The sequence below is a fragment of the Enoplosus armatus genome, chromosome 8 (assembly GCF_043641665.1).
Source record: "Enoplosus armatus isolate fEnoArm2 chromosome 8, fEnoArm2.hap1, whole genome shotgun sequence".
Classification (NCBI taxonomy): Eukaryota; Metazoa; Chordata; class Actinopteri; order Centrarchiformes; family Enoplosidae; genus Enoplosus; species Enoplosus armatus.
The window spans coordinates 14630719-14889825 of NC_092187.1; the positions used below are offsets into that span (position 1 = coordinate 14630719).

General features: G+C 41.5%; 6 protein-coding genes across 10 annotated transcripts; 1 reads left to right on the top strand and 5 right to left on the bottom strand.

Annotated features, from left to right (window-relative positions):
• Positions 1 to 19381: 19381 nt before the first annotated feature.
• LOC139288865 (ERC protein 2) lies at positions 19382 to 128077 on the bottom strand. Its single transcript, XM_070910308.1, has 18 exons — positions 127214 to 128077; positions 123325 to 123348; positions 122453 to 123208; positions 114085 to 114129; positions 112569 to 112724; positions 111152 to 111244; positions 109744 to 109911; positions 97101 to 97268; positions 78480 to 78617; positions 72993 to 73181; positions 68575 to 68616; positions 67577 to 67770; positions 60548 to 60641; positions 56273 to 56425; positions 52399 to 52559; positions 28837 to 28984; positions 24313 to 24474; positions 19382 to 19408 (listed from the first exon to the last, which is right to left on the bottom strand). Exons 1-18 carry the CDS (start codon positions 128075 to 128077, stop codon positions 19382 to 19384), a joined length of 3582 nt encoding a protein of 1193 aa, XP_070766409.1.
• Positions 128078 to 131868: 3791 nt separating this feature from the next.
• Positions 131869 to 135292, bottom strand: tlr9 (toll-like receptor 9). 2 transcript variants are annotated; one of them, XM_070911158.1, is made up of 3 exons: positions 133887 to 135292; positions 132323 to 133607; positions 131869 to 132210 (listed from the first exon to the last, which is right to left on the bottom strand). In XM_070911158.1, exons 1-3 carry the CDS (start codon positions 135290 to 135292, stop codon positions 132004 to 132006), a joined length of 2898 nt encoding a protein of 965 aa, XP_070767259.1. In that variant the 3' UTR covers positions 131869 to 132003. The 2 variants fall into 2 exon arrangements, with proteins under 2 accessions (XP_070767259.1, XP_070767258.1); XM_070911157.1 differs by having other exon boundaries at positions 132323 to 135292.
• Positions 135293 to 136055: 763 nt separating this feature from the next.
• Positions 136056 to 143633, bottom strand: apeh (acylaminoacyl-peptide hydrolase). Of its 2 annotated transcripts, XM_070911162.1 has the most exons (23): positions 143611 to 143633; positions 143001 to 143130; positions 142789 to 142915; positions 142594 to 142681; positions 142290 to 142365; positions 142115 to 142206; positions 141880 to 141954; positions 141641 to 141778; positions 141433 to 141524; positions 141269 to 141309; positions 140812 to 140933; positions 140512 to 140572; positions 140319 to 140416; positions 140101 to 140152; positions 139850 to 139938; positions 139522 to 139660; positions 138811 to 138894; positions 138244 to 138324; positions 137768 to 137856; positions 137316 to 137506; positions 136943 to 137045; positions 136746 to 136852; positions 136056 to 136635 (listed from the first exon to the last, which is right to left on the bottom strand). In XM_070911162.1, the coding sequence occupies exons 1-23, from the start codon at positions 143620 to 143622 to the stop codon at positions 136530 to 136532; spliced, it is 2193 nt and encodes a 730-aa protein (XP_070767263.1). In that variant the 5' UTR covers positions 143623 to 143633; the 3' UTR covers positions 136056 to 136529. The 2 variants fall into 2 exon arrangements, with proteins under 2 accessions (XP_070767263.1, XP_070767260.1); XM_070911159.1 differs by lacking the exon at positions 143611 to 143633 and having other exon boundaries at positions 143001 to 143208.
• A 2072-nt stretch (positions 143634 to 145705) lies between these two features.
• Positions 145706 to 150377, top strand: capza1b (capping actin protein of muscle Z-line subunit alpha 1b). The gene is made up of 10 exons (XM_070910062.1): positions 145706 to 145744; positions 146992 to 147055; positions 147193 to 147244; positions 147453 to 147516; positions 147608 to 147814; positions 147908 to 147987; positions 148221 to 148299; positions 148411 to 148482; positions 148643 to 148705; positions 148843 to 150377. Exons 1-10 carry the CDS (start codon positions 145706 to 145708, stop codon positions 148981 to 148983), a joined length of 861 nt encoding a protein of 286 aa, XP_070766163.1. The 3' UTR covers positions 148984 to 150377.
• Positions 150378 to 151533: 1156 nt separating this feature from the next.
• cttnbp2nlb (CTTNBP2 N-terminal like b) lies at positions 151534 to 165718 on the bottom strand. 2 transcript variants are annotated; one of them, XM_070910704.1, is made up of 6 exons: positions 165639 to 165718; positions 163329 to 163553; positions 163092 to 163199; positions 154968 to 155219; positions 154251 to 154358; positions 151534 to 153063 (listed from the first exon to the last, which is right to left on the bottom strand). In XM_070910704.1, the coding sequence occupies exons 2-6, from the start codon at positions 163335 to 163337 to the stop codon at positions 151765 to 151767; spliced, it is 1776 nt and encodes a 591-aa protein (XP_070766805.1). In that variant the 5' UTR covers positions 163338 to 163553; positions 165639 to 165718; the 3' UTR covers positions 151534 to 151764. The 2 variants fall into 2 exon arrangements, with proteins under 2 accessions (XP_070766805.1, XP_070766806.1); XM_070910705.1 differs by lacking the exon at positions 163329 to 163553 and having other exon boundaries at positions 165639 to 165686.
• A 2090-nt stretch (positions 165719 to 167808) lies between these two features.
• Positions 167809 to 174426, bottom strand: LOC139289290 (cytochrome P450 3A30-like). 2 transcript variants are annotated; one of them, XM_070910866.1, is made up of 13 exons: positions 174305 to 174426; positions 172240 to 172333; positions 172086 to 172138; positions 171864 to 171963; positions 171641 to 171754; positions 171415 to 171503; positions 171057 to 171205; positions 170836 to 170963; positions 170642 to 170720; positions 169890 to 170050; positions 169542 to 169768; positions 169284 to 169446; positions 167809 to 168532 (listed from the first exon to the last, which is right to left on the bottom strand). In XM_070910866.1, the coding sequence occupies exons 1-13, from the start codon at positions 174373 to 174375 to the stop codon at positions 168431 to 168433; spliced, it is 1530 nt and encodes a 509-aa protein (XP_070766967.1). In that variant the 5' UTR covers positions 174376 to 174426; the 3' UTR covers positions 167809 to 168430. The 2 variants fall into 2 exon arrangements, with proteins under 2 accessions (XP_070766967.1, XP_070766968.1); XM_070910867.1 differs by having other exon boundaries at positions 171057 to 171246; positions 171447 to 171503; positions 174305 to 174402.
• Positions 174427 to 259107: the final 84681 nt, after the last annotated feature.

Here is a 259107-nt window from a genome sequence, read left to right on the forward strand (position 1 = left end):
TTTATCCGGGAGAGCTGCCTTTTGGAAATGGAAATTCTTCAGCTGACAGCAACAATCTAGTAAGCGTGAGGCGACTGTTACAAACGACTGCTATATCATGTGCAACAAGATTCGCTCCAGCTCTGAGATTTGTGTCATTCAGTCCCCACAATTTGCACATTTGCTCTGAAACTTCATCATTCTTCCAACTAAGCACATGTCAGCTTCAATATGCAAGTGCGCACACAGTTAAACAAAATCCTTGGTGTATCTGAGCTTAATGATGTTTTGTGAAAAATATAACAGGTGAGCTTGAACGCAGGTGAACTGGTGCAATGTTTTGTTAGATTTCTCAGGTTTTTAGTTAAATGTTTTTGATCATTCACTCCCTCTCACACAAGTTCCACATTCTTGGATATCCATCTGTCTCTCTCAGTCTCTATGAAGGTTAAGAAGCATGCTGCCAAATTACAAGACCGGGCTGAGAGATTGAGCTCAAACTCTCACATTCATTCCAACAAGAAGAAGTGTATGTGTGTGTTGAGTGGTGCATGAGTGTGTGTGTGTGTGTGTGTGTGTGTGTGTGTGTGTACTTCTGCACATGTAGATTGGATTGCAGCTCTTTGAAGCCATGCCCTTGCCTTCATTAAACACAGTCCTACAGCCTGGAACAGCTTTCTGGGAATGTGTCGATAGCTCACAGAGGCACACACACGCACAAACACGCACACACTGCAGTGCCAGTAAAAATGACCAGCTCTCTTTGAAGCCTGTGTCACTGTGCAAAGTGATAAGATGAAAGCTGATCATCCCCCTCAAAGATTCTTGCAGAGCCTCGAGTGAACACTGTACCGACAAGCCTCCACCGAGGCCAGGAGGGCCTGACGGGTGCCAAGCTAACTGCTACATGCCACACTTATCAGCTGCTATCTGATTGGACGGCGATTGTGAGCTGCCACTTGGCAATTACAGATTAAAAATGGACAAGCTCTTCTGACAAAAAAGGTCCTTTGAAGTTCTGTGGCGCACATGGATTCCAGACCCAAACCTTGACAAACAGGTAAGTGGATGAGATTAAAAGAATGCTAGGTAAAATCAGTGTAGAGTGTGTGTGTTTTTTGCATAGCATGACTCTGACACAGTGCTTTAAGCAGGGAACAGACTTGCATTGATAATATTGAAACCTACGAAGATGAGACACCCAATACATAATGACTACAAAAAAACAATTTCTTTCAGCCCTGACAGTCAGAAATAAGCATATACTGAACTAAGTAAATGCAGAAGAAAGGAACACAGCGAACACACAACAAACAACCTTTGAAATCCTGTTAGAAGCTGCACCAAAACAGAAACAATCATCCATCCAGTTCGTCATGCCAATTAAAGCTGCAATTTGTTTGTTAAAGGCAAACAAAGAGAACATGCTAAATTGGAAACTAATTTACCATTTGCTTGCTGTTTTCAGTCATAAAAACAGGCTTATTTGTCCTGCTATGTAGTGTCAGCAGCTCGGATAGCGGTCATAAAAATCAAACATGTTTAAATAATCTTCATGAGAATGGCGAGCATGTAAGTTTACAATCCATTTATAATTTCATTATATTGGTCCATCCTGTGGACACGACATCTATTGCATGTCTGTCCATCCTGGGAGAGGGAGCCCTCCTCTGTTTCTCTTCCTGTTTCTTCCATTTTTTCCCCTGTTTTCTAAGTGCGGAGAGTGTAGTATGCTGTACAGATTGTAAAGCCCCTTGAGGCAAAATTGTAATATTAGGCTATATAAATAAAATTGACTTGATGATCTGGTACGAAGGTAAACCACATGCCACCCAAATCTTACTACAATCTGTCCCTTGATCATAATGTGTGTTACCATCTTTAGGAATGCCTAGCAAGCCAGAGAGCACAGTCCTGGCTCTCACACAAAAAAACACAAAAGTGAGAAACAGGAAAGAGAGAGGACAAAAGAGATTGAGGAGTTGGAAAGAGACATAAGAGAAAAAAAACTAAAGATACAGTGAAAGTAAGGAGGGGTAATCCCTGTTCCCTCCCTGTAGAGGCGTGCAGGCAATGATGGAATGGCCTGCTCACACGCATTTAAACAGGGGCTTATCCCATCACTTTGATACACCTCTCTATAATTGCCTGTGTATATTTCTGTGCGTATGTTTGGAGTGTATGTGTGTGTATGTGTGTCTGTGCAAGTGTACAATGTTGTCTTGTCTGTCAATCTTGCTCATTATGCTTAATCCTAGGAATGACACTCTCAATCCTCTCTGTCAACCTGGGCCTTTGCTGCGGCACTCAGGCAAGGAACTGGGTTTAGCACTTGCTCACTCTCTCTAGTCACACACACTAACGCACACACACACACACACACACACACACTTGTCAGGTAACACCAAAGCGGGTCACAAAGAGAAGAAAGCATTTTTGCTTGGCAAGAAAAGCAAACAACTATCCCACATCTGTATATGTGTGTGAGAATGTGAGGGAGAAAGGGGAGCGGGAGTGAGAGCAACGGAGGAAGAATGAGAATGAGGGAAAGACACACACAATCACACACACACACACATACACATGGACACACACCCACTTCAGACACAAAAAAAGAGGAAATCAAGCAACACTTCCTGTGTTTGGAAATTCAAAACTGCCACAAAGCGATGATAGAGAATGAGTACGGGGGGCTTACACTGATCACTGAACAGCAACACAGTTTAAAACCCACAGAAATATCTATAGCTATTCATTACTCTGTTGACTCCCCCTTTTTCTTCCCATCTCTCCCCTTCTCTCCTCTCTCCTCCCTCTCTCTCTCATCTCTCCCCATTTTTCTTTCCACCAAAAGGGAATCCGAGAAATGTCCACAAAACATCTTTCACCAGTTGTTAATACTGTTTCTGCTTTGCCATGATAAAGTCACGGTATGTTGCCTCATTCCACCCACCCACCCGCACACACACACACACACACACACACACACACACACACACACAAATACAACAAAGGTGGACCTCATGCATGCAGGCATATAAACATGCACTCTCTTGAAGTTATGTTGTAGTGTGTAGTGTAGAGGATCACCACACACAAACAAACTTAATTTTAGTCTTTTCCCTCACTCTCTGACATCAGATGATAAAATGTGTGTGTGTGTGTGTGTAGTGGTAGGATGAGGCAGAGGTAAGGCTGACTGAGCTGACATCTGTTATGTCAGCTCTGACATCACTGATAAAACGTTTCGCCTGTGATCTCAGTGTGTGTGTGTGTGTGTGTGGTGCTGGACTCACTAGTTGGCAGCAACAACTCGGATCTGGCAACCCCTTAGCTGATCTGGCAATTATTGGCCCCTGTTGACCCCTGGTATTGAGAGGAAATACGCTCTCAGTAGGTGGTGTGCGTGTGTGTTAAAATTCAAACCCTCCCACAAGATCAATGAGGCTTATCAGTATGAATATGATGCTGACCGGTGTGTTTGAACTTTACTGGTGCACAGAGGCAGTATTTTGCAAAGCCTTTTTAACAGCCAAAGTTATTCTAATTGCCATTTTGAGGGAGCAAACAAAAGAGGTGTAAAGGGGAGAGGGAAACGAGACTTGGGCAAGAAGAGAGACAAAAAAAGCATTCATTTGTGGATGGCAAGTACAAAGGGACGGGCTTGTCTTTATGTGTAAATGTGTAAAATGCAAGGGGGTTATTCCTTTGAACACACACACACACACACACACACAAACGTGCACACACACAAACATACACACAAACAAATTATGGCTAAGCCTAGTTATTACCTAAGCAAACAGAGTTAGTCTGAATGGAATGCCTGCTGTGAGACACACCAGTTCCAGACACAAAGCCTTGCAACAGGGAAACAGACACACAGTTTCGAAACGCACACACTTTACACACAAACACTGTGAGAGAAATAACTATGTGTATATGTAATTAGAAGGCAAAAACAAAGCAAACACATGTTTGGGTCTTGTTCTCTGGCCTGTTCATTTGCACTGCAGCGCAGAAGGTTCTGCTGAGCCGTTGTTTTTGGTGCTGCTAAACACATGGTGTCTTGCTGGAGCAGCAGGAGGTTGAAGTTGGCCATCCATCCATGTGTGTATGTGTGGTGTGTCTATGTGTCAGTATAGTTGCCTGGGGAAGATTATTAGCATAAAACAATAAATACTGTAAATATTGGTTTTATCGAGCAGTGATTGTTTGGATTTTATTTCCTAAAAGATTTTAGTTTTTCTTTTGTGTTGACCCAAACATACAGTGGGGTCCAAAAGTCTAGGCCGAGGCCACATTGAAAATCTCAAATATTTTCACGTTAACCTGGAAATAATCACAAAGTGTATCCAAAGCACGATCAGGCAGACCAAAAGTGACCACACCACCAGAAGATCAATACATCGAGCTTAGTTCCCTGATAGATAAAAAGAAGCAACTTCATCACAGATACAAAATCTGCTAAATAAAGAACGCCTGACTCCTGACGCAGGCTGTCTTGTAGTGGTCTCAGAGGACGAGTAGCAGTTTCTAAACCACTTCTCAGAAGGGGAAACAAGGCCAAACACTTGGGGTGGGCTAAGAAATACCAGTATTTTACCGTGGATGACAAAAAATCCTATTTACTGATGAATCCAAGTTAGAGATTTATGGCAGTAACAGAAGCGTACAGAAATGTATCAAACCAACAGTGAAACATGGTGGTGGGAATATTCAAGTCTTGGGGTGTTTTGCCAACTCTGGAGTTGGACACCTGCACCAAATCGACTTCACCCTGACCGAGGAGAAGTACCTCTCCATTCTTCAGAGAAATGCTATACCTTCCGGTTTGCATCTTTGTGGAGAAAGATTCATACCGCAGCAGGATAATGACCCCAAACACACCTCAAAGCTTTGCAAGAACTACTTGAAGACCAAAGAAGACAGAGGAGTCGTGACTGTCATGGACTTTCCTCCACAGTCACCTGGTCTCAGACTTTTGGACCCCACTGTATGTACATGTAGAAATGCACACACTCACACACTCACACATGTTGGTTTTCCATGTCAGCAGACAAGTTTATGAGGACCACTCGCTAATTAGGAGCTATGTTTCACAGCTAAGAGGTACGTGTCATTTTTGGTGCCTGTTCACAAATTCTTCTTCTGAAATATATCTGATAATGTAAGCTTAAAGTTATTTGAACCAGTTTTTTCTGCGTTTTCTTCAGTCACAAAACATCTCTCTAATGAAACCGATGTCAAACTCAACATTAAAAATTGCCTCAACACTGCTCTGATTCACCTGTTATTACGTATTTGTTGAATAATTACACAGCCATCGTTCACAGAGACAGATAAAAACAGAGAGGGAAAGAAAGAGAGGGAGGGGGTAGAGAGAAAGAATGTGACTGAGAGAGAGAAATTAAATTGAGACGCAGAAGAGAAAGACAGATTGCGTCCGCTCTGGTATGCCATCTTTACGATCTGTCTGTGAGAGAGCTAGTGAAATTGAACTCAGGTGTAGTGTGATCCCAAAAAGGCCATTTCCCCATTAGGGCTATGGAATCTCACATAAACAAATTACACAAATACTTTCTCTATAGAAGAGAGGGTGAGTTTTCTCTAACTGTGCAGTGAAACCCGAGCGGGGCCTTGTTTATGTGTGTGACAGAGTGTTTACATTGTCCTCCGCTCCCATCCCTTCAGATGGGGAGAACGCCAGGCCTCCGACAGCTCTACTCCTGTCACACTACCTGTCTGTCTTTGGGATTTCAGTTATGGAGAACATGTGCTGGGTTTGTATGTGCGTGTGTGTGTGTGTGTGTGTGTGTGTGTGTGTGTGTGTGTGTGAGTGGGAAATGCCAACCAGTGCTCTGTTCTCATTACAACCAGCTTAACCACTCAAGAGTGATGAGTTCAAGGTAGGAAGCCAAGGAAGAGAGAAAAAACAGTGACTAATGGCCATGACTCTAAACTACTGCCGGAGATTACGACTCTGTAACATCACACACTCGTCACAAACCTCACAAACATTTCTTTGTCTTTTTTTCCTAACCTTTAATTTACCCAGGAAGTTTACTAATGTCAGCAACACCTTGCCTCACCTCCCCAGCTGTTCTACCTGGTAGCTGACGAAAGCCGCAGTCACACCAAAAACACTCCCCAAACATTTAATTCACTTCCTCTTGTGGATTGATTCCGCCTCGTTCGAAATAGCCAGACTCACCAACATCCTGGCAATTTCAGAAAGAGGGTGAGATTGACCTTGCATTCATGAGGCGCTGATTTTTGTCTTTTCATGTTTACATAACTGCATGGTGAACGAAAACAAGCACCTTGCCAGTGAGTGCAAGGACAGGGTAAATAAAAAGTTTGATAAAAACATGGATCATTTTCACATTGTGGAATGCTAATGTTAGCTGGCTAGCTTGTGCTTGCAACCCTGCCCACACTATTTCCTGTCCCGCCCGCTGTTTGCCACAGCAAGCAAGTCAATTTCGCCTCGCCAGTTCCGGTCTGACCGCAGTATAATACAACCGCAGCTTTCGAGTGTTGGCCACTGAGCAGTAACACTAGAGCTCAAGCAGAACTTATTTACCCAGCCAAGTCTTCCCGAGAAGACTGGGGATTCAACCCAACAAGACCCTTTCTCTAACCTTGAGGTTTTTCTCTGATCATTTGTTCACGGAAACAACTGTAATATGTAAAATGTATTCAAATCAGGCCAAACATTAAGTACAATAAGCTTGCAAGGGTCAGACACAAACCTCAGTGACTTGACCTGATTCATAATCCTGACACCTAGAATGAGTGCGCAGTAAACTGTGATGCTGTTCTGAGATCAGCAGGAGGAGGACCACCCAGCAGTGGAGGTAATCCCATAGCTGCAGGGTTGAAGCCTTGCTGCGTACACACTCTGACAGGCTAGGCCACTCCTGGATAGGATATTAGAGTGGAGCGAAAGTACAATGGCACCTATTGATGACTGGTGTTAGGTTTTATCCTGCCATGCTCTAGTCTGCTTTTGGTGAGAAAGAATAATCAGGCAAGTCTCTCTTGCTCAGTTACCTCTCTCCCACCCTCTGCCAGCTGGTGTACAGTTCAACATAGTTTTAATTACAGGTGGGTGACAGCAGTGTTTCTAAAGACCAGGTTGGCTGCCACAGACTGTGAGAATTATCTTTGTCATATTTTTAGGTCTTCTCATGCCAGTAGAGTGTAGTCTCAATGAAATACTGCAGTCAGCATTATAATTTTGAATGAATTCTTCAAAATCAAAGCATCAGACAGTCAAACAGAAGCATCAGTAAAAGTCATAAAGCACATAAGAGAGCACTGACATGATATAAATAACACTGGGTATCAAACCTCAGGACCTTTTTTGGTACTGCCCAAAATGTGTCTATAGCACTGATCCAAAACTGTCAAGTAAAGCTGGCATCAAATGTTTGGACAGATTTTAAATCTTTAGCCTAAATCTCATTCTTTACATACCCACATACATACATAAAACGTTTGTAGATCGGACAGCTCTGAACAGCTATTTTTGAGTTTTTGCCTTTATTAATGGTGACGTTAGAGGTTGACAGAAACACGCAGATACAGGACAATGCCAATAAGTCTTCATCAGCTCGGGCGTCAATGTTGCATTAAAACAGTTTCAACAATGCATACTGCAAGGTAAAAAAAGACAGAGAAAAGTGATTCTGTACTTGGGAAACAAACTATACTACAGGAAATGGCTACATCAGAAAACAACTGTCCAGTCAAGTATGCAGACTATGTAAATTACGTGCTCAACGCAACACACCCATAGAGCTATAGCTTCATGAGTGGCCAGAGACTGCCTACTACTTTGTATCTGCATCTGCAATGACTCGGTTTTGATAAAGTCCATTGTAATTTACCACTTAGCACCTAAGGTTACTGTGGGCAACCATCTCCGCTTTGAGCCTGTGAGAAACTGGGAGCAGCCCACTGCTGGTTCTGCTTTAGCCCGTCAAACACACTCACATCAAACACACAGCCAGCGGCACTCTACAAGATATAGAGATGGAGAGACAGAAGAAAAGAAACAGAAAGAAATGGAGAGGGAGTGACAGAGATGCACTGGTTCAAAGCAACCCCCAAGTGGAAGCCCGGGGATAAACAACCAATCAGAAGAGGATTGCTGTCTAGCCCAATCAGAACGCATTCCAATGAGAATCCTCTCCAGACCCAACTAACTAACCCCCGGAGGTATGCAGAAAAAATAAGACACATACACACAACGTGACCTCGATGCACAGCAGCATCTTAACTAAGGTCCTCACAATGTCTGGTCTTAGCACAACTACAACCCAGAGAGTCTGTGTTCAATCTACCCTCAGTCTAAATCCCCTCTCTCTACTGTAACTGTCTCTTTGTCCGTCCTGGCAACACTAGAGCAAACAGTGCTGTTTGTATGTGAGTTTGTGTGTGTGTGTGTGTGTGTAAGGGGGGGGGTCCATGATAACATTGCAGACAGATGGGATTGGTGTCTGGGCTCATTCCTGGCAAGGATACCCACATTTCAGAAAGAAGAGCAAGGACAATAGTTGCAGGATGCAGGACGAAAGGATGCCAGTAAGTGTGTGTGTGCCTGCCTATATGTGGTGTGTGCACTTTGTTTGTGGATTTGTGTGTGAATGTGTGTGTGTGTGTGTGAGAGAGAGAGAGTGTGCGCGCATACAAACACATTTGTGCTTGCCTGCTTACAGTATGTGTGTGTATGTGTTTGCAGTTGTGTCTCTGCCAGTGTGTGTACAGGGTTGCATGAGAGTGTGTGGTTGTATAGATCCCCTCTTGGCAGCGGCAGTGTAAGCTGAGGAGGGTCTTACATGGGCTTTAATCCTGTGCTGAATGTCATCGTACAAGTGTGGCTTTTCCATGGGCTCAGATAAGAGAGAGAGAGAGAAACAGAGGGAGAGTGATTTCAACTGCACATGTGTAAGTTGTATGCATGTGTGCATGTGAGTGTACGTGCATACATGTATGAGACGGACACCCTTGTAGAGTAGCCTGACCCATTGGTTTGATGACAAGGATTATGGCAGTGACATACAGTAAGCTGTGAGGGACAGACAGAGCAGCTACAGCACTAATCTGCTTGTCTGAGCTGATCTAGTGACAGAGAGAGAGAGAGAGGCCATTCTGGCATCCAATTCTAAGGTTTCACTGGAAAACACAACCTGGCTGAAAACACACTACTCAGCCCAACAAGCTGCGCTGTGTTGGACTAACTTTCGTTCAGGCCAGGGGTTTATACACTTTTTTCAGCGTGGGGCCCAAATGAGAAGTTTATTCTGTAGCCCCGAGACTCGGGGGCTTTAAAACATTTTACTACCCATGTCATATGCATACCCTGCAGCAACAGGCCTGTGACCCATTTTGGGATTTGAAGCCTAAGTTCAACAAACATTATGCAGGCTTGAATAGGTCACTGATATAGAATGTCAGCGACTCTTCTTTTGAGGAAAAGAAAGCTATCATAACTAACTACATCAATTATGGAGGAAAGTGTTGTTGTTTTGACAAATGGCAACACAGCACATCTCACTTTTTACAAGCTTCCTAGACGTGGACGACCTTTGGGAAAGTGTTGGGTTAGCGTGAGAAATAAAGTGCAGCCTCCTGTTATACGAGGCCTAATTAGTGGTCAGCCCTTAATGTTGAGTGGCAGTCCAAAGGTTGTTGATGTTATTACAGTGGCTCCGTGATAGCCCAAGTTATGAAGCTTCTCCGCTGACTCTGCACTGGGATGACTTTCAGCAGGAGGAAACAGGTAAATTCCTGTTAGTTTTCCTCCTCAATTCTACAAGGAGTGTCCGATAGCAGCTCTGGCATTTCTAGAATAGGGAAAGAAAATAGTGAAATTCCTTCTGCTATTACTTATTAAAATACATTTAGTGTTATTCCTCCGCCACAGTGTTTCCGTGGGTGTCAATCTTGATCATAAATGTTTGCTTTCTATTAGGCGATCTAAGTGTATGTATGTCTGCGTGTGCTTGTGTGTGTGCAGTGGTGCTTGAGTTGAGGCATCACAAGTGCTGTATGTTGCAAGGTGTGACATACTTTAAGTGAGTGGTACAATATCAGAAGTGATAGTGTCACATGTAGTACAGTCAGCAGGTGTGAGTCCGCTAGTTTGTAGCAACCCCTACCCTGACCCCTTACACCACCACCTCTCTCTATCTGCCCCTGAATATCTCTATCTGCCTTGGAGCAGTGGGCATGTCCATGATTGACAGCCTATGGGTGGGTTTACATGTTAAAAACACAGTTTGGGGCATGAAGGCACCTTTATCCATGCAATGTGGGTCTGCCCTCTGGTTCTGCCTTTGTGGAGAGAGATAATCAAACAATACATGAGTGGCTAAGTATACTTTTGCCTGAATCAGTTCAACTTTGCCTCTTGGGGGATACATCGTGTTTATGCAAGATCTCAAAGCCAGCATTTGCTCTGGCCCTAACAGGCTTTATTACAGCCGCACAGGGACTTTTCTTTTGTTTCCAGGTTTGATCTGTAGAATGGGTCACTTGATGACTCCTTCAAGGACTGGTGCTGTCCTTATTAATGTTATGAACACTGCAGAAATTACGCTTTTGTTTAGTCTGTGCTGTTTTGGTTCTTGTTTATTGTTGTATTGTCTTGTTCTATGTTTCTTTTTGTCTTTTGTACTTGTTCATTTGTGTTAATGTTCCTTTTAAAAGCTCAATAAAAACTTAAATAACAAAAAACAAAACACAGTTTCGGGAATAACACAGGACTTACCCATGACCTGAGGCTGTGTGGTATTTTTAGTGCTTTTAGTGTGTGTGTACGTGCATGTGTCTGTGTGTGTGAGTGTGAGTGTGAGTGAGAGAGAGAGGGAGAGAGAGAGAAAGATAGAGAGAGAGGAGAGCACAGGAAGTCTGAGGAAAATAACAGGTTTAAAGTCAAAAGGCTGTGATTCCCTTTTCTCTGTCTCCCGATCCCTATACCTCCATCAGTGCCTCTTTGTGGTTGTTCAGACTTTCTCTTTGGGATGTAATCCAGCTTGAACAGGGGATCTGACCTCTAGAGCATCCCACTGAGATTTCTCTTAAGTACAATGATTTTTCTCTTTATCTCTCAGACACGCACACACACACACACACACACACACACACACACGCACACACACAAATGCTCACAAGTCCCTCCCCAGGTGCGAGTTTCTCCTGAGGGAAGGGCTTTTGTGTGCTGCCATCTCCAAAAGCTCACAAAACACCCTTATAATCCTGCCTGCCTGTCTCTCTCTTTCTTGATCTTTCTTTCTCACACACACACACACACACACACACACACACACATACACACTGGCTGCACAGTAAGAACTCTTAAGCAATTAATCAATCAATCTATCTATTTTCCCATTTTGACCTCAAAATCCCACAGATCCACCACAATGTTAAGATCTGCATTTTTAATCTGATATTTAATTCTTAGTCTCTGTCAGCAAGCCACAGAAATACTTGGATGTAACTTGTGGCAATGGCATTCAAAGAAGCGATGGAGATCACTGATAAAGAGTAAAACAGAGAGAGAGAAAAAAAGGAGGGGGAAAGAGGTGAAAAATAGCGACTGCTTGAGGTGTACTGATTTATGACTGTGGGCTGGCTGAGCCATTTCTGCACAGAGAGCACAACAGAGAGGAGTTTACAGACAGACTGAATCACACCTGGCATGTTCAGACAGAGATGTGGTTCAGTAAAAGTATTTCAGCTTATAGACTTGACAAACTTTAAATGTAATAATGATAATAATAATTGAAGTGTGACATGTGAAGTAGTCACATGTTGATGACATGTACATTTGCATGTATATGCCCAGCCAATCAGGGTAAGCCCATATTTTGAGGGTTAATGTTACTGGCAGCATGTTTGAGATTATAAACCTGAGCCAACAAATTAGTGGTCATAAATGAGACAGCACTATAGCGTCATTTCAATTACATACTAGAGAAAGAAAAGCAAGTGCTTATTGTCTTCTGGCAGACGTGTTTGTGCACTTGAGCTGAAACCCCAAAACAACGACTGGGAAAAACACCTAACCACCACATTGTAGCATAATCCTTTTAAAAAGCTAGTGAGGTCAGAGCACTCAGCGCTGTACAGTACAAAAGGAGAGAGAGGCAGCACTGAGACCATTTGTTGAATTGGGGATGTCGATCAGACTGTATAAAGTACAAGTCTTCAAAAGGTGCCTGGACATGCTTGACCCAAAATTCAAAATGCCCTGTCTGGTTTTCTTTACTCCAAATGTACCAAAAAGTCAATACTTCACAAACAACAAAACTGGAACTAATCTGCTAATAGAATGAAATCCTGAAATAATATTAAAGTAAAACTCATTTTAAAAAGTGTAACCTTGGGGTACTGGACAGCATGACCAGTGATAATATCTGGGCTCATGGCCCACTGTGGTTGCAAGAGGATGCTTACTCAGGTCACCATCAATCCCATTTTGGTCCCACTTGGCTGGCTTAGATGGAGGACAGGCCTCTGAATCACTACCACCATGTCCTCTCTCAAGTGGACAGCGGATCTTTTAGGGTCAGTTGAGTGAAAGCAGAAGTGGGGTCTATACAATTAACTGACTGACAAGCTTCTCAGATCTGCATGTGTTAGTTGTGCTGCCCTCCACCCACACAGGACTGCATAGATAATAGATAATTCTGGTGATTAGATGAGCACACACATGCAAACTTTACTTCACTTCAGAAGCACTGATGAGTAGGGATTTACCTGTGATCATAAAACTAAAATTACAAAACTTAAATATTAGTCTTCACTCCTGCACATTTGCAGATTTGCACGAGTGCTTGTGTGTGTGGCCATGTCTTGGCGTGTGTAATGAGTGTGTTATGGGTGGGGAAAGGGAGCTTACTCAGACAAACTGCCTTATGATCCACACATCAGGTGTCTAACTCTCCTCCCCAGCATACAACTTCAAGAAAACCACAAAAAAAAAACATGAATAAACTTGTCCGCCTCACAACATTGCCATCCCTCCTACCTCCTTTCCCCACCTCCTCCTCCTCCTCCTCTGTCTGCTGGGGCTGAAGGAGCGTCTCTGGGTCCTGTCTGTCTACAACTTCATACACCCACAGCGACAAAGCAACTCTCCAACTCATCACCACTCTCCATTTACCTACTTAAATAATAATGTGCATGGCGTTTTTTAAACAGCAATACTTCATTGTCAAATGGATTATGATTCCCGATATAAATGCAGTAAACACATATTCAAGATGATCAAGACTGAGCTCCTATACCTCACCAACAACCACTGCATTCTTTCACAAACAGGTTTTTTTTTTAATTTGCTGCAGAATGCCAAATTCCTGACCTACTTCAGGGACTGATAATGCGTTTTTCTAAACATGTATCAACTACTGTACCGGTGTGCACATTTTTTAACATTAATATTTTGTTAGCATTCAACAACTACATCTCTTATTAGTTGAACCTATGTGCTATCAGATCTGAGAACTGTATACATAAAGACACACGGCAGCTTCACAGGAACAGGACCTTTTGGAAAATAATTTACATGTTGTTTCAGGATGGACTGAAAAAGATACAACATACAGCAGACACAGATGTTGTTCCTCAGGTGTTGCTGAGTTATTGACTTCTCTCCACTCATGTTCAACCCGGTGGAACAACCTCTGACCTCACAGACTGATGATGCTGACAGCTGGCTGAGGGATGGCCTCGGTCAGACGCCTCTACTGACCTCTAAGCTGCGGTTCACTGGTCACCAAAGACATACTGCACAGCACGGCTACACACATGTGTGAGGAGATACCCACACACAAGCATTACCCAAATGTGCAGACGGGTATGTATGTACACATGTTTACACATGATCACAAATAGCACACACGGGTGGGACTCAGGGATTTTGGGCACTGGCTCAGTGGGATGCTGCCTCACTGAACTGCTGCGTCTTGCACGCGTGTGGCGTCCACCCCAGTCCTATCTTTCTACATTGACTTTGACAATGGCCGTCAATAATAGAATGTTTCACTTCATTTCATTATAAATTCAATTTTTTATTTAGTTTAGACAGAGAAAGGTTAAGCTTAATTGTAAGTGTTGAGTTAAAAAAATGCTTAGAATTTTTTAATGTCTCTGACAGTTTTTACAGATACAGACATTGAAACTGTAGTGAAAGGTGTACTGTTGCTGGTATGATGTCATTATGAATATCAGCAGATCATCTTCACTGACTATTTTTGCTGAGAAATGCGTGACGAGCAGAAAAAAAGGCGAGACACAGAATCTCTAGATGACACGCGCTGTAGCCACGCTGCTCACGCAGGATGTGTGGCCCGGCTGTAAGTCTACTTTGACCTTTATATCAAACAAAAATGCTAAGTCTGGAATGAATTAAGTTAGTAATTGACAGCTTCCTATAACAAACAAAGAAGAATAGCAAATATAGCAATTTCAGTTTAATGTACAAATGTAGTTTGCTTTTTTGATGGCATGTGTCTGAGGTCATCTGGCTAGAGGTTCTGACTAAATTTGCTCCAACTAATTCCATTTTCACACATTAACCTAAACCCTACACAGAATAATAAAGTAAGACTAAACCATTATCTTGTATTCACTCCCACATGTCTCAGAAATCCAATGTATTCATTAATGAACACTCACTGAGTTGTTGTGATTACATGGGACAGATATTTCTTCAGGCGACTTGTAAAAATATGCGCCATCAGTTTGCGGTAATTAATGCATGGGGTGATAGTTGTTTACACTGGAGATTCAACCTGGCACATGGTGCAGAAAAAGTGGCAGGGCCGGCTCGACCATTTCAGATGCCATCGGCAGACTTCTGTCAAAGCTAACCCTGAATTAGAACTTACCAATGATAATTAAGTAGACTTAAAATCTAAAGCATGGTATTTTGTTTACTGTTAAAAGGAATGGGAAAAAGGTGACATTAAAAAGCAGACACATCAGAGCTGTAAACTGCTATTATCATGATTGTAATATTGTGGACACTGACAGGTGATTTCCCAGTCAATTCACAAGTCAAGTCACCGTCAATACTTTGTTTTTTCGAATATCAATTCTATGCACTGTGAGAGTGTTTGGTTTTGATGTTTCTTTATCAACCTGAAGATAAGAGAACACAAAGAAGAGTCATCTCAACTGCTGAAGGCGGGCCGACTGGCTGAAGGGGGGGGGGGGTCACTGAATAATATAATCAGTAATAGTGTTCATAAACACTACTGAATCATAAAAAAACACTAGTTAAGAGTTTATCATTTTAAGCCGTGTTTAATATTACTAGGACATATCTGTCTGGACTTAGAACATGGAACAGTTTAGTAACTTTAGTAGGTAGTGACTGTTGGTCTGTGCAAAGCTGAACAGAGCCCAGTGTTACAGGCATTTACTAATAGTTTACCACAGAGAAACAAGCGGCCATGCAAGGCAATAATCCACATAGAAATCTGCCAAATGGCAAAAACATCACTTCAGTACCAAGGAGAGCGCAAGTCACAGGTCTGACTTTATAAGTAAACAAGGTTTTACTCTGCAGCAACAAAAAATACCATCATCACTGTCAACAATTTGACTAGAGGATGGATAAAATCAGCTATGTTGTAAACTAAGATTAGTGGAACAGTTTTACAGCCACAAATCCACCACACTGAACTATTTCTCCATTACTGTCACTTGCACAAACACATTTTTACTTACCCAGCTCTGTACGTTTCCCCCTGGTTCAACTACAAAATAATGAATTATTCAGTTAACTCAAAACAACAACAAATTCAAGTAAATGTCCAGTTTTAGAAGTCCATCATTCTGTGTTTCATACTGGCAAACCTGCCAATGACTCTGAAAAAATGAGAAGAAGACTTGAAAAAAATGCTTCTCTGCCTTAACACGTCTGTGCACCAGATTTTTGTTTTCTTTCTGTCTTTGCAGCTTAGCCCTTACAGACTGTAGCACAGTGGGAGCAAATATCTGAAAAAATGCTGCCGGTGCTAATTCAAAATGGGACACAGATCTGCGTCAAGTATATTCTGCAACTTATATAACCATTGATATCAAACTAAATCAATTATAAAATGAATGAAATTGAATAGTCAAGTCCACCAAAAAGGTCAGGGGGGCCTGGAGTTCATTTGGGCATTTGTTTCTTACACAACAGTAAACTGCTCCAACAAGAAAAAAAAAAACTCACAGTATGTCCCTCGGTCAAATATGTCCACCATCTGGTACGTCTACAGACTTAATTTAGTTTACTAGTTTGTGTAAGGATGTGATAAAACCAGCCACATTCTGACTTTCATAAGTTCATCCTTACAGAAATCCAAATTTAATGAAGCCTATATGGCTAAATGGCTCGGGATACAGTGAGAAATACAATCAGGGTCAAGTTAAACAGGATAAATCTTCATCGAAACCTGTGTATGTTCAGCAGGATGAACTCCTCGTAGAGGGCTTATCTGTACAAGGCATCCCTATTAGTCTTCCAGTTCGCAACAAAACTCCAGACAGAAGAGGGGCCACCAGGTGCCTCCCACAAGCAGCCACATGAGGTGGGGGGGGTCTATCGTCTCAGTTTCCTGCTTGCTTTGCATCCATGGTTGCTGTAGTTTGGGTTCATGAGTTTCATAGGTTGTCAGGTCAGTTTTGAGGCCGGTTTTGGTAGGGAGGAGTTGAACATTTCTGTGACACTAAATTGTATTTAAGAATAATAAATGGGATTGAGAATCTGCTGAATCTTCTAGAATTGCTTAAGCCACGCACACACAAGAGTGGGATACTTACTACAATACAGTGCATACACAATGTAGACATATAAACACTGTATTCAGTGCAAACACAGCATAGGCAAATGAAAGCCATCTTCTTGACTTGTTTTAACCTGAACAAGGCCTCCCTCCTTCCTGCATGCACACATATGCATGTGCACACACACACACACACACACACATACACAAACATATTTCTGTCCCCACTTGGAAAGCCTCTCAGCTTCTTTTCGCTTCATTCAGTACAAATAACTTCACGGTGGGATAAAAGCATAATGTTTCCAGAAAACCTCTTCCCCCCACTTTGCTTCACTCTTTTGGCCCCATGTTCTCCTTCACTTTTTCCTCCAACCCCCTTCTCTTGTGCTCTCTGTCCAAAAGGACATTATTATTTCATTAGAGGGGGGTCTGGGAGGCCAAGAGGGTAAACAAAACCTCTGTAATCAACAGCAGGACATACACAACCACAATGAGCCAATCAGAGTCCAGTGTCCTTTTAGACAGAACCATAACTAACTAATACAAATCCACACCTGGACGCTCAGAGCTTGAACTTGCCAACTCAAACTCAGCACTTAGGTTTGTGTGGAATTCGAAATGTAGCCTAGCACTGGGAGTCAGGGTTATCCATATGAAACACCAATCAAAGCTAGCATGCATGCCTGCAAAGACACTGATACACACACACACACACACACACACACACACACACACACACACACACACAGATCCCCGGCTATTTGTCTATCGGTGCTGTCATCTCTGTTTGCTCATATTAGGGAGGGCTCACTCAGGGACAGGATATGGGGATTAGGTCTGGCCTTATTGCGCTGTAGCTACACACCGCTAAATGGCTCCCATCTGTTCTCACATAGAGGATGGCTAATACACGTTAGCTGCGCTCGCATTGCGCACTGCCAGAATAACAGCAGTGGATAGATGAGCAGCACTGATATCGCTAGCCACAACACCACTCTGTGCTAAAGGCTAATGTGCCTGGCTTATTCTATTAGGTTGGGATAAGAAGCACTAATACACATGTACATGCACACACACACACACATGCGCACACACACCATCACGATATCTGATTGGAGATACCGAAGCAGTAGGCTTGTCACAGACTCAACTCTAGGTTTACCTTGAAGGGATATACGTTAGAGCAGGGCAAACTGAAATCTGGGGAGAGGTGGAAAGAACAGGAGGGATGGAAAAAGATGGAGAGATGGAAAGAGAGGGAGAAAGGGGGCAGTGTGGTCTGTTTCATTACGGTGAATCCTGACACTGCTGCATTCTCAGCACACATGGACTGGATTATAGGCTATGTGGGCTGCTCCAGCACTGTATAGCTCAGCAATGCTCTCTTGCACACACACACCCACACACACACACACACACATACACACTTGCAAATGCACACACAAACATCATAGCTAAACACAATTAAAGCTTTGCACTGCAGGAAGACAAACCATTTACTCACACACAAGCTATAGGACTCTTAATCCCAAAAGTAGCACTAGGGCAAAGTGCACAACTACTAAGTCATTGAGGTTAGAGACAGAATCTGCTTGTGATGGTCCACCTGTGGATTACTGGGGGAAAAGAATGAGATGCACTGGAAACTATGAGTATACCATGCTGCCTGGTTTTCTCTCTCGTTCCCACATAAATACACAAGCACCCTTCCCCTTTCTTTCCCTGTTTTTCTCTCTCTGTATCTCACACGTACATTTGTAAATCTCTCTTTTTCTCTGTCTCTCTTCGTCTTACACACACATGTATTAGCTCCAAGCAAACCATAACCCTCCCTGCACAGACCTCTTTCAGCACGTCTGCGTTCAAAGGCATCCTGAGTCTATGGGGGGCTTCGATATAAAACCCCCAAAACAGGAATTATCCTTTATGACTCTGCATTCTTCATTTTATGCTTTTTCAGCTTGCAGCTTTAAAAAAAACAAACCCAAAAAACTTCATGACTGTTCTGTGTTGTATTGTAATTAACTACCCCACACACTGGCACACAACGGGGTGGGGTAGCGCGGTAAAACTTTACTATGACTGAAAAAGTGGGGCGTAGAGAGACAGACTTGTCCATCTCTGGTTTTTCTCACTGTGTCGTTTTTATCACCTATGGGCCCTGGTAAGCTCGCTTTCGGCTGCTGGGTGTGTGTAGGTCTAATACCACACAGTTACCTATATAGTGCACACACAGCACGTGGCACAACCAGCATATGAAAACTTCACAGAAAGGCAGCCATAAACCTCTGAATAAACTGAGGCTCTTTAGTCAACTGAAATTCATAAGCGATGGGAAAAGGAGCCGGCTTCTATTACACTCTCTTCTGTCAGACTTGGGTAATGCTGTGGTTATTGTGGTACCATCAATGTTCCCGGCTAATGGTTACTTGAGCCCACTGAGGAAGCCTATTGTGTAGAAGATCATTAAAATATCTAGAGCAGATATACCGTACTACACCCTGGCAAGGAGTATATTAACTGTAAAATTAGTAGAAAAATGTAACAATAGCTGTGCTGTTAAAACTCACTGTGGACACATGGATGCAGGGTCACCATGGCGATGGTCATCATGCCCATATTCCTTCTTCATCATCCTGTGAGAAAAACATGGGAGGAAAAATCATCTTTGTCATTATCCATGCATTAATCATCAGTTTATATGATACTTTATGCCAAAAGTTTCCAAAAACTGCATGTATGTGGCAGAAAATGGTTTCATTTTAGACTACTTACTGTACAAACTCTGGCCCAGTGGTTATGTCTTTGCAAGTAGAGTCTCATTGCCTAATCTTTTGGTCCTCCTAACCCCCTGTGGCTTTTAATCAAAACAATCCGGTTCATGTTCCTCATTCAGAAAAGCTGTGTATGATATCATGAAATGCTTTCCTCAGTGTGATTGTTAAGAACCAATAACTAAACACACAAGGGGTTTCCTTGGGGCTGAAACTGTGCAGGCAAGAGCCCTGCTAACAGGACGGCTAATTCACTCAGACACCAACATTACAATGGTTAGCATGAGCTGGCAGCTCACTATAGTATAGTGCTAAACTAGGCTCCGGCGAAGCTGATTCTATGCTAACGCTACACCAGAGCGAAAAACACAAGGGCCTTGGCTGCAGTCCACAGTGGCTTTGGTTGGACTGAGTGGTTGTGACAGGCACAGTAAACTCAGTAGGCTACACCTAAGCAGCTAAGCTATAGATATAATGGCCTTTCAATGGAACATGCTCAATGCTAAATGCTAACATGCAGTGAATGGCTGTGACAGGCCCTGTAAACAGAGCCAGACCTATAACCACTCATTCTGCCAGGTTAAACACACACACACAAACACATATACACAAAGACACAAACAGGCCAAATACCATGTGCTACTTCTCATAAACCTGAAGCAGGCAGCATGTTGAGGCTCAGAAGAAAAAGAACCCAAAAGAAAAGGTTGTATAATTCTGTCTCTGATAAACACTTTATGGCTGTTTTCTATTTCCTTCCAAGGCTGCTGCCAAGTATCTGGCAGTGGTGCTGGCATGGCTAAATGAGAACAACATGAACACAACATGCCCGTCAAGCTGCACACACTCCATGCTGAGACACAAACCTGGTGTGCATCTCGAGAGGCTAAATCCACTTCCTGTGCTTGTCTTCTCTGATTAGATTTCACCTGTCCTCAGACTTAGTCCATTACAGATTAAGGGGGACAGGGAGTAGAGGATTGGGATGGACCCACTAACTGTAGCAATGATCTTTGAATGACATGCGGTTTGGCTCCTTTGAAAACCTCAGAGTGTGTTCTTACGTTTGTGTCCACTATTCCAGTGCATGCATTTGTGCTTACGTGTCTTGAATGTGCCAGTTGGGTGTGCACACGGTGTGTTTGCGTTTGAGCAAATGCAAATGTAAAAATAAAAAAAATATGCATGTGTGGTCACTGTTGTTATTCATGGCACTAGCTGTATCTTGGAAAGGCATTGTGGTCTCCAGGGTGAGCGTGCAGACCCTCTTCATCATCATTATCATTATCATCATCAATCATCCTTCGAGTGGCGTTCCTGGACCCGGCAATGCACTGAACCACTGGCCTGGCCGCACTCGGATATTACATTTGAAATGGGAAAGATGGAGAGAGAGAAGGGACTGAAGGAAAGAATAAAAGAGACAGGGTGGCATCTAGAGAAAGAATGTGGGTGCGATGAAAATACACCAGGAAGAAAAGCGATGTTAAAGAAGTAAAAGAAGAGACAGTAGAGGTATGAAATAAAATAAAAAGCGCAAAAGCATAGTAAAAAAGAGGAGAAAGGAAGAGAAGAGGTAATAAGAAGTCATAGAAAGGCCAAACCAAGGCAAATTACTTTTTAGCTAATATTCTACAGGCATTTTGCATGCTATGAGTTTTTCACATCTTCATTACTGAATACCCTGCTGGTCTCAGGTCAGTAGGACTGTGCTGAAACCAAGTGCCTTAAAAGTATTTGATAGGAAATAATTAAATCACAATCATTGTATCATATTGTCCAAATAGAACCACTTAAGTTTTGAAATCATTTTGTTTTTTCCACCATTGAAGAGCTTGTTTCAGCTTTGCTCTGAGCAAATGAGGAGAACCTCTCGATCTGCTCTAAACTCAGCCTTAAACATCCCACTGCGGCGCACAGCCTTTGTCTGCTTTTTCATTTACTGCCATCAAACATTGGAATATGCTTCCAGCTGAGCTTAAAACTCACTCTTAAAACAGACTGTCATTCTTTTTCCAATGGTGCAAAAAAATGGATATTGAGCAACCAGTCATGTCGACATTAATTTGACCGTGATTCAGATTTTTAATTGTAATGAATTGTTATTTTATAGTTGTACTGGATGAATGTGCTGATGTGTGCTTGTAGATTTATCTGTCTAATTGTTAGTGTGATAAAGACTATGTAATCGGGCAAATGAATGTTTTAGAGTTTGTTCTGCGTGTACCTGATGTAATGTGGCATAAATCATCTCTTGTTTTGAGATGAATGTGTTTTGTGCATGGTCCTTGTTTCCTTGTTTAATACAGACAAAAAAACAAGAGGAGAGACAGAACAAAGTGTTCAAGAAAAACAAATAGAGTAATTAATCATCAAAGAGATCTGAAGTCCTGTGTTTGGAGGGAAAACAGTCAGTAACATCCAGACTGTGCGACCTGACATCACCCATCAGCAGTGCGCACGCACACATACACACACACAGACACACACACAGAGACACACACATACACACACACACACACACACACACACACACACACACACACCTTGGAGGCCTTACCCTGACCTCTGCTGAATCTCCCCATTAGGATCAAAGATCAGATATGAGGAAAAGCCATGTGGTGATTGGCTGACCTCAACAGGGTCTGTTGTTTTTGAAGCGTGTGTGCTTGACCCAAGAGGAAGAGCGACAGAGAAACAACTTAGCTAAATAAAAATCAGTTTGGCTGCAGCTTGTGAAAAGAGGGGGGTGACGAGATCTTTATAGACATCTTTGATTTGGACATTTTATTCCTATGCAATGTGTCAGTGAACTTGTAGAAAATCTAAATATATCCAATTTGCAAATTGACACATTTGTAGGTATTGCCTTTTATCTAACCTTCATTTAATGTATTTATATTTTTGCACCCTTTTAAAACATATTCGATTTTGCATACAAAGTGTGGGCCATCACAGTTCCCTTTTATAGACATAAAAATCAACTCTAATAGAAAGTATAATTCAGCCAATCGGCCCAGATTTATGAGTTATTTTGTTATTCCCCCACATTCAAGATTTCCCAGCAACCCTAATAATACTTTCTTAGCTAGGCTTTTTCAGTCCAACTTGAAAAAGTTGAAGTATCATTTGCAGAGAGCTACTGTTTCATATGTCAAATACTATAAACACTGCTGCAGTACAACAGTGCTGGATAACCATATTGAAGGAAAGATATTTATAAGAGCAAAGTAAAGGAGAGTAATGTGTGATACTAAAATGTGACCCCCTGCAGCTCACAGTTTAATATGAAGCCTACCGGGGTTGCAAGTATTCTGCGATACAATAGAACAATGCAGAGACTCGATAGCTTTATAATATTATTATAGCAAGTCAGATGAAAAACACAACATAACATAACCTAATAAATACACAGCTAGAATTTGAAAATGGTCCTTGTGGGATTACAGGGTGGTTTCAAGGGGTTAAGCTATGTTCCATGTCTTTTGTTTCCCCATACTAAACTTCCATATACTAAAGCATATGCTGCAAAAATCTTCAAAATTAGATGTAGATTCATTCTATAGTTGAAAAGGATGCAAATTGTCATGTAAAAATATACCCTACTGTAATATATAACTCAAGTGTGTCTGTGCATATGGATGTCAATCAACCCCAGACCTTCACATTCTTTTATAAAATCAAAAATAGTCTTTCCACAGGCGTAAAAGGCAAAAAAATATTAAATATTATTAAAACCAGCTATCCTGTCCTCTTGCATATTGCAGAGTTATGTGTGGGGTGATGCTTGGATATGATTGTGTGCTTGTATGCATGTGCGTGTGTTGGGGAGGAATCAAGGACAGGGGATCCCCAGTGCATGTTTAACTCCAATTTATACAGCAGTTTCAGAAACATTTATGATGTCGAGAAACATGTAATAGTGCATATCAAATAGAACAGATGTGGGAATTTAGACTCAGGTGGAAATCCCCAGGTATTCGTCTTAAATCTCCAAACACACACACTTCATCTTCATTGGAATCCCCCCAATCACAACCTCTTGACAACAATAGAGCTGTGATGAGTTTATATGGCATTCAAATAACTAGAAGTTTTTATAAGCTAATGGAAAGAGAGTGAAATATCTGTTTTACTTTGAAGATTGCTTTCTCCCGGTGGCGGTTTCATCTGGGTACATAGAATCAACAAAGACTCAGGTGTGCACCTCCATGTGCATCTACGCATGCACATGTACAGGCACGCACACGCCTACAGCATGCACACTTGGATGCAAGCACGCTCACACAAATATACCAACACTTTGTGCTGATAACAACAGCAGTTTGTTCTTCTTCAGCTGTCTTCAAACAGACACAATAAGTTTGTCCTCAGGGCAGTCTGGATATTATACTCAGACAGAGAGAAGGAGCTCATATGAGAGATGAGTGACATATAAACTAATCTCACAGACAAATCCCATCGATCAAAAACACTCATTTGGCAGCTTTTCCCCTTCAGGCTCCTTATCTAAATGATATGAATAACTGACTTGGCAGTAAGTAATGAAGTTGAGGGAGAAGAGACAGAGGAGAAGAGAGAGGGGAAATTTTATGCTGCTGAGTCCGACCACAACTGACTGGTGGTGGAGATGACAAATATGAAATTGCATCAACTTTAAAAGCATGAAGATGAGAGCCCACGACATGTCAACTCATGTAAACAAGCCAAAGCATTAAACTGGTTGGGGCGGGTGCGTTTGTGTCGACGTGCACATTCATATTGACCTGGTCCATAGGGGGGCGGTGGTTGGCGTGGGGGGGCCCTCTCTGCAGGCTTCGGTGATGCACGTTTGCTGGATGCACGTGGTGAGAATGGTGAGGATGATGTTGGGGGTGGATGTGGTCTTCCTCGTAGTTATCCGCTATCAGTTTCATTCTGCTCTGAGTCTGCAAAAAAAAGATAAACAAGAAAATTCATAACGCATAATTATAACACGTGTATACTAGGCAATTCATTTTCCAAACACTGCTTATTTGTTTCTTAAAAATGCTGTCGGTCTCAGAATGATTAAGCTAAGGGATTCTTGGATGGGGGAAAGCATGTTGAAAGCCATCAAAGATAATAAAAGCAGTACTTCTAACAACACTTGACAGGTCATAAATTGACTGAGTCGGAGTGCTTGATGAAAATATTGTAAATCTGACAAATGTCATCCATATTGCAGATTATCATTTAATTAGATTAGACGAATCCAAGTAAGAACAGTTAGTGAGTGTTTCATGTAGCCTCAGGCCACAGGCGTTCTGGCCCGGGTGAAGCAACCTCATTTTAGATGTCATTGATTAAAATTACACTCAAGTATGCATCTTTCTGCATGCCTGTAAATGGGTAAGTAAGACTATGTGTCCTTTGTTTGTGCGTCTGCGCATCTGTGTGTATTTGTGTGAGTGTTTGTGGAAGAGGCTGTCATCCCGCCAACATCATTGCTTTGGAGAGAGATAACAGCCTAGGCTGACTAACGTTAACAATCAGCCTAACTCCAGTGAGGCCAGCTGTCTGGGAGATAGACAGAGACAGAGTGGGTGCAGATATATTGACAGGCTCAGCTTTATCCCCTTAACTGCAGATACTTCCCCTGAGGGCGGACGTGATTGCAGAGCGGGAGGTGGGATTGTGTATGGGATGAAGATGATTCGAAGGAAAGATACGCACACGTCTCTCATCCAAAATATTGTGGCTTTTACTGGTTTAAATGAGAGACAGCCATGGGAGGAAGAGAGAAAAAAGCCTGAGTCAGCTGCGAGGGGGGGGGGTTACAGTAGTCAGCGGCCCGGGGACATCGCTGCTGAGATAAGGAGCTGAGGCCTAATGACTGAGGAAACGAGCCCGTCAGGATCACAGGAGAGGATGTGGCTGGTATTAAAGAGGTTAGCAATTAGCTTAAATTGGAGAAGAGCTGCTTAGATAAGGTGAGAACATTGACACCGTGGTGAGAGGGACAGAGTGAGAGAGAGAGAGACAGAGATAAAGATGAAGAGTGAGGGATGGAGAAGGGCTCAGACAGACACCAGACCAGTGGTTAGAGCAGTTAAAGGCTAGGTTGAGGTGTACGGCCCTCCATGACCTCAGGTGTTGACACTAGCAGGTGTGACTGGGTGTGGCTGGCTTCAATGCAACAGTTACAAGGCTGACACCTGTCATTGAGGCTAGCACAATTACTATCATATACCCCACAGCTTATGAAACTACTGTACTGCTACATAGCACATGCTAGGAGCTTCCACACAGACTCTTCCCCAATGCTTAGCAATGCTGTTTAATTCTCATAAAGCCATATTTTCAAAACTAATTTGTAGCCCAGGGTCCAAAAGGCTGATGTGTGTTTAGTCCTTAGTCCTTACTTGTTCCAGTTCATCTGATTACAACCATATTTGGTAGGATGAGAAGCCAAACGTCCTAGAATGTGTTTGCATGTGTGTGTGTGTGCGCGTAGTTAATATTTAATGACCTGAGACACAAACACAAATGAATGAAGTGATGAATTGCTTCTGGGAGAGTCTGACTGTGTGGTCAAGACATCCCGTTTATTCAAAAAGACATACACACACATGCAAAAAGCACACACATCCACTCTCTTCTTTCAGACATATTCCCGTGTGCATGCGTAAAGAAGGTGTGCGCATATCAAATGTCTGTGTGGTGGAATGTGTGTGTTTTAATTAGTGTTAATTAGGGGCTTTGCAGAGTAAACAGCTCAGTAATGGCCTCCAGGCCTGCTTGTAGATCCGACAACCTGGAATAGACACAGGTGGCACAACTGGGAGAGGAGAGGAGAGGACATATACTGTATGTGTGCAGTGAGTGGTCTCTGCATGTGTATCAAAGTGCAGCTGCTGGTGTAAACATGGCACTGATGATCCCGCTGCAGTGCTCACAGCTGCATCCCAAACCTCAATCCAAGCCCTCTGTAAATCACAAGCCTGTCCTGATTAGAGAAGAGCTGTATTAACACATATGGACACAGGAGGCTGACAAGAAAGGCCTTAAACAAACAGGCAGCTGGGGTAAGGCTGCAGTTTTCACAACCTCCTTTAATCAGGTCTCTCTCTCTCTCTCGCTGTGTGTGTGTGTGTGTGTGTGTGTGTGTGTGTGTGTTTGTGTGCGTACAACATTGGCATGCTATCCCAGCAAAATGGTATCCACGCACTAAGCAGGCAGATAGTTTTACATAAGCTGTTCTAAATGGCACACCTCTGAGAACACAAAATCCATCTTTTCAGCATAGAGAGAGGATGGATGCTCAAGTGGGTCCAAAAAAGGGAGATGGAGAGGGAAAAAAGAGAGAAAGTCACAAAAATGGCACACCTCTGAGGATTCCAAATTCATCTTTTCTCAGCTTCAAAGCAGCAGTGACGTTTGGTCATCCATCACTGGGATGGGACCACTCAAAGAATTCCCACATGGGGACACATTTGTTCTGACTCTCTCCACAAGAAGTCTAAACACCACACTCTTCATCTGTATGTCTGTGTCTGTGTGTGTGTGTGTGTGTGTGTGTGTGTGTGTGTGTGTGTGTGTGTGTGGCTGCATCTTTGTATATGTGTGTCTGTCTGTGCTGAAGAAGGCCTATGCTTCAAAGGGGAGAAAGCTGTCTGAGAAAAGGAAAGTTTGTCTTAGACCGCCAGCTTTATGCACACACACACACACACACACACACACACACTCAAGATCTTCCAAAAGAGGGATGTGAGGAGGTCAGACGGGGCACTGCTATCTGTAAATCTATCTGCTGTCTACAGATCAGCTTTCTCCTATGAGACTCTGAGTCCCATAATTCTTCGGCATTTCCTGGTCAGTTTCCTTCCGCCATTGGCTGTTGAGGACCTGAGGAAGGCAACCTATCCTGATATGTGTGTCAATGGGTCAGAAGACAGAGAGCCGGTGTGTGTCATGTCGAACAACATAATCCCCAGAGAGTTCATTCTGTGGAATGGAAGGAACCCAAGTAGTGCAAAGACTCCCTATAGGAACTACTTACCTTACAACCTCCATAACTTAGATGTAGATGAGCCACACTTTTAGGGCCCCAGTGCTAGGTGGCTATAGCACTGCCTGGTACACCTTTCCACTTAACAGTAGTAATTACATGGATTTATATGCGTGTGTGCTGGAGGACTTAAGAAACCAGGTTTGCTTGTGCGAGACAGGGGAGGCAAAGAAAGAATACACTGCCCACTCCTCTCCTCTCCCATGCCATCCTTTCTTTTCTTCTTCCATTTTTTCTCCTCTGCTCTGCTCTGCTCTGCTCTGGGCCCGGAGGCCACATCGTTGCAATTAGAGCTCATCACATCATCAGGTGGACTGTAACTGCTGGTTACCCAACGGGAAAACATGACGCATCCAATGGCGATAAACAGATAATAGGCTTTCCTTGAAATTCCTCGAAGAGAATTGCACCCCCTAGGAACTGTTTACCGTTTACGAGACACGAACAAACATAGGTTCGCGCTTAAATGCACACTCAGCCACTGCATCTGTTGACTTTTAAATGCACCATGTTTCCCAGAAGCCCCTGTGACTCAGGAGACCGTATATGTGGACTCCCTGCTGTTGGCTCATTATTAGCATTCACGTTAGCTCAGTCACTGATGTGGTCTGACCAGACCTTAATGACCCACATACCTTCATCAGCCTCAGGCTGATATTGAGAGCCAGGGATACATGGGAAAAAGGCGTGTGTGCGTATGTACGTATGCGTGAGTGTGTGCTGGGAATTTTGTCTGTTTGACCAGAAGATGTGAGACAGAAAAGTCTGCCGGTGACTCACCGCTGATACCAACCTACATCTACGACTTCAGTGCATCTAATAACTCTGATTGCAAGCTGATTGTTATGAGAAAAGCTTTCGTCATGTGTTTATGTGCCTGGATTTGGAATCACAGCTCCTGCTTGATTGGTTTGGCTTATGATGACTGAACGCAGTAAGTGTGGTTTGAGGCGGGGACGTCGACTCTGTTAACTACCAGGAATTATTAACCTCTATGTGTTCCTGGTTTTAAAGTTCAAAAGTCTGGCCATGAGGCTGTTTTAGTGCAGGCAAGGGTTCACCATCAGCAGCAGGTTTGAATTTGTCGTCCTGCTTTGATTCCAAAGCCAAAATCTGTCCTAAACGGTGACCGCAAGGCCAGGCTCCATTTGATTCATGTGCAGGCCAATCAACCTCTTAGACCAGGAGTGCAGTAAATTTAATTCATCATTTATATATGCACGTATAAATAACTTGGTGGTCATGTGTGTGGTGGATGTACCTGCTGTTTGAGCTGGTGCATGAGCCTGTCTTTCTCCCTCTTCAGAGCCATCACTTCCTCCTGGGCTTTCTTCCGTTTGGAAGAGGATAACTCCAGCAGGGCGATGTTAGCATCCTTCTCACTGATGGCTGCCAGCAAAGCCTGCTGCCTGAGGGGATGAGAGCGGGAAAGTGTGTAAAGAAGGGTGCAAAAGGTAAGAAGGAATGTTATCATAAACATAAAAATAAGTTTTACAGTCAGAAAATAGACAGGTGGACTGTACAGAGACACAGATATACAGGACCCACATCTGCAGCTGTGGGCCCTTGTACATATGCAGATGTCACAACAAGCTCACTCACTCCAGAGCTCCTTAAACTCAGACAGAGATTTCAGAGAAAAGAAGCAGACATCTTTGAAGTGGTCTGCTAAGTGCTGTATTAGTGGTACCTCAGTGTGACTCACGGACATGTAATAATGTAATGAGGAGGATATGACATCTTTCCTCTGTCACCGCTGGTTACCGCAGTGTGTGTGTGTGTGTGTTTGTGTGTGAAGGCGGTGGCAACAAATGACTGTCTACAGGTGCAGAGGAAACAAACCACCAAGCTTCATCATGCGCACATTCAGACGTACAAATGTACACCCACAGGTCTCATGAGAATGCCTTGCAGCCTTGAGCAGATTAGTGATGACTATCCTCGTCATCAAGCAGGATGTCGTAAATCCAGTGTTGTGACAAACACACATTCTATCCGCCCACTCTTGTAAACACACTCAGAAGCACAAACATATTCTCATATATAGCCAGGAACACACACCTCCTCTACTAAGGTCACTGACCCCAGGCACACTGTAAAAATACGATATATATATAAAATATAATATGAGAAAATGGACAAACACATTTATGCATACATAACTCAAGAAGTTCATCTGAATGGCCATCACAGAAGTCTCAAGCTGTCTAACTAGTGCGTAGGCACTGAAGGTATTTTAAGTTGGATAAACATATCGCGGCTGAACTCCAGACTCTTAAATCGCATTTGAAATTAGGAGGGCATTAAACAAGCATGGTAAGGTAAAGTGTGGGTTTGTGTGAGGTGAGGGGTAGAGGAAGAAGAGGAGGGAGGGTGCATTCAAAATACACTTTGGACTCAATTAAAAATTGACCTGCAATGGAGTGTTTTTATTCCATGATTTAAGTCCCTGCAGAAATAACTAAATTGTGAAAATAAACATGCTGAACTCAGAATAAAGTGCTGCTGGCCTGGGACTCCACATTTGGTGTTTTCAGTACAATTATCTGCAAGCCGCATCTGGATTCTGGATTCTCCCATTCAAGGCCATTAATAGGCCTCTGTGTGTTTGTGTGTGCTCAAGTGTGTGCTTGCATGTTGTGCGTGTATTTGTGCGTGCATGCATGTGGGTTCTGACATGGATCGGAGTGGCTAATCACACCATTAATCACGGAGCAGGACCAACGTGACACTTTTCGTCTCCCCACACCTCCACTGTTATTCCTTTTAATGCTCACTGTAATGGGAACACAGACACACACACTCACACACACAGACCTACATTGGACTTGTACCAGAGCAAGTGCTTTAGACTGCAGGCTTATTCTGCTTGACCTGGCCATTCACAACGTAAAAATGGGAAAATAATTTTTAAAGTAAAAGAAATCCCATCAAGAAATCCACAGAATTAAAAAAAATCCACAAATCAAACAGCAGCACGACTGATTTTTAAATCCCTCTTCATACAGTCCAGTTTTACATCCATGGCCTAATTTTGCATTATAGAGTATGGCACAATGGCAATCCCAGTCCCATTACTTTGGCTGTGTTAAATAGAGTGAAGAGGTGATGCAAAGAGTCATATATGGGCAAGGAATGCGGCACAGTGTCACTGTTCATAAACAGCGTGTCAGATTAACAGCCCTAACCTACTCGCCGGATGGCCATCTTTACTGCCAGACATGGAAACTCCAACATCCCAATAGTCTCGTAGTCGCACTTTTCCTTATCTCCTTTAGCATTAACTGCATCGGCTTGGGAATTCTGTCTATGCAGGTCAGTATCTGACTGTAAATACACACAGAATAATCACACACTAAGCTGAAAAAGGTAGTCACCAATGGGGATGGGGCAACATTTTTAGAATACTTAGGCAATCTAAGTGGGTGGTGCATTAAGTGCAGGGCCAACTTGGTGAAGGAAAAGAGTGTGGTGAAAGGTTAAGGGCACTAACCCCCACCCCAGTTCTAAAGGGGAGGTTTATCTAATCTGTGAACTCATCTGAAAAAGCCAAACAGAGATCCATCTCTTTCTGACCACCACCAAGCCACTTCATCAAGGATTGTTACACTCCCATTCATCAAAGTTGCCTCTGCTGAATCACCTGATGAAAGACACTGTTTTGGTGTTTGGTTAGTGACAAAAAAAAACGTCTATTTACATTCTGACATTGTAGACCTCTACAAGGAAGCTATGTACCAAAAATAATTACTGTATGTTGTCTTTTTTATGACCAGGGTGTGTGGTGCTGTCCGTGACAAAATGGCTGTCACATCTCACCTGCATTCCCCAGCCCAGGTACAGACTTCCCAACTGAAAATTACTGATTGAGCCCGAGACGTTCAGAGCCCAACAAGATTGAACCTCTGAACCAAAGTGGCTGCCATGCTTCAGTGCAAGCCAAATCACTTCCAGGCTCTAAATTAACACAGCAGATTACAGCTCTGTCTCCCTGTGGGTGCTCTCTGAGTGGTGCTGCAGGATTCTGCTGAGTGATGGCTTCCTAAAACAATAAAAAACATTATTATGATTAGCCAGCCTGTAAACGTTGTCTCCCACATCCTGAATCAGTGATTATGTGTGCATGGTGTGTGTGTTTGTCTGCGTTGATTAGTATTAGTAACAGTCTTTGAACCTGGATCACACTGGAGTATTTAATCACATCTAATTTGAGTGGCCATTTGGCCTTAGTTGTACTTGCAATGTACATGAATCTAGCAGACAGGATTCATCTATCAGACACACACACACACACACACACACACACACAGAAAGACAAATGCTTGTACTGTATCTGCTGGCTGATCTTGAGTGGGTGAACCCTCTCTCTTTGCTCCCCTCTTGTCTCACTCCCTGCTTAACTTGGACTTGGCGTGTCCTGGACAAACAAAGGATTATCTTCATTTCCTTTCCGATTGAAAGGGGCGACAATTAAATGGTTTTTCATGACGAACTTGTAATAAGTCTTCGTAAAAGTCAGAACCCATGCACTGAGAAGTCACAAGGCACTCCAATAAAAGGACAAATAAATCCCGCTGCTGGATCTCCGGTGTCAAAAATCTCATCTACTTTAGTTTATCTGTTCTGTGAGATAATAATATGATAATCTATGGGTATTTTGGCTGACAAGCTTAACATGATGCACACATAAACAGTTGTACATTAAATCTCACATGCCTCATATTTACTTTTAGCAGTATAGAGTAGGATAGAGAGAGCATGCAAGGCTCTGTAGAAAAGCCTGGGCTGGACTGACATCTTATTTATAAGGGGTGAAATTCTCGGCTCGACTACAACATGTGATTCCAATTGAACCTTCATGGTCTCTTGGACATATTGAGACATTTGGATCTACAAAGGTGGGAGATGGATGGCTAAAGTACATGACCATACGATGAGAGGTGAGAGGGAAAAAGGGGGGGAGGTCAGCAGAGACGATATGGAAAGAAAAAAAAAAGACTGTAAAGAGTGGAAGAGAAGGGGAAGGAAACGTGAGGCGGAAGGAGATAATTCAGGACAAAGGAATGAAAAATGAGGAGAGAAGACTTTGATGAAGACATCTTTGAGGTGGGGCTGCTGCCGAAGGACTGTGATGTCACAGGGCAGATGGAAGACTAGCAGGTCACACAGATTTCTGGGTGACGAGGGTTTTAAGATGGGGTCAAGAGTGTGCATAAACGCACACGCGTACATTTGCACAAAACAAATTCAAAGTAAGAGGATGTTAGGGGAGGTACGCTGTGGCTGTGAGGGAGGAGAGAAAGCATGGCAGAGCCAATGGGTCAAGAATTAAAAAAAAAAAAGAGAGAGATGGCAAGAGATAAAGGCAATAGAGGAGAGGAGAGTATGTGTTTGACAAGAGTGACTGCCACCTGTGCTTCATGAGAGAAAAAACGGGAAGAAAAGGAGAGGAGGAAGGGAAGAAAGGAGCAAAGGTATAGATTTAAGAGTCCCTGCCTACCCTAAATCAGCTCAGCGCACTCCATGTTGTTATTCCTAGGCGTCACGGTTGAGGGATGTGTGTTTATAATTTGTGTTATGACTTACTTGAAATTATGAGTGTGGAGAGTCAGTGGGACAGAAACAGATGCGTCCGTGTGATGCCCGAGGGAACCATCAATACTGTCTGCCCCTAAGTGCAGTGTGTGCAGTGTGTGCAGTGTGTGCATGTGTGCGTGTATTCGCCTGTTTGTGCACACATTTGCGCTTTCATGTCCTTATGTGCATGTGTGATGTATTTTGTTAGCAAGAACATGGGGAGCCCACTAATATCTGCTCCCAGAACATCCATTATGGAGGTCTTCTAGTTTGTGATCATGCCTTTCCACCACTTAACTGTCCGGCTCTGCAGAAACATTCCACGGGCATTTTATAGCCGCTCCTTGATTGTGAGTGTGTGAAGGTGCGGCACCAGGACGGGGGCCCCTGGCTAGGCAGTACTAGAGGCCTGTGGTGAGAGCAAGTAGAGGACATGAGAATGGGGCATGGTTGAGTGACACTATTATTTATGGCCTTGGAACATGGTGTTATTTACTACTGAGGAGGTAAGGAAAATGTCTATTTTCAACATAAAACACACACTCTGGCTTCATTTGGTAAGCTTACTGCAAAGCCAGTTAAGATGGCAAATCTGTGTTTCAACTCTAAATGTGGGTTAAATGTATTTTTATGAGGTCCAAGTTTTGGCTACCTTAGGTACGATTAGCTCCATGCTAACCTGTAGCAGCGAACCTGAAGCCACATGCCAGATGCACCTATTACCCACTTCCTTCTGTGTGCTTGCCTGGATTAAAGCCTTTATTTATCTCAATCTATAAAATAGGATTTATCCATCCCCACCACAAATACAACTTGCATGCCTGCCTTGTTTGAAAGTTCATGTCAACTCCAATATTCTTCTTGAGCAGCTATATTAGACAGTACATGCTAATCCTGAGCTTCAAGCAAGAATGATAAACTTTACATGCTAACCTTGAGCTGTGCTTCCCAAGAAAAATCCATGACAGCAGATGGTTCTCCCATAACTGGGCCAGGTTGTGTGTGTTTTCACTTCACTAATAAAATATACAACCCACTTACTCTGCCCACCCCCACTCCCACACTAGTGCTCTGACCGGTGGAAGGAGGGGGGTCTAATTGAAAGAGTATGTATCAGTTTTACAGCAACAAGAGGGAAAATACGAGGGGACAAAAATCAACAAATCTGCCAAAACTAGCCAAATGTTTAGAGTGGTAGCAGGGACGAGGAGAGATGGCTGACTGCTCCCAGAGATGAGCAGGACCAGACGGCCACCGCTGCATTCCAGCCAGAGAGAGGGGGAGACAGATCGAGAGACCCAGACCAGGTGGCTGTGTGAGTGTGTGCACGTTTGTGTGTGCGTGAATGCAGACAAATGAGATGGAGTATTATACCCCAAGACTATGTTGTCAAAGCATCAACAATATCTAAAAGGCATGAGCATGTAATTTAAATTAAATTTGATATGTTTTAAGGGACATTTGGAAAATAATTTGCTTTCTTTCAAAGGGAGTGAGATGAGAAGATTGATCAATCTCATGTCTGTGTGTGAGGTGCGAAAGTTAAAAAATATGCCTACAAACGTCTCTCTGAAAATTGACGTTTTGATGTTTTGTGTTCACTAAAGTATTAACAATCATACATTGTAATAATTAGAGGTGCCTCCAGTCTTTATGTTGCGTTCAGCTGAACGCCTCCTGACTCCACCTCCATATATATAATGCAAACACATGAGATTGATAATTGCATTCTAAGAGTGAAAGCAAATAAGTGTATGTCTGGAACTATTCCTTTCATAAACAGCTCTGGCAGCAGACAGTCTTTGACAGAAGGGTCCTCTCTCACTTCCAGCTCCATTGCATCACCTTCTCAAGATCAGCTCGGGGTTGGGTGGATTCCTGTTGTTGTAAAAACAGGATAGATAAATAAACAAGGGCTAGTGGGATGTCAGTGATGATTATGATGTCATCGGCAGCTTTTTCCCATTTGGATGACCTTGGGTATCTCCATATGTTATTTGTGTAACTTCAGTCTTTTGCATCAATGCAAAAAAAAAACACAATCCACATCAGATTAGTCAAAGCCTCTGCCAATCTCCAAAGCTGTCTAGCACAAGGCCCACCTACACAGCCCTCTACCAATAAGGTGAGCTCTGACCCTAAACCTCCAGGGATACTACCTGAGCAGGGTTCATCTCTTCTCTTAAAGCCAAGGTTTGTTTTCCGTCTTTATCGTCACTCAGTTGACTGACAGTGTCTCCCCAAGGCACAAGAAACAAGACAGGGGGCTGTACTGTACCACACACGTGCAGGGCTCCCCTGCCTTGCAGTCAGACACAAGTACAGGCACACACACACACACACATACATACATATACAGCAGCTGGGTTGTGTAAAGCTCCCTGTCATCTGAGAGAGAGAGAGGTGAGGGTCACAGAATGAGTAACACAGCTCCAGTCACACTACTGTAAGAACACACACACACACACACACAAGGAGAGAGAGAGAAACATACATATGCAGCGTGTTAAGAAAGAGCACTAAGGCCTCAGTATAAACACTGATGAGTTAACCCCCCCCCCCCCCCCCCGTCTGTCTCTGATCCAACCAGAGCACTGTCCCACAACACTTTTTAACATCAAAAGATGAAACTATACAATACAAGCTCAGATTAGATGATTCTGCAAATAAAAGTAAAGCCACCTGTCACATGACTTATGAGATTAATCGATTATCAGAATTATTGTTGATGAATTTGTGAAGTGAAGATCATCTGACTCACCTATTCACTTTGGTTTCCTTTCTATGTGAAATACTAATAAAAACAAAGTAAGCTTTATTTGCATAATGCCAAATAATAACTGCAAAAAACAATGCACATCTCAGATACAAAGAGGAGCATGATTACTTCTCTCTCTCATTCCCTCTTTTTCTGTACTAGGGCTGCAGGAGCAACAGTAAAGACTGTACTCTAAACTGTCAGTAATGTAAACTGAAAATACCAGGAGAACACCTTCTGCGTTACGTCATTTAAAATGCCAATCTTCTGTATTGTCTTGTGTGTTCCTGTGTTTTAAAATAACCCTCTGTCAAACAGTTCATCACAGGCACTCTCGGACAGGAAGGCCACCACAATGTGCCGTCTTTTCTTCTCTCTCCCTTCTCATTCCATCACTCCTCCTCTCCTCCCTTTCTTTCGCTAATCAAAGAGAGGAGTCACTCATCGGAGGAGAGAATGGCATCACCTCCGCCTTGGACTTGGACCTCTCTATCATTCCACTTCTCTCTCCCTCTATCATTCTCTATTCGGCTCCGTCGTGCCCTATACTCACTTCAGAGTGGGGCTAAATATTAAGTTCAAGGAGGTTATGCAAACACGTTGAAACAGCCATCCTTGGCCTAAGTATTACCCTGAACCCTTCAATTACCCGCCTTGCTTTCCTCTCTCCTCATTCCTCCTGCCTTTCCTGTCCTCTGTACGGGTTCTCTCACTCCGGTCATCTAACTGCAGCCTGGAAATACAGCACACACTCATGACGTGGGGCCAAAAAGCCTTAAAATATCAGGGGCAGAGAGTACAACATAGTGGCGCACTGTTACACACACACACACAAACGTGCACCCAAAATACACACAAACCGATGAAAGACGGGTCCAGAAAACAGTGGGAGCAAGTACCCCTGGTGTATTTTCTCTGTGTTCCAAATGTAGGGCCTGGCGGTGGACCACAGCTGAACCACAGCCGACATGCGGTGGAATGGGAGGCCACCACACTCACTTCCCTTAAAGGAGCCATAGAGACACACACACACACACACACACACACACACACACACACACACACACACACACGCATACAGGCGATCACAGAATAACACACACACACGCTCAGACACACATATACACACATGTTCAGCAATTTCCTGGATAGCACTGTCATGACGATGGGAGTCCATGTTTAAAAAGTGGTTTGAGGTGAAGGGACAGATCTGTATGGGCTGTTTCCCACAATGCTTTGCCAGACAATTACACAACCCAATTAATGTGGTTACTACAGCACAGCTAGGACTTTACTCTGTGCAGACCGAGTGTGCGTGAATGCGTGCGTGAGAGAGAGACTATGTGTGTACACTCCTTTGGCCTGTATTACTCTTAGAATTATAGCTTTCCTTGGAGCTTGGACCGGTCGATTTCCCGTCAGTGTGTAAAGGACACACAAGGTCACACTAACATTCACCCCACACTCCATCAGCCAATCACAGTTATTTCCAATCACAGCCACATGAGCTCAACTATTATAAAAGCAGCAAACCCGGAGAACTACAATACCCACAATGTGTTGTGTGTCTTCGCAGCGGAGAGTTCCATTTCCTGAACCATAACCAGACGATGGAAGAGACTTTTTTAAAAAGGAAAAACAGGTTTGAAACTTAATTATATGTGTATAATGTGTTATTTTTCACAGTTACTGCAACATATAACCCTGAACAATGTGCATATAAAAATATAAATAAGATTTTCTGTCACGTTCCACACAGTGGTAGAAAAAGCAAGTGCTGCTGGTACTGCTGTTTATATATATACTGATTGTTACTAAACCTCCTCCTCCTAAACTACTTAAGTATCAAAAGCCAAAATACTCCTTATGCAGAATGGCCCCAGTATTACATTATTATTATTATTATTATTATTATTATTATTCTATAATGATTATATTTTAGTTTTTGTATGATGTATGATCATTTGAATGAATCTATATACTGTTGGGTGGGTTACTATATGGCAATGCCTCATCATGATCATGATCATGATCTGATTGTATATTTGGCATATAAAATCTTATTCTGCAGAGTAATTTATATAATTTATAAAATTTATATATTACTATAGCTGTCAAATAAATGTAGTGGAGTCAAAAGGTACAGTATTTCCTCCTGATGTGTACTGGAGTCAAATAATCAAGAAACTAAGGAAGTATGAATATCCTTAAGTACAGTACTTGAGTTAATGTACTTACCACCTGCATGTACAGAGCTGCATGCACATAGATTACCACATAGATTGAGCACGTGCACACACACACACATCTGCTAATAATTAGCAATCCTCTGATTCCAACCTTGGTTTTCTTTTAATGAAGGATGGTAAAATGTAAGTAAAACAAAAAAAAAGCTCAGACAGCTCTGCTTTGTGTTGAAGCAGCAGGAACCACATGCTTTCTTTACAGTCTGCTACACAAACACACTCTGACCACATACTAACTTATATAGACTTCATTAGCCCGGCTTTAAAGTGCTTTAAAGCGAGTGGGGGGGGGGGGGGGGGGGGGGGGTACATTCAAAGCAAGATAATATGAAAGAGAGACAGAAATGCAGACACAAAGAGACAGACAGAAAGTCTCTCTCTCTCTCTCTCTCTCTCTCTCACACACACACACACACACACACACACACACACACAAACACACACAGTGGGCTAGGTGAGGGTGCTGATTAGAGGAGCTGCTGCCAGGTCTGGACAGGTCTGCTGTATATTTAGACAGATCAGTGAGGATCATGGGATCAAAGAGTAACATGATTACTACCTGGCCTTCTGATAAAAAAACCTCACTATTATTTCCCTGTCAATACACACAGGAATACAGACACACATTTAGAAGTACACACATATCTGAGCACATCCACGCACACGCACTCAGATTGATTTACAGTCATGGGCCCCAGCATTAAAAGACACGCAGTGAGTTGTACCGGCACACAGAGAGATACATGCACACACTCACACACACACACACAGACATATACAGCCACACCGCTCTATAATCGGGGTAATTTGTACGTTGAAGCTAGTGCAGACAGATCATGCCTCTGGTACATTGAGCCTGTTGTGTCATTGCATTTGCTTGTTCGTCAATCTGTGTGTATTCCCAATAGAGACGTACTTGTAAAGTATAGTGGTTGTGAATATGTTCCGTGTGAAGAAGACACATTGAAACAACTTGCGCTCTTGTTATAATGGCACTTCTTGTTCGTGGAAGATTGAGTGAGTGTGTGTTTATATATTTTTATGAGGGTATGAAAATTGAAGCTGCGCGTACACGTGCATGCAAGCATGAAACAGCAAAAGTGTGTGCCTCGTAATCACTGCAGCACACCCGCTCTTTAACCTTTCTGCTCCTTGCCTCAAGCTGTCTTGCTGGAGTCCAGTTTCCTTTTTGCCTTTGTTATGTTTTGTCTGCTTTTTCTCACAAACATGCATAAAAGTATAAACTGATCCACAGACACACACACACACACACACACACACACACACACACACACACACACACACACACGCAGACGGTACTGAGTTGTGATAAGTGCTCAGCAGGCCCTCCCACACACCTGTGCATGGATTCCAGCATACGTCTGGTTTTTAATAAAGAGACCAGTGGTAGTGTGCAGTCAGATGCTGCTGACAGACCCACTGATTTCCAGATAGATAACACACACATACACAGCCGGGCCCGCTCCCTTGGTAGATTACATCACAGTTATTTTAACAATGGCTTCCACTCAGTCCTTTTGCCGGCTATGGTTACATACTGTACAGGAGTGTGTGTGTGTGTGTGTGTGTGTGTGTGTGTGTGTGTAAGAGTTGTTTTATTTATTTTTGAATCTTAAATAATCATTCTGTGGTCACTTGAATATGGTTCTCAGAGTTTCAGTAGGCATTTAAGTTTGTTATAATATTGCACTAAATATACACCAGGGTCTTTACATAGATGTAAAATGTAGAAATAAATTCAAGATGTGTTTGTGTTTATATGCAGAAGAGGTACACGGCTTGATGCATCTGCCTTAATGTGTGTGAGTGTGTGTGCATGCTGTTACCAGGCAGTTGAGAGAGTATTACGATCTCTTGTTCTGTGTGAAGACGTGGATGCGCTCCACTGACACTGGAGGAGTTGTGGGTGAGAGTGGGCTCGTTAACTAAATTAGTTCCTAATGTAGCCTCACTGTTGCAGTTTCTTAGACACACACACACACACACACACACACACACACACACACACACACACAAAACAAAACGTACCGAGATTCAGACTTAGGTATGGGTCCCAGATTGAACCCGCTTTCAGTTACCTCCAGATCTACAAATAATCATTCTCATTGTCGAAGAGTTTAATATGTTCCATGAAAAACATAAATTCAGTACTAATATTAGGACTATTTGTGAAAATATCTCATAGTGGCTGAGAAATTGGTCAGCGTCTCTGTCGCTTAGACTTTAAAATGCATTTGAGGTTAAACCAAAGTGAGTGTGTTATAAATAATGCGAACATGGTGTCTCTTTCGTTGTCTCCCACCACTGTTAGACACAGCAGAGAGAATACAGGAGTGTTTGCTGGACTTTGTAGGAGAAACATACTGAGATACTATAGAAAGAGAGAATTGACAGAAAAAGCAGCAGATAGTCATATGGGGGAAAAAAGTCTAGCGAAAAAGTCTTCACCACTTACAACTCAAAAAACAGACTAGGCTCGTGTTACAGCTACACTGTGATGACATGGTGTGCATTAACAAATATTTTTGACGGGCTGGAGACCACCTCAGAGCTACAGAAGATCCAAAATAGGCTCTGCTGGGAAGGGTACAGACACACGTACAAACATTTTGACATGAAAATCTGCCTGTGTCACAGAACAGCAACTTTAAAAGGAGGTGAAGAGCACGTGAGGAATACCAGTTAGCAAGCAAGCAAGAAATGTTTATTGCTCTTTTATCTGTAGTCATGCAGTCAGACATACCAGGCAGCTGCTTAGAAGTTTGGAGAAACACTGGCACGAAAGGCACTGTGACTGACATGTCAAAATGTCTGCAGTGTGGCATGCGTGCAGACACATGTGGGCTTGTGTTTCTGTGTGTATGTGCATGAATGCATTCAGTGTTTATCCAGCATGTGTACTGTTTTTTGCCAATGTGCCTGAGTGCATGTGCGTGCGTGTGTGTTTATCAAAGTGACATGTCAGGACACTGATGTCAGGAAACTGAGACACTCCGAGTCTGACAAACAAACCATGCCAGGAGGAGGATCTAAACAATGTGCCGCAATTGCTTTATTACTCAGTGTTTGCCCTAGGTGTCATGTTACTGAAGTCTTCAACACCATAAAAGCCTTCTCTATGGTTCAGCACTGTGTTTGTGTGTGTTAGCTCTGGCAGAGGCTCCCCTATGACTGGTTATATTGGACATGCTCAAACAAAGCCAAACACACAACAGGAGCCGCAAGCAATTAGGGCCTGCCATAGTGCATAACTCCTATCTGAACACCCTCTGTTTCCCCTCTGTCTCTTTCTCACTTACCACACATTTCAAGGACTGTGCCACCGTGAGCCTCCATCCGCAACACACACACATATCAGTCACAGCAAACTTTGCATGCTCACTCTGCACTGGCATCCTGTGTAGCATCAGCGGCAATAATACTGTTTGTGCGTATGTCATCTTCGGGATTAAATGCTAACCTCGGTGGGCAGAACATCGCTGACTGGCACGGGAATGCCTGTAATGCTAGCAGGCAGCCTAATCCTCTGGATTAATACATATTAGGTTGGTTTAGCAGAGAGCCGGGTGGGCCCTGTGTCTCCATTTCATCCTGTCATTGGGATGAATTTGTCTCTATCCACATCATCACGATACACCCACTTACTCTCCAACTGTACTATTGTCTGATGCAGTTTAAAACACACAATTCATACGTTTCTCATACTTGGTTCTTAACTCACTTCTGCACAGTAGATGATTAAGACATCCTCTCATAGCAGAGCAAGGCCAGTCATAGTAAGTGATGGACATCCAGTTTGAATCAGATCCTCTGGAGCCTGAGTAGAGGGTGATATCTCACTGCCTGTGGCTTGGACAGCAGAGGCGGTGAAGATCTGTTTCAAATTAATGTAAGAAAAACGGGTAAACTCAAACTGGGTCAACCTATTTCTCTCCCCCTCCAAACCCCTCTCCACCCCTCTCTTTGTCTTTCTGTCTCTCTCTTGCTGTATGTGGGTGTCCCTTTGGCCTTTTGTCACTAAACACCTCATAAGAGAGACGTCTCTTTCTGCAAAAAGTGGAAGGAGGACAGGATGGAGAGTTGGAGCAGTGCTGCAGTTGTAGAGAGAGTGTTGGGTAGGGTGTGTGTGTGTGTGTGTGCGCTGGGGGTATGTCTTTACCAGTTGTGTACTAATAAAGCTAATGATTGCCATCTGGACAGCAAACAGATTTCGGAATTCCTGTTTTTTTCATGTCACTATGTTACCAGGCCATTATCCCAGCCCAGCCCGTGTGCCACTTTTTAAAACCAGACCATTACTTTAAGCTTAAGACCCAGTTGGAATGAGTAAAATGCAGAATGTGCTCAGATGATAGTGATAAAGCCAGAACCATCTACATAAAGTATGAGTGTGTATAAGTGAATTTATGTGTATATGCATGTGTATATGTGTGTCTGTGCATGGTACAAAAACTATGAACAATGACACAGTCCTTGTTTACTACTTACACCACACACACACGTTTATGTGTGCAAGCATAGGTGTGTGTGTGTGCATTTGCACTAAAATGCACACTAATTTGTGAGTATGTCAGGGGACTGCATACCTCGGTGTGTTTGTCCTATGTGTGTAAACCTTTTGTAGTGGCTCGCGTAGCTCTCCTGTTACACATACACATGTTCTTTATGGGCTGGCTAATGGAGCTGAGCTCTTCCTGCCTCTGTGATGTGGTTTACTGTTGTTTGATGTGCTCAGGAATCCTGCATAGGAGAGCACCCCGAGTCGATCTTATCACATAAAAGCCCTTGCGATGGAAGAGGACACTCAACTCTCTTTTTTAACTTAATAGAGATCTGTGTCCCTGTGAGGCTGTGTGTGTGTGTGTGTGTGTGTGTGTGTGAGTAAGTGAGCGAGTGTGCACCCTTTCTCTAATTCAATCGAGTGTGTAACCCAAGGCCAAACACACACATTCGATTTCAGTAAATGCTGAACCCGAAGACCTGTGGCTCGAATGGACCAGGGACATGTTAGATATGTCAGTGCACGTTACCGTGAGAGCGTTTGTGTGTGTGTTTGTGTTTGTGTGTGTGTGATAGAGGGAGAGACAGAGGAAAAAACAGGGACTACCTTTGTTATGTCTTTTTAGATTTCACATTGAAATCACGTAATGTGTGATGACTGTATTTATGTTTAAGAACAGGCTCAAGTCGTAGTCAGTTCATGTCTTAGTTAGGCATGCCATATATTGTTATTTGCTGCAGAAGTTTGACAACTCAGGAAACCCACTATCGTATAGGTACAACAATTTAGTGTAAGTTTAGCGCAATTTAAAATTGTTTGGGGTTTTTTTGCATGGATGTTCAAATGTTTTCAACGCACAGTAAATATCTGAATAGAATGGATAGAGACGACTTATATAAAAACCATGTGGACCTCAATACATCAATAAATGTATAAATAACGATTTTGCCACTCTTGTTGTTTTCTTTTAGTATTTCCATTTGTATATCAAGTGAAAGAACCAAAAAATCCTGCACACTGATAACTTGTACTCACTTTATTTATGATGTTTTTTTTTAGACCTTCATCAGGTAAAACTTTTAAATATTTTACCTGATGAAGGTCTGAGGACAGACACAGCGTTTCTGATCCAACGCATCTGTTCATAAAAGTTAAAACTAATATTTGTATATCAAGGCTACACCTTAGCCCAGTGTTTGCATCAAATTTGATACTGAAGATTTGATGATGATATGGGGGGAAAGTTACAGAGAGCTTTTGATATCATTATCAAAACAGATTTATGGACATTTATGCTCAGTGGATTTCAGAGAAAAAGCTGTCACTGAAAGAGTAAGCTCTGCTGATTCCTGCATTGTGTGTGCCGTCAGTGTGTTCCTGTTTGACTGAACTGTGACTCTGAAATGCGTCTTTTGTTGCATAATGCATCAATGGGTGCCACAGGTTAAGAATAAACACAGACGGAAATGAAAGGAAACACACCACCACAAACTCTCTCTCCGAATGCCTCATACTTCATAATAACGGAAATGGGTAAATGTTAAAAGAAAAATCACTAAGGTTTTGGTTACAGTAATGTCAGAGTACACACACGCTGTCTTTGAATATTGTATGCTAAAATGACTTGACATATGCCTCAGTTCTCTGATCTTGACTTAAATTACTTCAGACATAAACATGCACACCCTCATATCACGACATTCATAAATGGCCACATTCTAAATCATGCATATACACACTGTGTTTCATCTATGGCCTGAAAGTCGTGCCATTGTCTTTGCTCACACTCCCTCTAGCAATTCTTGTCTCTGCAGGAATCCTGTGTTGTTTATGTAGTGGTGACCAGTCCTGTCTCTACACAGTCTGTACGCCCACATGAAGGCCTTTTCTGTCTTATTGATGCAGCTTTAAAGATGAAGGACTAGGCAGATTAAACTGCGGTTGCCATCTTGAATAGATGTGACGCTTGCTCCAAATAAACTTTGGGGTTTTAGTTTTGTGTGTTTTTTTTTCTCTTTCCGTCTCTTTTCAGTGCGGATTTGCTTTGCTTTTTCTTGGACATCAACTCTGATATCGTAAAAATGAGACAGAAGTTTTATTGCAGAGTTGTGAAAGTTAACAGTGTCTTGTGATGCTTGTGAATAGTAATTTCTCTCCACAAACAAATAAGACAAATGTAGTTGTTGTTTTTATGAGATTTGAAATCCTAGTGGTGAGCTTAACTCCAGTGACCCCCACTTTCTCTACTGATTTTATTTTTATTTTCTTCTTATTCTCTTTCCACCCTTCTCCTTTCATTTCCTCTTCTCCCCCTCTCCTCCCATTTCTTCTTCTCTCCCGTCCTTTCCAGACCTAAACTCTGGATACCCACCGGCCCCCGAGAGAACAGTCATGTTTCCAATATGTCTCCATTTAGCAGAGACCAAATGAACAAGAGCAGGGCCAAAACAAGAGCAGGAAAAATCATCACATAGCCACTGGCACAATCTGCTTATCTTTCACTGCTAATAGCTCTCATGCTCTTCACATCATTGCTCCTACGTGCATGCGTGCGTGCATGTACACACACACACACATAGACCAATTCATGTATGCACATGTTGTTCTTTGCACACAAACACATTCAATGCGCATCAATGAGGATACACATGCTCATCCAAACTTGCTTGGGCTGTTTCCTGCCACTGCCGAGAAGCACATAATGATAATTACAGTTTGGGTCTACATCCCTGAATTAACCAGATCAGACACACACATATACACACACAATCCAGAAGTGCCAGGGGCTGCTGTGGTGTGTGCTGACTGGTGTGCAGTGTTGGAGCAGCCCGGTGCTGGGAAGTGGTCCGTTCTACTATTGTTCTCTATTAAAACCTCCTGGGAACCATCTCAGCAAGACTGAGAGACGTGCGGGGCCAATAAAAGTCCAGTCAAACCAACAAAAGACTGAGCCCTTACTGAGGGCTTTATGTAACAATGTGTTTCTCCAGTTGAGGGAAACTAGGTGAGAATGTGTGGAAGTAAAACTGCAGAGAGCTCTCAACATTCTGCCATTAAAGCTTTTATTTTTAAATCGATCTGTAAAATGTTAGAACCAAACAAACCAAAGAGAGAGACAGACACAGACAGATAAAGACAGAGGCGTGCTTATACCCAGATAAAGACAGACAGACGCAGCCAGAGAAGCCACAGAGGAGAAAAACAGGAGCTGTGGGCTCAGGTGTGTGTGCCAACCACAGAGGCTTGGAGGTGTTTACAGTGTGTGAATATATGCCAGTAAGCCCCATTGACTCACTTGTGTGGGTATACCAGCATTTCATGTGCCCATAATGGTAAACCATGAGGGCATTTCACTAAGCCACTGTTTTAATGGCTGTTTTACAGCGCAGCACATCCAACAACATATTACATGCAGCTGCATTTAAAATAACTCATCCCTCTTTCTGTCTTAAATTCTCCCACTGCTGCACACTCTCTTTGGGATTTCAGTTAACCCTTTGTGCTCCACCTCTACTGCTATAAATCTACCCATGTGTCTATCTAGGTGCATATCTCAAACTCAAATTCAAATTTGCTTTAGTGGCCATGACCATATCTATCAATCTACATTGACAACACCTCCTCCCTTGACCTCCCCTTCCTTCTCCTCATTCCTTTGGTGACCCTGAGGGCAGGGCCGTCGTTCAGGAGGCCGTCACTGGTCACCTCTGGGTCCTGTGTCCTGGGCTGCCTCTTTATGGCTGCAGGGCCCACCTAATCAATTGCCTACTCATGCACACACTTAAATGCTCCGACACACACACACACACACACACACACACACACACACACAGACTTCCAATCAATTAGTCTTGAGATTTATACAACCGGGTAAACTTTGGGGTGTTAGTCTCCCTGAGGCCAATCAGATTTGGCTTTCCCGAGACTTCTACCCCAGCCAAATGACACTAATTAGCTGTGTGTGTGTGCGTATGCAAGTATGTGCATGTGTATGTGTTGTTTGCGACTGACACTAATTAGCAAGGCTAGTGCACCTACTTCCTCAGGACCATTTCCTGTGATAGTAATTATTAGGTATGTGTGATAAATTCCAGGCCTTCTTCCACCTGTCCAGAGATAGAATGAGAGAAAAACAGACAAAAAAGGAGGGAGGGAGAGCCTTTAATACTCACAGGAAGTTAAGGAGGTCTGTGTTAAAAGAGTGATGAAGTAAAAGAGAGAGGATAACAGACAATGAAAGAATGATTTTACTCTAGTGGGGCAAACTGTGCGGTACAAAGGTGAGAGCAGTTTCCACATGCAACATCTTCCCTTTGCCTCCTCAACGTGGCCTCCTTATCTCCTTTTCTTGTTGTCAATCACTGCCTTCTTTTTGTTTTTGTGTGTCACATCTACCCCATCTTCACTATGTCAATCTCCACTTTAAAGACAAGAAGTTCTTTCTTTCTCTGGAAAGACTCTTCCATCTCTGTCTATCAGTTTATCTAAACACATGCGCTATCCACCCTGTTCGAATGATGTCCTCTGAGCATCAACGTATCTTTCAGTTCAACATCAACTTCATAAGACAGCCCCAGCCTTCCAGTCACTCATAAATTTGACTTTAGGAGACAATTCCACTTCATCCGGGCCACTCCATGGCTCACAAATCCTCTCTACTATGACAGCAACCCAGCCGTTACCGTACTGTAGGCAAACAGAGTGTGTGTACATCTGTGTGCCAGTTTTACAGAACTTAAGTCAGGGTTTACATACTTTACAGGACACACAAACTCCAATTCATATTTACTGGGTGGGCCTATGCTCGCCAAAAATACTATGTGGATATAAGCACCAATAATATATTAATAAGTAGTGATAAAAAATATGCATAGTTGATGCTAGAACAGCCAAACCCTTAGAAAAGTGAGCTTAAGATGTGATGGGTGCAGAGTGCAGTCCAAGAGAGTGACATGGTCTGGGGAAAATGGGTCAGAAAAGTTTCATTTCTATTTGCATTTGCTGAACGGCGCAATATCCTATTCAAAAAGTGACCCTGCTTCACATGTGTGTCTCTGGACTGTTCTCTCCACCATTGGAGCTTACTGTATGGGACCCAGGTAGCAGTCTGTCATTACCTTACTATACTGAACTGAACAAGGAGTTAGAAGCAGGGATTTCCATGTGATGAAGCCCTCCATTGACAAAACCTCAAAGGAGGAGGCGGAGGAGGGTGGAGCATGCCTCGGCCCTGACATAATAACACACCTACACGCCCGACAGCCGACACACATGTCGAAGGTAAACATGCATGTCAGAGGGCACGGGAGCACAGACAGACATGATGAATGGCCCGAAGTTCCCACGAGGCGACACGCATACAAACTTACGCGCAGAGAGAGGAAGGTGATGTGTGGTCAGCCCCTCCTCATCACAGAAATACAGAGAATCCCATTCACACACCGCACCAACCCTCTATGTCTCATCATTACTTATCACAACAATGGCACTGTAACACCATACTTGTCTGCATATGGCTGTGTGAACTTGCATATATGTGCGCATCTGCTGTAAGTCCTTGACTACCTGTGAAACGCAATGCTGCTTGGTTGCATGTATGAAAGTATAAATATGCTTTTTCGGTGTAAATGATGTGTTTCAACGAGTGCATATGAACGCACATGCTGTATGTATGTGTATGTCTGTGTGTGAGATTTTGAATTTGTGTGTGTGTGTGTGTGTGTGTGTGTGTGCCCAGGCCCCTCAGAGAGATCAGGGAGCGGGGACATGACCTTGCCAGTACAGCTGGTCTCTCTGTGTGTTTAGTCAGGGTAACCATGGCAATGGCGCTGTGCAGACAGGATGTCTACGTTGGGGATTTGAAAGTCATAACGTCGCTACTGCTCTAAGCTTCATTATGCCATGGTTTACTGTAACTAGCCAACAAACGGATACATGAACACATTTCTCGGACAGAATTGAATTTCATTTTCAGGTTAGGAGTTATTACATTTCCAGCGTGTGGAATGGCTCATTTAACATTTGTGTGAGTGTAAAAAGGATTGAGCATTAGATATAGTGGATATTTTGCTTAATTTTGCAGAATTGCACAAAAGTTATGTTTCTATCCAAATAGTCCACAAATGTTAAGCACATGTCCAAAATTCTGGCAAAATAAAATGTAAAAATGTGAATTACTGTGCACTGCAAATATTCCAGCAAGGGCATAAGAAAAGTGTGTAAGTGATAGAGTTTTTTTTTGTCCAACATGTTGTTTAGTTTTGGTAAAGAAGAGAAATGTAAGAAGATGAAGCAAAATAGGCACCTAACGTCAACGTATTCCAAAAATCTATTTCCATTGCCGTTTTGCACATCTTTCTCTCTCCTCCAACTCAGTCTAGCATGGTCATCTCGTTTGCTATAAATACATTTTTAGTTTTAATTTCTTCTGTATAAGCTTTTTTTTAATGTGAAAACCAAAATGTGAATTAACAGGTGGATGTTCTTTATTGTCGCATGTGGTGCAGGTGTTTGCTGATGGTATGTTGTGTACAGTTTACTCTCACCCATTCTTTTCCCTCTCTCCAGCTCTTCTCTGCTAACCGAACTCTACTCCCTCACAGCGCTACTCGATCTTTTCCCTGTTCTTTCTTCCACCACTTCCTCCATCATTCTCCTCCTCCCTTCCTCCATCCATCACCCCCTCCATCAATCACTCCCTCACTCTATCATCCCTTTTTTTCTTACCATCATTTACTATTTCCTCCCTAACTCTCTGCTCCCTCTTTCCCTCCGTCCACTGTCTTGCAGAGTCGCTCTACTAATGTTTGCATGATTTTCCCCTCCATCTCTCAAATTGTCAACTCTCCCCTTCTCTACCTCTAAAAATTTCCACTTTGTCAACTCTGCATCTGTTTATGTGCCTGCCTCAAAGCTGCCGCTACCTTTTCTTTGCTCTATCATCATTTTACATCACTAAAATGTAAATAGAGATAATATCAGCTACATTCCCAGTGTCAAAGGGGGATCAGGTTCAGTTAGCCACTGCAATGTTGTGGCATGTAGTATTATCCCATTCAGACTATGGAAACATCTCAATGACTAGCTATTCAAAATGTCCAAACACATAATTTCTCTATTGTGCACCTATACCCCGTGACCCTAGACTCATTTAATGACTAGCTCCTCTGGAGGCCATCTGTGTCTCTGACTGTGTGTGTGTGTGTGTGTGTGTGTGTGTGTGTGTGTGTGTGTGAGTATTGTACAGTATGGTGGAAACTCAATCTGGTGTGGGGTGATAGAACTGACCCGCACTGCTCCTTATACATCAAGCATTCAGCTCTATATCTGAAAAAGGCAAATATAAAAATGCACTCGCTCTCCCTCTCTCTCCCTCTCTCTCTCTCTCTCTCTCTCTCTCTCCCCTTCTCTCTTCTCTACACACACAATGCAAGCTAGGAAACCCAGCATTGCAATGAGAGGATATTGAAAATGATTTTTTCCCCTCTTGTCTCTTTCATTAACAGTGTTGAAAAGCAAAGAGTCTGCTCTCTCTCTCTCTCCCTCTGGCTTATACACACACACACACACACATTAAAAAACACACACACAGAGCTCCCCAGTTCACTGGGGAACGTGCCTCACATGGTTTGCTTCAGCTGGTCTTCTTGACAAATGCCACATTACAACGGAGAGAAGGAGAAACCTGGCATGCAATCAAACTTCTCTCATGATTTCTAAGATTTGAAATACTTCAGTTTGTGCAGCCCCTCCATTCCACCCTCCCCTCCCTCTCATTCTCTCTTTCTGTCTCGTTTTTTTCTCGCGTTCACTCTAACTCCCTCTCTCTCTTGTTACCTCTCTTTCTCTGCCTTATCTTTCCTGTTTAGTTTTCCCTGTGCTAACTTGGACCAGAGCTGTGCTGTGGGAATACGGCCCCCTTTTAAAGCAGAAAGCCAAAGTTTGTGTAAGTATGTGCATGTCTGCAGACGTGAGTGATTATATGTGAGTTCCACCGAGGTCGTGTGTACATTCTGCGTGCGTATCTTTGTGGCTTGTTCAGATGTAAGTCAGTCTCACGAAGCTTCGCCCCTCGCAATTCAACAGTCCTTTAATCCTCATCATCAGTGACCCCAAACCCCTGCCTCCGACCCCGTCATAGACACAGAATCCAATGCACAAGAGACCACACACACACACTCATGCCCTCTGTGCCCCCTCCATTAGCTCTTACCAGTGTAGACTTGCATTCAGTCAAAGTCTCAAACACAAAGGCAAAGAATCCCATCTACTTTGTTGCTGTTTATGTCAACCAACCATCACGCTAACCTTCTTCTTCAGACATCTTTCTAATGGTAATATAGTAATGATTTAAGCTTTGCGCCAGAAAATTACAAAAGTATCATTCACATGCCAGGTCCGTGAGCGTTTTCCTACTTTCACATACATACCTAGAAGCACGGATTGTGTCTGTGTCATGTGTAACACATTTCCTCTGCTAAACATCCCTGGTAATGTTTGGATGGTGGAAATTGGAGCAGACAGGAAGATGGTTTGGCAAGTGTGTGTGTGTGTGTGATACATGGGCAAGGGCGCTCTCTTTCTCAGCCTCCAGCACACAGTGCACATATACATACTGTAGGCAGACACAGGCGCACACACATTCTTTCAGAGTTAGTGTGATCAGAGGGGCTTGTGAGGCGTAATGGATTTTAAAAGTTGTGTTTTCAATACATATGTGCCAGCCTTCCCTTTTGTACTGCGCTGAGTGGCTGACATTAAAGGCATTTCTCTGCGGCACATGACAACCAGATATGTGGCTCCATGCTCCTTCAATCAGAGCGCTCAAAGCAAACACACATGTAGCCGCTCCACTGACAGATCACTGAACTCACTCACACATACATACATACCCACTGACACACACTCACACATGGAAATGCAGCTTGTCCTGCACACGTTCTTTTTTTTTGGTTTCCTCCTTTTCTAACTCTCTCTCTGTCACACACAGACATACAAATGGGAAAAAAACAGCTGCACACATATTTTTCTGACCTGCTGTCTAAGGCTGCACCACCTGTCCTCAATAAATGTACGTTTTCACAAGGCAGCTATAGACAACGGCTGATCCGGCTTCAAAACACACCTCAGCGCTGATGTCTATATAACACTCATGCACAGACGCACATGTGAACAGGTGAGCAGATAAACGTGCCTATTACCGTATTAGATGCAGGTTTCTGCTGCAGCAACAAAAGCTGCTGTGTAGGGTAATGAAAATGCGCTTGATGAAGCGCTGAGCAAATCGTGCCAATGTCAATAAAAAGGTCCTTGATCATATACTTTTTATGGGCTGGGTGTGCAGTCACTACCACAAACACTTGTGGTTTATTTTTTTTTCTGACTACATATCTTACTGCAGTTATCAGCAACTCTGCATTACACATTAAGCTGTTTCTATTAATGTAAATGCAGTTTAATTAATTCATATTACTGGGAAAGCTAAGTTGAAGTCTTTCTTTTACTGATTAGAGAAATGCAAAGCCATGAATGTACAGGATATAGCTGTTACAGAGTATGCAATTATTATTCTGTGTGGCCTATGAGTATTTGAAAAGGGTTACATCTGTTGAAAGAAGGAAAATAGGTAAGTAGGGTAGATTAAGGTAGATAGATAAGATTTAACTACTGTGCAGATATAAGTACTGTACATAAAGACAGATAGCTGAGTGCGAGACTAACTTCATCTCCAGAATCTCCTCCAGCTGTTTGCGTCTCTCCTGGCGAAGACTATTAAGGTGTCCGTCTCTCTCATGCAGTGACTGCTGAGTGGAGGACAGATGCAGCTTGGTGGCGTCCAGCTCCTGGCGTGTCTTCTCCAAAGCCCCCATCAGGTCCTCCAACTATTCAAGGAGAGACATATGCACACTGGTTTAAACAGCATCAACACATAGCAGGACACTCACCCACACAGCTCTGTTCTCAAACGTAACAATGTTCATTAAATCATATAGCATGTTATATATCATTCAATATACCAGATCTATTGTTTACAGTCACACACACACACACACACACACACACGTATACACATGAACATGGTAAAGTCATAAGATACACACTTATGTGCACTTTAATTTGTCTGCATGCATGTATTTCAGAGGGTGTGTGTTGGAATGCTAGAATGAGGTGAAATGACTAAACATGAAAACAAAATGGCCAGTTGACATCTAGCAGCAGATGAAGTGAGGTTCAAAGGGTAGTTGAATGTCCGCTGACTCGTGCACAAAGAACAAGGGTTCCCTCTTCTCTCTATCTCACCCTCAAGTGTGGCTCTACTTTTGGGCAGGTGAGAATAATGCTCAAGCCCTCAACTACATCTCCTCCCTCTGCACACACATGCCCTCCAGCCATGCAGGCCTGCGTGTCCAACCTGAGTGTCTGACAGACAGGATGTGACCTCAGGGTGTCATTACCCTGAGACAGGAAGCATCTAATTGTCTAACAACAAGTACTTTACAATAGGATGCAGTGCTGGGCAGGCTTGTTGAGATCATGTGAATGGAAGGCGGCGAGAATATTAATTTATCTTTGTTGGATCCTGATGATTTGCAGATTTGTGATATAAGATAGTGAAACAATAAATTCTGTAGTGTTGGATCCCAAATCAAACAAAGGGAAAGAAAGTGAAGGAAAAGCAAAAAAAAGAAAAAGAAAAGGAGTATTAGGGGGAAGCACTCCATGGGGTAGGACATGAAAAAAGGAATGGGCCTCTTTTATGAAGGGGCCAAATCGTTCACACATTTTCAGGACACTCTCCATCTCCGCCGTTTTTTTTAGGTGTGTTTCACAGATGTCAGATAATGTGTTCACTGACGGTTCATGAATATCACATATGGAGCGAGAGAAGAAAGGGTGAAAGCAAAACCAGTGGGGAATACAGAAATGCAAAATGGTGGGAAAGTGACAACTTTCAGTCATAACTTCCAAGAAATGTAACAAAGCATTGTTTTAAATAAAACACACTCCATATCCCTGCCAACAACAGCTGACCTCAGTAATATCCAGCCGTTAATATACCCAATATCAACAAGACATCCAACTTTCCAAAATCACATCATGTTTAATGTTTGATGTCTTCTTTCAGGCTTTAAAGAATCCAAAGCCAGTCTTTTCATCTTGAAAGCCAAGGGTCACACACACACAACTCCATTTACACCCACCACATGTCTATCAACCCTCATGCGCCTACTGCCTACCTCCGAGTCCCCCATTAGTCCACCACCCAGGCTAGCCCTCACTTCACAATCACATCATTAATAAGGAATACAATGCATTTTAGTGAAATTAGGGACCTAATCAGCTTAACGGTGAGCCTGTGCGTGCTAATTTAGCTCAACTTCAAGGCAAAGCCCCCCAGCCAGGCTAAGGCTTGCTAAGACTGGCCCAAAGCCCCTTTAGTTGCTAAGCTGATTGGGGGCTCAGAGGTAAGGGCCAAATCCTTCTTGTCCATTTGCGTTGGTGTTGCTGGTTCAAAGGCCTAGTTCAAACGCCACAGAGGGGGAGAGAGGGAGAGAGACAAGAACAGAAATGGAGAGAAAGGGAGAGAGAGCGTGGAGATGATTGGGTGAGACAACTTAAGAAGGCAGATGGGAAAGAACGAGACTCGGGACAACGGATGGACAGCAGAAATGAAGGCAGGGGAAAGACGAGACAGAGAGACGCAGAGACAGAGTGAGAGACTTAGAGAGCGGGGGTGTGAAGAAAAGTGACCCGGGGCATTACCCATGCTCCATTTCAGCAGGTCAGGCTGATGGAAGACTTTCAGCGCATTACACATCATGAGACTGATTACTCTGGGACAGAGGGGAGAAGAAAGAAGAAAATCAAGGAAAGAGTGAAGGGGGGGGATAAAATGCGAGAATGCGAATCTGGCAGGGCGCTCTGAAATGGTGCCAGGGTCAGGTGATGTTTCAGAAGGACCTGTCCATCTCTCTACTCCCCCAACATCCCTCCCCACACACGCTCTTTTTCTCCAGAGTCTGAGGCAAGAACGCCACTTGACTGACAACTGTATAACTGCATGTTAATGGCATGTTGACTTGCTGCCTCCTTATGTGGTGACGTCACGCCGGCTCACAAAGTTCAATGTGTTGACAGCACCTAGCAGTGTGAGTGCCAGGCTATGTGGGTATCTTTCCTTGAGTTGACATCAAGACTGCAACTCGGGCTCAATACAAGTCAAACACAGTTGCCAGTACGACTGTATGTTGGCTAAGTATGTTGTCTATGTGTAGGGTCTGGATAGATTTGAAATGACAGCAAGTTGACTATGGCTTTTTGGGGTCAATGAGTGTTAACGTGTCACAAGTTAGGAAAGGATTTCCCTGATTCTTTGGCTACACACGGGTAAACTTAGGTCAAGGCTGAATCATCCACTTCTATGCGTGCGAAAAGTCCCACAGACATAAATATACTTTTCTTTCGGACTTCTCAGTGGATCAGAATATTGTTTGATAAACACAGTATCCATGCTGACTGTAAGTCAAGCGTGTAAAGCACAGAAATTGCAAAACAAAGAGGAAAAAACCAGCCACAGTTAGCATTGGCTCTCACTGGATTTTCTAAACTGAGTTTGACCTCCTCTTACTTTCCCGCTCTGTCCACCAATCTCCTCGCTACATTTTGTAAGTTCTCCTCTATCAGTTTCTGTCTTTGTGTGTGTGTGTGTTGGAGCATATGTATGTGTGTTTGAGGCAATACAGCCACGATTCTGCCTCAAAATGTTAATTCTCGTTTTAACCGCCGATCACTCTCACATTTCTTGTGGCACTCATCAGTAATGCGAGGTCATTCTCATTCAAATGCACACTCACACCAGGAGGAAACACACTCCCTTGCCCTGTTTCTCTTTCCCACCACATACACACCTACGCTCTCTCACACACACACACACACACACACACACACACACATACACTTTTTTGGACCCACACAAGATGTAGACCGACCAGCTGGCAGTCAGAAAGAAAGACAGATCGATAGCAGGACAGACAGAGTAAAAGGGCAGCCTGTACTCCATCAACACTACAAGACTAAAGTCTACGACTTAATGAATTCTGATTGCATGCCCATAAACTCACAATATGTTAAACATATGCTGACATTTTCAAGCATGCAACAGCAACTTAACGAGCAACAGAAAATGAAAGGAGGAATTTTTGGTTTCAGTTTGAAGAAGGGAGAAAATGAGTAACAGCATGTTTAGAGAATAAAACCTGAATTAAGAAGAAAAGAAAATAACAGACAGGAAGCAAAAGACAACTATCCATTTTGTAATAATGATATTTGTTAGTTACAAGCTACATATCAAGTGATTAAGGATCATTCATAAACCACTGTCTGCCTGCAGTTACACTCCTCACCACATGGGGGTGCAATTAAGTTCCTCATTTTTTTTCTGAGTGGCCCTTCTCAGTCCTAGGTGAGCTGATACCTGTACTCTGTTTTAAAGGTAGGCCAGGCTGCCTATGTAGGGATGCATGAGACTATCTGTGTGTGTTTATGTGTATGCTGGTCTTGAATCTTCCATCAATGTGTGAAACATCGGGTGAACCTGTCTCTGGGCCTGAACACGGGCACCCTCCTCTTGTGCCCAGAGAGCCTCCCTATGTGCGGAGGTGTTCATGCTCTCCCTCAGTGCCTTCTCCAACCCAATGATCCGCTCTGCAGTCTCCCGCATGGCATCCTGGGAAGCTGAAAGAGGAAGCTGGGGGGGGTTCAGAGGAGGAGGAACGAGGAGGAGGAGGGTCGAAAGCAAAGCAGCAAAAGCCAGGGAGAGAGTGTTTTTCTTTCAGTATGCTTTGTTTCAAAAACTCATCATCAGATGTTTTTGCACTGGAATAAAACTGTGCTGGCAAACAATAATTTCACAAAAGATGTATTTGTTAGTCCTTTTGCTAAAAGGAATCCAGTCCATGTAAAATAGAAACAAAGGAAAGACTTGAGGAGAAGTTGTGGTGAGAGAAGAACAACACACAAGAGACACATCCAAGACAGAAGAGAGTGATAAGTGATGGAGAGACAGTGCGTAACAGTGTGTAAGTGCTGTGACCTTTGCCGACATCCATATGAGTGTGCGCATGTGTGAGTGTGGCTGTGTGGAGTAGACTATGCGCGCATGCACATGCACATGCACAGTTTGTGTGTGGCCTCTCTGACACCTATGGTGAGTGGGGGAAAAGGATCCCTCTCCACACTGGGTGATGGAACTGTGAAAGAAAACACTGGACAGAAATAATAAACCCCCAGATTCTCTCTCTCTCATTTAAAAAAAAATACTTTCTCTCCTACTCCTCCCCAGTTGACTTGCCTTCAAGTTCACACGTTCACACTTTTCTGGGAGCAGTGCAGAAGCCTTGGACGAGGTGACACAAAGAGTTCAGTTACACTTGTTGCAAAACACAAACTAGGGATCTGCCAATTGGATCCACACTAGCCAAAAACACCAGATCAGATGTTGTAGGAAATAAAATAAAAGTCACATTCTGATATGAACTATTGACCATAAAACATCATGTGAACACTTATACAGTATAGCCACAGTTTGTGCAACCAAACATAAAGAAAAGTAGCAACACTGGACACTTAATAACAACGGCTGCATCGCATGTGAGAGAGAGCAGCTACCAAAACAACATGGCAGAGTGTAGAATCAACATCACAAACTTGATAACACACTTGTAGAAGCATCAAGCTAATGAATATGACACAGTGCAAGCAACAAGTTGCAAGAAAGTGTGCCAGAGCAACAGACATTGTTGGAAGCAATGAGGATGTGTAGGAAACTCTCAATACAGCAACAAAGCAAAACCTTCGGACTTCATTGTGAAATGTTTTGATGTTTCGCTACAAGCTCTTCAACTGACATTTCATCTCAGAAACGGCTGCTTGTAGAAGCATTTTTCTTAATACAGAATTTCTTGGGAACAATTACAGCTGTGCAGGTATATTGCTGCTATATGGAGCTCATCGTGAGTGTGCGTATGTCTAATGTTATTACTAAGTCTGACAGCACTCTGAACAGACTTATTTTTTGTGTTGCATTAAAGGAGCTCCAGGCTAAACAGTGCCTTAGCTCATACGTGGCAAATCTATTGTGACAGCAAAAAAGGATATGCTGAATGCATGGAAAACTGAGAAGAGTCAAGTGAAAGACGTTTTTACGAGACATGCAAGATGCATATGAATGGCTTATTAACCGCCCTTAATAAATATTAAAGAGAATTAAAGAGTTTTGAGTTTGTACTTGTATTATACACAGATACTATAACAAGCTGGCTAACAAGATGTATCTTCAAATGAAAAATGATGAAAAAGAGTATTTATGACCAAAAAAGGCTAATTGACTAATTCAGTGATACAGACTAAAACAGGAGCAATGGGATTATCCCTGAGTGTGATGAAAATCGTGCCGAGCCAGCCAAATCACAAGCGGATACTTGTGGCTCGTCACGTCAGCACGACACAGCTGGAGGTGAGCGACAAACACCCGCACACACACGTACAGAGGCAGGCTGTGTGCGTCAACAGTCCAAAGCTGTAATTGAATGTGACAGACAGGCAGTAATTCGATGCACCAGAATCAACAAGTACTGGCCTGACCCCGCCCAACAGACAGACACACACACACACACACTCATACACACACCCCACTGAGATGGGGCTGCCACTGCGGGACCCCCCGAGTGAAACCCGACCAGAAAGCTGTGTCTGCCTCTGTGTGTGTGTGTGTGTGTGTGTGTGTGCAAATGTGCAGTATATGTGTCCGTCAGTCTGTGTCAGTGCATATCCGTGTGTTGTGTGAGTTTTATTAGTAACAAGAGACTATTGCTGGCTTTCAAGAATAGAAAGAATGGAAAAAAGGGCAAGAGAGATAGAGAGAGGGGAGAAATGGAAAGATAATTGCCTCTGCAGCAGCAATCATCACCTAATGCCCTTGGGAAGAATCATTATGGAGTCTGGCCCTTTCTGGTTTGATGGAGGGATTATAATCACTAAAATAAACCAGCAGAGAGTGAGAGAATGCACATTTCCAGCAACTGTGTACCTATGATCCTCAGCTTCACACACACACACACACACCACTCACCGGCATACAACCCACTTACCCACATAGGCTGACCCTGGCAGACACAAACATTTGTCTCTGTCTCTGTCAAAAAAAGTTAAGTGTGCAGCATCAACCTCTATGTGTCCTGTTTCATGATTTAAAAGAATGTTAAGTTTCATATACAGTTTCAGTGAAGTGTACAGACTGTGGGAAGAAGCTTAGAGTAAATGAAAGTCCTGGAATGCGTCTACCTTTTTGACTGTCCCCAGATCTAAAATATAATCCTTGTGTCTCTAAATAGAAAGGGGGGGGGGGGGATTGAGTGTCGCTGATGCTTCTCCGTTACAGATAAAACAGAAATAAAAGGCCTGTGTGAAGGCTTGAAGTGAACATTTCCGATGTGTGTTTTCTCTGTGTTTGTGAAGTGCAGCGTGGCGCGATGGAGACGATGGAGCGGAGAGATGCTATCACTCTGTCCCACATAAACTCTCCTGGATGGATGGGGAGAGGGAGCAATGAGGGGAGGCCCTGTTTGTTTGTGTTTACCCTCGGAGCGTGCTGTGTTCCTGATGGACCCGGAGATAAATGGAGAGAGAGAGAGAGAGAGCGAGCCGGGGGGAGCGAGATGGAGGCCACAACGCACCCCCGACTGCTGAGCAAACAGAACGCATGGTGTATTTATAACACATCAACATCAAAGATAGTGAGCTGGAATATGGGGTGGTCACTCTAACTCTTATCTATGTACATGTTCTACAGTATTGTTGCTAATCTTTTAAATATATCGCAGCTGCATTTAATCATACTGTTCTTAATATTATGTAGTTTCAATATGTACAGTTGCATTTGCGTGGTTGGTCAGGCCTCTCACAGTCTGGTTTTCTCAGGGTCTTGCTTATTTGTTGCAAACTGCAGTGCAGAAATACCAACTTTTTAAATTATTTTCCATGACATAGTTTATTTACCAAAAAGCACTTTAATTACCAAATTTAAGGGCTTCTTATTAAAAAATGTTTGCTTATGTTATGGGTTTATGTCAGAACAAGACCAAGTCTAAGAGTCTAAAGCCATGCTTGCAGCTCTGTCAGGCTACAGCGGTGGTGCAAAGTGAAAAGTCAAGGGATCACCATCCAATCGTTTTTAAGACTAACCAAAGCAGTACCAACCGACAGACAGACATTGCCATCCATAGAGCCACACTGCTAGTGTGACAGAATTTTTACATTTTCAAGTATTGATAGCGGTATCGGTCAGGTTTTGATATAGATGAATGACAATAAACTTGAACTTGAGCTTGAATTCCTGCATCTGCTCTATCACTGGTATTATCTCTGGTCAAATTATGATAATAAATGGAATTTTATCAATTATATGAAAAATGGTGCATCAAGATTCTCTCTCCTGCCTGACCAGACTCACTTCTTTACTATTCCCATCTGAGCCATTATGCCACCGCTCTCCCGACTGGCGTATGGAGCTGATTTCTGCTGAACTAAATGCCTGTCTCTTCCACTTAGGACGGACTCCGAGATGCACTGAGGGAGGGAGGGCAAGAGGCATAAGAGACTGGAGCAAGGCTCTCTCTGCTCAGAAGAACAGAATTATACAGACAGAGATAGAGGAAGGAGATAATACTTTGTGAGGAACGGCTTACAAAAGAAGCAAGGAGGAAATAAGCACAGTATGTGCAAATCTGCCCTCTCTGGGATGAAGAGTTGATGAAGAGCTTAACTAGAGGCCAAAGAATGCACACACACACACATACACACACATTCAAACCTGCGATAAAGAGTGTGGATGTCCATCAGTCAGGGCGTCTTTCCTCATCTCACCCGGCACCGTCTGTTTCTGGATGTTCGGAGACTTGATTTGCCTTCAGGTGAAGAAAGATGGGTGACAGCAGATAAAACAGATTCTCAATAAATAAAGAAATGTAAATACCAAAAGATTTGTATTTGACACAATATGACCATGGTGTATATCCTGTATGTAAACTGTATGCCCATGCCCTATGCACAATATACAATGGCCCATTTCATTTTAAATACATTTAATCCAACAGCTGAATTTGTGGTGCTTTTATTTGAGAGTGCTTATCTTTAAATGTAGTATTGACATCCCAAAAATAAAATGTATATATATATATAGTACCCATAACAAGGCCTGCATATTGCATCACACAGGTAAACGGTAGGGCTACAGTGTGTACAGTAAAGCAGAGAAGTACTGTGCGTATGTCTAGTCTTAGTAACATGGCAGACTGGGACAAGACAAGACTTGACGGATGGAGGTGAGACACTGCTGTGTAAATCTTTCAACAACAAAACACACAAACACATGCAGACAGGAGATGCAAGCACATGCACGCATACAAAGCACACGTCCTCAAAAATAGATATGTGCAAGAGGTAAGTCGACAGACAAGAAGACAGGATGACACAAACACACACACACACGGGCATGTGTTTTTAAAAAGAAATTGGCACAAGTCTATAGACACTGCCAGAAACACACACACAGGGTAATAAATCTGCTGTCAGTGTTGTGCATTGCTGAGGTGCTGATTACAGAGCTAAACCATGTATTTACCTCCACACCAAAACCTCTTCTTGTCATTTACCGAACTTACTTAGCCACAGAATATGGCATACACACACACACACACACACACATATAAATATATATAGAAATGAACACACAAACACTCACACTCAATACACTCACTGGTAGACACACACATGAACCCACAAAACCCATACACACAGCTTTGCTTATACACAATCTATATCTTCTCACAAACACTCTCAAAATAGAATCAAAACACACTCTTTGAGCTCTCAGTTTGGCCTCCACACTTAAAAAAAAGAATGCATAGAAAGTGCGAGAAAGCTGACAGTGACAAATTAGCGCTTAAGAGAACTCTCCAACCCTGTAAACAGGCTGTGACCAAGCAGCTGCTAAAACGCACCACATTATTATTCCATATCCACACTGGTGTGTTTACTCTGGGCAAAACCTACAAGCTGCCCCCACATGTGGCCAAATATTTGCTGTCACAGGCCTTAGAATGGTCTGTGTGTGTGTGTGTGACAGCTTTTATGAGTGATGTTGGAGCGCAATTAATGTGAAATCTACCAAACAAGATGATGAATAATTTTAATACACACTCACCTTGCCACACACATACACACAGCATATTGCCTTTGAAAACCTTTGAGGAAATATTTGTTATAATAAGAGAAGACAGAGCGGGACGGGAGTACTTCATGTCAGTTTTTTATCTGATATTACTCCCCCTGTACAAAAACACGCACACACAGTTTATTAGGCCTGTTGCTTCATGCTTATGGCTTATTTGTTTTTTTAATGACTCTGTTGTTGATTTTATATGTTTTTTAAATCATTTTTACGAGTGGGTTTTGAAAAGTGCTGCGTAAGCAAAGATAATAATTTGATTCTGTTACCATTATGAATGAAGTATATGTACACACATATGTACATGGGCCAATATTTACATAGAGAGGAGGAGAATCTGTTTATACTCTGATCTTTGATGTCTGTGTGTGTGTGTTTTTATAAGCTCAGAGCCATGTCCATGGAGAACAAACTTGCCATGAGGGCATATCAGCTATCACACGCAGCCGCTACTGGCACAGGTGTATAAACCAGCAGCCACGCTGGTCCCTTCTGATAGCTGATATGCCCCCATCAACCCATCAGTGCAAAATGAAGTAAGTGTTTTGACCAATGTGAAGGCAAATGAGGGCAGGTAGAGTATGAATAAGGAGCAGACGGGCTGGGCTGCATGTGAGTGGAAAATATGAAGGAGAACTGTGATTTGTTGATTGCTGAAATGAGTAAATTCATGGGGGGAAAATAGTATTTTATTGCCGTGACATTTCTTAGAAAGATTAAGTGAGAGAGAGAGAGCACTGTGCACGAGTCCAGCCATTTCCTAAACTGAGCGTAATAAGTAATTTTTCACATTTCCTCTTGCTTCTTTCACCTGGAGAACACCACGCATCCGCCTTCCAACATAAGCAGCTCCGCTTTACTTCTGGCTGTCAAAGCACAGCTCTGTTTTGTTTTTTTTATTTTACCTTGTATATGACTCTTTTTACATATTTATATCATTCTTTCGTTTCCTCCACCACTCAATTTTTCCATTATCCTTTTATTTCCTTTTCTTGTTTGTCTCTTAGAACTCACATCCACTTCGAACAGTGTTAAAGTAAAATGAATGAATGATCCTCTAACCTTCCTCAAGGACTACTGCTGACGTGCCCTTGAGCAAGGCGCAAACAGTAACTGAATGGCTCCAGTGCAGCTGCTGAGTGGCAAACAGCAGGAAGCTGCGGTCACACTGGCCGCTCCCAGATCTGAATTTGTGAATATCAAGTAGGGTGTTGCTGGAAAAGAGTATGCATTCTCAGTTGACTTTTCCTGGGTAAATAAAGGTCAAAAGGAGTAATAACCTTTTAAGAAAAAAATCCAGATTTTCATCTCCCCTTCATAACTCCTAATTCCTAGTCTGTCTCATCCTCTTCTCTTTTAATAAACAGCAGAGTGGAACAAAATCCTCTGACTTCAAGCAGACAGGGACACACCTGGGGACTTTCTACTCAGGGTCACACAATATATGGAATTAGATGCAGATTTGATCTGAATTAAATACATTTTCTCTGTAGTGCAAAAAGAGGAGGGGTACAGGAAAAGGAGAGAGCCTAGAAGAAACAGGAATATGAAAGTGTAGCGTGAGGCAGTTGGGTCAACAACACTGGAGTCTGAAGTTTTATCTGAGGCGCTTGTCTAGATGCAGTGCTGAGAGATCCAAACAGAACAAGTATGTTTATTACTGATAGATGGCTTTATGGTGCTTAGACATGTCTTATCACAAAACAAATACTGTTTCACGGTTGCCTTTATATATTGTCTGTGTGTGTATGACCGGGTGAAACAGAAAGGAGGTTTAAAAGGAAGCAGTGGTTAGTCTGTTATATGTGAGAAAATGTAATGTGATTCACTATATGTAGGGTATTGTCTATGTATGTCATATTTGTGTAATGAAACACCTCCTCTCTGGTGCAGGTGCAACTTGTCTATACTTCTACAGTAAAACAGGAAGTTGACGGATCCTTTTCAAAGCTAAAATGGCCATTAAAATGATTGGACACCTGCAAATACACACAGAAATGAACACTATTTACAAACATTTTCATGTAGAAACATTATATACAGAGACTTTTGAGGTTATGTGTGTTTTGGCATGCATGCATGCAGTGTGTGCGATTTCAAAAGATTGATGCTCTCAACATCTGGAGTTTGATTATGGTCACAGGAATAAGGCCAAATATTATATGTGTGTGTTTATGTGTGCAAATAGAGTTTATGAGTGTATGAATATTTGCCAGCCAACAACCACCAGTTCCTACCAGCCAACAGACGCTTGCCAAACTCCACTACCAACATTTAGTCCCTTCGGTCTCATCCTCGACACACACACACACACACTCACAGACATACATACACACATACATAGGTATACATAGAAACACACACACACCTCCCTTTTCCTGAAACCCTCCCTTTACATACCAGAGTGCTTACCACGTCAATAGCTGTGATATGGTCAGACTGGGAGGCTGATTTATTTCTTAAAGTTTAGCTCCCACACCACCGCAGAAACATTAAAAGTATAGGACTGGAACAGCATTAAGAAGAAGACTGTACAAAATAATTCCACTAGTTGACAATATATAGCCATGAAGGAAGGAGTGAAGGAAAAAGAAATGAGGCTTTATATTCACCCGACATATAAAAAAAATAAAGAATTTTTCCAATTTCCAAGTTAGAACTTTTGTCACAATTTATATCTCAAATGTATGAATCTGCAGATGCTTGAATGCAACAACCTCTTAAATATACAATATATACTTACTCCTAATGTTTAATGTTTATTAAAACTGGTCATGTTTCAAATAGACCATTCACTGGACTTGTACATTCAGACATCTAATACCGTGTTACTAACTACATAAATTGTAGAAACATGATGCAAGGCAAACACTCAAAGTGCTACTTAATTGAATGCATAAGGAAAAGATGAGAATGCTTCACTCCTAGTATGTCATGCTATGAAATGTATTCATTGTTCCTTTCTTTTTAGTCCACCATATCTGCACAAACTGCTCCAAGAGATCAGTAACCTTTAAGAGCTCTACTTAACTAATCCAAGCTATTAGTATTAGTGCTCACAGCTGATACAGATGCTTTCCACAAAGCCTGTCCACTGTCTCTGATCACTTATGCAGATTAGTTAGGAATTATACCTACACACATAACAGTTAATGAAACCCCAACAATAAACTACCTAATGTCATCACTGGTGACTTAAAGTAGATCACGAGGAGATCTAAGCTATGAAATAGCTGTGAGTGAGTCTCCGCTGTGCTGGAAGGTATTTATTACAATGACCTGCTGGCTACATTCATCTTTGACGCTCTGCTACATTGGCCAACTGGATGAGAAAGTGTCTATTTCCTCATCTGTTCTTCTCTCTCTCCATCCAGATAGTGGTTAATAGGCCATCTGACCGAGTTCCAACAGAAACACTCTGATTAAAAAGACATTCGTCCTCTGCCCAGACACATCTCGCGCGGTCTTGCACAGGAGTCCAATCAGAGCACAGAGACACTCGTGTGTGTGCAGACACACACACGTGTGTCTGTATTTATGTTTAATTTCTTTGTTTAATCAGAATTTCCACTGATAACATGACGTAACTACAATAGCTTGATGCTCCACTATTCTCTACAGCAGCCATTTACACTTACAAAAAAAGTTCATCAAGTATGTGTTCATGTGCTTATATATAAATTCTATTCTATTCTATCTTATTTGTTTACAGCAGCAGGGTATTACTGCAGTGCATCCTCCTCTGATAACCTGCGGCTGACCTGCATGTGACCTCTGACCTGTACGCGCGGACCAGAGGGGAGGGGTCAGACCAATAGGACTGGCTGGCTGACACTAATGAGACAGCAGCTCCGATAAGATGGACGAGCTGAGGGGAAAGAAACTCTTCCAACGTTTGATCCCAAACACTCCTGTCCCTGAAATGGCTGCACACACACATGCACAGAAACTAAACGCACAGATCAACATAAACATGTGCACACGCTGCATGTGAGCAGCAGACACATGTAGAGTTAGAGGCATGACGCATGCACACACACATGGAAACAGAGAGTGGACTGTGTGAACAAACTCTGCGGGAGCTACTGTATCCCTATTATACTTGATGCTCATGGGTTCCCACACAGTTTGAGTCAGCACACAGTTTCCATGCCAAAGTGGAGAGTCTGTAAAACGGGTAATGAATGAGGCAGGAAACTGCGTTGGATCCAGTACATGCAGCCCATCCAGATACATTCTAAACCACTCAGAACCATAGCTAGTGTTAACACACCTGATGGGGCCAACGTGTGTCAAAAAACTGCTCTTTCATTTCTGTTCTACCTTTTTCACACTCACAGCTTCTTCTGTGCAGTTGGCGATCCACCAACAGAGAATCCACCCACTATCAATCTACATATACAGACACGCCAAGCAGCACACTAACTATAACTGCTCCAAGCTCAGATCACTATGTACAGACACTCATACAAAAACATGCCTCTTTCTTTGCCTTCTTTTTCACACATGCACACACACACACACACACACACACACACCCATGAAGTAAATATACATGCAAACACTCATATAGTACCTCTGCGTTGGCACTAAACAACCACTCATTTGGGTACATACACACACCATGCCAATCCATAAATCAGATGATAATTGAGTAGCTCTGTGCCAGTAATAAACAGAGTAGTATAAACAGCCAGTGTCTGGGCTGGATACACCACCTCCTACTGGCATGCTGCTGGCTGCCTGCCTGGCAGAACACACAAAGACACACACACACACACACACACACACACACACACACACACTTGTTGTATGCATTTACAGTAATGCAAATACAGAAACAAAACCACTTATCTGTTGGTTTTACAGGCGCATATGTTAAAGCACAGTATGATATGAGGAAAAAACACACGACAGCGCTCGATAGCGATGAAATGAGAAGAAGCCTTGTAGAAGTCAACACAACAGAGAGACTATACGTCTCCATTTAGATAAATCAGGATAACATATAAAGTCTCTCGTTGTGTTATTGCTGTGACAGGAATAAGGACGAGATTGTAAATGCATTGTACATTTACTGTCCCACTAGGATGGTCAAATCTGAGCCAACTGGGAATCAGATTTGAGCCAAAATGCCCCAGTTTCTAACTTTATACCTGGGAAAGTTTAAAATCAACCCAACAGTCATGGCATGATGTCAAGAGTGACGGCTATGTTACGGCGGTTATGTGTTGGCGGTATCATGATGGTATGTTTAACAGGCACACTGAGAACTACTTACCCAGGTCTGCAGACGTAGATACACAGAAACAAATGATAAAACATTAAGCCAAATGATTAAAAACAACACATAGTATATAGGTCACAGTGTGCATTTCGAAAGTGTGATTACATCAGGCAAAAAGCATGACAGCGTGGAAGTGGTTTCAAGTGCTGGGAGGACACAATCTAGACAGTTTATGTCTCGTGGATTACTCCTTTTATAAATAGAGCACTTAGGAATGAACTGAGATCTTACAAAGATCCGGTCACTTGGAAGGACACTGCTCTCTGAGGACACCCACATGGTGTCTAGTGATAAATATGACTGTCACTGAATTTTTTGACCCTCACCTCTCAAGATCAGCAATTTTCTTTTCCTTGCACGATTTGTCCATCTCAGCATCCCTCAGAGCTAACATTAGCCTCTCCACCTCGGCTTGTGATTTCCCAGATTCCTCTTTGTTGCGGGCCACTTCCTGCTCCAGAAGCCTCAGACGATCTGTGATGTCTGGACACTTCCGGACTGCTTCATCCATGTTTTGGGTCTTGGGGGGACAGGATATGCAGAGGGAGTGGATACATTAGGTACAAAGATAGCCACAATATACTGCATAAATCATTATTAAGGCAGTATCAAAGCACACATACAGTTGCCAGTTTAGCTCTGACTCAGCTTTTCAAGCACTGCTCTGCTTTAAGATCATTGTCTGACTTAGCTAAACTTTCAGCTGCAATTTGTCTCACTTACTTCAACATCCATTAGCCTCAGCTGCCTTACCAGCAAAGTGAATAACTATTCTTCTTTGGAACTCCTCATGAACCAGCTACAGATTAGTTTCTGATAATTGAGCAACATAAGAATTAACTTAGTTAATCATTTAATACAATGTGGCCCATAATCATAAAGCTGTACCTTCAAATAATACATATATTTAAAGGTGATCAGACTCATCTCCGTTAGATAGGAACTGTTAGCACGGTATAATAGAATTAAGGTAGCATTATGCAAATACCTTAGTATGCTACATAACTGTAAGTATTAACATGCTATCATGCAAGGATTGAGCGTAAAGTACAGATGAAGCTGACAGCAGGCTAGCTGAGGCTAACAAACAACAGCTGAGGCTGACCAAGGAAAGCTAAGAATGACCAAGTATAGCTAAAAATGACAAAAGACACATAGGGCTGAGGGATGTTGAGCTAAGCGTGACAAGGAACGGCTCAGACCGATTTAAGTTAAGCCAAGTCTGGCAACAGAGAGCTGAGTCTGAGATGTCCTAAAATGGCCTCTGCACACACAGACACAAGCAAAGACAAACAAACAAGAGACATAAAATAACAGAACCTACCGTGGGGCTTCCTGTTGGTAGCCCATCTACTTTGGCTGGTACCTAGAATTTAATACACAAAGATATAACAGAGGGAAAATAAGACTATGGCAAAAGAACCAAGTATAATCTTGAAATTTTAATATCCTCTAGGACTGAACAGTTTGACACTGACAATTACACAGGGTCAGATGTGAGATCATCCTGCATGTGTAAGGTAAGTCAATCCTGAATATGTGGTTAGGGTCACAGTCTAGCTGAAGCAGAACCAATCTGTACCCTCATCCGCTCTCATCCCTTCATCAATCCCCCCCGGTTCCTCTGCTGCCTGCTTTTCTGTGGTTTGCTTCTATCAGTTGCCTCCCGGGGCATCTGTCATGTAGAGTTTTGGAGTCATTATCATTATAAAATTACTGTCTCCCTCTGTTTGGCTGCGATTTTATGAGACCACCAAACATTTTTCTAAGTGAAATGTTGAAAAAAAAAAAAAACCAGAAAGTTACACTGATGAATTCTTTGTTCTCTGAGAAAAATATCCCAGAGGAAGTTTGCAACCTAGAATTATCTTCCTCTCTACTTCTCCCTCTTTCTCCCGGTCTTTACTTCTCTCTGTCTGCTGTGTTTGCGAAGATTGTTGAACTTGTTGAAACAGCTGAGGCCACCCGTTTAAACATCATCAAGTGAGCGCGCACAAACACACACGCTGAGCAATTTATTGTCAGGTCTACATAAGTCTGGGACTGTACATGTAGCTCTGCTTGAGTCTGTCATTAGAAAAGAAAAAAAGGAGTGTCTGTTAACTATTACCACTAGCCAATCTGAACAAATGCCTCTTTCCCATTATAACAAACCCACCAGATAAACCATATACACAAGTTGGCCCTTCAATATGAGAGATACAGCCACGGGCACAGCATATGGAGCACATCTAAATGCTTGCACTTTAGATACAGGCATGTATAATAAGGTACATTAGCAGGGACACATCTGTAAATGTTCAAATATACACTCAATATGTAAATGATGACATTATTATACACTATGACTTTGTTGTTTTGTGTATTTGTGTTCTGTTCTCTCAAAATATGCACCTGTGACATGGGTGCATATATGCGTGTCCATGAATATGAGTCTGACTAACCTGCCTACAATATATGTGCCAGTATGTGACCTTAAAGAGCCATGTTAGCTTGTCATTGTATGTATATACACCTATGCCTGTATTAAGGAACACTTGGCCCTCTGGAAGCCAAGCAGAGTCATTGTTTACCTCGCCCTCACCCCCATTAGCTCCACACCTAGCCTCATACACTCGTGCACACACATCAAACCCAATCTTAGCTTGCACAAAATGCATTAGGCCTAAGTGGACCAGAGTTTGTTATGTTCTTTCAGTGGAAAACACAGACAGGAGGAAAGCAGGGACGGAGAGAGGACGGCGGGTCCAACAGGAATTTGTGATATTATGACAGGAGGGGGAAGGCCAGTAAAGATATGATTACATATATGGTCACTGAAATTATTATTATCATTCCTGGAAATGTCTCTGAAGTGTAAATATTACAAATAAGTTAAATATGTGCGGCCACCAGGATCTGTACTGAGTCCTGGTCAAGAGTTTAAAAAAAGCTTTTTGAATCCTAAAGGTAATATCTTTATTCATTCAATCTCATTATAAATATACTGTATATATCTGTCGGTGCAAAAGACAGTATCTTATCTCCATATTATCATCAAAAAGAAAAAGCAACAAAAAAAAAGGTAAGAAGATATGACATCTTTTGAAGAGGATTCAATGTAAGTTGAGGTGTGGTGCCTCCCTGCTGATTTAAGCCAATCCTCTCTGGAAAGGTCACTGGCTTCCCTGAGATTCTTCACTTTTTTCTCTTTGAAGAGCGAGTGTTTAGTTCCAGAAGTCCTTTATTAACCTCGGAATCAACAAATACTGTTTTATAGGAAGAGGATGAGGATACAGTGAAGTCAACAGAGCTCTGAGGTCAAGATAAAAAGCTCCGCTAACAGCTTGACTGAGTCAGTAATACAAACATCTGTAGATACAGTGAGTGGGCCACTGTGTGTATACGACGTATTGGCAAACACAACCTCTACATCTGCACAAAAGGTAATGGCCACATATCAGCGCTGTCAGGCAAAAAGCTTATTTCTCCATTTTTGGAGGTATTGGTGATTAACTGATTAGGACGCTCATACAACAGTTGGATTAATGTAACCATTTCAAAAGCATTTACTGTATATCACGCCTGTTTGTGAGAAAAATAATATTTTTCTGACTAGATGATATTGTGGAAATGCAACCATTTAACCCAACAACAGCAATATTAATAATATTAACACAAGTGGCGAGGAGAATTCAGCTAATTTGCTCATGACATTTCTATTAAATAAGATGGAGCATCTTTTTTCTGTGCAGTGTTTGTAAAAGCCTGAAGAATATACAGAAGAAAACACATTTTTTATAGTGGTACAATGTCCTGTGTAAAAGCCAAGATTTTCATTTTGTATTGTTACATCACGTTATTACATTACATTCACTTGGCAGATGTTTTTGTCCGAAGCAACTTAAAGTAAGTGCATTCAAATTTCAGGGGTTTTATTTTGTTTTTTTCACTTTTTAGAAATGAGATGTAGGTATGGAAGCCTAGAACTGCCGTGCTCACAATTGTTTTTTTAATGCTGTTATCTCGAGATCACAAGTTAATTCTTTCGTTATCCCAAGATAACAAACAAACAAGAACTGATCTGAAAGATATCTCTTTAAGACACAGTGCAATTTCTGCCTGTGTTAGACCTTAATTGAAGTGCAGTCCTGATCTCTGACAAATGTAGGCTAATAAGAGGAAACAACCTTTTGCTTTCTCATGTCTGCTGTCTTGACTTCAATAGTTCATTCCATCACCTTCACCGAGATGAGCGACCACAGGGCCTTCAGAGAGGCAGGAGAGTGCAATGGTCGCGAAGAAGTGTGGGGTTGGACCATGAGCCGTATCGTTTGAGCTTAATTGGTGCGGGATTCCTTCCATCTACAACACCTAGTGAAGCTTTTTGCTGTGCATAGCATACTGGAGTTTGGAATTTGATTTCGCAGTATCCCAGTATTTAGACCAAAAGTACATGTGGTTGTCAGTATCAAATCGTGTTATACAATGGCTGACGGCACTGAGGTGAATATGCACGTGTGTATGTGTTTGTGTGTGTGGTAGTTTAGTTTGATCAGATTCTAATCTCAGGCACCATGTCAGTTCACCTCTGACCCACTGAGTATTACAGCCTCACAACCTGTCACACTCCACTGCACTGCAATGGGATCACACCGCACATAAACACATGCACACACTCACACATCCGCACAAACGTACACATCAACAGATTCTGTGCAGGCATGCATGCACAGGCAAACAGAAAGAAACACACACAAACACACACACACATTCTCACAAACACACAAACATCATCTGTCTTTTTGAAGAATCTGTAAGTTTACATAACAAGTCTGATTGCTGCCGAGTACACAAAATAGTCCAATTATGGCAACACTTCTGTCAGAGTGTGAATCTGCTCGTTACAAAGAGTTATTGAGCTGCTGTCCCTTTCATGTGGTGCCGCGTCAACATTCAACAAGATATCATTTCGCAGGAATGAGATGTGTGTATGCTTTTTATGAGTATAAAAGAAAACATTCTCATAAATTCTGGCAGGGCAAGAGTCTGTCCTGGCTTGTAAGCTTGGGAGAGGAAAAGGAGAGAGAAAAAAGACAGCAAGGCCTCTGACTTGGCACCCGAACAGGGATAGAGGGATCTTTTACGTCCATAAATCACTCTCTCTTAATTCATCCCTTTATCCTGTGGGACAAAGTGCAGGCAGGCCCTTTGCTAGGGAGTTGCTAACAATATTGTGGGTGCTCACAGGGAGGTAAGAGAGTGGAATTACTATTACTGTAGATGTTAGCTGTGTAAATACAGGGTACAAGTAGCATATTACAACCACGGCAGAGTGGTTGTAAAAGTGAATTCTTTTAATTCTTTTTGTACAATAAAAAATAATTATAAAGTGTCGTGATGTTCGTTTGAAGTATTCAACAGTAAAAGGTTTCGAGAAAGGTACTTGTTATTATTTGTTTTATGAAGTCTGTGAAATGATAACGATGAAATATTGATGGCTGCTTGTCTGCAGTCCACACTCGTAGCAGACTAGCAATCTTGAGTTGTTGTGCGCAGTGCTTGTATCGACATGCACACCGTTTCAACCATGAGTTACATTTTGTTCTGGATCTTTCAGGTTAAATGTAATATTGAGAGAATGATTATGGTCCAAAAAGTTTACCAAAAATGACCAATACTGCATACCACACACACAGACACACACACCTTGTTTTTTCACTTCCTAAGGTAACATTACTACATCAAGCTCTCCATACTGACCTCTCCATCAGGCCTCTGGTTCGGGGTGAGGCCGGGTTTAGAGGGCTGACTCTGGGACAGTGTCTGGGGCGGCAGGGCTGAAAGTTTGTCCTTTAATTCCTGGTTCTCCTTCCTCATCTGTTCCAGCTCCTCCATCCGAGCCCTGTCCTCCCGCTCCTTCTGCTCGCGCAGATTCTCAATCACTCGCTCCTGAGATAGTGACACAGTAAAAGAAAAAGGGAAAATAACGTTTGGTGAGAGGTGTGAGTAGGAATATAGTAGGAATAATAATATAGAGCCTAGATAGATATCATCTGCATAAAAGCTTGTTCACATTTAAGAAATTATATAAATCGGATGTTGTTTTGCTTCCAGTGTGCAAAACATTGTCAGCCCTGTCTGATTATAGTTATTTCCTAACATTATTGAAAGTTTTGAGCCAATCACTCAGTTAATAGGATCGCCAGCATGCTTCGCAAAGTGAGGCCAAAGACAAACTCATAAATGCCCGTCATAAATAATACTACCATAAATAATAGCAGGGACATGACGAGCTCAGAGCCAAGTAGAACAGAGAGAGAAGGAGGAAGGAGGGGAAGGGTTGAGGGACAGAGACAGATTTATTGAGAACGGATTGGACAGTACTGTAGATCACTTCCTAACAACTCCACATTGCCTTCTGATGAACCAAGTTGGAATGTTTACATCATAATTTTCTCTATTCTCTAATCACATCGGACAGCGGGAGGACCACTGCTTTGGGCATTGGCCTGAGACCAGGCCCACACCATGGGTGGCGGAGCATGCAAGGTGTGTGTAGTAGGTGTGTGTTAAGGTGTATGTGTGTGTGTTTAGGTGTGGACTGAAGTGATTATCAAGGTGTTTACTCAGGTGTTTATTTAGGCACAGAGCGCAGCTCAGCAATGAGGCTTTACGATGTGGCATCGTGGCATGATTGGCAGCTTTAAACCCCTGGGTAATTGGACAAATACACCCACTAACTAGACCTGGCACAGTAATGCACTGCATAGCAGGCTTTGGAAGAGAAGGCAAGAGAGAGAGAAAAAAGAGGGAAAGAGACCACATGGCTAATAAGTCCTGGGTGCTTTCCCCACATTATGAAATATCTCTAGGATGTTTGGGGTTTAGGGAAAGAGACCAGGATGTGATAATAAAACCTGCCTCTATGTGGCTTAAGTGTGGAGCACAAGTAAACACAACAAAACTCACACATATAACATCCCGGACAAGAACGCACACACACACACACACACACACACACACACACACACACAACAAAGAGCATGGCTCGGCTTGGGCACAATGCCCTGGCCTGTTAATTAGAACCACAGCACTGTGGCTAGCGACTGGCTCCAAGAGCAGGTTTGTGACAGGGTGTGTGATTAGCAACACACACACTCGCTCTTGTAAACACATTACACACACCCTGTGTTGACCACAAAGTCTGAAAAGCTCGCCAATGTTCTCCTCATCACAGTTGAATTATATGTAGGCTGCATCAGAAGTGGTTTCTGGGTAAACAGATGGGCCGAGGCAGAAAAGGGATTTACAGTTTATTGTGCCATTATGCTATTCATTTCAAAGTCTGTCGGCAACAAAAACAAATTTAGGTGATAAAAGATCATTTTAAGTGAAAACAGCGTGTTGGTCCATGTATTGCAAACAGAATGAAACATACATCAGCATCTCAACATCTTGTCTATTAATAGACGGATTTATGTGAGCACAAAGTAAACAATTCTTGATTGAATGGATATAAATTCAGTGTGGTTCAATTAAATAAAACAGATATATAGGCATTTATGACAAGCAGATAAATCAAAATAGATTAAATGACACCACGTGATTTTTACATACGTTACGTTTATGATTTGTATATGAATGTAAATATTTATGATATGTTCATGTATAAACAGAGATGCAGGCAAGGGCAATGCAAGGCAAGATATAGTTTAGTGATATATGTGCCATTATCTGGACATTTAGGGGAAGCATGTATATAAACATATATAAAAGATTTGTTATACTTATACCATCCAATGTATGTGTCTACAATATATGTCTATATATATCATATATGACACAGTGTTACTGGTGTAAGGGCATATATGTTTACATAATTTTTCCGTATGGGGTTAGTTCAGGTAGAGCCCTGGAGTCGCGCTTATATTGGCTGATTGGCATCAGCTGTTTGTAATATGCTTCACAATGATTGGCTCATTCACAGCTGCGGCTAGGAACATCCAATCCTATTCATGCATGCATACAGCATACATACGGACATTATACTGTTACTCTAATGGTCACACTTATGCCAACTAACGCTGTTTGCTGCCACAGCTCCCTCCATCACTCCAACCTCCTCCTTATGTTAAGTAAGAGTTTTTGTTCACGTATCTCTCAGCAGAATCTTCATCACTGTTTGGATTAATTGAGAGTTATCTCAAACAGAAGAGCCTTTTTCGCCAAATCTAACTGTAACTATTTGCTATAAATGATCAATTCCTTGATGTGTCTCTGAGTGAAACAGCATTTATTCCCTCTGTGTAGTCCTGACTTAGTGTTAGATGCACCACTTGAATTTTGTCATGGAAGCTCCTTTAGGATGTTTACTATTGACTTACTTCCTTCAGTCCCTAACATGAGAATGCACTTGGCAGGGCCGAGCACAAGTAACACAAGCTAAAGTTGCAAATAGAAAGACAGTGGAGATGGTTGTTGACTTCAGGAAGAGCGCAGCCCCACCCGCCCCCATCACCCTGTGTGACTCTGCAGTGGACACTGTGGAGTCCTTCCGTTTCCTGGGCTCCATCATCAGCCAGGACCTCCGGTGGGAGCTGAACATCAGCTCCGTCATCAAGAAAGCCCAACAGAGGATGTACTTCCTGAGGCAGCTGAGGAAGTTTAACCTGCCACAAAAAATGCTGGTTCACTTCTACACCGCCATCATAGAGTCCATCCTCACCTCCTCCATCACCGTCTGGTACGCTGCTGCCTCCACCAAGGACAGACGCAGACTGCAGCGTATCATCCGCTCTGCAGAGAGGGTGATCGGCTGCAACCTTCCATCTCTTCAGGACCTGTACTCCTCCAGGACCCTGAGGAGAGCAGGGAAGATCGCTGCCGACCCCTCCCACCCCGGACACCATCTGTTCGACCCCCTCCCCTCTGGCAGAAGGCTGCGGTCCATCAGGACCAAAACCTCCCGCCACAAAAACAGTTTCTTCCCCTCTGCAGTCAACCTGACAAACTCTCACTGACCCCCCCCCAGAACACAAACACAAGCTATACGTTATATTAACGTACATCACCCCTGTCCCCACTGCGTTACATTAACGCACCCACCCCCTACTGGACACTTTATCTGGACACTTTACTTTATTCTGGTCACTGCACTGTTGTTATTTATCTTATCTTATTTTTTATTTTTATTTTTATTCTTATTCTTATTTTAGCCTTTATATTCTACTTATTTGTTATCAAAACAATAGCACCTTCAGACCACAGCAAATTCCTTGTAATGTATGTTACTTGGCAATAAACAGTTTCTGATTCTGATTCTGATTCTGATTCTGATAACAACAAATGTAAAGGCACGAACATACACACATAGAGTATGTGCACATTGGAACACATGAAAATGTGGCAGCTACTGGAAAACACCAGTACAGCTGGACATCCACATCTGCCCTTACTGGAAACTCTGTAAACTCTTAAGCAACAGCCAGTGCCAACAAAATGTAAACCAGCATCCATCTTTTAGCCTGCAGTACAAACAAACATGTAAATGGGACCATTTTTTAAGCCTGCAGTGCCAAAGCAATCTTTTTTTTAGACTGTAGTACCAACAAATGTGTGCTAGCAACAACTTTAAACATGCAACAAAGCTGAGCAAGACCAAGTCACTCTGACATCAAGCCAGTCAGTTCAAGGTAAAGTGTATATACTGTCAGACTAGGATTTGACATATCCATGGTCATGGTCAGTACCGTATATAACATCATATCGGCCCTGTGCTTAGGCCTGTCTCCAATTAGATATCACCGGCATCCTGTAACCATGAGTGCAAATTCATAAACACATCACTTCAGACTTGTGTAGACAAGAAAAAAAAACACCATTAGTATTCTAGCTTCTCGAAAGTAACTTATTTACCCGGGAATACTACAAAATAAATGGGGTTTTATTGGGTAAATGACCTGAGCAATGAAATGCGGTGCATTTTACTGAAAACAAAACACCACAGTGGCCAGCGAGGCCATTCATCTTTTAGTGTTAGTGGCGGCCTGCTAGCTCAGTAGTGTTGAGGTGAGGCTTTATGGAGACCAGCTGCTCCTTCATGTTGCCAGAAAACAACAAACGTTGAATGTTTACGACCAACATCCAGCCCATCCACTCACCCGTCCACCCATGGAATAAGTCTGCTTAGCTCACCTTGATTCACAAGGCAGTACTGTGCTCGTTATGCTATTTGCTGAGGCTGTTAAATCCAGTTAAAAAAATGCAAGCTATGGCGACTTCCAAATATTAGAGCCAATTGATAAAGTAGGAGAAACATATATTTTACTAACATTGGACTGGGACTGTACACATCCCATTGAGACTTTACCGTACATCGTGTCTGCAGTGTCTCTCTCATTATGTCTAGTCACAGTGACAGTTTTTCCTCTATATGTGCACGGTTGTATTATCTGTTACTGAATTTCCATCCCTGTCTGACCTTTTTAACTGTATTTTTCTTGCCAGCTCTGTTCATTCTCTTCTTCTTTCATATGTCTTGCAGAAGTTACTCATTTTTTACTCTGTCTCCACCCTTGCATTCCTTGACCTCTCCCTCCCTTAATTCTGAGGCCACCTCTTCCATCAGGGCTGTGCCTCTTCTACCATTCCACTTTTCCATCCCTCCATTCCTTCCCCTTTCAAAACTTCTATCCTCCTCTTATTCTATAGATCATTCCCTCCCTATGTTCAGCACAGTTACAGACAGGGACTAATCCTCTGTCTATGTTCACCTTAGACCTCCCTTCTCCCATTGCCTCCTTCTCTCCTTTACTGTTTTCAGAGAGAGGACCTCATCTAGTGTGGCCCAAGGTCTATAAATCAGGAGGCTATGTCAGTAAATTATGGCAGTGAGTCACAGAAAAGCATGCAACTTAATTAAGTTGTATACCAGCTTCCTGAAAGACCAGTGCCTCAATGGGTAAAAATTTCCGTTCCTGACCAAGTGGTGGTCTAATGGTTTCATTTTGTGAGTTTTTATTGTCTGCACATGACAAACAAGTTTTGGTCTCTTCATTAATAGTGTGAGTAATTCTTCACACCATCCATCAAGCAACTATTCTATCAGAGCAACACCTATCTCAACCTTGACCCTCACTTTGAGTCTCTTTTCTCAGCAGTTGCTGTCATCCTTTCTTAACTTGGGTTCTTTGGCTTTTTTAACAAGGCCATCCGCACCCTCCCTTCATCCCTCCCCTTGTTCTGTACCTTTTCAGATAGGGCTTCCTCCAGTGTGGCCAGGGCTGTGTCTGTGTTGCTGGAGTCAGTTTGAAGGCCCTGGACCCTTTCCCTCAACCCAGCCAGCTGTTTGTCCTTATCCTTTAACTGCTCCAACAGGTTCTCAATCTGGAGAGAGAAAGGCAGAGACAGAGAGGAGCTGAGGTTGGTAGCACTTTATTGTGAAACAAGCACATAACAATCTCAAAGATTAAAAGAATCATGGGCAGAAAAATTTAGACTGAACCTGAAAGTAGCATTCGTACAATGTACCCAGCTTAACTGTTGTAACCATAGACCTTGTGGTACCAAAGTACTACAAAAAGGAATTATCTCATTGAAAGCTGATTCATCGAGAAGATGAATCTAGACACTGAGTAGTGTGCTCAGCCTCTAGCTACATTCTCCAATTTCCTTCTGTAACGTCTTCCACTCCTGACCTGGGTTCTCAAAGATGAATAGCAATGAAAGCCTCCACTGTACGGCTTGGGTCAAGACAATTAGTGTTGGATCCATGAAGAGAGCCAAATCAGCTTCAGTACCAGTTCAGTAATGTTTCACTAAGGGTTAATTCGGCACATTGACTTAGGGGACTGTGTCTCTGCATCTGCCTTTCTGTGGCTAACCTCATGTCGCTAAAGTGGTGGTGTAATAGCCAGTTGTGGTGTTCAACAGCCTTTATCTGATGAACATCCGCAAAACAGAACACAAACACACACAAAGACACATGCACAGGCATACTCAGACACACAGGCGCACACACACACAAACACAAGACGCTCTGGGCTGTACCAAACAAAACACTAGCAGATGCAGCTGGGGTAGGACACAGTGCAATGCAATGAGACTCCAGAGGTCTACAAATTAGTTACAAAAGGGACAGCACATCTGGTGACAGGACATGGTAACTTGCTTGCGGCTTATAATACAAGCACACTCTACATTCTTTTAAATTATAAATTAATATCATCTTGATAAAAAAGGTAGTTCGAAGTTTGAAAAGTTGATGGATTCTCCGAGATTCCTTGAGACCTATACACTGGTATAGAACATCTATTTTCCTGTCTCCAACTCAGTCTTCTTTAGTGTTTTTTTCTACAGACAGACAAAGCACCATTCACTCACTGCTGCAAAGCATAACTACCACATTTGACCCAAGTGGTCCTGTTCTCAGATCAGGGGCTTGTGTTGAACAAAAGAAAGGCACATGCACTGAAAAGAATTCATTATTTAATGAACATGAGAATCCAATAAAAACAAGAAAAGCACTTCGGGCCATCAAGAGACCACATCTGAAGTAAAATGGTGACAGGGTAAAAAATGTCCAGTGGGGAGAATAAGCTGCATTCCAGTCATGGGTACATAGATAGATAATGTCCAAATTTCCACAGCTATTTTACAAATGAATCCAATTAGACTGTAGACTTTGGTGTTCTCTGCTCCCTGGAGGGCAAGAGCAAGGATTTAAAGGAGCCATCTTGGTTTTGGCAATGGAGGAAAAGTGGCAGGAGGGGGGTGGGAAAAAGCAGCCAGGACCCGTTGGCAGATCTTGATAGGTTAATGAGTCAGTCATTATACAACCGAGCTTAAGGCTCTGGTAGGTCAGCCCACAAGCGATAGGGACATCAAATCCTTCAGGGAATGATGGGAAAGCTTCACACTAGCAAACTCAGATAAAATTCCCATAAATTCATGATTGCCATGGGTGTGTTAGATGGGATTCTAGGCTGGACTCTGTGACAGTGAAAGGGACTGAGACAGGCGAGGTTAATATGGGTTTCCTCATTTGTTCTCTTATATTTCGCTCATTTTAAGTGTGTGGGCTGAAGAGGTACTTTTCAATTATTTTCCAAGGGATGTAGGCACTTGAGCGCTAATGATAAACACATCATAATATTCATGATCTCAACACCATGAAGCACTGGTGAACCCCCAACAGATTATACAAGACTGACACCGGAACATGCTTATCTCCACACGCAGTAAAGAGAGGAGGAAGTACAAACCAAATATCTGACTTTGGCCTCTAGTTGTAGCAGCTTAGTTGCTTTGACATACCTTGTTTTCCTAAATACGCACCGAAACATATACATATGCACTCATGCACCCCCTAGCTGCCTGTCCCTATAGGCACCACAGAGCCCTATTTCAGATCAAATTGAGCATGTTGCCCCTGGTCTTAGATAAATGATTACATACTTCACCAGGCCTATGTTTGCTTTGGCCTTGTTGCAAAAAATAACAACCCCTCGATGAAATATTTAGCCTCGTCGCTCTGCCTTCTGTGAAATTATGCAGAAAAACGATCAACACAGCTTAAATGTCGTATCGGCGGATGAGAACGAGTCACGTGGGTCGTGGATATGGGAAAGAGGGCGAGGAATTCTGTCAGAATTCTCAAAGTCAAAACATACCCTTTGAAGAGAAATGCCTGTGGTGGACAGGCGAGGCGCAGGGCAGCCGTATGCCTTTCTGGGAGAGAGAGGGGAGCCTCCCTTGCAGTAGCTCAATTGTTATGATGAGAACAGCAGTCATTCATTTTATCTCTCAGCGTATGAGGCTACCTCAAACTATACTCCCACATCTTTCTCTCTCTCACACACACACACACACACACACACACACACAGGCTTTTATCATTACACCACTGTGCATATGTCATCCCACTCTCCAACCACACACACCTCCCGCTAAAGGAGACCACCTACGATAGGCAGCTACCATGACTCTATGGGCCAGGCACTGCGGTGTGGACTGTCTGTCTCAGTGAGTGTATCCTCCTGAGAAACCATGACGTCCGTCTCAGTCATCTCCCACACACATGGCTCCCCACTGTTTACAGCCATACTGTTTTGACTCTGATAACTTTATCAACAAGCTGATAGGACGGGACCAGGTTCTCCGAGTATTGATGCGCGGTTACCTTTTACTGACCTTGTCTTTGCATATGGCATCGACAGTGGTAGCTCAGAAATACAGCTGAATAGTAAAGTGCTTTGGGAGGCTGATAATAGAATAATCACTATAATGATTAAAAAATAATTAAAAATAATTAAAAAGATGCAGAGTTGCTAGTTAAGAAATATGGCTGTAGTCATATTGTTTATGACTTATCAACTCGTTGGTAAAACTAGTGGGTTAAATGTGGGCTGTGATACTGTCATCAGTGAAACAAAACAATGAAATTTTGCATTTATTCATTCTCAAATAAGAGACAAATATTTAAAGCAAGAAGGGGGAGGGGGAATTTGAAGTCTAGCTGACATACATTCATGTCAAGTTAATAGTTTTGTCAACAAAGCAAATTTGATTCTCTGTTTAATGGGCTTTGAAATCCATTGGAAGCCTTGGTGTGGCATTGCATTTGCAGTCTGTAGAGTATGATCATGATTAGGACAAGCTGAGTTCTAATGTAATGGGAGAGAAGTGAAACAATATCAGGCCCTGTGTCTCTGGCGGAAAAAAAATCGTGATCTAAAAGCAGCTTGTTCCGGAGCAGAACCACAAACCCGGTCGACCCGTCTGTCTTCCATCCAAACTAAAAACTAGAACTCCGTGGCCTCCAGAGGAATAATTTCTGCTGAACACAAAGGAGACCAGCGTGGAGCGTGACCACCATAAAAATACAATCACTTGTATTTTTAAAACTCTTTTGGACCAATAAAAATACCAACAATAATTGGTCGCCCTTTCTGAAAGGCAACTCATTTCTCTGCGCTTGTCATCGCCTCTGAAAATATGACGGGGACAGTTGTAAAACCCAAAGATCCTGGCAAATGTATGTGCATGCATGTACACACACACACACACACAACCACACACAAATACACAGAGGGACAATTACCGCAAACTGAACAATATGTAGTAACACAGTGTGTACTTCCCCAGAGAAATCTAGGTCACAGAAACACGATGAAAGATGTCAAACTGGAAATATCATACTGCTACTTCAAGTACTCCATGATCACATACTGCGATCCAAGTAAAGCATGTACATATTAAACTTGGAAACTTGGTTTGTGTGTGTGTATGTATATGTGTGTAACAGTATACTTAAACATGTACACCTGCATACTGTTCCCATCTCCTGCCATCAGAGCTTCTTGATTCCCAGATTAATAAAGGACTTCCTCCTGCTCCGGAGCACTCAGATGTGGCTCTTCAAAGAGAAACACAGTTTGGTCATGAACCTCAGGGAAGACAGTGACCTTTTCAGTGTGAGGAGGGTGGGCTTGCACTTCATTTAACCCCCATCCCACCACCACCCCTTCTCTGCCTGTGAAACAGAGCAACACAGGCAACACTGGCAGGCTGTGGAAGACGAATACTGTGTGAGCTGGTGCCCCCATGTGGCGGTTTCCTGCAACAGGCTCATTTATCCACTTATTGACAACTCCCAAATTTAAAATAAAAAATGTGATATTTTTGTCTTTCAAGCATCCACTGTGTGAGGACAGCAGAGTGGCACACAACCACAGAGGAGACTCCGATTCCCAAAGTTCTTTGAATGACTGAACTCCATATTTATGATGTGATACTTCACATCTTCACTTCAGAGCAGGGTAACATAGAAGAGATACAGTCCCACCCCTACATCATTGTATGTTTTCTTGAATAAGAGTAGCAGCTAAACATAACATTGTTAGGAAACATAAACCTGCACAAATGGAGTTAGCTACTGAAAGGGAACTGCCACCATATACTCATAACTGTGAAGTCCCCACCAGATCTCTGTAGACCGCTGAGTCGACTGGCTGGGAATGTAAGGGGGCAGTGTGACGCAGAGACCCTTAAAGCAGAAAATGACACCTCTCCCCTATTCCCCTCGAATGACCTTCCTGATGTCATGCTGCTTTGCTTGAGGAGTCATTACTCATCTGTTATCGAGCAGAACGACAGAGCACAATGACTTCATAAGACGAGTGTTGCCCGAGAGAGGGAGGAAGAGGAGGGAGGGTCAAGAAGTACAATGTTCAGGTTCTGAAATCATCCACACTTTTCTAAACAAGGAAAAGAAGAGGTCGTTCTTTATTTCTATAAGAGAACAATTTTGAATTTTTTCCTCCTCGAAGAGAGCAAAAGAGAATGACAAAATCTTTCTCTCTGATAAAAGAATGAAAAACGGAATTTTTCTGTGCTTTTTTGATCTGTTGCCTGCAGAAAAGAGCTGGACACAATTGCACAAAAACATGTATTGTGCCACAGTGAACCTGCATGTGTGTTAGCATGCCTGCACGTCTCTCTATGCTGTTGCTGTGCTGTTCTCTACCAAGCCTCTTTTACCTCCAAACCAAAAAGGACCATGCAGAGGCAGGATCCAGTGTTGACAAGCCAAACAGGCAGGTCCTCGCCTATCCTACAGCCGAGGGGGGGAAAAATGATCTGTCGAAGTGGAACTGGGAGCAAACGAAAGAGACAGAATTTTCTACGGGTTTCACTACGATTACAACCGAGGCCTGTGACTCTCACAGCAACTTCATCTCAATTGCGCCAAAACTCATTTAGCTCCTAACCACCAGTGCCTGTTTAGAAATACAAAGGTGCTCTGTGTCCATCAGCAACACACACTCTCATTTGAATGCAGGCGCACAGGGCACATAAACATACACAAAAGCAGAGAGAAATATACTTAAATACAGAGAAACAAGCATACAGAACACAGATAAATGCACATGATGTGTTTTTTAGTTTTGTCATATATATTTTTTTACAAACAAGCCACTTTCCCTGTATTTGTTAAGATACAAAAGGTTGTCAGCGTGCATATAGGAATAAATCCCAATCAATCCTAAATTTGAAGTGCAATTACATGACCTCCATCACATGACCTTAGTTGCAAATTAATAATTATGGCACAACTTCAGATCAAATAAAGAAAAGCAGAACACCCACAAAGAAAGAAACAGTAAGAAATTATGTTAAATAGGCCGAAAAAAGATCAGAAAAAAAAGCTAACACTAAAAACTGTTCTCCAGAACAAACACACATTGTTTAGTAGCCAAAGTGAGGTTTCTGGTTCACAAAGGCTATAATTTAACAACAAATTACAGATAACATTAATATAATCTCATTTATGGAATGCCACATGAAAGAAGTAAAACAAATGCATGACACAAAACTTGAAATAAAAAAACGAATAACTGCATGCAGACAAAACTTTAGGAAGGGGCCAAGGAATTGCAGATAAGATCGTGTGCAGCTGCCATCATCAGCAAGGTGGTGAGGAGGCAAGGGTTTACTGAATTAGTTTTACATTGCATGTAGGCTAAAAGAACATTATAGTTACTTTACGCACAAGTTAAAACTTGGCCTATCTCAACTGGTTGGTATTCGTTTGCCCTTAATGCCTGCACTGTCAGTAACCGGGAAAAAAACCCGAACCTAAGTCACTGCACTAAAATCAGTCCTTCACAGATAAAGTTTTGAAAAAAAACACAGGCTACAGATGAAGTGCAAATTCAAACACAATTATTTTCCTCAAAAGTAATAATCTGCATTAAACCATTATTGCCTGTTTCAGGAGTACACACAAGTTGAGAGGCAGTGTGAGCTACAGCTGCACCTGAGTTATTGGAGTAACCTGCAATTAATCTATCTTTATGATATCATCCAACTAGAGAACCGTTCAAAAAGCCTGTTTAATTACTCCTTTAATCAATAAAAGTTAAAGATTCCCCAGAAAAATACAACTGTTAACACATATCCTAGTTTTGGGGATTTTTATAAACTTTCGTCCAATGTCTGAAAAAGTCAAGATAATAATAAAAAAAATCAGTCAATCAATCCTAATTTGCTGCTACTGAAACAAAAATATTTAAGTAGCTTGATAAATGAGGGCTACTGTTCATGCATGTGCACAAATACATTTGCATATGAACACACATACACAAACAGGAAACCATATCCACTTGTCTAATTCTGTACCTCCATTGTAACATGTGGCCTATTCTGAACATACAGTACGGATCTATGAGGAATACACACACACACATGCACGCACACAATCAGGCTGTGATTATTATCATGAATGTCGGGCCAGGTTCAAGCGATGGGGGCTGCATGTAGCACTTACACATATGACAAGCAGACATCCTCCCCCTCTCCCCCACACATTCCTCCAGAAACTCATTCACACAGAGATCCTCCACTGCATTCATACATATCAAACAGACACCAACACGCAGACACACACATATACTGTATGTACACTTGCACATACAACACAGCGTGCAGACATGCACGCACAGAATGACAAGGAAATAGCGGGAAAGACAAAGCGAGTGTTGTTTTCATTGTGATTTCTCCTAGTTCGACCACAGAGCAAAATGAGCAGGGAGAGACTCCTGCGGACCCCGAGCTGTTCAATGAAGACAGATTGCACTTGTGCAAGCTAGGCTGTACATGAGTGTGAGTGTGTGTGTGTGTGTGCCGGCCAAGTTGATCCACGTCCATGCTCTTTAGGCTCAAGACCCTATCTCTGCCCCCCTCAGCTGCGGAATGCTGCAGTGATTGCTGGGTAATTACCCTGACGCTTTATTCCTCTGCTCCCAGCACCATTAGTATTAATTCTTTTCTTTTTCTCCTTTTTGGAGAGAGGGAATGGGAGCCCTTTGATCTGGAAGAGAGAAAGAAAGACAGAAAGAAGGGAAGAAAGAGAGAGAGAGAGAGAGAGAGAGAGAGAGAGAGAGAGAGAGAGAGAAAGAAAATAAGAAAGAAAGAAATCATATGTGGCCACCCGGTGGGGACCACAGCAGCTGTGTGTCAACCTGTAGCTTCTGACCCAGGCCCACTTTACAGTGATCCGGTCAGACAGGTCAAATACACCATATAGTCATACGGTTCAACTGAGAGACAGAGGGTCAAACTGTGACCCACTTTCATCCGAGAGGGTTCGACAGAAACTGAATTGCATGTCTCAGATCTTAAAGTATGAAATACTAACACTTGACTGCGAACAGGTTAGGTCGAAACAGGTCAGCCTGAGTTATGGCTCATGTCATGATCACGATACAGTCAGGTTTAAGTTCTTCATCAAGTCGGAGAGTCATCAAACACGTCTGATTTCTTGAACTGAAGTGCACGTGTTGTGGTCAGGAAGAAGACGGATTTGAAAAGCTGGAGCCTGACATATGGCCCAACACTGGGTTTGTCTTGACTGATGTGTAGCCTGGCTCCAATCAGCCAGCCTCAGGCTCTCACCATTAACCCCGGCTGATTGCTGATAGGAGCAGAGGGGGATACAGGGGGGCCTATCACAAGCTGTTTACCGGAACCTCCCCAGCTCCAACAGGCTTATCTGTAGCCATGTCTCTGCACTGTGATTGGTCAGATGGAATCCATTAGGATGAAAGGCATCGGTGGCCTCATCACAGATCTATCAAGATCACACACACGCTTGCACGCAGGAACGTACACACACAGTTAAGAGTTATCTATGAGGATCTCTGCGAAATACAGCTGTTACGCACACACAATTACTCACCTGGAATACTTCTAGGTTAGGTATGTCTGTCAGTCATTCGGTCCTCATGAAGCTTCAAATATCAGAGCACTTAACATTTAGGAGGTCAATGCAATTTGCTAATTTTGGGATGAATAATCCTTCATGATCTGGCCCTACCACACATGCTGTACATACTGCTTGACCAGGGCAACGCATAAAGACTGCCCAGATTCAGACACTGAGGCACAGGTGACCTCTACTTTATAACATTATTTGGGAAATTACTACAAATAGTAATAGCATTGGTTAGGGCTGTGTATCTTTTGGAATTTTACAATAGAAGTGCCAATATGACATACAAGAGTTTCAGTACAGATACTTAATACCTCAATACCTCAAGTTTGAGGAATATAAACCTGTTTTTTTCTACAAAACCCTTTTTCCATTTAACAAAATGTGCCACACTGCCCACTGCATCAGCATTCAGTGTTGTCTTAACTGAAGTAGCAGTTCTTTGTCTAGATCAGTGGTTCTCAAACTGGGGGGGGGGGGATGTTAAGCAGGCCTAAAGTTGCATGAATATGATTCATGTGGTGACATAAACAAACAAAAGTGCTCTGATGCTAGCAAGGCTATTTTGCTAACCTGAATCTTTTGTTTATTTCAATCGCCCTTATTGTTAATGATTGATAAAAATGAAATCAACTTTTTTTGGCTTCTGAAGGGGGTGTGACAGAAAAACTTTGAGAACCACTGGTCTAGGTAATACACAGTCTAAAATGAGCAGCTTCCTGATTTAGATCAGGAAATACCTGACTAAAAATTAAGTAAACATGAATAAGAATCTGACCAAGCATTTGATGCCAACTTGCGGCACTTTTCGGTAGTCCGTGCTGTGGTCACATTTCAGTCAGTAATCAAAAAGTATTGAGGTTTGATACCCAGCCCTTGTAATGGTGGGTCATTGGACAGAATGAACTTTTTAGGCAACCACACTTATTATTTGACTGTTTTAGGACAGAGTTTAAAATTGGAGAGAGAGATCATTGTCTGTCAGACACCACTGGATACAAAAGAAGTAAGCAATGCCTATATTTGTTTATACAAAGTGCATATGCACACACACACACACGCACGCACAATAAACACTGTGCCAATGCTGGACTAATATTTTCCTTTCTATCATCATGCAGCACTTCCCCTCGCTATCCATATGCATCAAACTCAAAAGTGCTAGTGCTGTTTTGGGGCGGTGTGTAAAACATGTGGGAGGAGGGAGAGAAAAGAGAGACAGAGAGGAGCACTCAAGGTTTTTTTGGGAAAACATCATCAGCATAAGCATGCATAGGTACAGTAGTCTGATCAAATGAATACGACATTAACAGAAGACGGTCATTAGACGATATGCATCCGTTGATTCAACAAGGGACATGAACATGGAGTGTATTTCAACAAAAATGAAAGCTCATAAAATTAGGAAAAATGGACGGGAGAGCAATTGCTCCACAGAGAGGGAGATCAAAGTGGGGGAGAGGAAACAGAGGAAATGTAGAAGGCCAGGGAACATCTCTATTTATCTCTATATCACTCTCTCGCTCTACTTTTCTTCACAATCAAAGGCCTAGCCGTGCCGATGACACCAGGCCAGAGCCAGCGATGACACCAGGCCAGAGCAAGTGCTGAAAGAGTCTGGCTGAGGGTGCACTGAAACAGAGCTGGGTTCCCCTGAGAAAGTCTAAGGGAGACCTGCTAGACACTATCATAACTAACAGAGACCCTGTGTGCAGGGCATCCTTCTGTATAGACACGCACACACAAACATACACACATATGCCCAATGCAGCCTAAGCAGACGTAATCGAATCTCCCTGTCTGTGGTTGCTATAGGGAGGGAACATGATAGGGGATACTATACTTCCATGCACATAGCCAGCCTTTTTAAAAGCATGAATATGGATTGAGACGACCACAATGTTTGAACATGAATAACACATGTATGCCAAAACCACACCACAACCGGCTCTGCGTGTGTACCCCCCCCCCCCCAGCGAAAAAAAAAAAAAAAAGGAACCAAAAATGAAAAGATAAATAAATAAATGCATCATTATGCATTGGTCATGGTCTCGTAGACCAAGGGCTCAAACAGAGCTGCCACTGTTCTGTGTTGTGATACGTAAGACTGAAAATGCCCGCACAAACCTGGCATATACATTTTCTTTTTTCATTTAAAGACCAGTTCCTCATTATTTTTAGTTAAATTCAGCCTCTAACTATTAGGATCAATGTGGCGGTCTAACTACAGCAATGACATCATGGCAATGTGCTATACTGTCCATGGAGAGGCCCCTAGGAAACGATAAAAATCCTCATACTCTCCGAGACAGAAAATAGGGCACCAGTGAGTGATACATGCTGCAGTTTAAGGAAGTCTCTGCAGTGGTGCACTATTATAATTGTTTAGCACACTGTCTGTGTTTCATCCGCCCGCCTGTCTGGGAGTCATTTCTCCACAATGTAAAGTATCACTGCTGCATTACAGAGTGATTGCTGCACCAAAGAGGGTCTAAAGAGGGACCACTTTACCATTCAGAAGTTCCACACTTCAAACACAGATGGGGGCAACAGACCCTGACACTTCAGAGTCTAACATGACATAAGTGTGGTTTTACTGAAGTACTTTTATGTACATGAGGTTTCTTGACACGTAAACTTTGTACCCTGAAATCCCTTAAAGGTGAGTAAAGCTAAAGGGGTCAAGCTTTTTAATCACTACATAAAATGAAAAAAAAAGAATGAAAAAGTCAGCACAGTAAAGAAAAGAAAGGTATGATTTACTGGTCAAAGAATACAAAACTGCAACATTAAGAGGTTCACGAACTACAGATTGATACACCAAACAGACTCCCTGTTGTTATTTACATTAAATTTCTTTTAAACTTCTTCCGTTCCATTTTATTTTACACCCACATAAACATCCTACAGACTGTTTTTGCTCTTAGTTCTCCAGATGTCAATTCTTTATGACTAGGAAGAGAACGAGTTTGCATGTACACATACACACACATTCCCATAAACACACACACACACACACACACACACACACACAAACAAAGATAGAAACACATTATGACACACCAGCTGACCTGTCATCAGCGTGTGTCATCTTCACCAACACTGTGGGTGGTGGGAAATTGGACCTGTTTGTAGTGAAGATAAAGAGCTTGTCGTAATAACACAGATGCATCATCTTAACCCATCAAAGCTGTCCAGGAGGATGACACATGTCCATGTGTGTGTGTGTGTATGTGTGTGTACGTGCGCGTCTGGTATAGATATTGACTCTTTTCATCAGTGGGGAAAATATCCAAGAGATTAATAGCCTTATGAACTATGTTTAGTTGACTCATTCAGAGCTGATAATTTTATGAGGAGGAGGACCGCCACTCAATTGACTTTTCAGTGTTCTAACCTCATCCCATTGTATCATGAAAGCAACGACAGTCCTTGCACACAGGTTTTCAGGTGCATAACTTATCCACAGAACTTTCATAAGCTTCTCTGCAGACACACATTGAGCTGATCATCAACCCATCTTTGCTTTTCTGTATCCAGAATGTTTTGTCATATCAAATAAGTCCCCCTTTATTGAGGAAAATGTACCCTTGATATTTAGCTGCAGGAAGTTTCAGGGAAAGCTTCATCCTGCCCTGGGAAGATTTCAAACACGCAGGGTCGGTCCATGTTTTTTATGATTGGAATGCAATGACTTATACACCGGGAAGGAAGTTATGCTTCCAAGCTATACTCCTGTCTTTCCGTTTATATACAGATTTGTAAGTTACAGCTTCCTTGAATAAAGACATGCCTTGTGAAGGCTACGTGGCTCCCTAAATCGTAGCTAGCCCAGGTGTTGCAGAATTTGATTCAGATTTATGTTTTGAATTCCATTTTAACAAGGCTACCAAAACAGTATTTTTTTTGTTTAGAAATATTACCATGGAATGATTAGTCACAATACTGTACAGGGTTGCTTCACCCAAATTACAAAAACATGTTTTCTTGTGTCCTCTGGAGGTACCTAGCCATAACAGATAGATTTAGCATTATTTGGCCAGGTTTTCTGGCGTCACCCAAATACAACAGAGATGAATGGATCATCTGTGGTGCTCCCAGCATTGAAAAAATACCTTGAAAATATCTACGGCAACATCTTCCTCCAGAAACAATGGCCTGCTTACTCTGGGTAATCCACAGACCTCACTGTGAACAGTTTTTATTGGAACTACCGTCTACTCAAGAAAGATTCCCTATAAAAACTGTTGACAAATGGATTTGTTCCTGGTAAATACGAATCCAAATTTGGGGACTGAAGATCAAAATGAGGTGGACAACACTACAGTGTCTTGCTGTTGTATTACATGTCTTTTTTTAAGGTTATTTTTTGGCATTTTGCCTTGATAGTATAGAGAGAGATAGGAAACTAGGGGAGAGAGACATCGGTATGATATGGGACAAAAAATCAAACCGTGGACGTTGCAGTCATCACCTCTAAGTTTTGAGCCATTCTGTATCTGTATCTCTGGGTGCAAGTGAAGCTGATGAAATACAGCTGAGCCTCCACGCGCTTCATAAGCACATGCAACACAAGCTTCATCTTGATTACAGGCTACCGCCAGCGAGACAGCCCAGGAGTTCGTCAGGTCACCCGGTTGCTTTTTATATATCTATAAAGTTACCTTCAAATGCCATGCCAACTGCTGTATTTTCCGCCACTGTATCAGACTATCTCCTTCTGAACGGCTGTGCTTGTGCATTTGTATTCGTAGAGGTAGGGTTAACAGCCAATAGGAACGCCCGTTCTCTGAAACGACCTGTGATTGGCCAAAATCTCCCGTCACTGGCTAGATTTTCTGAAGCCTGAAAACAGAGCCTGAGGAGGCGCAGAAGTCTAGTTTCCTATCAGACCACTTGAATTACAATATACTGAAAGCTTATTATGTATTTTTTGCCCAGTGATGCCAAAATAAAACTGCCTACCCCAGCTTTACCTCCCTAACTTATAACATTTATCAAGCTTGTTTGAGTTGATTTGAATTGAAATTGAGCTCTGCCTTGAATGAACTGGAGAGTTTGTTATGTTGAGAAAACCTAGGCAACCATTGCGATACGCACATAGAACCTAGAACTCTACGCTTCATAATGGAAGAAGCTCAAAAGAATTGTCGTCATTTCAGTCGAGCATTGAGGATTAAGCACACTGAGATACTGAGAAGCACCCCATACCCATTGCACCTGCAATTAGTACACTGAAACTTCACTGATGGACCTTTTACAAGACCCACCTTTTTTGGTGGTGAGTACCGTATTTTCCTAAATGTACAGTAAGACTATGTTTTTTTGACAGAAACTCTATATGTTTGAGAGATGCCGTAGTTCCATGTACCCCCTGTGCTTCAGCAACAACAACTAGCACAGGGCAGAGAGTTGAACTGGCTGGCACAAAATGCACAGCAGCTTCAGAGAGACAAGATCCCTCTGGACAACAAGGCTAACTGTCTCCTCTCCCAGGAGGAGTGGATCTGGGAGAACAAAGAAGTACGTTTTACTGTTAATATTAATGTTACTGTTAAAATGTTAATGAAGTGGTATTTGCCATTGTTACATACACAGTTGGATTATGTATTTTTTGCTCTCTTTTCAAATAGTATTTGTCCCAAATACATGTCATACAAAATGTATCATGTAGAATGGGTTTTCCCAAGGGTACAGAACATGATCCGTATTTGAGAAGTGAGAAAGGCTAGATAGAGATGCATGGCTTCTGATTAATTTAAAACACACAGACTGTCCCCTTGAAAAAAAATATTTCCTTCTGTCTAGAAAATTACCAATGATGGTAATGAATATGACCACCTCCAGCCTGAGACTATTAGAGAGTCTTTGAATCCCATCCAGAGTGAAAGAGGTGAGAAGATTCTGTTGCGTGAAACAGCAGGATGTTTTCATCTCTCTCTGGACAAGGACAGACTGGAGGGGCAGATAGAGGCAGAAGCCAAAAAACTCTCTATTGAGGAAAGATGTGAGAAACGTTTGTGTGAAGAAACACACATAAACAAGATGAAAGAGGAGCTGGAGGTGGAAAGGCAAAGAATGACCAGAGAGAGAGAGGCCTTTCAAAGAGAGTGTACTCAAATGACTGAGATGAGGAATGCCTTCCAGTTGGAGAAGGAGAACATGAAAAATGAAAGAAAAATGTTCAAGAAAGAACTCAAGGCAAAACAAAGGGGAATGAAGTCCTGTAATGCACAGAAAAATGCTATGTGTGAGGAAAGGAAGGCCTTCGAGATAGAAAAGAAAGAGATGGCCATGATGAGAGAGGCCTACATTCAAGATAAGTCTGACATACAGACGATGAGGGAGGCTTTCCAGTTGGAGAGAGAGAACATGAAAAAAGAAAGAGAAACCTTCAACAAAGACCATAGGGCACATCGTATGAAAAAGAAGGCCTTTGATATTGAAAATGATGGTATGATTGATGACAGAGAGATGTTCAAAATAGAAAAGGAAGAGATGGCAATGATGAGGAAGGCCTACATTCAAGAAAAGACAGGCATCCAAAGGATGAGAGATGCTTTCCAGTTGGAGAAGGAGAACATAGAAAATGAAAGAAAAACCTTCAACAAAGAACTGAAGGCAAAATGTAAGAGGAGAAAGGCTTTCAATGCTGAACAAGCTGCTATGTGTGAGGAGAGGAAGGCATTTGAGATGGAAAAGGAGGAAATGGAAAAGATGAGAAAGGCCTACATTCAAGAAAAGACAGAAATCCAAAATATGAGGGAGGCTTTGTGCAAAGACGCAGACATGATGATGCAGAAGAAAAATGCATCAATGAAAAAACAAATAACACCCATCGCAAAGGGACCAATCAAAAAGTCCATTACAACCGGTGCTGTCAACATGTCAGACAATTCATCTTCCAGCTTCATTTCCGTTTGGGCCTGCAGGGATGAACACGGAAACTGCAGCTGCACCAAGAAACGTAAACATAGAAGATGCACAAAGAAGCCAAATCTCCCCAATGAGCCTTCACAAGTATTCAACTAAATATCCATGTACATTTAAATGCCATCGTTGCATGTTGACATTTATTTTTACTGTATATATATGTTGTAAATAAAAGTCTGTTCTGTTCTCCACTGATGACAGTCCAACATTTTGAGTCTTAAATGAAATCCTAAGAAATTATTATGAAAAAATTAAAAATTAAAAATTCTCAAAAATATGTATATAATATTTAGGACTGCACAGTACTGTTACATGAGATCAAATGACCATCTGAAATCATCAAAATGAATTGTCAATAATTGAAAGATGTGGCACAAGACTAGTCAGTAAGTTCAGATCGACCTCGATGCATCAGTCTGGTGTGATATGATGCAATTCAACTACTTCCATCTTATGTCTACTGTAGCTCACCTACTTGTTGGTCAACGGGGTAATGCCATGTGCTATCTGAATATTTCCTGTCTGTTGATTAATATTTTTGACAAAACAATTGTTACATTGGATAGCAGAGGAAGGACATGGTTCTATCAGTATAGTACACTTCTACCAGCATTTAAAAATGATGAAGAAAAGTGTTTATTTCAGTTATTCGAGCTCTGACTGATAGCAAAGACTACATACATTACATACTACGTGCCAAGATCTGAGAATTTGCAAAGCTAATTTAAGCACAAATTTAACTTTACATTCACGTCAGCCTCTTTTGATTTGCTGGATGTAGGATCAGTGTCATTGCTGTAGAACACGCAGTCACCCTTTAGTTAGTAAATACATCCTTGGCATTTAGATTTGTGTCTGGGGAGGACTTTGTACTGCCTGTGAGCTTGTCCGTGTATTTCATAATAAGCCAGCAGTAACTTAGAGAGCATGAAGCCCAGAAAGGAAACTAGCTTTGACTCCTAGCTCCACTCCTGCCTTTCCCTTGGGACACAGCACTGTAAGTTATAGCCCTCAGGGACTGTTGGGGAATAGGAAGTTTGGAAAATCATTCAGATTGTGGTCAGTGTATACAGTGTGGCTGAAGGAGTGAAACACCTGTTGGTTCACACTGTAAAATATTTAGCCTTCTTCTTTATTCAAATATCACTTCTTCTTCCACTCATTTCACGTTAACGTAAGAAACAGTGTCGTAATATCAAATAAAAACACATTTTTATGTCTTTGCCCATTTACTACAAGTCATATATGCTTCATGTTGCTGCCAGTGTGCTGCATCACTGCTGGATTTTAAAAAGAAAGGAAGATTGGGAGTAACAATGTGTGTAAGAAGAGGATGTGTTAGAGAGAAAAAGAGGAGAAAAGGTAAACACACGTGTATACTGAGGAAGAGGGAGGTTTTCCACAAAGACACAGATGAAAAAACATAAATGAAGGAGCAAAAATCTGGCCAGTGAGAAACCAGCTATCAATCCAACAATAGACAGCACAACTAAACATTTGCCATAGTCATCATCCAACCTTCTCTCACATTTGAGCCTGTAGGAATGAAAACGGCAACTGAGGCTTACAGTAAAATAGCGCAACTGCAAACACCAAAATCTCTTAATAAAAAACACAAATAGTGACTAAAACTTCCCCACCGAATGCTTCAAAAATGACCTGGCAGTCTATAGCAAACATTTCTTTGGCCATGAAATAAAGTTCAAATCAAACATGATTGAAATGTCAAGAAGCAGAAGGGCCCCATTTATCTGCTTATTAAGTGCCTCAAATAAAGAGCTATAGGTGGGACCCAAAAGAGAACAGCACAGGGTGCACATAAAGGTCATCTTTAAACTTCTCACACAGAAGCACTTGAGGTCACACATGATAATGCATTTGAACATATGCATGTACTCATACATGCACACACACATACACATACTGTACATACACACAGATTGATGGCACTGCATGTGACCTCTGGAGCCCTTTTTCATTAAACTCAGCAAGGGGGAGGGTGGGAGGAGAGAGAGGGAGATCTAATTTGAGGACATGAGAGGAAACAAGGAAGTTGAGAGGGGGCCTTTATGTGTGTGTAATTGGTCTATGGAGGAATTGCCAACATGCGCACCACAGGTGGCCACAGGCCCTGTCTAAATAGCTAACCTTATAAAAGTCATTAAGGCCTCTGAGACATGCCGTGCAAGTGTGTGTGTGTGTGTGTGTGTGTGTGTGCATGCCTGTGCGTGTATATGTGAGCAGGTGTGTGTATATATAAACGGATGTGTGCACTCCTCATCCTGCATGTTTATTTGAAGGTATCTGTGTTCATCTGTGTAACAGTGATCAACCGTGAGTAGAAGATCTTACTAGGCACACATTCAACGATTCATATAACAAACACTCTTACTGTCTATTTACTGTTCTTTCCTCTTTGATTAAATTCAATGAACAATAGTTTTTCTTGTGAAATGTAGAACCTGCTGGGCTGGTAGTAAACAGTGGGTTTACCAGAATTTTCTCACTGAAAATAGCTGCCTGCTGCAGGTGGAAAAGGGCTGATGACAGCAGCAACAGTTGAAGGGAACTGCAGAGTCAGGTGATAATTCTTTGTCAACAAGCGACCCCTTTCACATACGCATAGCCACAAGAAAAAGAAAGAAAAGCCTTCATTAAAAACTAAAGGAAAAATGTAAGAGGAGAAAATGAAAATGCTGAAAAAGACGCTATAGTTGAGGAGAGGAAGGAGTTTGAGATGGAAAAGGAGATAATGGAAAAGATGAGGAAAACCAACATTCATAAAAAAGAGAGACATCCAGAGGATGAGGGAGGCTTTGAGCAAAAGGGCAGACATGATGATGCAGAAGAAAAATGCATCAATGAAAAAACAGATAACACCAATCGAAAAGGGACCAATCAAAAAGGCCATTGCAACCAGTGCTGTCAACATGTCAGACAATTCTTCCAGCTTCATTTCTGTTTGGGCCTACAGGGATGAACACAGAAACTGCAGCTGCACCATTTTATCCAACGTTAATATAAAAAATATTGATTAGTGCAGTATTAATGAAATGTTCTGCTTTGTGAACCTGTGAAAGACCTGGCCTCTCTACTACTGTAGGTGTAGACTAATTCTTTCAATGTTGCATTTTTCCTTTAACTAACTAGTTGGACTCCCTTACCTTCTTCTGCAGGACATTAACCTTCCTCTCCTTGACATCCAGCATGTCCTTCATGTCTCTGATCTCTCCAGTTAGTGTGCTCTTTTCATCAGTCAGGTCCTGCAGCTGCTTGGTCTTCTTGGTGAGGAACTGCTCCTTCTCCTCCAGACGCACCCGCAGAGCATCTACCTAAAAAAAAGACCAGGACAAGAAGTTAAGTGCAGAGAAGCAGATAAGAAGTTAGACAGAAACATGAAGTTCATACAGTTTAGCAAGTATATAGGTTGAACGTAATATGTAATAGGATAGTATAATAGTTTGAGAAAGAAACAGACCAGATTGATTGACAGGCAAAAACACAGAAAAACAGAAACACAAAATAAATACACAAGATTACAAAAGCTTACACCATGATTTTTTTTGTCCAGTTCTCAGTCAGGTGGCCCATATGCTATTATTCAGTACTGGAACTGACATATCTCAACACATGTAGTTGTTGAAATTTGGAAGTAGTAAAAGTTCAGCTTTGACCGACTGTCCGCAATATGAATCACTGTGGACTGATGCAGTAAAAGTGTGTGTGTCAGAGAGAGAAGGAGCCTGGAGCCTGTCCCATCATTTTTTATTGAGAGTGCTGTATGATTGGGCCAGCGCTGCCATAGATCAGACTGCTCACACACTTCACACTCACACATTAAAATCCTCCGTATCTGGCCGTACGCAATGAGATGAGTGATATCTGAGCTCACTCCAGAACTTCTTTTTGGACATATATCAGAGTTCTGCTGCACCGCCTACAGTGACACACACACACACACACACACACACACACACACACACACACACACACACACACACACTCAGCTGGCTGTCATGAACACACGATGTGCTCCTCTGTTGCTCTTCAACACCTGATTGCATTTCCAGCACTTTTTGCCATGGCGCAACGAGTGAACCCATTTGAACCTAATTTGAAGGTGTGCATGTGTGTTTTATACAAAGTCAAGAGACACGCACACATACGGTAGATAAAGGGAAGCAGTGAGGGAGGCCTTGTTAACAGTCGTTTTAACAATCGTTACTTGGACACAGAGGGGATGGTGTGAAAACACTTAAAGCACAGGCTCTGTTGAGCTCTCCAGCTCATCTCTCAACTATTTCACAGGGCACTTAAGGAGATTCAGAAAGGGAGGGAGCAATGGTGGAAAGCTTACTGTATTGTACCTAAGCACAATTCTGAGAGACTGGTACTTTAATTTCAATGTCACGCCACTTCATATTTCTACTCCACCACACAAACTCTTTACTCTACTACAGTACATTTATTCAACAGTTACAGTTACTTTGTATATTGAGCGTTTATTATTATACCATAAAGTAAGCATAACTAACAGTATACAAAATAGTTAAAATTTGCCCCGCACAGCTCTGACATTACAATGCTTTCTACAGATTAAAGAAATAGTTCAACATTTTGGCTTATTCCTTTTCTTTCAAAGAGTTATATGAGAAGATCAGTACAGGGAGATGTAACTTAGCTTAGCATCAAGACCTGAGGCCTGCATGGTTCTCTCCATCATTCAAAAATACAGCTTCCAGCACCTCTAAAGTTGACCAATTAATATCTTTTTATTTAAAATGTCTGTTTGTGATACACCACGTATGTATGTTTGTGTACTTGCAATGCAACTGTAATGCAAGACTTGGATGGAATGGAGTATGTTTACTTTGTGATATTGCTACCTTTACTTACTTAAATTATCTGAATACTTCTTCCACCACTTGAGTATTTTAGTAACTAACGAGTAACAAACCACAGTAGAAAAAACACTAACATGGCACTAATGACTACAGAAATGGAAAACAACACAACAGATATAGTGAGAACACAACTGAGAGGTATGACTGTGGTCGGCCACAGTTAGTTCCTACCTGCCTGTATGCACATACACACACTGTATGTGCATTTGTAAAATGAGAGAGCACCATGCAGGCCGCAGACACACAGAGGGCTCCTCTCAAGCAGTAGCATTAGAAGTAGGCCAGGACCCCCAGGTGTAAGATGGTGAAGTATTTATCTCATATTGCTCCTCTGGCAGATAACCAGAGTCTAATACTGAGCCCTGCTCTGTCCTCCCCACGCCACACTGGCACACACACACACACACACACACACACACACACACACACACACACACACTAGTGATACCACTAATCCTCTGAATGTACAGTACAGCATGTTAGTGCACGCACGTCATCCTGTGCTGATGCCCACGTGCTGCCACATGAGTGTATGTGTGTGCATGTGTGTTTGCCACTGTGTGTATGAGACAGAATAATGGGGGGGAAGCAGAAACCCCCCTCCCCTCCAACCCCACCTGGCAAGGAGCAATTTAGCAAGAATGTAGCAGAGAGGCCTAACAGGAAATCCCTGCTGTCTCACCTGCACTGGCCCACTAAGCTGTGATAGTACTGTACAGACGCCCTGCTAATACCCTCTTAAAGCACTCACCGCTGCCAGGCACAGTACGCTACAAACAAGGAGAGAGAAATGCACAGATGAGGAGGGAGGTTGGAGAGGAGTAAGGGTGAAAGCGAGGGGAGAGATACATGAAAGGACGTGGATAGAGGTGATGGGAATTTTTAACATATTATTTGGCTTGAGCATATTACCACCATTGAAATGTTGCTCCTCTACTGGCTAAAACTCCATCAGCAAGTCTGTTACAGGAAATACCGTATGGCTTTATCAGCTGGCACACATGCTGAGATGACAGACAGCTAACACGTCGAGGTGATTAACCTCTCTCTTCTGCTTCAATTTCCTCTCCAATTTTCTTTTCCCTCTAGTCCTGTTCTTCTCGATGTCGTCTTCCAACAACACCTCTCTCTCTCTCTCTCTCGCGCTACCACTACTACATCTCTTTCAACACTCCATCCCTCCAGCCGTGCTCTAAACTCTCCAGGAGTTTTCCTATTGCCGTTTTAAAGGTACAGGTCCCGTTGCGAGACAAAGTGACGTGTCGGTGTGAGAAATCCCTCAAGTCCTCGAGTCAGGTTGTCTTTGGGACAGGCCCATATTTCTATGACTCCGTAGGTTTGTGCATTTCTGTGTGGATCTGTGTTTCCATGTGAGAGCGATAACATACAGATCGATCTTCAGGACAACTGGGGGACTTTTTTTTTTGTTTAGTGTATGAAAGAAAGAGAAAGAAAGTGAAAGGTGGCGGAAAGAAGTAGAGGGGCCCACTGCTGTCCACTCTGGCTGAGTTCAAATCCAAAGGGGACATTGGAGATTGCACTGAGGCATTCCTCAGATTAGATGAATTAAAAACACGTCTATATCACCCCATCTTCCCCCCAAAACCCCACTTAAGCTTTCCAGCCCCTCACTCAGCACCATATCATTTAAAAAATGACCTTGATATGTTTTCAAGATTCTGTGGTTGCAAAACTATTAATTCTTTGGAATTTCTTTAAACGAATACAGCCACAAACCAATAACCACTCTAAAGTGTGTAAGCACACATGCATATATTCAACAGTTGTCTACATGCATGTACCTGCAATTATACATGCAACTATGCACACACATGCATAAACACACACTCATTCTCCTTGACTTCCTCTCTCATGCTTGCAATGACAGCCAAATGTGGATTCTGGACACTGGTTAGCAAAGTAAAACAGAGGCTTAAAGAAAACAGCTTCTCTGTTTGTCCTCACCTCCCTTTTTCCTGCCTCACATTTCATCATAAAAGTTTTTCTGGCAGGCGAATCTGCAAAGGTATCAGGCCCAGCGTCGGCTCTAGGCCGCAATAAACAACACGGGGACTATATGAGTAGACCACAGTCAAAACGGCAGAACCAGAGATGATGGCGAGACCACAGCAAAGGCCTGGGGACGCAGCAATACTTGCATACTCGCACACTAACAGTTGCACTCTCACTCACCCACTTGGGTGCGAGTACAGTCATAGACTGACCAGAAAAACATTCATAATATCATCTCCTATCTCTCGCTCGAGCTCCCTCTGACCTTCACACATGCCCACATCTATACACACACACCATGAGGTTTACTCCTTCTTTGTGTTTCTGTTCAAATAATACGTTTGAATGTCACTGCAGCTGACAACACCACCATAAAAGTTGTTAAATCCCAAGAGTGGGTCTGGTGGAGTGTATGTGACGTCTGAACTCAGGTCTGCTCGGGCTGCTGCGGTGCACTACACACAGCTGTGTGAGCGATTCACTTTTCTGGCTGTATGACGTCCAGCCTGTATAAATACAGCAAAGAGCAGCCATTAGGCTTAATTTATTTAAAGGCCTGTGCTGTGAAATTAATCATCTAGATTTATGAAATAATATTCGACTAATTCATGTTTGTCTAGCCATTAATGTGGCCAAGTCTGGATTGTATCACTAAAAGAAGGAAGGTTATTTGGTTTCAAGATGAGGCTAGACCACCAGAGAGTCTCCCATATCAGCTATAATCATTCAAATATCTCTTTATTGAAATACATGCATCAAAGAGAAACCAAAACAGCCTCATATGATGACAAAGGAAGGGAATGAACGTGGACTTCTGGGTTCAAACAGCCAATTGTGGTTAGTTTAGCTTTCACTTATTGCATTAAGTGAAAGCATTGTATTATTAAAGACTGATTGACAAAATACCTATGTTTACAGTATATACACTGTACCGCCTCACACAGAGGGTGTATAAGCACCTGATTGTGGGTATCTTTTAATAACACACATGTGAGAAGGGGTAGCGTTAAATGATCCATAGTTTCCTGATGAGGCAATTGAAACTTCCAATAGATGTCAGGAGGTCACTGTTGAAGGTTGTGAGGTTAGACAGCCTCTAAGTGGGATTTTTTTCATATGAGCGCATTCATGCATGTTGGCATGCATGTGTGTGCACAGGTGCAGGGGAAAGTTGCAATGTCAAACGGAAGAATGAAGCACTTCACAGAGCAACTGTGAACGAGGGTCGAGCCTCTCCAAGACCCTACGCTGATTCTAGGTTCTCTCATTTACACACACGAACTGTATATACAAACGCATGCACACACAGAAGATTTCCTCTCCACCTGAGCTGGCCAAACCAGACATGACGACACCGGGGTTGATCTGTGCGGAAATGAGGGACGTTCCCTGTCCTGGGTATTAGGCTGGGTGTCATTTGAGGTGTGTCATCAAAGCCAGGGATCAGGCAACAGTCAGAGCTCCGATCAGGACTAACATAATGGACAGATCACCTTAGGGCAGGCTCGGGATAATAAGCGGATGTAAACTGCCTCACAGCAGGGGCTGCAAGGTGGAGAGAGGGGCACAGTCTCATTGTATACTCTGACATCTGTGGATCAAACCATGGCAACACAGCTGTCTGCCCACAGGCTACAGAGGGAACATGGGAAAGCGCAGATGTAGAAGAAAAAAAAACAGGACGCATACACGCACTCGCACAGAACTCCCAGGATCCACTAACAAAAGGATCTTTGTCAACAGAATGAATGAGTGTTTTCTGCCAAAGCATGAAAGTCAATCATGCCATGTTTTTGGTATTGTACCAGAAGATGGATATATGACACAGACAATGTAGGGGACTCACCCCGAGTACCATCACAGTAACCCTCACCACGCACAGCTGCTTCAATCCCTCTTTCGCCCTCCATCCATCATCATTACGTCCTCCAGCAGAGATGGACACACACACACAAGACACGACACACATGCACATATAAAGGAAGAGACGCTGCAGGCGTTCCCCCTCATTTACACTTGCTCCTTCTTTGATTATTTTTCCTGATCATTTCCAGCACCGCACGCCAGTTGCTACATCCTGTTTCCAGGGAATCCGTTTCCTGTCAAACCACACTGAACTGCCACACTGGCAAACATGTGTGGAACGATCACAGCTCTGCAGTGTACAGTAGGTGCCTGAAATCAGCTTGATTTCGGCTGATTTCTAACACACCCTCTGGATCTTGTAGTACAGAAAACATCAGGGTTATCACTTAAAAAAACGACAACTCTGAACGAATGTGAACTAACATGATCATTTGAATTAATTCAAATACAACCCATACAGCCTAATCCTGAAGTTGTTCAGTCACATCATAAGTGAACCATCTCCATGACAACTGAACAAACTCTCTCTTACCTTTTGACGAAGGCCACGATTTCCAGAATTTATTTTTTTTGCTAATAATGAACCTGAAAATTGTGAACCTTGTGTTATTAATTGTTGTTTTAATTGTTTTATGTTAATAAGAGCTCTTTACTTTCGCCCTTACTGACACAGCTGCTATTTAGTCTCATCACATGCAACTACACAGACATCATAAGAGGGAGAACAGGCTGGCTTGTGCATGTACATCAGAAAAATAAACCAAATGTCAACCTGCTAGACTCTAATCACACTGGTGCAACCAGCGAAAGGGAAGCTTTTTACCCACAGATGCAAATGGCCACATTCTAAACTCCTCTGTATAGCTGTTTAGTTTAGTTCCTCAAGCACGGTTTAATTGTCTGGAGGAGAAGCCTTTTTGCACATAGACACATTGCCAATACTAAATGCAAAGCACTGTCATTGGTTTTCATGAGGGGAACTTCCACTGAACTGTGCTGAAATTGTATAAAAATGTATATATACCCCAAAGGGTAACACAAGCTGTTCACCTGATGTGCACGTTAACACTCCCAAACACCCTTAAAGCTGAAAGGCAGTACTTTAACCTCATAGACTTTGTTTCATTTCAAATAAAATAAGCTTGATTGGAGCCAGAAAGTCCACGCTGTATTTCTGCTTCTTCTGATACAACATTGAAAGGCTTACTATTAACAAAGATTGAAGTGGGAGTGAAAACTCTTCAACTGTATTCTTGTGGCACTGCATGTTTGTGTGAGTGTGTCTTTGTATGTGGGTGTATGTGTCTATATGTGTGCATGAAATTAGAGGTTAAGTGGTCTGAGCAAAGCAGGGTCAACCTGAGGAGAGAGGTCATAACCAAAAGAAAGGAGAGTATTGTCTCTGGCTGTCTCTATCAGCACCTCACTGCTTACTGGTCAACCAGCCGCTGACTGACAGCAGACCAAGCAAAACCCCTTATTACTCTGTTTATGTGTGTTTTGTTTAGTTTCAAAATGAAAATAGAAAACATGAACAAATGTAGAGTGAGCACACGCACACTTCCCAAAGACCTTCATGTGGGATAGATCATCACAAAAATGAAATTTCCCTTAGACGTCCTCTAACTCAACGCATCGATTGCGTCAAAGTATGCGGTGTGTGTATTTGCACGACAACACTAATGCGCGTGTTTTCATGTGCATATGCATAAGTGTGCACACACTTGTGATTGTCGGCACATATTTACCTCGTTCCCTGTGTAAACCATTAAATATCTCATCCCCATTCTGACCCGTATAACTCCACTTTATGTCTTTTCCACATGGCCTCTGAAGAACTCGCGGGGGCTTTATTTTGGACCATGCCATGTTTGTTCTGGGGGGCCCTGATGCTTTGCTACTCACACTGCATCCCAAACCGCACCACCCCAGGAACCTGGGAGCATGCTGTTGGGTCTGAGAGTGGTGACCGTGGTCAATCAAGTTCAGATGAGGTCATATCATTACGGGTCTGCAATGGCTGGAACTCATTACAACAGGCGGTTTAAATGTGAAGTCGATAATTAGTGGTCAGCCTAAAACAGGAACTGTTTTCCACTTGCTTAGGCCAACCAACCACCTCACTGTTGTCTTAAATGTGTTCATCAAGTTCTCACCTATGTTAAATTTATCATACACTCTTTCTTGCATTGGTACTAACAGATGGGGGGGTGAGAATGCATAGGGGAGAGATTAGACAGAAATTAGGCGAGAAAATGGGGGGAGAGAAGACAGATGGACGCAGATAGAATGAGGGAAGAGAAAATATGGACGGAGGCAGCGAAAGGGAATGAGGCAGAAAGAAAGACAGAGAGTGAGAGCACAGCAGCGGGAGAGTACAGGGTGGACTGTAACCAGGTTGAGCCTACATCTTTTCTCCGCCTCACTACCTATATGAGCCATCAATCAGCAAAGAGAACAAGGAAAGATCAACAAAAATAGTCCAGCAGGGACCACAGCACACCATACCATAGCATCACTCACTGACAAAAGCCCACAGCTTTCTACATCCATCAAGCAACTCTATTCTCTCAATTCTCACTTCCTCCTGTCGCTCCATCTATCCTCGATTCTTTCCCTCTCCCGCTCCAGATTCTCTCTTGTTTTTCTCTTGTTTTCCCTATTCATCACTGTCGCTATGGTTGATGTTAGCAAGCCATTTTTGAGTCATTTATATCTTCTTCAAGTCATTACACCTCAACCTCAAAATCAAAACTCAGTGGAGGCCCTTCTGGCAGACTCACTGTGAACGCTGGTGATGAAAGAGAACACAAGATATTTGAGGTCACATCTGAGGAAGTTAAACTGAAACACCAGACTGTACACAGACATGTTGCCACATCGCAAAACGTGCATTATAGACGTGCTGCTACGAACATTTCTGTTGGCATTTCGTGAGGAACAAAATATCAAATGTTATATTACTGTTTTATTTATGTGCCTGATTTAGACTTTGACTTAAGCACCTTGATCCTACTTAAGGTCTGGAGTTCCCCTGTGTGGGTAAGTGGCCACCTGCAAAATGCTCGCCTCAAGTGATGAATATGTAAATCAAAGCATATCGAACTTCACAAAGTGAAAACCTTAACTAATATCTGCCAAAGACACTAAATACAACATGATTTGTTGCATCGAGAAATTGAAGGTAATAACTCAGATTGTGTGACTCTCAAGGATTTAGAGTTACCACCAAAGAAGACAGCAGAGAGTAATAACAGGTCACACAGAGAACGCCACGAAATTAATTGTGCAGATATCTATGTCAAGTGTTTCCACATGAATAAAGTAATACCTTATAACCAGTGAGCCACAACACACAGGGCCTATTTTTGTGAAGAAATGTGGGGAGCAGGATCCAACACAGATAGCAGGAGCAGCGTTGGGGGGATGTACATTACCACAAAACAAAGCTCAAACAATCGTCCTACTAGCAGCTTAGCCAGAACACACATACAAATGATGTATTATAGAAAATTACTTTTCTGTAGCAATCACAAAGTGGAGGAGAAAATGAATGGGGATGCACTTGATAAAGAAGCTCCACAACACAACAGCCAATATCCATCTCGTGTTAATCCATGTATACATGTGTCACTTGGTTTATTGCCATATAGACAGTCAGACAGACATGAAATATTATGCAAAGTAAACCATCTCCATGACAACAAACACAGTCAAAATCCTGAGGGTTTGTCCAGGGAAATGTGTTCTTCATTGCTTAAATGACAACAAACATGTTGCATTAACCATGTGTAATGAGTAAGCATGCCTAAATTCAATGAAAAAAATAATGCCTCTTTGTGTCTAATAATCATGCATACAGCAAGTAAGTTATATGCAAATCTCATCCTTTAGTTACTTTTATGCAATGACTTGAGATATAACTTTGCCCTACAACACACCCCACAACACCAACTCACATAAATGATTGTTGCAGTGGATGGAGCTGAGGAGATACCCACTTTGTGTTGTAGTTGGACAGATTATTGGTTTTTGGGGGAGGCTGCTGGAAAGTAAGGACAATAAAGTCAGTCAGGTATAAGACAACAATTTTCTTAACTAGTATATCTCTGTGGTATATGCATCATGGATATTGCAGGCTAAGCAGATACTAGATAACTGTGGTTTGTCCTGTCTCTGGCTCTTAGAAAATTACTTATTGTATTTGTTATTTGCTAACTTCAGGGTCAGCAACGCCAGAATTTCCAAGGTCACTGGAAGATATAAAGGCCTAGATTGGAATCAGATTGCCTGCTACCTTTGCTATGAGAACCGTCTGAGAGACGAGTATTTTGTGTCAATGTAAGAATGTAAGCATAATAGGAAAAATAACTTGCCAAAGTAACATTTAAACACTCCATCTATGTTTAAATATGTTTTGTTATTAGCATTGGATAAGCCAAAGGTTATATGTAAATTAGGTACCTTCTGGAAGAATAAGTGCAGCATAAATTACTGAAACAGAGGTAGAACACCAGTTTGTGTCACACTTAATTCATATCAGGCGCCACTGTTGTCAATATTGCATTGTATTTTTTGTTGGTACTCCATACCACACAACAGTACCATGGTCTTGAGTCAATAAAATCTCAATCTGAATCTGAAAGAAAGTGACTTTGTCCGGGAATCTTAAATCAGATGGGGGACACTCCCACCAAATATCTGTAAAATAAAGGCCCACACGTCTTAATGCAGTCTGATTTGGCCTCTTTTAGTACAACGTTAATATTCTAAACTATGTTCTCAAAAACTAAACATAGTCAAACCACATACAAGGCCCTTTCCCTCTGGGGTTGTGGCCTGTTCCCTCATCGCTGGCTGGTTAAATATGCAGGCGGGTCTCTGATAGGTTACCTGATCTGCGGGAGTATAGTTACAGCCCTGCATTGTCCTGATCGGGGCAGGAAAGACACATCCACATACTGTATTAAAGGGTTAAGTTTCCATAGACATGGGCAGCAGACTCACAATGCTCACACACACAAGCCTACACTCATTATTTTCCACATTTTCCAGTTATCTGGAGACGTATTCAATCACGCCCATTCAGAAGCTGTCCTTAACTTTGACTGACAAATAAATACACTTCCATTTTCTCATTCCCTCACGCACAGTGCCTGCTCTGTTCGGTGACTGGTCCCTTCTTAGTCCCATCCTGATGTGAATTGCTTTTAGAGACAAGTGTCTGTGAGATGAAGCTGCTCCTCAGGCCTGGGAGACACCAGTCTGTCTCTGGGGGAGTGGACTACTGTACCAATCACTGTCATTCATGATGAGACCCACACACGAACACTCACGCACGCACACACACACACACACACACACACACACACACACACATGTACATGGGGAGGGGTATGATAGGCCAGTAATCATGAGTGAAACAGAAAGGAAATCTGGGACTCTTGAGGAATATTAAATGAGATGTAGGAAAGCTGAATCAAACTGCTAAAGGGAGATGAAGTAATAATATGAGTGGATGGAAGGAATGAGGTGAGAAGGGAGATCCTGTGAGAATGGCTGTGTTTTCTAGCCAAATGATTGACAGACAGTAAAGGAATGCAGGGCCATGGCACTCAATATCTTTACTCATCCTCTGGTTTGCCCACTTAGTCCAGGAAACCCTAGCCTTTCCCAAGAGGGGGTAAATGCCACTTCAATAGCAGGAGAAAACTACTCGAGACCGGAGATGAGAGTCCAGCAATCAGCACTGACAGCGTATGTGTTTTTGTGTGTATGTTTGTGTGTGTGTGACTGTGTGTGTGTGTGATCAAGACTGTTGGATATGATTACAGGCTGCTGCAGTAGCCTATGAGAAGTGAGAAGAAGACAGGCTACAGAGCACAGTGATGTGCCCAGTGTCAGGAGCATTATCGTCAATTACACATACACATATCTGTGCCATATTAACAGACACAGATAGACACACAACACCTGCCCACTCAAGGGCATCATTTTCATTTCAGCTTTGGCAGAGACATTTACTGGCTCACGACAAATCAAATCAGCAACAACAATTATAGTCTTCAACAACAAGAATGATCCTGGTCTTGCCATAAAGTTACACCTATGGCAAAAGGACACACAAACAAAAATATGTACACACACAAAACCACCCACTGAAAACCAAAACCTTTAAGTATGATGTATTCAGCAAAGTGCAAGGGCCAAAATTCCTTGCACATGTATGGACAATTAACCCTAATTTTGGCCCAAATTGCTTCCTGTAATGATGAGTGGACATAGTTAGCAGGCCGCTCTCAACTGCCTAACACAAAGAGATCTAAAGTATCAGTTCCAAGTCTCGAGAGTGATGGAGAAAAATGCTAAATGCTCACCGCCCCCTCCCACCCTACACACACCTCCATCTCTCTACATACAACCCGCCTCCATCCCTAACAGCAGTGATAAAATCATTAGAACCACAGAGTTTAGAAACTTCAAAGATGAAGAAGAAAAAGCTGCCAGCTTTCTCCAGCCTGACTGACCCGCCCACACGTACAAGCCCACTGGTGGACTAACGGAGCCACACACATAGACATTTTTTCCACCCACGTCAATGTCCTTCAGAGAAAGAGAAAGACGGGATTGTGTACACTTGCACACTTTCTTTTAGAGTCCTGGTGTCTTGTATCTGAGAATAGAGGCATTTTCTCTGTTGTCCCTGGACTACAAAACTTGTAGTTTTTAATGAATTAGCAAAACATGAAAGTAAGCAAGTTAAGGACTAAAAGCCAAAAAAGTGGATATACACACTAAAATGGAATCCCTTGTTAATCCCTGTAAAACCACACAAAGCTGAAAACAGGCTTAACACATTATACTGTGTGTATCTTTACAAGTGGTTTCCAGGAAGCTGGAGTGGCTCAGTGCATCATGGTGAGTGTTTGCATCTGTGTGGGTGTATTTGTCTGTGTTTGTACATCTGTCTGTATGTGTGCGTGTGAGTGCGTGTATGTGTGTGTGTGTGTTTGTGTGTACTGACCTCTGTCTGCAGTGTATTGGCGCGCTGCTCCTTGGCGCTGAGCGACTCCTTTAGCACCTCGATGTGTTGCTTGCAGTCTGAGTTCTGATTGGTCAGCGTTTCTAGTTTAGTCTGCAGGGCCTGCATCTCTGACTCCTTCCTGTTCAGCTCCTGCTTCTGCTGCTCTATCTGACCATCACAGGAACAGAAGCACAAATGTGTTACTCATCATTGACTGATTGATAACAAAATCTTTCAAAGTGAGAAAAAAAAACCACGCATACACAAACCACATACACTACATACGACTACTATACATACCCCAAAAACACATTGATGTGTGTGTTGCTGTTGTATATTACTGAATCTGAAAAAAATCCACCCACACTTTGTTCTCTATGAACAGAACTTTCAGAGCAGGCAAATGTTTTGAAAGCACACATTCATTTGAATGCAGCAATAGGCTTAAACATGATGTTTAATATAGGAGTGGGAAATATGGACAAAATTAATAGCATGATTGCTATCTAATCATTCAAAATCACAGGGTAAAAAGTGTAACATTCTAAATGTTTTTTAAAAGAAAATCTATGAATCTATTATTTCTCATGCTGTGACACATTTTGTTAAAACTGAAATTGTATTATTCATTTAGACATGAAATGTAAACTATAATATCTAAATATGTCAATTGTGTCATGATCCATTTATATGGAGAGATGATACATTACAATATTGAATTATCACCCAGCCCTACATTATCAGTCCTCACTCAGGGGAGTCCCAGGCCTACTGTCTGCTCTATGGACATACCAAGCCAAACAGCCAAAGGGCGAAAAATACATGCAGGTAGCCAGAGTTACGGGGAGCAATGTTACATTCACATAGCTGACAGATTACAGATTGTTTTAAGGAAGGCCATACAGAACAGGACAGAAAACCACAATGGAAATCAAATGCACTAACAGAGGGAGGTTTCTGTGCTGAGGCTAGCTATGTGCAGAAGATTGTCATCTGTCTACTGGTGCCAAAAATGCACAAAGCTGATTCAAAGAGAGATTTCTCTAATTGTGTGAGTAGGGTTCACCTCATAGCAGGGGGATTTTGACTGGACCAGAGCTTGGCCAATCAACCCTCATTCATAGAAAGAGAGAGCGCAAGAGAGCAAGGAGGGGGGCTCAGCAATAGGAGACGGGGGGGCAAAAGGTGAGGTGGAGTCAGAAAGGGACTGTGTGAGACATGGTCAAAGAGGTGAGACTGGTGAGAGGATAGTGAGACAGGGAGAAAAAAGTTTTAAAAAAATGGGTAGGGAGTGGACTAAAAATGATATGATAAATAAATAATATGAGCATTACAGATAAAATAAGGATCAAGGGATTAAAAAAATGTTAGGTTGAATGATGAGAGAGGAGACTAATGAGAGGGGTACTTCTGCTTGTTCTGTGATCCAGGGCTGTTGGGTGGGGTGGAGGAAGGTGGGAGCTGTTCTGATGGAAGACACACATGGTGACAAGGCCTTCTCCTACAGAGACACAAAGACAAGAAGACAGCAAGCCACTAAACTACGGCACACAGCCAGCTGGGAAAGTTAGACCCAGCTGGCTATGTGCTCCTCCACACTCCTCCACACTCTGCACTCCTCAACCACACAGCTGAGGCTTCAGAATGTTATACTCTGTGAAGTTCTGCTAGAAATGATTATCTGGATAAATAAATCCACCTGCTCTTATGCCCACAAATTTTCATGTTCTCAGAAGCCATTTTCTTGTGTTCGAGTAAATCAAAGCCCAGAGAGGACACCAGTGAGGACAGGGATGCTGTCCTCACTGGTTTCTCTTATGACAGTGTCACCTCAACACCGGTCACCACCACTGCTGACAGACCAGGACCCCAAACACTTCAAGCATATAGAATGAATCTGTGTGCCTGTGCATATCCATGTGCATGGTGTCTTTCTGTGTTACAGAAAGATGAGACATGGGAGAGCAAGCCGGGGCCATCACTGCGATGTATATCATCCTAGGTCAGTACGGGTGAAGAGAGAACTCTTTCCTCTGCCGTTGTAAGCTCACATTCATCAGTCAGGGCCCCATTCATAAAAACATCTCTTTTATGATTGCATCAGGAACTTCCCCGGGTGCAATGACAAATGGGCCCTACAAAGAGCACCATTAATGAACCAAAGTGAAACATTTTCACATGGAGCGCTGCTCACTGACCTCAGCCATCATGGACACTCAGCTAGAAACTCTGTGAAACCTGAAACTACATTTTTTAACATGGCTCCTGTATGTATGTTCATGTGCACAATGTCCCAATGAATAAACCAGTATGCAGCCTGGGAGAGAGACATCTTAGTCAGGCTTTTCTGGAGGCCTTCCTGCAAGCTAAAGGTAGGACAGTAAACAGACACGGTGCACTGTAAGCTGATAGGGCCTGAGTTTGCTCCCTAAGAACAGTCACAGATAGGAGAGCAGTTTTACGCTTGGTCATCACAAAGGTAAGGTAGGTAAGGCACACAAGCATTTCATGGGCAATAAGGAAGAAGGAAGAAAACTCTTCACCTCACTCTTAATATGAAATAGCAAATACATTTATAAGCATAGGAGTTCTTGGTATGCATGCAACACAGGAGGCTAAGAGCCTCAATAAAAAAAGACACAACATACTCTAACATGCAGTTTGGCATTAAGATTTCTACACACTTCTCTTGAGCATTCAGTGGTGACATGCAACATGCACACAACAGGTTCTCACGCACTTGTAATTGATGTTTTATGGCAAACATGCATCACTCAGGTCATGCAGTGGGAAGTCATCTCAGGTGGCATGCAGAGACATTCTACCTTAGTCTTCATGAATTTAGAATGGCTCTTGTAGACCTCCACCTGCTTGAGCTCATCCTGCCTGTCGTCGGGGTGCAGCAGGCCGCTGGTCTTTAACATCTGGACCTCATCCTCTAAGTCTCTGATGTTCCTCTCCAGGGAAGAGATCTTGGTGTCCTGCACCGGCAACAGTAGGCAGGAAAATGGTCAGCAAAGATCTGACTTTGGATGTTAGGCCCTGGATTTTAATAAGGGCTTACCCTTATGTGTTATTGTTTAGACAATGATGTATCTATCCATCTATTGATCGATCAACTGATCTCTCTAAAATGGCATGCAAGAGAGCACAAATACAGGGAGAGAGCAGGTAAACAAAAAAAAAACAACCCTCATTGCGAGGGATGAGTGCGTGAAGTGAATGAATGTCGGATTGTTGGTTTCGGAAAGTACCAGAAATTGTCAGACATAACTCCTCCAATTCCGACATCGGAAAGGTGTGCAGGGGGGTTTGAAGCTACTGACCATCCGACAAGCAGTTCTGATGACGCATACTGGCAGCTTAACCCTACGCAATATCTGCCTGGGTCAAGTATTTGGCTAAAACAGCACTAACAACGATACAGCATATTCACAGAAGTCCTCAGAGCGTCCTGTATCTAAATTAGAAGCTATTAATGTGTCGAGATGTTTTCCTTTGCAGTATCTATGAGGGAATGGAAGGGTCTGTCATGGACAGGTCCTGAGGTTGTTTAGCTGCATGGGTTCAGACATACGTTAAATGCCAAACCTTGGAAGAGAAGAAAAAGGTAATTGAATAAATGGAAGCAGATTGCATGATGCCATCAGCACAAACCACAGGCAACATGTAAGCATCTGACCTCTATTACATCCTCTGACATCAGCCCTGCCTTGCACACGGTGCTGCATATACCATCCTAAACACACAAACACGTGTAGACCGAGCAAACAGGAATGCATAAAGGTACATATGAGACACACACACACACACACACACACACATAAAAAGAGTGTATGCAAGGACAGAGACTTTCAACGTATGCCCAGAAAAAAGTCAAGGTGGGGCATTCAGGCATCTGGGGGAATTCCTCCACCTTACCCAAATCACACACATACACATAATACAAAAATGCCCACACACAGACAATGCTATTCAATCATTTCCACTGCTTCACGTTGATTTTTGTATTATGAGGTATGCTCTATCTTTAATAAATGATTGCTATCTGTTTCTGCTCCAGAGCACAGGGAGAAAAAACACCGCCCAGAGGAAGAGAAACAAGGCAAGCCCAAAGAAAATACAGAGGGTAATATCAAAAACAACATTCAGTGCAATAGCAAAACGTGTAAGAAAAGCTGGGCCTCAGAACCTCTGAAACATGAACTACTGTACATGACCGTGCTGCATTCCAACCCAGGATGAATTTATGATAGGGATAGAGGACAACACAAATACTGTATATTTGCAGCCCATGCTGAGTTGAAAGAAGAATCAAGAGGTGAGCACTCATTACTGTACCTGCCAGATAACGTCAGGATCAAAACAGAAAGGGGGGTTGGTGTTCTGTAATCACAAAACGGAAATATATACGCGACTTAGAAAAAGCACCAAACACAGACAATGCAGAGACTGGAACAAACAGTGATGGAGACATTCTACCTTATACGTCCAATCCCTCTGGCAGAGTTTGTTTTGCCCTTTCTAATTAATGCAGTCAGATTTGGTCTCTCTCATGCATTTACAACACTGTGAGCATCCCGGGCTTGCACATGTGCAGTTTGTTAATACGCAGACAAATCACAAAGTATGTGTGAAAAATAACTGTGGTTTTGCTGTAAAGGAACCACTTTTGGAACAAGCGTTTGCTGAATGAGCACTAAATATGTGTGTGTGTGTGTGTGGGTGGGTGTGCACGCAGACACATGTGGAGTCAACTGCGTTTTTCACAGCTCTCACGACTTCAAAGGGCTGAGATGAGAGTGAAAGCTTCCATATGTGACATTTGAAACAAATTGAATAAGTGCTCCACTCTGCATGGGCCAATAATGGCCTTTACTTGGCCATGGCCGCCGTACAGACACGAGGCAACAATAAGACAATTCAGTTTGGATTGTTTGTGCATGTATGTTTGTGTCTGCATTTACAGTCGAGCCAGATCCTCTACTACTGCCCCGTTACAACAGCGTTCATCAACAATTAAAGTTTTGTTTGTATGATGCCGATATCAGACTAAACCAGACAACATGCCGCAACCGAAGAGCAAACTACACTGCTCAAACAAGATCAACGTCATGCTTTAATTCTTATCACAATACCTACCACAGTTTAAACTTGCTGCTCTCAAATTTGTTTGGAGATGAACTGGCGAACACATTCTCTACAGCTGATGCTATAAACAGTAAAAAACACTAAAATTTATGAAGCTGAGAACTGATCTGTTACAGCAATACACACTCCCCATGTAGCACATTATTACTTAAAATGCTGCCTGCTCTCGTTGATTCCAGATCTGCTGTAAGTCCTACCTTCATATCAATTACAGTCTGCAGAGCCCTGGTCTTGGCCGGATCGGCCTGGAGCTGGTTTCGGCGATGGAGCTCCTGGGGAGGGACCCGATAGAAATAAGCCTGGCGGCTCATCATCTTTAGCACTTTTTAACACCCACAGCTTCAGATGAGATCAGTCTGACCAGTCCGAGTCTCCTTGTCTTTTTTACTACCTTTCTTTAATATTTTTGTCAGATATTCTTATGTTATCCTCTACTGTACATCCTTAAAAATTCTTGTTTTGCAAAAAGAAAAGGAAAAACCTCCCAGTCCCAGTTTGGTGCTCTCCCGAGGACTTCTTTCCGTCTCTAACAGCAGGTGCTGATGTCTATTTCCTCTCTCTTTTTCTGTCTCTGTTTGTTTGTAGGTAGGAGACACACTCAGCTATAGGTCATATGAATCTGTCTCTATCACTCTTTCAGTCTCTATCTTTCTATTTCTCACTTGTTATCTCTCTCTCTCGCAGATGTCTCTGGCATGCTAAAGCTCTTGCTTAGCAACACTTTCTGCCAGCACATGCGCTGCGTTTCTTCTATCAATAATTAATGGTGGCTCTGACCTACAACTATGCCCACACAAAAGCACACACGCATTCAAGCTAATGGGAACACACACACAAACACACATACTGACACACAGTGAGTTAAACCTACTTGTCAAACTGAAAAAAAGTATTAGGACCAGTCCATTCAGAGGAAAGAACAATATTGTAATTCAATGATTGTCAACTATTCAGAGCATGAGCCCTGCAATAAATGGAAAGCATTTCAAATTATCACAGTATTTAAAACCTAGATTGGCTACTTCATGTTTGCGTTATGTTATTGTACAATTTTCTATGTCTGCCCCATTTGTGTATGTAAATGGCGTGGACACAATTAGAAACACTATTTACAAAAGCCTCAAAACTGACTATGGAGCTAAATAAACATATCTCTAAAAGAGTGTCAGCAAAAAATGGAGTGAAGCCTGCAAGCCAGAGTAGCACCCATCCAACGTGACACAACCATCATTGCCGCTGCTTAGCTTTAATCAGCCTCACTACCACCCTGGGTCCACCTGTAGGCTCTGACTTTATTCTAGGAGGTATGTGTGTGTAAGTTCAGAGCAAAGATGCCAAACATTAACTATACTGCTGTGTTAAACCTTTATTTAACCAGGGAAGTATCGCTGAAAGCAATGTTCTCTTTGTCAAGAACGCCCTGTTCACAGCCACACAGCCACACACATTCACACCCAAAAGCCACCCAGCACAACCACTGACTGATCTGCTGGCCACCAAGCAGCTCCACTGGAGCAGTTGGGGGTTAAGGGCACCTCAGTTGTGGTAATGAGGGAGTGGTCCTTGCTCAGTGATCTCAGTGGTGGCAAGCGCTGCTCTTTCAATCCCCACCCAGATTTAACTTTATTGAACCACAGAATTTTGACCCACAGGCTCGTCAAAGGTTTCGGCCACCACTTCCAGCTTCACAGAGGATTCGTTGCAGGACTATTGCATTGGATTGTACACTTCCATAGTGTATGCTGTGCTGGAAACAAAATAAGTGATCATAGACAGAGCTGAAGGTGACAGGCATAGACATAGGCTTCATAACAAGCAAATCTATAAATCTGCACAGTAGGTGAGAAAAGTGAGGGCCGCTTGCCGCTGCTGTCTGATTGTGTTATAGGCAGCTGCTGGAAAGAGGCACGCTCAGTAGATTTTCCCAGTCCAATAAATAATAGAGGTTGAAAAAAATCAACATGGAATACCAATTGGGCTACACAGAATCACAAAATCACATACCTTGTATGTATATGTATATAATGTATAACCTCTAAGGAAAATGAACAGGTTAGAGTGTCACTGAAAAATTAGGGAAACCGCCTCTTTCACCCGTGGGACAGATACACAAACCAAATCCACAGATGGATTAAAGGACAGAGATACTGCAATGCTATCAAAGCCAAAATTGGAAAAAAAGACAGACAGTCAGGGGGTAAAGAAAAGCCACCAAATGAAGAAACCACATGCAGATGGGATATTCATATTAAGGCAGCTCATCAGTCAGAGGACATAAAAAGACTTTAGAAAAGCACGAATAGACATATAGGGAGAGGCAACAGGTCGCCATGATTTCCCATTGCTCCCACTCTTCCCAGTTCTCCCAGTGAGTTGAAATGAGAGGAGACAAGGGCCTTATCCACTTGTCCATGTCAATTGTGGATAAGGGGGGATTACTGCTGTCAGAGCATGCCTCCCATAGACTGGCATGTCCACGGCTGCCACAATCCTAATCTTCTATTGACCATAAGTATATTAATGTGTCACTGTGAGTGTGTGTATGTCAGTGTGTGCCTGTCTTTTTGTCTCCATGTGTGCATTCAAGTATTTATATTCAATTCAATTCAATTTATTGTCCTTATACATATATATAGTATAACAAATAGTGTTGTTCGCCAGTCTTTTTGGTGCAGAGAGAGTGTGGATATTAACTCCTTATCAACAACGGTAAGAGTACAGTTAAAGAACAATAGGTGAAATTAAGTCATCAAAGACCGTCTTCTCTGCTCCACATGTGTCAGAGGACCAAGCATATGGAATGAATAGGATCAAACATAAAACTATAGCAATAAATGCCGGCATCCTGAATGAAGGATACGGTCAAAAGGTTCAATTCTAGCCTGAAGGCAATGGTGTCATATGTGCCATGCGCAGACTAGAACATGCACAGATCCTACATAGACACACACACACATTCATCAATCACATTCCCATCCCTTCTCCATCAGTGAGAGAAAAAGGAAACACATTTGCTTGCCACAAATGTGAAAATCTGTCCGCATATCAGCTCAGTGGCTTAAAAGAGCAGTTTGAAAAGACAAAAGGAAAATCAGAGGGAAGGCCTTGCTGAGAAATAGGGAGGGGGTGGAGAGGGTGCGGAGAAGGTTTGAGGGGTGTAATTTTGTCCCGATAAACTTTTCCGCTCAAACATTCTGGGAGATCAACAGAGCGTGGCGACTATGTGGTGCCCGGGGTGTGGTGGGGAGAAGGGAGTATTGGTGTGTGTGTGAGTGTTTGCTGATGACATTTACAGTGGTCTTCTAATGTTAGTTTAGAGGGGCTTCATTAGTGGAGGCTGAAAGTAGCCAATCAAGAATGGAGCCCTAAAAAAGCCCAACCCAGGACAGGGGCTTTTTACCAATGAACCTAACCACAACAGATAGCATATCAGCCCGGGGAGAAAGAAAAACTGAGTGGGACGTGTTGATGCACAGACACACACACAGAAAAGGAGATTAGAAAAGCCAGAGAGGAGAAGACGTCAAAAAATTGCAGCTGATAGGCTGGTGGCATGAGAAAGTGAGCAAAAAGACAAAAGCAGGAAAGAGTTTACAAAAAAGACAGATTTACTGACATGAACTTCCACTTCTCCTCAACATGCTGGCACTAAGTTTTAAGCTACATTTCTGAAGTTTCATCAATGTTTGAGGGAGGACGCAGGGGCAGACAGAGAGGGCCTGCCAAAAACAGCATACGATAGAAAAACAGGGGAGCCATAAGTGTTTTGCCCTTGCGTTCTCAACACGAGAGCAATGCTACATACTCAGACGGACTGATCCAATACTGAGTGAGATGTCTTCATGTACAGTAGGGGCCCTAACTCTATCCAGAGCCCCTGAGGACCATATGAAATCTGCAGTACGATATGTATGAAAGTAGATATGCCATCTCCAAGTAAAAATCTCACAGTGAGAGTGTGCATGTGTGTGTGCACGCCTTTGGCAGCAGGTCAGAGCTGGGCAGGAACAGACCAGTGGTGCGGCTGTTATTATTGGGTCCACAGGGACCCGGTGGCTGGGGAGAGACGATTAGGCCCAGATTTATGCCTCTCAGCGTGTGTGTGTGTGTGTGTGTGTGTGTGTGTGTCATCACACATAACCTAACTCACAGTCAGTGCATGTAACCACCACAGTAGTTAAATTCTAATAAAACACTGCCACTTTGTGGACATTGCTAGTACTGCTTTACATTAACATTTCTTATTTTACTTCAAGAGCCAAGTGAATAGACAGACATAGATGGGCCAGTGCTTCTATGTCAGGTCTGTGCAGCTAAGACAGTCTGACAGCTGACAACGCTGAACAGGAAGCACAAGCGAGAGAGCACCACTACACACACCATCCCCTGACAACACACATCAACAGGTGAAGGAGTGACGGAGTTCTATATCCACACATACTGCACGCCAGCATACCATACACACATAAACACAGACAGCTGTTTAAAGTAACTTCACATCTGGCAATGGTCTATAAGTCCTGAGTGATACAACAGAGTGAGAAAGGGGAAAAGACAAAAAGAGATTTCAATTATCTGTGAACCCTTACTCAATTCAGATTTGCAGCATACAAATCTACATAGGTTCATGCGTCGCCTAACCCTTCATTACATTTAAAAAATAAAGATAATATAAACACAAATTTAAGGTGACAATTTCTCTTCAAACAAGCAAAGAGTACTGCGAAAGCCCCCATGCCAACCCTCAGCCATAAAAGCAGAGGTGAACTGAAAATTGAGGCATTTATTATCCCAACTCAAGCTAAACAAGCTGGGTCATTTAAAGGAGAGTAATGGGTGCGGTAATGAAAGGCAGTTGGGCTGGTTTCCTTTGGAGCTAATCAAAAGAACTAAGAGTAGTGCCCCCTAATAGAGGCAATAGCTGCACTACCATCACAGGCTTGCCTTCACCGACCATGACAAGTGCAAGTGTAAGGCTAAATTACCACTCTGACACACAAACAAAGGCATGACGCCTTCACAGGAAGTAGGCTTCTGCTTTCAGTTAAATTAGTGCATAGAAATCCTTCAATTATTCTGTATTCAGCCCAGCATTTAACACTCAACACCAACCATATCAAACTGTCAGACAACTTGACTATTCTTCACCACAATGCTAATAAACTAAATTTTGAAATCCCCAAAATTTGAATGTTTTTTTTTTTGGTCCAAAATAGCTAATAATACATAAATACATTTTTTTTACATTCTAAAAACAGTTCAGATTCTCATAATTCACTACTGGACATTTATTAAGATACTGTTTTGTTATAATTATTTCACTACCATTCAATGTGTAACAGTAGCTCAGTTCACAGGAACTGATTTATTTGTTGCACATAAAACAACTTTGTCAGTGAAGCTGGACAATGCATTTTATGCATCAACACGACATTATTCCTTATTTTGAATATGTTTACCTTATCCTCATTATAAGACAATGATTTTGGGACCAGCTTGGTATTATTATCAAACTATTATAAAAATGACATTTAAAACATTTGATTTTACCTTATATGTAATGGACCGTGCACAGTGTTAAACAGTAATCTTACCATCTGATGTACATACAATCCACACAATAAAAACGCTGTAAGCCAGGCTTATAGTTGGGCTTAAAAACTGAAAAATTAACTGTTATACTTAAGATGTAATCAGTTCAGCATACACACACACACAAACACACACACACACACACACACACACACACACACACACACACACACACACACACACACACACACATACAGACTCCATCACCCCATGTCAACCTCAGAGGAGAGGTGGCCAAAAGGAGACGAAGGAAAAAAAACGAAAGAACAACAATCCTCTCTTTTCAATCAGGGCAGTCAGAGTGTTTTCCCTCATTAATCATACATTAATATTCAGACAAACACAGTCTGTTTTTCTACCTTAGAAAAACACTCCTTTCTCCCATCTCTCCCTCTCTCTCTCACCTCACCTTTCAGACCCAGTCACCCCCTCCTCCTCCATTTCACCCACAGTATGTGTTAAGCTGTCAAGCTGTTAAAAATAGCACAGCACACAGAGTCTGTGTGAACAGGTACTCACCTCTTACACACACAGCATGGTTAGGTCCCTTACATTACGCACAGACACACACACATACACACACACAAGTACACACATGCACAGCAGTGGTTGCATTAGCATGGGCTGAAACACCCATACTCCCCTCTGACAAAATCATCACAGTGACCAAACACCCAGCATGGGTGGATATCCCATCAGCCATCGGCAGCCAGTGAGGGAGTGTCCTCGCTAGAAACGCTAAGCCGACAGGTCCCAGATGTGCACGCATGCTCACATACACACACACGCAATCACTGAGACCGGGCACGGCAGACGTAGAGGCAGACAAACAACACATAGACAGAAAAACAAGAACATTATGACACAAACAATAGCAGAGGCACGCACAGACATGCAACACACACACACACACACACACACACACACACACACACACACAAACACACACACACACACACACGACAGAGAGGTAGAGAAATTAAAGGCTAAGAAGATTTAGGAGTTAAAAATAAACAAGGCAGGAGTGAGGAGCACAGAACAGCCTACTGCTAGCCCTCCTGGCAGAGGATATAGAGACACCTGTGCTACACCACAGCTCACTGGTACTAATTCTCAATCGATAAAATTGAGTCTCTGAGGCAGACAGAAAAGGTATGAGCATACCAATACCAAATAACTTTTCTCACATTTTAACTGAGAATTTGTGAGGGGCTACATTAATTTAGTCACTTATAAATTCCACTGACCAACACGCTCATTTCAATGCAGCATGCTGTGGAATAAATGCCAAATGCTATGAACAACGCACAGACAAGCTACATATGAGCAACTGCCATATAAACATGTGCATACGCAAGAACACACACACACACACGCATACACACACACATATATATACAGATTGTAAAACTGCATGGCTGAACACAGGCTTAGAGCTCTCCGTATGTTAATCTGGCCCATTGATAAGACCTGCTGAGCTGCTTTCTGCTCCCACACTCTACATAAAACAGACACACTAATAGGTACACACATATATATACACACACACACACACACACACACACACACACATACTGTACATTCAAAATGCATGCACAGCCAAATGTTATCAATTAATCTCATCACGTAATATGCAAATAAAAGAAATACATAAAATAAATACATCATATCTGTATCTAAGTATGGAGTATGGCATTAATATAAATCACAATATCTGTTTGGTATCAAAAATCACATACCATCTTAATGTTTTTAACTAGCCATCATGCATTAGACTGTATGCAGTCTGAAGTCATTTTGAGCTCTCAACACAATTCTGTAGTACGATTCGCAATATCGAAAAACCCCCATGATCAAAATGATAACTCATAAATATCGTCATTGCCCGGCCCTGTCAAAGTCACTTTGATACTATTGGTGAATGGTTCAGATACATAACCATTCACCCCTGGAAAGAAAAACACACCTCTCTCACATGCATGTTCTCCAGATGCGCTTCAGCCTCCTGTGCCGCCATGGTTATGATGCCCGTCCGCTGTCCCCGACCCCAGTGTCCCTGACCTTGACCTTGGCCCTGAAGCATCTCCAGCAGCCTCTGAATGCTCTCATCCCGGGCGCCCAGTGTCTGCTTCTGAGAGTCGATTCTCATCTCCATCTCTTCCATGGTCTTCCTCAGCAGGAACAGCTCCTTGGCCTGCCGCTCGTGTTCCGACTGCAGCCGGAGGAAATTCTCCTCCGATGGATCCACTGGATGAGATGAGGAGAAGCCGTCACACCCAGGCACCTGGCAGGGGCTGCAGGCCCGCAGTGAGCTAGAGCTGGGCGGTACCACCGGACCTTGGCTGGGACTGTAGAGGGGCTGATTCGGGCTGTTCCTCGGCCCAGGCTGAAGGGTGTTGGCTGGACTGGTTCTCTGTGCAGCTACTGCAGTGTTACAGCCATAACCAGGGCTGTGAATGATGATGTCAGCTTCCTGTTGCCTCGGATTGTATGTGTTGGATGGGCTGGCTCTCGAGCTGTTCTTTGGTCCAGGACTGTGCAGGTTGCTGGGGCTTTGTCTGGGGCTGTGGCCAGGGCTGAGCCCCCCTCTGTGGTCCTGGTCCGTATGGAGTTCTCGATAGGAGCCAGAGTTCCCCTGCTGTCGCTGTTGCTGCAAGCGACTGTTCATCTCCCTGTGAGCCCTCAGCTCCTCCTGAAGCTCCTGAACTGTCAACGGAAGCTGCTACAGAGACAGAGAACGATTGAGTGCCCATGCCGCAAACATTAAGCACACAAACATACCAAATACACATAATTCCTAAGTATATAAAAATATAGAGTGGGGTACATAAAACAGACCTTGGTTCTTCTGATATCCCCTGGCTGCAGCAAAGAGATGCAACATAAAAAAGACACACAAGCATAAAGCCAAAATAGAAAGTAGATAAAAAATAAAAATATATATATACCCTATATATCAAACCATTATGTGGATTACTTCAAGCTGTTGGGTGATGGTTATATGCTTTGGCCACCAGGGGGCGACACTTCTCTTCAAAACACAGGGAGAATACATAGGCAAAACTGACTTGGGTTTGTATGCAGATAGATGAACATCAAAGGGGGATGTTAGTCCAGATAAAACAAATTTGTAATCTATGAAAACAAAGAGAATGAAAATTTCCAAATGTACAGACTACCTCAAAGAGAATCAGATCCACAGTTATTGGCCTACATGCAATGAGCATTATGGGGGCCTAATTGTGCCACTATATGTATCAATAATCAGTTGATCAATAAACTGACACATCAATGATTAAAGGACATAGTTAAGAAATTTGCAAACTAGTGGTCAGACTGATAAAACAGAATAATCTTTATCTAATAGTTCAGTCCTTATATTAGTAAGCAAAATGGTAAAATAAAGTGTTTAAAGTATATTTTTCACATGGTTTCTTGGCGGTATCATCATATAGAACAGAAAACTTTAAAGTTCATGTCCATCCTCTTAAAAATATTCCGTTATACAGCATGGCGTGACATTTAAAGACCTTTGGAAGATATTTACCTAGAATTAATTTTTACGGGTTTAAACAGTGTTTGCCTGCACAATTTGACTTTTTAAAGATGGACTCATCAGTGCATGACCAAGACTGAAAAGGTTTACTGATGCAATGGCTGATTGATTTGTCAATACATTTATCACTTGAACAATTGATTACTAAGTGACACAAATGGGCCCCGATAGAGTGTCGCTGGGGACAACACATTTCACTCAATATTCCTGCTTTTGCCGCATGTTGCAGTGCAAAGTAATACAAGAAAATACAATACGCTAATTTGCATTTCCCGACTGGCAAATGGAAATTCATTCTGTGCTTGAAACCATGGACAGAGTGCATTCTTGATGATTGACTGATCAGGGTAAGACAAGGCTGTAAGGACATCAAACAAAAGGAAAAATACAGAAACACACACACACCATCTTTCTCAACATACAGTATGTCAAATATTCATAAATACTAATTGACACAAACACTAAATAGAAGTTAAATTACTAATCTTTTCATCTGTGAGAAGATATTACTAATTTTTCCTCAAATATTCGTACTCCTCTGCTCAGGTCCAGAAGGTGGGGAGCGCCAAGGACACAGAGTTGAGATGTAGGAGGAAGGCGAGAGCGAACACGGATAATCAATGCAACAAGCTAGCACTGAATATCAAGTCAGAGTGGGTGGACAGTCCTCCGCACAAACACACACACACACAACCGAGACTGTAGACACAAATACATATGTACAAGTGTACACACACGCATACATATACACACACACACACACACATACACAAAGCAAACAGATGGTTAGGGGACAACTCTGGTCACTGCAGCTGAGAGAAGAGGTGACATTCCTTATGCTAATTACAAAGTTCTCTTGTCAGACTGAACTCTTCCCACAATGTCTTGAAGGGCAAAAAAACAGGGAAAATAATATAATCTGAGAGATGGGGGATAGAGGTGATAAGGGAGAAAGCCGATAAGAGGCAGAATAACATCTCCTGCATGAGGTGCAGCTTTTTTCAAAATAACCAAGTCACTTCAGCTTTTATCTCATTTTAAAATGACAGGGCTGAAATCATTGTGAGAGAAAGTTAAGTTTAAAGTTGAGAGACAAAAGGGGGCTGGTAACAATTTAATGAGAGATCAATATTGCTGACAAAGTTGCAATCATTATCAGCTGGAGCTGAAATAGCCTTAGGTGTGTGTGTGTGTGTGTGTGTGTAAGAAAGAGGGAGGAAGAGAGAATGTAAGAGAAAGACAGACACAGAAACAAAGTAAGAGAGAGAGTAATATAATGTTTTGTGATTAATCATTTTTAGATATACAAGCTAAGGTAAAGCAAATTAATGACAAATGTTACTAAAATTGGACACATCACTAGTGGGTGTTTGTCACATTGATTTTCAGAATGAACTTCGCTTTTATTAATCATGTTAGAAACATTAAAGACGGTGTGAAGTAAGATGCTGCTAATTCAGGGGAGTGATGAAGGACAATTGAGTTCAGCATGAGGAAAAACTGATAAATCAGCATTCTGTTATTCTGACGACAGCCTACATGTGAGTGCAGGAGGACACATCATGACCTTTGCATTTAATGGTTTCCATCAGAGCCTTGTACAGGGTCTTTTATTTTTATTTGTCTTATGGTGGCTTTTCCGATGCAACTCAAGATTTTTAAATGGATTCTATTGTGCCAGTTTTGATTGACGATTAATAAAGTTAACTAATTCTTCCTTTAATATCCTATTGTATTTTAATATAAAACCCCAAAATTCTCTACACACACTCATAAGGTACATAAGGGTACAGAAAAGGTACTGTAAGAGGCTTCAGTAGATGGGTCTGTCGCCTGAAGGAGCAGAGACAGAGACAAACACATCCATCTATCACAGACAGGGTCAAGTTAGGACAAGTCTGCAGATACATAGAGAGCAGCAACATTCACCGTCCTGCCCCAGTTTAATGCCACAGGCATGAGAATCTAAAACACATTTATTGCTTATAAACCTGTGGTAAAAGTAGTGTGTGTATCTCTTTGTGTACCTGTATGTGAGTTGTGTGTGCACTCCCTTAAAGGAAAGAATTAGTGGTGAATGCAGATCTTTATGCAATTTTAGCTGTTTGTTAAGGAAGCTCTACGAAGCTATACAGCAATTACTATGTGCCTGTACAAACAACAAGCTATTCTGCATTCATTTTCAAATTTTATATTTTTATTATGTTTGGTTAAAATCTGAAGAAAGTGTGTGCATGGATGTGTGTGTCAGTGTCCTCGCACTGTATGACAATGTGAGATGAAAAAGCTATAAATACAAATGCAGAGGTGGCTCCTTGGTTACAGGAGGGAGGAGTCAGATGGAAGAGCGCAGATATGATTAAAGTTTTTGCATGCTTGTGTGAGAGAGATGAAGAGCACGAGAGAGAGAAAGAAAGAGATTCAACAGAAATTACACAAGTTGTATAGTGAGAAAGACAGGATGAAATATATATCTTATACAGACTTCCAGGTGTTTTCCTCCAGAGAAACACTTCTATTTCCCACCAGACAATCACAGACACACAAGGAAGTAAAATGTCACACAGACAAATGGAGAAACAGAGGGCCGACAAGAAGAAAGATAGACAACGAAAGAACAGATGTACAGTAGCTATGCAGTGAGGCAGACAGATAGATAATGCCTCAGGCTGAGTGGGATGGACTCTGGGGAGAGGTGGCATCGGACAGACTGGTCACCATCCCTTCAGGAGTAGCTGTGAGCTTTTTTAGAATCTGGCTAACACTTAGAATGACTGCCACTAGGGCACGTTCCCATGGAAACACAGACAGTACTGAGCCTGGCAAGCATCTTTACAAATGAACTGCACAGAAGCCTGTCTATGCAACCTTGAAGACAGGAACAAAAGCTATGATGTGAGAGGTATGATGTGCAGAAGAGATGGGCGGGTCAACACAAAACATCTAAATGGGATGTGTGAGTGGACAAAACAAAGAGTTGTTTCAAAATGAAATTTCCACCATTTGAAAAATTTGACATCTTCTCTAATAAAGACCTGCTGGTGTTAAAGTGACTTACTGTTGGATTTTAGTGGATGAAATTGCTTGTGTTTTGCTCACAGCAATCTAAGAATTTTGTGGAAGTGGAAACACAGTGTTTTTGAAACGAACTCTTCAATTTGTCTTTCTCACCTGCAGATCCTCTTGATTAGTCCTGTACGGGTCTTTCAGAACTGAGGTCCTCACTCCCTCCTCCCGCCTAACACCCTTGTCTCTTTTCAAATCTGGGCTCCAGAAGTTGACATTGTTCATGCTGGGGCCCGTCCGTCCATCCCTCGCTCCATCCAGTTCTCTCCTCAGGTTGTCATTGTCCCTCTGCAGCTCCCTCAGCTGAGCCTGGAGATCAAACGTGGAAACTTCTCCCCGTCCAGCCGAATCCAGTGCCTGGGGATGTCTCCCAGACTGGCGCCGCAGACTGGAAGTCCCTGCAGGATGCAAGGTTTGGTCTCCATAGGGGTCTGACGAGTGATGCAGCCCATAGGAGGTGATGTTTGGGCTGCTACCCATGGCTGTTGTCCGGTTGGTGTAGGAGGAGCGGCTGGTGCTCCTGCCCAGTGTCATGGTGCCTTTGGGGTACCCACCAGAGGGCTCCAAGGAATCCCGCTCAATAGGGTACATGATGCCTGAAGTGGCATAGGCAGCACTCAAAGACTGGATGTTCTCCATAGACAGGGTTTTACCGCCTGGAGCTGTCGCTGAACCACGAGTTACTCCTTTGTCTGCTGCTGTGCCAGGTTTTATCTTCGAACCTGGCCTCAACACTGACCCTTGACCTCCAGTCAATTTAGACGCTGGTGCAGGCCCACCCCCTGACACAGAACCTGGTTCTAGCCCTGAGCGGGAGCCTGGTGCTGAACTTGCAGCCTGTTTGCCTTTCCCCTGTTTGGGGGATCTGGAAAAGCGTGAATGAGATGTGCTGCCATCAGTGTTCCCACTACTCTTTGGGCCAGCAGAAAGCTTGCTCTGCGAGGGCTTGGCTCTAATGTTTAAAGGCATTTTTTATATGGCAAAAGTCGACTTCTGAGAGGAAACCGTCAAGGTTGGGAATATTTTCATGTCCCTTTATGGAACCAAAATTAATAACAAGGTTTAGGATAAAGGCCACCTCTCGGCCTCTCAGTTTTCACCTGTCCATTCTTGATTGTTTAGGGCTTCAGGCTGAGTCTCATTTAGTCCTATTAGAAGAAAGAGGCAGCGACTTTTGGCTAGAGGGCTCCCAGACACACAGGCCAGAGGTCTTATGGTTTCAGCTACAGTGCAGGACATGGTGGATTCTAGACAAGTAAAAGAGGGGCAAACATTGAAAGAAAGACCAATCGTATTAAAAGAAATAACACAAGCTGCATCACTACATGGATCATAGGGCTGGTTATCATTTTACAATACTATTGCCAATATAAGACCAAACCTCACACTGATACCAAGAATTTTTATTTTGCTTTGAGCAATATAAACGTGTTTTTCTCCAAAGCCCTTTTTTCTTTAACAAAATATAAAAAACTTTTGAAACGTTGTCTAAACACAAGCACCTGTACAGTACATTGTCTGAGTAAAAGAAATGCAGAATTATGATTTAAATCAGGAACTATCTGATCAAGAACAATAATAAGTAACCAATGCCAATTTTCTGTTCGCTACCCAGTCCTACAGGGTTCATGGTACAACTAAACAATAAGACCTTATAGAAGAAGAACTAGTTATAGACAGACATTTAGTATACTGTAGTATAATTTCCATCTTTCCCTGCTCAACTGTGGCCAATCAAGAGCTGAACTGATGTAGTGAAAAACCTCTCTCACTATTTCTACAGTACTCTGTAATCCTCTCTCTTCTATATGTGTGGTTGTGAGAGTGATGGGAGGACAGGAACACAATGTCCGTTTAACCACCGGACTATATATTATGTAGATGCCTGTACTCATTATGTACAGAACACCTTGCACAGCCACAGTCACCACAGTAGATGGGAGTGAAAACAGGAAGAGGGACCGGCTTGACCATTTCAGCACCATGGACAGCACTCAATCTACCGTCATGAAACACATGGACTATAATGCTGGCTCAGGTCTGAAGGCAACAGGGACAAAATAGCGTAATTGGCTATGGCCATGGCAGACTGCAGAGGTATTTTTTCTGCCATCCCTCTGGGGCACTTGCAAAACTCATCTCATCATCAGAATTTATAAGTGCTGAAGACATACTGGTACCTTAGGCTTCGACTAAAAAAATAGACACTAAGAATTTAGGCTGAATCATACTTGGAAAGTACAACATGATAAACCTGTTCCCATAGTAGGATAAAATCATCATATGTAGTATTATACTATATGTCTATATCATAAACAATATTGGGTAATTTGTTGTCTTTGAGGCAAAAAGCCTGGACATGTATTAAAAAAGACCCTCAGGAAATCAAAATAAGCACAACCCAGTCCATGGTGGACCAGATATTGGGGACTGTTTGCAAAGCAGAAGCAAATCCAAATCATAATCCCTCCTCTAATCCAAGAGGATTGGGTGCTGGGAGTCACTGCACAGGATGCAACTGAGAGATTGGTTAAGTCTGCTTGTCAGTCATAACATAGCTGTCAATCCCTTATCCATCATTGTTTGAGACAATGAATTTAGCTTTGTGAGCCAGCAGTGAAACCATCAATTCCGTTAATAATTTTGGTACATCAATTGAGCATTTACCGCTAGAATTCAATGATGATGATTAAAACAGAATTACAAAGATAACTGTGTCTAAATCTTTTAAAACAAGGAAATATGTTAGCTGTCTGCTATTGAAGCTTTGACTACAGATATGAGATATCATTTGCATTAAGATGGAGGCATCACACGTCAGTGTAACTGGTCAGTTTAGATGGGCACGCGCCAAGTTTACGCAGCTGTATGCCTTCTTGTCAAACCCTACTGACAGGACGAAACAACTGACAAAGAAAGACAGGACTGACGAAAATGCATAAAATAAAATGCCACAAGTAGGAAACGCCTCACAGTTCATACTGACTCAAACCTCTGCACTTACTTCTGAGTTGGCAGCCAGCTGTTGCGGCGAAGAGAAAACTCGAGTCACCACCCAAACTGCACTAGCGTAATTTGCATGCTAACATTTGACCACACGAGCCCCCTCTCAACGTGCTGCCAACCTGACGTTCAAACTATGAAGTAGACTGCACTATATTTCATGGGTGACACGAGTAAAACGGTCGTGTTGCATGTGACTACGCAGCCCGGACACAGAAGCCCGAATAACTCTACTACGACCACGGTACGACGGATTAGTTTCTTGCTCATATGCACACGGCTACATTAGTTCGAGCTGGTACCTTACATAATAATTAATCTGTTACACAAACTGAAAGCAGAAAGAGTTTAATTTGTTTGAATAATGTTGCCAAATGGTGCCGCAAAATCCAGGTGTGCACGCAACAGTGTGCTCTGGCTTACCGGACAGGCACGTCTCCATCACCGCGAAGTCCCGACCGTACCCTGTCCGACCTCGGCGCAGGCTCCATGATCTCATCGGCTCAGCTCTCCCCTGACCTGTCCTGCCATCGGGTCCTCGTGGGCGCGCTCTCCCAAGCTGGCGCGTGCGCGACCTACGCGGCGTGGTGGGGCAGCGCGAACAACAATGATTGGAGGGTTTCTTTTTTTCATACACTTTACATGAGCGTCAGCTGGGCATGGCACTTGCAAGGTCAAACCAAAAACACAAAACAACGTAACTTCAAGTAAATAAACTGCATTCTAATTTTCATACAGACCAGACAACAAATACCCTGACAGACATCAGTAATGTAATCCCATGAAAGTAAGTTTGTTTATTATATTCGATTTAGAGAAAAGAAAACTAATTTAAAAGTGCACCACATGATTGGATAAAGCGGACCTGGCGCTCTTTGAGAAATTTACAAGCAGACTGCAGCTGTTCAGTATACTGTTCATTCACTGAATATCACTCAACCAGAAAATGAGTACAAATAACTATTTTTGGTCAGAGGTTTCACTCTCAGAAAAAGGGATGCTTGTTTGACAGATGGAATTCAGGCCACGAGACAAAAAATGAAACTGAGATCCCAGCCCACAGGCTATAATAGCATTACAGTGCAACAAGCTGCACTGCCCACGCAGCAGGTCTGGTTGCACGAATTTGTAACTTTCAATATTTTTGCATGCACTTCTGCCAATCTCCTCTTCTGGCCAGCAGCCTGCAGAATGACCTAAGCAAAGCTTCCCTGCTTTCTGACATGTTATTAGCAAATTGGTGCAGACCTGTGCTGAGGTTTCCCCTTAAACATGTGGAACTGTTTCAGGAAACTGAGAATCACAGGTGACTTATCTTACTTTGAATGGGTGCAGCAGGTGATGTTGTTAAGACATCTGTAACCTGTAAGAAACAATCATCAGTTTCATTTCCTCCCAACATCTAACTAAAGAGAAGTGAAATTTTGAGATTGGGATGGTTTTATACACAGCTTCACTACATTACTCCCTTTGTAACACTTATGAAATCAAGCTACTCAAGTGAAATCAAGTCAAGTTTATTTGTATAGTCCAATATCAGTGTCTATGTACAATGTACAGTGTCTTGATTAACTCTGCCCACAATAGCAACATGTCCCTGCCCAGCTCAAGCACTCTGAATACAAGGAATAACTCACCAAAAAGAAAAGAAAAATGAAGAAACTTAAATTTAAAGACAAATGTCAGATAAAATAGGCCACAATGTTGAAAAGTAAAACAATTACATGGAAGAGCTGTTACATTTTAATTTTAAAAATGATAGTTACATATTAAAAACATCAACTACATATTATTGCCTATGTGACACAATTAAGGATGGGGTGAGGTTGGCAAAATTAGGCAATGGGACAGTGGCAAAAATGATTATCTATCTATCAGCCATTAAAAGGTAGTCATATAAAACTTTCACTCATGTTGTTGTCATAAAAGTTGAGGTTATCTGACGACAATGCCATTCTCACTCGGTTCCAGAAAAGTAGTTGAGCCCTTGGGTTTCTCGGCCAGGACAACACAGACTTTTTGCACAACCTTTTCCTCAGCTGAAGGTACTTCAGTTTGGGAAACATCTCATCCAACAGAACCAGCACAGCTGCATCGACCTTGTTTGGATAATATCAGATATAGTTTAGTGTTGTGAAAACACAGCTCAAAGGTGGTAAGATTCACATCCACAAAATGCACATGAAAATAAAAAGTAAAATGTTTACTAACCTTCTCATCCAGAAGCCGCTGTTGAACCATGAAGAACGCCTGACGGATCACACCATTCACTGTCTCACTGCCATTAGCACCACTGGACAGCACAAACACTGTCTTCACACTGTTGTAGACAGCATTATGTAGATTTTCAATACATGAAAGCCCAGGAATCCAGTCCCTCTCCTCCAAACAGAGACAAAACCTCCTGTGGCCTGAGTTCTCCAGATTGACAGTTAACTCGTTGTAGACCCAATCCCTCACAGCCTGGTTCCTGGTGTCAAAGACCACAAAGGCATCGTAGTGATATTTTGAATCACTACCAGCCAGCTGGGAGTAGCCCTTATGTCCTGCCCAGAGTACCTGTAAGCAATACCACAGATCCCAGCCATAGAGATGCTTCAGTAGGGGCAGAACAGTGAACGTCACAGCCAAGAAGGAACAGACGAGGGATGCTAAGCTACCATATATGTCCTGGCAGGAACGCTGGTCCATAGACAGTATACTCTTGCCCTGTTGGGACTCTGGGTATTCACAGTGTATATGTGTGGTGAGATAAGGAATCTCTATCGGAGTAGTACGCAAGAAGTCCGCAAACCACGATGTATCACAGTCACATTTAAAGGGGTTAGCATGCATGGTGAGTTTCTGAAGGGCACTACCATTTTTAAAGGGCGCAGGGAGAAATTGATGGTTCAACTCTTTGATCTGATTGTGGCTGAGATACAGATTTTGCAAGGATTTCGCCTTACTGAAGAAATCCTCAGGAATGGAACTAAGGCGATTGTGACTAAGGTCCAAGAGAGAAAACATTTCTCCAAATTCTATGACTTTATGAGGCAAATAAGACAGGAAGTTTTGGCTGAGGTCCAGGTGATGTAAGTCGCTGAGTGCTGAGATGTTTTGCCATGGGAAAAAGTTCAGCAGATTGTTGCTGATGCTGAGGGCCTTAATGCTTCCTGGAAGGTTACACAGCACTTCTGGTGAGATTGACTTCAGTTCATTGTTAGAGATGTCCAGGTAGATGAGATTTGTCAGGTTTTGGAAGAAATGAGTGTACTTGTACTTGTTATCAGAATCCCACATAATGTCTAGGTGATTCCCATAGAAGTAGAGGTACTTCAAAGAGCTGCTGATCAGCCTTTGATCTATTCGCATCCCAATGCCATTGTTTGCCAGACTTAGGACTTCCAAGTTAGTCAGATTTTGAAGGAACTCTAAACGATGGCCCATACCCCTCATTTTGAAATGAAACTCATTGTTACTAACATCTAATACCTTCAGAGTGGTTTTGAGCTCACTCAAAGCCTCTTTATAATAAAGATCAAGTCTGTTGTATGACAAATTAAGAAAAACTAAATTTTTCATGCTATCAAACATCCCACTCTTCAATGCCTGGCTCATGTAATTGAAGGAAAGGTCTAAACAAACAGCATTTTCCATGCCTACAAACACCTCTCTGTTAAGAGACAGAATGTCATTTTGAGACAGGTCAAATGTCAGTTTACGTCTGCAGATTTGGTTTTTAAAGTCCCACAGTGATGGGAATTGTGACACATTGTCCTCCAACCTTTCCAGCCTGTTTGACTGGTTGGATTCCCAGATGTCACTTCCAGGCGTGACTTCTCGATCTATCAGCAGAGGAGGTGGGTCAGGAAAATTCTGTGTATAAAAGTTCTGGTTCTGACAACTTTCCTGTGCCACAATCTCAGATGATGGTCTGGAGCAGCATGGAAGGAAATTAAGCATGTTTTGGGAGAGGTCAATATTGATGAGAGACGATAATTGTTTCAGAGCTTTCAAGTTACAAGTATTGATGAAGTTCATTCTCAGTTCTAGTTTCGTTAGATTTTGAAGTTTAGACAGAACATTAAGGCTCTCTCTTGAAAGCAAGTGGAAAAAGTTACCACTCAGGAGAAGATATTGTAAACCAGATATATTGGCAATATGTGGGGAGAGGATCAGATCCTGAAATGTCTTCAGTGGTTCATAGTTGTAGATAAGGCTAATCCAAGTGAGGCCCTTCAGCTCTGCAAAGAAGGTGCCATTACGTATAGCATATGCCAGGAGGTTGTCAGAGAGGTCCAATCTCTTTAAATTCCTCAAAGGTCGGAAAAGACCCTCTGGAAATGTTTTCAGAGAGTTTCCTCGCAAGCTTAGGAAGGCGATGGAGCTGTTCTCAGCATAGAATGAGTTTGGATGTAGGTATAGAGGGAGATTATGTGGGCAAGGAAAGCAGGGCCTGGCTGCATGGTCACAACGCTGGCAATTCCACTCCAAATTCAAATGCTTGAGGATAGTCAGGTTGGCAAATGCTCCTTCTAAGACCTCGGTGATTGTATTCTCTCTTAAATCCAGACTCTCCAGTGAGGGTGGCAAGCCTTTAGGGATAGCTGTGAAATTATTATAGCCTAAGGTAAGGTTTTTGAGTTTAGGGAGCTCTCTGAAAACCCTCTCGCTGATGTAAAAGGACTGGTTGCAAGGGTTTGCATAAAAGCAGTTCCTGGCGAGGAAGAGCTCTTCGAGATGTGGAGTTTTTAGAGGGTGGATAATGTGGAAGATGCAATTATTCTGTAGATCAAGAACCCTCAGGCTTTCGGGTAACCAGGGTATAGAGGTGAGACTGTTTCCTGACAGATACACAAATTGAAGCTTCCGTAGCTTCTTGAAGGCATAATAGTGGATCACCATTTTGCATGAGCGGTCTTCCACAGCTCTCTGGTGACCTGGTTGACAATTTCCCATTATTTTCAGAGTGTGAAGGTTTGGGACACCTGATAAAGCATGCTGCCCCACTTGTTGAATCTTAGTCCGAGTTAAATTGAGTGACACTACAGTGGTAGACTTGATGAAGGGGACATGCTTGAGTGGTCTGTCATAGCAGTCCACTGTGGTGGTATTCACATCGGTGTCACATGGGAAAAAGATGGTATTTATAGTCCACACTAATGGAAGAAGCTGACAAAGGATGATATTTTTCAACATAGCCTGAAAAAAAGAAACTTCATTTCAGTTGTTTGTTGGTGGTTCAGAATATGTAGTCTGAGCAGACAATTTAATTTTGCATGAGCTCAAGCATTATTCAGTACGTTCATAAATATCACCCTACAGACCCTGTTAAAGCAGCTGCAAACTACTGTAGAAATTTTCAAGCTTTTCCAATCAGCCATTTCTTTGCTTATAATGTAACAACAGAGTAGTTACATCATTCTTACAGTGAAATGTAGTACATTTCTGACGGCAAAATAAAATGTTCTCTTACTTACCATAATGGGTATAGCATGTATCTTAAAATCTGAAAGCCAGATGAAGCAATATTTAATCCAGGTGGGGAGATGGAAGATTAAAAAGAGCATCTAAAAATCTGTGCAGTGACCAGAAACTGGATCCATTTATGCAGAAGTGAAAGCATCTAGTCATATATACATGAGCCTGATGCAAATCATGTGACCCAAGTCAAATTCATAAGGGGCATCAGATACAGATATCACCTCAAATTATTACTTTTTTTTTTTTAATTGTCCTTTGAATATACAGAGAGACAGACCAAAATAAAGGTTAGAGGTTTTTTCCATTGGTGGACAAAGTTGGATGACTTCCTTATTTCACCACGCGTTCTAAAGAAAAAGGTATAAGGAAGTAATATACCACTTCACCACCTGCTTCAAAATCCTTTTCAATGTATGTATCCAAACATTCATCCCACACTGGTAGTATTTTCACAAACACTTTATTAGTGTACTGTGTCATGAAAGCCAGAAAATCATCATCAAAATTTAAAAAACAAACAGTACCAGTGAGCAGAGAAAATGCAGATTATGAAACAAATTTTCTTCGCTAAAAGAACCTCAAACACAACTAATACACTGAAAAGCCCTTTATTTAACATGTGTATGTAGAGACTGCACAAGAAAAAACTATCAATAAAATGTGCTTCTAATTAATCAAAACTACTTTTATCCAAGTGCTGTGTTAAAACAATTATTTCCAAATCCACTTATTGGAAGTAATTGTGGCAATCAGCATAGCCACATATAGATAACAAATAAAGTACAGTTATAAAAAGTGCGTTGTGGTTGGCGAGCACTTTCAATGCTTTGGCTTTAGATTGGACCTCACTCTCTCCTGGACACATGAGTGTAATATCCCTTACACACAGTAGTGTTCTGCTGTCTTTGCCTGGCAGCAACATCAGCAACACTACCATGTATTTTCTTTACCATCACTGACACGAGTGTTGAATTATCCACAGAGCGATGTTCATAAAGCCATCGGACTCAGCATCCACCTTGGCGAGAGAGTGGTTGTTTCCTGGGTACCACAGTAACCTAAACAACGCACATCAGAGCATTAATAAATGAACAATAAATGCCCTGTTGTGCAATGCATATCTGACATGACCAATACAACATGTAACTTCATACAACAAGCTTCTTACCGGACAGGGACCTGTTTTGCTTTCAGAGCTCTGTAATATTCAATTCCTTGCTTGTTAGGTACACGCTTGTCATCTTCCCCTATGGTAAGCAATACTGGTGTCTGCACCTAGATGAGAGATCATCTTAAGTTAATACATTGCGTAACCAATGAAGTCACATGCAATCAATCAAGAGACATGCACAGAAATATGCATACCTGTGTGACGTGTTTAATGGGGGACTTGTTCAGCATCTGTTCCCAAACAGCAGGGTCAGGTAGACAATCTGTACTGTAGTCGTAGCCAGCCTCAACCATGCACCTGCAAAAATCATAGTTAAACATCAACAGGAAGAAAAAATAAAATCACTGAATGGCTTAGAGGTCTTTTGTTCCTGCAGTGTTTGTGGGCATTATTGAACACTCCCATCCCTGACAGTGAGGCAGACGCATGTCCTTTATCCCACTCACTTCCTTACAGCTGTCAGAGTGGAATGTCAGGGTTACAAATGATAAAAGTGAGTGGTTGTGCAAAACTGACCAAGTCACAAAAAAAGTAAACAAATGTGGGAATCTGCATGCCAAGACGTACCAGTCTGGGATGTCTGTGTTGCCAATCATAGAGGCCAAATTGGTGACGGGGTTGCGAGCCACGCAGGCCTTGTAGAAACCTGGGTACTGGCCAATCAGATGGCAGGCCAGGAAACCGCCATGGGAACCCCCACAAACTGCCACCTTCTGCATGTCCAACTCGCCACCTTTCAGAACACTTTCAACAGCAAACTGGTGGGAAGAAAAACATGGAAAAACTGTAAGAGAACTTTTGTGGTGGAGAAGAGAGAAAGACAACCTACTGCTGTTAAGAGCCATGACTTAAACAGAAACTATGGCAACTAACCTCAACTAAATATAGAAACTATAAACAAAGAAAGTACTGGAAGTCATTTTTACCAGAAAGAGCAAAAGATACATTTATAGATAATGACTTCATACTAATTGTTTTAAACAGCAATTGTTGCTCTGACAATGTTATTTTATTCTTACTTGAACATCTTTGACGTCCTGGGTGCCAACATTGCCAGGTAATGAGAGGATACTGTCCTGGCCGTACCCGAGAGAGCCACGATAGTTCACTAAGAAAAAACAAAACACACATTACCATCTGTGTATCAATTCTAGATATTATGAATTATTATTATATAGTTAACACAAATGATTTAAAGCTGACCGCACCCTAGAAATGATCAAAGTGAGCTTGAGACCTGGTTACTGATTCAAACCCTGGGCCTAAAATAAAGTGTCTTGAAGTGGCTAAGGAAATGTACAATTAACACTTTTTCTAGTCTGGGAGGCTAGCAAAGTCACCTCCCTATGAGTCAAACTATCTTCTGTCTGCAGGAGACAGCATGTGAACCTTGCTCACCCCCATTTACAAGTAGAGTACATAGCCTATCGATGGACGATCTACCTCTGAGCAGGTGTGATACATGAAAGCACTTCACACACAACAGTGAACTTACCCAGTAATATAGCAAAGCCCATCCTGCACAGCACAGACGAGGACAGAAACCAGTCAGCTACAACCACTGCGTGAGGGCCCCCTAAGTGAAGGAAACAAGTTATGTAAAATACATATTGACATTTTGTATTAGAAGCTAAAGCTGAAGCTATCTGTGTTTTTATGTGCTCGGTCCAGTGAGGTGTAAATGCCACAAATAATATTGCATGTAGAATCACAAATATGTGAAACATCTCAGGACTGTTATTAAAGACCATTCTTGGTTTTGAGAATATGATTAAATGTTTTGGCACTAAGGGCATCATTGTCATAGCAACCAGTGCTGGCAATGCCAATTTTATCTGTAGCAGTAGCTCTTGACTGAAAAGAAACAAACCTAAACACAGATTCACAGATTCAATCCTAAAAATAAATTCAGCATGGATTAATAACATGTTTCTTACTTCCAAATGTAAGCATATTGTGTAACAATATAGAACATTTCTAATATTAATTTGGCTAATTATGTAACGTTACCTAAGTGTTCATTTTGTTTTCACACTAGAGAACCATAATGAGAGTAACCAACCATGAGGAATGACAATAAGAGGCAGCTTCACTCCATCCTTAACCTCCTTTGGTTTGATCAGCAAAGCCTCAAATTCCAGGCCAGCTAGAATATAGAAAAAGTAATTAGTCCCATTAAGATTACATACATTGTTCTTCATGTGTCTCATAGACAGCTAAATCTTTTCAACCCATAAACTCAGCGTCCTGCTGTAAACTCCTTTACTCCTTCTACTATGAGCAGAACGGTCTGCCATCTTATCATAATAATTACTTTTACTACTGCATGTATTATTATTTTGGACAAACATGCACTTTTAAAAACAAATCTGCTGACAAATCTGTTAAGATCAGTTATTTTTAAATCTAACCCATGTTTATTCTTTAAAATGCCAGGTGGCTGTTAACTATATGTGTAGTCCCAAATATTATATATGCACACCTCCTTACCAATTTATTAGGTGAACCTGTCCAAGCAAATGTAATCCAATTTGATAACTTTGCAATAAACCTTATCTTTGAGATCTCAAAATGTTCAACTCTGATTATTTTTAGGCTGTAGATAGTGGTGGCATTGTACTGGTCTGCAGTGTATGTTGAGGAGTTTCTTACATTTTCTATACTCTCCATGTATGTGAGATGTATGTGTATTTGACAAAAACAAAAACTATGTATTTCAGTTCATTCTGCTAGGACTCTAGATACTACTAAATCTAAAAAATTGTATTCTTACGGTATTGACTGTTCTCTTGCTCTGGGGGAGGGGTGAAAGTCAAGATCTGCCAATCAATATCTGGCAACGTCTGAGAGTCTTCCAAAGTAACCCAGACCACTTCCTCCTGAGAATCCCTGGCCGGAAGGAAACCTACCCTCTGGACATAGAAATGACATTGCAGTAGGTGACATATAAGCTTCTCCACCACATGAAGTTTTATTTTTTTAGTACTAAAGCGCCCCAACCTCATCCCAGAAATTCCATTTATGCAACAGCATTCTTTGTATATACTATATATCAAAATATATTAAATAAAGACCATCCTTAATGAAAACACTGATCCTACCAGGCTTGGAGGGCAGTTTGGAGAGGAGCAGCTGACCACCATCAGATCTCTCTCAATGTTCAGTAGACACCAGTTACCAACATCAGACTCTACAGACAAACAAAGAACATCTTTAGACACAGCTTGAAATAAACATGTGCAAGGCTCATATGGTGAGCAAGTCAGCCATTAGAGACTCTCAACACCAAACATCAATAAACAAGACTGAGCATGAGTAACGCCAAGGTTTGTAAATGTGTCTAGGGACTCACTTGAAGTCAGAGAGGTGATGCTCCCTGTGCTTATATCCACCATCAATAGATCCTACAGGAGAGACAGTAATGACTTTTGTTCAGTTAAAGATGATTACAATATTCTCAGTCTAACTACTTTTATATGTAAAAAATGTACATTTATCAGAAAAAAATAGCAAGCCTTAATGGCTAATTTTTGTCATAATAACAAGGCCTTTCCCAGGAGTTGACTGTACCTTGCGGCTGCGCTGAGGACAGGCAACAATAATACGCTGACTATCTGCTGACCAGCACTGAGGGGACAACCGAGAGCTGTAGATCCCAGTAAAGCCATCTGTAAAGCCACACCAATAAACACAGACACAAGTAAGTTTGATAAATAGTGGAGAAAAAAATGGTATATTCATGTGACCACCAAGTATTCCTTACCCTCTCCAGGTCGCTTCACCACATCCACCACCACCGAGGTCTTCTTAGTGTACCAGTCATACTAGAAATAAAATATTACAATAAAATACACAGAGGAAGGCATATGAAATCACACGTATTTAGCTCAAATGTATTTCTGCTTCGACAAATGTGTCAGAAAGAACAGAAAACCACAAGATGGTTCATTGTGTGACGGAACATCCATTCCAACTTATTCTTTTCAGTGAGTGCAGTGCACGTTGTAAAGAAGGGAAATTAAGTGTGTCTTATGTGGAAAGAAGAGGCTCAATCCTGTCTTACCATACAGAGCCTGCTGCATTGCATGTGTGGTCCATAGACAGAACATTCCAGGTAGACAATCCGACACTGGTCTGGGCTCAGCCTGGGGGAGCCGACTGCACTGCTGCCTGATGATAGCTGCTCTGAGGGACACGACAAACAAATACAATACACATAAACATCTGCAACAGTAGCAGAATCCAGCTATACCCATGTATACCAGACCACTTGTCTGATGCAAAATGGAAGATCACAGTTCACACACACAGTTTGGTGCTGAACTTGTAATGTACATGTAGTCATGTTGTTGATAATGTAATAACATAGAAGTTCATTGGAGATTGCAAATGAACAAGACTTGGCGTGAAATGTCTCCTGTGCAGGATGGACATTTGAGCATCGTACTTTAATTTACCTGGATCATGTTTATGAAAAGGGTACTACAGATCTAAATAACACAAAACGAGCATTCACTTACCACATTTTCCACCGGTAAGATCCACGTAGAACAAAGCTGACCTGACAGAGAGACGGGACACATGAATAACTTGCAGTATTAGCCTCCGAGAAAGTAATTTCTGATATGCCAGCTTTAATTCTTCTCTTTGATCAGTGAAAAAAAAATCAGTGCACAGTAATCACCTCCTGTTGGGGCAGTACTTGAGGCCAAGTCTGAAAGGCTCCTGCCACCAGCCTACAAACACCACACCTGTGTCACCTGGAGCCCAAAATGCCTGCAGAGACAGAGTAACAGAAAGACAAAGAGAGAGCAACAGCAAGAGTAAGAGTTTATGAGCAGACTAGAAGTGCACAAAAACAAAACCATACATACACAAACTGCTGTACCAACCTGTCCAGGTGAGATGTTTTCAGGCACTCCCTCCAACACAGAGACGTTGTCACCCTCGATGTCCAAAACACAAAGCGCTGGACAGCTTTTACTAACCAGTCCTTCACCCCAGTCCTCATAGAAGACAAACTGCTCCCCCTGCAGGGATAAAAAAGCAAAAACACCACAACTTAAGCCAGAGTGGAATGAACCAAAGAATGTTGATTAAACCTTTGAAAAGGGAAAATTCATTCATTCACTTTTACAGTCTCCTTTTTCTCCGATCTTATGGTCTCCTCCTCATCCCCAACAGAGGACGACTCTGGTGACTCAGTCTACAAACAGAAAATGAGAAATAGAATAACATTAGAAGAGAACCTATTAGTCTGACCTTTTTTATTACTAATCTTATTTTCCTGTGGTAAATGGTGACTTAACACTAAATCACATATTAGGGCAGAAAAGTGTTGTCAAGATACAGTTTTGGTGACAGACCTGGAAGAAGGATTCTGCCTTAGGTCTCTTCCTTTCTGCCACATACAAGAGGTGGGTCTCAGAGTGGGACCAAACCAAGCAGCCAAACTGCTCTAAGGATGCAAAACACAGTGTGATTAACACCTAGACGGGCACATGTAAAGGCAAAGTTTCAAAGAAAGTGCAGATGACTCACCATCTTCATAGACTTTGCCATGTTTCTTTAAGGCTGATAGATTGATGCTCTTCATCTTGATGTTTTTACTCCAGATCTGAAGGGTCACAAAGAGGCCAGGAGAGGAGAGAAGTCAAAGATATCGGGTTCAAAATGCAACGTCACATGAGGTTTTAAACACAGGCTACAGGTGGAAATGCAGCAGAGCAGAGATACAGATGAGCACCATACAGGTCGCATTAAAAAAGTAAAGTGGAACAAAGACATTTATCAGGGTGGGCAAGAGACTCAGTGCTGAGTCTGAGACAGACAGACAGCCACACACCTCCAGAAACTGTTTGCTCTCTCCTTTGATTGTGCACTCTCTGACAACAGCCTTCATTTCACCCGAGGGGGAATCCTTACTTAGCAACCTGAAAGGAGAGACATATTGGTGAGACATTGTTCAGCTTGTGCAGGGTCAGATCGATGAGAATGTCTTTAACCCCACTACAGATAACACGACAAAATGTTTACATACTCTCCCTTGATCTCAGTGCAGTTTCCTGAGGCTCCAGAGTAAACCACAGACTTGTCGTCGTGGAACAAAATGTACTGTCGGCAAAACTTGACATTCTCATTCCTCTCCAGGTCCCGCTGGCTCCATTCTGCAGAGGAAAGTAAACAAAATGCTGTTAATATCAGTGAACATACACACATCTGAAATCTTGGTACAGCACAGACTAAGTCTACCTGTGTAGATGTTGCTGTATTTGCCTCCATACTGAGAGGTGATAACAGGTCCCGTATCTGCTCTGCTCAAAGAAGGGAAGCGGCTGAGTTCTCTGTAGAGCTTGGCGATTTCCTCGGGGTTGGTCATTACCTGACAACACGCAGCAGAATAACTCACACTGCGTCTCAGTGATACAAACTGTCTAACAGCGGACAATGCCCTATTCATATCCTAGCTAGGACGCTAACCAGCTATACATAAGTTCGTAGAGTTAACACAGTCTACCACCAAAAAACAGAAGTCAGATTATATAACATTAGTCTAGTCCGTTATGCAAACAAATCATGCGATTGCTGCGTGATAAACAAGGCAACCAAGTGAACAAGCTAGTTTGTATTTAATTTGACCAGAAACTTCTTGTGGCAGCTAACAGCAAACAATCGAATCAGTTCCAGTCTCCTAGCTTAACTTGAAAGCTGGCTAACGTTAATTGAATTATTACCGAAACATAAAGACAGCTTAATCAACGCCAGCTATACATTTGAACCTAACCTATATGAGTTTTATTTTTGTAGTATTTTCTATTTGTTCAAAAGCAAAGAATAAGTAGTTCGTTTAGTCTAGTCATACCCCTGACTCCATGATAGCGTGTCTCTTCTTCTTCTTCTTCTTCTAATTTTCTTTTTCTTCTTCTCTGATTTAATGGCGGATCGTAAACCAACGTGTATAGGTGCATACCGCCACCTACTGTACTGGAGTGTGTAGCATCAGGGTTTTACGTACTTCATGTTACATCAGACAAATGAGAGAAAAAAAGTCTATATCTTACTGTCTAATCCTGTATCTTGAAGATAAATAAAGAGAGCCCTACAACATTGCCTAATTTTCTCACCCATCCCTAAAATCCCTTCCAAATCCCATCCCCGTCCTAGTTCATATATCTTATCCTGTAAGATGTTCTTCTCTAAATTATATTTACTGCACCTCATAATAACATGCTCAACATTTTCAGGAACGTTACAAACATCACATTTATCCAATATGCACATTAAATAAAGAGATTTTAAACCAGTATGTACAAATCACTTCCTCTCCTCTGCACTTCCCTTTGAAAAACTTCACCTTAATTGATTTCTGTATACTTCAATAGTGTCTCCCTTTGGTATCTGTGTCCCACTTCTTCTGCCACAAATCCCTCACAGCTTTTCTTATTAATGATTTGGCCTCACCTTTTTGGTACTTTCATTATTTTATCATCATTTAGTTTCAGAGCTTTTTTTGCAATCTCTTCTGCCTTCTCATTACCCTCCACACCAACATGAGCAAGAACCCTACACAGTTGTAATTGTGATCCTAAAATTATAGCGGTTATTTCTGCTGTAATTACAGATAATCTATCATTAATTATTTTGCATATAATTACGTCAAACTCAGGTATGTATACCCCTGTTCCAACATGCCCACTCCCTGGATCTTTAGATCCATCAGTAAATATTGGTATATAGTTATAATAATTCCTCTTCACATAATCTTGGATCAAATATCCAATGTTACCTATATTCCTTTTAGTCCATTCTCTCTTCTGCTCCACAAGTTGCAAGTCCACATTGGGCACTGGGAATATCCATGGAGGAACATTACCCCACACAATATTTGGCTCATAATCTAGCCTATGTAAAGCATATTCTTCTGCTGTTGTATTAATATTCCATCCAAATCCTTTACCTTTGCCTTGTTGTGAATATTTCCAACAATCACACCGCACCTTTGTTGCAGGTTGTTCCTCTCCAGACCCCTTTAGCTTAATCCAGAATGCTAATGACAACTTTGACCGTCTTAAATATAATGGTAATTCGTCATCTTCCACCAGTATTGCATCAGTAGGAGTTGTTTTAATTGCACCAATACTGAGTCTTAGAGCTCTGAACTGTATTCTTTATAATTTATCAGAAAGTACTCTTGGCTACTGCTCCATATATCATACATCCATAATGAATACATGATTGTATTAAGGCCCTATAAATATCAAGTAGTGTTAGTAGTTTATCTGCTCCCCATGCATAACCTGAAACCGATCTCATGATATTCAGTACTTTTTTACATTTTGCTTCAACCTGTGTGTGTCGCTAGTCTCCAAACATCAAGCCGTTGGAAGCACAATGGAGTGGGTGTTCAAATACAATCTAGCTGAACATGAATGTAACAACTGTTATAGCTTCCTGTTGCTACATGACAAATAAAATATAATCCACCGATAAATAGTTCCAGAATGAAACAAAACATCGGAATTTAGGAATGAGTTAATGGCAAATAAGGGTGAATAAATCACATACAGCAGTCTACAACATGTACCATAAAACGTTGTCAACCGCATATAAACAGTTTATTCATAGCAGTAACATTTACCTATGCTTTTATTTTGTAGGCTCATCCCCTCTGAAACACCCAACAGGAAGCGGCAGACAAATAACATAACTGAGCATTTAACGCCCTCTTGCGTTGAAAACCATAGTCTTTTGACTATTTTACATTGTGCAATAAGCAAAGTTATTGATTTTAGTGTGTGGCATTCTCTGTTGAAGCACAGTAATACATATATATTTTGACGAGACATGTTTTAAAATCACTTTGCCGCTTGTATGCATCGCATTTCTTATGTGTGAATGACAACCACCGCACTCTTTCTGCCAGTCAGCTGGGGTAGGTGGGGTCACAAAGAGCCAAGATGGCTGACTTTGAGGAGCCGCTGTCAGAAGAAGAGAAGGTTTGAAGACTATTTAATTCTTTGCTCTACGTCAGTTTCTCTTATTTGTAGAGTGCTACCCTTGTTATATGTTGACATGCATTAACGGCTAAGTTTTGGAAAGAGAATGGCAGTTTTTGGTCACGTATTGAAATGATAAACTTGTATTTTTAAGCTACCACTAGCTAGCCAATGCTAGTTAAAGCCTATAGTTGGCTAGCAGCGGAATCAAACGCTGATAGAAGGGTTTAACCACTGGACTCTTGTACTGAAAACTTTTTAGCAGCTGTACCTAGCTTAATGGAAATGAAAGTATCGACGCCTAAGTCGTGTTCCAATGTCCATGTCAGTCTTCAATAATTACAGTGTGGGCTACGTAACGTTATTCCTCTCATATAACATTAGCTAACATTAGCGGCTAACGTTACTTTGCTTTGGATTTCTGGGTCAAACAGATTCGGTTGCAGCTCAAATACTTGTTAGCCTCACATGGCTTGACATCAGGATAGGGGTGCCTACAGTTTAGGTGGAGCCTGATAGTGACGCCCTCTGTAATACCAGTGGCAGCTGGACACTTTACCAGTTGGAGGCAAAGCTGTGGTTATTATGAATGACAGACTGCAGTCATTCTGTTACAGGGGGAATTAAAATGTATGAGTACATTACAAGACAATGATCTGAACACCAACAGGGTGGTTTCAAAGCTAGAAACAAGAGTGGCGACATTATCCTAATATCGAGAGTCATTTAAGATTAAACATCCATTGACAGCCAACCAGAAAATTGAGGGCAGGATGATGGCATGATTTTATAGTGACATGACACATTGTCCAGACAAGTCATTTCTAATTCAGTGGCCATTCTGTATTCTTAAAACAGTTAATTGGTGCACTGCTCAAAATTTCTTGATGTTTGTTACTCCATGTCCCTCCAAATTAGGGTTAGGGTTAGGCTTTAAGCTTTAATTAAAATATGTCAATTATACTGTGAAGTTTATTATTATTTCATAAAACATGCTTGCAGCTAGTTGTGTAATTGTTGACTGACTTTTTTGTAATCAAGACACTAAGGTCATTCCTATTTTAAGGATAACATATGTAACCAAACCCACTATCCATTGAATACAGATTTGTGTTGCTTGTCAGAGTGACAATTGGTTAATTATACGTTAATATTAGTTTGTAGTGTCTCTCTTTGTGCTGATTGTACAGCAAGTCATATTATCTTTATAGCTGAATTAATGGGTTGCATTTAATTTGCTTTCATAGGTCCGCATAGCGGCCAACTTTGTGACTCATGCCCCCCCTGGAGAGTTCAATGAGGTCTTCAATGGTAAGAAGTAGCTAATTGTGACAAGACGCCTATGAAAATAAGAATACTGTATTTTATATAACATAATTTGCCTTGAATAATTATATTTTATTGTTATAAGAGCGCTATGCATACAGTGGTTTCTTTTGTCTTGCTAGATGTGCGGCTTCTTCTCAACAATGACAACCTCCTCAGGGAGGGGGCATCACAGTAAGTAACACTCAATTAAGACAATAGTCAGTAATTCAAATACTCAGAATTTACACAGTTCTAAAGACCTGTGCCTCTATATTGGGTATATTGGGATATAAGCATGGCCAGTGTTCTCAAAATGGTCAGTGGAAAACATTTGCTGAAAGCATTTTGGTGTCATATTATGAATGCCTGCTGTACCTTTGTGCCCGTTCTATTTGTCCAGCTCCTTTGCCCAGTACAACATGGATCAGTTTACTCCTGCCAAACTAGAGGGCTACGATGAGCCGGTATGTTTCATCTTTAAGTCTTTCCTTTTTATTCCAGAAGCGCAAGTGTCAAAGCCAGACTTTTTCAATATTTCCTCTCCCTTCTTTATAGGTTCTGATCACAGAGCATGGTGACTTGGGTCAAGGACGTTTCCTGGACCCCCGCAACCATTTGTCGTTCCGCTTCGACCACCTAAGAAAAGAGGTGAGCGACGTGCAGCCATATGAAGGGGACACAGCCCTGAGAAGCTGGAGAGATGCCTGTGATACTTCCCTTAGTGCCTATGTCAAAGAGCACTACCCTACTGGTGTCTCCACGGTAAGGCGAACATTTTGATAAAGTAGTAATGTAAGCAATATAGACTACATTTTACCTATACTCATACGTATCCATACCATATGTCGGTTGCAGGTATATGGGAAAACGGTTGATGGTCAGCAAACGATCATAGCCTGCATCGAGGGACATCAGTTTCAACCCAAAAACTTCTGGTATAGTGAACACCCTGCAAACAGTTTAAAAGCCTATTTGAATATATGTATATCTGATAGGATTTGTCACTATTTTTATAATATAGCTTATCACAAAGGTTATAAATGAACAGTTTTACTTGTGTTTTTTTATTCATGGGGAAAGTGAAATAATTGGTCTCTCAGTTCTATTAAAGTTCCTGCTGCTGCTGTCTGATTGTAACGTGGGGCTTCTCTTCATTTGTCTAACACAGGAATGGTCGCTGTAGGTCAGAGTGGAAGCTTACCATTGGTCAGTCCATCGCTCAGGTGGTGGGAGTGTTGAAAATCCAGGTGAATTGAAATCAGTGCACTCATCTGCACAAATGATAAATAAGTAAAACGAGAAAATCTTTCAACATTTTTAAACTCCAGTTTACTAATGAAGTTCTTTTCTGTCTCTAGGTGCACTATTATGAAGACGGGAATGTGCAGCTGGTTAGCCATAAGGAGGTAGAAGAATCAATACCAGTGACCGTAAGTAAAAATGTTATACATAAGCACTCACACAATCTTTCAGCAGTAGTTTAAACCTTGTGTAAGACTGGCTGTGTCAGCTCCCGGTATATGCAGAGAAGGGCATCCATGTCCTTTAGTAGGATAAAAGATGATGATTATTTGTGTGTTTCTGAAACAGAATGAAAGCCAGACTGCCAAGGAATTTGTTGACATTATTGAGAACGCGGAAAATGACTACCAGGTAAGCTACTTTTTTTTCATACTAATGTTTGAAATTACAGCTGTTACTTTGACTGAAAAATACATAAAGAAATGTTTAAAATAAAAAAATATATATATTATATTTGATATTTGTTTCCCTCCACTTTTTGCCCTCAGACTGCAATCAGTGAGAACTACCAGACCATGTCTGACACCACCTTTAAGGCCCTGCGTCGCCAGCTGCCTGTCACACGCACTAAGATCGACTGGAATAAGATCCTAAGTTACAAAATTGGCAAGGAGATGCAGAATGCCTAGTGGAAGGTCAGGGACTGACCAGAGAGACGAACACTCCACTGGGCCCACAATCCACCTATACATGCGCAAGGACTAACCAAAGCAAAACTATATCAGTATGGGGCAAGGAATTCAAAAACAAAAAAACAAACAAAAAAAATAACTGAAGATTTGCAGACTGTTAGGCACAGATATCGGTCTGCTGTAAGGAAGTTACGGATATGGAGATAATCATGGTTTGGAGAAAGTGGTTACTTCTGGATGTGTGTTGTGAAAGAGTTGTGTTGGGTCAGTGTGCAGGGCTGTGCTCAGGACTGCTACATTAAAGAAGTAAATCTTCCTTCGGTTGTTGAAGGAATCACAGACCTCCCTAGATTCAGGTGTCAGAAGTTACAATAATTTTTTTTCGTCATACTGATGCAGAACTGTGATCATGTTACAGTAAAGATCTCAGCACACAGGAAAAAGAACCGCACAAGGCAGCTGATGAGAGAAATTAAGCACACCATCACATATCAGGGTGATTTTGGGACAGGAAAATATGAATTTTGTCAAAGTTTTTGTTTCACTGTGGTTGTCATGTATGGTGGAATTGGAAATCGGGTGCATCAGTAAAATCGAGACATCAACAGGAAAATGAACAGCAGTCATCTGACATTTTAGCTGGTACCAAGCTTATAATATTGCTGAACTGACAACTTAGTTACACTTTGCCAATGAAATTGACTACGTATTTCTACCCGTCATTAACATTAAGGAGTAGCATGATCCTCAGCATAGCTCTGCTCCTGCACTGTTGACATTGATGTTTGTTGGTGTCTGTCAGGGCTGAGGGAATGTTAACATTTTCTGTTGCGCTCCACTGATGTAGTCTCCACCCATGCAAGCTATGATGACTGAAATAAGATAAAGCAACTTCTATGCTGCTGCATCTATAATGCATTCTCTGTTCTTACTTTGGCAACACCACCTCCATTGCTGTACAGCTTTTCCTTTGTGAAAGGAAAACATACTTATATTAACCAAGATTTATTTGCCAAAATCTCTTTCCTATGGTAAAGAACTCCATCCTCCCACCCATGTATGCAAATTTCTATTTTAATACGCTGGTTTTTGTTGGAGGCTTAGAATAATGCTCTCCTAACTGTACCATTTGTGTATTGGTCAATGCCAAGTGAACGCGAAGAAGTTGCCATGTAAGGCAAGATCATATTCTGTTCAAGTTACATGACTTCTGTAAGGCCACATCATACTGTATGTGTTACATGACTTCTAAGTAGGCTGACTCTGGATCAGTTACTTGTTAGCTATACTATGTGCAGTGTTCAACCCTCACACTATACTACAACCGATCAGTTATAACGTTCAAGACTGTACTGCCCCATTCTGTTGTACAAATAAATGGATTAAACATCTTGGCTAGATTGTTATTTTCCTTTCACGCTGTCACACATAAATCCTTGCATAGCCTATTAATCAAGATTCTGAAGACTGCCAGCCAAAAGTGTTTCAATAAAAAAAATGGGTGACACTCAGTAAGCTTTAAGGCGTGGGCAATTTATTTAAAATAGCACTAGATGTTGCAGGTGTTCATGATATGCATGTTTACTAGAGACAGATGAGGATTATTGCCCCTCACAGACAAATGATGTATAAATCTACAGATTTAAATTGATTGGCTAAAATAACAATTACTTTCAATCAATTCTTGGTTTTAAAGCCAGCAAACATGAAACATAAAAAACATGGTAAACCTAAAACAAACATCTGATGTGTAGCACTGTTAGGACAAAACACTACAATGCCAATTATTTGACAGATACTATAAAAGCAACAGTTACAGTAGCAAGATTCAAACCTTCGGTCCCCATCATGTTCATTGATGCAATATCCCAAAGAGTTATCACATATGACTCATGACACACAGTCCTTCTTGGTTTGGGTGAAGCAGAAATGAACCTTCCCTGAACAAAACATTTGAAATTGTAGACATAAATTATCTTACAGTAATGTAGTACAAAGTGTGCTCTCCCTTTTCAAGACAAGATTCAGTGTATTTATGACAAGTGTAATAGAGTAAAACAGCACATGCATGTGATGTTGTTCATTCATACAGAATCAACTGGGAATTCTTTTAACTATGTACAGATAATATTGTTTTCATGGACTCTCCACAGGAACTGCGTAAGAAAAACATTTACAAACTACTCACTAGTTTATTCTGAAATGGTGATAGCTACACATTTGCTATACTCTACATCCACATATTTTAGCCCTGCTACTTGCTATACGGTTTTGCTTCTGACTAAAGTCTTCTTGTTTTGATTCTAACAGGACTGGTAATTTGAGCATTAAGGGAAAAGAAAAGGAGTGTTGCACTATGAAATCTTGTTAACATTTCTTCAACACCAACAGGTATTCAGCTTGGTCTCTTTTTTTGTGCCATATATATATATATATATATATATATGGTTTCTAAACACACTTAATATTAATATATTAAAGTGGAAAATAAACGAGATAAACTTAAAAAAAATCTATATAAATGGAATAAAGACAGGAATGTTAATATAAATATTAAATCAAATTCTTAAAAAATCCATAAAATACTATATTTTATTTCAAATAGTTCTTTTCCGATTGTTTCTCAGGTTGTGGTATAGAGGTAGGGGTGCGAACCAGTCCAGCTTTGAAGTGTCTATACTACTGATTATGAGTGCTATGAAGTGGTTTTAAGGGATGGCAAAGATGAACATTACAGTAACTGTTGGTTTAGGCCTGACTCATTGTAGGATCTGGCCGTTAGCTGCTAGAAGATAAAACCAGGTCTGGCTCCTTGGCTCCCTCCTGCCCACTGTTGCTGTGTCCACAGTTCCCTGTCAACTCTGGGAAGAGGCTGGTCCGAGCAGAGTGACTTGGGGAGCCTGGAGTTGGACTCATGCCTGGCTTCTTGGGAGGGATCGGAGGAGGATGGGTCTTCTCTGAGCGAGGAGTGAGGGGGGAGCGGATGCCCGGAGATAGAGGCCCTGAAGAAGGTGACCTGCCCCCGGGAGGAGATGCTGTTACATTACGGTAGTCTGTACCAAATGGAGAGTTGCTGATTGGTGCCAGCTTGACACCAGCCTGCTGGCTGGTGAAGCGGGACAGCACCTGAGTGACAGTGTTGCGTGCCAGCTGCTTAGCTGTGCTGTGCTCTGGTGGGGGAGGGATGGAGGAGGTGGTCGGGGAGAGGTCCCTGGGGGAAAGAGGGCCCCCATGCTGCTGCTGCTCCAGCTCCGCCTGGCTCTGGAACTTGTGCCTGGCGGCCTGGAATCGCTGGTTGACTCCAGCCTGGTAGGAGGACTGATGGAAGCCTGGGCTGCCCAGACGCTTGGCAAGTACTGGGGAGGAAATAGGTGAAGAGGAGAGGGAAGAGGAGGCTGTGCTGGAGGGAGAGTGAGGATGAGGGTGAGGATGAGGGTGAAGAGGGGAATGCAAAAGTGCTCCTCCCCCATTCTCGACCACCCCTCCATTTTCTGCTCCTCTCCCTTCCTGCGTTGATTCGGTCTCTTTATGAGTGTGATAGCCATTGACCTTTGACAGTGAGGTGGATTTAGGAGTTATCTTTCCATCTGGCTCAGTCTGAACAGAGGTGGACACCACCATCAACTTGGACAGTGACTCTTTCACCTCTGTCACAGCCTCTTTGACCTCTTCTTTACATCCTCCAGTTTCAGCCAACCTCTTCCTCAGCTCCTCCAGCTGTCTTTCAAGCTCCCTACTCCTCTCCTCCTCTTTGCTGATCCTGGCTTTCATCTGCTCTCGTTCTGTATCAAACTCAGCCAGCTGCCTCTCAGACACGGCCTCTAGCTGGCCTGCCTTGCTCTTCTCATCTTCGAGAACCCCCTGGAGCTTTTCCAGGGCCCTGGTCTCCTCTTGGAGCAAGGTGCGAAGTTGGGAGACCTTCTGAGCCTCCTCCTGAGCCAGGCTGCTGGCTCTCTGGAGCTCCAGAGTCAGAGTTGAGGAGAGCTGCTGCTGCTGGGACAGCGACTCCTCCATCTGGCTCACGGCCTGTGCGTGTTCCTTCTCTAACCTACATACTGTTGTACGCTCAACTTCCAACTAGAAAGAGAGGGAGAGAGATACAGGAGTCAAGGCAAGGCAGCTTTTCCACATTTGACCACAAGGAGGCAAAAAAACACTGTTTTGTTACATTAGATCCAACACATGACAAACCTTCCCCTTATATGAAAATACAATTGTTCCCCAAAAGGAGTTTTTGGTATAAAACATTTGGATATGTATTTTGCATCTAACCCACTACAACTGTATAATTGAGTTTGCAGCTACGTGTATCTATATGTATTATTTGCTTTTTTAGAAACACAGCTTATAAAAAGGGGCCTCACTTGGATGGCACAAAGCATTGAGTTTCAAAATGGCTGACATCCTTTGTAGGTGATCAATTCCTGTTTCTCTCCCAACCTTCTTGTCCAAATCCACATATCAAATAAACTGCATTTTACTTTCAGAGTCTGAGGGGACAGAGAGAGTAGCGGTTGTTCATGTTTTGCCGTGTTAAAGAATGATTTGCTCGCAGGGCATGTTTATGGAAAGTTCAGTTTGCCATGAGGTCATTAGAGGGTGACTGGGCAGCTTAAAATCTTTGATGAGTAATAGGTGGGAAATGTGAGGTGATGAAATACAATCTAGTGTATATGATTAGTGTACAAAAAAACAACACAGGCAGGAAAGCCTAAGGAAGAGTGGGAGACACTCCGGAACTCTTTCTTACATAAGGCCCTTGGGCGAAGTTTGTATAGCGGCTGATTGTGTGCTCACAGAGTGTGTGTGCACCAGCTGACCTTGCATTAGACATGGACATCCATTATCTCAGGTTTCCTGAGGCCATAAAGCCCCATGGCTGCTGGACAACTAAACAATGGCCTCTTCCTCCTCTATTTCCTATGGAACAGCCCTGTGCTTGTGCAGACGGGTGCCTGTGTGTGTCTGTACTTTAACAGGGCAAGCCCTCTCCACCTTACTGAGTTACACAATGGAATTGCACTGATGCTTCCCAGCTCAGTCGCTGTGTTTTAAATCCCAGCTACCACTATGAAGAAGGACACTGTGCAGACAGACAGAGGAGAGGGAAAGGGAAGCAGAAAAAATATCTTCCATCAGATGTGCTCGTCTATCAACAAGTGAGAATTGTGAGTACCAGTTTTGCTGAGGCTTGCCATCTTTACCAAACAAAAAACACACAGTACAACATGTACACTTTATATGTTTTACGTGTCATGTCATACCTGTTGCAGCAGTTTGTCTCTTTCTGTCTGCAGCATGAAGGTAAAATCATCACTGTGCGCAGAGTCCTGGGCACGCTGTCGTTTCTCCTCCTCCAGATCAGCTATCACCTATCAAACATACAGCCTGTTGAAACGATTATATGATAAGACATGCAGACATGCAGGTTTCTTGTTGCAGGATCCAGTGCATGAATTTGACATAATTCTCAAACTAGCTAATTACCTTTATTTATTGATTTATTTGTCTTATGAGAAGTTTCCTGACCCATAGAGTATTGTCTCCTGACTAATCAGCCTACACAACTGAATCTGAACCTCCTCTACATTACAAGGTTTTGTCAGTTTCATCAACTCTCTATAGTTCACTCATAGACGGTCTATACGGTTTAGTGTTTATGACTCCCATAATACTCTCAGACCTTGAGCTCTGCTGTGATAAAGCCCCTCTAAGCCCTGTGTGGGCGGCTGCTGTCTGTCTGCCTCACTCCCCCAAGCCAAGTCTACAGGAGGAACATGGAGAAAAATGGATGCACACACATATTCACACACACAACAAGCCTATTGTACAATTGTGAGCCCCAGTCTGTCGCTGGCTGGGTACTCTGGTGGTTGCAGCATCTTCCTGACACGCAAATCTGAAATGCAGTCAGGCGAGCTGGAGAGCTCGCTGAAAGTGTGAGAGTGTGCGTTCACGACTGTGTGTGCATTGCCTCTTACCCTCCTGTGTCTGCTCTCAGCAGCGGCCAACTGTCCCATCATCCTCTCCTGCATCCTCTTGCAGTGAGCCATGACCAGTTTAAGGACAGCCAGAGGGTTTGGGCCCACCGCCCGGCCCTGTAGGTGTGTGTGAGGCTGGGTGAGTGTGTCCTGGCGCTCCTCGGACTCGCTGTCCCGCTGCAGGGCCAGGAATGGATCGCTGAGGTCATACTGGCCGTAACGCTCCTGGACGAAAGCATCTCTGTGCTGAGCCTGATAGATACACACAAACATACAGAACATATGTAATTGTGTTGTTAGGCCGCTCCATTAACTTATACTAACATGCTGAACCTTAACTTGAAAACTTTTCAAGAAAGGATGAAAAATCAATTTTACCAAATGATGAAGCACACACATCTGCATACACACGTGTAGCTCCGCAGGCAACCAAGTGGTAATGAGACAGCAGGTGTTTAAATCTAGCCATGGGCTGTGTATGCCTTTAATGTCTACCTGTGGCATACAGGAACAAAACGTGAATATCTATGTACATAACAGAAAATATGACCAGTGTGTTTGTGTATGTCAGTACATGGATTTGATAGGATGAGGTCTTGTTTCAACACTGCAGCACAAAATGGGTTCACATGAGGCCCAACTGCCAGTGCCAAGAAAAACACAAAGTAACTGTATGTAAGCATACACACACACACACACACACACACACACACTTTTAGGTAATAACTTTAGGTGTTCATATCACCATCGAACATAGACTCGGAAGTGAGTGTGCATCTGTGTCCGTGTGTGCAGGAAATCTGTGTGGAGTGATGTTATTGTGAGTGTGAGCACAAGCAGATGGTCTCTCCCCTCAACCCAAACACAAAGAGGTGAGGCATGGCTGTCCAACCCCCACCAGGGGCAGATGTTAACTCCTCCCCAGGGATGCAGGGGTGAAGGACTGGGGCCATGAAATCAGACACACTCACACACTCACACACACACACACACACACACACACACACACACACACACACACACACACACACACACACACACACAGAGCTGTTTCTAATGAACACGTTAGATTATACCTAAACCAAAAACAAAACAATTGAATAAAAAGTGACAGCGCACTAGTTTAAAGGTATAAATTTGATCCTGAGGGACAAAATATTGCATGCAACCAAACTAATTTCAATTTACCACAAACTATTCAAGCTTGTTTGAGAGAAACAGGCTGGAATGACAACAAACAAATGTGAAACTTGATAGGGCCTTGCTGACCTCACTCCAGGTCATCCTGATATATCATCGGGTGGTCTCATTAGCTACATACAGTGAATAGGTTTGAGTTCTGGAGGCATGCAGGGTCAGCTGGCAGTGCTAGTGATGTAAGCACATGCCACGGAGTTCACTCCACGTGCCTTTGGGGCACCCGTCACTGTCCCCCCATACAGTCCTCATCAGATACCCCCTTCATTCCCCTGCCCAAACATGCATAGCACAGCATTCCTCTGCTAGTTCATCATCATTTCTCAGAAAATGCCACTCTCTACTTCCGCCTCTCTTTTTCTCATATGCTCTCAGACTGTGGCAGGACACACACACACACACACACACACACACACACACACACACACACACACACACCCTGAGGGCATCAGTAAGGAGGCTGTATTGGAGGCTCTTTCTCTGGCTGAACAAAGAATGTGACCCTCAGTGAAGAGATTACAGGACTCCAACAAAGACACTGTCTCAATGCCTTCAGTCTCGTGCATTGTCTCCATGTCTGACCCAGTAGGCTTCAGTGTGTGAGAATGGGTACGAATGTGTGTATGTAGTATGTCTGTGTCTCTTTTTACGTAAATATAAACGTGTGTAAGCCATAGTGTGTATGTTTACCTGTGGATGTGAGCATGTGTTTGTGTGCTGGGCTTTGGAGAAAAGCTGCGAGGCTTCTTCATCTAGCTGGAGACAAAACTGCAGCCTCCTGAGTTAAATAACTGTTTAAAAAGACCAGTAAGGGCCGGGCTGAGATTGGATTGTGTGTGTGCGTTTTGCAGTCCTAGCCTAGGGTCTGGTCTCCCATGGTTTTCTCGGGATAGTTCTGATCATAATGACAGAGTGTGCTTTCCTTTATGAGAGGGCACAACAAGCAAACCCTCTCTGCTGCAAAGCTCTCATTTCTGCCCAACCAGTCATGACAAATGTCTCCACAACTAAGTTGTGGAAATTATATGCTATTAATATACTTTTTCTGTCCTGTGTTTCATCATCAATAATTATGTTTTTGAATTTGCATCAAGTATGTAAGAATTCCTCTACAATTTCATGCAATGTTGTAGCTACTGAAATGGGTGTGCTACAGCTTGTTTGAGCATTGCCTTCTTAAACAGTCTGTATTCTCTGATGCATCCCCGCAGCTGTAATGAGGTGTGAAAGACAACCTGATGCTTTTCACCTGGAAAAAGTCTACCCACAGCTTCAGGGCACAATCATGTCCTTGTGTGTGCTGAAAAGAGCCAGGGAGTCCTGTTTCCTTAGTGAGCTTCTGCAATGACTGTCACACAATGAACTCAGCAGCTAGCAAGGACAAAATTACATCTCTCAATGGTATTGGGTGCATATCTCATGTTACAAATGTTCTGTTTAGCCTAATTAATACTGTGAGTGAAAGAAAAATGGAATTGCTTCCAAAATGAGGATGAATACATGCATGGACGTATCTATATGTGTGTGCATCTATGAGAAGACAGCTGGCATATGTTGCCTGAGTGTGTGCACACCATGCTGCATAAGGTTCTTAGCATGACCGGCTGTCTCCAGAGTAACATCTCAAATCCAGAAGCTTTGCAGTGGGGGTTATGGGAAAAGTATGCATTCCTGGTGAATTAGTCTGCTCTTCAGAGGAACAGTTAGACACACAGAGACAAAAGGACAGCAGGACCAGACCTGTCAGATATGAAAAGCTTAGTTCAAGGAACTTAAGGAGTCCCATGCAAGCGTCTTTGCAACAAGAGTGAAGAGGACAATGCATTCGGGATGAAATAATGAGTTCGTCTTTTAGTTCTATTCTGTTATTTCAAACCTGCAGTGCAAAAAAAGCACAGTGTCAGGTAATTGACAGGCTTAACATGATTAATGTTAACCAAAGAACAAGGAGAACAAAATAGAACAGTAGGTCAGCTGCAGACCCTCTAATGTTGGATTCTGTTCAGATTCATGTCTCGGGCTTCTGTGTTTACTTGGATGAGGAAGAAAGACTTTAGTAGTGCAGTTTATCTCCTGGGGAGTGGACAACTACTCTGCTCTACTTAATAGTGGAGAAGGAAATATAGTCAATGGACTACTTGTCAGCCGTGTTGAATAACAGGCCTTGGCAGGTAAGCGGTATCAGTCCACTGGCTTTCACATCTGATTTAACAGAGCTGGTGAGGCTGCAAACTTGAAAAAGACACAAAGGGCTCTGACCCATTTTGCTGTGTGCTGGTCATTAGAGCATTAAAACATTACAGAACAGTCTGCTGGGGAAACTCGAATCAAATGCGAAATGGGAAAGGGAGCGTGTCCATGGCTACAAACAAAATAAAAGCTCCTGCTTGTACTGTGTTACCTATGAATCAAGTCCTTACAAGATTCAATTTAGTCATTTAACTTATTGTAATAAGACAAGCTCTACACACTAATCATATTAGAATGCTGTGCTTTGAAGTCTTTCTCTTAGGCACCAGTTGAGAAAATGTCAAAAAATGACCATAAGAAACAATGACATACAACAGTGTGCATGCCTTAGTTTGGTTAGAAAAGAGTTTGGTGTGACAGTCTGGTGCTGGGGACTAATGACTATCTAACTAGGAACTTAGGACAACATAATCATTAGCCACACAACACTTTGACAGCATAAGAGTATATTGTATTGTCTTGGGAGAAACAAATTGCACATGTACCTACTTAAAGCTCCATTCATTGATTTTTGGCCACTTGTAGGCAGAAGAACTGTACAACAAGCTAAAAGACAGATGGCCTGACATATTATCGCCTTATGAAGCAAAACTAATTGTACATTTACTTCAGTCAGTTAAGGTTACACTGATAAGTTTGCCCATATGGTGCAGACGGAAAATCCCCACTAACCATTGCAGAAACCAAATCAGGCACTATTGTTTGTTTCCAGCTTCAAACACTATATTGGCAATGTGGTAAGCTGGTGAGGGATCACGCCATTGTTGCGTGGTAGTACAAAGGTAGTGCAGTGATTTTCCCAACATTGCCTGATGATTTTGGTCACTTGGGGTATAATAGTAATTTGAGGGTACAAATGTTGAGGGTACAAAATTGACTTGTAAGAGAGGGTAAGCGTAATTCACTTGCATAGGGTAACTGCCCCAGTGACATGTTTTTGTGCTCCAAAAGAGAGAAAATAAAAGAAAGAGAGAGAGACAGAGAGAAACAGAGAGACAGCGAGAGAGAGAGACGAGATTTTAAGTTTATACATTAACCACAGATGGCATTAAGATAACTGGGAAGACACCAAACAAAACCTTGCTTTACTTTATGGGCCGTGCAATGAGACAACTTCCAAGTAATGTTTAACTGCCTCAGATGCTATCATCAGTGGTTAGTGATGAAACATGGAAGCAGGTGCTCTCACCCTTTGGTCAGGCAATGCTTTTGGAGAAGCACAACATATCATTAGGTGGAACGAGAAAGTGCTCCGGTATTTCTTGAAAGTCAAAAATGAAACAGAAGGAATTCATTGATGCCGACAAGCACAAACTACATAGAGAGAGCAGTGATTTTTCTTATCTCAGACTGGCTGTTGCCTTGGTTTGGCCTAACCTCCTATGTCACTAATTTATGTGTACCAGGCAAATACTCTGCTGTTGGTGAAGGGTGGAGTTCATTACTATTATGAACCTTTATCTTCTTGCTGGGTCTAAGGAGAGGCTGCCATAAAAAGGCATCCTAAGGAACATTATCCAACCTATGTCACTCACGTGGACTAATAATTGCTGTGATTGTGTGTGATGTGCTGTGTGTGTTTCTGTACACCTATTTTTAACAATGAAAGCAAGAAGGTAAGATCAGGTACTTTGATGTCATCTGAGCGTTTTCAGGTAAGGGAGCTTTACTCTCCCATGCCTCAGGCTCAGGCTGTTGATATAGAAGCACTTCACTGACATCATAGGCCAGTGTGCATTACAGTGTTTAATCATATTTTCCCTTTACCAATCTTGACAACATGTCCAAATTGGGCAGTGACTCTTGTAGAGTGACAGAATATACAGTCTTATCTGAACAGCACACTCTAGCCAGGCCCTATTGTTTTATGGAGTCAGGAAAACACGTCAGCCTGCAAAAATAGACAAAGCATTTTAGGATTACAGGATATGACATCATAAGACAAACAAAACAGGCACTGCTGGGCATGACTGCAATGTTTTAACCACACAAACCTGGTGGCCTGGGTAAACAAAAACAGTTAAATCCACTGTCCAACAGCAGTATTTGTTTCACAGCCTGTGACCACAGGGTCTTTTACAAAACGTTGAAGCAGATCCTTGGTGCATATTTCTGAGACATATTTCGAAATCTAGTTCGATATAGTTTGTTTCAGTTTTCAGTGTCACAAGTTTGTTCCCCACAGTGCTCACTTGTTCACTTGCTCACTGGTATTACAGCAGCAGGTGACAACAACAAGTCAAGGGTCCTACCTACTATAGGTCTGTTTTCACGCCTTAAACTGGCATTCCTTTGAGCTACTGAGACCTTGCTCTACGCTGGATTCATGCCAATTATGCCTGACAGAGAGACGATGATAATAGCATTAGTTCCCATATAGATATAGACAATCATCGACTCAAAAGATATGCCACTCCTGTTGGAATGCAGGACCTGTTTCTAGTGTCATGTTCTCAGGAATGTTCCCTCTAGTAAAACTGCTTATCTGTGTCCTTAGTGATGAGAGCTAAAAACAGTACAGTCTGTAGAGACAAGTCCCAAAGGTGACGCCATATTATAAGTAAGTAAGCAAACACAAATTTTTCAGTGGTTTCGGGTGAAGGAAGGGTTAAAGAGGCGCCTGAATGCGGTTGTCCCGAGCAATCGACAGGCATCCCAAGTACTTGCTGCTGAGAGGAGGAAATATTTAAAGGTGGAAAAGAATGGGGAGGATTTGAGAGCCTCTTTTCCTTTCTCAACTGGCCTCACATGCAAGTAAACGTTATCGGCACAACACTGAGTTTGGTTAAGGCGACATGTTAGCTGACAACGCTGAGAAGAAGACTCTAGTTAGGGAAAAACACTGTTTGTGGCATAGCAAGGGGACAAATCACAGTGGGAAAATGAAAGACAGACAGTACAAACAGACACCTGGGTGCCAAATCAGTGCACAGACATAGCGCTCAATATTAGACACATTAGCCCTATCAACCCCTGACACCCCACCCCACCCCTGCAGCCACATGTCTACACACAATCTGTCCTGACATGGACCAGTCAGTAAAAATGGTGTACAGGCCCCCAGTGGGAACAAGGGAAGTCAGTGATTTGAGCCTACAACTCTGTACATCCTCTCCGCAATAAACACCGCAGCCCATAACTGGCCCACCAGAGACCACCAGCATGTGTGTGTGTGTGTGAGTGAGCGAGTGGGCAGATAGGACATGGGTCATGGTCAAACATGAAAGGACCCCCCCTAATGTGGCTGTGTGTGAGGAAAATAGGAAAAAAAGCAGTATAGCTAGAGATATGGAAAGAGGAATAAGTACAGACAACAAGGCAACTGTACATTTCTCCCAAGGGTATGATTGTGTGTGTGTGTGTGTGTGTGTGTGTGTGTGTGTGTGTGTGTGTGTGTGTGTTGAGTTTCGAGTTGAACCCTGGATTCGTCAGATTTGGACAGCTGCCATTTAAGATGCATCTGAGCTGGTGTGGTTTAGAACGGCTTCCCCTCAGGCCCTGGCACTGAAATTCTCTCACTACAGCAAGTCTTTCTTGCTAGATAAACGTCCCTATTGAGGCCTGTTTATCAGACATAGACACGTCATGGTTGCTACTTGTCCTCAACACAACCTCAATCACTACTTCAGACAATGAGTCAAGCATTTAGGGCGGCTTCGTCCACGCATGGAGCAGCTGCTGTGGTCATGAGTGTGTCAGACTAGAGTCAAACTGCTGCAAAGCATTGTAGCTGAAGGAAAGCAATACTCCTTAACTTCAATATGAGTGAATGTGCTGCACAAACCTGAGGATTTGAGGATGTTGACATCTGCAATGTAATGTAAGGTACTGTTCACAACATTCACCTGGGTGATTCAAGCTGTCCAAGTGGACAGTGTAACTCAAAACGTTCAGAGGTTGTCTGAGATGCCCGTGTCCACATATTACGTGTAGTGCTAATGCAAATTCCTCTCTGACTGCCTTGAAAGACCTAGTCTTAGTCTAGTGCCTAGTCATCATCATAGTCTGTGTTTAGGGTTCAAAACACAGTTGGATACAGCGGATTTGCCAGAACCAAACAACTCACAAGGGTTTGAAGTATGCACCCGAGGCAAGGGTCCAAATAGGGCAAATTTAGTTTCTGTTTAGTAGCAGCGGGAGTTTCCCAGATTAAAACAAATGTGCGCACAAATGGTCGCTCAAGACACATTTGAGACACTCCAGGTATGAACTGCAGTCTGTCTGAACTGGGTCTAGACACAATGTGGACATATCCAGGTCTGAATAGTGCCTGATTTGAAAAATAAAAAGGGGGAAAAATGAGAAACACAGATTTCAACTGGTCTGACCGGCAATAATGTTGGTGCTCTGGTGGAATGAAAGGCCAGGGAAACCAGAATGACTCCTGTGCCATTGTCTTTACAAGCTCTGTTTCCTGTTTACACATCCCCTCCCTGTTAGCTCACATTCTTTTTGGGGCCGTAATGCTGAAACAGGTTCATTTTAGTGTGTAAGGATGCCAGTAAAGACAGACAAAAGTTTTTGTTATTTAATGGGTTGCTAGGATGGCTGTAATATTATTTTTCAGTTATAATTATGTATGTATGTATGCTCCCAAACGTGTGCGAGTTGTGCCGCAATGTGTAAAACAGAGTCCATAGCGGGATTTGTGTCTATTAGATGTAGTGGCCAACTCACCCTGAGGGCATGTATGACCACATCCTGGGCCTCCAGCTCTCCCTCCAAGATACTGAGGAGAGTCAGCAGCTCTGCTCTGCTTAGAGCCTCCACATTCATCTTCTCATCCTGGAGAGACAGGGGGAGTGAGAGAGAACATTCTTACTGGTTATTTTTATTACATGACAGAAGCAAATGAGCATAAAACGCACCTAGTTACGAAATAAAAATGCTTCTGGGTATTATAAATGTATTTACGTGTAGCATAGCACTTAGTGGCAGCTTGTCTGAGTGCAGTTTTCAGAGAGTGGCACAGAGCTGATATAGGATGGGACTTGAGGGTCCCATTTGTGGCGTCGCCGGGTTGTGCTCAGGGTTATAAACAGGAAGTCATTAGCATATTTTGCATGCTAAGTTGCTGAGGGACTGAGGACAGTTATCTGCTCAGTCCAAACTGCGTGTCCCCTGCAAAGGTCCTGGGTGCTGCAAATGAAAACAGTGTTAGGCGAATGTGACTGTTTGAAACAGAACACAAACACAAGTTATACGTTATATTAACGTACATCACCCCTGTCCCCACTGCGTTACATTAACGCACCCACCCCCTACTGGACACTTTATCTGGACACTTTACTTTATTCTGGTCACTGCACTGTTTGTTATTTATCTTATTTTTATTTTTATTCTTATTTTACCTTTTATATTCTACTTATTTGTTATCGAAACAATAGCACCATCAGACCACGGCAAATTCCTTGTAATGTATGTTACTTGGCAATAAACAGTTTCTGATTCTGATTCTGATTCTGATTCTTATTTAAGGTGTTAGCCCTGCCGCACTCCATCCACTGTGTCCTGTGATTCATCAGCTAGGTCAAGTCTCGTCACAGAGTCCAGACATAACACACACTTCACACAGCTGACATCATCCTTAAAATTAAGAGAGAGAGACAAAACACAGCTGACTTCATCGTTTAAAGTAAGGGTGAGGTCGCTGTCAGGTCCATGTCTTTCAATAGTGTGGCTGCTCCTGAGTGCTAACCGTGTGTTTGACGAGGTACGTGCAAGCTGTATGAAGACAATTAACAGAAGCTATAATGATAATAACACCGTTCTCTCTTTCACACACCACGAATAAATAAACTGATGTCAGAGTACAGGGGTTCCTCCATAATTCTAAAATCCTCTGCAACATAATTCTTGCAGAAGATTTTAGTGTTTTGATGATGGTGATGGAGAACACTATCTATCATGTGGGTCCCAAATGGTGTTCAATTAAGATGAGATTATTAGCATTTTTCATGCTCATCAAACCATTCAGTGACCCCACATGCCCTGTATGGAAGCTCATGTGTTTGCTATGTTCTTTCCACTCATTTGTTCTGGATTTGTTCCTTGAATTTGTCACTGCCTGTATTAAGATTGAAAGCAACTGTCCCTATCCTCTCTTTAAATAAGGTTGAATCTCAAGTGTACTGTTTACTTTCTTGCAGCAGCGTCCCAGAATTCATTCTCTGTCTCTCCAAAATTCCTCGGTGCACTCTGTGGCTCGCCGCACATTCACAGCAAAGCTACAAAGTGTGAACCCGATATCTGCAAATCAGCTTCCATGGAAAATCATTCTGGCATTCCAGGGATGCCCACACCACAGGAATCATCACTCACGAGTAAATCCCTGAATCCCACTCTGTGTGCCCGCATGGTTTCAAGTGGCAGTGTTGCAGTTTGGCTTTGTGAGTACTGGTCAATGAACTAATAATCAGTAAATATCTTAACAAGGCAAAACAGCAAATGATGACCAAGTCAATACAGAAGATTGTGACAGCTAATTTGACAACGCTAGTCTATGGTGAGTGTCAAACCCCCTTGCTTCTCTGTGGGTGTGTGCATTCAGACACAGCTCCCTGTTTTCTGCTCCTTTTTTCTTTTCTTTTACAGCCATTTTCTCTCAGGTGGCAAACAAAGTCTGGGTTAAACTTTACTCATCCTGGCCCGAGAAACCAGGAAGGGTCTGTGCGTCTCAGTGTGTTCAAAAGCAATAAAGGATCGTTGTGGTTGCCCAGGAACAGCAGAGGGATCCACCTGCCGTCCTGGGCCTTTGTCTGACACAAGGGACTGACTGATTATTTTCCGTGTTGGCAACGTTCAGTTCAATTGCGAAGTGTTACAGACATCACAAAAACACCCAAATTAGCCATTATCTATACACATCGCTTGGAGTGATAATGGTAAAATCAATACTGCATCAATATTACTCAAGTACTCACACCCACCCTGAAAATGAACTCAACGTAAGACCCCTGCATCTCAGCGATTGTTGCTCTTATCTGCTATCTATCTAAATATTATTTTGGCATTATTATCTAGCATGAAGCCCAACCTATTTTACAGCTTTAAAGTTTCAGTTAACCAGAAATGGCAAAGCCCAATACAGTACGAGCAAATATCAGAGACCTGTCTATGGACTTTTTGCATTTTGCTTTTTTCCTAAAAAGCCCGAACAACATGGGAGATAGAATTTCTGGAAGCTAGTATGAAATATTCCCGCAACATTCCGAGTAAACATACCTTCATGCGCTCTGTTCTGGCCGTATTAATTGTTCTCCAGATCCCAAAATGAGGCTCCACAACAGCATGAATCAAAGCAGCCCACTGTCACAGGCGCTCTCGCTCTGAGGCGAGTAGGAACAACAGACGTTCAGTGACGAGGCCGCCAGCCAATCAAAGGGGCGTAGTGCAACAATCTGACCAGTGGCTGGTGGGCATTTTGCTAGGGGGCGGGGAAAAGGGCGTTCCCGGGTCTGTGGGATAAACCTCTTTGTTTCGGACGTCCAGCGTTGATGTCTGTCCACTCCTGTGCCCCTGCTGTTATGTATTTTAAAGTGTTTGCAGATTTAGTCTAATGATGGCACACTGTAAGCGCATGTTTACTAGTTATGATAGATAGTTTCTACGTTTTAAGTGGACGAGTGCACTCCAACTGTGAATTTTTAAAATATAAATTCGATTACATTTCTATGTGCTCCTGCACTGATAATCCGTAATCCTACTTTGAAAACTCGAAGAGCAGGTTATTTCTCAAAATCCCCTTAAAACTGACGCCTCGAGGAGAAGAGGTCTGTCATCGTCTCACAGTGTTTCAACTCCCCTTAATGGCCAAATGACAGTATCGCAGCGCTCTCTGTGACCTGGTGTGGCTGTTGTTGACTGTATCGTGTATACTGCAGGTGTGAGCATGCTGAAGGTGTGTCAAACCTGCCTTACAAGATTGCAGCATGTTTCCACAGTTTACTGTCCTTCAGCTATTAAATCATCTGGAAGACTCAAATCAGTCTTTGATAGGCTATTGGCACTTAACTACAGTTGGATTTATGCATTCATAAATTAAGGTAGGGTTTAGTGGAGTTGCTTTATGTTCATTGTGTAATGTTAAACATCTGCTACATATTGGAGATCATGAGATCAAAATAGTGAAGTAGGAAGTGCTGTTTTTTTTTGTCAAATGATATGGGAGTGTGAGATCATGGTGGGATTCAGCCCCTTGAAACAATGTCTAACATTTAAAAGTAGGCTAGGTATTCAGTGAAATAGAATAGAGAGAGGGAAGGCATTGAATACTATAATTCTTTACCTCTCCTTCTTTTGTTTCTCTAGTACCTTTTTCATAGACCCGGTCTTGTTGAAAAGCAGGAACAGAAACCTGATAGACGAGATGTTTTGGTTAAAGGATCTGCTCCAAATTGTGCACAGTCATTGTCACTGAAAGACTAAAGTTTCCACAACAGTGTTCTCACACTACAAGCCTGCATGCCATTTTCACCTCTGAACACACCAGGCTGCTGATAATCGAGTGTGCTGTGAATCCAGGACACGTGAGGCTCTGGGGAGACATATTTCAGTCAAAGTTCACTCTCATATTCCCTATAACATTTTGAAATATGTAAAGCACTGCAATTACCATCACACAAATCTGTGTTATCACTGACTCAAACAGGTTGTATGCACCATGTGCCACTGCTGTTTTTTTGTAGTTACATGTCACCACGTATCATTATGTCAGAGTATTCTTGTGTCTGTATTTCACTGGCTTTGTATTTTTACAATACAGCTGATTTAGCGTGATGGCACAAATGGCAATGGCAAGCTTACTGCTGGTGGACGAAGTATCCAGATCATCAACAATGTAAAAATATTCAATTACAAGTGCTGCATTCAAAATGCCCCGGTGAGTTATAATTATCAGTTATATTATTGGATTTATTTATTTGTTATTATTACAAATGCAATTTATTTTTGATGCATTGTGTAATTTAGTATAATCTAAATGTTGTAGCTGGTTAATGTGGAGCTAATTTTAACTGCTTTATATACTATTGAGTCATTCGATCTGTACCATTGCATCATACATTATAAATGGATCATATCTTTTGTTTGAAAATCTTATTTTGCAAAGTAACTATAGCTGTCAAGTAATCTTGATTGAGTCAAAAGTACAACATTCACCTCTTAAATGTAGTGGAGTAGAAGTATGAAGTAGCATAAAATGGAAATTATCAACAGTACCTTAGACAAGTTAATGCAATTAGTTACTTACTTTCCACGACTACCATTACATTTTCCAACTAAACTCACCCAGTTTTCCTAAAATTACAGATGACTAGATTAGATACAGCTAAAGGTTTGTATCGCACCTGTCTCAAAAAGCGTGACAAAGCACAGAGACCACACATAGACCAAATGAAATCTGAGGATTTTTATTAGATAGAGGAAAAAACACTGTCACAAATGAGACATGATTGTGAGCGTATCAGTAATGTTTCCTAAACCAAGCCCTCTCAGGTGCACTTTGTGACAAGCTCTCAGCTCCACCCTCTCTAACTTGAGATAAAAGATCAAAGAGCACAGCCAGCCAGAAATGAGCCAAGCTGGACCAACTATAATTGAGCATATTTAAACTCTCTACAATCAGTCTTTGCAATATAATAGTATTCATGAATATTTGTAACAATAATGTAGAATTTTATCCTGTTATAAAAGGATATAACTGTGTGTACATAGTAATAACATATTGCAATTTAATTATGTAGCACACGTGTGACGAGGCACGCTTTAGAACAGTAATGGTGCTTTCGCATGTTGGCATTCTTTAATATTTAAGATCAAAAAGATTATAACAAATTATTTAGTCCATTAAAACACATAGAGAAAAAACTAAACTGTGTCTGTACATCAGAGTTACATAAAACATCAACAGTGGTTTGTTTAGTAGAATCAAGCTTTTGGAGCCAAGTTTTTGGCTGGGCTTTATAGTTTTTGATTCATTTGATAGTGAAGCAGTGAAGAACTACAGATAATCAGAGTTAGCTTGAGGGAGAAACGGCAACGATTGTTCTGGGCTCCAGCTTCAGTTTGATGGGATTCTTGGGGTTAGTAAATCCATCAACTCCCAGCTCCATTGGAATCTAGGAAAACAAGAAATATGTCACAAATGAAGCTCAAATCCATTGACACCAGTCATACATAAAAACATCTGGTAGCGCTTTAGATTATGACCTGTAGTGCAATTCTTCATTGTTTACAGCGTAATTATTTGAACGGTGTACCAGTATAGTCCATACCGATACATATATGTAGGTACAGGTACCTATTCTATTATTACGGAGTACCGTGCAATCATTTTTGAGCAACTACTATAGGTGTTTGGGGGAAGATGGGATAATGAGTACTGTAACATTTTATACACCTGCAATGACTTCTTTCAAAATGATCATATACTGCTTTACCTACACTGGAGGGGTACACGTGATAGCAAAAGGAGGATGGGCAAACTACAAAGTTCCTAAATAACTGCGGAGTACGTTTGCGTTTTTTACATTGCCACACAGAGGTCCAGGTCAGGAACATACAGCCGACCTATAGCCTTTATGTTACTGTGTATGTTGTAAAGTAGACCTACCTACATGATGTTACAAATACCTACAGTATAAAGGACTTTTTAGTTCCCATATTGTTACCTCTGTATTCCCTGACTTCACATATTGTTCCCTTGTAACTACATATATGTATCGGTATGTACTGTACTAGAAAACCGTGAGTACAGATAATTCCACTGTGAACTAGGAAGAATTACGCTGTACTTTGCGGGCTGTACAGTAAAGTGTTGCTCAATTTATCACTATTTTAAGACCACAAATACTGAAAATGTCTTCTCACATCTGTCTCCTTGCATGTGACAAAGCTGAAGTCCTGAAGGATCTCCACTATGGCCAACTTCATCATCAAGTTAGCAAATCGCATGCCAATACAGTTCCTTGGCCCTGCTCCAAAGGGTAGGAAGGCATAAGGGTCCACGTTGTCTTTGTTCTCTTTGCTGAACCTGAATAAAAGATGAACAAATATCTTAAGTTGATTAGCAAATGACTAAGTTTGAGTTAAATCTGACCTTAATTTGCCATTAATCCAATACAGTACCTTTCGGGTTTGAAGGCCTCAGGCTCAGGCCACAAAGAAGGATCACGGTGCAGAGTATAGACTGGTATCATGACAACAGTTCCTTTAGGGATGGTCACACCGTTCATATCCACAGAAGCTTTTGACATTCTCTCTAATCGATTAGCAATAGGGTACAGCCTTGATGACTCATTCATCACCATGTCCAGGTATTCCATCTGCATCAGGGCTTCATAGGTTGGCCGAATCTGGAGCGAGGTATAGTATAAAGTAGTTTTTAGTTGGTAGCACAGAACCAGTTGTTGATACAAACAAAATTAGTTAGTTAGAAAAAGTATTAGTAAGAAATAAATTTGTTAGAAAAGTAACCTTTTCTGGGAAGGTTTCGTCAATCTCCTCTTGCAAGGTCTTTTGGGTGTGCGGGTGGGTTGCCAGGTTGTAAGCTAAAAATCCCAATGTGCTGCTACTGGTTTCATAGCCAGCAAAGATGAATAACATGGCCTGAGAAAGGATCTCATGATCAGTCAGCCCTGCAACACAAACACACCATGATTAAACTGCTATCACTATCATGATAATAGTCACAGTAATGGACATGAAACTTTCTAATATCTGACTGCATGATTATGGCACTCAGTGGGTTGTCACTGGTCTTTGACTTGGACTTTAAACTGGAAAAAGATGACTGGACTGGAAACAACGTCAAAGTTCTCCTAAACTATCAACCAACATAAGTCAACTTTGACTTAGTTCAATTTTTAAGTTACGCAATGTTACCTACGTACGTGAGTTACGTAAGACACGCAAGTTATGTAAGTCACATGACTTTGCTTGTCACCTGACCCTTTCCTAACCTTAACCAAGTAGTTTTGTTGCCTGAACATAAGCCTTCTGAACCTACTAGTAGGTGTAGCAGGCCCTGATAACCCATATCTCTGAGGGTGATAACCACTGTTACCGCCCATTCAATCGAGTGATAGCATTCCAGTCGGGTGGTAATACACACATTATTCAACTAGAGCACAATGAAATCGACCCTTGATATCTTGAAAGTGACCCTTCAGCCATGACTACAAACAAAGTCATGAGCTTTAATTTCTCCATCTGGTTTCCTTCTCTACCTTTTTGGGGGCTCGTATCCTCTTTGTTGTTCTCTGAAGTCTGAGAGTCCACCATCAACTGCATGAAGTCCACTCGGTTCTGCAAGACAAAAACAAGTAGAAATCCTATTTTGATTTTCCAATTTGTGTTCAAGGGAAAGGTTAAACTAAACCAACATCAAATCCATGGCAGCTATACACTTCATACACATTACTTTGTGTTGATTCTTATTCCGGTCTGATTTGATTGACTTTAGGAAGTTGTAGAAGAAATCCAACACTTGAGCAGGGAAGAGTGACACATCCATCTTCTCAAAAATTGGCCCCAAAAATGGAAACAGAACTGAAATTAATAAGAATTGAAAAGATATAGTTAATTCAGGGCTCAAGAAGACAAGATAGACATTCTGGTTACAACATAATGTTTTTTACATACCCAAAATTACAAGCAAGGGATTCAGGAAGTTGAACTTGACCATTCTCTTAATGTTTGCTACAAAAGGATCAGAGGGACGGTTGATGGAATCAATGTCCACGCTGAAGGCAGTGCTGGTCACAACATCCATACTGTAAGGTCCAAACACTCTGCAAAAAAGGCAAACATGTAATTCCAATTGACTGATTGACTGGAATAAAAGTAGGAACAAGAAACATGTTAAACCATTCAAATGTTTGTGTTAAGAGATGTTGTTTCCTATTTACTGAATAGCACAAATAACAAAATAAATTACCAAAACTGAACAATACTGATGAGTCTGTGTCCAAATTTCATCACAAACAATAACATCACTCACTCTTTAACCTCTATGACTTCACCCGCCTCTACTTTCTTGGAAAGACTCTTGATCAGGTTATTTGAGTGCTGCAACATGATCTTGTACATCTGCCCAAAAGTAAATAACGAAATCATTAAATCATTCAATATTTACATGCAGGTATCATGGACCAACAGTGAACAATGCACAAAAAAAAGAATAGTGCACATTAAAAATATGTTAAAGCTGCAGCGTGCTTTTTAACCTCTTTCAGTCGTCCGCTGGTGAATGACGGAGAGAGTACACTGCGAATCCTCTTCCATTCCTCATCTTCTACTATTGATACAGCATCGCGTAAGGGTCCATTGAGGCCAAAATCCTAAACCACACACACACACACACGGAGGAGGCCTTCTTTACTTTATGTTCTTGAATTAGTATTGAGGTATTAAACTTGGGAAATTGCCTCTACAGTGTTTTTTCCTTACCCGTCTGTTGGTGAAGACAGAATAACACTCTTTGACCAAGATCATTTTGATCATAGCTGTGTCCATTATACCCAGTACAGGCTGCCTACCATCATAGAACCTAGTGATGCAATAGCAGATATTGTAGCAACTCAGTTACAGCCTGGAGCATTACATTAGAAATGTATGGTATGATATATTCCTTCTTCATTAATATCAAACAACATATGCACACACACTTACCCCCACACCTTTCCATATTTCTGAAAGCAGTTGGTGTCAAAATTGTGGATGCCCTAAGGGATAAAATGAGAGACAAAGGTATCATAACAGTCAAAACCATTAACAGCTGTGTGTCCGCTTAGATCACTGTACCAATGTGGCAAATGCGTCTCACCTTTCTGTACTCCAAAAATGTCCCAATAAAGGGCAAAGGTTTGGGGCCACGAATGCCTATTTTCTTGAAAAAGCCATATGGAGCATATCCATACCTGAGGATTAAAAGCAAGATTAGAAAAGCTAGACCAAATCCATCTATTATTACAAAAGTAATTTTATACCCTGTTCTTTAGTGAAATTCCTCCAGGCCTTATTTCTTCCATGCTTTGTCTTTGTATGGATTTGTTTTTGTCAAGTTAAAATAAACACTTTTTTTGATAAAGAATTTTGACTTGTATTGCAATTATTATTATAATTATTTCTTTGTTTGTTTAACAAATACTAGGATTATACTAGTTATACGTGTCACATAACTGTATCTGTCATACTATCATAGTAAACCAAAATGTTAGATTGTCCTGATCTCCTGGCATTGTCCTGTCTATTATATTGCACTATTTAATTGTTTCTATAGTTATTATATTTTCTTTGTATTATGATTATCTGAATAAAGCTTTTTGGCTTGTGCTTTTCATTTTCTTAACTCAACATTAAAGAGTAGTTGTAAACGGTAGTGTTATCTAGTACTGAAACAATAAAACTGCCTGGTGGTAAACTGGCCATTTTATGACGCACATTTTACAGCCCTTATGTCATTTTACCTCAGTGAATGTCCACTTTATTTGTTATGAGTCACACTCCCACAGATGGTCACATAAATGGTCCTAATGTCAGGCTGTAATTTGAATTCACTGCTTACTTATTACTATTAAATGACATGTCAAAATGTCTGCTACGGTCTATACGGTCTATTGAAATTGAATGCAGCCTTTACTGTGTTATTAGCGACATCTGTGCGTGACCAGTCCAAATGTCTGCCTTGGGAAGGATTTATAACTCACACAGGTGATCTTTAATCATTTGGCTGATTAGACCTCTTCTCAAGACTGTGTGGGAGAGTACAGACTGAGCTTGACTGACATCTCCCAGACTCCCCTTTTGGCTCTGTTGCACCTGATCAGGTGGGACAGCATTACAATCCTTATTAGTACATGAGGTCTGGCCCTTCAATCTGACCAAAGGTGTGATCAGCCACAATAAATAAAAACACCTGTGTGGATGTGCATGGCCTTTACATTCACATTACTAAAACTAAGAGTTTCACTTTAAAATAAACAGACCAAACCAGTATGTATATTTTCATTGCAGCCTTAAATTATAAAATAAATGCTTAAAGATTCATTAGTACATGAAAGCTATATTAAACTGATTTCAAATAAACCAATTTGTATTCTTTATATTCCTACACATATTTGCTAAAGGACTCGCGGCTCTATCCAAAGCCCTTGGTACACCCACGCGTGTGTTTTCTCTTATTTTGCCTGATTGACCTCTTCTCAGGACTGTGTGTGCATGTGGAGACATCTCCCTTTCTTTCCGGCTGCACATGTTAGGGTGCGACAACGTTTACTTTTGCCATTGTTATTGGTACAGTACACGGAGTTTGGTCACCTCAGTAAATCATCCTGAGAGAAAAACACCTGCGCAGGCGTGCAGAGCCTTTAAAATATTTATAGTATTATAATGTAATACCTAAATCTAAGTAAGGCGCTTATTTAGAGGGAAATCCACCCTCAACAGAAACTATATATTGAGTACACATGTTGACTTTTTTCTTTGACATTCAGCTGCAAATCCTCAATTGCACCTTTTAAAACAGAATAGCTTCAATGACATGTTGTCTCCCACGTGACTGTATAAAGAGGGGACAGTTTAAAGATCAGTTTGTTTTGGAAGAAATGGAAAGAACAACTAAATAAGCCTGAACTTCTCTGCTGACAGACTGACTAGTTCCCACCGCGCAGCAACTCGATCTGGTTGCGATTTCAGACTTCACTTAACGGCCTGAAGTTAAACAAAACCACGTTTAAAAATACTTCCACAGCCGCCGCCTACAAGGAGCTGGACCAAAAGTAAACAGCAACATTGATTAATTCCGCTTCTATGTGGAATCGGTTCAATTGTTTGGAGAACTTCCTCCAAGCAGTTTTAAAAGACAGAGATAAACACGACCGCATACTCACACTGCGATGAGAGTAACGACAAATGCTATTAAAGTCCAGGTCTCGGTGGAAAAGTCCGGGAGAAAGCCCATCTTCCCTCCTGTGCACACCACTGACGACTGAGATCAACCACTTCCCACTTTTAAATGTTTACCGGACAGAGAGGCGGGCTCACATAACTGGAAAAAGTGCAAGTTACGTAAGATCATATCTCCACCATCAGTTCAAGTTGGTCCAGTCTAGATCACTTGTACTGAACTGTGATTGTAGGTGACCTAATAAATGACCATTATCCTATTTAACAACCTGCATTAAATCTCCTAGAACTCCCTTACAAGTCATTTCATCTTCTAATTGTTTCCTCTAAAGGGTTTAAATGGCCCTGACAGAATAATATCCTTATGGTGATATGCTTGCTTCCTTTTCATCAGAAGTTGAAACATCATTATTTTAGGAGGTAATGCATAATTAAACATTCTAAAGTGTTAACACAGGGCAACAGATAACATTTTAAATAGTTTATGACCACTTGCAAACCATTTCAAACCATGCCCAATTCAACTGACTCACAGTAAGTAACGGAGCTATTTCACCAGAGAGTGTTAGGCCAGTGGAAAAGCAGGTTTGTAGTGAGCCACTGTGGAATCGTATTGTTGTTGTGTATTGGTATTGAAGTTATTGGAATGCGAACAAGAGGAGAAAATCCTGTGGAAACCCTGTGTCCACCTCCAACTTTGCCTGAATAATTGTTTTATTCTCTCTTTTCACAGACATGGTCTGAAATTTGGTTCAGGTCAAATGGCTTAGAATGGTATTGATATAGTAGATGCCAGGTGTTTCATCCCCCCCCCCCCCCCCCCCCCCAAACAAAGGCAGTACTGTACTGTAGGAACAGTGAGAATAAATGATGGCAATGATGACGGTGAAAGAAAGTGACACACAAGTATCTTCGCCAGATATTCCTGTCTGAATGACATTAAATTTACACTCGCCCACTGTTAAACAGGCCTTTTTCTCAGCCGACAAAGCTATAACATCAATGATAGCTTTGATCTACTCAAGTGTGCCAGGAAACGATGACAGTGTGACAGTGAGCCAGCATGCAGAATACCAGAAGACCCTGAAACTGAAGCAGCTACACTATATTGCCAAAAGTATTCACTCACCCATCCAAATAATTGAAATCAGGTGTTCCAATCACTTCCATGGCCACAGGTGTATAAAATCATGCACCAAGGCATGCAGACTGTTTCTACAAACATTTGTGAAAGAATGGGTCGCTCTCAGGAGCTCAGTGAATTCCAGTGAATTCCAGCGTGGTACTGTGATAGGATGCCACCTGTGCAAGTCCAGTTGTGAAATTTCCTCGCTCCTAAATATTCCACAGTCAACTGTCAGTGGTATTATAACAAAGTGGAAGCGATTGGGAACGACAGCAACTCAGCCACGAAGTGGTAGGCCACGTAAAATGACGGAGCGGGGTCAGCGGATGCTGAGGCGCATAGTGCGCAGAGGTCGCCAACTTTCTGCAGAGTCAATCGCTACAGACCTCCAAACTTCATGTGGCCTTCAGATTAGCTCAAGAACAGTGCGTAGAGAGCTTCATGGAATGGGTTTCCATGGCCGAGCAGCTGCATCCAAGCCATACATCACCAAGTGCAATGCAAAGCGTCGGATGCAGTGGTGTAAAGCACGTCGCCACTGGACTCTAGAGCAGTGGAGACGCGTTCTCTGGAGTGACGAATCGCGCTTCACCACCTGGCGATCTGATGGACGAGTCTGGGTTTGGCGGTTGCCAGCAGAACGGTACTTGTCTGACTGCATTGTGCCAAGTGTAAAGTTTGGTGGAGGGGGGATTATGGTGTGGGGTTGTTTTTCAGGAGCTGGGCTTGGCCCCTTAGTTCCAGTGAAAGGAACTCTGAATGCTTCAGCATACCAAGAGATTTTGGACAACTCCATGCTCCCAACTTTGTGGGAACAGTTTGGGGATGGCCCCTTCCTGTTCCAGCATGACTGTGCACCAGTGCACAAAGCAAGATCCATAAAGACATGGATGAGAGAGTTTGGTGTGGATGAACTTGACTGGCCTGAACAGAGTCCTTACCTCAACCCGATAGAACACCTTTGGGATGAATTAAAGCGGAGACTGAGAGCCAGGCCTTCTCGTCCAACATCAGTGTGTGACCTCACAAATGCGCTTCTGGAAGAATGGTCAAAAATCCCCATAAACACACTCCTAAACCTTGTGGAAAGCCTTCCCAGAAGAGTTGAAGCTGTTATAGCTGCAAAGGGTGGACCGACGTCATATTAAACCCTATGGATTAAGAATGGGATGTCACTTAAGTTCATATGCGAGTCAAGGCAGGTGAGCCAATACTTTTGGCAATATAGTGTATGTGGAATTCAATCAATTTTTACAACTGCGCTTTTTTGACTGACAGGTCAAAATGTCTTCCATGAAAAAAAACAACAAAACAGAAAAGACTTGAATCAGCTGCCTTAAAAGCCATCAAGAATCACAGAGGCCTCCCATTGATTATGTAATTGATAAACTCATCCGGTGCTTTCTAGGTGCAGACTTGACTGAGCTATTAATTCTCCAATTGGTGAGAAATGAATATAATAGAGCATACAACTTTCCAATTGAATTCAGGAGTTGACTTAGCTCACATAGTACTATAAAATGACTTTTGTTGTTGTTTTTTGAGTAGAGTAAAGTCCACTCTTCTCAACTTTGGCTTTGTTTCCTGTCCTGATAGATATGGCTAAAGTTTGAGGATAATGACTGCTGACCTTTAGCCATCATGCTGTAATTGCTGCTGTCAGTCAGTTTATGCCTTCACCGATAGAGAAAGTGTTACTTCCCACTGACTGTTTGAAGGAACACACATGGACTCTGGAAATATTACAAACGTACCTACGCATGGATAATATCTTGAAATGTTTTACTCAAATGTTAAAAATGTTAATAATAAGCTCTTATTACAGTAAAGAAAAATGTATGTGTGGTAAGGCTGGGCAATGTGGCTGAAAATACCGTGATATATGATGCGTAGCATAAAGCATATGAAGCCTAGGAAGACAGGTTGGTTGTCCAAATTGTTTGTGAAAAGACCCATAAAATCTGCTTTCACATCCTTCATTGCTACAAACAACAACCAGCCTTTTACTGGACCTACTCGAGAGCAGATTCAACATGTACTCACTACCCAATAACATTTCCTGTTTAGCCTTTTTCAATGTGGACATTTTTACATCTGTCAGTGTGTCCCCTAACTCCCTGGTTTGCTGTCAACTGCACAATCCATCACCCTTGTCTCATACTTAGGATACATTTTTGTTTCCTTGATTATAGAAACAAATAAATAAAACAAAAGGAGAAAAAAAACCTCCATCTAGAAGTCAGAAAAAGACAGCCCCACCTGACAGCCCCATTGTGATGTGAATCAGCCGCCTTTGGCTGTGGCTGGGTCAGCTGAGAATAAATAGAGTTGTTTTTCTCATTTCTTCTCTCGTATTTCTGTGATCCCATGTGAATGTATCAATGTCAACACGCTGTGTGTGTTTGTGTGTTATTTGCCCACAATTTTGCAAATGCCTGTCTGCCTGCAGCACTACATTGAGCAACTGGCAACAGTGCCGTTGCTCTCTGTTTGCCTCAGATCAATCTTGCCAAGATGAGTTTCCAAGTAGTAGTGAGAGAAGGCCATGAGAGACAGATAAGGTATTGAAGCCATAAGAAACAGAGGGAGAAGGCTGATGATGAGGTCTGAACACAAAGCAGAGGGAAGATGGAGAATAACGCACAAATATATCGAACAGGCTGCTGATTGGTACAACATTTCTCCAGAGTCCGAAGCTAACATTTCTGACAGTTGTTGCTCCTGGGTACTTTGCCAGACAGTATTCAATTACATGCCTTAATGCAGTTCAACATTCAGCACGAGTCGAAGATGGAGTCATTAGAGTGCAGTTACATAGTTTTTGATGCTATTCTGAGGAGAGGGGAAATTAAGTGGTGTGTGTGATAGCAGCTGGGTGGCCGGTGTGTCCTCCAGATGTTGTCTGGGAAATGTTAATTGACCTGCTAATGAAGTCTGGGCTCCTCCTGTCGGCTCTGAGCCTCAGAGAGTCTGTGACATTGGAAGGGACACCTGCCTATCTGACCAGTTGACAGCAAATCTGAGTTGCAACGAGACACACAACAAACTAACAAAACAAGGCTTTTTTATTTCCTTTATGGAGAGTTAGTTTAGTTTAGTTAGTTTTAATCAGACAGCACTATTAACACTTTTCATCACGCTCATAAATATACACATCCAGAGGTAGAGCTGTCAGGAGGCACCAAAAGTTAATTGCACCCTTCTGCAGTTGGCTATGACCACACCCTGGCTCGCCTGGTGATTTGGCCGACGGCCTGGTGAATGTCACCTTCTATAACCAGTGAGTGTGCGCATGTGTGTGTGTGTGTGTGTGGGGGGGGGTATTTAGGTGTGTCTCTTTCTCCCTTACCTCCACGCATGTGTAAGCAGTGCATGGTGAGTCATGCTGGGGAGAGGTGGGAGTGTCTGGCCGCAGCTGTCGGACATGAGGAAGAGATGTTTAAATTGCAGCATGGACAGGAGGCAGGTGACTGTGAGTGCCAGGTAGTTTTAAAGGTGAAAGCAAAGTCACTTTATAGCACAATCACCAACTTAGAGGCATAGCCAGAATCCGCTACTTGAAACAAAAAATGTTTTATGCTGTGACTGCTTTTTACTGACATATAATTCTCATCACATTCTGTCCACATGGAACTTAGGTGTATTCACCAACAGAGGGCAGCGCAGGGTAACATTTGTGATGTTCACATTGGACGTCATGGAGTTGCTGGAAGTTAAGATGTAAACGCCACTTGTCTTTCACAGATAACCTTTTCCTGCTTTTTAAAAGGTCATATAATATGGTGCCTTATTAATTTTACAATGCATTCACCAACTTGCTCTGGGGAAATGAAATGATGAGACACACACTTTCTAATCAATGTTCTTAAGATTCGAGCAGCTCAGTGCTCTGTAGTTCAGTCGCTTTTCTTTTTCTCTACAGGCTGCTGCACCTTTTGCCAATTAGTTTTAGTCCTCTGAGCATCAGTCCAGTGTCCAGTGGTACATTTACTCAAGTACTGTACTTACTTGAGTATTTCCATTTTATGCTACTTCAAACTTCTACAGGGACAGTTAATGGCAGTCAGGCTGGTGCAATATGTCTCTGTGCAGCAGCAGGTAAGGACCCCCCCACCCCAGGGAGCTGAGTAACATTGTCACTGTGTCCCGACTGAGCTACTGCAAAGTCACACGCCTGCATCACTGTGACGGCACACCGCAGAGTTTGGACCTTCTGTCTCTTTATATTTCACATATTTGTGTGACGGAAAATGTAGGTGCAGTTTTATTTGCTCTGTTGGAGGGAGAGACATGGGTCGGGAAAGAAAATCTGTATGCAAGAATGATAGAGACACTGATGCAAGCTTCTGAGTGTGTGCGTAATGTTTACTTGTTCGATGCCAACTCTGGTTGGTCCAATCTATCCCATTAATTTAGACAGGAAATCATGTCTCCATCTGCCGGCCACTTACAATGAGTTATGGCTGCTTGTCCAAGCGAGCTGTTGTGATGAAAGGCAAGTTTGCTGGGGAAAGCACACCAAGAAAGAGGAGAGCACATACACGGATGTACAGCACACACACACATACACACATACACACACACACACACATACGTACAGTGACAGGGTGATTTAGTGGCTTTTAATCATTCCTAAATTGCTTGTCGTTCCCTCTCTCACAGCAGCACTTGATTACACACACCGGTAAACTACAATACATGAAACAAGATTCTTCTTCAGTCAGGCACTGGGAGTATCCTGGCCCGGAGTTCTGTGGGTGTTGGGGCTAGAACGGCTGAGACTCCATAACATTGTTTCTTGCCTGACACGTGGAGTCGGGGGAAAGTGCAGAGTGAGCAGGGAGGGCAGGCCACCGTAAAGAGCAAGGCCGACAGTGAAGAGCAAGACTCCATCACTGCCATCAGTGGCGTGTGCTGAATCTCTGAATCCACTAAATCCACTTGCTCCACATTCGGCTGCCTTTCCAAAGGATTTCTGAGAGGTACAGAGCCAGTTACTTGTGATTCTAAATCCCAGCACTATGTAGTGCCAAGCTGATGTTTGAAACAGCCCGAGGGTGAAACGCGTTGGTCAGAGCAGTGTCCTCATCTGACTGCTATTCTAATGGACTGTTAAACATTCACTCTACAAATGCAATGTTTATAGAGCCATCATTTCACCACTTCCACACAGCTATTGTACTTATGTAGATATAAAACAGCACATGGTATGGATAAATTGATTATGAATGAAACCTTTAAACAATGCATCAGGTTGGAACATGCACATCTAAAGAAAATCTATTTAACTGTTTAACTTTTCTTAACCTTGTTTGTATTGTTCGAGAATCATAAAGCCTTAAGATATCTCCATTAGGTCACCTGATGTATTCACTATGCACCCTAATGTTCCCAACAGTGACCCCTTAAAATGACGCATGCAGGTTGTGAGCAGTTCCACCAAAGAGTCATTTCTTTCTTGCCTTATTTGAATGATTTTTAGAAGAGCCTGAAGAGGTAAAATTAACCAGCAATTTACAAAGATTATATGAAAGCGACATTTTTTGTTTCTCATTTCATATAATTTGAGATTAATCTTGCGGTACCCCTTAGGGGGTTCCTGACCCCCAGGTTGAGAACCACTGCCTTAAATCAATGAAACGTGAACCTAACATATGAATCAACCTTACGTGTTCAGCTTAGAATAGCATTTACAATGTGTGTTCAGAGCAGATGTAAGCAGTTATGGAGCCTGACTAGCAAAAACAACATATGTGTTTTGGCTGCAGTTGCAGCTGTATACACCCGGGGCTTTTTAGGGTCATATTTGCAGATTGCTCTTTAATACTGAGGGGGTTTTGGAATGTGTGAAAGCTGCTTGGAGATGAGAATCTGTAATCTCTCAATCCATCTTTGGGTTGTTTTGAAAGGTTTAGAGTTTTGATGGTTTGCTGGACATGCGCCTGGGTTCAGGATGTGTGACCACTGACTGACTGACTAGTAGGGCAGAGATTAGCACAAATACATCCACACAAATATGGCTACACCAAAAAAACACATGTGCAAAGCAAAATCCCAATTATACAGGCACACAGACAAATGCACAAAATAAATTCCGTAGTCATACTCCAAAGTCTTAAATAAATCTCACATGAGGATCTGCAAGAGAGGGCAAAGTTTACACTACCAACGTTTAAAGCGAGGTTACGTAACTTTTGCTAAACAGCAGCCACTGTGGTCTCCAGTGGTGATGTAGAAAGGGCAATGAGTTTGCCTTCATTTCCAAAGATTCTCTTGAGTCAGTTACTTTGAAGACACCATCATGTTTACTTGACTAAAATGTAATGTAGAAAATAGGAAAAAGATACATGAAGTCAGAGAACATTAATTAATTAATTAACAGCCCATTAATGTAAGTTACCCAGCATCTATCTAAAGTCTGCCAGCATTAGCCACCATAAGCTAAGTAAGGCTGTAGCGACAAAAATCTTGAGTGTAATGAAATGACAAAAGGGTGGATTTTATTGCTTATAAATTCAACTTTTCACTTGTAAAATGAAGACTGTGTTATTTCCTCTTTGCACAGTTTTTTTTTTTACATGGCTCCGTTTTGGCCTTGCAGGAGGTGTTTTGAAATGTCAGCCCATGTGACCATATTTTTGGAGGTTATTTTAAAGGATACTGCTGGCAACTTTTTCATAATGAAGGAATATGTCAACCAAATGCGACATCATGCCTCTGTTATGCGATTTTAATAGGTTTTGGATGACAATGGAGGTCCATGCCACAGAGGAACAAGCAGCATTTGGTTGTGACTATACAGATGATACTTTGACAGATACATTTTTGATAATTTAAAAGACACAACTGAAGCCTTATCCTTGAAGGAACCTTGGAATCAACAACATAAGTAGGGCATCTTTTTTTCACTTGAAAAATGTATCAGGAAGTTAGAGGATTTATATCTCAAGCTGATTCTGAGAAACTGGTTCATGCATCTCAACTTTGATTACTGTAATGCTCTCTTTGCTGAAATATCAAGCCTCCAGCTCATTCAAAACACAGCACCCCTCACCCAGGCACACAAAGCTGAACACATTACTCCAGTATTTAAATAACACCAGCTCTCAGTACAACACAGAACCAACTCAAAAATTCAAATTGTGTATAAAGCACAAAAATGAATGCCAATCCTCTCAGGTCATCAAGTGGTGGTTTTCTAACTGTACCCAGAATAAGATCCAGATTTGGTGCGGGTGCTTTTACTTTGGTCTTGTTCTCTGGAGCAAACTCACTTTCTTTTGGTGGGTAAGCAGGTTTTTCTTGAATTTCTTCTCTTATTTTCTTATTATTGCATTTTCTATTTCTATTTTATCTTTTACAGCCTTTGTGTGCCTGTTACTTGTTGCTGTGTGCATTTTAATGTAAAGCACATTGAATGTGTAATGGGCTATATATATATATATATATATATATATATATATATATATATATATATATACACATATATATATATGTGTATATATGTTAATAAAGTTGCCTTTAGTTCTTTATTTTGTGCATATAATAAAATAAAACAAAAGAGAAGAGAAGAAATAAACAATAACATAAGAAAATGCACAGGATGAAGGAAACCCTGAGGCCTTATAAGAGGAACCCACCTAATATATATATATGTATATGCTTGCCACAGATTTACAAACAGACATAAATATTGCTACAATATCTAAAAAAAGAAGAGGATATGATTTCCAAACAAGAAATACTAAAGATTGTGTCTAGACACTGTTGTGCCTTGACTTTTTAATGAAGACTCTGGGAGAACGGTGAGGAAACAATTATGCCTTCTATTCAAATTTTAGACCTCTCATGGTCCTGCGTCTCAAAGCTGGGTGACGGACAGCTTTATAGGACCCAACGCAATTAAGGTGACACTTTTATCCCAATGTGATATCTGCACTGCCATTGTAAACAATGAGAAAGATGTCCGTGGTGTGGCTGGGTTGATGTGCAGACAGCCATCACCAGTGTCTGACCACACCTCCCTCCTCCTCTCCATTTACAGCACTATTGAATCCCATAAAAGACAGTGTCTATTTATGTGTCTGTCTCTAACCCTGTTACAATGTGCCTCTCTCCCTATTTCTCCCTGCATATGTGTGTGTGTGTGTGTGTTTCTGTATCTCCCCTGCAGCTGGTATGTGTGACTGAGTTTGAGGCTTATTGAGATGTATAGGATGACACAGCTGTTATCATACTAAAGCCCCCCAACTGTGTCAGCCATTCTGACATTGATCCTAGTTTGAGATTTTCAGAAATGCACATCTAATATGAAACACACACACATCTCACACACACACACACACACACACACATATATGTGCTATGTTTTCATCACATTATGGGGACAAAAATCTGTGTCTGTGTGCTTTGTGTGGTTGTGTGTATCTGTGTTATGTGTTACACTCATCTTACTTTGCCCTCAGAGGTAGACTCTCTAATCCCCAAAGGAGGGAACAGAAAGGTAAGCTATAACGTGCATTAGTTGGATTTGGGCTCCATCGCTTGTGCAAACCCGATGGGGATTTACTGATGGAAAATCTAGTAAGTCTCTCTTCTTTAACCTCACAACCAGAGAGCAGCAAACACAACGGATTAGACGACAGTCCAACCCAACCGGGCTTACCTTGTTAGCTTCTGACGTTAGAGTCAATTACATCTGTCAGAGCGCATAAGAAGAGGTGAACAGTGGAAAAGGTTCTGTGAAAGCCTGGGTCCCTAAGTCCTGTATCAAAGCTGACAAGAATCAGGTAGTGCTCTACCTACCTCAACTTTTCAGACCCTTCATGACGAATCATTCCACTTCGTTAGAGCTTGGATCTTACTCATGTAACTTATTCCTATTGGTAGTAATAAATATACTCCACTGCTAAAAACCAAAGCTAAACCAAGCTTACAGGCTGACTTCAACTTTGACCTACTGTTCTTGCTGTACTTGTGCACGCACACAGTTTTCCTGTGCCATGAGGGATGGATTAGATAATACAGCTAAACTGTGAACTGTCTGCTGTTATCATGAGTGATAGAAATAATGGCCACAACTATAAAGATAAAACTGAGAAAGATGAGCCTGTTGAGCCATTTCACACACCATTCTCAGAAAATCACCTTTTTGTCAGCAATTGGAAACAAGTGCATTGTGGGAAATATGTATAGCTACATTGAAGCTTCATGCTCAGGCTCAAATGCCCAGAAGAAGTGGGGATTAATCATACTGCAGCCTTGCCTGTCAGTGTGGTGACGGAGTCACACTGCTCACACTGATCACACAGCCTCCCATGCTGACCCACCATCCATTATCACTATTGCCCACATTGTAGGAACATATGTGCAGCAGTGCACACACACACACACACACACACACACACACACGTAAACACTGGAGCTTGTACATTAGATCAATATTTTGAAGGCTAGTACTGATTATTTTCACCAGATACTATTGATCAAAAATCTGATAGTGTATTTAAATGAGTTAGACAATAAAAATCTTAAATCTGCTTCACCTCCATTATTTCTAGTGGATGACACCAGTGGACCAGCATCTCATTTTATTTTACAATACAAGGCCAGTATCAGCCTGATACACACAGATCAGTGTGTTTCACCCTGTGCTGCTGTATTTGTTTTCTGACAGACAGTCTTTGGTGCTGTGATGTTAGTAGAGTCTTGTTTCTGTGTGTGTGTGTGTGTGTGTGTGTGTATAGCAGTGTGCTTTTATTTTCCTTTACAAATGTTCCTTGCTGCTGTTGAACAACACTGTGGCAGTTGCCCATGTGAGTGTGTCTATGTGTCAGATATGAGGCCATGTTGTTGACTTATTTATGCCTCTCTGACACTGCTCTGCTGCCTGTTGGAACAGCCTAGGTGTGAGAGAACACAAGAACACACACATAAATAATTGAAGGTTGCAACACTAGACACACACACACACACATGAAATTACACAAAAAAGCAGCAACTGGGCAAACAAAAAGAACACAATCCAAGAAATAATCAGTTTATTCACAGATAACCATTTATGTTTTGAGGCATATTAGTACCTCAAAGCAATGATTTGACATTTTGGGAAATATTCTCATTTTCTGTCCTGCTGAGAGTAAGATTAGAAGATCGATACCACTCTAAAAGGTACTTCTACTTTACAAGAGTATTTCCATTTTAGGCTACTTTATACTTCTACTCCACTTCATCTCAGAGGCAGGCAAATACTACGTTTTAGGCAACGGGTAAATGTATTTAGTTATTTTCACAGATTTCTTATTTCTTTAGTATTAAATCAACAAACATGTCTGTGTTTTTAGTATCAGCTACATGTGGTGTGGATGGTAATTTTATTAATTGCAGGAAGCATGAAGTAAAGAAGCATAGTGTTGGTTCAGGCAGAGTACTGAAGTTGTACCTGTATTAGCTGAATGGCATCATCTGTTTCTTACATGCATTTACAGTGATTGCCTCATTAAGTAAGCTTAGTAACATTGAATCATATTCATGCGGGTGTACAGCAAGTACATTGTGACCTGACTCTTCTAACTCATGCCAGCGGTGATGAGTTATGAAAAGGGGGAATAGTTCGTTTCAGAAGAATCCTCGTTGCTGCTCAGATTCCTTGAGAGCTCAAACAGCAGAGCCTTTTCTGCCAAATGTGTAACCATTTGCTATTAATGGTCAATTTCACGTAAGTGTCTCCAACTGAACTGTGGATTGGTGGATGCAGCCATGCACATCTCTCTCTCTCTCTCTATCTGTGTGTGTGTGTGTGTGTGTGTGTGTGCTCGCTCTGCTCACATCAGTGAAACGAGGAATTTGTACATGAGCACAATCTCAGACTGATGAACTACCCTGCCAGAGTGACAATATTGCTTGTGTGGGTTTTTCTCTTTCACGAAGCAGTTCCTTTGTAAATGTTCCCCACACAGTGTAGTTGACCACTTGCATACACACAAACAGTTTTTTACAACCCAGCATAACAGCCCTACAATAAATCCTATCTGTGAAGCATAATGTTTTTTTTGACACATTATAAGACTATAAACTATGTATAAGTTTTGATTAAACTCTAATATTTGAGACCACAGTTAGTGGCGGTTTTGTATTTGTCTGCGTTATAATGAAATATTTTGTCAAATGGGAAGAAAGATTAGAGCCAGCTTTAATTACAAGTGTTCAGTGCTAATAAACCTGTAATTCTGGCTAAATTTACAACATCTTATGTCTTTTGAGGTTACCGTATACATAAAAGTCGTTGACTCACCTTAAAGTATGAACAACTTTTACTGATATAGGTTGAAATAACTTTTGGGTTTTGGAAAGACTTCCTCACAGAGATGTCACATTTTCTGTCAGCTGTTATCAGAAGGGAAAAGTGATGATTTTAGTTAGAAATAAGTCTCTGCTGGGGTGTCTCTTTCTGACACTTGCAAGTTTTTGTGTTTTTCATTTTGACTGTAAATCAGTTTGTGTGCTGGCTTCTTTGTTCTTCTCATTCCTATTGTTTTTCAGTCATTCTCATGATGTTTTTGCATAGATTTTTGTTTCATGAGTGGTCTTAGAATGGAGATATCAGTCAGTGTATCTCTTGTAAAACATTTTTGTTACTGTTTTGGCCAGTCCACTTGATGGTATTCACGGTCCCCAGAGGATGATTCTTTATGATTTTGGTGACCCTCTGATTTGTCATCCAGCACCAACATCAGGTCAAAACATTCACAAACTCTAGGACAGCTAAATTAATTTCACTCAGTAAATGATGTTTTAGGTTACATTGAGCAGGCTTAAAAAGACTTTGAGGAGTTTTCAAGGAGCTACTGCTTTCACAGTGTTTCAAAAGCAAAGAGAACAGAGACAGTAAGAGCGACACTCTCCTGAAGAAGGAAACTGTTTTCATGATTCACAAATTGCATTCATTTTTATGTTTTACTTTGCATGAGCTTGTTTGTTTTTTTCAAAATGCGCCTCTGCAAGAAAATATTTTTCCATGGCAGCTATTTATGTAGTCCAGCCGCGTTCCTCGACTGTTTCTCCCTGCTCTTTTCTATTGCATCACTCTAGAGCTGTCACTGCAGGCACACACAGCCCTGCATGTAACATACGGTGAGATGATTACTAATTACTATGCCTCCTGCTTAGCAAACCTCTCTATTACTCATACAAACATACAAAAGCACACACACACACCCAAACACTTACACACATAGATGTATCACACAGAGCATTTCAACATGTGTGACTCATAGGACTCTGCGGGAGGATGGCAGAGGTGTTTCTAAGTTTGATCTCAAGGTACAGTGTTTGCAGCAGTTCCTGATCTGATCTATCTTGGTTGTCAATAAAGAAGATCAAAGGATAAAAGCTGTCTTCTCTATAAAGACATCAGTCTCTCGCTGCCCAGGCGAGAGTCTGCGCTTCCGTGACCAGAATAAACAATATGCAAATATAATCAGTGAATGACCCAGAGACGTGTTATTGCAATTATCTCCCAGTAACCCTGATTTTCACCCACAATCTGTCCCACTTCATGCGTATACAGGAGCCCATGTGGGACACCTTCATTCTGAGATTTCTTGTTAGATTTTAAAAATGGTAGTGTAAAAGTAAAGTTTAGAGAAGCAAATGTTGTTCACAACAAAACTTAAACCAAGTTTAACAAGTGATTTTTCAAAAAGAGTCAATGGAGTTGACTGCTTGTATTTTGCAAGTCAACGCTCTATCCTTGACTCCGCTGATCTCTTTCATCCACGTATGAGAGAGAAGGAGGAGAAATGAGAAGACAATGTTTTTAATCTGTCCATTGGTGGAACATGAGAGGAGGGGAAGGTAAGAGCTCTCTACAACTCCATCCATCTGCTGCACGGTGTTGTTTTCTGCAACTTTTTCACCAGCACGAGAGAAACTATGAGAGAGAGAAAGAGGGAAAGACTGTAGATCTGAGAGTATAGATTGCTATTCTGTGTCACTCTCATCTCTCTATGACCAAATCTATTTCCTCAAAGGAGCCTGGAAAAGCTTTTAGCTGGTGCTTGAAAATGTACAGCACAAAAGACACAGACATGCTGTGATGGAAGGTCATGCTGTAAAGTGTCATGTGGAGAGCTGAGCCTTTGTGAGGTGCTCTCAACCCACTGCTCCGCCACTGAGACCTTTCAACCTTCCAGCTCTTTTTCCTTGCCACCGTAAGACTGGTAGTTGTGAGGCAGCCACATGGATGGTACCACGGCACTGACATAGTCTATAACTCTTGCCCTGTAACTTCTAAATGATGTATTGCCTTCAGGTGAGGTTATAAATCATGTTAAATGATATATGGAACCTTGTCTCTGTGTTTCAAGTGGTTTTAGAGGATAAAAAAATACAAATCTGTGTAAGCCTGTCATGAAGACATATTGTTTAAAAAAGCATGCAATGGGGAAAATTGATCAATTCTAATTAAATGTTTAATTATTCCTTGACATAGCTTGAATTCATAGATACTGCTTAAACTTTTTGTTCCTAAAACTACTCATCTAATTATGATACAAAATACAAAAGGTGTTTTTGAAGGACCAATATTGTTGTGAACGTACAGTCACACTCATAATTGAAGAGACTGACTTACAGATAAACATTTTTCTCAGTTTTTCAGCTGTTCAAATTAAACATATGAGCCTATTTTACTCCTGAGTTTACAGATCTTACTCATGTAAACATTAGGAACTTAAATTGTTGTGCTTTTCTAGGTTTAGTTTGTGTATTAAAATACCAACAATGTGGGTGATCTGTTTGTTTACATTTAGATCACAGACTGTGCCTTTAAGAAAATATTTGTGTAGGAATTTTGGAAAATGTCATTTTACTTTACCTGCTTTATTTCAGCCCCCAGTTTTGTACTTCAGATAAGTATTCAGTAAAGTAACAAAATGTCATCAATGTAGAGACTATAGCAGAGGTGGCTGATTGACCATCACTATTTTTCTTCAACAACTGAAACAGCACCCCAGACAGCCTTTTCAGCAAGTTTTCAGGGAAAAACCTTATAGTGCTAAGAAACACATATACGCATGCATGCTTACAGGCTTGAGCACACACAAACACATACATACACATGCTTTAAGGGAGAGGTAGAGCTCATGGGAAATCACAGCAGGAGGATAGAGGAGACAAAGTCATTCAGACTGATTTAAAGAAAAGCAATCAGCCAAGTGTGGAGATCTGTGCCGATCTGTATTGCCCAGAGATAACTGGCCCTCTCAAGGTCTCATTATGGAAGCAGAGCAGAAGAGCAGGGCAGGAAGATCACGGCAGATAAAGTGCTGCTATCTCAAATGTTCGTTCAGTTCAGTGAGGGTTCGCTTAGTTTCAGGTGAGTTCAATTTGATTTAATTTGTTAAATCAATTGAATTAATCTGAAATCAATTGAATTCAGTTAAGCTGAGTTCAACTCAGTTGCCTAAATTGCCTCAAGTCCCTGAATGTTTGCGTCCACATCAGTTCTGACAAAGAGGAAAAGAAACAGTAAACTGTAGGTGAATATAGACATTTTCACAGCAGACATTTTGTCTCGTAATACCACAGGTGTAGCTAATAACATTGACGATGGCTCAGTTCCATTAAGTGTCTCAATAAGCCATCCCAGTGAGCCAGCATGCACAATAAAGTCCTTGGAAATGGCTCACCCGGATGAACTGTAGCAGTCATTATTGTTATTAATTGCGCCTGTGCTTTTCCCACTATGGCATATTGAAATATCCGATGTGGAAACAGTCTAATGCTCTGTGATGACCGATTGACATCAGTCAGGGAACACGCCACCTTCAGAGGCCACGTAACACAATACAGTATATTGCCTCCTTTCTTTTTTTTTTCTTTCCCTTCGCATGCCAAAGTCATTCTGTCATGTCAGAGTGTATGTCAAAGCACCGTGGCGTGTGCACATTGACGGCACGGGGGCTGGTGCCACTGCTACGCACAGCAGAGTGACACGTCACGGTTTGGTGGGTGTTGGACAACACAGAAGGAGTCTGACATATCTGTTCGCCTGTTCCTGTCCTCTCCAGCTGCGACAGGGAGGTGGCGTGGAGAGGTTGGAGAGAAGAAGAAAGTAGAGGTGGAAATTGTGAATCACTTTGCTGATTTTGTTCCATTCAGTTCAAAGATCACTGACTCTGCAGTGTGTTCATTTCTTTCTTAAACTAAGATGATCTTTACCGATCATAACGCCATGACTGTTCAGAATCAGTTGCTGCTTTGAGCTGGTACATCCAGTTCGGTACAAAACTAGGCCTATATAAGCACTTTTTAGTGCCATTACTACTACTTTTTTGGATCAGAGTGAGAAATCTCAATTATTCGATGGATTGCCATAAAAAATTGGTGCACTCATTCATGTTTCCCTCAGGATGAATTGGTATAACTTTGGTGAGCTCTTAACATTTCATCTAGCACCATCAAATTTTGATTTGTCTTGGATTTGCCAAATACCAAAACTACTGACATTCCCATCAGCCTCACCTAACCTACTAAAAGCCTACTAAACATCAGCATGTTAGCATTGTCATTGTGAATTTGTTAGCATGCTGACATTACCGTTTAGCTCAAAGCTGAATATCTGAGTATTCAGTCCCCGGTGAGGAGGAGATCCACTGCTAAAAGCTTCTGATTTGGTCAGTGAGAATGATTTTTCAGAGCAGTCAGCTCAGTTTGAAGATTCTGTGTTAAAGATTTGTTTGTTCTTGTACTAAAAGCCTCTAGAAGAAAGGGAAGGAAATGTGCTCATCACCTCTTTGGACTCAAAACATACACAGCCGTAAAAATTTCAGGGTTGTATGCAATGACATCAGCCAGAGTATCGCACCATGACATCGCCAAGCCAACCACCACCTGCCAGTAAATCAAACACCATGCTTTATCTAACTAATGAGAACATGGCATGTGTTGTCTTAGTCAGGCCATTCATTTCCCCTCGCAGAGAAAAGAAGCGGCAGATAAAACTGTCACGGCACCTGAAGAGCGCAGGCAGACCGAACCTGTTTGCTGCTTCATCAGCGCTGCAGCAACTCGATCACACAGTCCTGATTGAGATTCTGATGACCTGTCTCTTTTAATCCAACATGCCTCCGTAACCTTCTGCTTGGGTAATATTTGTTAACTGTGGTCGCGGGTGACTGTCAATTTACCTCAATTTTGGCTTGTTTGTCAATGTGAAGTGTCCCTGTCTCGGAAGAAAATGACAGCAGTGTTGTAGTCAAATCAGCAACATTATAATTCAGTATGTGTGGCTGGAGATAATTGTCACAGCATTTAGCAAAAGCTCTCCGCATTTAGCTCACTGAAAGGAAAATGTTGATTGTGGTGTAGAAATCTAATGATGGCGAATATGATGTATTTAATGCACTGTAATTGTTTAGGAAGTAAGCCTGAATGCTTCCCTGTCTTAAATTCAGAGGCTTATAGCCAGCCGCTCAGCATGGTTGACCATGTTAGCTCAGCACAGCGGGAGATTTACTCCTCTATAGCTTTCTAAAGGGCCAAATAAAACTGCAAGCATTCACAGCAATATGAAAGGGCCTCTCAGGTTTTATCCATTTGTGTGGCAATTCAAATCCCTGCAAACAAAAAGAGAGCAAGGCTGCATACTGAGCTTAAAGTATTGAAAATAATGCAGTGTATTTAGGTATTGCACCATTAAAAACATCTCTTTGAAGTGCTAAACATATAGAGTGAATATGAAGGAGTTTTAAAATCTTAGTCCAGTAATGGCAACAAAAAAAGAAAGAAAAATGTGAGCGTGACATATTACTTAATACATTGTGTCTTGGCCAGGACTCAATACAGTTAAGACAGCATGGGCTTCTGAATAATCAGAGGCTCTGTTATTGTTTACCTTCAAATACCGCACTTGGATGGATATTTGCACTGTCTGTTGTAAAACACAATTCAATCCCACCAGTACGTTCTTGTGCGTGGTTGCTCTGTATATTCATAAGAAGTCATATTTGCCATCGTATGCATTCTCTCTACCTGTGTATGCGAGAGACAGTCAGAGAGAGATGAAGTACTGTATGTAAATCTGTGTTTTGAGTGTGATTGCTGGGGGTTGTAATGCAAGTGGTTGGGCTGTATCTCTGTCCCTGTCTCACATCTAAATGATTAATACACTGATACGGCTGCTACGTCTTAATAAGACAACATGTGAAAACACACACACACACACGAACACAGTCATGTTTCCATCACTTCGGACATTATATTGACTTACATTCAACTCCTGGAGGCTAAGCCTAACCCTGACCTAAACCTAACCTTAAACCAAGTCTTCACCCTAAAATTTACGTTATGGTGACCTGCGTTAACGTCCCCAAAAGGAAGGCGAGTCCCCACAATGTGACTGTGTAAACAGATTTATGTCCCCACAGCATGAAAAATACTTATGCAAACAGACATAAACAGACATCACCTCTCACTCTACGTTCATTAACATAAGGAGAACTTGTAGACAATGACGTGATGAGCCATTGCTTCTGCATTTTCAGTTCTGCTCAATTTCATCTGCCGTTTCATGACTTGGCATCGCCCCCTTGTTTTTCTACCTTTCGTCTCTCCGCTTCTGTCTTTATTTTCCCTCTCTGCCTTTCTGAATTTGGAGGAGTGAGTAGGACGTGTCAGCAGCTCTAACTTGTCAGTGTACTGTGTTGGCAAAGGCCTGAAAAGACAATTGGTGAATAGTCGGTATTGGATGGAGTAATTTGGAAGAATGCTGTTTGTGTGTGCGTGAGAGTGTGTGATGGGTAATGCTGGAGCAATGCCATTGTTTCCAAGCCAACCTTGTGAGTTAGATGTGTTTTCTCCACATTGTTGATGATTCAAAGGGATATATGTCTACAAATACTGTTCTATATCTGAATATAAATATCCCTGTTATGTCGACAGCAGCCTCTTCTAAATGACAAATCTTATTATTCCCATAAAAATGGGAATAAGCAGATTACCAGGAAGACTTGACAGTAACACACTGTAAGTATTATGATTTTAGACCGACAGTGTGCAACTTCATTAAGTCAAGATGATGTTGTGTTTACTGTATACAAACAAGGAAACTCTATTTCTTATTGATTAACATTTGAGATGTAATGGCAGCCATTCGTCTTTATCTGTCAATCAGCAGCAATAATATGATTGATTGTCATCAGTAGCACTAACCTACAGATGACAGGAATTAATAATTTTCCATCTTGGCACTGATTCAACTGTACCTGTTTATTATAGCTGGCAGCTTTTGATTTCAGTACGAGGAAGACAGCGCTGAGGGTGAAAATCAAGTGTGCTACCGTTCAAGAAAGCCTCCTTCTGTGCCGCCAACTTCTGTCAATCCAGTGAGGGGGATAAATCAAAGGAGTTTCTAAATTTAGCTCTGACATAGAATTAGTGAGACGTTCTGTAGTAGAAAGCAATGGCCTGGTGGTTACTAAGCAACTGGTGCTAGGCAACCTTGTTGGTAAGCATCGATTGTGCTTTAGGGGAAGTTGGGGGCTGATTGAGGGTGGGGTGTCTTCAAAAGCTAAAAAAATCTCTTGCTGCTTTGAATAATTTGAGTGTTTAGAGTTGCTTTTCAGGGAAAATTGGGTGGATGTGAAAGCTTTAGATTGCATGGTGAGCTCCTAATAGCTGTTTTCCTTGAAGATCTGTAAGGACATGGTGTCTCTGACGGAAAATAACTTGCGTCCCCAAACAGACAGGAGAATAATAACTGAACTGCCATGTTCTGACCGAATGAGTGCCTTTAGTAATGGCATTCGTCATCATCTGCTGCGGAACTGATAACGTCATCAATTACCAACCCATTGCTTAAGCGGAGATGGACTGTGTTGCATACTAATGAGAGTGTGAAACTTTGATGTGGAGCTGAGAGTGCGTGTTCTCGTGCATCTGCTGTGCGTGTTTGTGTATAAAAGTGTGCATAAACGTGTCAGAATAAGCTGTGTGTGTCCCTCGAGAAGCCAATCAAACCATTGATTTGTGCGAGTTGTGACAATGACCGATGACAAAGACAGCGAGTGGGCTGGTCTCTCTCTAAGATTAGAGTTTGGGTCTCTCTTGTTAAAGAAGAGATTTGTTTATGCTCAAAAATATTGATCAGGCTGTCAGCGACTCTAAGAACAACAGATGTGAAATCCTAAATCAAGTGTTTTGTTTCTCCTGTTAGCAGGGAAACTAGAAAGACAACCAGAGCCTTTTTATAGACAAGAAAATCTACCATCCAATCTAAGGAACAGAGAGCCGTGCAATATAAAATTCGTTGCCACAGAGAGTAAGAAATGGTTCAAGAACATTATTGCTACATCTATGAATAATACAGGGCATTAGCACGCAGACACGACAGACCAATTTTATTCCTATTAAAAATTCACATTTCTGTGAGAAGGTCATATGTATGTTGAGACGTAATGCTATTTGAGACTGACACCATGGCTGGCTGAAGCTGTACAATAGGAACTGAAGTGTCACTGAAATTCATTTTCAGACAACTGAAATTGAGTTTAATACACACACTAGTACATGGACACACTCTGCAAAGCACTTTCAGCATTTGTTATGAGAGAACACACGCACGCACGCACACACACACACACACACTTAAAGCAGCTTCCAGGAAATATCAAACCATTAGCTTGATGTTGCCATTCACTTGATGCTGGATGTTTACTGTGGATTTCTATCTTTACCATTACTGTGTAGGTCACATGCCGTTGCCATGACCCCCAAATGGATGACTGCTGCCAACACAAAGAGGCCAACAGCACACCACCTGGATACCACCTGTTATTCTGTAAGTGGTTAAATGTGAATAGATGCTGCAGTCCTGCTGTTTGTTAAGTTTTGGATGTCAGCTTTGATCAATATTGTTGTTCATTCATCAGTTAGAGGAAATGATAAGAGAGAGTGAGAGAGATGATGTGTGTGGTAGCTGCGCGTCTGACAAGATTTCTAATGGTCTGTTTTAGAAGGTAAAAGGAAATAGTCAGCACTACAATGTAAAAAAAAAGAGATTGAATGGAGGCGTTTGATTTATCAGAAGCCTTTGACTTGCTTTACCCACACACATACTCACAATACAATACATTGAGTGTAGTATGAGTGTCATATACTGTGTATGTGCGATGCCGTGCCCAAGAATAGTCATTACAACGAGATTAGCCTTTCATCCGCTGTGAAATAGCCTATTTCCAGCGTGGTGTCTGACACACACACTGCTGATTTAGGAGGTTAAGGCTTTGGCTGCACCGTAACACAGAGGTCACGAGTCTGTTCCTTTTGTTTCAGGTGTGTGTGTAGGAGTGCTACACACTCACTGCAACAAAGGGGTACATTGTTATAGACAAGGTGCTGGATTTAATAGACCATGCTAATTTTTTAGCCACACTAGCGTGGTGGGGCTCTATGGATGGCAATGTCAGACCACTTTGGTGATCATCTACCGTTATCATCAGGTCAATGTGGTCAAAGTCTCAAAATGCACTAGTTACTAAATTAACTGCTATTGTTGCGAGGTTAATGATGTGTCAGTAAGAATACCACAACACATCAGACCCATCAGACCCTACTGTGTACTTATAGTAGCCTATAATGCTGCTCTTTCACACAGTAGCCTTTGCCCGCATCTTAAAAACCGAGTCAGCAACAATCCATTTTTAAGGTAGCACAGCTGCCAATCAGAAACCCCAAAATCCCCTTGAATAAGCACTCACCTTTTAAAACTGCATCCAATAAGCTGGGCAATGTACAAAATCCTTAGTAAAATCGTCCGCACCCCAAGCTCAAGGTTGCTAACTTTGTGTACCTGGCTGGAGTGAGATTTTGATGCCATGGGCTTAATCACATGCACATATATTTGGATTCAATTCCCCATCAGGGTTTAAAATAGTATGCAGCTTACACATATGACAGGAGCTTACATTATAAGATTCAAGGATATAGCCTGACTACGACCACCCCGGGAAATAGTTACAATTTCTCAAATGTAATTAATCCAAATTTGATAGCTGTTCTTGTAGTTGAAGTGTGGCTGGCTTGTTGGGGCTCCCGGCGCAGGTGTTTCGGTTTAACGAGTTACCCCGTTTCCTGGTAATTTTCAGCTGAATGCGTTTGTTGTTGTCGTCGTTACGACAGCTGTTGAAAGCAACTTGCTCTCTTCCTGTTTTGAACAAACAACAACAAGCAACGTTCAAATTGCGACTGAGTGTTCGTACGTGACATGTTTCCTTAAACAAGACTCCAAAGGCAAATCAGTTAGGTATATTTTGATGAAAGTCTAAACAAAGAAGCATTTACGAGGACAGCTACATGTTCTCTTGCTGTTTTCAACAGCTGTCGTAACTACGACAACAACAGACGCAATTGGCTGAAAGTCGCCAGTTAACAGAGTCACTCGTTACACCAAAACACCAGGCTTTCTGCCACAAAGGCTTCCTGCAGAACAGCTGTCCAATCAACATGGAGATAAGCATTGCGCACCAATCAGAGAATGATTTAAGAACATATAGAATCTGGGTTTACGGTACGTTTAACCATTACTATAGTAGAAACACTTAACCGCTGACCATAACACGTTCGCCTGTTCATCTCTGTTGCTGTGTTTTGGCGTGAGAATTGTTTGGGCAGCGTGAGAGCGTGAGACACACCAGATACGTAAGAGTTGGCAACACTGCCAAGCTTTGATCCTTTCAGTAGATAGAACAGTCAGCGAATTCAGTCTCTCTTTAGCTAAAATCTTCAACTTTGTAAAGCCCTGCTTTGTCACTGTTGCTAACATAGGCCAGCTAAAATCTGTTAGAATTAGCTAGCTCCTTCCTTGCTCGCCTGCACATAGTAGCAACATGGATAGGCTACTTTTAATAGCAAACGATACAAAACAAAACTAATAGCAAATTTTCTTGGCAAAGTTTCTTTTCCATAACTTGCCATTGGATTGCAGCGATTTATGATGAACATTTCGTGAATGCATTGTGACAGTTGGGCAGGCTGACATCGCCAAATAAAAAAATAAGGATAATAATGAGAGACCTGGGCCCTATCAAGTCTATTTCTCATGCACATATCATCCCATGCTGTGATACTCTCTTCATTTAATGTTGTTTGACAGTTATTAAAACAGTTTTCCCTATTCTTGTCGGCCTCTATGAGACAGCCTACCTGCAAACAGTCCACCAAGCCATCGTTGTCAATAAGCTTGTGTGTCAGGAGTTTTATATTCATCTGTAAGTACATGAATTTCTGTTTATTCAAGATTAAACTAGCTATATTTCCCACCAATAAGAGCTATTTTCATAAGATTATTCATAATTCATATTTCCAGGAACAATTGCCTCACCCAGGAGGTACAAGTAAACCTTTAACCATGCGGCACTAACATAAACAAAACTAACTTTGAACCACACAGATTCCTCAACATCAAAGCTATTCTTTCTCGTTGCATTCAAATGATGACAATACGTCTACTTACCATCCCTCAGTGATGCATGTGATTTATTTCTGCTGTTTCCCATTCAGACCTGTGCGATTGTGATTCACAAAGCCACTGTTTGTGTTTGTGGAAAAAGGGTTGCGAAGCTTAACAGAATGCTATCCATCCTCATTAGAGTGATGGGAAGATCACTCATTTTCCAGCCTGAGAAAGCTGCAGCACACCGTTTTTTACATTCTCCCTGTTAAAACAGCCCCCACTGCACAGCACTCAACACAATGCACTGAAATACACTGTAATCACTGAGCACCTGTTTCATCTTACAAACACTAGAAATAGTGTTTTTTTAACTCCAACTAATTGAATTTGATTATACAGGCAACAAAGTGATATGGTAATCCTTGTTTATGTTTACCCTTAGAGTAGAATTTATGGCAATAAAGAGATCCAAGGTACTCAATGTTTTAATACAGCAAAGGTCAAAACTCCTTTATATAACTGCGATGACACCAGTAGAAATCACTGTCAAGCAAATTTAAAAAATATAAAAAACAACAAATATGTGGAATCATACACAGATACACACACTATTTCCTATTATCTGACAGTCCATGGACAAATGAGGTTGGGTGATGTGTGTGTGGAGGGAGATCACCCCGGCTTTAGCCTGCTATCTAGTGAATGCCAATTGGCCTTGATATCCAGCATTAGACAGAGATAGATGAGGAAGGATTGTTGGATTACAGTGTTGTAACATATCCGTCCCCACACATACGTACACACGTACACAGTGTCACTCGACCAAAGATAAAGTGATTCAAAGTGAAAGCACGTCTATGTGTTCACATATTCCCCTAATCCAAGTACAAAAGCAAATTTGGGTTTTGTCCCCCAGATGACCTTGATGCCTCATAGAGATCTTCGTGCATGGGTGGTCTTCTTCTATCAAATGGTTGCACTCAGATTTGTCAAATCCATACACAGCATAGCTTTGTATTTAATTTGAGTTTTTTATCCTTTGAAATCATCGATCACAGCTATACAAAAAGAGATATCTTGGTGTGGAACAACCTGGATTATAAACCGATTCCACAGCGTTATATCCTTCTTTGAACAGTGGATTGTTACCTGAAATGTATTACTCGAATATTTCAAGAATATAGATGATTGATAGCCTCATCAGAAATGATCCTATTTTGATGGCTAGTATCTTCATTAATATTCCGTAATGAGTTTTACTTTCATGCCAGCAATCATTGTATCAGAGAGGGTGTCACATTTTTTAAATGGTGGCTTTCTCATTTTGGAATTGAGCTCTTCTTGTGCCCTTTATATTGTGTTTAATTGTCTTTCTCCTCTTAGTCTAGAAACACACACATGCATGTACAAAGATTGGCTGAGTGTATGCACTGACACACAACAGGAAACAGCTGAATGCGCATGTATTGTATGACCTCCTGTCATTATGAGACATCTCTCAAAGGCTCCTACCAACTTCTTGTCAACATGTAAGAATATAGGAGAATTAACTGGAGGCAGATCTTTAACATGCAAGTGAGTAAACAAGGCAGTGTATCATTATCCTTCATTCTCTAGAGAATTTAGTCAAAGGGCTCCAACATAAACATGGTCTATTGGATAATTATGTATCAGAAGCAGTCTTTCAAAGCATTTTTATCGTGCTTGACAATGATTAATGTCTCTTGTTTATATTGTACTCTGTTGTGTTGATGATACAGGGATATTGTTCGCATCTTTTTTTCTCCTGACAGATTTTGTCTAGCCATTATCAGAAGCTGTAGCATTTCGGCTGAATGGGTTGTACCTGTCTTTTCATGTTTTGTGCAGTGATCACACGTCTTTATTGCCTCCATGACCTTGTATTTCTACCTGAAATTAATCACTGTCAGGAGGAAAGAGCTTTACAAAATATGGAAGGTCAGAAGTCTCTAAGCTCTTCTTAAAGCTTTCAGCTCCTGGGTGGGATGCTTGGAAAATGTTTTCGGTTCACTGTTCAAACTGCAGAGAAAATACAAACAGGTACATGTGCAGAAACATCCACATCATACCTCTACCAGCAACAAAAAATCTTTTTTATCTTACAATTGTGGAACAAAGCAAATAGTCTAGATGAAAAGTAGTTTGTGTCACAACCTTGCTCCAAGAAAAACAAAATGGGAGAGACCATACATCATTTATAAAAGAAAAAGTTTAATTTTAGGAAAAGAAGCTTTATTAAACCCAAGTCTACTTAGGATGTCAGTGGTGTTTGTGATCCATGAATACGTAGATGTTATACTGTGGAAATGTATGGAAAGAATCTAAATGTAACCAAATTCAAAAATAATGGATGCCGGGGGAGGAAGTGACACCAGCTGACTGACACCCTTCAGTGACCTAGTTTGTAATGGCTCCTCCAAATGCAAACAAGAAATTTGGCCATCATTTGGAGCTGTCAGTTATCCCATAATCCCATGAGTTCTGGCCATTAGTATTTAGGCAATACTCATTACCTTATGAAAATAGTATGAGTATGTCATATTCAGTATTTGATCACTGATTACTGGTAAAAGATTAGATATATGAAAAACTTGTCAAGTGGTAAATTATCTACCCTGTCTCGTAGACATCACGTTTATGTATTCCGAAATAGTTTTCCCACTGACATTGTGCAAACGTAATAGCTTCCTGGATTATGTTCAGAGACAATTTTTTTTGAGTAAATTAAGCCTGCATTTATGAACCGCACTGGAGTCGCATTGCAGAGGCCGGGGTCGATGGTGAGAGTACAAAGTGCATCCAAGGTTCACATCAGTACCGTGTGGGATTAGGTTTAGGTATCAAAAGCACTAGGTTAGGAAAAGATTGTGGTTTTGATTGTGTCTTGTGATTCAGGTCTCTGCAGACTTTTCCGTAACCTATGCTACCAGTGCCCAAACATAACCATAAAAGACTTGAATAATACTGTAGTCACTGCGAGCAGATTTTGGCAGAAAACAAATGAAATACATCAACAGTATTATGTTAATAGAAAACATAATCGGGATGGCATCATGTTTCCTTCAAAACATGTTTGCTGTTGGAAATTAGTTGCATATAAATGTCATTTCTGGGAGACAAGGTTGAAATAATAAAAACCAGACATTAACTTCACTGTTTTGTATAATGAGCAGCCTGGATATGTTGTTTATCACAGGGCATTATAGGGAAAGGGTATAGTATGTAAGTATATATGCTCCAAATGAATTGACAAAATAGGTTGTTTGTTCATGCCCTCTAGAACGACACAAAGCGTTTTCTGATGTGGTGCCCCTATAGGCAGGGCTCTGGTATAATATGACAGTGCTACGGTTAAGGTTTGGTTAGGTTTAGGCACAAAAAACGACTTGGTTAGGTTAAGGGAAAGATCATAGTTTGGATTAAAATATGGACTTAGGTTAGGGAAACATTGTGGCCAACATGTGCCTCTGTGGGGAATTTGGCATGCAGGAGTCAAGGAGGTGAGCAAGAGAAAGGAAGAAAGAGAAATGCAGAGAGACCCCTGGAAAGCCTCAAGGACAGAAAGGGGGAAAATGGAGCAAAGGAAGGAGGAAGAGGTGAACAAGCGGCGGAGAAAGGGAGGAAGCAAGGGGGGGCTGGTTTTAACAACGTATGACTAAATGGATGAAGTGGAGGAAGGATTAGGGAAGATTGGATAAATGAAGTAAAAACAGAAAAAGGGACAGAAAGATGCATGAAAAATGAGAAGTCGGAGCAGAAGAATTAAAGAAAGAAAAACATGAGAGGGAAGGAAAGAAACAAATAAAGAACAAAGAAATGGAAGAAAAGTGGGGGAGAAAGAAGGAATGGACGAAGGATACCAGGTCGGCCGCTCAGTTATAACAAAACAAAGGGCAATATTTCTGAACAGGGCAAATCTGTCTGATCGGTAGGTTGCTTTTCAAGAAGATTTTTTTCCAAGAAAGGCAATGCTATTTGCCTCTAGTATTTGCAAGTTGTTGTTGTTGGTAGGGCGATGTTTGTAGTGTGCAAGGCAATTTTCCTGCCTGGCCAATTGATTTGCCTGAGGTAGGGCCACATTTCTGCCAACTTAACAGGTCGTTTTACCAAATGGAGGCAAGGAAGGATAAGCAAAGGAGGAGGGAGGAGCAAGGAAGAAAAGAAGAAAGCAAACAGGAAATTCCTCGAAATGAAGGAAGAAAGAAAAGGAAACTAGGAAGACTAGAATGAATGTTGAAAGGATGGCAGCTCGGCAGGTCATTTGACAGAGACGGGTCGATATCTTTGGATTGCAGGCTGATTCTTCCTGATTGCCTGGTTGGTTGTTTCTACCTACTACAAACCCCATATTTTACATTCCACGCACAAGGTTACTCTTTTAGCAATTTAATCATTTAAAAGCAAATTTGTGTTTCCAATGAAAGTAGGCATAGCCAGTTGTTAAAGTGGCTGCAGTCAATTACATCTTAAACGACAAACCTAGTGTTGACCAGACAGTGCAAGATGCTAATGCAGCTCAAAACACAGCTTTTGTGCATCACGGATAGCGTCTGCCCCATCAGCAGGTGTTGGTTTGCAGGGCAGACGGGCTTGTCAGACTTGATTTTCACATTCAGCGTCTTCTATCTCTCCCTCTTGTTATACCTCGCTCTCACACATTCTCACTGGTTCTCTTGTTTCCTCCTTGCACACACACAGAAACAGACCACGGCACAGTGAACCACACAGGCAGTCCAACAGTTTCAATGTTAATTGCAGACTGATCCTGCAGCTTGAGCTCATCATTGAATCGCCAGAATACATTTACATTGATTTTTTGCAGAGCCATGCTCTAAAACTTTTCTCCACTTTCTGATGGGAGAAGTCAGAAATGGGTTGCTGCTGTAGATGTACATAATACTGTTCTTATTTCCTGAAACAGGATGCTTTCATAGTGTTAACGCATGGAATAAAATAACCATAGGTGCCCTATTTAACTTGAGTTAAAGAGAAGGCAGTGTTATGGAAAGAAAACCCATTAAAATGCTGCCAATGTTACAGGGTGAGATGGAGACCAGGAGACCAGTCTTGACAGCAGGTCAGCTTTTGCTTGTGTTATCACTTATGTTATATGGCTTTACATGTAATGCAAGGCACATCATCTGTGCTCAGGCCACTTGGCCAAGTGGCATTTGTTTTCCATTGATCCATCATCTTGATCTAAAGCCTTCTTTAGGCTCTCTCGCTGCATCTTTGATGCTCTTAACGGCTTTTTTTGCTGCAGCACACCTGTGATAACAAGGAGCTTAAGGGCCCTATAGAGAGTTTGCCTCTGCAGCCTTCCTTTATATGCAAACACACCACCCCTACATCTGGCAGTCACCTACCAGCTTCTTGTACCTGTCCCTCTTTCTCTCATGTGCCTGTGGATATCTTATGGCTGGTGGATACCCACCACTTCTGCTGGGTTCAGACTGACACACAAGCAGGCCCACTGTGGTTTAGGATCATCGTAGCACTTCCTCACCTGTTGCTCAAAGACTTTCAGTATCACTGGTGGCATGATCAGGTGCTAACATCAAAGACTGTTGAACAACTACCAGCTGACAATCAGTAACATGGCTGCTTTTATTTCTTTTCATAGGCCATGCACAAGTAATCAATGCATATGTTCAATATTGCCTTATATAAAAAGAAAATTCTTGCTTTGTTCAATGTAGCCCCTAATAATTTGTTGCTAGTTTTGCGCTTGCTGTTGTCTAATTTAGACTAAGTTTAGTCTACAAAGTCAAATTTACAACAAAACCAAAGTTTGAAATTTACATGTTCCTTCTTCTTTCTGAAGCATTGTTAACATGAACTGTGAAAGGCATGCATGAAACCCCTGTAAATACCCTCTGATTGTGGACGGCAACACCCAGCTTTAGATAATCACAAACTGGTATTATTGTGGATTCTTCGGTTCCTGTCTGATTTTTTTCAACTGTAGCCCAGACTTGCTCTTAGTTAACAAGCAGTGCATTATGCTGGGATGCTAGCTGATGCCACTGTTAGATTTGAATGTGTAGAAAAGCCACCAAAGAATGAGACGTCACACAAGACAGGGCCTAGAACAAGATAGCGTGAGAGAGGGAGAAAGACACTTAAAACGCCTATCTACCTCTATATTCATTTATATGGTTATTTTTTGATTAATACCAAAGTATTACACATAATTTACACATATAAAGTATACTGTGTAGGTATGTTTTTGTCTATGCATATGTATGTGCATATTAACAGGCAGTAGTTACATGTCTTACGTGAATGACAGAGCCTGTTGCACACCTGATCACCAGCTCTCCTCCGTCCTTTCCTGGTAGGTTAAGGATTCAGATGACACCAGCGCCAAAGGAGTATCTGGTAAGCTTCTCATCCTGTCAGTAACTGAGACTCTGATAGTCGTGAGATATTCATTTAGTTGCGTAGATTTTGATCCTTTACCAGTGTCAATTCACTTGTAATACAATACTGGGTTAAGCCGTGGTGTAGATTGGCTGTTTTGGTTACCTTGTCATATCCAGTGCCACATTTTATAAGAGTTTGTTACGTCAGGCAGCAGGTCTCCGGCAGTGCCCTACTTTGATGCATTATAAGCATCGCGCCAGAAATACTTTTTATGGCAGGCATCATTACAGGGCACTCAGAAATACAGATATGCACACTCATTCCCATTAACAGACACATATGCATGCACACATACACAGCCTCAGTCCAGACATCAAAGCAGTGAGAGGAGGCCTTGCTGAGCCTCCATAGGCCCTGTTCAGCAACAGGAGACAAGCAGCCAAATAAAACATTTAAAAATCTAGGTTACTGGCACGCATGAATATCTTATGCAGCTCTTTTTATGTGGGAGGGTGACACAGTGATTTGAAGCAGGGGGAGAGATGTTGCACGCCTCTGCATAGCATAACCTGATTTCTGCTACATATTGACATATCTTATTCCTCTCATAGGAACTGTTGTTGTGTGTTAGCATAGCGTTTGCTAACATCAATATACATCTAGTATTATGCCTAGGGGACATTGCAACACATGTCCATCAGAGCCAGTTGCTCTAAATACATCCTTGTTAAAAACTCATCCATGATCTTAATGGAAAAAAGGGATTTATATTGGTACTTGGTAGCAGCTTCGATCAATTAGTCATCCAGTCAGGAAACAGTTGCTAATAACCCCGAGGGCAGATTCGAAATGGTAATGTTGTTTACCTGGCAATCAATCGAGAGTGGAACCAGGGCCAATCTGGGTTGATCTCTCCTGCTACCCTCTGAGACTTGTTCACCAACATCATTCACTGCTGGGGATGAACAGTGTGATTCAGGCTTTAGTGGAAGATTACATTTCCTCCAACTGAGCGCTAGTGTTTGGTTAGAGCACACATGGGATGACTTCAACATCCTGTGTTTTAAAAACCTTTAAACCCAAGACACAAGGCATCACATTGCTTTTGTCAGACAGCAATGAATGCACCCTTAGCAGTCGCAGGATTCAAACTGAAGATTTGGGCCACACATGTGAAATAAGATACACTTATCAGCCTCTACATTAAAGTCAAAGCTGGAACCAAAGATGTATTCAGTTCAATCTTAAAAACCTTGTGTTATCAGAATAAACTGTGTTATGTAATACTGCAAGGAATGAGGTCATTAGTTACAGTGAATCTCACAGTGTATTGTTTTTTTTGAAACAGATATAAATCTAATCTCCCCAACAGGAAATTTGGTGTTCTATGCATAGTCTATTTACACTCCAAGCATATTCTGAAAATCTATTTTCTGTTGCCACGGGCCAGAAGTAAAACACTAAATCAAATCTGAATTGAGCTGGTTTCAAACATCTCTGCTCTTTTCAAATCCTTCTTGTCTGATAATTCAACCTTATTCATACAAATATGTAATACATTTTATATACAGAGCAGCAGAGTGTAATGTATGTCTGTTACTTATAAATATATCATGGTACATTTTGTACTCTGAGCACATTTCTAGTCTGGACCTAACCACCACCACCACAAAATAAATGGTAAATGGACTGCATTTATACAGTATGGCATGTCTTTATTGTACTGGAGAAAGTGCTCTACAATTTGCCTCTCATTCCCCTATTCACACTCAAGCATGCACTAAGGCTGAGTCCTTACCTCAACGGCCTGGGTTCAATTCCAGCCTTGGGCTTGCTGCATGTCACCACCCTCCTGCCTTTCTTGTCTCTCTTCAGCTGTCACTATCTAATAAAGGCAAAAATGCCCCCAAAAAATCATTAAAAACAAAAAACCCAACACAGTGTGACGAACTGGCGGCAAAGCGAGATTCATAATTTCATACAGCAGTAGAAAACACTTGACTTAGAAGCAATGCATAGTTTTACCTTTATCTAGTTAAGTGGTCCCAAAATCCTTAAAATAACTTCAACATCACAATGAATGGAACTAGAAAATAACATTTCATGCCGTATACCCTCTAAAACTCAGCTGTGACCTTTGACTCACCTGAACAGACCTTTGACTCGGCAATACCGGGATCCAGTCCCGGGTGAGCGGAGCGCAGCAGAATCTTCTCGCCTTTTTAATCAGAGCAGTTTAATCAGAATTTCAACAATTTATTTTTTGCAAAGAAAGAGAAAATGTATTTTATAAATGACACTGAGATTACTCTATTTTATATTTTGATCTCTCTCTTGCCTCTCAAAAATAGAGGAGGAGCAACCTTCTTGGCCTCTGTGGACCAGCCTCCTCTGCTCCTCCTATAGCAAAAAAACAAAACAAATTACTGTTGGTAAATTGCCTCATAAAACCACAGTGATGAATGTAGGCTTAGCAGGTATTTTACAGCTAGTGTCTTAATAAAGTGTGGGAGGACAGGGCTGGCCTTTAAGATAATGTAGTCCACCTTGTCTTTGATCCTTCTGGGGTGGGGGACAGGCATGTGTTGAACAACACCACTCAACCTCAGCTTTATGGTAATGTGACTCATTACGGCCATGACCTTGAAGGCACAACACAGCTAATATTGTGTATGCATGAGAACATGTGTTTGTATGTGCAAGCATGGGAGCCATGCAGCTTATGTGAGGCATTATGCAGATATATAGCAGCCTTTGGCATTCATGAATGCCGGCTTACATACACCACACCAATGTTACAAGTTATTATGCCTCCTGTGCTACTTATAACTGTTTTCTGCATATGAAGTCAGTCAGCATGCCCCTTTGTCTTTTGCTCTCCCTCTGCTGTGTTTTCAATGTCCCTGCATGCATCAATGTCAGCCGCCCTCCCCACCGGCACCTGATTTATGAATCCTATCCTGGTCTGTCATTACTGCCTCCAGAAGGGAGCATTGATGGACCAATATGTCGAGCGTGTCACCAGGAGAATCGCCTCATGTCCACAAACATCGTGAATATTCTTCTGACAACCTCTGGCCTGCAGCATCTCAGATTTAGATTATACATTAAAAGATGATATATTAAGATGTTACAAGAAATTCTGGGTTATTTCATTTTGTGGGTTTTTGGCAAAGCCCCCCCTACAAAAGCGATATTTCATGGGAAATATTCCTGTGGCTATCATAGCCCTCCGTGCTTTGTTGTCAATTTATCCTCAGATCCACACAGCATAATGTAGGACCTTTCTGTTTATGGTTCAAACCCCCTAAAATAACACAAACCGGGAGGGAATTCCTCTTCAAAAAACTTGTAATACTTCCTTGTGGAACAGGTGACATCCTCATCTTTTGCTCTCTCTGTCTCTCTAGCACCTTTTTCTCAAACAACATTGCCACAGACAGTTTCTCCTGCCAGCTGCCGATCCCGACCATCATCCCCAGAGCAGTGGGCATTAGGACAAAAGGGCAACCTGAACTCTAAAAATACAGCCAGCATATCAGTCTCCGGTGCTTCTTTAATAACACTAACCCAGGGCGCGATACACTGTAATTATCACAGGCAGAGGCCCCAGGGCAGAGCTGTAGACAGACACTGCACACAGCACAGGTCATGTTTTGAAAGGGACATCTCACAAAGCTATTTATCGATCTATCTATTTATATATGTCTCTATGCTTACTGCTCATGCCTCCTCTAAGCATTTTGTCCTGTAACACCACCCATATTTTGTCTGAAATTGCCTCTCTGAAGTCTCTGCATTCTTTTCATAGAGTTTTAGTTTGCTTACTTACTCATAGACTTCCCTCTCTCTCTTTATCTTTTTGTATTTGTGTGCCTTTTTTGCATCTATGTGTTCTATGCAATCCTCCAGGCTTATTTATCCCCACATGAACTGAAACCTTAGAATAGAAAAGCAGTCATTTGTGAGGGCAGTGTCTGTGCACACCCATTGGTCTTCCTTTTTTGTGTGTGTTTGTATGTGAGCATCTGTGTGCACTACCCAATGTATGTCCCGAGGACATATTAGAGCAGATTTATGCACACCACTGGCAAGTGGAGTTCACTTGAGGCTGCTGACTCCCAGGTAAACTCTATCAGCTGGCCTTCTGTTGCTTGGATGTCCTCGATCTGTCTGCAACTTCTGCTCTCTTACCCCTGACATTCTTTAGAGGCCTGGACGACAGAGAAGTTTGTTTCATCCTCGTTTGAAATATTGATTGGCAAAACTTTCTTGCACTTATGTTTTCATTTTACCAGGCAACCTAAGGCCACCTGAGCTGAAAACCAAACCACGCCTGCCCAGTAGAACCCAGCACCACCAGCTTAGATGAAATATTCATCAACTCACCCAGCCCTGGCAAGGAATGGAAAAGACAGATAGCTGCAGGTTTGGTATCATCATATTGCCTTGCGTTCACATGCACGCACACAAGTTACAAAAGCACAGACATCACACACACAGACACTCAGAACTCCATAAAGCGCACACACACATTTCTCCATCACCACTTCAATACACACAAAACTTGCCAGTATTTAATGTCTCGTTCTCTCCCAGGGTGGTATCAGCTGTCATTCAAAGATAATGTCTCAGATGTTTCCATACCTTTCCCTGTCCCCGTGCATTCACCACACTGACACAGATACAATAGCCTAGAAGATAGAACCAATGATATCCTGGCTCCCCTATTCAGCCTCTGTCCTCCTCTCAAAGACTCGATTATGTGTAACCCTATGCCCAGGCACAACACCACAAGCTTGGAAACATTCACCGCTGTTTCCGACAACCTAGAAAACAGAATTGCTATTCATCCACAGGCTTATGTCAGCCTTGTTTTTTTCAACCCACCCACCTGCCAGGGGTTTCATGGGCAAGATGGTGTAATTGATCTGTCAAAAGCCTCATGCCAGAGGGTTGCATTTGGGAATCAGACGATCCTTCTCAGTTGCTCTCGGCAGCACTTCCCTTGATCAGGAATCAGGCCAGCTATTATCTGTAACAGCGGCGATAGGATTGCTCGCAATGTCATGTTGTGTCCCTGATAGCAAAGGAGAGGTGGACTCATCGCTTTCTTTAAATGCAATGTCTTTGAAGAGACATTTTCCGCTCTTTCCTCCAAGTGGTCAGCATTACAACATACTGCTTCAATGGTCATTGGCCTCTTTTTCTTCCCAGCAGCAGAGAGTGAGGAGGGACTGGCAAGACAAAGGCAATATGTTGTTTACCTAAACGAGTGTTTGCAATAATCACCACATAAATGTTTTACAACTCATATTTCATGTAAAACTGTCTTGTGTATATAGCAACATTCAGGGTTCAGCATCCCTGATAGAATTAATCAAAGTTAGTTACATTTTTATGTGTTTAATGGATTTATGAGAACTGATGATAAGCAATCCAATGAGGGAATCTATGCACAATATTAGTGGTGATAGGGCATGGTGATACAGTAGGAGCTACTGATTTGAGTTTAGTCGTAATTATTCACATAGAGATATTTCAAAATGTAAAACTCACATGTGAGCACTGTGCTTGATTATTAACAACATGTTTGAAGTGTGATGCCTGGTTTTATAGCTATAAGACAAATGTTTTAAGATAAAATATTTTCATCTTCCATCTTGGTTCTGAGCGCTGTTGAGAACAACCTTTCTCTTTGAAGAGGAACTACACTGATTTTTACAATCAAACAAAGTCTTCTTACAGGTTTTGGGGAGTTCTATTGCATTTGTTAAAAAAGTTGTAGAAAGCCTTTTGTGGCTCCAGAGGGAGCTGTGTGAAGACTGATAAATTGCCTCACAGGATGTCACTTGAGGCAGCGTCGACTGGGGTTGAAGACTACATGTTTTAAAGAGAAATAAATCTGGGGATGTAGAGTTAGAAAGAAGTGAGATTTCCAGACCTCTGTAGCCCGCTCCTCATCGCTGCTTGAGGCTACATTAGCCGCCGCTAGCATAACTCACCTGCATCTCTGCATTTTGAAATTATTATTATTATAGAAGATTGTTGTCTATCGTGAGTCTGACAATTTTATATGAGTGCACTGCTAGATTGGTGGAGTACTCTTTTAAAATATACGAGTAAAAAGCCAACAAAGATGGTTGACACTCACTCACTCATTCACTCATGCTTATTCTCCCCTTGATAGGGTTAAACTTCATGCTGGCGCTAGTTTTAGACCATGACAAGATTGTTTTCCTGTTTCATTTAATTCGTTTTACACTGAGGCCAACACATTTATCATTTCTGATCTTTTTCCCTTTCCAGAAGGAGCGTCTAAACAATTCTCTGTGAACTGATGGGATCAACGGTACATCCACATGAAGCTGATTGGCAGCAGTCCTGCACACCTCTGGAACACTGACACACTCGGAGGCTGTTAAAGTTAATGTAGATCTATAGATGGTTGCGATAAACAAAGCTGATATTTGGTGCAGCTAATTGATTCCTTATCAGGTTTTTATCTGATTGCACTGGCATTTGAACTTACTTTTCATCTCTTCCCATCTCCTGGCTAAGTCGCTTTTGCGCTTCCAGCTACTGGCCCAGGATACGCTTTTCTTGGCATCATAGTTAATATTCAGATCACTTCATTTTCATGCAGGTTTTTCAGCCTCAAAGGACCTCCCACTTGCCCGTTCAGCTTTTTGAACAGATAAAAACCCTTGGAAAATCTTGAGAGAATATTAATGCGAGAAAGTGATTTCAGAGTTGAGCTGCTGAATAGAATTGGCAGAATGACGTGAGTGATAACTATCATGCTATATCTGCTTTCTCATGCCCTTATTACCCTTTCTCTGTCGTCATTATTCACTGTTGTGACTATGTTTCCTGCTTTTTGTACATTCTGATTCACTCAACTCTTGTGGTACCCAAATAACAATATAATGGTACTGAGAAATATTATAATGAACAGTTGTGTTCCGCCCTCAGTAATCTATCTATAGCACTTATCTTATATTTGCACCAAATGTGGAGAATTCAATGAAGAAGAGAGAGAAAAACTATGACAACTACTGATTACTGACTAAGTGGTCAGAGAGGTGATTCTGAACTGAGGCTCAGTCATTATTTGACTATTTAGATTCCCCTCAAGGCAAATGTGGAAAATACTCTGATGCAGAGTGGAGAACTGAGATAAAAGTCAACCAGCAAAAAGGACAGAAATATGAAACTCAAAATTGGACAATATAAAAGATTTCTTTGTACGTAAGTAGCACGTCATTAATATTATTATTATTATTTTCACAGTTTCATAGTTTTAATAAAACCAATCTGACCCCTCACCCATCAACCAATCACATTCTCCAGCCTCTATAAGCAGCTTGTCAGCTATATTGCCTATATGATGATATCTCACACACCAAGCTTAGAGAGGGGATGGTTGCATCTATACATAATTTTCTGCCTTAGACTGTTTTTTTGTCATATTAATCCAACTGGATCATTCACAGTCTCATTTGTCATGTGAGGTTCACCAAGCTTCTATACTTAGTCCAGTCCTTTTCTCCATCTATATGCTCTAGTTAGGTCACATTATCCAAAAATACAACCTCTCTTTTTACTGTTATGCAGAAGTCGTATTATTTGGACTACAGCTTTTAACCTCCCTGCTTTTTCCTCATCAAAAAAAATCTTTATCATATTCAATTTAGCTTTGAGGTTCGACAAACTCAAAATCACTCAGGTAGTTAAATCAAGTTTCAATCAGCTGAACATGATCTATTAAGGTTTTCAAAGCGTCAACAGAAGATGCACTTTTACTCACTGGAAATGTAATTGTGCCTAACCCAACTGATGCTTTTTTGAGCATCTGTAGGTGTCATTTTTTACTCTATGATGTTTTCTCCCTTTCTTTTGTTAGGTTTTTCTCTGAGCGCAGATAAGTGCAGTAAAGTGCTTTGGAGGTGTTGTGTGTAAAGTGCTATATAAATAAAGTTGAGTCTTTATGTTTTTATCGACACTGAAGTTACTTTGAAAAATACAAATCTGCCCCAATAATCTTTATGAATCTCTGAAACATGTTCAAATCGCCCCACTACCACATGTAGAATTGCACTGCAAAGATGCTAGCAGCTGAGCTACCCATCGCCCAGGTGATGCCAATTTATTTTCAACCCATTTACTGGCATCAAAAATAATTAAAAAAGGGCAGGTTCAATGAGCACTTCCCATCTGCCTGTGGAGAGGAAATGTCCTAGTATAGCAGATGTGCAGCTCCACCTTGTGCCGGCTGCCACGGAGAGGGAGGCTCAGATCCAATTAGAGAAGAAGTTTCATTTACAGGAACACCAATATAAACAGGACATAGTACAAACTTGACAAACTTGTTTCCTAAATGACGATGAAAAGCGTCAGAAATTAAACTGTCACATGATGTCTGATGCCGCGGAAACTGCAGTCTTCATTCAGAGTGATAAAGTGACTTAATATCCACTGTGTCTGGGCTGTTCTGTTGCCAGGAACAATTACCGTCATCAATAAATGATAAATGCCAGAAGAGAAGAGAGGCTATTTCTCCACTGAGGAGTTGGATCTCAGTACTGATGGATAAAGGGCTTTTACTCCTCTGCTCTCAGTGATAAGTTAAAAGGCAGAGGTTGAGGCATTGGAGGGGAATGGAAAACTAATTAATTTGGGATAATGATCAGGAAGAAGTGCCGATAGCGATGGCCCCAGTCACAACAGTATTAGAATAATGATCAATCCAGGTGGCAGCAAATTGTAGCCTATTAGCTAGCTTTACCTCACATATAAACACAATGTCAAAATCTTTGATATTCTGTATTAGAGTGTTTCCAACAGCGCTAAAGTGATACCACCATGAGTCACCTGAGATGTAATAACAGTATCAATAGAGCTACTGTCCCTCTGAGCCATGTTTTAATCACCAGTATTAAGACTTGTGGTAAAACATCACAATATACACAGTCACGGCAACATTTGAAAAATTTAACCTTTGTTCTACCGTAGATGATATCAGTCTTTGGAAGCCAGTACCAATACCTATCCTGATGGACTGTATCATGTACACATTGTACCTGATCAGAACAGATTTTTTTCCCCAGCTCACTGGATGTATTTCTACATCTCCTGAGGCACACACTAGTATGCACTAACTATTTCAGCCCTGCTTGGTTGTATGGGAGGTGCAGTCTGGCATTATGATGGCTGTGAGCTCAGCAATTAGTGTGGTCACTCAACGCAGCGGCAGAACCAGTGAGGTACAAGTACACCCTGTCATTGGATATAGATGTGTGAGGGACCATAGCAAGAACATTGTTACGATCACCAGTGCTTCAAAATAAGAAAAAGTAAAGTCTGTATATATATTTAGTACATCAGTGCTAAATGTTCTTGCTTTGGTTCAGCAGTAAAAGAGCAGCAATCATAGTAACAGCTACAGTTGTGCATATTAATGCAAATTCATCAGGTTGAGTGACTGTAGATGAGAATGAAATATGTTACCAAACATTTTTTATTGTGTCCTCAACACAACTGACATCCTCCTTATGATACTGCAGGGGGATATTTGTGGACCTGAATGCCAACAGGTTTTACCCGACACACATGAAGTAGACAAAAACGCTGCAATTTGTGTCACAGACATGCAAGATGCACCTCGCCATTCCCTGCCACCTACCTCATCTCTCTGTGGGAGCAGCGGCCTAGACCAACAGAGACATATTTGTCATTTCAATCCATAACATGTCTCAGTACACCTCATCTCACACGGTGGCAGTTAATGAGAACTGTCAGCCATGTGCTCACGCCCGGCACATCTCTCCCTCTTGCTCACATACAATATATATTGTACATACACATCAATATACACACAAGAGTGCACACTGGCATACACGCCCACTTTGGAGCATGTGTGTGTGCCTGCAGACACACACCCACTTCTTTGTCCTAAATAATTTCTCAGAGTGTACCTGTAACTCACATAACTCAGCAGACTGCTGCTGTTTTATCACCTCGGTGTGTATTGTCATAGTTACATTTCCGCTACGTTGACATTGGAAAATTAGACCTGACACACTTTAATATTTGATAAAGCTTGCTCACTACTTTGCTGGTTGACTTGAGCTCTAATATAGTAGCTGGAAGCTAGTAGTTTGATGAAAAACCTACTGTTGTTCTGCACCAGCCCCCTCAAGTTGTAAATCAACCTAAGGACTGTCATTTGCTTTTATTGACCAAGACCATTTTTCCTCTGTTTCATTAATTTTAAATGAGGCTTTATTCACTTTAGCGCCTGCTTTGGGAACCATGTTTTATATTGTTTCCAACACTTTCGTATTCAGACACATGGGTTTCAGCACACGTTTGTCTTTTTTAAAGGCAACAACGACACATGCAGTACTATATTTCCTAAACTACTTTTAGAAGTAGTTTTGAAGGAGATCCAGCATACTTGTTTCAGATATTGGAAAGCCATTTTGTGTCCGAAAACATTTCCCAAACCTGCTGATCAATGCAGTTGAGTGTCACCGATATTGGCTATGATGTGAATGACCATCGGGCATCCTACCCTGCAGCTTTCCGCTGCTGTTTCATTCTCAAAACCATTTGCTCTACACACATGTCAACTGAGTGTCTCCCTCATCACACAGATGCTAGTACAGCACTACTGTATACTTTAACCTTTCCACAGAAATATTTTTTGTGTGGCAGGCTGTTGAGTTTTCCAGCTCATGATAAACCACATCACCGCATCAAAGGAGCACAAGTCACCGCTGACACTTGAATGTGGTTTGTGGTAATCACTCAGAGAAGGTACGGTCAGTGGAGGCAAAATTAGCACGTGCACAAACATGCAAACAAACTGATGTTCAGTGATGTTACATTGATTATTGCACTCAGCTGGGCTGGAAAAAAAAAAGTATGACAGCTGTTTTGGACCTCGTATCCAACCACATGTTTGTCCAAGCAATTAATGCAAGCCGCCAGTGTTGGCCTTTTGTCAATATGGAGTTTCCTTCAGCTGACATTGAGGATATGCAAATATTGAGCATTTCTCATAAAGCTGAATTTTTTTCTTTCATGTAACAGTGAACCTCCGTGAACTTGAGGGCAATTGTTGCTCCCTTGCCAAATGGGCAGACTGAATGTGGTGCTGTGAATAAGGAGAAGAGTGACACACACACACACACACACACACACACACTGAGGTCCCGAGTTAATCATTATATTGTATGTGAAATTAGGAAAATAAAAAATGAAGGAAAGAGGGCCTCTGCCAACAGAGACTGTTGAGAATTTTGTGTTGTCTATGGTAAATAGTAAGTACATTTACTCAAGTGCTGTACTTACCATCGCATGCTACTTTATATTTCTATATTCTATATTTCTGTTATATTTCAAAGAGAAATATTATACTTTTTACTTTACAGCATTCATCAGATTTTACATGAAGACACATATGATAAGCTTATGAAATACAAAACATTGTTAAAGATTAAACCAGTGGTTCCCCAACCTTTTTGGCTTCTGATTCCTTACAAAAAAGCTGTTGGCAGTGTCTATTGGGGCCCTTTGTCATGTTTCAGATGTCTATGAGTTGTTAGCAGTTCTGCAAAAGAATAGAATCAATTTGACTGAGCTAATTTTTTTGCACATTTTTTCCACTTACATACTCCTATGTAATCACTTGAATCACTGCTGTACACAATATAACTGTCCTGTATAAAAAGTAGTTAAAACTATCTGCACCTCATTAACAATAATATTGCTTGATATAATGTTATATATAGTAATATATTAGTTACAGGGACCATTTTCATTTCAAATATAGAGTTTTGATTCAGGTGATAAAACACTGAATATGGTATACAGATGTAAATAGGATTTCCATGTGTTTGTCTTTACATCTGACCTCTCTTTTGGTCTTGTTGGCTCTCTCTCTCTTGTCACTCGCACACAGACCTGTCACTCATGTGCAGGAAAAAATAAATGGTTTTACACTCCTCAGTCAGTTTCAATTTTTTTCCTCTCATTTTTACAGTTACTACCTTGGTAGTAATTTTTCATTCTGCGATTGGAGACTCTCTCTCTCTCTCTCTCTGACTCTCTCTCTCTCTGTCTGACTCTCTCTCTCTCGAGAGTGTGTGTTAGTCATACATGAGCATATATGTGCTGCAGCAGGATTAATTGCTTTTAAATTCATTCAATCAAAAACATTGTTTATTTGAATATTATATAATAAGTATTAAATAAAACAATGAGATATTCAGAAGAAGATGATGTGCAGTTGATGTGGATGTGGATCATGATTTAATTTCCCCATGGTCTCAGTCCTTGGGGACTTTTTTGATGGACAACCACACTGTGAGTTGTTGTTGTTTATGCTCGAATGAAATAAATTTCATTAGCAGACTTTATATGGCTGTAAAAAACTACTCTTGGATCCTGTGGAGGGAGCGCACCAGCCAGATTGATATCTGTGACAGTGCTCCACTCCGTTCTGCTCTGAATGCTGGGACATGTTCCAAAACCCTATGAATATTCACAAGGACGGTATGGCCCTTAAAGGCCAGTCAGGACTCTGTTTTGCAGCCAGTGCTCTTGGCAGTGAATGACAGTGTCTCACTCCATCTTCATCTCCAGTGCTAGGTGTTTATCAGAGGAAAAATTGAGTATGGGTACAGAGAGTATACAGCAGAAGGTATCTTCGTCAGCTTTGTCAGACAGAAAATGAATTGCATTTGCTCAATTTCCAATGCTTTGAATCTTTATACAAAAGACACAGAGTAAAGCAAATGTTTTATTATATCATGTGTTCATGGGGGTATTCACATTATGCAGCACGTAGGACACATACTGTACTTTTTTAAGAGTAAGGCTCAGAAAGGGTTTGCATGGTTGTGGGTGGGCATGGAGATGGAAGGTAGTGGGTTCAGTATTCACAGAAACACAATAGTCTGACCCTGCACTGTAACCACTGAACCACAAAAAGCAAAGCAGCTTCATTATGTGACAGTGGGTACTAATGCAGTTTCACATATGGGGCATATTTTTCATTTTCCTCTGTTTTATAAACACACATGTGAAATGCAAATGCAATGTTCTGTGCAGACTCTGGCCTCACACAATGAATAGGAGCGTGAAGGGGGGCCAATTCAATTTCACCTCTCTTATACCTACAGACTTACAGTGAAATGAGGACACACATAACAAAAGAGGTCTGATAAAAAAAGTCACCCTATTTTATCAGATTTCCATTTGGGCATGTATGTGCATGTGTGGGCTGCTACACTTGTGGAGACATGGCCACACACACAAAAACACATTGAGTGCATTATTCAGGCTGACAAACTGAGAAGCAGATGACTGATGACTGGCCTGAAGAATATATATAAATGGGTTTCATGAATGATAACAAAAAACTAGAGACCATCTTGCGCTGGGATCTCACAAGTACTCGGTAGTCATTACTACATTATTACATACGTGCTCAGTACTCAGGGGTCTAACATACTGGGATACAGTGATCCAGCCACACGGCCTCGAAGCTGGTAAGAACGGTTTGGATTTGTCGTCAGTTAAGCTTCGATGGAAGAAGTAGGGTCATGTCACCTCCAATATTTTGCCTTGTGTTGATCAGGCAGGGTATCTGCCAGTGCTGCAGGTATGCTGAAACTGTCCTTCCAAGAAAAATGTCAGGATCAGTCTGTTTACCTTTAAAACGACAAAGCCCTCTTACGGCCACAGTAATTATGACTCTTCCAAATGAGGTCGGCAGGTGATGTTATTGCATTGCATGTACTGACAAAGTTGGTCAATAAGAGGTTGGTTGGATGGTTCCTCATTAAAACATCAGACTAAAACACAAGAGATTGCTGTTCGTTTCCTGTTTCCTATCGCGAGTCAGCTTGGGTTTCTTTTATCCATGACCACTGTCGTCAATTTCTTCTTCATTCCCCAGATGTAGGCGATGACTTGATGATGGAAGGAGACTCCGCTGATACTGACTTTTCACATAATATTCTTTATTTGCATCAAAGATCAGGATCAACAGGCATGCGCATCTTAACCTGGACAGCACCCGTAGCCGAATTAGTACTGCTGCCTCGAACACTGTTCAACCTCGTCCTTTATACATTTAGGCATACATAGGGTCCTATTATAACTCATAAATCTATAAACTTATCTTTCCCTAGTGTCCCTCAGTACCCCAAAACCTATGATATACGAGTTATTTGGACAGCAGTCTAGGGGTCAAGGACAAGAGACCTCTATCGTATAACTCCCACATTCCAAGGGAGACTCCCAAACTATAATGAGTCTTATCAGTATGGAGCCCCAACATCTGCTAGTTATCCACCTGGAACACTGCATACGTGACAACTTTGTACTGTATATCATTTTATGAAAAGATTCCTTTTATGTTTAGTATCAAATAATACACATCACCACAATTCCCTGTTCCCCGACCCTTAACCACGTGGTTATTGTTGCAACCATGATGATAGTTGGGTAAGTCCCATAAACTTAACAAAGTAGTGATTTTGATCCAAACCACAATGTTTCCCGAATCTTAACTAAGTACTTATTTAACCCAAACCATAGAATCCCAAGCCTAAACCTAACCAAGTTGTTCTTGTGCCTAAACCTAATTTGGAGGACTTTATGGGTTGGGTATGCCACACCTAAGACACTTCGATAAAGACACAAAATCATCAGCATTAAATCATAAACATTCACTGCTGTCTCCTAATGTCAAAAATGTGAGTTAATGCAGTTTGGCTAATCCCCTAATCTGTAATATCACGGTTAGAATAGGATATTAAGAGAAGACACATTACATTTTCCGCTAAATTTGGTGGTATTACAATACCACAAATATTCACGAGAAACATTCCTTCACTCCACAAACCTATTCACAGATTCAATTCAGGAAAAACTGCCCCCAAAAAACCCTTTTAACAGGGAAAAATGGAAGAAATCTCAGGAAGAGCAAACCTCTCCCAGGATGGACAGACATGCAATAGATGTCGCGTTTACAGAATAGATTCACAACAGAAAATCATAGTATATACAATTACGATGACAAAATGTAGATTGTAAAACATAAGTTAGGAGGATGGATCTAGGAGGACAATTGAGCAGCTTCAGGTGTCGCCAACTAAGAGATCTGAGCCACACCACCTCCTCTCCACCATAGACACCTGGAGAGAGGACAGGCCACACAAACACAGAGGAGGACAACAGCATTCACACAGAGGGAGGGAGAGCCATGATAACACGCAAACTAGAAGATCCAGATCAACAACTGGATGAGGCACCGACAGAAAGGGAAGATGGAGGTCCCAGGACGGCCGATGGTCCAGCACAGAGAAAGTTCTCTTGGGGAACTTTGATAAAAGAAAAGTGGATGGCGGTTGCTGTGGTGCTGGTGAGAGAGCAAGTGACGGTGACATTTTAAACAGACCTTTTTGGCGATGGCAAGACAAAAGCTCACCTGGCACATTATCTGATCCAGGGGTGCTTCATTTCAAGATTCAGCTTCAGGACACACTTTGTGAAGTCAACTGAACTAAGTGAACTTAATAACACAGAGGAATGATTTAGGACATAGTGAATTGTTTCATGAATCATCAGCAAGGAAATGAATGTAGAGGGACCCAAGGACATCACCTGAAATAGTATGAGTAGATTATATTTGGCATAGTGTAATTTGCTTGTCTATGGTTCATGCTCCAGACACATTCACAAGTTGTCCGATTGTCAGATTATAATTACATGCCGCTGAATACACCACTTCCTTCCAGCACTGCAAGGAATATGTGCTGCTTTATCACTGAGAACACATGCTGCAGTAATCAGGAATGCTTGCAGAAAGGTTGTTGAAATGTTGGATAGTCAACAAGAGTTGAATGCTCAATCTGCGTGTGTGTGTTTCTCTGTGTGTACAGTAACAGTGTTATTTAATGTTTGATACAGTGACTCTGCCCAGAGCTTTTTCATCCATCCATCATTTATCCAATGTTTGATTGAGCCTCTGTGAAGCTGTATTCTACAGGAAGAATGGGGTGTAATGACCACATCCTTAAACAGCAGCCATCATCCATAAATGGACTAATGGAGATTCTCAACATTTTGATAACAGTGGCAGAACTAGCGCATCATTCACATCAAGTGCTGTAATTTTTCCCCTTGGTATTTTCTCTGTCATTACCAAAGCCCCTCTTGACAATTGTGATGTATTTCTGGAGTGAGAATCCGTTTCCCTCTCTGCACTCAGATCTGTATTCCTAACTGGTCTTTTCACTTTAATATTCACCAAACATTTTGAATATACCATGAGGCTTGTGCTGCAGCCCGACTGCTCTAATTGCAGAGATATAATGTTCCTCACAAGATTTATGAGCTATTAATCTGTTCATGCGGAATGATTCATGAGTCTCAGAGTTGGGAGACATATGATTAGAGTTATTCATTTGTCATGGCTGCCGGAGACATAAGGCTTTAAGCTACAGATATTTCATCCAAACTGCAGTGGTGTTGAATCCCATCCACAATATACTTGTTTTTACTTCTTTGTATGTCAAGTCATGAAAAAGTGACATCTGTACTTACTATTTTGGCCCTATAATGGAACCATTGCAGTTTGACCAAATCAGTGCACGTCTTGCTGTACACACACTGTTGAGTGTTCAAAGTTTATAATGAGTACCATCTACATGGAACAAGTCAGTTCAGGAAGATAATTGAACAAATGAAGCAAAGCCCGTGAGCTAGTTAGGCCGTCAACTTGAGTCCGCCGCTACACTCTCACTGCAACACATATCCAAAGCAGCCTTTTCATCGTGGTGGTGTACTTAAGCCATCAGTGCTCTCCTCACTCTTGAGCTTAAATTCTCCAAATTAAGCGACAAAATATGTTATTTGTAGTTGCTCTCCAGACTCTGCTCTACTTTGCTCCCTGTGGACAAGAGACGTAATTCCTGTGGCTCCCTATGCTAGAGGGATTTGTCACTTGAATTTAAACATGTTGTTTTGGAGCATTTGCTGAAGTGACGGTTTTTCTTGGGACAACAGACTCCTTTTGATACAGGCCTTCTGTCACAACACTCACTTGAAAGCTATGCTAACATCAGTGTTGTCCATATTTTACAACCACATAATAATCTATTCCACATGAGCTGGCTGACTGAACTTGACAACTTTCTGCATCACACAGTTTATCCAACAATATATAATAATATAGGCAATCTATTTAAGCTGACAGTGATCTGCTCTCTGTTGTGCTCTCCTGCTACAACACTGCTCATTGACAAATGTAGCACTATTTAGCATCTTATCTTATTGAGTCCCACCTCCACCACATCATCCTGAGCTTGCATGGAGTGATGACATCGTCAAACAAAACTTTTTGCTCTGATCGGGAAAGGTCATTGATTTAAAATCTACTGCTTGATGACTACCATCACCCAACTAGCAGTGTACAGTTCATTATATTAAGAGGGTAACTTTACCGTGGACTATTCAGACTTAAATTGAAGCTACTGCGTTGCTGCCCTAGTAACTCAACCACCACCAAATCCCTGTGTATTTACACTCCATGTTGCATATGTTTACATACCATTGTAAAAACTGTTAAATTTATGTTAAAAAAGCAAACTTAATACACAAAATAAAAATGCCTAAACTCCTAATTAGATGAGGAAAGGGGACAAGTGAGGCAGAATCCAGAACATTTTGTATGTATGGGACGATGTGGCATTTCAATCCACAATTTATGCAATAAAGAAGTAACCTTATTTTTTGAATGTAATCTTGGTTCATGCTAAATAAAGAAACAACACATAGTTCAATAGTAAGTCATTGTGTAATGAGTGACAAACATTACTGTTGGGAGACAAATCATCAGTGGTCTGGTACAAGAGTTGATCCGAACATGTGCATGAAGTGTTTTGGTTGCATGAGAGCATTTTGGATTTGATATTATGTAACTGTTGTGCTAAGCTGCATGTTGGGAGAGAGAACTCAATAAAGAGAAGTGTGTGTTACTAATTGTAAAAAAAAAACAAAAAAACTGTAAAGACTAAATTAACTTGCACAATACTGTATTTTATCTTCCCTGCTGTTATGGTTTCCAAAGCAAAAATAAACACTTCAATAGTATCTGACATAATTCAGCTGTATCCACTTGCTGAGATAAAGACTGCTCATTTAGTTTACAAAAGAACACAGAACACAATCGATACTCCAGCTCCTGATTTATTTCCTTCACTTCTAATGGGAAAGGAAAGCCAGGCCTGCATTTCATTAGGATTGCTCAATGTTGACACTGCTCAAAATAAAGAGATGTGAATGCATCAAAAAAATCTGCTGTTTCAGGTGATACAGCAAATAGTGTGAAAAGTATATATAGATATCCAGCGTTTGGTTTGTGATGAGAGAGGAGAGGAGAGGCGAGGAGTTAAAAGGGTTTTCAGATTTGGAACAGATTGTCAGGAAGACTCCATCATATCCTGTGGGTGAAACTGCCTGCTTCACTTAATTTTGGTCCGAAGCTTACAATTAGCATGATAGTTCAAAACGAGGGGAGCTTTCACGTTGTAATAAAACCTTCCACATTGCAGTTTAGAGGTGCTCCCTCTTGTCACCCCCAAAAGGCTGGTGCCGAGTAACTGTCAACAGTTGCTCTTGCCTTCCAAAAACAGAGAATTCATAACTGAATGAATTGGTCAGGTTAGATCAAACATACAAGTTGAAAGAAGCATAAATAATTTTTAGAGGCACACCTTCGCATCCCATCAGTGTTCATACTTCTGCGGCTTCTCCACAGGCAGTTTGCTAACTAACAGTGACTGAGCAAGGTTGGTGTGAGTGCTGGTTCTCTGGTGGTTACTGTGGGTTACCTTTGTGTAGACTGAATAGAACATCTGTGATCTAATAATATCCCTTCTACCATGCATATTTCATGTGTTTTTGCAGCTATTTCTCAAATCTGCTTTGGTGACTCATTTAGTCATACATTTGGATGTCACTACATACCTTGGCAAATCAGGTTCCATTTCCTGCACAAATTACTGCTCATGTTTAATTCACGGCCGATACATACATTCTAATTTGACCATACTAAATTATTAAACTAAAAGATGATGGATGATGAGAGAAACATTAGTTCTGTGACTTAATCATACTGAACACTTAAATGCAACATGTAAACTGAACATTTGGTCACAATAATACCTATGACATATTACTCCCACTCCAATATGTTTGCCAAGACAGTGATAAATGAATGAAATGATTATCAATTACACTGTTCAACCAATCAGTGCAGTGAATGATTAAACTGAAGTATGAAGCCATGCATTATCATCTTACTAAAAACCATCATCTTTGACGGTGGATGTACAGAATATTTAGACACATTTATACTTTTTCATTATAACTATATAAATATTCTATGATCACAGGAGAAGAAGTGTAATCTTTTAACCTATCAATAGCTCCACAGAACTCTTGGGGCAGCATGGTACCTCATTAGTGGACTCTACCTAACACTTAACCACATGTAACAATTGTATTTATTTCACCCTCGGACAGGACTCTATTGTCTTTGGGATTGAAGCCCAGTGACTCCACTGACCTGCTGCAACAAGATCACACTGACAACTTGCCACTCGCAGATCTGATTACCTGCCAGTGTGCATACAAATAAGTCAGTCAGGGTCAGAGCCTCCTTCATCCATTAGTAGTGGGAAGGGAGCTAACCTCATGTTATGCCTGTCAGTGCTTAAGCACCGAGGTTCACAGGCATGACTAATGCAGTGAAAGATCTCAGTCTCACAGTGTCCAGCACAGTAACACTGTGCGACAGCGCAAGTGTAAACCATCCTCTGTACAGGTTCTGACTCCCAGAATTTGAGCTCACCTTGAAATCGACCCAGACATGTCCAATAGATCTGACACTAAGAGGAAAGGTTTTGACCACTTACTGTAACATGGTCTCTGATGAATATCTGGTGATAATTATTCCATAGTTCGACCAGCAGCAGTGTTCACTTGTCTCTTAAACGTCTTAAGTGCCTGGCTCTAAAGCAACATGTCCTCCAAATTAAAAATGCGTAGTTTGTGACTGCCCTTTAGAGCGACACATAGAAGTGTTTTCTGATCTGACTATCAGCAGGACGACACCATTTTTCTGTGCCTTCTAAAACTGTTCCAAATCACTATTTAAAAAGCCATGGGGTTTTCTTTGGAAGACAGCACTTAACTTGTTTAGCCTGTGGATTGTGGACGTCAGCAGAGGTGGTAAACCTGTCTATGAAGAGAACAGGCCCTATAGACCCAGAATAACGTTCTTTTTGGTCAATGACAAGCAGAGTTCGAAATACGGGAGAGCTACGGGAAGTTAGCTACCCTAAAAGAGACATGAGCTCCCCAGAAAGCCTCATGTGAAATGTATAAATGTATATTTAGGTCCCTGAAATAAATAATAGGCTACTAGTAAAGCACTTGTCAACGTGCATATCGTCACCTTCCTAAAATAATGGCCTAAGTCATTTTTTGACAAAAAAGTAGTTTTTTGCCTAAATCATCTCCTCATGATGCTGGCCACCTCTGGTAAAATGGCCTGCATCCTCAGTTGAACAGATCATGCGAGTCTACCCCTGTAGTATAATGACCTGAGTGTCAAGAGTGTGACTTAGGCTGTTTTATTTTGCCTAAGTCAAAAGACAATGTGACTTAGGCAATTTTACAAGCTTTTCAAGATGGCGGCTGCTTCAAGAAGAACGAAAATCTACCTAGCCACTGAAGTTATTTCCATGATTCAGGGCTCGTCCCCTATTGGTAAGTGATGAGGTTTACTATAATATAGGCTAGGCTATAAATATTGCATAGTTATTTAGTCTTTTTATTCAGTCTTTTTAGTCAGCATTTTAGTCAGCAAAATAGCTAAGTCCATGAAGCTAGCATTTAGCAAAGAGTGGAAAGGCTCCAGAATCTGTGGCTGTTACAAGTGATAAGTTACAAGGCTTTCTGTTAACTCTTTTCTGTCTTTTCAAACAATATTTCATCTACAGTTTTTGTCTCATTTTTTCAACATTACATGATTTAATTAAGAAAGATTTGAATACCGTATTATAATCTAACAGCTAGAAATTATGTGTATAACTAAAAAATTACTTTTGTGTTTTTATTTAATGAAAATCTCACTTGAACGTAATATTAGTAATCAGAGTTGAAGGTTTAAAATTGCTTAAGTCACAAAGGCATGTTCAAAAATTTGCCTAAGTCATTTATTCCTCTTATGTTACATAATTGACAGACATTATTATTAGTATGTCATTAGTCATCTATTGTCATAACTTTTTTGAGTGAAATTATTAATAAATATCATATATTCAATATTTGGTTCAGTTTTTTGTGTTTTCTGAAAAACCTGAAAAAATTACATTGGCCATTATTTTAAGAGGGTGTTGATATTTATTCTTGCACAACAATTTCCGACAATTTGTGTCTAATAAACACAATACTGTATATTCCTGCTGTGGCCATCCATGTTTGGGGCGCATTCAACACACATAACACACTGTACGTTGTATATGTACGTATTTACGTACATGAATATGCACAGCCTACTGTTTTATGGTGTATTTACATTGTGACGTCACCTGTGGAATGTTTTACTGTGCAGCGAACACTATGTGTTGCCTTTAGAGTCGCTGTTGGAAAAGTTATCATGCTATATTTGTTGTAAGACAGAACCATGCCAAACAGCCCCAGGTTGTTAGTCACCTTTACTGACTGTGTTGGCAAATGGATTAGGTCTCCTACTCCCTGACCAACTTGCCAAGCCAGGCAAAAATTAACAGCTAATTGCTGAAGAGGGGACTACCCGAAAATGCGTTTTTCTTTATACATGTACAATATTATGTAAATGATGATCTCTCAGAATCCAAAAGTTTCATCTCTGTCACTGGCACATAGGCCTCCTTCAAATGATAGTTGAGGTGTTGAAGGTGGGCAAGAGCTGGCAGCAAACCCACCAAGTCACTCTCATGACAGTTGGGCCCACATTCAGCAGTGACAGCTAGTCACAACTTTGGGGAGCAGTCAAAATGGTTTCAATGGAGCTGGTACCTCAGAGCAGAAAGAGCCCAGCAGGCTGTGCATTTCCAGCTGCTCCATTACCCCTTGAGACCCATGCTCAGCACTGAGACACTCAAAGCATTTCTCATGGGAATTGAAAACAGTGATCAGACTGCGTCACATCCAACAAAGCCACCCTTGAATAAGTTGTCATCGCAGGCAGAAAAATCTGAGGCAGTGAAATAGAAGTCAGAACCAACAAGTGAGCAAGCAGTCTTACCCTACTGGTCACAATGACGCGGAAATCCAATTTAAAACCAAGCCACATGCTTGCTGTATATAAGCCAGGGAAAGCTTGATTATCCCAGCATTATCTTTGTGCATGCTGTACAACATGCTAATGACATTTCATCAGTGTAATCAGATTAATCATGCAGAAGAATGTATTTGTTTAAAGACAATGGATCTTATTAATGATGCAATTACAACATTAATTCCTGTGTAAAACCTTAATGAGGACAAATATGAACATGTTTGTCTATTCACTGACAGACTGAATTTATCTTAGGGTCATTAATGGACTATGTTAGAAAGGCACTGCAACTTCCAACCGATATGGTCTGATGTCATCAATGGTCTGGTACCTTGAGTCAGACATTTTGTGCTCACCTATTTATGAACATTTCTTGAAAGCGACTCTCTACTTCTATCTATACAACAGCTCGCAAGCAGTTTCTAACAATATGCCGTGGAACAGACACAAACCACCATCTGTTATCCTGCTTCTAAATGACCATTGACGAACAGTTGGTACAGAATGGAAGTGGACCCATTCATTAAGTAGGCTCACGCAGTGAACATGTGGAAAGTCGGTAAAACATGTACAATTTCGATCTCTTTGTAATGTAGTCATAATCATTGCTTCCCTGGTCATAAATCTCCATCAGAGGACCCAGGCACTGTTGCACACTCTAACTGTACAGTATGTATAAAGGTGGATGGATAATGACGTAATGAATCATGGAGAGGTGATAATGATGATGAGAATTATGGTGACAGCAAAGGTGATAGTGTTGATGATGATAACTATAGCACATGTTTATGGACACCTTACAGATAGAACTCACTTGAGACATACTTGCAGCATTTCTAACTGATTGAATTTGATTGTTTTTTTGAAGGTGAAAATTAATCAGTGTAGTCCAGAAATAGAATGGATAGAAATGGCTGGAAAATCAATGACCTGACCATTGTTCACATCCACAAACAGCTGTGAGCTGCATTACTTGTTGGTGTGTGTGTGTGTGTGTGTGTGTGTGTGTGTGACTGTGTTTAATGGGTTGATGCAGTAATCATATGTAGCATATGGAGAGGGATGGGCTGTGTTGCAAGTACTGTTGAAAGGAATATGGCGTAGCTGGAAGCAGATTTAGATTGGATAACAAAACGCTTGCTGACTTCCCTTTACCACTTTAAGTATATGGTTGGTTAGTCTGCTCTGATTGCTGTGTTCTGACAGCTGCACTCTAGATATTAATCTGCACCAAGACTCAATAGAAACATATACATTAATATAAGCATGCTGCTGTACAAGTAACTGAGACAGGTGACTTTACAGGGGAGGTACCGCATTACATTTTTTTCACTTAAACGCAAGTGCTATCTGCCCATATTCACATCTACCAAAGGTGATTTGGGTGTCACGACTGATTGGACTAAGTTGGACCGAGTCTGTTCCAGTTCAGGTGAGTAAATGTTGACTGTTGGCAGATAAAATCATACAGTGTGTGGTGTTGAAGGATTATAATCATTTGTCCTCTGATCCAGTCGCTGCCTGTCATTTTCATTCCAGTTATTCATGTTTAATATCTACAACAAGAAACAATCATTAAAAAGACTAAGAGTCTACAGCCATGCTAGCAGCTCTGTGAGGTTGCATTGCTTTGAGCTAACTGCTAACGTGAATGACAATGATCTTAGTTTTGCATTTTATTACAGTTTAAGTGTTCCTTTTAACAGTACTTGCAACACTGCAGTCCCTCTCCATATGTTGCTTTTTATTTCTGCAACAACCCATTAAACACCACCACACACACGTCGACAAGTGATGCAGCTCACAGCTGTGCAAACGTCATAAACCAAAGAATTGAACAAATTGGGTAAATTCTGTGTATATTGATGGAAACAGAATTTCTTTGAAGGTTTCAGCTTGTCTGTAGGTAGGTCTGTCCCCAGCTTTAGCTATCACTGGTGGACAGGGGTGGAAGTAAGTACACAAAATATACATGTTCTAAATGTCAGTGGGTGTGAGAGGTATGGCCGCATCCTGGCAAGGGCTTGCAGTGTGTGTACAGTACATGATTACACAACAAGCAATAAAATTAAGGATGATGTCATCAGGGGTAATGGTAGAGATCAGCATTATTGTACCTTGGTATAGTAAAATGACAAAAATTGGATTTTGTAACAGTAACGAGAGTACTGTTAAAAAAAGGTTACTTCTACCTTACATCTACACCCGGCGAGAATGCTAGATGACCCACATCAAGCACACCCAGGTGTTGCGTGACCATCACATGAAATGTAACGCGGGAATGTTTACTCAGAGTATATTTTGACTGGCCTACTTTTTTACATTTACTTGAGTACATTTTTACACAATAAACTTTAAAATAACAGTGCTTTTACTTAACAAAAATATTCTGGCACTCTTTCCATCCTTTACCGGTGGAACTATCAAAACAGACCAGGACCACACAGAAAAACGCACAGCATTTCTTCTTCAGAATTCATAATGATAAACTGTTTTCCATTTGCATGCATTATGTGTAATTTTCCCCCTGCTTTTTCCCTTGACGTGTTTCCATTGACAAAGACGCGAGAACATTGAAGAGAAGGCTAATTATCAACTCTGTAGAGAAAGACCAGACAGGTTATGAAAACATGGCCAGTTCTGATCTGATATATAATTATGCTCCGTATGCAATATATTATTAATCAGAGATATATGTTATGATAACCCTTTGTGTTGTGGTGCATATCTAATTCTGTGTAACAAGAATAGCAGTGTCCCATGTGTATACTGACATGGTAGTGCAGGCCAATGTCTTTAGTGGTGGAACCATTTCTCTTGTCAAACCAATGTCACTGTGCGGCTATTGTAACAGATCCAGACTAATTTGCCCGTGCAAAATCTCATGAGCCGCTTGATTATTTGGGTGATGCCTATCTCTCTATTCTGATTTATTCTGCTGGAGTGGGATGAGGAGAAAGGATAAAAGGATTGATGAGATGGAAAAAGAGAAGTCAATCCCTGATCCCTGAGAGCTGGATCAGTCAGCTGTGTTTGCTTCTCAGCTTGGCGTCATGTTACACATGCGGACACTGTACACATTGTACAAAGTCACTCAGCAGGCTTTGGACAAAGGCAGTTTTCTCACAAAGGTTGTGTCAACTTCAGAAAACATTTGAGCAAGACAAACAGTAAGTGGCCACTCGTTGCACAGTGAGATCAGGAACTGGATTAATGAACTATTTTTATGGTCTGGTTGAGAGGTCTGGAAAAAATTGTAGACCTGGACAAATATATGTTGTTTCCCACTATCATTGTTTCGTGCTCTCTTGTGCTCTGTGTGTTTCTGCAGGGCATGGCTCAGGACTGACACTGAGACTAACACCTGTCTCAGAGAATAGTAGGATCCAGAAAAAAAAACCTACTCATGCTTTGGGACTGAGACCTGTCAATTCAATCCATTGTATTGTGTTTTACTGGATTTAATCATGTTCCTACTTCAATTTCAAAAGTCCGTCTGCACTGCAAAGCACACAAACACAGGAATACATACTTACATAAATATAAACGCATGCTCCTGAGCCTTTAAAATGAATTGTAACATGGGCTTTATGTAAAATCCATAATTCTATATACACAATACAAAGCAAACAATTCAGGCATTCTTTCATTATGGCCAAAGTTTAATTAATCTGCCATAGTGGTTCACTCGGCATTCAGAACACTATTCTTGACTAGTGTACCCAGATTTTTGAAATTGAAATTGAAATGCAGAAGGTCACCTGCACCCTCTAAAAGCATCAACAGGAGAAAAAAGTTTCAGTTAATCACTTATGATTGTATTGACCCCTTTAACCCAAATGACTGACTGCTACTAAACCTCTGAAGCATGGCACCACCTACAAGGTGAACAGTAGTTGGCAACCCACATGCACTTGAGCAAAAATACACACACTCACACATGTTCGCAGGAACAGGCAGCATGAGCCTGGCTCTGTGGAGAACACTCAACTGTTATTGTATTCATTAGTGTTCAAATATTTCTCTACATTATTTTTGACCTAACATATTAGGGCCTGGGTGAGCAAGAAGGGTCTACCAGTTCACCCCGTGTTCACAGATCGTCGCAATTATTTAATTTTCTAGTTAACTGTATCGTAAGTATTCATCGCTAAGCTGCTACTACAGTACATGTTGAAGTTGGGACGTAAAGTGGTTGTGAGTAGGCAGATGTGGTTACATAAACATCTTTACCAGGAACATAACGTATATCTGTCTATTTATATTTGCCTGTACTTCATAAGGATAGTACACAAAGTTTTATATTTTTTGCATTGTATAGTACACTGATGGTTAAACACACTTTTCTTGTTTATGAAGCTAGAGTAGATTAGTTAAAGCTGATTAATGGCCTGAATTGGTTTTTGAATTGGACATTACAGGCGTTTGCAGGTCTTCACTGGACAGAAATGGTCTGATTCTGGTTAAAGTGGTAAATAAGAAGACAGGTACAGTAGATATACACCAAATTATTTGCTATGCCTAGATACAATTTACCCAGTCTAATATCAGCCCTGCAATAAATGCTACCTTCAGGAAGGTGATAATGTTCAGTTTTGTTGAAACTGTTTTAAAGGGGTGTTGATTCAATTTTATGGTTATTTTGGAGGATGTCATTTGTGGCGTTGTTGAACTGTATTGCATTATACTAGGAAGTGTAGAAGAGTAGAAACGCCTCTCATTGTAACCCGATTCAACAATAACAATTTAATACAACAGCACCAGTTGAATCAACACCTCTCTAAAACAGTTTCAACAAAAACTGACCATTATAACCTTCATGAAGGTAGGATTTATTTATTCTATTGTATTGGACTACATACGTTTTACCTAGGAGTACCTCATAAACTGGCAACTGAATGTAGTTAAGCATATATTTTAAACATATGTTTCTCTTAACCAACATTATTATGGTCAGAACACTTCAATCTGTCAAGCTGTGCTGCCAGCTATTAAGAATATATATGTGTGTGTAAGCCTGTTTTTGAAATAGTACTTCCAACTGAAATGTAATTCTAAAATATAATATAAGTTCACCATTAAACACGGTATAAACTGCATGCTGAGAAATAAAAAAGGCATCTATGAGTTGTCTGACTTTGGGTATGATGGAAAAATCTATTCCCCGAAAACCAAAGTAGCCCTTTAACAAGCCAGGACTTACAGGACTGATAAATAGTGAGGGGCCAGTATGCTCCATTAAAAGTACTTGTCAGATGATCAGATCGACTTTCTGAAACTGACAAACCGACAAGCAAGGTCACTTCACCCAGTGATTGGCCAAGTGTGCGGAGATGAGAAAGCAATCTGAGTTTGAACTCTTTTTCCCATTCGGACCACAAAATCCTGTCACTTTTTGTGTGAACAAACGAGTGCAACAGCATGAATGTCTTCCAAGAGAAACTCTCTGAAAATGTGCTCCTTTATCATATCCCATATTGAAACGATTACCTCCATATAACGGCCGGGTTTCACCCTGCCTGCGAGAGTGGGAATTTTTGAACAGCTATTGCCTTCAGACGTGGTTCGACGACATGTGAACTAGTTATTTTCTAGCATAACCAAGCCCTTAAACTGAATTGAGTTTCATTCGTATAGACTTTTGTTTGGCCTCTCAGTCCCTGTCCTTGCAACTCTTTTTCTTCAAAGAAAAAAAAAATCATAGGCAATTTTCACCATGCCATATTCCATATCTGAGACCTCTTCCCCACAATCATTTCTTTTTGGGTCAATTCTTCTCTCATAGCTGACAGTATTGGGGCAGCTGAGTGTTGTGAGACCTGGGACAGGCTTCACTGTGACAGATAGGACTCCCACTTCCCTAATATCCAACCGCAGGCGACACCAGAGTGTAATGGAAAACCTGTGTTTTGTCCGCAAACTGACCCTCATGCTCCTGAAAGAGAATGAATGCTCCTCACTGCACTTCAAAATCACACCCAGTTGTCATCAGTGGTCTGGATGCAGGAGGCCCTTGGGCAGTGGTCAGCATACCCTTCTGCCTCACTCCTGGTGTTTACATCAAAATGAAAAATGTAAAAACTGGAAACATATTGGTATCTGGGGGGATAGCATTCTCACTCAGGCCTCAGTGCCCACAATGAAAGCTTTAGCCTACACAGGGCATAAATTATGGAATATTTCCTGTTCCACATTTGAAGTAGTACCAAAGATGGCTGGTAATTATAACCAGGGCTGGTACAAGTTTATGTATGTTTGCAGTTGTTTGGGGAATGCTCAACTGAGCATCCCATGGTGTAGTAAAAAATATCTTGAAGTAATGTTGAAAATATTCACACATTTTATATTTGCTCAGGTTAAGTTACTATATTGTTTTTTTTATCTGTCTCATTCACAGCCACATCATTTAAATGGCTGCATTTTTGTTCCAAGTAGCTCCTTATTTGAGTGTTTCTCTCAAAGAAGCTTTTGAAGGCATGAGTCCCAAGAGCATGATTCAAAAGAGTCCTCAGTCAAAGCTGCATCGGCTCATCTGGACCCCTAACACATCCACATATCGAGCTTTCAGTATTCCTTTTCTGGGAAGAATCACATCGTACACACACAGACTACATTACGGGGCCTTGCTAAGGAATAAAATATCTCCTCTTCAAAGTGAATCAGGTATTGTGATCCCCACTGAACTAATCTGGAGCTGATTCTTGTTCCTTGATTCTTGTTTGTGATTCTCAGCATATGGTTGATTAGGCATCAGGCAGACATACTCTCTGTAAAATTGTGTGCAACAACACTTGCCTGGCTAAACAGGCCTCAAAGAAACACATCTTGAGGATTTTTTCCAAAGGCTTCCATACAGTGACTAGTATTCATGGGTCAATATTTGTGTATCAGTGTTCTGCTATTTAGGATAAGCCTATGCAACAGTAATGGGGCAGAACAGCAATCAGTGTTTTCCAGCGACAGCCAAGAACAACATTGCTTTCTCCTGCCCTGGCTTGGCCCCCTGGGGTTCATCCTCCACAATGAAAGGACAACCTGTGACCTTAGCCGCGGTCAATGTCCATCAAGTATTGTTAAGCATGACCAGACAGAGAGAATCAACTGGGTGCCCTGCTCTCCCCACAAAATGATTCATTACTTCCATTCCATCTCGTGAGTCCTTTGTGAGTCTCGTGATGCCTTTTGCATCACCCCATCTGTGACTGACTGGTGGCTGTGGTGCCCCCTGTTTGATCCCCTGCGCCATTTTGGAGCAGCTGCTCAAACTTATTTCACAGGTCTCTCTCAGGCTGTTGTCAATTGAGAGTCATTGCCGCTTGCTTTAATTTCAGCTAAGACAGTTGCTCAGGAGGTCCTGATGGTTGGGCATCACCCTGCGCGGTAGCTTGATACCATCGGTGTGTGAGTGAATAGGTGAATGAGCAAAAAACACGTAAAGCTTTGCATAAAAGCTCTATATAAATGTAACCATTTACCATTGAGTGGCTCATGTGACCCTTTGGTCACCCCAAGCTGTACTGTATGCTTGACTGAGTATGTAGGTGCAAATTTCATTGCGCAGAAACCCAGACTGGCTTCACCTTGGCATCACAGAACTAGAGTTGCAATATGTAGCTCTTGTACTTCTTTGTAGAAGTGCAACCTTAATTTCTTTTGGAAAAGATCACATAGAGTATTGTTTCTCCAGTTTCATTGTTTTTTCTTGATTAATTCACTCCTTTCCACAATATTCAGGTCCAGTATTTAAAGGTGTTAGTCAGATGATCTTTTTACTCTTGAAAAGTTTTTTTTGGACTGGAAAATGATGGTGCAACCTCGGAACCCATCGGCTATTATCTGACAGCGATTTAGCCTCAGGGGACAACGGCCAATGTTTCAGGGCTTCTGGTGCATCCGTTATCCGGATATCGGGGTCAAGACTTCCTCTTCCGTTCCCCAGTCATTGTTCACAGTCCAATTAGCAATCTCAGAGACCATCAGCTGTTGCCTGACAATGATTTTTTAATTTTAAAAAAGCGAGATTGCATTTCAGCTAATGTGTCTGCCTCTTTTGCTCTCCACACGGACTGCTTACCTACATTAAAACTAAAGCACACTCAAACTTGATTGGTCAATACCACTCGGACTACAAACGGAAACCAGAATGCTTCCAAGACCAAAATCCTGTCCCTTGCCTACCGATTCTGCATTAATATGCAGATATCTTTTTATAAAGATTAATTATGGTGAGACAGAAATCTGGAAATCTTGAATTCTGCCATGATAATTCTTCAAGTCTTAACTGGCTGAAAGGTGCAGGCCTTCAGAGTAAGAGAAAGAAGAGAGAAGAAGTGAAGGACATCACTCTCTATTTCACGATAAGTTACCCATTTTTCAATGCAGGCGAGAATGTCATAAAGCTCCACTGGACCTTGGTCTATGAAATGTTAGGATATTAGACACAAACAATGGCTATTCAAAATAGACACAAAGGATCCCTCACAATGGAGATCCACGGATTAAACCCTTAAAGGAGCAGCACAGCATAATGTTTTATATATTGATGACATGCAATAATGATCTAAGTGATGTATTTCCATACAGGGAGACATTAAAAAGCAAGGCTGGAGACTTTGAAACACGAGGCAGGCAGCTAGTTAGTAAGCACATAACATCTTACCATTAAAGCCTGTGTCAATGTTAAAGCTGAGCTGAACTTCAAAAGCTTGTCACTCTAATTGCCACTATATCTAACCGGATCTCTCGACAGACTGAGAAAATGTTAGTTACCACCACATTTAATTAGTTTTAACAACATAACAAGAATACTGAGGGGAATCAAGTTTAATTAACTCAGATTAATTATTTCCTCTTTAGAAGTTCTATTTCACACAGCTATATTGTTTGGCTGTTTACTGTATGTGTAGGCCTGTTATGAAATCTGTTCATTGCTCTTGGTATGAAGCTGATTGAAGTTGACATTTGAGCATTATGCAGGAATTTCCTGCGGATTATCGAATGATTATGGGCAAAGAGCATTCACAACACCCATAGTGGATAATTACACTGTATAATTGTAATCATCTACTTATTTATGTGTTAGTTAAGTAAAAAAGACAAGTGACTGGCTCTGGTCCAGTTACTATAATTTAAACTGAGAAGCCTTTCTGGATATCTAATCTGATAATATGCAGAGTGGTGCTTGCATTGAAGTAATTTCCATTCATGTTGTCCTTACAACTCATGAACAGCATGGAACCTCTTCTACAAAAACTCACACACTTAAATCTGATCTCACGTCTCCCCGTGGACACTCAGTCCTCCTTCAGCTCCTCTGCACATGTTCTGAGAGACCTCACTCTGTGATCATTATAATTGTTTTGACCTCATCGACCTGCAATATAGACATTAGATAAACATTGTACATTATTGTAGGTGTGTCTGCATGCGTATTTTGTCCACATACATATGAATGTGCATGCGACACAGTCCTCGGTGTTCAGTCTGCAGTGGCATCACTCTGATGTTCTTGCTCCAGATGTCTCTCTGTAGGCCAGGATGTGCGCATGTTTGTGTGTGTGTGTGTGTGTGTGTGTGTGTGTGTGTGTGTGTTTTCTCTCCTGAGATCTTCACAGTTGGGGGTGGCACCAGGGTAGAGGTCCATGGTGCTATAGAGTGTGACGTAAATGCACAGTGCTGTCCAGGACCTGAAGCAATGCACTGTATTGTGAAAGGTCATGCGTGTGTGTGTGTGTGTGTGTGTGTGTGTGTGTGTGTCTGTGTCTGTGTGTGTGTGTCTCTTCAAAGGTCTTTTCCTACATTTTGGCAAATATGTGCTGATTATGATCATAAGGGTCATAAGATGTAAAACTTTATAAATTTATAGTGACATATTACTGCAGGCACAGACTTTGAACAATACAATACACCAGAGGAAGCTGGTCAATAGAGACAGAGGAGGCAAGAAGGAAACCAAATAATGAAAAAGCCTAATTGGTTTAAATAAACCATTACCAAATATCAGTGTCATTTATAAAATATTTTTTCTCTCTTCTTTGGAAAAAATAATTTGGATTAAAATGCTTCAACAGTGACTCCTGCTGTCTTACTTAGGGCGGGATCAATTTAATTTACTTACTTTTTTTCCATTCTAATTATCTGTTATCTGTTATCGGCCAAGTGATGCTCCAATGGAGGACCTAACCAATCAACAACCAGATTAAAATGTTGACATTGCGTTGGTAATTGATAATTTCCAAATTTCATCTTCAATTCTCTTATAAATGAGTGTGACGAACTGGCAGTAAAGCGATAGAGAGATTCATAATGTCATACAGTAGCATATTGGAAAATAAATTATAATGTGCAAATTTCGAATTACATTAAACACACAGCTAGCTACTTGCATTAGCCAGCGCAACAGTTAGCAGTGAGAATAGATCTGGACTGTGGGGTACGGCAGCAGCAGGACGGTGCAGATGGTGGCGCAGCCTCGGGCCTCAATGCCTCAGCTATCGAGGCTGGACCCATGGCAGGACTAAGGTGGCGTGCCGCGATTTGACGTGCTGCTGCACTCCTTTCACCCGGGACTGGATCCTGGTATGGATAAGGACTGCTGCACGGGCTGCACGACTTGGAGGATTCAAAAGTCACAGCTGAGATTTACAAAGGTATACGGCATGAAATACTATTTTCTAGTTCCATTTATAATTTGTGATTTTTAGGTTATTTTTAGGATTTTGGGATCATTTTACAAGATAAAGGAAAAAACGACACATTACTGTGTGTTTTCTAATATGCAACTGTATGAAATGAATGTGTTGTTCTGTCAGTTGTGACACTGTTTCACGTGGTCTTGTTACTTTGGTATACACAATATTTCATGCAACAATAACTTTGTGTATCTATTTGAACATTTTTCATGGAATACTGAATGTGCTAAATACGGTATACCATAAATATAATTTATCATACTACTTTTTTAGACCCTATGTCAAGTCATAACCCTTGTACCTGCACAGTGTAGCTCTGAAAGTGTTCACTGAGTTCCATACCTACTCTATTAAGCTTTCAGAGCATTGTTTGGTTTTGCCACAAGCTGAACCTTTCATTTCTGCATGTACAGAGTTCCTAAAAATACATTGCTGTTTGATGCTGTTGAATGAATTCAATCGAACAGCACTGTGAGATTGTAGTCATATTTTCCATCATGAATTTTACAAAATATCTGTGTTTTGTATGGATGATATTTTTTAAGAGAAAGAGGGGTATTGTTGATGCCACGACAGTGTGTGGCTGGTATTGTGTTTTCACCTTGTGAGTCTGTGTGTGTGTCATCATGGCAAAATGTGGTCCTGGAGACACCTGATGTAGCGGGAACTACCACAGAAGCAGTTTTGAGTACTTTGCCATGTGTTCATATAGGTTTGCTTATCTGTCTGTGGACAGATTTTGTCAATGCGATGGCATCACAGCTGTCCGAAATGCAGGTGTGTAGTTGAGATCAAAATGAAGTTCAAAGAGTTCAAAGATGGGTGTGGTCCGAGCAAGGGCATCGGAAGTAGGGGGGTAAGAACTAGGGAAGTGCCCAAGTTGTGGATCACTGTTAATGGTTGTCCGTTAGCCCAAAATAATTAGTTAGTATGTGGGTATTGTCCGACCCATGAGTACTCATGTAATAATGTATTAATGACTACTGAGTACTTGATGGGAACATCAGCCTGTTGACGGGCGTCGTGGCTGGTGTGAAATTAAATTGGTTTCAAGCAGTTTTTGAACATATTTATATTACATGCATTACTTTTGGAGATTTTTTTGAAATCTTGTTGGTTGTTGGTTGCTCCCCTGTCACTTGTGGTTAGTGAAACCAGACACATTTCAGTCTCCTATCTGGTTTGTTTATTAGATTCCTCTTGCGTCTTCTGGGATTCCTTCTCATGTTCCCATGTCCTCAAGTGACTCCAAACACCACATGCTTTACCACGTGACTGTCCTCCTCAGTAACGATGAACTCATGAAACGAGAGAGAAAACGAAGCTAGCACACTGAATAAGTAATTTGCAGAAAATTCACCTGGGAAATTGGGAAAGGACGACATTGACTGAGTCAAACATCTAAACCCTGAGAGGGAATTAACACGTGTATACTTAAATTCTCAAGTCTAAACCTACTGTCATCTTATAATAATCCTTAAAATACCATTGACCTAATTTCAATGGACACACTTCTGGGAAACATTGAAGTTCTAAGCCCTTAATCTTTCCTAAACCCCTTCATTACAATAGTGTATCTATATACAGTTTGCGGAGCTTTATCTCTGATGATAAAGCACCAAGTCGTGATGTCTTTGACTGTAAATGCCTTTCTCTGTCCCCCCTGGGCTGTGATTAGTTTACTCCCCCTTAGACCTTCAGACAAAACTTTATTACAGTTTAATTTTTGACCAGGGCCCTGCCAGGTAAGAGCCCTTGGTCAGCCAAGGATGGTGTTCCTGTCTCAGGGGGGCTACAGACAGTTTCAACACAGTGAGCTGAGTCTGGAAGAACCCAGGGGGCCTGGGTGCAATCCTCCCCCAGTATAAAGCAATGATAATGGTGAAATCTCCAGGGGAGGAATGCAATCTCTATGTGATCAACCACTGCAGACTATGGGCCAGTGAAACTGACACCAACCCACGAGGTGCAGGTCCAGTCAGATGAGAAAACATGTCTTTCACCTTGAGAGTTGACAGGATGGGACAGAACAGAACTTTCCCTTCCATTAATGCTGCTGCAGTATAACTCCACTGCAGTATATCTACTCTCTGCTTTGCAGTCATTTCTATTTCTGTAAAGCATACAGTACTTGAGCATTTTATGAATAACATACTGTAGTTCAAGATTTATTTTGAAGTACCAGGGATTGGAAAGTCTAAGCCTGATGAAATATTCTCACTTACTCAAATTTTACTGAAGTAAAAGTTTGTAGGCTCAATACCTCGTCTCCTCGAGTTAAAATGTGAATTACAGTTGGATTTACATTTGTCGGCTGGACAGAAACAGGACTCCACAGGGGTTGATGCAAAGAAAATAAGAAAATCTTTCACATTTTGTATTCTGTAACTGAATATGATCTAAGATAGCGCTTAAACCCAATATATATCTGAAATCTCTCGGAAAATCCCCGGCAGCACAGGCAAATGTTAATGTGTGATATTTTCTTTATCAATAAGTGTTCATTTGATATGAAACAGAACATCGCCAAAGGACATCAAAGGAATTTCTATGTTAAGTCATGAATATTTCATTTTGGTTAGCCATTTAGATTGAATATCTAATTAAATCTCCCTGTCCCTAGGGGAATATACACAATGATTCTGCAATTAATTTGATACTTAAAGGCAATGAGCTGATAATCTAAGAACACACCCACTGAAACAGCTTGTGATCAATGCTCATTCTTGTATATTTACACTGAGAGGCCAGTGAAGAGTGTAGGTTTGAAAGATAAAGCTACATCTAGACGCCCTGATAAAACATTCATGTGACAGCAGAGATGAATAAAACATATAAGAATGATCTAGGGGGTCAAGCAAGCGGCACATGTGGGCGTAGCTATGTGTCATGAGATGTAAATATTGTTAAGAGAGAGACATTTCGCTGCCTGGCTCAGACTGGCAGAGATACTTGAGCTGCCTGCCAGGGAGAAGAAACACAGCAGCCCTAACTTCTCTGTGGGAGAAACCAACCTGCACTGTGATTCTTTATGATAAGAGTCATTCATTATGCATGCATTCAGCTTTGAATATGGCAGCCTTAAATAAATGATACCACCTGCCTGGCACAGCCAATGCTAGAGCAATAGGGACTTAAAGGAAGAGACAGACAGGTGGTGGAAGATGATGATAAAGGTTGAAACTGGAGAATGAGAAAAGTTTATGAGCCATTACGAGTTCAGTGCTTGTGAATTGTGTTACACAATACAGTTTGATGCCAGGGCTGAGCACCCTTTAAAGTAGTCATGTGATCCCCTGAAAGAACTTAAAAGTTACAATTTTGGGATGTGGCTAAAAGTTTCTGTTTATTTAGAAAGTAGTTTGTATGAGTGATAAATATTGCAATTAAATAAAATAAAATCTAACTCCAAAATGAGCACAGCAGCTGGAAAGAGAATCCAGTCTGCGTCAGACTTGGATCTGTAACATTACTCTGATGTGTGTGTTCATCTGTGGCAAACCGCCTGGCTGCTGAGAGCAAATATCTTGTTGTGCAACATTTAAATTGAGGCCGTCAAGCTTCAATTTATCACTGAAGAAAACCTTGTGTGTGCTTGTGTGTGTGTGTATACCATTTCCATATTGTAGAGATGACGTACTGCACTGTTTGTCTGCATCAAGCATGTTTATGGTTGTGTGTTTCTCAGCGACAAGTCGCTTCAGTCTGGACCAAGCTGACCGACAGACCGTCATTACCATGTTTTATCAACATAACACATTCATAATGATACATTATACTACTATTACACTGCTTAGTATAATAATAATAATACAAATCTGTGTACAAGTGCAATCATAATGATCACTGTGATATTAAGTGTAATAATTTAATTGTTGTGTTTCAAGCTGACAGAAGAGTTCTTGCTCTATACTTCTACTTTGATGACATCCACGTCTCTTATAGCATAATTCCAGAGCGTTCGGCCTCTTTGTTCATGAACCATGGCTAATGCTCAATATTCATGTGAGAATGAGAACGGAGTGATCAATGTGGCTCAAGGCTTTGAAGGGAGCAAAGCAACAACCTCCCTCCTCTTTTCCTCTCTCTCTGTTGCCTCTTTCATTCCTCCCTGACTGCCGCTGAGGCCAACGAGCCGCATTTATCTCGCCTTTATAAGTAAAGACCACACGAGTGCCTGAATATTCTCTCTCTCTCTCACATACACACACAAGTGTAGCATGATGCAATCTATTTCAATGTTGTGTTTGTATGCATTAAGGGGATATGTGTGGATGAGTTCTGACAAATGTTCAGTGGCTGTGTTTAGCAGGCCACTCTTTCACACTGGAGGCATGACGCCGCTGGAAAGGCTTCGCGTTTGACTCACATGCAATTACAATAAACAAAACGTAGAGAAGACCATATTAATTATGAGCCTGGATGTACAAAGACGGACACTGATGCATAAACAGGCAAACTGTAGGAACATAGGCTCATAAAAGCGCTCTCTGTTCTCTCTCACACATTTGGTCTTCTCATTTTCATGCTGCAGATTAGACTTGCCGGCTCGCTTTCTGAAAGGAGGGCACTGTGTCCCTGATAGCAGGGACTTGCAGGATTTCCAGTGAATCCTCCTATTTTCAGTTGAACCACTGACACTCTGCTTGGATTACCTCACGCTCCTCCACTGAAAGAGCTGCCAGGAGTGATTGCTATGCGATTGTTGTGTAATTTTCCAGTGAATGGTGCTGGAATGGAAGACTGCATTTGCAACAAGAGTAGTCAGAATAATGATATCTATAAGCTCTCAGGAATACACAAAAAAATGAAAAAAAACAACAACCAACAACTCGAGTCTAAAATTGTTTCATATACATTCAAATATGGCCACTGTGGTATGTGTAAAATGCAAAACAGTCTATGAATGAATGTGTATTATACACCTGCAATTGAACAGGGCCCCGATGTGTTTAAGCCTCTGCATACCTGCATTTAGATTAATTTGTCTACTTCTCTTACTGTATTGTGGAAATGCTAATATTCAAAGGTAGAATGCTGAACCACGAGCTTCACATTAAATGGGAATTGCCTTCACCACAGGAGCCCATGAGGAAGGTCGGAGGGAAGGTATCACTGTGTTAAAATAGGATTTGGTGGGGAAAAATGTGTGGGGATGAATTCAACAAAAATAGCTCACTCATCGAGTTGCATGATGTGGTGAAGGAAGGAGAAATGCTATAAGCTGCTTTGAGAACAAAGAAGAAACTGTGGAGGAATTGCTGTGGGGAGAAGAAAAGTGTTAACTTTGAAAATTGAGTGTCATAAGAGTGAGGAGTCTCTAGAGTCACAGAGGAATAGTAGGACTGGTGTTGATGCAGCCCATGAATAAGGAATTAGGCCCGAATGTCCAGTGGGTAGCTGAGCGCTATCCCACAGAGATACCCAGGTCTGAGCCCAAGGGAGGTTCGTCTCATTCATCATTAACTGCGGCTTAAGGTGAATGAAGGAAGAGAGACCAGAGAGATGAAGGAGGGCGAAACGATGCGGGAGAGGGAAGGCGATAGATGAAGGCAGAATTGGAGGAAGATTGTTGAGGGGTTTGGGAAGCAGATCAAGCTGAGAGAGCATGATGATGTGGAGGATAAAAAAAAAAATCAAGGTCTGGAAAGAAGACTGAAAGGGAATTGTGAATTAAAAGGGGGAAAAGAGATAAAAGATACTCAAGAGTGGATTGGAAGGCGAGGGATGAACAAGGGGAAGGAATGACAGCAGGAGAGGAAGGGGGTGAAAGGTGAAAGAAGACGGTTGGGGTAGAGGAGGTGACTCCTGGGAGGTTTGTAAATCCGCGCTGATATTCCTGAACAAATCAATACATGCAATCACACACACGGTGACATGACCTCACCCTTTGCAGATGAGTATGATGATGTGTTTAGCTCTGAGCTTTGCATGTTTTATCATTACTGTGATTGCAAACAGAATGAGTGAGTACTTAAACAAGTTCACGTGTAGGTCAGTGTTAATAGTTTTTCCATATCAGCAGGAGCAGCAGACAGGTCACATTTAGTAGCTGATGAGACACTTGAGGTGAGGCAGAAGAACCTCATTAGACCATATTTAGGCTAGCAGACCATACTTTAAATGTACATATAGTACAATGCTGTGATTAAAACCAGGGGCTCCCAATCTGAAGGTCAGAACTCTGAGATAGGGTCACAAGATGAAACAAAAATCTGCCACAAGATTTACATTTATTTTTAAAGCTTTTCCCTCATCCCGGCTTTTTTTTCTTTTTTTCTTTTTACCTCCTCTGGTCTTTTTTTGATTGAACTTCTCACAGTTCATAGACATGAACCTTGTGGTGAGGGGTCGCTAATAGACATTGATTTGATAACCCTGAAATGTGGTTTCAAATATTCAAATGTTGCTAAATCCTGATCGGGCAACAGAAATATGTGACTTCACCTTTGTCACGCTGAGACGAGATATCTTCATGTACAATTCAAACTCAAATAGTAAGAAGCTGCGTGAGAAAATCAGGGCCTTTGGTCTCAAGCGAAAAAGTTTGGAGAATTGAAGAGAATTCATTAATGTATTTGTTTCCCACAGAAAAATGTGGATTGCTCATTCTGGAATAAAACTCTGATATTCTTCTCAGTCTGTCAGTCTGTAGTTAATTGATGGGTTCATCTAAAATGGAATAGCAAGCTGTCAGCAGCCACCAGCTGTGGACTAACACGCTTGGTCAGCCAGTGTTCAGCTGTAGCTTCTCTGTCTTTTTCCATGTCTCTCTCTCTCTGTCTCCCCCTTATATCTCTCTGTTTTGACACACATAGCTCGGCTAAATCAACAAACTATGACAGCTCCAGTGAAATCAGCCTCTGAGTAAACAGCAGTTTCTGCTCAGATGGGCTGCCTGTTATTGATTTCCAGTAAAATGGGAATTCATAGCATATATACGGTGTGTGCTGTTGGAGGGCCTAATTAATTCCCTATTTTGATGAGTGTCCCAGAATGTCTTGGCAGATCACTCGTGCTGCTTTTGGACTGCCTCTGGGTTTCCATGTATACCTACAGTATCAGTACAAGTGCCAACAGCAAAGATGTCGAGGAAAATGGTTTACAGGATATGTAAATCATATACAGAAGGCGAAGAAGACAGCGCTGGTGGTATGCTAGAGGTGGTCGCATTGTACAACATGAGAGTTGTTCACGCAGGTGTTCAAACTTCAGTAGAATATATTCAGTTTGAACATTTCCCTTCACTTCAAAGGAGCAGCTTTATGTGTGTGTGGGGGGGGCATGTGTGCCTCGATATGGTAAAAGAACACTGATGCATTGTTTGAGAATACCTTTGATGTTGCAGAGAAGGACTGTGTCTGTTCAGCAGTAAAGGGCAACTCGACTGATTATTAATCAACTTAGAATGTTCTAATCACTCGGACCGAGACGCTAATCACACTCTCCCCACTGACTTTGAACGTCTTTTTCACTGCAGTCAGACAACCGCAGAAACTCAGTGAAGCCGACAGGTTTAGGAAGAGCTGATGAAAACCAGATCAAATGTTTCCTTCTCTCTCAGTCCCCTCTAAACTAATAGAGGGAGAGGGCGTTGTGTTTTTTTTTGTTTTTCTTAGATAGGGAAAGAGGATCAGGTGCATTTTGTAATTACTGTGTGACGGGGCGATAATGCACAAACAAACACATACAGACACATGCGAGCAAAGATACAGGCGCATACACAGACACACAAACCCCCACATGTGCACACACAAACGCACAAATGTCTCTAGCAGGTCAAGACACAGCTGCTTCATGGTCTGTAGCCCATTTTAGCTCTGAAAGTACATATACCACAAATAGATCACAGTCTGTGTCTCTTATTCTGAGCGGGGTTTTTTTGCATAGAATGTCTTAATTTTTAGAGAAAGAGACGGAGGCGTATCAGCATTCAGGGTGTCTGTCATTACCATCATCAGTTTCCATCCATGTGGTGAGGATCTAAGGCTGGGTGACACATCTTAATCATTGGCATAATGAATGGAGGAGTAACCCCCGAGAATTTCAGCCTTGGTCTGACAGAGGTGATCAATAACTCCCTATCACACCATCTCGTTAGGCTCCGCCTGGCCTGCTGACGAGGAGGCGTCTTCCCACACAAGCGGCTGATGCAGGTAGCATTATTGGGCCGCGCTATCATTCACGCAATTGTCTTTCCCAACAACAACCTTCATAAGGAACGCTCTTATCTGACTTTTGAAGGAGAAGAATCGAAACAAAAGAAACACAATGACGGAAGTGAGTGTTGTTAACTGCAGAAAACCTGTCAAAATGGTGATCCAAGCAAGATTGTTTTTGTAATTTTCGCTGTGCACCCTTTGCAACAGCTACAGTATGCTTAGGGATAGACGCTGCAGAGAGTAAGAAGCAATAACATTTTAAACTGTCTATACCTCTTACAACTCATCTAGACATTTTTTTGTTCTTTGTGAGGTACTGAGGCAACATTTTTTGCATTTTTACTAAAGAAAGGTTCCTCGAGTGGACTACTATTTGGCAGCATTATTTCTTGTGTTCCTTCATCACACAACTAATGTGGCGAAGCACTGAATCAGCAAACAGCTGAAATCCAAGGATGCTCTGTAGCAATGTTGAATCTTTTTTTTATGCCTGTCTGATTTATGGTAATAAGGCTTTAGAAGAGCCTCCTGAATGCACTATACTCCTCTCTTTTCGGGGGCTGGACCAGAAGTGCATTTTCAGCAAGAACACAACGACAGCCCGGCAAACCAAACCATATGCCACAGAGTAAATGAGATTACATCTCATTATAAATGGATTCATCTGCTTTGAATACAGTCCAGCTCGTCCCGCCTTGGGACTCTCCATTACCAAATTACTTGGGGCCACTGGGTGGACAGAACCATGAATGGACTTTTAAGGGGCTTTTAAAATTCTGAATCACACTTTGCCTTTTTGTCCATTTCCTTAATTTACACCCTTTTTGTGCAGTGGATAAAACTTAATCAAAAAGGGTAATGTATCTACAAATGACCCTTCTTTAAACCATTTCTATTTAATTTCATAGAAGACTGAAGAAAGGAAAATGTATCTAGAGCTGTAATATTCGTTTCACTGTTCAAATTGGATGTTGAATAAATTTATAGAAAGTTTTGAATTATACAAAGGATGTAATCAATTATAGAACAGATGTTAGATTAGCTGAGGCTGCCTGTCAGTTAGAAAGAACAAAATGAATGAACTGAATCTCTAATAAGGTCACAGCAAATTGTTCATATGCTGATAAATTAAAAAAACGGTCATTTCGCATTAAGTAGCAGGGGTTAACAGATGCCACAGAGTGATAGAATTACCATCTGTGTGGTACGGTGGAGCAAACTATGGAAGTCTTAATCTGTAATTTTGATTTTTTATAATTCATTTAAAGTAAGTTCTTGTTGTCTCAAGATTGACTGAGGTAAAATAACATAGTACTGCACTTTCCCCCTCTCCCCTTCCGTCCAAGTGAATCAAGTCCATTGATATTAATACACTTTTTGGCTTGACTCCTTCCTCTTGGTTTGACCCAAAGCCACCTCACTAGGCATCTTCAAATAATGTTTTCCTCAGTGTTAGACTGTGAGCAAGGCTTTTTGGTGGTGCAATTGGAGTGAAACTAGACAAAGAAGAGGAGAGGAAATTACTGCCTGAAACTTGAGGGGGACTGAAACATAAAAAAAGAAGAAGGAAGGTTTAAGGATAGGTTCACATTTTGTTTTATCTAATACAATACTCACATGGTCATTTACATTTCAAGAGTTACTGGTTGCTGTAACTGTTCGTCCTGTCCATACTGGTCATCAAGAGATCCTTGCTCAAGTGAATGTAACTAACAAATCTACAGTCCTTTTCTGCGGAAAAATGTATTCTAAAGTTCAAATGAAGCTAATATGAGGCTTCAGCAAATTAAGTGGGCATCTTCCAAACTACCAAACAGTCTTTTTAGTTTAAAATTCCCTCTTTGTGTTACTGTCTGTGGCTCAGCAAGCAAACACTGTCCGTTGAAGCACAAAGAGGGATTTTTGTAGTAAAAACTGTAGACTGTAATTTTGGAAGATATATTTGATTTGGCTAATTCAGATTATTGAAGCCTCACAAGGCAAGGTTTATGGATTTTGATCCCTATCTTCAATTGAAATTGCTTTAAGATGGGACAAATCAAGTGAAGAAAAAACATTTCAATGAACATATGGGCATGTGAGTATTGTTTTAAGACCAACTTGAACAAATGTCAACCTACCCTTTAAGCAGTAAAGATAGAGGGCCAGTGAATTAGGATAAGTCACCAGCAGATGCGTCATTTTGGGACACCAATGGCCCCCCTTCCATATCAGCCATGTGGTATCTTGGGAAACAAGTAGATCATTAATGAATATGGCCACCAGTCATGTTTATTCTCCACTTCACCCGTGCCCCTGTAACTGATTCTGACACATCTTGCTTTCTGTCTATCCTTTGCAACCAGTTTGCATGTTTTGCTGCCAATTATCTATACCGAGATTGATGTATTCTGTTCACACAGCGCCTCTTTATTGCTGATAATGAAAATGAGCCAGATGAGAGCAGGAGGGCTGAGCTGGTGCACTGGCTGGGCCACGGGTAGTTTACTCTGTTCCCTTAATTAGACCCCTCCAAATCCCCAACGTTCCTGTCGGCAAAGTTTGACACAACCTGCTCTAATTGCTAACATGCACAGATGTGATAAAGTATATTTGCTGTAGGATAAGGAGGATTAGGATGCACTCCATGCACAGATCTGAACCTCGGGGATATGCAGTGGGAACGGCTGGAAATGTTTATGTGTATGAGGAAGTTACTACAGAGAATAAGGTGTACATGGTACGTTAAGTAATGCAGCATCAATAGGATATTGAACCAGGTGTCTCTGATGAGATTGGTGTAGTGTTCCTATCGCCTTGAACACTGAATTTATAAACAGAACTCCTGAATAACAGATTAGTGGAAACTAATTTAAAATAGATTTGTAGCTTGCCAACCTCCGATATCTGTCATGCCCTTGAATGATGCTTTGCTAACACCATATTTGAGGTCACTGCATATTTAAGGTTGCTGCAACTTTCTATATGACTTTCCTTATGCTTCTCCATGTTGCCATGTCCAGAGCAGACAGCCACATTAAAACTGAGCCAATATCCCTCCTCCCTCAGGCTTGAATCTAACTACTGCTTCTGCAAAGTGGGGCTGCAAATAGAACCAGTCCCCACTGAACCACACTGACCTGGACACACCCAGAGACAACCCTCAGCCAATCAGCAGACTGGACAGATGTCACACATAGATGCCCAGACACATGAAAAAATGGGTTGCATGCAATGCATCTATCTACAGATTGAGAGTAAGGCGTAAGAAGTGAGTGAGCAAGGCTTTCTCTTTGCCAGGAAAACGTCGAGGACTACCGTGAGGTACAGTGAGTTCCTTACTTCAGAGAGGGCACACTGGAATTTGATTGATGGTTTTTGACATTGACATTGTCCTCTCCATTAAAGTGTAAAAAATAACTCAGAACGCTTATACTGAAATAGAATAATTTTCCCTGGCCAGTATTCCCACTTGAATTCCCTGTATTGGCTGTAATGTATTCATTAGTCCGCAGATCACTCATTGCAGGGTTATGTTCCACCATATTAGTTATGTATAGAAAATAATGAGTAACGCATATGCAAAGGGAGAGAAGCAATCTCAAAGCATTTAATGTAATAAAAAAATGAAACTGCATCATTCACACAAAAACCCACGTTAGATAAACACATGCACATGTTTGAATAACTAATTTATATCCACTCTATATAACACATATTTACACAAATGTGCATGTATGGAATTTCCCACACATTTACACACATTATAAATAGCACTTATATGTGGCATGCACACAGAAAGTAGAGATTCAAACAGCCATTATTCTGTCCTTTAGGGCAGTGTTGCCTTGGTTACTGCATAAGCATTGGCCTCTTCCCCATCTCCCCACCTAAAAGTGACGGCGTTATCAGCACCAAGCCTCTCGCCATCACACCCGACTATTACTCTGTCTGCTGCTATATCCTTAACGGTCATCAGTATCTCTCCTCTACTACAAAAGGACAGCCAGCTCTCCCTGAGTTACATTTGATCTTGTCAAAGTCACTCCTCACATTGCCAAACTCGGTGAGTGGCTACAACCTCAGTGGCAGAAGGCTGTCTTACGCCGAAGTCCTTTTTTTCCCTTTTTGCGTGTGTGCATGTTACGTGACTGTGTCTATCTTTGTCCCGATGGACCATATTAAATGTGTTCTTGCACTCTCACGTGTAACAGAGGTTGTGGCTGCAGCACTATTTTTGTTTCTTTCATTACTTTGTTGTGTCTTACAGGCCCTTTCGGTTAATGCCCAGTGGACTGGAGGTCGAAGTGAGAAGAAGTGGAAACACGGATGAGAAGTGGAAACTTTTAAGTGTGATAACAGCATGTGTCGAACCTCAGGTCTTAGCAAGGGGTGATTGCAAAGAGTATAAAATATATAGTAAAACCCCCGAGGGATGCATACATGGTGAGAATCTGAGGAAAACGACTTTTTTATCTGTCCATCATCATCCACTTGTCAAAACTCAAACTGCCTTTCCCTGTTTTGAAGATATAAGGAACACGGGGTGCTCAAAGTGTAGGAGACAGCTGAAATATGTCTGATTTATTGAATAATGTACTGCAGGCCTAGGTACGAAAGTTAAGTCATGTTATCACTGTCAAATTAACTTCATGAATTATCAGCATTGTCTTACGTGCTCTTCTGTTTTGCATTTTGCTTGGCAGATTTGCCAGAGTTTTATTCTCCTTTCCTCGCTGACTTTGTTAATAAAAGGCCAGGAGGCAGCAACTGTTCTACCAGACGGACCTGCCCTGATTAGTGCTGTGCACCCTTATTAACCTTCAATGATTACTTCTCATCATCACCATTAGGATGCAGTGGAGTTCCAGGTACTTAAGTAATCATCCAAAAAGATTCCCAACTCCTAACACAAATTAAAAATAAGACAACCACCCTTGAAAAGAGATTGGTTTAATTAGGCAAAAACAGTGAGTTGCTATTTTGTTGTTCACAGGACTTAATGACTATCTGGATTGGCAAAAGACAGAATCAAAGAACTGGATTCTGCTTTTTCTCCCTCTGATGGATTTCCCTGGCCAAAAATCTGCAAAGTGATTCCATGTGATCCTTGATATTCACTATGTTTGATTGTGTATGTTGCGTGATTGGATGCACGGGAGCCTCTGGAATGAGAATTGAACGCTCTATTAATCTCATTTAGAAGCATTAGAGATGAGTCACAGAGACTGGGAAAGGAGATGAGCTGAGAAACATAAAGCTCTTTTCACCTTGGTCCGACTGGAACTTTCTTCTCACAGAAAGGAATAAAGCCTTGTGTGCAGGCTTGTGTGTTTGTGTTGAAGGTTGTGGTGTCATTCATAATTTCATAACCTCTTTGATTCTAGAGCAAACCTTAGAGAGAAATCTTACTGGAGACATATTGATATTAGCATATATGTCAGCTGAAGTAGCAAGAAATTACTCTGCAAAAATACCAAAAGCTAAGTTTGAGGTGCTTTAGAAACAATGACAACAACATTAACTAGCATTAAAGGTCCCATATTATGCTCATTTCAGCTCTATATTTTTATTCTGGGATTCCACTAGAGTAGCTTTACATGATTCACAGTTCACAGAAGTCCTTATTTATCTTACACTGGCCCTTTATGCAGCCCCTCAGGTCACCCTCTGTCTGGAACAAGCCATTTTAGACAAAATGAACAACCTCCAAAAACTTGAAGAGTAGTCCTGAGCAGAGCGGTCACATTACTTAGACAGACTGAGCACGTCCCTGTACTTGGTGGGCGTGCTGTGTCTGGAGCAGATGACCTGCTGGAGGCGGGGCTGAGTGCGGTGACTGTATAGTTGTGACATCACAACCTCAAGGAAGTCCTGATGGCTCGTTTAAAGGTACAGTTTCTGAGCATTTTGATACTTTCACAGTATTTATGTAGCACCTAGAGCTGCTTTATAATCAAACAAGACATGGAACTCTCACTTTCTACAATATGGGACCTTTAATGTTGAATTTCAGGCAATGGGCAAATGGGGAATTGTTCATTTTAATCAGAATCAGAATCAGAAATACTTTATTGATCTTGATTGATTTTACAGTACTGGTGCTCCCATTCAAGATTAGAAAGCAGCATAAATTTAGAAATAAAAGTATGTACAAAATATAAAAATAAGAAACAGAAAATAAAAATATACACATTTACAATAGTTAAAAGTTAAAAGTTAGAGGTGTTCATTGTAGATATATGAGTACTATACTAAATTTCATGGCAATCAATCTAATAGTTGTTGAGATGTAGACAGCGAGAACAATATTGCCATCCCTAGGGCAACATAGCTGGCACGGCTTACAGTAAAACAAAGAAAGCACAGTTAGTGGTCAGTTCACAGGTTTACCTTATTGTTCTATTATTGTTGTACTATCAAATATTTACATAGACGTAGTAAATGCAAAAAAGTCAAAGTCAGAGCTCTAGTATTGTGCCAGCACTATTTGAGGGTGTTAACATTATACAGCCTGTTTTAAATCATATATCTACCCTTTGCCATATTGGTCCCATCAAAGCATTTGTGTGAATGATCTGTGAAGGGTGTTTGGCTAGACGCTAGAAAAACCATCCTTTGTATTTCATTCCTGGCCTTGTATAGTAAAGTATGCTGTCGTATGGATGTGTGTGTTGCTTTGAAAAGGCTACACTGTGTGGGTCCCTCAGGCTCTGCGTTCAACACTGACTGTGACTGATTAAGGGAAAAGTGTGTCTGTTCAATGTAAATGTGGTGGTACGGCTCTGACAGGTAGATTGCTATTTACATGAGTGCAATTCTCTGTGGAAGACACAGTCCTGAACGACATCCACTGTCAGAGAGTGATAATATTTATTCCTGGAAAATATAGGAGCGAATTATTTAAAATGCATTGTGAAGCTACACAATTGTGTTGCTGCAAAAGCAAAAACAAATGTGTCTGTCAGTTGTTTGCATTTTTTTGTTATCTTTTATTACACAATACTATCCTGCTTATCCTGTCAATAATTCAACTATGGATTGTTGTCTTCTCATGAATAGTTCAGGGTTCATGAGAAGTTCCTACCCTCTTTCTCTTGAGGGGATGTGCTTCTGCCTTCAGTGGCATTAGGATCAGATTTCTGCTGCATTTGATATCAAACATCTGGTGTGGCTGTGGTTTCATGGGGCTGGTGATTCGAGTCCCTGTTCCTCCTAAAATAAATGTCAAAGTCGCGTTGGGCGAGACACTGAACCCCAAATTGCTCCCAATAGTCAGCACCTTGCATGGTAGCTAGCAATTGTGTGAATGGGTAAATGTGAATATGACGTATTGTAGCTATTTACCATTCTGCCATCAAAGATTTTATCATGCACTCTAGAGTTGTTTTAAATAAATGAAATGCAGTCAGGATTATCAGGTTTCTTTCAGATACAGGTGGATTGTCCTAACCAGTTGAAGGGTTACACTTAGTGGAGGAGGTATTTCTGGTATTTTTCACTGTTTCGACGAATGATGGATAAACTAACTAATTTTTCTCTTAGATATGCAGTATGTGATATAAGGACATCTCTTGCTTAAGATTTTCAGTAAGAAAATAAGCCAGAAGAGACGCAGGCCCAATGCAAACCCGTAGTGAAGAACTCATGGTCCTTAATGTTCTTATAGCAGCATAAAGCTATATCCATAATGTATTTTAAATCATGTTCTGATTTCATTATAATGTCCACATCACACTCTAATAGGATGGCACGAAATGCTCTGTGAGCAACACTTCAAAATCAATTAAGGATGCTCTTCCATTTTCACAATGTCAGCAGTTATAGTCTCCAAAGTTTAAGGCAAAGTACAAATTTAAAAGAAAAAAATCACATTACTCTCTTAAAGCACTGACTGAGAAGGAAAAATTATGCTACCATCCAGTCTTCTGCCCTGTTTATCAACAAGAGATTGTGCTATAATTACTTTTCCTGCATGGAGGACCCGCAAACCTGTTCTTTTTGTAAGTTATTAAACTGGTTGTTTTCAAATGAGTGGCCTTCCCAAAAGACCAATTCATCAACATAACCGTCTGACAAAAGCAGATTAAAAAGCAAAAATGTGTGGTGCTAAAATTAATTCTTAAATTAATTTCATAGTGCCTTTGGGATAAATTAAGGTATGATACATCATTAATGAATACAGTCTGTATTGAAAGAATATAGACAACCTTAGTCCTTGAAACTATCACAACATTCTGGGTCTGCATGTGTTTACAGGGAGGTCGGGAGTGTGTTGGTACTAGATTTTCTGTGAGCGTCAGTTTATGTCTAGAATATCAACAACCTCTTTACACCTCTGATTGCTCTGCCCCGAGGAGCAGAGAGATGAAAGAGAAAACTGGGAGCAGAGAGTCAGAGGTGAGTTTCAGGGCTTTTCTCCCTGCATCCCTGTCTGAGCTCTTACATAACATAGACACGGTCCCAGTGGAATTAACTCTATACTGTTAGTATCACGCATTCCTTTCATTGGTATGATGAAATTAAATTTTGATTGGGTTTTGTCTTTCATCTTTAAGCTACAACAAACTTTCAACTCTGAGCTGCCTTCCTTGAACGGCAGCTGAAAACTCAACAGTTCCTTATTGTTACTTTCCTGAAATGAACACGGTGATATATAGTCAAATAAAGAGTTGATTTGAGGCAGTAAACAGAGCTTGCTCTTGCAACACTGTTCTCCTGGTCCCTCTGTGAGAGCCAACTCAGTTTGGGCATCAGCAGACAAAGCGTGATATTTTACAGGGTTGGAATGGGTACAGGATCTGCTGTCTTAGTCTCTTTGTGTGCTGGAAGGGGGCCAAGAGCACATCTATAACCCCCCTGTGCCACTGACTGCCTCCCTGAACAGTAGACAGAGGGGCTGCCAAGTCAGTGTTTGGCACACCAAGGATAAACTCCACCACAGTCAGAGACTAAATCCCCGGAGGAAGATTTCAGATACCTAATGGGGATTAGACAAACTAAGACGGCAGGTTGTGGAGGAATTTATGAATAATTGAACTCAAGGAAGCCAGCAAACAAACAAATGCACAACGAGGGAAATGTCAAAACAGAAGCCTCTGTGTTTACTCATGTGAAGAAAGTGCATACGAGGGAAATAGAGGTAATGCATTTGAATATGCTGTTGTGTTTATTTTACTGAATACTGCGTGTGTGGGTGTGTGTGTGTGTGGATGCCAGCCTTGAGGTGGCCATCAGTAGGCAGCAGAGGTATCAAGGTAACAGCAGTGAGCGCGATAGAGGAGGGAAATTAATTGTCACCTTTACCTCAGGATTTCTATCAGTAAACTGTGCTCATTAGATCTGAGCTGTTTGCTCTTTGGGGGCCACCAGAGACCCTTTAAGTCACATCCTTCACAGAGGAGGTTAAGAGTTGCTGTAAGACACAAATACACACAAACTGCATCGAGTTGGGAACAGCATCATCTACTTTGATGCCACAGGCATAGACACACATTTGACATGTCAATCAAAATAAAAATACACATTAAAATAAAAGCAGAGGGCTTCCCACATAAAGATTAATGTACCTTTTGAGTGTGTACTTGCAGTGTGCAGTGTGTCCATATGATGATGTAATAAAAAACAGAAAAGTCACCCTGGCCTGAAGCAGAAGTTGAGTTCTTCCATGCTTCTACAAACAGCTTTTTTTTTGTTTACAGGATGTTTAAGAATCATGTGTAATTTCCTTGATATTCATGCATTAGTTTACTTTATTCTATCTTTCAATACAAACACTCACTCATTCTTGAAAGGGAAGGGAAAGTGGAATTACCTCACCGTATTGGCAGAGGTTTTCCTTGCTTCAAACCATTAACAGGCAGTCGTTGCAACCTCATGTTGTTTGTCCAAACTTTATTCAAACTCGTAGAATTTTATTTTGACTTCAGTGGAGATCACAAAGTTTCCAAAGAAATATGTCAGGCAAAATATTGGATTTATATTGGATATTGGATGCATAAGACATCTACAATATTTCCAGAAGCTTTGTGTTTGAATGTTTCACTCAGTGAATTTCCCAAAATGTTAAACTATTACTTTAATTGTATTCCTCACTGTGTCGCAGACTTTATCGCATATATATTCTGCATAATCTTTTTCCACCTCTTCATTGACACTGTATGATGAGTGAAACTTATTCGCTTTTTTGCAAAGAGTTAGAGAAGATGGATACCTGGATAACTATGAAGCTGGAGAGCCAGCACACTGTTAGCTTAATTTAGCATAAAGACTGGAAACGGGGGGAAACAGTTAACCAGGCTCTGTCTGTCCAAAGGTGAATAGAATATCCCTACCAGCACCTCCAAATATTCTTTATTCTTTACCACATTATATCTTGTTTGTTAAAAAAAAAAAGTAAGTGTTGAAACCACAATTTGCTGTTTTTACATTTTGTTTGAAAGAATCAACATATAACGTGTATGCTAAGCTAAGCTAACCAGCTGCTGTCTGTAGCATCATCTTCAATCTTCTCATCTAGCTGTCAGCAGGAAAGCAAATACTTTTATTTCCCAAAATGTCTAAATATTCTATTATAGCTACTTATTGACCATCATGAAGACTGAATAAACAGTGAGACTAAATAATGGATAATAATTTGTAAGGTCCTCTAGAAGACTGGAAGACTGATAAGGACACTTGTCTCCCTTAGGACTACTGTAAAATAAGCCTATTTACTCAACCAATCCTCCAAGTGTCACTAAAACATAGCTAGTTTGTTTCTCGTGGCACCGCAAGGCGCAGAGGATTTATAATTTTAATGTCAGTGTCTTCAGATAATTACAGAGGGCAGTTGACCATGAAATTCAACCCACCTTGTTATTCAGTGACATTTGAATTATTGGAATCGCTCACAGACTCATCGGTTGAAAAGGCCAGTCTCCATACAGTGTCTGTCTTTGTGTTTATGTGTGTGTGTGTGTGTTTTCCTAAACTTCTATTCTTGTAACTGCCCGTCGGAGTTTAAGGAGTGGGGACATTTTTCACAAGGTGAGATCATTTTGGCAATTCGGTATTTTATCAAGGGGCCAGTTTACGGTCAGGGACTTAATTGAATCAACGAAAGGGGGCTTCTAGGGATAGTACAAGTGCACGGAGACATAAACAAGTATGTCTGTGTATGTGTGCATCTGTGAATGTGTGTAGCTGTATGTCTAAATAACAATCACTAGCAATTTGTCATTTCCAATCAAGAGTCTGTAAAGCTCACAGAGTGATTTCACAGTGAGTAATATGGTGTGTGCAGAAGTATACATTTTTCATACTGTGCACATGCATATCCATAAGTGTAATGAGATAACCATATGTGTTGCAGCCTGTGTGTAAGCAGTGAGCCCTGACCATATTGATATTCCAGTGGACTGTACTTATTGGAGGGATAGGATCCCTGTTGACTCAATTAAGGCTGCATTTTGTTCCACAAAGCATAGAATAATGTGGGGACGGGGACATGGACACCGTCTGAGTCTGAATATAAATTACCATGTACTCGCAGAAAGTATTCCCCTTCCTGATTATGAGCTTTCCCATCGATGGCTGCGTCACATATTCCAGGCTTGATTGACATGTTTCAGTAACGCACTGAAAACGTCAAACTGGATCGACTCCTGTTAATCCATCAGAATAATATTAACCAACCCAGTAGAGTACGAGCATATACATAGACTATACAATAACTTTACAGTATTGTGTGGTTTAGAAGGTAGTGGATTGTGCAGAGGCTGAGTAAGCCTGAGCATTATAGTGACATAAACGTGCTCACTGTATGTACTGCACCTGCTTCTCTTCAGTGCAGACAGTGATTGTTCTGAGAGCTTTTCCACTGAAGGTCTTTTCTTTTGCTTCGCCTTCATGAGTAAACTCGCGTGCAGAGATGATTACCAGACTCTGTAGACACCCAGGCCCCCAGAGAAGAATGCAAACAGAAAATACCACGTGCCCAAGATATACTGTTGTTCAGACTCTGCAGGCTGAAGAGATAAAGCAAAATATTATTTCATGCCTTTTTATTGTAGCTTCTGTCTGGTTGAATAAATATTGTCCGGTTTGGTGAGGTTCATGCCCTCCATTAATATGTTTTATGTCTGCTTTGAACTGTATAGTATGTCTTTGAAAGGTAGTGTGTAGCTAGAGTGTAGAGTTCCACTGACACCCCCTCCTCGAGGGACCTGGGATCCGAGTCAGATCTGGTCATACCAGGTCCAAAGTATACTAATTGTGTTGGGTGGGTGGTTTTACTGCCACGGGTCTGAGGTCTAGACCCACACGTGTGTCACTATGTCTAATACCCCCTGATCACCATCATAATCACTGCCGGAGAAAATATTTTGTAAAAGATTTATGCTGTTAAATAAAAATTATTTTGGAATTTGCTTCACAGATATCTAATTGGTTGGAAAATTATTATCATCTGTCTGTCTCTCCCACTTGGCTGCAGAATGTTTTACTGTTGGCAGGCGGTGAAAATAGGGCTTTTAATTATTTCTATTAGTCTTTGAAGCATATAAACAAATTAATTTTGAAATTTGTTTCTATTACTTTACATTCACAATCATACAAATTGCGGCTCGTTTTGACTGCAGCTGCGTGTTAATTGATGCCAATGTTGTGGCAGTGTGTGCTCTATTCGGGGTCTGTTCAGGTTCACCGCATTTTGGATCGAATCTAATTATTCTCTAGTGTGTTTGGATTGGGCCTCTCTTTTATGCAAATTAGTTTATGTATGTTGGGTTTGGATAGGTTTTCCAATAGTCCGTTATTTGTTAGGTCAAACGTTTTGGACCTCTAGTCTAGAGGGCTTACGGGGGTCCACAATTGAGGAGGGTTAAAAAAAATTCCAGGGGGAGTATCTAAAGATCTAAAGTGGCAGTAATCGATATTTTACAATATACAACAACAATGTATATTGATATATAATGACAATGTGAAAACATTGTCCCATCCTGCCAGCACCCCGATTTTACAGATCGACCCCTCCCACATTACGTGTTCATATACGTTTTATACAACGTGCAAGGCAGAATAAAGGCGCAACATCGCAGCCTTGAACAGGCTGCATAAAAGGGGCACAGTTTGCGACTAGCTGGTGAAAAAAGTGGAGAGAGTAAATATTTGACTATAATGTCGTTCAATAACTGCTGGCTGGATGTGTAAATAAGCAACTGTTTGCTAACAAGTTCAACTTAAAAAGTGACTACTTGTTTCTGCTGCCCCCAAGTGGCTCTTGAACTCTTAGCTACGCCCCTGCTGGGATGCTCCCTGTGGATAACTCAGGTGGCAGCAGTTGCCTTTGATATGTGAAAATAATATTGGGCACACGTGCTGTATGACTGGTTGGACAGCTTATCCATTTTTGGGGGTTTGGCCCTTTTTGTCAATGAATTTTGAGTGATGACTGAAGGGTGTAGGTTTTGTCATCAGTGAGCCTAACCCCGTTTCTGCGCATCGTTTCTGAGTCCTGATCGAGGTTTCCCATAAATGCAGTTTTGGTCCACAATCCGCCCTGCGCAGAGAGAGAGAGAGAGAGAGAGAGAGAGAGCGCTC

What these genes read in the sequence shown, in the direction of transcription:
- cttnbp2nlb (XM_070910704.1), bottom strand. An exon ending in TGGTCATACATGCCCTCAGG is followed by an intron (nt 155,220 to 163,091) that starts GTGAGTTGGCCA and finishes TGTATCTATCAG; the next exon opens with GCTCAGCACAGAGATGCTTT. An exon ending in GAGACAAACTGCTGCAACAG is followed by an intron (nt 153,064 to 154,250) that starts GTATGACATGAC and finishes CTCTCTTTCTAG; the next exon opens with TTGGAAGTTGAGCGTACAAC.
- apeh (XM_070911159.1), bottom strand. Translation starts at nt 143,208, where the DNA reads ATGAATAGGGCATTGTCCGCTGTTAGACAGTTTGTATCACTGAGACGC. An exon ending in GTCCTCAGCGCAGCCGCAAG is followed by an intron (nt 140,153 to 140,318) that starts GTACAGTCAACT and finishes TCTCTCCTGTAG; the next exon opens with GATCTATTGATGGTGGATAT. An exon ending in CAAACTGCCCTCCAAGCCTG is followed by an intron (nt 139,661 to 139,849) that starts GTAGGATCAGTG and finishes TTCTATGTCCAG; the next exon opens with AGGGTAGGTTTCCTTCCGGC.
- LOC139289290 (XM_070910867.1), bottom strand. Translation starts at nt 174,375, where the DNA reads ATGGGCTTTCTCCCGGACTTTTCCACCGAGACCTGGACTTTAATAGCA. An exon ending in ACGAAACCTTCCCAGAAAAG is followed by an intron (nt 169,769 to 169,889) that starts GTTACTTTTCTA and finishes ACCTCGCTCCAG; the next exon opens with ATTCGGCCAACCTATGAAGC. An exon ending in GAGGCCTTCAAACCCGAAAG is followed by an intron (nt 169,447 to 169,541) that starts GTACTGTATTGG and finishes TCTTTTATTCAG; the next exon opens with GTTCAGCAAAGAGAACAAAG.
- tlr9 (XM_070911157.1), bottom strand. Translation starts at nt 135,292, where the DNA reads ATGTTGAAAAATATCATCCTTTGTCAGCTTCTTCCATTAGTGTGGACT. An exon ending in AGCGGCTTCTGGATGAGAAG is followed by an intron (nt 132,211 to 132,322) that starts GTTAGTAAACAT and finishes TATCCAAACAAG; the next exon opens with GTCGATGCAGCTGTGCTGGT.
- capza1b (XM_070910062.1), top strand. Translation starts at nt 145,706, where the DNA reads ATGGCTGACTTTGAGGAGCCGCTGTCAGAAGAAGAGAAG. An exon ending in CGCTGTCAGAAGAAGAGAAG is followed by an intron (nt 145,745 to 146,991) that starts GTTTGAAGACTA and finishes TTGCTTTCATAG; the next exon opens with GTCCGCATAGCGGCCAACTT. An exon ending in CTCAGGGAGGGGGCATCACA is followed by an intron (nt 147,245 to 147,452) that starts GTAAGTAACACT and finishes CTATTTGTCCAG; the next exon opens with CTCCTTTGCCCAGTACAACA.
- LOC139288865 (XM_070910308.1), bottom strand. Translation starts at nt 128,077, where the DNA reads ATGCCTTTAAACATTAGAGCCAAGCCCTCGCAGAGCAAGCTTTCTGCT. An exon ending in GGATCACAGAACAAGCAGAA is followed by an intron (nt 109,912 to 111,151) that starts GTACCCCTCTCA and finishes TGTGATGGTCAG; the next exon opens with ATAGAGCAGCAGAAGCAGGA. An exon ending in CCAATACACTGCAGACAGAG is followed by an intron (nt 97,269 to 109,743) that starts GTCAGTACACAC and finishes TCTTTTTTTTAG; the next exon opens with GTAGATGCTCTGCGGGTGCG.